Source organism: Pipistrellus kuhlii, unplaced genomic scaffold (genome assembly GCF_014108245.1).
Source record: "Pipistrellus kuhlii isolate mPipKuh1 unplaced genomic scaffold, mPipKuh1.p scaffold_m20_p_3, whole genome shotgun sequence".
Taxonomy (NCBI): domain Eukaryota; kingdom Metazoa; phylum Chordata; class Mammalia; order Chiroptera; family Vespertilionidae; genus Pipistrellus; species Pipistrellus kuhlii.
Genome location: NW_023425529.1, coordinates 106,063,401 through 106,277,138, shown reverse-complemented (window position 1 = coordinate 106,277,138; position 213,738 = coordinate 106,063,401). Strand labels below are relative to the sequence as shown.

The 213,738-nt window shown below is 44.4% G+C and overlaps 5 protein-coding genes, 1 long non-coding RNA gene and 2 pseudogenes across 8 annotated transcripts; 6 read left to right on the top strand and 2 right to left on the bottom strand.

Annotated features, from left to right (window-relative positions):
• Positions 1 to 7,847: 7,847 nt before the first annotated feature.
• On the top strand, positions 7,848 to 8,765 carry LOC118730317. The gene is made up of 3 exons (XR_004991433.2): positions 7,848 to 7,959; positions 8,436 to 8,439; positions 8,504 to 8,765. It is a non-coding gene; the product is annotated as an uncharacterized LOC118730317 (long non-coding RNA).
• A 19,272-nt stretch (positions 8,766 to 28,037) lies between these two features.
• LOC118730931 lies at positions 28,038 to 28,119 on the bottom strand (annotated as a pseudogene).
• Positions 28,120 to 52,649: 24,530 nt separating this feature from the next.
• Positions 52,650 to 53,459, top strand: CCDC70 (coiled-coil domain containing 70). Its single transcript, XM_036456219.2, has one exon. The coding sequence runs from the start codon at positions 52,690 to 52,692 to the stop codon at positions 53,389 to 53,391; it is 702 nt and encodes a 233-aa protein (XP_036312112.1). The 5' UTR covers positions 52,650 to 52,689; the 3' UTR covers positions 53,392 to 53,459.
• A 22,542-nt stretch (positions 53,460 to 76,001) lies between these two features.
• On the top strand, positions 76,002 to 76,637 carry LOC118729228 (COMM domain-containing protein 2-like). The gene is given in 2 exon segments (XM_036456602.2): positions 76,002 to 76,475; positions 76,478 to 76,637. Coding segments are annotated over 2 exon segments (588 nt in total). The 5' UTR covers positions 76,002 to 76,039; the 3' UTR covers positions 76,630 to 76,637.
• Positions 76,638 to 96,622: 19,985 nt separating this feature from the next.
• On the bottom strand, positions 96,623 to 192,173 carry ATP7B (ATPase copper transporting beta). 3 transcript variants are annotated; one of them, XM_036456598.2, is made up of 22 exons: positions 191,810 to 192,173; positions 191,391 to 191,496; positions 142,710 to 143,937; positions 134,515 to 134,772; positions 132,242 to 132,405; positions 129,236 to 129,397; positions 126,884 to 126,960; positions 123,973 to 124,147; positions 122,437 to 122,670; positions 121,671 to 121,762; positions 114,674 to 114,801; positions 114,408 to 114,562; positions 113,959 to 114,093; positions 111,251 to 111,445; positions 108,858 to 109,040; positions 107,334 to 107,499; positions 106,023 to 106,166; positions 103,217 to 103,359; positions 100,996 to 101,199; positions 100,783 to 100,900; positions 99,510 to 99,612; positions 96,623 to 98,340 (listed from the first exon to the last, which is right to left on the bottom strand). In XM_036456598.2, exons 2-22 carry the CDS (start codon positions 191,439 to 191,441, stop codon positions 98,067 to 98,069), a joined length of 4,389 nt encoding a protein of 1,462 aa, XP_036312491.1. In that variant the 5' UTR covers positions 191,442 to 191,496; positions 191,810 to 192,173; the 3' UTR covers positions 96,623 to 98,066. The 3 variants fall into 3 exon arrangements, with proteins under 3 accessions (XP_036312491.1, XP_036312489.1, XP_036312488.1); XM_036456596.2 differs by lacking the exons at positions 191,391 to 191,496; positions 191,810 to 192,173 and adding an exon at positions 151,641 to 152,192 and having other exon boundaries at positions 134,515 to 134,769; XM_036456595.2 differs by lacking the exons at positions 191,391 to 191,496; positions 191,810 to 192,173 and adding an exon at positions 151,641 to 152,190.
• Positions 103,696 to 105,174, top strand: LOC118729227 (splicing factor 3A subunit 2-like). Its single transcript, XM_036456601.1, has one exon. The coding sequence runs from the start codon at positions 103,785 to 103,787 to the stop codon at positions 105,048 to 105,050; it is 1,266 nt and encodes a 421-aa protein (XP_036312494.1). The 5' UTR covers positions 103,696 to 103,784; the 3' UTR covers positions 105,051 to 105,174.
• On the top strand, positions 123,607 to 123,693 carry LOC118730996 (annotated as a pseudogene).
• A 103-nt stretch (positions 192,174 to 192,276) lies between the features above and the next one.
• On the top strand, positions 192,277 to 211,519 carry ALG11 (ALG11 alpha-1,2-mannosyltransferase). Its single transcript, XM_036456505.2, has 4 exons — positions 192,277 to 192,422; positions 198,723 to 198,953; positions 205,713 to 206,644; positions 211,213 to 211,519. Exons 1-4 carry the CDS (start codon positions 192,379 to 192,381, stop codon positions 211,482 to 211,484), a joined length of 1,479 nt encoding a protein of 492 aa, XP_036312398.1. The 5' UTR covers positions 192,277 to 192,378; the 3' UTR covers positions 211,485 to 211,519.
• Positions 211,520 to 213,738: the final 2,219 nt, after the last annotated feature.

The window sequence follows — 213,738 nt, the reverse complement described above, 5'->3', positions numbered from 1 at the left end:
GGCACACAGGAAGGGTAAGAAGTGTTGGTCACTCCTAGCATCCCCCATAGCACCCAACACAGAGGTCTCAGCCTGGCTGCACTGGAGTTTTAAAGCTCCAGGTGACGGACCCAGGCCTGGGTATGTTTTCAAAGCTCTCCAGGTGTGTCTAATGTTAAAAACCACCTGCCTACATGTCGCAGGGACTCGAGTGGTTGAAACAATAAACGGCACTCAGACTATTCCAATGAAGGCCATAATGTCATTCACCGAGGTTTGTGTAAAGAGGAGTCCCTCGGCGGGGGGCCCTTGGGAAGTAATCTTACTGAACCTGTCTTCCTCACTGAGAAAGCTGCTTTGTTAAATGGGGCCCGTTTCATCGGAAGCTACAGGTGACCACGCCCCCGGCCCCCTCTGCGCTGCCCCCCCCCGCCCCCCCTCCCACCCACACACACACACAGAGAGCTTCAGAGCACATTGCATGTGCTAGGATGCAGCGAGTCCTCACCTTGCCTTGGGAGACCATTTTACGGCTCCAAGTGGTATAATATTCTTTAGGAAAATGCCCAACTTGGTTTTAGAGAGAAAAATAAAACATCTTACGCATCCTGAAAAGTGATAAATTTTCAACCTGTTTTCCCAGTTCCTGCTGGTACATCAATTTTTCCTGGAGAAGAGGCTCTGGAGAGTCATGACAGACTTTTCTGGCCACCACAGTTGCATTTGGTGACCAGAGCAGGTGACAGTTGCATTTGGTGACTAGGTTGGCTCCTGTATAACTCCTATGTTGGGGGCTACATTGTAGGGAAGATGTATTTCTGACCAGCCAGTGCTGGCTGTTTTTGCTGGGATGGCTCCTGTGCTTGCTACTATATTAGTAAGAGCTACCTCTACAAAGCTACTTTAAAGAACTGTTTTGTCTAATGATTTCTTAGTAGCAATGACTACTTGAGCTACAATAAAGACTCTCTCATATACCCACTAGAGGCCCAGTGCATGAAATTCATGCGGTGGGAGGAGGTGTCCCTCAGCCTGCCTGCACCCTCTCCAATCCTGGACCCCTTGGGGGATGTCCAGCTGCCTCTCGCAATCTGGGACCACTGGCTCCTAACTGCTCAACTGCCTGCCTCCTGATTGCCCCTAACTACCTTTGCCTGCCTGCCCGCCTGATCACCCCTAATTGCTCCCCTACCAGCCTAATTGCCCCTAAATGCTATCCTGATGGCCTGATTGTCCCTAAATGCCTCTGCCTTGCCCTACATCTGGATTCCCTCCCTCTGGCCAGCTGCAGGCACCCAAGACCCAGGTTCGCTTCATCTGGGCCGGCCACAGCCACAGGCGCCCGGGACCATGGGGCAGGCAGCTTGTTCCTCTCCCAGGCCACAGCCTGGCTGGTCCCCATTCCTCTCTCATGAGCTCATTTGTGCCTGGCTGGTCCCCATTCCTCTCTCATGAGCTCATTTGTGCCTGGCTTGTCTCCATTCCTCTCTGCCCAGTGTTGAGTATCTGAGCAGTTATAGCATGATGGCATTGGGGTGTGATGAAGTGAGGGTGTGATATCCATTTGCATATTGGCTCTTTATTATAAGTCTTCTCTGTCTTCTAAGACCCGGGGTCCAAGGAGGTACAGGCCCTGGTAGAGGAACTAGGACTAACAGGTAGCATAGTCAAGCAGGATCAAGGAGGAGTGAGTACTCCCACAATTGGCGCAGTGAGCATGATCAAAGATAAACTTAGATACAGATTCATAGGTACTCCTGGAAGCAGCAGACTCACAGAAAGAATGGCTGTAAGGACCCAGGAACACACACCTGTGCATGGAGCGAGCCTGATAGGGTGGTGGGCATTACTGCTCCCTCACAGCGTATCATCTAGCTCCTTCCTTCTTTAGCTCCCTGTTTCCCTCCCTGATCACAAAGACAATACCATCTTCTCAGCCCTACATTTTCTATATCATTAGCTTCCTGCACTTTGGGAAGTAATTGGGAATTCTAACAATTTGGCCCCAAAACTACCTTTGTCTGCTGCCTCTGACACTAGAAAGTGCCCCCTCAAAAAAAAAAAAAAAAAAAAAAAAAAAAAGTCCAGCAACCATCCTTTCATGGATGGTTTTTCCTTTTCCATTTTGGGGTAGAGAAAGGGTGCTTAGGAGACCATTAGCATCATGCTTACTGCATGGCAGGACTGGGATCCCTATAAAGTGGGGAGATTTGCAAGTAAGGGAAATAAAGAAGAGGAAGGTAGTTATTTGAGCCCTGCTCCTCCTCAGAGAAAACAAAGGCTCCTTCAGGGCTACAGAATGTGGGCTGCACAACTCTAGGGGGCGCCAATCAGATCACAATGATGGGAGATCTGTATCTGCATTAGGGCAACATTCTGGCAGATGATAGCAAAGCAAATTGAGGAGGATGTATTTTTCTAATTTGTACAAAAGCATCATATGATTAGGTGCAACCCTGAGTTCTTTAACTGTTTCTCTCTGCCTTTTGAGATGCCTCCTCTACCTTTACTTTGCTCGCATTTCCTAGTCACAACATTGGCTGGGGAGCTGGAGGCAGCATGCAGGGGGACTAGCAGGAGGAGGCCCTGGAAGGACCTCTTCTCACACAGGCACGTGGGGCCTCAGAGCCTGCCTCTCTCACTCCACAAGCCCAGTGGTTTCTCCCCTGCAACACAGAATGTGACTCTTTCCCCTGAAGGTTCTACAAGAAACTGAGCACCCGATCACACGCCCTGTTTATCCACAGGCTGCCAACTGCACAACTGCCAGTTACATGCCTGGACACTGGTGAAAAGGCCAAAGAATGTTTATGAGCTTGGGTTTGGTTTGGAAATCATTGCCACAGGGGAAGTCATCACCCGTTTTCTCACAGTCAGGAGGCCAATGAGAATGTTCCTGTCTCACATTTTGTAATTCATCTGTAATTTGTCTGGCAGCTCAGAGAACGCCCTGCCATTACTTCTGCTGTTAGTGGCCCACTTAGTGGGGGAAGCAAGATTTTGGGCTATTCTAAAGCTTCCTGAAAAGGCTGACTTGAAATTAAAAATAATATCTTTAATAAGGGCTTTGGATGGAACAATATGGGTTTGTGTTTTTTAAATATTTTTGTATTGATTTTTCTTTTTCTTTTTCTTTCTTTTATTATTTTATTTATTTATTTATTTACTTATTTATTTTAGAGAGAGAGAGGTAGGAAGAGAGAAGGAAAGAGAGAGAGAGAGAGAAACATGGATATAAGAATAGAACATTGACTTGCTAGCTGCCTCCTGTACGCCCCCTACTGGGGATTGAGCTGGCAACTCAATCATGTGCTCTGACTGGGAACCAAACAGGCAACCACTCTGTACATGGGCAGGTGCTCAGCCATTGGACTGCATGTCCAGGGCAGTATGAGTTTTAATCAAAGCTGTGCCTCTTACTAGCTGTGCAATCTCATGTGTTGGCCTCATATTTCTGAGCTCCTGTCTCATCTGCAAAATGGGGATAATAAACTACTTCTTGGGCAGCCTAGATGAGTTTATGTGTGTAAGCCATTTATCACTGCTCTTGGAATAAATTAAAAGCTCAACAATTAGCCAAAACCGGTTTGGCTCAGTGGTAGAGCGTCGGTCTGCGGACTGAAGGGTCCCGGGTTCAATTCCGGTCAAGGGCATGTACATTGGTTGTGGGCACATCCCCGGTAGGGAGTGTGCAAGAGGCAGCTGGTTGATGTTTCTCTCTCATCGACGTTTCTAGCTCTCTATCTCTCTCCCATCCTCTCTGTAAAAAATCAATAAAATGTATTAAAAAAAAAAAGCTCAACAATTAGCAGTTGCTATTATTGTTAGTATTATTAATAACTAGAGGCCCAGTGCATGAAATTCACAGTCTGGGATCCCCCAGGGGATGTCCAACTGCCAGCTTAGGCCGATCCCCAGGGCCTGATCTCCCTCCTTAACGTCCACCTGCTCACTGTTCCTTACCACTAGGCTTGCTGTTCATTAGCACAGCTGTGAGCTGGCTTCTGGCTGAGCAGCACTTCCTCTGTGGATCATTCCACTGTTCGGTCAATTTGCATATTAAGGTTTTATTATGTAGGACTAGAAGCCCAGTGCATGAAAATTCATGCATGGTGGGGGGTCCCTCAGCCAGGCCTGTCCCTTCTCACAGCCTGGAAGCCCTCAGGGGCAAGAGGCGACCTGATGATCAGGGGAAGGTAATGCCCCCATCACACCTCTGCTACTGCCACTGCCAGCAGCGCAAGCCTCAGTTACCTGAGCCTCTGGTGGCCCTGGGTGGCTGGGCAGCCACCATCCAAGGCTTGCCTGAGCCTTGGGCATCGGCTGAGCAGCCGCCATCTGAGGCTTGCCTGCACCTCGGGCTGGCCTTAGGCAGCTGGGGGACTGAGGGCGGGTCTGGCCACACTGTGCACCTGCCACCCTACCCCCCCGATACCCCTCCCCCCCAGGGCAGGGATGAAAGGACTGGGGGACTCAGGTGGGGCTGAGGGAACTGTGCACTGCCATCTTGTGGCTATGGGTGCCTCCATCTTTGTGATAGTGTGACAGTCAATTTGCATATTCCCTCTTTATTACATAGGATGCCATTAAATATCTTCCCTGTTCAAAATTAGGCTCTTTATTTGGTCCCTCAGCCCTTCAAATCATTAGGAACTTTGTTACCCCTTACAAGTGGGGGACCCAGGATCACTGTGAAAGGATTTTTTGCAGAGGCAAGAAATTCTTTAGAAAGAGCCAAGACCTTCCAGAAGGAGTCTCTCTCCAGGAGAAGGCCCAGTGTGAGCAAGTGAGAGCTCCCCAACCAGGATGGGCTGGAGAAGCAGGACCCAGAGAACACTCAGGAGCCTGGCCCTGCAGGTCCTCCTCCTCCGGGGCAGGAAGCTGAGAGGTTTTCTCTGTGACAACCAGCCGGAGGAGACCGGAACCTCTGGGCCACCAATTGGCCCTAGTAGAGACTAAGGTTTGCTGAGCGAGCTCCTGTGAGCTAAACCTCTCCCTCACACTCCCGGCTGGGAGCCACTGCCAAGTGCAAGGTGCCAGGCTGGCCTGCAGGACGTGTCGTACTCTCCCTCTGTTGTTTGCCTTCAACACAAGGATTCCTTTCAGGTCCAATCTGTTGTGAACAATAACACCTAGCTTCTTTGTATCCTCCTGTTCTCTCTTCTGGGAAGCATTTTATCTTTAAAAACTTTGTATCAGTCCCCAATTTTCAAATGCCTAAGGTCACAAGATGGTAGATGGTAAAGTGGAAAGAGGTGTTCCACATGCAGCCTGGGGTGCCTTCTATGCACCAGCGGTGTCGCACAGGAGTCCCCAGACAAGTGTCAGATCTAATTGTTCTCTCTGGCCAGACACCCGGGGCAGGGGGACCAGCAATCTTGGTTTCCGATGCCCTCCAGGTGATTTTGATCCAAACTAAGCAACCACTGTACTTAGTGTTTCCCCAACCTCTGACACCAGGAACCACAAGGAGGCAAGCACCCAGTGATCCTGAGGTGGGGAAGTTTAGGAGGCTGTCTAGATCCTGCTGCCTAGAGGCCTGCTATAGGGAAGTTTTATGAAAGTTCCAAGGAAAAACACAAAACAAATCATTGTAAACCCAAACTACAGACTCTCACACTGAAATCGGAGTAAGGTGTTATCTCTCCCTCCAGTTCACCAAACGCACCGCCTCTGGGAGACCCACCCACATGCGCCACCCTCCACCTCCAGGAAAGAAATGGGGGCTTTCTGAAGCGCGTTTTCTTCCCCAGAAAGGAAGCCGATTCATGTTCTTCTGCTTCATTCTGCACAACATGGAAAAGACCCAGCAAACTGTGGCCACTGACATCCCTTTGAAAGAAAGAGGCTGCCAGAGTATTCTCCTAAGTTCAGTGAGTCCGGTGGACAGCCACACTTCCCACCCTTCTCTGCAGCACTGGCCCCTGGGAGGGTCTGCACTTTTCCCATGAGCCTGTGGGGTGGGGTGAAGAGAAGGAAGCAGCAGCAGCTGCCTGCCTGGGTGGGAATGAGCCTGAGTCCTATAGGTCAGCGGTCGCCAAGGGGTGGTCTGCGGACCACTGGTGGTAGGTGAGAAAATTTTGGTGGTCCGTAGAAAAATTTAGACATTATTTGCATTTTTTTTGTTTTATTAATCCTAATAAATAATAATAAAGCAAAAATTTCTACAAAATTCTTATATTCTGACTGACAATTTTCCTTTACATTGCACTAAATTCACAAAATGTACTGGAGTAGAGTAATATTTCATGAATTCCCCTTTCTAATAACTAGAAAGAGGGAACAAGAGAGGTGCAAGTGGCTTCAGTATTGTTCTGACCATTACAGCAGGCACTGGCTCCGTGATTGACGATTCTCATCCGGTTGTTTTATTTTATTTGTGTATGGTATGTAACTGTGTATTTTCTTTAACGCTTACATTTAATGGCATCTAATAGTGTGACTTTAATAACTAACTTTTTTTTTTTTTGGTTTTAGATTCGAATGAAACCCATAATGAGTGAAAAAAAAGCAAAGGAATATTTTGCATTTCTTTAGTAATACAAAAGATAATGTAATTACTGACAATAGTAACAATAGCAATATGTGTTCTTCATTTAGCTGTGAGCTGATCCATGAATCAGTCTCCCTCCCCTCGTCAGGCACCATTAGGAAGAACGTTCGAACTGGAGGCAGAGAGAAGAAAAACTGAAAATATCAATAAAATATGATTCGAACTACTTGAAATTTGGATTTGTTCAAGAACCTGGTAGTGAGCTGGATCCACGGCCGCTTTGTGGTGTGTGTTCTGAGAGTTTATCCAAAGATGCCATGAAACCTTCAAAACTCGAAAGACACTTGTAATCAAAACGCCTGGGTTTAGCTAAAAATACAACAACACTTGAATATTTTCAAAGAACACGTGAAAATATGCAAAGGCAAGTAATAGCTCTAGTAAAAATGACTGTTGGAGATAAATCCTTATTAAAGGCTTCTTATCTGATAGCACTTCAGATCACAAATAATAAAAAGCCGTACACAAATGGAGAAGAATTAATTAAATCTTGCATGTTACAAGCCTGTGAAGAGGTTTTGGGAGAGCAGGCTGCCAGAAACTGAAAGCAATTCCTATGCCCCCTAACACTGTCAAACACAGAACTGAAGACATGGCTGAAGATACTAAAAATCAAGTTATAAAAATGGTGGAAAATTCACCATGTTTTTCAATTCAATTGATGAATCAATGGGCGTAGGTAACAAGGCACTTCTTTGTTTTGTGAGTGTGAAGGAGAGTTACAGGAAGAACTTCTTTGTTCGTTCAACTTGCTGGTGGAACAACTAGCTCTGAGGTTTTTGAAGCAGTTAATAGTTATTTCCTGGAACACAGAATTGACTGGGAAAATGTATTGGGATTGGGATATGTACAGACGGTGCCGCAACATGATTGGACATCTTTCAGGAATTGTTGCAAAGGTGAAAAATGTTGTTCACCCATTTTGTCTACACACTGCATTACACATCTTGAGCAACTTATGGTGAAAAAAAATCCCCAGAACTACATGAAGTATTATCAGATGTTATTAAAATTATAAATAAAATTGGACACAAAGTGCTCAATTCTCGATTACTGGAGGCACTTGGCGAAGAAATGGGTCCCCAATACACTCACCTTCTCACTCTGAGATGACTGTTGAGGGGCAAGATACTGACCCAACGGTTCACCCTGCGTGAAGAAGTCAAAATGTTTTTCCAGCAGCAAAGTAATCCGAAACTACAAGAACGATGAGTGGTTAGCCAAGTTTGCATGCCTGGGGGGTATTTTTTCGATAATAAATGAATTAAACATATCCTCGCAAGGACAACTTAAGGACACGTTCACACTACAAGGCAAATGGATGCTTTTCAAAAGAAAACGTTACTGTGGCAAACGCGGTTGGCTGAAGAAGATCTGCAAATGTTTTCAAACTTTTATGAATATATGAGAAAGAAGGATGTCAACCTGTTGCAGATAAGCTGCCAGGCGGTGAGGGAGAATTAATCAGCTGCAACTCAGAATATTCAGAAAAGTAGCCTTTATTGCAGATTGCACTAGTGTCATGACTCCGGGGAGTGAGTCTCCAAATCCTGAGTGATGGATATGGACAAAGATTTCCTTTTACACCCTTTAGTTCCTTTGTCCCCCAAATATGGGTCAGGCTTCCAGACCCTCTGTGGGCTTTGCAAACCTCCCCTCTCCCCCCCCCCCCCCCCCCTGCCACACACACACAAACCAACCCCATGAGTTGGGATGGGGAGTGAGACCACACCCAGAGGTCTGCCAGCACTGGCACCAGCCTCTCTGGGGATTGTATATGGTTCAATGGTTTATGGTCTCTGTAAAATGGGAGTATTCCCTGCAAGGCAGGGCAGGCATCACAAATAAGAAGGGAATTTGATAAGAATAAAGTTTATGGGCACCCAAGTGTGTATGTTAGAAGGCAGGTCACTGGCACCGTTTCAAATAGATAGCCCCACAAATGTCTTATTTTCCCCTTCAAACCAGTAGGTGGTAATCATTGTTCAACAGCACTTACAATCATTCACAGAATCATCTGGTCATTATTACCCAAAGAAAGAAGATCCCAGACATGGCAATATGGATAATAGATCCATTTGCAGCAAACATTGAAGACAGCAATTTAAGCATGAATGAAAAAGAAAGCCTCATCGGTCTATCATCCAACGACAGTCTCAAAGCTAAATTCCAGTCATCCTTATCAACACCTCATTTTCGGATCTCCATTAAAACTGAATACCCATTGCTGAGTAAAAAAGCAATGAAAATTTTTATTCAATTTCAACAACATATTTGTGCGAAAAACATTTTCATCTGTCACAGCAATTAAAACTCGGTACTGGTCATGGCTTGAAATAAATACAGCTCTCTGTCTTGCAATAATGTCACTGGAGCAAAAATCCATAAACGTATTTTAAGGAAACAGAAGCAAATATTACACTCTAAAAAAATGTAATACTTAAATAAGGTTCAATTATTTCGTAAAAATTAAATTTACTTAGTAAATTTGTTACAATTAAACCACCTTTGAAGATTTTATGATTAAATAAGTATTTATAATGTTACATTAAATCGGGGCATTTTATATTAATAAGATGGGAGTTTTTTATCATTATTTTACAAATGTACTTATCTTTTAAAAAATCATATTAGTGGTCTGTGGGATTTAAAATTATGAATTCAGTGGTCTGGGGGGTCCAAAGTTTGGCGGCTGCTGCTCTAGGCGGACTTTTGCCCACGCCGCCTCGGGAACTGACAAAACCTCAGTGCAGGGGCGTCTCTCAGAGGAACGGGCTGGGCTGCGGGTGAGAATGGCCCCGCGGGTTTAATTTATTATTATTATTTTTTTTTTTTTTGAGTCAGTCTGGGCCCGGTGCGGACCAACCGAGTCAGCCCCGCTAGGAGAGGCAGGAACACGGCCCCCTGGTGACTCAGCGTTCGCACGGCGTTGAGAACCGGGGTAAGCCTGGCTAATCCCCAGATAAACCCTGCGCCCGGGAACTGCCCCCGCTGACACCACAGGAGGCGGGGGCTCCGGGCGCCGCGAGGGGGACCCGCGGGAGACCGCCCAGCCAGCGCCCGAGCCCCGCCGCCCGAGGCCCCCGCCGCCCGGAGGCCCCCGCCGCCCGGAGGCCCCCGCCGCCCGAGGCCCCCGCCGGAGCGAAGGTCGGAGTCCAAAGCCCCGTTTTACTGATGAGAAAACACCCCCGTCTGGCCGGGCCCGGCTCCCGCAGCCGCGCGGACAGCGCCCCCGGCTCCCCCCGCGGACAATGCCCCTGTCCCCACCCCTGCTCCCCCCGCGGCCGCCGGCAGCCCCGGTCCCGCCGCAGCGAGCGCGCCGCCCGCCCCTCCGCCCGCGGGGCCACTGGGCTAACCCGGCGCCGCGGCGGAGGCACGGGTGGGGGCGCTGCACCGAGCCCCGCAGTCCGCGCACGGGGTGCCCCCCCCGCACCCCTCCCCCAGCTGCCGGGGTGACGTCACCCTGTTCCGTGAGGCCCGCGGCCCGGCTGGTCTCCGGAGGGAGTGCGGGGCCTCGGAGCCCGGCCCGCAGAGCGCTCCCTCCGCCCCGCTGCGGCCTCCTCTGTCCGCGGTCACCGGGCACCGGGTACAGACCCGCGCCTGAGTGTCCTGGGAACCCCGCCTGGTGGGCATGGCTGGGACACAGGACGGCACCGCCACACACCTCCTAGAGTTTGAGATGATGTGGAATAAAAAGATGAGGCTTATTGATACATAAAAGATTTCTCCATCTAATGGGTTTATCATAGGGGTTATTGTAACCACTACCATTGTTTAAGGTCCTGCATTCCTTATTTCACGTGGTGCCCCCAGTGACTCATCAAGTGCGAAGAGTCTTGTTGGGAACTAGCAAGAGGCTACACTGAGTCTCCCACCTGGAGGCAAATTTGCCTCCAAAGTAGAGGTTTGCCACCAGTTCTGCAGCTCCATGGGGTCCTGGGGAGGCCCCTTTATCTCCTCAAAATCCAAATAAACATACAGCATAAGTTTAAAAAAAAAAGACAAAGGATGGTTGCTGTGCCAACCTACAGCTCCATTAAATTTTGTTCTGGTTTACCCAACTCGACAGAGACAGCCACTCTTACATAAGATGTGCACAGACCAGATGGAACGGCTTCATTTCCATGGCTATAGGATCATGGCCCCTCCTCCCAAGTGGACCTGTTTTTTCTCTAGTACACCTCTTGAAATAAATTTCCCAGGACAGCTGCTCCTCTGAAGAGCACTGTGAGGTTCCATGGCATTGCTCTTCTTCCTGACAGAGCGATGAAAGGAAGTATAAACGAGTGGCATTCTGCAAACCACCAGCCTGGTGTGCTTTTCAAAGCCTGTCAGTTTGGTTGGGATAATATTACACAAATGTGCTTTGTGCTCTGCTTTGTTCGAGAGATGGAGAGGGTGTTCTGAACCCCTCTTGTCCCCTCAGAGATAAGCTTTGGGCTCACAGTGGCACTGAGAAACGATTCTGAAGCAGAGTCTGTTGAAGCATCCCCAGCACCCTGAGGTAAGAGTAGGGCAGAACCCCAACTCTCAGCCTGCCATGTGAACCCAGACATGCTGCAGAGCCGCTCAGGCTTAGCTTTCTTCCCTGTAGAATGAGAGGGAACAGGCTCATGGGGGTGGTGTGAGGTTAGACACGTTTGTGAAGACTTTAGCAAATGTCTGGTGTCACACGAGGTGATCACAAATGCTCACCTCCTTACGTTTGCTTGTCCTTCCTTTCTCCTCCTCCACTACAGCCGTGCCGTTGTGCACTGTGGACTCTGTGTTCCAGGAGCGCAGGAAGTACCGGTATGTGATGTTTATCCTCAGATCAACAGATACCCACCGGGTACCTAGTGTAGGCATTAGACACACTCCATAGAGATTTTAAGATAAGACAGCCCCCATCTCAGAAGGGGTTTCCATCTCCCCTGGATGATGCAAACAAACAAACAAACAAAACAACAAAAACAACAACAAAGGACATGATGGGATTAATGGCTCTAGTTTAAGTAGGAGCTAGCTGAGCTGGATTTTATTCCTATTTCTACCACTGATCCCAGTGAGACCCAGGATAATAGTGATGAAATTTATTGAGGGTTTAATATGTGCCAACCATTATGGATTATCTCACTTAATCCTTACAATGACCTAGTAAGGTTGTTCTCAATATTATCCCCATTTTACAGATGAGCAAACAGACTTAGAGGGGCAAGTCACTTGGCTGAGGTCACAGTAAAGACATGATGGAGCCAGGATTTGAGCCAGGCAGGATGATTCCAGAACCCACACCCTTACCCACTGAGCCACACTGCGTAGGAGCAAGTCACTTAGTCTAGCTGGGCCTCAGTTTTCTCATCTAAATAAAAAGGGGATCAGATAGATGACACTTGCTGCCCCTCCCAGCTCTGACTTTTTATGTCTAATAAGATAATTATCAAGATGTTTAAATAAGTTAGGCCCAAGGAACTTTTTAAAAAAAAAACATATTTTATTGGTTTTTTTACAGAGAGGAAAGGAGAGAGAGAGAGCTAGAAACATCGATGAGAGAGAAACATTGACCAGCTGCCTCCTGCATACCCCCTACCGGGATGTGCCCACAACCAACATACATGCCCCTGACCGGAATCGAACCTGGGACCCTTCAGTCTGCAGACCGACACTCTACTACTGAACCAAACCAGTTTCGGCCCAAGGAGCTTTTTAAAATATGTATATATTTATTGATTTCAGAGAAGAAAGGAGAGGGATAGAGAGAAAGAAACATCAATGATGAGAGAAAACCATTGATCGGCTGCCTCCTGCACTCCCTGCACTGGGGATTAAGCCCACAACCCAAGCATGTGCTCTGACCTGGAATCAAACCAGGACCTCCCGGTTCACAGGTCAGCACTCAACTGCTGAGCTATGCCGGGTGAGCCAAAGGAGCCACATCAAATGGGTTCCGTTGCTTCATTTCACATGGGTAGAAGGTGTCTAAATATTTCTTATGTGTCTCTGGTTCCAATTTACTACTCAAAAACCAAACAAAGAAATCATCCTCCAAAGTTTCCTTCCCATTGATTTAGAGCCCTGGAGCTAATTTTGACCAAATTGAAGGAGAAGCAGAAGGTGTGGACTAAGAAATCCATCCATTGCTTTCGCACAACAGATACACACACACACACACACACACACACACACACACACACACACACACCAGTGTTCACATCATCTTTCAGGGAAGCTCAGTACCAGTTCTCCAGCCTGGTTGTCATGGCAACACCAGCTGCCAATGAGATCATGGAATAAAAGGTTATAATGGCAGAGATGCCTTAATATTTTACCTGGCAAGGCCACTAAGATAATAAGATGAATAACTGGAAACCATAAATCCATAGGAAGCCCAGGCACTGCTTATGGTGTCTGTCGAGTGTGCACTTGGGGGTGGGGAAGAGGCATGAAAGCAAAAGGAAAGGAAGGAAAAGGAAGAGAGGATGCGGCAGGGGGTGGGGAAGATCTCTGATGTTAATCTCTGTTATTCCCCGGTGTAGATCGTGCACAGGGCCTCTCCCTGTCTGAACTGGTCTCTTCCCTCCATAACAACAAGGAGAGGGTGGGGGCATAGAAGAAAGGCACATGAAAGGCTTAGAAGAAGCCCAAAGGGACTGTTTTCTGGGGCTCACACTCACAGCCGAGAGAAGCAGCCCAAGGCAGATGCACATGGCAGACAATGACCTATCCACACAGTCACCCGGGGGAAGCTGAGCCCCATTTAGAAACCCCACTTCTGAGGGGCGCCTGAGTCTCCTGATGCCCACCAGCTCTTACAGGCTGGCTTGCTCTGTTTCTGTCTGTTGCCCATCTGAACCAACTCCCAGGGAGCAGTCATTTGATTTTAGGATTTCCTTCCTTTCACAGGAAACTAAGCACAGTGAAGGTCTCTGGTAAGAGCTGTAGGCACGGGAGAGTAGGGGTGGAAGAAAAATTCAGTTTACACTGAATATCCTCTGGCGGCTTCAAATTTTTACTGTGTGCATGAATCACTTATTCAAATAAAATACATGCAAAGGTCCACCTTCTTTCCCTAGCCTTGTCCACCTTCCAAGAACTAGACATGATGGCAATGAGATGGGCCAAGGGCAGGGCAGTCATGAGGCCCGGGTAGGTCAGTCTCCACATAACGAGTAAATGAAGGAAATTATTTCCCACGGGGCTTGTATTGCTTTCAAACTCTCCTGCAGCCTGCTCTAGGCTCTTGTTTCCTGGTGCAGGTTCCATTCTGAGAGCAGAACAACATGGGCAGGGGCAGGAGTCGTTGCTCCTGAGGTTGCGTGGCTCACGCTCACCCACTTCCCCGCACTGCCTGCTTCCCACGGCTGGCTCTGATAAGGTCACCAAGGAGGCAGAGAGAGCGTGGAGGATGCAGGGCAGGAACTGGGACCCAGAGCCAGAGACCTGAATGCGGTTCTGGCCATCTTTAGATGAGACACTTCACCTCTCTGAGCCTGTTTCCCCTAAACACCTCAGTCTGGTAGAGAGGATGAATTCAAGAAACATAACTGCTATAAAACAAACGCTTACACCCCACATGCCTATGTGCCAAGCACTGTTCTAAGCTCATTTCAGATGAGGAGACTGAGGCTCAGAGGATTTCAATGGCATGTCTAAAATCACACTAGAATCGATACAGGAGCAGAGCCAGGATTCCAACCTGGGTCCAGACTCCACACACGTAACATCTTTTCCGATGGAACGGGACACTTCTCCCGCGGCTTCTCCTTGGTTTCTTCTTTCAGTCACTCCCATGGAGCTGCAAACTTCCGCTTCCATCTCCTCCCCTTTTTGTCTGGTTGATTGGTTCCTGCATTTATCTGGGTTGCTTGTAGTTCCCACCAGTGTTTCTCCCCACCCCACCCACTCCGCCAAGCCAGAGGCACTGGAGAGCAGAGGTGGGACACTAAGACCTTTGGTCAACAGAGAGAGAATGGAGTGGAGACTGTGAGCATGAATGTGCTTCCTCTTGAGACAGTCCATTATTCTGGGGAGGCTTGGCAGGACTAAGGGACACGTTATTTTACTTTTAATTGTGGTAAAATACAACATTGATCCACCATCTTGGCCATGTTTAAGTGCCAGTTAAGTGGTATTAGGTACAGTCACGTTATTGTATAACCGTCACCACCATCCACCTCTAGAACTCTCTTCATCTTACAAAACTGAATTAACTGTGACCGCTAAACATTTACTCCCCACAGCCCCTGACAACTACCATTCTACGTTCTGTCTCTATGATTTTGACTGCTCTAGGTACCTCATATAAGTGGAATTATACATTATTTATCCTTTTGTGACTGATTTATTTCACTCAACATAATGTCTCAAAGGTTCATCCATGTTGTCGCACATGTCAGAATTTCCTTCCTTCCTAAGGCTGAATAATATCCCATTGTATTTGCTTATCACATTTTGTTTATCCATTCGTCTGTCCAGGACACTTGCGTTGCTTCCACATCTTTCCTATCACGAATAATACTGCAGTGAACATTGGTGTACACATATCTTCTCAAGACTATACTTTCAATTTTTGGGGGTCTATGACCAGAAGTGAAATTGCTGCATCATATGGCAGTTCTATTGATAATTGTTAAAGGTTCCTCCATACTGTTTCCCTCTGGAAACATTTTACATTCCCAGCAACAGTGCAGAAGCATTCTAATTTCTCTACATCCTCACCTACACTTGTCATTTCCTGGGTTGTTTTGTTGCTGTTATTTTATAGTAGTTATCCTTATGGGTGTGAAATAGTACCTCACTGTGGTACGTTATTTTTCTTGTTACGTGTCTTAAAATACTTTTTATAATTTCTGTGGTATCCAGGTGCAGATTCCATCTTGTATTTGTTGCCTGGTAGATTTTATATACACTTCCACGCATGCGATATTGAAGGGATTGTTTGTATTAGGTATGAGGTTTGTGAATATACATAAACCAAAAACCGAAAAGGAAGAAAGCTTCATTTCTCTCACGAGCCTCGTGGGGGCAGCTGAGCGGCCCCCAGGTGAGTCACAGGAAAGGCTCTGCGATTCCTCCCCGCAGGCTCACGTCATGCGGCACACGAAGGGGGACATGGCAGCTGTTTTCTCAAACTGAGCTCTCAGCTCTTTGGCAAAATACAATTTCAAATTCCTGTTCTTCCCAGTTTGTCTTACAGAAGTGGAAGACCAGGCCAGTTACAGAGAATGTGCCTATGTAAACGAGTCTGTGGACATTGGTCACTTTTGAGTCAGATCTCCTTGCACTCATCATGGAAAGTGAAATGGACCCCATTTCAACGGCCATCTCTGTTGATTCAGACAAAGAATGGAGCAGGGTGGTTCTTAGCATGATGCCCAAGGTAGCAAATCAAATCAAGTGACTTCATTGTCTAGTTATTTTTGCTGCAGACTTTTCCCAGGTAGAAACAGCTGATTATCCCTCCCAGTCACGTGGATTTTCATTACATCCAGAAAGCCCAGGTGTTACGTGTTCGTTTCTCCGAACACCGCTATGACCTGCCTCCGGAGGACGGGTGGTTGTCCTTTGGCTCAGCCCTGCCCAGGTGCTCTCAGTCTGCAGGTGCATGCAGCCCACCCACTTCCCATCAGTGTACAAAGTGTGCACTCCAGGGCCCTTACAAACCTGAGCTTCTTATGCTCACCTTCTATCCAACGTCCAGTTGAGGGAAATGGCAGTAACAGGGAATCACAGAAAGGGCATGCTGAGCATCTTGGAGGCACTCTGAGCATTTGTCACCTGGAGTCCTTCCAGCCTGAATTCCTCCCAGGTCAGAAGGCGCTGGCTGCGCCCTCTGCTGGGCAAAGGGGGGGAAAGCCCTTATCCTGCTTGTCCCTTTAGGCACTTCCGGTTTTATTTTCATGGGAGCCTTGGATGATCAGAGGGTGTGCAACTTGTGGACCTTGCCCTCATCTGTGATGCCCAAGGCCATTCTCGTGGTGCCCCATGCCGTCATCTCTGGATTACGCCAGGCCCTAGAGAACCAGAGTTGTGGACCATTGGGGTTGGCCCTAACTGCTTTCCTAAAATGTGCTTTGTCATAACCATCTCACCATCCACCGAGGGAGGCCCTGATAAAGGATCACTCAGCGCTTTCTAATGCATTTGTGTAGATGTTGATTGTGTAGATGCTGAATCAGTATCCCCTCTGTGGACTGAGGCACATGAACATGTTCTTTCAGACTCACCTGTATTTTTCCTGAGAGAGCATATTTTTTTATTCCATGGAAAATGTGCAACTTATTGTTGATCATTATATTTTTTCTTACTGCTTTGTTGGCAAGAACACCCAAAGCCAAAAATTTAGACCAGGTGTTAGCAATTCTTTAGAACCCGTTACTGATGCTCTTCTTTGGGATGGGGGCGGGGGCGGGGCATGTGAGAATGAGCATAATTCCTCACCACTGGAGGAGGAAAAAATAACGGAACCTCTGCTCCTCTGCTTTCCAGCCCTCATAGCTTTTCCTACGGTTCTGTTCTTAACTATATATTTTCCTTTTATTTTATTGCATCAAATATAATACTTAAAGACCCTCCAATTTTTGTTGTGAAATAAGATATAAATATCAATAGAAAAAGGAAGGAAATAAATCCTCTTCCAGCCATGTCTGGTTAAGGGGACATTTTGCCACTTTTAGAGGCGTTGTTATTTGGTAAGCCATCCTCTGTTCAGGGAGCGATTCCTGCAGCGCTCCAGGGAAGTCGCGCCCGTCAGAACCTGGGGCCCTCCGACCTGTGAGACCTGGCTACGGGCAGACCCTGCAGGAGCAAAGCCTCTGGAGCGCTCGTGTGGGCGGAGAGCAGGGGCCCTGGATTCGGGTCTCGGGTGCACAGGACAAGAAGAGAACGAAGCTGCCTGCCATGCCAGGCTCTCCACCGTGGGCCTGAGCCGGCGGTGCCAGGTGGGGGGTGCAGAGAGGTGCCAGGTCCTTCCCCTCAGTGAGCGCAGCCTGGCTTTCCCTGCCTCTACAGGCCTGGCTTGCTTTTTAGACCGGAGCCCGGACATTCTTCTCAGGTGGCCCGCTCAGGAGTCAGTCACTGACATTAAGGGAAGTACTGGTTGATGGATGGCCTGGACTGAGCTTATCAATGGGTTCTTTTGGCCTTCGGTTGTGTTTACTTGTGTCTAAACATGAGCTTTGTGGCTGGGAGTGACTGAGCAGTCATGACCTGGGGAAAGCAGAGCGGGAGGGGCGCCAGGAAAACCTGGGCTGCCCGGGCATCTGAGTCCGCAGGCTCCCTGGCCCCAGCCTGGAGAGGGCGGCATGGGGCACCATGAGAATGGCATTGGGTATCACAGATGAGGGCAGGGTCCACAAGTTGCACACCTTCTGATCAGCCAAGGCTCCAGTGAAAATAAAACCGGAAGTGCCCGAACGGACAAACAGAATAAGGGCTTTCCCCCCTTTGCCCAGCAGAGGGCGCAGCCAGCGCCTTCTGACCTGGGAGGAATTCGGGCTGGAAGGACTCCAGGTGACAGATGCTCCGGTGCCTCCAAACCCATGGGAACTTAGAGGCCTTTTCTCTTAAAGCTATAGAGAGGAGGGAGCCTCTCAGTTTGAGATGAGGCTACTGATAAAGAGAAGTGTCCCACGTTGATGGCCATCCAGGGGTTGATTTGTTTATAAAGCACCCTTACCCCCCAAAAGAGCAGATCAGCTCCTTGAAAACACACAGAGACTATGCATGCAGCTGAGATAGAAGCACAGTTGTGCAGGGTCCCAGCTCCCCCCGCCACTACCTCTGGAAACACACACAGTCTTTATCTCAAATTCTGCAGCACGGGGCTCCTCCCTGAGGACTGACACACAGACACAGAGCCACAGCCCCAGGAGCTTCATGTCACAGCAACGTGGGAAGAGGGGATGCTAGCGGCCACTGCTTAATGTCATCCTGAACTTCCAGACAAACGTGTTTACAAAAGGCCGCCAAAACGGATGTTAAGTAGATTTGCTACTGTATGGTATTTATTTCAATACATCCAGGGACCAAAAGCACACCTACATTAATGACACTGCGTGCATACAAAACTGGCTTATGCAAGTTCCAGAGAGGTACACAGATAACCAGGGAAAGAAGCTACTCAAGGCCAAGCAAAAACTGTGCAGTGAGCCATACAGAGCACTGTGGTGCCACCAGCAGGCCAGCCCGGAGCCCCAAGCAGAATTTACTTCTATGACCTTGGCAGATTTTATAGTTGTCCTTGAGTGCCCATACCTATCAAATCAAACCCATCTGATCTGGGGTTGGGAGACAATGTGCCTTCACTTTCCCAAAATGCAGTTGGAGTCAGCAAATAAGAGCACCTTTCTCCTTTCATAACAAAAGCCATGAACGCAAGGAAAGCTACGACATGTCTTGTTTGAAAGTCCAATCTCTTTCTAGAACTTCAAGGTGCCAGCAACTGAATGACAACACAGCTTTAGTACCATTAACAACAAATCTTGCTCTTGTACCAGTAATCAGAACTGCACTGTAATTCGAAAGCATCTCGCAACTGTGGCATCTCAGCGGGAAGGTAGGGGTGAGGGGAGAAGAGTAACAGAGGCTTGAGGGGGATAATCAACCAAAGGCCATATGTGCATGTTTGCATAACCCATGGACACAGACAACAGGGTGGTGAAGTTCTGGGCAGGGGACAGGGGCGGGCTAGAAGGGGTCAGTGGGAGAAACATCTGTAATACTTTTAACAATAAAGATTTTTTTAAAAAATAAAAATAAAAGCATCTCACATTCTTTGTCTCCCTTACCTCATCCCCCTTTAAAAATCCCTTTGAAACTCTTATGGGTATTGCTCCAGGACAATAAGGACTAAAAATTGCTCTTTGGACTTGGAAATAGAGAGGCCATTGTGACCTCGATGAGAGCAGCTTCAGCCGGGTTATAGGTGAGCAAATGGGAGGTGAGACAACTCTCAAGAAACGTAAAACACTAAAAGAAGAAGCCTGGCTGAGGAGGGAGAAAAGCGCTCGGGAGTTGTTTCTGTGTGCAGGGAGGCACCACCGACAATGCTTGGGTAGACACTGCTGTGGCCACTGAGGTGTAAACCCTCCACAAGGGACCAGGTGTGGAAAGCTGTGGGCAGGAACCCCATGGCCCTCTTCTTGGCCCAGGGTGAGCGTGTGTACACGTGTGTGCGATGTATATGTGTGTGCACACCCATGTACTCACTCGGTGTGTCACATGGTGTCCCACCTACCTCTTGCGTCTTCCAGACTCACAGACACAGGTGGGGATAAGGGACTCACTGAGGTGGCCTGGAAGTGCTATCTGATCAGCATGGAGTAACTCTGGGATAGGGGGGACCTTTTCTTCCTTCCTCGTCATGGTTTCTTCCATCACAACACGTGGCTCACACCTCAGGGATGCCCTTTGCTCATTCTCTCTACTGGTCCCAGCACATCCCTCAACTCATTCCGTTTGCCCATTCATTGGACACGCTTTCCTTTCTCTTGTCCTAGCATGTTTCCACCACAAGTGACATAACACCTATGCCCGGTCCAGATGTTAGGGGACCTCTCCATAGGCCCCTCTGTCTTGTGAGAAACCCCCAGCAGATGCTCTGGATGCCTCCAGGCTACTTCACAGGCCTGGTCAGTTCCAGACACGGTGGGCCCTTTCCTCCTTCCCCAGGCCCACACCTTCACCCACCTCTTTTCTTGGATGTTTCCATTACTTGTCGTCTCCAGAGATCTAGGCTTCCATTGGGCTGTGCAGTGAGTGTATCCCTCCTGTCCTTTCCTGGTTGTGAAGTCAGGAGCACAGGCCCCACCTTTGAGTGACGCTTTGCTAATTACTCTTAGGGGACAAAGACCATCTCGCCTCCGATGAATGGTTCCTGGCTTCATCCTGACATGCCGTTGAACCTGTGCTCCCATTTTATTACACAAAGGACCATCATCCCCATCCACCTCTGGCTGGCCTCAATGCCTTTGTCTCAGGTGTTCCCTCTAAAAATGTAACCACAGAACAATCAGGTCTTCTTTGCTAAGGAATCCTGGTTTCCTGTTTTCTCTTTGCTAACAACTTAATCTTTAGTCTTTTGAAAACCTACTTTGTTTATTCATTCTTGTTCAAATACCCAGGCTCCCCACCTCTCCTAATGTCAATTTCATGGCACATGAGGCTCCAGAAAGAATCCTTTGATAACTGAGAGTATGGCAGGTTGGGAAGGGAAGAGATTTTGAGCATGAGTGAAATCAAAGGGGAGGATGGAGTCAAGAGATGTAGCAAACTGGGCTCCAAATCAAGGCAGTGAAGTTGGTGATAATATCAAGAGAGACGGAGAGCAGAGGAGCTAAAGCTGGGTCATTGGGTGATGATTTCAGGCTTGCGCTTGTCTCATCTAGCATTCTGGATGGGAATCAGGTGGTGCTGGCCAGCAAGGAGTGGAGTGAGAGCCTGGAGATGAGAAGTGAGAGGTGAGGGCTCGTGATGGGGACCAGGGGTTTTATGTTAGTGGTGAGAGTGACACTGGGGCAGGTGTCGTACAAATGGAGCTGGGTTAGATGCTTAATGTACATCATTTCGATGAATTCTCCTAGCAAGAGGTATTTAAATAAATATATGCACAGGGACACAAAAATGGAGCCATCAGCCAAAATATCAACAGCAAGTTTCTCTGAGTGCTGGAATTTACTGGTGTTTATCTGTATTTTCTTATTTTCTATTCTGGACCCTTTGAGCAGGGAGAGGTGGGAGGGACCTCCGTGGAGTGGGAGTGGTGTAGCAAATGGGAAACAGGAGAAAATCTGTTTGACTGGGGCAGAGCAGCCAACGGGGACTGTGAAGTTGGCAGGCATGGTTTGAATACCAGCTCTGCTATTTTACTCCATTAAACTCAAGAGGAGCAACCTTTAAGCCTCTGTTTCCTCATTTGTAAGCAGAAGCTGGTAGTATAGTTCAGGTTTCAGTTACTCAGCACCCATTTCCCTTCCCGCCAAGGCCCCATCCCTTCAGGCTGTCCCCCACCCATCGTGTGTGTAGGAGGCAAAACCCCGGTGCCTGCGCTTCTAGGTTCCTGGATCTGGTCACCCTCCCAGGACGGGTTCTCGGGCTCAGTGACACCCGAAAAGAGGAACTAGCTGGCTACTGGTGCAGGAAGTTGCCAGCTTCTTCCTTTCTCTATCACCAACCTTTGAAGTGTGAGTTTTTCCAAGGAATTGCCCCTTATGTTAGCCAGATTTGATCTTTTTTGTTCCTTCTTGATACAAGTAACTGCTTCAGAAAAGTGTTGTGAAGACCAAATGTGTTCAAAGTGGGGTCAAAGCTCTTAGCACAACGCCCTGCACATAGTAAGCCTGCTCACTGGGGGGTAGCAATTCTTACTAAGAAGGGGTTCATCTCTCTAATGCTCATTGGAAGATGCAGTGAGCATTAGAGAGATGAATGGCCGCTAAATGATCCTAGTGCTCAGTTATAAAGACACTTCACATGGTGAGTAGTAATGAGTGACTGAATGTCTTCGTTGGCTCAGAAAAATCCTGGTTTATGGCATTTTGCTGGTATGATTATTCCTAGAGCCTCCGTATATCGGTACTCTCACAAGTATCCCAGTTTGGATAAGAAATTATATGGTCCACTTGCCCCTACAAATGTGTGTATCACACAATACTTACCTTACTGGGAGGCACTGTAATAATTTTCATTCTAGTTGTAAAACAGTGATCAAAACCTATTAGGTTCTGCAGAGAGCGCCTGGGAAGGCACATGGGCATTTCTTTAATTATTGTCAGGTGGATCCAGTGGTGTTGGCAAAGCCACGTCCTGGAAACACGCTTAGCCAAAAGGCAGGAGTGTGTCAGCTTGACCTTCAGCCCAGGTGCCAGGGGTAGGTTTTGCTATTTAAAGCCAGCCAAGCACCAGGAATGAATAGACCTCTAACATGCACATAATCTCCTTTGTCTTGACTTTTAGTAAAACCTCCTGGTTTTCTCGCTGTATAAAATAAACAGGCTGTGCTGGCTCAGGGTCACTGTCAGGGTCAGAGGACAGTGGTCCCACCCAACCCCAGCTTTTTCCTTCTATCTCTGTGTCTGTCTCTTTCTTTCATTTTCTCAATCCCCAGGCTGCCCCTTGCTCTCTAGCCATGCTCAATACAGAAAAGAGAGAAATATTTATAGGTTCATTTTATGATATACTAATGGGTCATGACCCTCAATTCTTTTTTGATAACTCTGGGAAATGTCAATACTTCTCCTCAGCTTTCCCTTCACTAGAATGCAATACCGTGGTGCTATCCGATGCATCTCAGAAAGGAGGCTGGGCGTCACTGGGCGGTGTTCTCGGGGGCTTAAATACAAAGCATTGACACCACTGGTAGCTGTCTGTCTGGTATTTTATAAACCTGTTTGCTGTTGCTCTAATGGTTATAGCCTCACTGTATACCACCTCACTATAATGAGCACAAAGATTTGATTTGGCTTCAAACAGTTCTAGATTGCTGGGGAAAAGCAATGATGTCTATTAGAGCCCTAACTTGTGCATTGAAATAAATCCCGCTTGTGCTCTGTGCTGGCTGTCATAAAAGAAAAGTTCGCTGGTATGAAGAGGAACAGACCCTGCAGACAGTAACAGCTCTAAAGGAAAGTTCTGCTTTGTGGCCTGATGCTGAGGCGTGGAGTGGGAGACGTCAGAGCGGAGGTAATTGCTGCTGGAAACTCCCTTGTTTTGAGCATCGCTATGGCACTCAGTCCCTCAGAGCCTTCCCCCAACCCTGTGGACCATAGGGAAGATGCAGCCTGTTAAGCTGAGATTATTTGGGTTTCCTTGGAGCCAAACAGAGTCATAGGAGGATCCCACAAGAATATTATTACAGGGAGGGTCACATGTATTTGTACTTTTCAAAATATTACCCTCTAAATGCTGTTAGGAGATGAGGGCCTTTAATAGTGAGGTAATCTCAGACACAAAGGATTCCAAACACCTGCCCCACATCAGTCACCTGTCCCAAGGCAGAATTGAGCTTGAAGACATTTCTTTGATGTCTTAGAAATAGATCAATATCATGACCAATGCCATTGGCCAGCACCATTTGAAGGCTCTAGGAACCGGAAGGAAGCTGACAAAGAAATCAGACAGTGGGCCCAAATGAAATTTTATCCATGACGCTTTTGATTCTGTTTATTTGTTATTTGTTTACTGATTTTAGAGAGAAAGATGGGAAGGGATAGAGAGAAACAGAAGCATCCATTTGCCGTCCCACCTATTTATGCATTCATTGGTTGATTTTTGTTTGTGCCCTGACTAGGGATCAGACCTGCATTGGCATGTTAGGATGATGCTCTGACCCACTGCACTGCCTGGCCAGGGCTTCGTTCTGTTTTTTTCTTATGTTATTGCTTTGTTTCTATGAAACCATGTTGGGGAAAGGAAGCTTGTGTTTTCTGACTTTGGTATGGAAGCTTTGGAGTGGGCTTGTCCGGTTGGGAAGGGTCCCTGATGGATGGAGGTCAGCCTCAAGTACAGTTAGCAGGTATGATGTTTCTGTGGGACAGGGATTTTGAAAACTTAACTGCAAGCTGTGCAAGGCCCCTGATATTTCTTCTTTGGTTACTTTCCCTCTTTAAACAGTTGTCAGTGAAATCCATGAGCAAATCAGCTCCCTATTGACATAAGTTTGAGAGTCACAAAAAAAAAATCACTCCTAGCCCCAAACATCAGACTTTGATGTTTCATTGATGAGTGAAGCACATTAATTCTATGCTAGCTAATCAGTTGAAAACTGACTAAGATATAAGAACTGCTAAAATTAAACACGTTTTAATTAAATGCAAACTCTACTGTCTTGCATAGGAAACTTTTTAAAAGAAGCACAGAGAAAAGCTGCAATTACACTAGCCAAATGCAATGGTACAATGGCAGCTGGCAACTCCTCTGCATCAGCCTCTAAAGTTAGACCAAAGCCACAACTTGGCACACTGAATTGGGCAGCAGGAAGGAAGCTGCTGCAGGGGCACAACTGCAGGTGAATGCTGCTCCTCAGAAAACCCACCTCTGCAGCACGTCTCAAGATGCAGCTCTCCCTGTCACTTTGACAATCATGTGCTCAGCTCCTCTGAACAGTCAAAGGATGCGTTCCATGGTGCCTGTAAAACAGATTTCTATGAGAACTACAAACAGTGGGAAATTGTACTTTACGTTTAAGGCCCCGAGGATCTCATTCACAAGCAAATATAGAGGAATGAGGGGCTGTATGGGGCAGTCCTCCAAAAGCTTCATTCTTACAAAGGGGAGAGAACAGAGAGGACTGAGATAAATGCATTTGAGAGCACAATGTCCAGTTAGGAAAATAAAGTAAGTTTCTGTGAACGCCTAAATGCTCATCACACAAACCATCACTTGACCCCCAGCTTGGGGAGTCCGCTCAGTCTCACGGCCGCCTGATCTTCAGGTGCTCAGTTGACTGAGCGCAGTCCATTGCACCTCAGACAGAGCAGGGACCACACATTGCTGCACCTTTTGGCTGGGCATGAAGTGATTACAGGTGTGTTCTGCTTTTATGAAAAGCCAGTATATGACAACCATTTTTTCAATGATTCGTTTGACAAAGAATCTCTTTAGATTTCCAGGTCCCATGCTATGCTTAAAATAAGACCCAATGTCTAGGTCACATTTTCAAAATGCATCTACTGTGTAAACTGAGGCTCACAATTACTCTGCTTCCAGGACCTGGGCATCAGGTAGGAGCTGGCAAGCACCATAGTATCACCATTGACCAGTTCACTCACCCAAACCTAAGTGTTTACTGACATATCCTTAGCCACAAGATTTGGAAAACTATCAAATCAATGGGTCCAGACCCACACTCTTTTTCAATGATATTTTTCTCCACATAGCAATGTTTTCTCTACTTTCCTCAGGTCTTTATCTCTGGCTCTATTATTAACCAATGTTACATGATATATCATCCTATCTAATAAAAAAGAAACATGCAATTTGACCATCATTTCGCTACACCCACCAGCCAATCAGGAGAGAATATTCAAATTAACCCAACAAAAATGGCAGTGGCCATGAAGCTGGAGTGAGCAGGAAGCTTGGGTTGCCCCTGGCAATGCAGAAAGCCAAACTTCCCACCTGTCCTGGCCGGACCTGGCCTCTGCTCAGGTTTCAATTATAGAAGATAAATAAATCCCAAATACCTGCTTCCAGTCACTGGGGGGCATGGCTGGCCTGCAAATCATCACAGGCCCTTCGTTCAGGCTGCCCTATGTTCCAAGGGAGCCCCCACCCTGATCCGGGACACCCTTCAAACCAGCTGGCCCCACCCATGCACCAGGCCTCTATACTAATAAAAGGGTAATATGCTAATTAGACCGGGAAACCTCCCAGGAGACCTTCCGGATGTTCTTCTGGACAAAGCCATGGTGGCGGGGCTGAGGTAGAGGTGGTTAGAGGCCAAGAGGGGAGGGCAGTTGCAGGTGATCAGGCCAAGATGGGACAGCAGTTGTGGGTGATCAGGCTGTTGGGGGGGTGGGGGGGAAGGGGCTGTTGGGGGTAAGCAAACCAGCATGGGGGCCAGTTGGGAGTGAGAAGGCCATCAGTGGGGGTCAGTTGGAGGTGATCAGGACAGTGGGGGGGGGGCAGTTGGGGGTGAGCAGGCCAGTGGGGAGGGAAGATGAGGGTGAGCAGGACAGCAGGGGTGGCAGTTAGGGGTGAGCACACTGGCACAGGGGGCAGTTGAGAGTAATTAGGCTGGAAGGGAGGCATTTGGGGGCAAGCAGGCTGGCAGGCAGAGTGGTTAAGGGCAATCAGGCAGGCAGGCAGGCAGGTGAGTGGTTAGGAGCCAGCAGTCCCAGATTATGAGAGGGATATTGCAGGTTTAGGCTCAATCCCTGTAAACTGGCAGTAGGACATCATTCGAGGGGGTCCCAGATTGTAGAGGGTGCAGGCTGGGCTGAGGAACACCCCTTGGGCTCCCCCCACCCACCCACCACCCCACCACATGAATTTTGTGTACCGAGCCACTAGTTTAGAATATAAGAAAGAAATGCCTGTTTCCCTCAGTGACCAATCTAGCTCAAGCGAATCGGCTTCTGATGGGTTTTAGCACACTTCTTGTCTGCGCAGAGACACTGACTGCTCAGCATGCACCCCTCACATTTCCCAGCCCCCTGTGGGTCTGGAGGGCTATGTGACTAAGTCTCTTAACCCATGGGCTGTGGGACACCCCGGGGCCAAAACATTTAAAAACTGACACACAATCCTTCATTTTCTCCCCTGCTCTGACCACCTGAGACCCCGTGGGAGAGGGTCAGCTCTCAGTTGAAACAGGTTGAAGTACTTCATCACCTTGTTGCCCAGAGTCCTGGAGAGGCTCCTGAATGACCCTGGAGTTTGTATGAGCAAGAAATAAACTTGTTTGGTACTAAGTCACTGAGATTCCAGGATTAAGTCATTACTCTGAGCAATACGTTTGCCAACAGAGCCCAAGAAAGGGGATTGCCCTGTAGAACTAAAGTTTTTCATTTTAATGACATTTAAAGTTTTAGCTTTTATCCTACATTTTATTTCCCATGAATGCCTTGGTACGTAAGCAGAGGAACCATAAACAACCTTCCTCTGACTATACCACATTCCATTAAAATGGGTAAAAAAAAAAAAAAAAAAAAAAAGAAAAAAAAAAAAATCTAGGTGTACAGAGACCCACCAATCAGGGCCCCAAACAGAATAAAGTCAAATACACACTGATCCAATCATCACCCTACAGGGCTTGCCCTCCTGGATCTTTCTGGTAGGTTAGCTGAACCCCTTATTAGGCGGAAATAGTTCCCAAGGCTCAACACAACTTTTTGACACAAAGACCTTTAAATACTTGGTGACAAATTTGTTGGATATCAACTGACTTACAACTCAAAATCCAGCTGGATTTTGAACAGCTGGGAAATGAACATTGAGCAACAACATATATATCTGCTCATTCCTAATGAATAAAAACAGCTGCTGCTCACAGAAGAATCCGTTGGTGCACAGATGGCTTAAAAGGACCCTAATAAATTTAATAAAGGCCTCTCACCCCAAATATAAATTTTATAACCATTAGGCAGTAATTTGCCAACACCCCCTTCCCACCTAGAATGTAGTGATTCTGACATGAGGTCTATGGGCATTGGCCTGTGAGGTCTTGCCTCATGCACGCAGCCTTGTTAGTGAATGGTCTGTTCCAGCTAAGTTCATTTTCCAAATAACTAAACCACAGGCTCCAAAGTTTTGTGGGTTTTGTTTTGTTTTTTTTTTGTTTTTCTTGATAGATTTTGCATAGGACATTTTCTTAAGGGTACTCCTGACTTCCTCACGAGGGCTCAGTTAGCATCTTATAAACTCTTCTTGATAAAAAGAGCCCTAGAACAAATATTAATTTTTAAAAAGTCTTCACTCAAGTATATGTTTTTATTGATTTTAGAGAGAGGGGAGGAGGTGAGAAAGAGAGAGAAATGTTAATTGGTTGCCTCTATATGTGCCGCGATGGGGGATTGAACCTGTAACATAGGTGTGTGCCCTAACCAGGAACTGAACCAACAAACTTTCAGATACTACACTGGATCTTAGCCAAAAGGCCAAGAAGCGATCCAACAAACTTTCAGATTATGAGATGATGCTCCAGCCAACTGAAGCTCTTGGCTAAGGCATTAAATGTTAATTTCTGAACTGTACTGTAATAATGATAGCTTGTGGCCTATTAAAGTGGTTGAATTACCTTTACACTAAATGGCCCCAGACTACTTGGCTATTTTAGCTCTGTGTAAACTTTAGAATTTTATTTTGTTTTTTTGTTTTCTGTCAAGCTGTCAGCTTTCAATTGGTACTAATCTAAGAGTACTGTTTTTACATTAGTTTTTTTGTCTTTTACTATTGTTGCTTTTTTATTGAGGTGAAATTTACATAACATAAAAGTAATCATTTTAAAGTGAAAAATTCAGTGGCATTGAATACATTCAAAATGCTGTGTAACCATCACCTCTATCTAGTACTAAACCATTTTCATCCCAAAAGGAATCCCATATCCTTTAAGCAATCACGGTATTGGGATTTTGGAAGTAGCTCTTATGCCCTTTTAATTTTTGCTCCAATATGCTGTGAACTTGGGACCTGGGATACCAGGTTTGCTAGGTCTCTATGAAACAGGGGCAGCTAGATTGTGGGCACAGAGCTCAGGGGCTCCCATTGGCAACATTCCAGGGCGTGAGTTTAATTTCACTGACAGGTGATAATGATTTTTGGCTACTAAGGAGCTTCCCATCCCCTCAACTTCTCCCATATTTCACACTTCTGGATAATCGAGGTTGTTTAATATATATGACTTGTGGATGCATTTATTCCTTCATTAAGCAAAACAATGTGCATCCACACATTACCACAGCACAAGCTGCATTTCTCATATTGCTCAGCACAGGCTCCCCATGGGCCATGGAAGTGGGAAGGGGCCTTAGGACACTTCTGGCCCAGTGGCTCTCAATCTGGGCTCAAGGTATCAGACTCTTCCAGGGATAGAATGTGTGTGTGTCTGCGCGCGTGCGTGCGTGCGTGCGTGCGTGCGTGCGTGTGTGTGTGTGTGTGTGTGATGCATGTGTGTGTGAGGATATTTTTCCATTGCTTTTTCAGAGAAAGTAGAAGGGAGGGAGAGAGAGAGACAGAGAAAAAGAGAGAGAGAGGAACACCCAAGTGAGAGAGAAACATCAACTAGGTTGCCTCCCCTGCATGCCCCAGCCACAACCCAGGTACGTGTCCTTGGCTGGGAATCAAACCTGAGACCCTTTGGTGCACAGGCCCCATGCTCCAGCCACTGGCCAGGGCCTGGGGACAGATTTTTAAAAGCAGATGTTTGCCTGAATCCCAGACATAACTGTGAATCCCAGACATAACGCATCAATATCTCCCAGGGCAGGGCTAATGCTCACCACACAATTCTGTTGTGACTGACAATATGTTTGGAAATCATTAGTCTGGCTAGCTTTTTTTTTTTTTTTAATCCTTACCTGAGGATATTTTTTCCATTTATTTTTAGAGAGAGTGGAAGGGATGCAGCTGGGGTGGGGTGGGAAAGCAACATTGATTAGTTGTCTCCCACATGCCTCCCCTTCCCCCGCCTCCCCACCCTTAGCCAGGAACCCAGCCTGCAAGCAAGGTATGTGCCCCTGGACGGGGAATCAAACCTATGACTCTCCGGTCCCCCGGCTGACTCTCTACTGAGCCAAAGCAGCCAGGCCTGGCTAGCTCGTCTTAATCACACATTTTATGTTTAAAGATGAAGTGCCATCATCCCACAGCCCAACTCGCAGCCAGCTCACCTCTGAAGGCCATGGCAGTGGAAACTCCAGGAAAGCGAAGAGCACAGAAGGAGCAGGAGGCGGGTTAGAAACACACAGACCCTTTCATTTCCTTTTCGCTGTGGCTTACATATGTATTCCGTGAAACCTGACCTTCTCTCAAGTCAGCAGACACGAGCTCAGCAGACGGCAGGGGGCGGTCAGGGCTTATCTGGGCCTTTGCACGTGAGGGAAGGAGTGCGAGCCAAGACTTGCGTCTTGGAGAGAGCCGAATGTCTTCTGTGGTCATGCTGCCAGTTCTAAGGCCCCGGTTTCCTGCGTGACCTCTCCACAGCCTGGTGGCTTCTAGAAAAGGATTTATAAGCCGCTCCTCTGCCAGAGCCAGGATGCCCGGAGCCGCCAGCATTAACCACGCCAGGCAGGATCAGCCTGTGCTTCCTGGAGACTATCCACCGCAGATGGCTCTTCCCTTCCCTGAGTCAGTCACTGGCAGTTCACTTCATCACTCAGAAAATATGCTTTGTGAAATCCTCCTCCCTTTCCATACACTTGGCTACGTATCCCACAGAGTATGGTATCAGATGGTTTCCTAAGACTTCTGACTGACACACGTTGGAATAGATATCCGAACTGGCATGGATGTTTCTTCTTGTTCCACCAGCTTCACCATCTGCCATGAGGAAAGGGCAGGGTGTGGCAGTGAGAGAGGCCTGGGCCCAGCCCTGGCTCTGTCACCCATTAGCTGTGCTTTGGGCACAGTAGTTGACTTTCTGCTTCTGTAGACTGCGTTAGCGGGGCACTCTGAGCTCAGGATACGCAACGTTGAGATTAGGCAGTTACTTCCTTTGGCGGTTTTTTGTTTGCTCATCTGTTAAATGGCCTGCAGATAGCGGTTTTGCATGGTCAGCATTTTTCAAAATTGTGAATTCGAATGCCTTTTGTGTAGGACTACATCCTAGTTCTCAGAGTTATTTGTTTATTTATTTTCTTGGCACTTTATTTTTTAATTTATTTTTTCTTAATATATCTTTATTGTTGAAAGTATTACAGATATCCTCTTTATTTCCCTACTGACCCCCTCCTCCTTGCTGCCACCCCCTACACCAGGCCTTCCCAGCACTATTACTGTCAATGGGCTACGTTTATATGTATATAAGTTCTTTGGTTAACCTCTTCCCACCTCACTCCCTTCCTTCTGACATAGCTCAGTCTGTTCTATGCTTCACTGTCTCTGGATCTATTTTGTTCATTAGTTTATTTTGTTCATTAGATTCCACATATGGATGAGATCATGTGATACGTGTCTTTCTCTGACTGGCTTATTTCGCTTAGCATAATACTCTCCAGATTCCTCCATACTTTCTTTAAGGGTAAGAGATCCTTCCTTTTTACAGCTACATAGCATTTTATTGTGTAAATGTACCTCTGCTTTTTATCCACTCATCTACTGAGGGGCACTTGGGCTGTTTTCAGATCTTAGCTATTGTAAATAGGGCTTCTGTGAACATAGGGGTGCATATATCCTTTCTGATTGGTGTTTCAAGCTTCTTAGGATATATTTCTAGAAGAGGCATCACTGGGTCCAAAGGCAGTTTCATTTTTAAGTTTTTGAGGAAACTTCACACCGTTTCCCACAGTGGCTGCACCAGTCTGCATTCCCACCAGCAGTGAGGAGGGTTCCTTTTCCTCCAAGCCATCGTCAGCACTTGCTGTTTGTTGATTTATTGATGGTAGCCATTCCGGCAGCTGTGAGGTGGTACCTTATTGTCATTTTAATTTGTATCTCTATGATGAGATACAATTTATATCTTGGCAATGTGTATGTCCTCCTCAGAGAAGTGTCAATTCAGGTCCTCTGCACATTTTTTTAAATTGGGCTTTTTATCTTCTTTTTTTTTTTGGAAATTAATAAATATTAACTTTTGAAAATTAATCCCTTAATCAGATATATCATTGGCAAATATGTTCTCCCATACAGTGGGTTCCCTTTGCATTTTGATGCTTATTGCTTTTGCTCTGCAGAAGCTTTTTAGTTTGGTCTAGTTCCATTTGTTTAATTTTTCCCTTTGTTTCTCTTGCCCCAGGAGATATATCTGTGAAAATTCTACTATGTGAAATGTCTGATATTTTGCTGTCTACATTTTCTTCTAGGATTTTTATGGTTTCATGACTTACAGTTAAGTCTTTTATCCATTTTGAGTTTATTCTTGTGTATAGAGTAAGTTGGTCTAGGTTCTTTTTTCTTTCTTTCTTTCTTTTTTTTAAAATATATTTTATTGATTTTTTACAGAGAGGAAGAGAGTGGGATAGAGAGAGATCCATCAATCAGCTGCCTCTTGCACACCCCCAACTAGGGACATGCCTGCAACCAAGGTACGTGCTCTTGACTGGAATCGAACCAGGGATCTTTCAGTCCTCAGGCCGACGCTCTATCCACTGAGCCAAACCGGTTTCGGCTCTTTCTTTTTATTTATTTATGTTTTTAAATTTATTTATTTAATTAATTATTTTTTTGCATGGCCTGTTGGATTTTCCCAATGCCATTTATTGAAAAGACTCTCTTTACCATTGTATGCTCTTGCTTCCTTTGTCAAATATTAATTGAGCTTAGGGGTTCTCTGTCCTGTTCCATTGATCTATATGCCTGTTCTTGTGCCAGAACCAGGCAGTTTTGATTATAGTGGCTTTGTAGTATAACTTTATATCTGGTACTGTGATCCCTCCAACTTTGTTCTTCTTTCTCAAGATTGTTGTGGCCATTTGGGGTCTTTTTTGGTTCCATAAAAATTTTTGGAGTGTTTGTTCTATGAAATATTCTATTGGTGTTTTGATAAAGATTGCATTGAATATATAGATTGCTTTGAGTAGACTGGACATTTTAATGATGTTAATTCTACCAATCCTTGAACACTATGTATTCTTCCACTTGTCTATATCTTCTTCTATCTCTTTTTTTTAATGTCCTGTAGTTTTCTGACTTGGTTAAATTTATTACAAGTATCTTAATTTTTTTTTTTCTGCAATGGTAAATGGGATTGCTTTTTAAATTTCTCTTTCTGATAAATTATTATTGATGTGTAAAAATGCCATCAGCCGAAACCGATTTGGCTCAGAGGATAGAGCGTCGGTCTGTGGACTGAAAGGTCCCAGGTTTGATTCCGGTCAGGGGCATGTACATTGGTTGTGGGCACATCCCCAGTGGGGGGTGTGCAGGAGGCAGCTGGTCGATGTTTCTCTCTATCGATGTTTCTAGCTCTCTATTCCTCTCCCTTCCTCTCTATGAAAAGTCAATAAAATATATTTTAAAAAATAAAAATAAAAATGCCATCGATTTTTGGGTGTTAATTTTGTATCCCACTATATTGCAAATTCATTTATTAAGTCTAGTCATTTTTTTGTGGAGTCTATAGGGTTATTTTATGTACAATATCATATCATATGAGAATAATGACAGTTTCACTTCCTCCTTTCCAATTTGGATGTTTTTTTATTTCTTCTTGTCTGATCACTGTGGCTAGTACTTTCAATACTATGTTGAAAGCAGACCTCCCTGTCTTGTTCCTGTTCTTAGGGGAAATGGTTTTAGCTTTTGCCCACTGAGAATGATGTTGACTTGAGGTTTGTCATATATGGCCTTTATTATGGTGAGGTATGATCCCTCTATTCCCACTTTGCTGAGTTTTTAGCAAAAATGGATGTTGGATTTTGTTGAATGCTTTTTCAGTATATATTCATATAATCATGTGATTTTTGTCTTTCAGTTTGTTTGTGTGATATATCACATTTATTGATTTATAAATATTGTACAGCCTTGCATCCCTAGAATAAATCTCACTAGGTCATGGTGTATGATCTTTTTAACATATTGCTGGATCTGATTTGCTCATATTTTGTTGAGTTTAGCATCTATGTAATTCTCTTTCTTTGTAATGTCTTTTCATTTTATTAAATGTATGTGGTGGCATTGGTCATCATGATCACAAAGGCTTCAGGTGCGAGTTTCTGTTACAGGAACTGTATATTGCACCATGTGCCCATCACCCGAAGTCAAATTTCCTGTCTCCTTATATTAGGACCCTCCCCCTTTCCTCTGGCAACCACCACCTGCTCCTCACCCCACAGGCCAATTCCCAGAGACATTATGTCAAAATCCCCACCTCCACTGCGGAGGTGCCTTTGTGTCTGTGTAAGACAGTGACAAGATTGTGTTGTCTCATGTTCGCTTCTGCATCAATAAGAGTAGTGAGAATTGCCCCTGTTGCTCCCTCCCCTCTATGTATAGTGATAATAAAGGGGAGGAGGGCATTAATTGATAATAATTGCCAAACAAAATTCTGCCCTTCCAATTTTCAATCTAATCAGTGTCTCCTGGTGGCCCTCAACCAGGGGACATTGGCAAGGTCTGGGGACATTGTTAAGTGTCATGACTTGGGAGAGGGGTGGCTAGCATGTAGTGGATGGAGACAGGGCTGCTGCCAAACGTCCTGCAGAGGGCAGGCCACCCCACAGATAACTATCTGCTCCCAAATGCCAGTGACTCTGTTTCAGAAACCCTTTCGCCAGTTTTGGTGTTCACGCTCATAAAATATTACTTTATTTCAGACCTCTGATTTTTATCATAATTCAACATTGAACCTTTATAGGCGTCTACATTTTTCTTAACATTTAGCACTGAGTCAGTATTTATTACTTATTTTCACCCCAAAGCTCCAATCATTTTTTTTAATGTATTTTTATTGGCTTCAGAGAGGGAGGTAGAGGGAGAGAGAGATAGAAACATCAATGATGAGACTCATTGATTGGCTGCCTCTTGCAGGCCCCCCACTGGGGATCGAGCATGTGTCCTGACCAGAATCGAACAGTGACCTCCCATTTCACAGGTCGATGCTCAACCAGTGAGCAATGCCGGCTGGGTCCAGGAGCACATCTTTGACTTGACCATTGTGTATTTAGTGATGGACTTGGTAAGTTAGGCTATTTCTAAATTAGATGTGAGAGAGACCCCCCCAATTCATTGCTTGGTTTTGTATAACATTAAATGTTAAACATTAACCATCTCTGTATCTATTCTTCCAAAGGCAGATGCTAATCAAAATCACTGAAAATGTTTCCAACAAACGATTCAGGCGCTCAGGGCACAGTCCTTTATGATCTGTAGCTCTTTATGTGTTCCTTCCCCTCCTAGCTATCCCATTCCACATGAATTCAATGGAGGGCACTGCACACCTGTGTGCCACAGGGACCCACCCCTCCCCTGGGCATCCTACATGGATCAGTTCCTATGAGGTAGAAAAGGTCCTTCTTTCTAAATGATCAAGTCAAAGCCACCCGTTCAGGGACCCAATAGGCGCTCCCCACACACTGGCCTGAACTTAGCAAGTTGTTTCTAACAGCCAGCATAGTAACTTGTTTTCGTCCTGGAGTTTATTGTACCTTTGGGGGTGTTCTCTCCACGAGAAAAACCATTTCCTTAACTCCGGGACGGTCACGGTTTTCTTTCCCACCACACAGTTAAGGAAAGCTTGCCCACAGTGCAGTTATTCTCTCCCCAGGAAGCGTAATTCAGCCTATGGCCGTCTTCCTCTAAATCCACCTGCTAGGATCATTTCTCCCGCTTAGAGGCTGCGCTGAGCTGTCCCGAAGAAAGACCCCCAAAGTGGGGCTCCCCCGGGGTGCAGGTCTGCATCTGCTGGCCTTCTTCTCACTTGCACCCCCCTTTCCCTGTCTCGGGCTTTCGTGCTCTGGCTTCTCTCCTCCAGCAATGACAACCCTTCCTGGCTTCTGCCTGGGGAGGCAGCCCTTTGCCTCTCCCACACCCGCCACTCGCATTAGCCCCTGCAGTTCTCCCCGGGGCCGGCAGGGGACAGCAGAGCGCTCCGGATCGCCTGGGAAAGGTTGGTGGGTGTGAGTCCTGCTGAAGTTACAATTTATGGAGTTACAGTAGTGAAGAAGCCTGTCCTGTCTGTGCCTGGGCCTCAGTGGGCAGTGCGGGCCTGCCCGGGAGCCTCTCCTCACTCCTGCTCTCCTTCCATGCCCGTGGCACATGAAGAAGAGTCAGCAGGACAGAGACTTAGTAAAAAGAGTAAAGGTCCTCCAAGTGGGTGTAGGATGCGAGAAGTGCCTTAAATGCTTGAGGATTGCCACATAGAGTGACATGAAAGCTGGTTAGCGTCGTTCCACATGCTGGATCAGAGACAGGAGTTACAGGGAAGCAGAATTGTGCCCGGAACAATAAACTTTCTCATGGTCTTTATGGAAAGGCCACCTGGAGAGGCTGAGGGGCGTCAACGGCTAGTTTATGAGAAGGGCCTGAGGCTCTTTATTAAAATCTTCCTCCCAAAGATTCCAAACCTGTAGGTCTGGCGTGGGCCCAGGGATGGGCATTTTAGACTCTGCCAGATCTCTGTGGGTCACACTTTGAGAAGCAGTGAAGTCTTGTTACACTCAAGGTGTCCTCCAACCCTGACATTCTAGGTTGTGTGCTGTTGTTTTAATGGAAAAGGCTGGTTGACTAGGGTGGGGCAGAGCGGTACCTAGTAATGAAGGTGCCTTTTTAAGGCTGGCCCTGCCCATGCACGGTCCTGCGGGAGACATCTCCTTAAATCCTATGCCCAGGGGCCTCTCCTATCTCTCCCTGGTCCTGACCCTGCCATCTCCAGCCCTAAATTCAAACTGACTGCTTCTCACCACACGGTGGGATGTGGTGGGGACCTGCTGGAGGAATGGATGGTGTGAGGTGACTTGAATCTTCTTGCAACATTTGGCCACACTTCCCCCTGACCAAGTGGGATGATTGTGAGCAGGGAGGTGGCCAAGGAAGGACAGTAACCCTTTCTGAGAATGTTTCAACCCAGGGGTCAAAACAGGCTACATTTCAAATTACAGGGTAGCCCTCCTAGAGGTCAGTGGGGGAAGGAACACTGGTTGACTATCAGTACCTTGTCCAGAAGGAGCGGGCCTAAGCCATCAGTTGGACATCCTCCAGGGCTCTTGGACTGTGAGAGGGTGAAAACCAGGCTGAGGGATGCCCCCCCCCCACCCCAAGCGCACGAATTTTGTGCACCGAGCCTCTATTGCCATAAGAATAAAAAGCACATTGGAGGAAATGTTAGTCAAATGGAGTTAAAGTTGAATTCAAAATACAAATTGTATTATGCATGTTATGTATAAACCTTAAGTTAGCTTACATAATAAGGACCTGCTGGTAAAATGAGTTCAATCATTCATTGAACAAATAGTGCTTACTTAAAACCAGACACTGTGTAAAAAGATCTACACTAATAAAAGCTGAGGTGGTCCTTGCATCCTTTGTGCACAACATCATCACAAGACGATTGCCACAAGATGGCCACCACAAGATGGCCATGCACACAGCAGAGACAGGGTCCAGCAGCCGCTCCATGCAGTGAGGTCTTGGGGTCCCACGGCTCTGTGCAGTGTGGAGGAGGCCGGTCCCAGCGTCTCCACTATCTCGTGCAGAGAAGGCTGATCGGGCCACCAGGGAAGGGCAGTTGGGGGCGATCAGGCCAGCAGGGGAGCAGTTAGGCATCAATCAGGCTGGCAGGGGAGTGTTAGGGGGCGATCAGGTTGGTAGGCAGACAAGCAGTTAGGGGCCAGTGGTCCTGGATTGTGAGAGGGATGCCCAACTGCCGGTTTAGGCCCAATTTAGGGACATCCCTCAAAAGGTCCCAGATTGGAGAGGGTGCTAGCCGGGCTGAGGGACACCCCTCCCATGCACGAATTTTGTGCACAAGGCCTCTAGTTATTTCATAAAATCAAATGTATCCCATACGAATTTTAATTCAAAAGAGCAATGAGTTAATGAGTGTATGCCTGAGTTTAATTACAAAGTGAGTTAATAAGGATATGCCTGACTCCTTGGTGGAAACCAGAGAAATGAAGGGAGGTGTTAAAGTTGGCCAAAGACCACCGGAGCCGGTTTGGCTCAATGGATAGAGCGTTGGCTTCTGGTCAAGGGCATGTACCTTGGTTGCGGGCATATCCCCAGTAGGGGATGTGCAAGAGGCAGCTGATCGATGACTCTCATTGATGTTTCTAACTCTCTATCTCTCTCCCTTCCTCTCTGTACAAAAGTCAATAAAATATATTTTTTAAAAATAAATAAATAAATAAAGTTGGCCAAAGACCAACTTATGCACCTTCTAAGGAGCCAACCAGAGGACCAATCAACACTGACTCCCACTGTTCACAAGTATCCATTCCCACTCACCTCACCCAGATTGTATAGGAGGTTTTTTATTGTGTGTTATTCAGTGATACAGGCATATAACCATTTTCATTCTTTTTGTTTTACTTGAAGAGCTTTCCATTCTGATGTCACTCTTCTCTTGTTTTTTTGTTTTTTTGTTTGTTTTGTTTTGTTTTGTTTTTCTATATTCATCATCTACTAATCCTGATAGCTTCCTAATTTGGGAGAAAACCTTCAAGGTCCCTCACTTCAACTTCTATAATACCTGAATGAGGAAGTATTTTCAATAGATGCTTTTGTTGCTGGTGAGACCAGACCTCAGTTTTTGTCTTCTTAAAGGAAAGATTTCAATCAAGAGACAAAGTGCAGCATAGCATGCAAAAACTTATTGGCTACAGTAAAAGCATACTCGGGACAGTGAAATAAGGAAGGGCATAGAGACGCAACAGGAGAGCCTAGGCCGGGCTGCTTTGGGTCACTGGGAAGCAGAGAAACGGGCCTTGGAGACAGGTTCAGGGGGTTAGCATGGGACGAGCTACCACTGCCCTTTGCTCCCCTTGTTGCAAGTCTTGTGGGGTCTCTTAGAAGGGGGAAGAGGGAAGGGGGAAGGGAATGGTGTGGGTGTGCTCCCCTTGGGGAGAGTGTATGCTGGGTCCTTTGTGTTGAGAGTATTTATCTCTCTCCTGCAGGTGAGACTCTTAGAGGAGATCTCAGGAGGAAGGACTCAATAAAATATTCATCGGCTTCCCAGGTGTGCTCTTTCAGGGTCATGGTCTCCACTGATTGGTCAGCTCCAGAGCAGGAGGTCATCAGTCAATGCAGCTGGTCCTGAGGCAGCCAGAGCACTTGTCTGGTTTTGCTGCTTTTCTGGGCCTGGAGCTGAAATACAACTAAGGCTTACCTGTTATCCTTAAAGAGGAAAAGGTTGGGGGCTCTAAACCTCGTGATCAGTGATATAAAAGGTCAGGGGCCCACACTGCATGACCAGTGATATACTAGGGGAGGAAAGGTCACCCTGGGGGCGAGGTCCTTGTTTCTCAGTTTTGCCCCTTTCTGCCCCGGTTACTTTCTGTACCTCCTGGCTCATTGTCCTTGCTCTGTTCATGTCTGTCTAACTGCCCATTATACTTTCATTTTGTTTTTTACTTCTCTTAGCATTATAATTTTCCTGAAGGTTATTTAAGAAAAAGAGAAGTGGGTGAGTCCTGAACTGGTTCCTAGTCAAAAGAAGAATGAAAGGACACTTAACTCCTGATGCATGCTGCAACCTGCATGAACCTTGAAGATATTATGCTAAGTGATAAGCCAGTCACAGAAGGACAAATACTGTGTGATTACTTTTATGTGAGGGACTTAGAGAAGTCAAATTCATAGAGAAAGAAAGTAGAATGATGTTGTCAGGGGCTGTGGGAGAAGAGAACGACAAGCTTTTGTTTAATGGCACAATTTCAGTTTTGCAAGATGCTGGAAGCTAATTCCAGCAGGTCATACATGCAAGAAGTTCATCAAAAGATTGATGAACCTGAAGATACATATTATTGCCTACTGGCCAAAGGCATTGCCCCAAACCTGAATTTATATCGATATAAATGATTGCTTGCTGCCAGACAGCTGAGGGCATTTCAATCTACATGCTATTGTCTCCTGCTGGCCAAACACATGAACAGCCAAAAGCAGTTCCCCCAAACTGACAATGACTCCTGTATACCAAATCTTACCCTCTGATATGTATATATGCTTTGCTTTAAGGTAATTTGTGTTAATAAAGAGCAAGGGGTCTGGAGATTCAGAGAACTTGGTCACTGAAGCTAAGCCCTCCACCGGCTCCCCCATGGATTATAAATTTATACTATACTAGAGGTCCAGTGCATGAAGATTCATGCACTGGAAGGGGGGGAGGGGTGTCTCTCAGCTTACTCTGCCCCCTCTCACAGTCCAGGAGCCCTCAGGGGCAGAAGGTGACCTGGTGATCAGGAGGAGGTGACACCTCCATCACATCTTTGCTGCTGCCACTGCCAGGCAGCCCTAGGTGGCTGGGTAGCTGCCATCCAAGGCTTGTCTGTGCCTCAGGCTGGCCCTGGGCAGCTGGAGGGCTGAGGGGACTCGGCCCCCATCTTTGAGGATGTGGCAGTCAATTAGCATATTCCCTCCTTATTGGCTGTGAGCACTGTCATCTTTGTGATGGCATGAGGATTAATTAGCATATTCCCTCTTTATTAGAATTTCTAGTCTCTATATTAATTTACTCACAGCATCTTCTCCAGATTCCTGAACCCTTTTAGATGCTGGGAAAGACCCCCCCCTCCCCCCGCCCCGCAACAAGATAAAAAGAGTTCTGAAGATGCATAAGAGTGATAATTGCACAACAAATGTGAATGTACTTGTTAATGTAAAAAAACATTGAAACCTGTAAAGAATTTTTGTGAGTTTATTTGAGCCAAACTGTCGACATATGCTGGGAAACAGAACCTCAACAAATTGAGATAATGCTCCAGAGAATGGTGGGTTACATCTGTATTTATACATTGCCATCAAAGGAGGGACATAGGTGGGTTAAATGAAATCCATTGGTGATAGACTAAGGAGGTGGGATAAAGCAAAGCAGAGGAAAACCTCTGAGATTGGATAAAAAGTGAGATGGTAGACACATACTTAGGCAGGTGCAGGAACAATTAACATGGTAATGAAGGAATTTGTGGTATCTGTCCTGGCGCCCACCACATTAGGTTGTGCCCCAGGGGCTCCAGAAAAAGGGAAGTTACAAGTTACCCAGACATTTCAAGAATATGTTATCATAGATGCAAAAAGACAGATAGGCTAGTTAAGGTAAAGGTTGGCCTTGTCAGTGAAGATACCAGACTAGGATGTAACTGCCCACCATCACTGCGTTTAGTTAAAGTTTAATTTCAGACCATCCTTTGTGGTTACTTTAGGTCTCTGTGTTTTCAAGACTGCCATGCAGGCCTTCCCTGAACTTGTCAAGTTGGCATGTGGCCCTTTTCATCCACATACTTAACACCTCTGAACTGCATATTTAAAAAAGGTTAAGATAGTAAATTTTGTGTTATGTATATTTTACTGCAATTTTATAAATAAACTCCTGGGTCTAGGAGAAACACACCCACAAAAGACAGTCAACCTCTAAGAATCAAGGTCCCCCTGGAACTGACAGTGGTGCAAGATACTCCAGGAAAATATTGGGGTGTCCTTGAGCCCCAGTTTCAGTTGTCCCAGGGCATCATGGGAGGATGTGAGGACATGGCTCTACAGATAGGTTGGTCACTCCTTGTATGGTTTCCAGCCCCAACCCTTTCATTCAGTTCTAGTTGGTGCCTTAGAGTGGGAAAGGAGAAGTACCTGCCAGGTGCTAAGTCCAGAGGGTCTCTATGTCCTGGGGGTGTGTGTCAGAGTTGGCAACATGCACAGCTTCACCAACTGAGGATTCCTTCTCTCCTCCCCACCTCCCACTCCTACAAATGTTGGTACTCTTGAAGTTGTCCCAGAGGCTCCTTACACTATCACCATATTTTTGGATTATTTTTTCTTTTTGCTCTTTGGATTGGTTGTATTTTGCTTCCTCATATTCCTAATCACTGATTTGATTCTCAGCATCCTCTACCCTACTGTTGAATCCCTGTAAATTATTCTTTTTTTAAATATACATATTTTTTATTGTTGACAGTATTACAGATGTCCCCCTCATTTTCCCCCTCCCCCTTTGCCCCCTCCACCGTGCCCTTACCACTTCTCCTTTAGGCTGCCACAGACATCTCCAAATCAAAGGAGAGCAAGTTTGTGGAAGAGGAGGACAACTGTCCAGCTCCTCCCTATTTGTCTCTAGCATTCCCCATCCTTCTCATTTTTAAGTACATACAAGTGACTGTGAATATGTGTGCAAACATGTATGAGTGGTGTGTGTATTTGTGTGTGTGTGTGTTGAGTGTCTTTCCAAGAGGACCTCCAAGCCAATCTCTAACCTCTCCTCCCCAAACTAATATATGTTCTTTTCTTCAATGGTAGAACTACTTTTTCCCCTTTTTAACAAAATCCATTTCCCTAGTTTAAAAGAAAAAAATAAACCAGAGCTCTTTTGTTAAACATAGGACATATATGAAAAGAAGTGCTCATATCAGTCCATGCATAAGGCCTGTTTTATTAATCATTCCCTCAGCATGACATCTCCCTGAGCCAGACACTTAGTAACCACCCCCAGACATCCCACAAGTGGCCACTGATATCTCAGGATATCCTCATCAGGGACATCCACAAGTGGCCACAGATACAAAGCAGAAGCAAGAAAAGAATCCATCACTCAGGCACATGTCTCTCAGAGTCACTTCATAAAGAAAAATGGAGGCTGACTGAACTGCATAATCCTCCCTCTGAACATCCCACCAGAAAGCACATACGTTCTTGAAATGAACGCCTCAAGAAGAAAGTTGTCTAAAATGTGCTCCATGTGTTTTTTTCCTTTCCTGAGGGAAGACCTGTTTAACTTTAGGTTTCACCACTCATAAATTATCACGTTATTTCTCACTTATGGTGTAAATATCAGTCTGGTTGGTATATGCACCCACACATCAGCTGAGACAGAAGAAAGCTAAATTTACAGAACATTAAATCAATAAGCATGCGTGGTTTTAAACAGCATGATATCCTTAACTTAATAAGGCCACAGCACTACTGTCAAGCATCTATTTTGCAATTTCTGGAGTTTCCCCCCCTCTAATTTTATAGCGTTGCTAGAAGCCTGGATGAGCGAAGGTCCTATCTATCTATCAGAAGAGAACAGTGCTCGTCAAAATAGGAAATGGGAAGTAATCCCGGATGATGAAGCCAGGGTAATACCTAAAGTGCTGCAGCCGGTGCAAGATGCTGTTTAAGGAAGAAATAATAACTATAGTGTGTTTCCCTTATTGTTTCAACTAATGACAAATCCTGGAATAGTCAGGGATGCCAGATGTCTCAGGAAAGTATCAGTCTTCGAGGTGGAAACTGTAGGAACAAATTAATAAAAATAGTATCTCTTCTCCCTCTTCTTTTCCTCCCAAGAATAGATTGACTACCTCTTCACAGTGAAAAATACCCACCCCCGCTATGGGCTATCTCTTGCGTCACTAAACAAATTGGTAACAGGCGAGTGTGGAGTATTTGAACTGCATTATTTACAAATGCCCAGAACTTTTCCCAAGGACAATGTACTGGAACAGACCACTAGCAGATGACAGTTTTCATCTGGTGGGAGATATTAATTACTACAAATTGGTGGAAGCTGTAGTCCTAAACAGTTTTGTGTAAATGTGAAGGACAATAGTGTGGAGAGAGTTGAACTGCAGTAAAACCCAGAGGGACTCTGGGCTTGGAGTTGGCAGGAATGTGGGAGTGACAGGAAGATGGCAAACACATCATTATTGGAAGCCCTTGTAAACACGTAGAATAACAAACTGCCTGAGAGAAGCTGCTGGGCAGACTCTGGCCTCTACTCATTCATCTGACCAGCATATAGACCAACTCTCAACCACTTATCCTAAAGCAAACCCTTTGCATTAATACCCTCCTCCCTCTTTCTACCACCCTCACCACACATAAACATAGCTCCTAGGCAGATTTTCCACTCAGGGGTGAGAAAGAGCAAGAAAGTATGTGCACATTTGCAATGGCAGAAAATCCATATTTGCTACCTAGAAAAAGTAATCTATCAATGTTTACAGGTTAATGGGCAATTAGTCACATGAAGAAAGCCAGAGTCATGAAATTGAAAGTCCAAGATAAAAACAGTATCTGATCCCCAATAAATATGAGGTAATTTAGGAAAGAGAAAACAATAGAAAAAAAAAAAAAAGCAAAACTAAAAATATATTTTCAAAGATATATAAGAATATATTTTAAGCCAAAACCGGTTTGGCTCAGTGGTAGAGCGTCGGTCTATGGACTGAAAGGTCGCAGGTTCGATTCCGGTCAAGGGCATGTACATTGGTTGTGGGCACATCCCAGGTAGGGGGTGTGCAAGAGGCAGCTGGTCGATGTTTCTCTCTCATCGACGTTTCTAGCTCTCTATCCCTCTCTCCTCCTCTCTGTAAAAAATCAATAAAATATATTTAAAAAAAAAAAAAAAATATATATATATATATATATATATATATATATATATATATATACACACACACACACACACACACACACACACAGTATATATATATATATATTTTTAAGGGGAAAACCAAGATGGCAGCATAGGTAAACTCCTGAAATTGCTGCCTCACAGAACAACTTCAAAACTACAACTAAAATACAAAACAGACATCATCCAGAACCACCGGAAGGCTGGCTGAGTGGAAATTCTACAACTAGAAGGGAAGAGAAAAGCACACTGAGACTCAGAGGAGGTGAGGAAGGAAGTGCAGAGGTTCAGAGGCATGTGCACAGAAAGGGCTGGCAACTGAATAAGCATTTGTCTTTTCAATTGGGAGGTAGACACATTCTCCCAACTGTTCTGAATTCCAGTTCTGGGTGGTACTCTGGGGACCCAGGCTTATAAGGGGTGAAACTGGACTGTCTGGCATTGGGCTGAAACATGAGGGCGGCTTTTTCTCAGAGGTGCTTGCAGCAATTACTGCAGGACCCTGAGACCAGGGGGCCTCTTAGGACAGGGATGAAAGTCAGACATTGCTATTTGCTACACCTTGTTGATTCCTTGAGACCCCACCCCACTCAATTTACAACCCCACCCCAGCTGTGCGTAGAAGCTTTTGCATATGAATGTCCTGGCCCTTTACAATCTAAAATTATCTAACAAACTGCAGCTGGGTCAGAGAGCCCCAGAACTTCCAAAAAAAGGTGAAAGGCCCCACAGCACCTTGCTTTGCTTCACAGCTGGGCCTCATCTGGGCACCTCCAAACACCAAACAAGGAAGAGGAATCTGAAGATCTCTTCATAGCTCGTGTTGGGTGGCCTCAGGCAGAGGCTAAATTTGCACCTCATGGGAGATCCAAGAGCCAGTGTACTAGTGGTCAGAATGGGACCATCCAGATTATAACTCCTCAGATTCACAAGAGACACACTCAAGAGGCAGACTCAGGGAGCACCAAAGCCTCACTAAAGCAAGTCTTGCCCCACAAGGGTGTCTCCAGCACAGAAGTTCTCCTATTGTAGACACAGCTGATCCTCATAGCCAATTTGCCTAGAGGTCAATTCCTCCCAGTGATACCAACAACAATCAAGGCTTCACTACAACAAGAATGTGCATACAACCCACAAAGGGCTGCACCAAGAGTGTACACCTCAGGTAACTGAGGAGGCTGAGCCACTGGGCCCTATAGGACACCTAGCACAGAAAACCACTCTATCAACACAGGGAAGCAGCCAAAATGCAGATACAAAGAAACAGGTCACAAATGACAGAAATAGAGAAAAGCAAACTACTGGATATAGAGTTCAAAACCACAGTTATAAGGTTACTCAAATAACTTCTAGAAACCACTGATAAATTTAGTGAGACCCTTGAGGATATGAAAAAGGACTAATTAGAAATTAAACAAACATTGACTGAAATAAAGAAAAATATACAGAGATTCAACAGCAGAATAGAGGATTACAAGAATCAAGTCAAAGATTTGAAATACGAAGAAGCAAAAAACACCCAACCAGAAAAGGAAAAAGAATCCAGAAATATGAAGATAGTGTATGGAGCCTATGGGACAACTTCAAGCATACCAACATCTGAATTATGGGGGTGCCAGAAGAGAAAGAGCAAGATATTGAAAATGTATTTAAATAATGACAGAAAACTTCTCCTACCTGGTGAAAGAAATAGACTTACAAGTCCAGGAAGCACAAAGAACCCTAAACAAGAGGAATTCAAAGATGACCACACCAAGACACATCATAATTAAAATGCCAAGAGCAAAAGACAAAGAGAGAATCTTAAAAGCAGCAAGAGAAAAACAGTTAGTTACCTACACGGGCGTATCCATATGACTGTCAGCTGATTTCTGAACAAAAACTATGCAGACCAGAAGGGATTGGCAAGAAATATATAAAGTGATGAATAGCAAGAACCTACAACCAAGATTATTCTACCCAGCAAAGCTGTCATTCAGAATTGAAGGTCAGATAAAGAGCTTCACAGACAAGAAAAAGCTAAAGGAGTTCATCACCACCAAACCAGTATTATATGAAATGTTGAAAGGTATTCTTTAAGAAGAGGAGGAAGAAGAAAAAGGTAAATATAAGAATTATGAACAACAAATTCTTATCTATAAACAAGTGAATCTAAAAATCAAGTGAGAGAACCAAGATGGCGGCCTAGGTAAGCACCTAAGCTGCCGCCTCAGACAACAATTTCAAAAACAACAACTAAAATCAGAACAGACTTTATCCAAAACTCAGGAAAGCTGGCAGAATGGGAAATCAACAACTAGAAAGAAGGAGAGAGGCTCACAGATCTGACTGGGAGCCCCAAAGCACTGAGGTAGGGAGATGCTTGCGGGCAGAGAGGAAGTTCGGCCGAATGCCTGGCTGGTAGGAGGGGAGGGATTCCCAATTGCACTGAACCCTTTCTGACTGTACTGAACCCCAAACCAGGCTGAAATCCTGTGGACTCAGGCTCATACAGTGGAGTCTGGACTGTAGAGAAAGGCACCCAGAAACTCAGAGACTGGGAGACTGGGGGAGCTGGGAGCCACAGCTGGCAGGGTCTACAGTCACACGCAAGTGAGTGCTAGCTGAGAGGTCCGACCGCGACCTCGGAGGTTGCCGCTGCCTCTCCATAGCAGAAGGAGTCAGAAGATCCAAACTACAGAGACCCAACCCAATTTCGGGCAAGCCCCTGGGGCACCCATGCTCTTGCAGGGGGAATCTGGGGCCATCAGGCAGAAACTCAGGGGAGCCGCGGAAGGCAGAGGTCAGGCAGAAACTCAGGTGCGTGCACAAGGGCAAGGCTGATGGGAAACCAGACTGTCAGCTCAGCCCTGAGACTCCGCCCCATCCAAGCTGAGCACGGAGGCTTCTGCAGTTTTGCAAGTCTGATCCTATAAGACTGTCTCCAATACAGAAGGTATCCCAGAGTAGACACAGCTGATACCCACATCCAATTGGCCTGAAAGTCAATTCCTCCCAGGGATACCAACAACAATAAAGATTTAGCTACAACAAGGCTGTACAGCAATCCACAAAGGAGCGCACCAAGAGTGTCTACCTCAGGTAACTGAGGAGGCTGACCCACTGGGCCATATTAGGACACCAAACACACAAAGCCATCCTGCCAACTCTGGGAAGCAGCGAAAATTCTGAGATAAAGAAATAGATTTCAAATGAAAGAGATGGAAGAGAACAAAAGACTGGATATGGAGTTCAAAACCACGGTTATGAGGTCTTTCAAGAGTTTCCTAGAAAAGGCCGATAATTTTATTAAGACCCAACTAGAAATTAAACATAAACTGACTGAAATAAAAAATATCATACGGAGATCCAACAGTAGACTGGAGGATCACATGAATCAAGTCAAAGATTTGGAATACAAAGAGCCAAAGGACACTCCTCTGGAGAAGCAAGAACAAAAGAGAATCCAGAAAGTTGAAGATAGTGTAAGAAGCCTCTGGGACAACTTCAAGTGTACCAACATCAGAATTATGGGGGTGCCAGAAGAAGAGAGAGTGCAAGATACTGAAAACATATTTGAAGAAATAATATCAGAATACGTCCCCCAGCTGGTGAAAGAAATAAACTTACAAGTACAGGAAGCGTACAGAACCCCAAACAAGAGGAATTCAAAGATGAACACACCAAGACACATCATAATTAAAATGCCAAGGGCAAAGACAAAAAGAGGATTTTATAAGCAGCAAGAGAAAAGCAGTTGGTTACCTATAAGGGATTATGACTATCAGCTGATTTCCCAACAGAAACTATGCAGGCCAGAAGGGAGTGGCAAGAAATATTCAAAGTGATGAATAGCATGAACCTACAACCAAGATTACTGTATCCAGCAAAGTTATCATTCAGAATTGAAGGGCAGATAAAGAGCTTCACAGATAAGAAAAAGTTAAAGGAGTTCATCACCACCAAACCAGTATTATATGAAATGCTGAAAGGTATTAAGAAGAGGAAGAAGATCAAGTGAATTAAAAATTTGAGGAATAGAATAAACTGGTGAATATAATAGAATCAGGAGCAAAGAAAGGGAGTGGATTGATAATTATCAGGGGGAAAGGGGTGTGGGGGGTGCAGGAAGAGACTAGATTAAAATCGTACACCTATGGATGAGGACAATGGCGGGATGTGGGGGGAGAAGGTAAGGGCAGAGGGTGGGGCGGGAACCGGATGGAAGGGAGCTATGAGGGGGGAAAGGAGAAACAATTGTAATAATCTGAGCAATAAAGATTTACTTTAAAAAAATAATAATAATAATATGAATCCTACAAGGAGAAAAAGAGAGAAAGAACATTTGAAGAAATAACAACCTAAATTCCAGGAAAAACTGCATCAAATCTGAATATCCAAGAAGCTCAGAAAACTCTAAGTAGCATAAACTCAAAGAGATCCACATTGAAACACATAATAGTCAAATTGTCAAAGACAAAGAGAGAATATTGAAAGCAGCAAGAGAAGTAATTCATCCTTTCTACCATTGAAGCATGATTTCCCAGAAGTCTGTTCCTGGTCACAATCCAGATAGAATGGTGATGTAACAATCATTTGCCTGTCATCAGTGCCACCCTAAAGGTGAAGTTGGGATGGATAATGGAGAAATCTTTCAAACTTTCTAGTTCTCTCTCCACTCCTTAAAGTCTCTTTCTGAGGACAGAGAGGACCAATTGACTTCATCTTGGTCCTCTCTGCCCTGTGAGTCAAGACTGAGAGGGGACAGAGGGATCCTTGCAAACATTGCTAGGGGAGTCTGTGAAAACGACATCACTAAGGATCTGACACAACAATGACTGCCTGCCGTCTGAGGGATACAGGATTTGCCCAGCAAGAAAACAGCTAAGCAGTAAGTAACTGTTGGCTTTAGACTGAATATTGGTTCTAAGAATAGAATAACATATAACATTTTCCTTAAAATAAGTTCCTATTCTTGAAGTGTAATATTGGAGATTAATGTTTCTTTGATTCTTGATTTTAGATCCATATAGATACAATTTTACCATTTTATATTCTACTTTATATATAAATACACAACTACAGATTTTGTATTGTACTTATTTTTTATCTCTTTCTCAAAGATAATTTCAGCGGTAATGAGGAAAACTTAGAGATGAATTTTTTTTTCTGACATTCTAACGCAGGAGACTGCCATTTGTTCAGCTGACATTACTGAACACCTACTATGTGCCAGATATTGTGCTAGATGCTGGGCATAGTGTGTCCCTCTGGGGCAGGAGGAGTATATGCTCAGTCTGAGCTTGGGGGAGAGTGGGAGAGGCTATCTAAAAAATGTTGCTCATTATCTGAGTCATAGCTAGGTGATGTGTAGTGGGTTTAGGCAAATCTATCCATTGAGAACAGCATGAAATGGAAGTGAGAAAAACTTTCATACTTGAGAAATTCCAAGGGTGGTGGCTGAAATATAAGGCAAACCTGGTTTGTAGGGACAGATCATTGTTCTGGCATACCACCTTAAGATTTAAAATGACACAAAATAGCAATTATTATATTTCTTATTTTCTATTGGTTGAGCACTTACTATGTGCCAGGCATTGTGCTAGGCGCTCAACCAATCCAATTTTTTCACAAGAGCCCTAGAGGCAGGTACTGCTTTATATGGATAAAGTATATTCTGATGGGAAAGGAGTCCACAGACAGACAGAAAGAGCAGTCAGGAAGGTAGAAGGAGAACAGGATAGCCTGGTGTTATACAAGTCAAAGGGGAAGGAATTTCAAAAAGGATTCATGCCAAATATCGTGAAATGCTGCCAAAAGGCCAGTGAGGATGAAAACTAAACAGCTAGCAGGTCACTGCTGATCTTAACAAGTACAATTTCGGTGGAACAAGGAGGCAAAAGACAGATTGCTATAGAATGTGGGTGCAAAGAAAATTCAAAACAGTGACAGTGATCTTCAATTGCTCTTTGATAAGACTGTTCAAGAAGGAAAGGCCAAATAGGGAAAGAAAGTTAGAGACTGTTCCTGGTTGGTTGGTTGGTTGTTTTTAAGAAAAGTAACATTTGTGCTGAGAGGCCAGAATGAGAGAGAGAGAGAGAGAGAGAGAGAGAGAGAGAGAGAGAGAGAGAGAGAGAGAGAGAGAGGGAGATCTGGCCTGGCCAAGGAGCCTAGAAGAGAGCATTAAAAATGGATGTGGATGCCACAGGGTGAACTGGGGGACTGGAAGCAGCCGTGAGCCTCTGTTTTCTCCAGATAGAAACCCAGGTCCTCTGAGAACAAGGGAGTGTGCCTGAGAATTAGACTTACAATATGTTCATTTCTATAATACATTTATTCAACGAGTGCCATAAGTAGATTTCTCCCGCTGTTGCCCAAGTAGGGTGTTAGTTTCAGGGGCAAAGTCATTTGAGTTATCTCTCAGTGCTGACTTACAACTCATAGTTTTTTCTATTCTCAAGTAACAGCTGTCCCCAAATGACTCCCCCACTGAGTTCTGTGGTCTCTCCTCCTCATCATCAATGCAGCCATTCTGTTCTTTGTAGAGAGCGGCCCTAAGTGGAAAGCCCAGTTAGAGCAGTGGCTGGTGTTTAGACCTGCAGAAGGCGTGAGGCCATAAAGAGAGCCTGAACATAACAGCCTGGGATACAGTGGGCAGTGTGAAATGTAGAACAGGGCAATAGTTGGTGTCCATGACAAAAAGGAAAAAGGAATTTATGGAACTTGAAGTTTCAGTGAGTTCTCTAGATTGTGCAAACATTGCTCACAGAGTACGAAAGCTTTAGTGTAAGTTGATGGCGGTTACTTTCAGTGTTGGGACATGTCCAGGAAATACTTCAGAAGAAAATCAGAAACATGCACAAATGTTTCCTCTGACAACTGGAGATAGACGGGTCTCACACATGTACAGGGACTTTAGTAAGTATTTTGGGTTTTGGAAATATATAGTTATTTCTTCGTAATAATTTTCAATGTTTTAAAATTGGCTTTTTAATGTGGTTCTCTATATATTTTCCTTCAGCAATAGAGTTGTATAAAAGAGCGTTTCATTCAAAAGTAGTGACCAAGTTGCTAAATATTGTTATCAGTAGGTCTGGTGCTTGATACAAGTGCAAGTGCATGTGTGTGTGTGCAGATACAAGTAACATTGAGGGGATGGTGATGAACTTTGGAGGGCCCAGGTAACTTTCAGAGGGAAAGGAAAAGCAGGAACTCACGCCCATAATGAGAGGAAAAGGTCATCTCTACAGAGGACATAGCACGTGCCCTGGTGTGAAGACAGGAAATTGTGGGATACAGACAGAGAGCTGACTGTAGCTCCTTATTACTGAATCTTGTATCTGGAGCTGGGTAGGAAAAGAGAGACAATCAAGAATCAGATTGCAGAGGGTCTACTGAGGCATTTGGGTTTGATATTTGGGCTATGGGTTTTAGGTATGTAAGCAGCTGTAATGTGATGGGACAATGTTTACAAGCACTTCTGGGCTAGTGTTGGGGAGGGTGGGAGAGTAAAATCAGCACTAGAGAGACCAGTCAGGCTGCTACCAGAATCCTGGCTGGAACTGACTGTGGTCAAGGGGATGGAGCCATCGGGGGGTTGGGGAGAGTGTGGTTTCAAGAATTGTTAAAGGTCTTAATTGGCAGGGCTGGATGATTAAAAGTCTGATAAGGGAGAGGAAAATGTCAATGATGAGCTCCAGGTGCTAGCTTGTGTGATATTGGGTGGATTGTAGTGCCACCAGCTGCCCGTAGTGTAGTCATCATCATCATCATCTCTCTCTCTCTCTCTCTCTTTCTCTCTCTCTCTCTCTCTCTCTCTCTCTCTCTCTCTCTCTCTCTCTCTCTCTCTCTCTCACACACACACACACACACACACACACACACACACACACATACACACCCCTATGTGTTCTTCCTTCTCTCCTACTCCCTGCTCCTAAGACAGGAAATAGAAAGAGGAGAAATCCCAGGAATCTCCTGAAGGAATGTCTGTTGCTCCACAGTGTGGTGCTGGTGAGACCTGCAGAGTGAGGACAGACCTGGCAGCTGCTTCCAGAAAGCTCAAAATGGAAATCATGTGTATGCTCCCTTTGTTTCCCCTGCACTCTAATCACTTTCCTGTGTTCAGTCCTTTTTCTCATCCCTTGACCCACCTTTATAGATATCAAAATTTTGAGGTAGTCCTGATAACTGATCTGTCAGTTATATGGCAATGTTTGGAAATCTTTCAGTATCTCCTTTTCTTTCTTTCCCTTCCCTAACCTTTCCTTCCCTTTCCTTTTTCTTTCCTAGTCGAGAACCATTGTCCTTGTTGACTGAGATCTATGATTTTAGAAGCCTGGAGCTTGAATATAATGACAACTTCTTCAGCCCAAATTCATGACAACTAAGCATGTTTTTATACCAAAGGGGACACAGAAAGATGGTTGGATTTTCCCAAAGCAAATGGTACAGACCCAACGGTTTGTCCTCTGGAATGTGATACTCATGAACATGTTCTTTTTGGTGCCTCCGCAGGGTTTGACCAGCTGACCTGGACTTGGCCAACGGCCTGTGATCCATCATGGCCAACCCACCATTCTGGCTGAGTAGGAAGATGTTTCTCTTCAAGGTGTGTAGATGGATGGGGCTTGCTTGTTTCCGGTCTCTGGTGGTGTCCTTGCCCAATGTTCGTCAGAAGAAACTAATTCATAAGCTGCAGAAGGAAAAGGCTTTTCGGGAAGAGATAAAAACTTTTCGTGAGAAAATAGAAGACTTCAGGGAAGAGATGTGGAATTTCCAAGGCAAGATCCGTGCTTTCCAGGGCCAGATCTTGGGCTTTTGGGAAGAAGAGAGACCTTTCTGGGAAGAGGAGAAGACGTTCTGGGAAGAGGAAAAAGCCTTCTGGGAAATGGAAAAATCCTTCCGGGAAGAAGAGAAAACCTTTTGGAAAAAGTACCGTACCTTCTGGAAGGAGGATAAGGCCTTCTGGAAAGAGGACAGCGCTCTGTGGGAAAGAGATCAGAACCTCCTTCAGGAGGACAGGGCTCTGTGGGCGGAGGAGAAGGCCCTGTGGGTAGAGGAGCGAGCTCTTCTGGAAGAGGAGAAGGCCCTGTGGGAGGATAAAAAGTCCCTCTGGGAGGAAGAGAACGCCCTCTGGGAGCAGGAGAAAGCATTCTGGGGAGACGGTAGGGGCCATGTTGCTGAGGAGCAGATAGCGGGAAATGGGCACCACAATGCCAATGCAGGGCCACGCTTGCCAGCCTTCTCCCGGAACAGAGCATGAGCACAGGAGACGAAGACCCCTGGGGTCCAAGCTTTGCTAGATTGAGATTCAAGTCTGGGTAACCCCCTGCGCTGGAGAAAATATGCACTTATTTGTCTCCCTGTTCAAAAGATCTAATAAAGTCCATCTTCTTGGAGAGATTTGAAAAACCAACTTCTTCAAAGAAGGCAAGTACATTTTTCCCAGGTTTTGTAATTCTTGAAGGTCACACTCACATTCTGCAAGCTGTATTGCTGTCCCAGGAATTTTACCATGAGCCTGGCATGTGTGGTGTTTGTGATAGAAACTATAGCTCTCCTTCAAAGTCAGAATGGGAGGCAAGGGGAAAGAGAGGCTCAGACAGAGACAGCTAGAGACATCTCTGCATCTGTCCCTCTGTCGGACATTCATTTCTCTTCCACTCTGGGCAATCTTGGAGGCCAGAATGGGGCTGACAGCTTTCTAGAAGAGGCCACCATACTGTTAATAACCCATTGATGCCTCATCCTCACTCGGAAGGCCATTTAGGACACAGGCAAAAACCGCTAATGGTCCACCTGCCCATAGTTCCAGGCTTCCCCCTAACTTTCTCAGCTGCCCTTTCTCTGTAGCATGAGAAAGGGGCATGGCATAGTGCTGAGTCTCTAGAGCACTACCCACATAGGCACTTCCCTTCTCTGATGATTGAGCCAAGTGGACCATGTAGGATGATCTGAGAAGTGAAGGGAGTCCTCCCTGTCCCATATACTGTCATTCACACTGTACCTGAATTTCTGCATTATCAATTCCTTCCTTGCATTTTCCTCCTTCCATTCATTTAAAATGTAAATGCCCCAGGAAGGTAATACATTAAATGAATGTACATTAATTTGGTCAGTAATTTACATGTCCAACTTTTATTTATTAGATGGTCTATATGGACATTGGTGAAAATACTAGATGTCAAGGCAAATACCTTTTGCTTTCCCTCTTCTTAGGCCTGGTCCTCATTGTTGTTAACACATCAACTTACCTCACCTTTGTGCATTTCTTACTACTCAACGAAGTTATTTCACATTTGCCAACTCACATAACCTTCACCACAACTCTTTGGTTGACAGGAAAGGTACATAAACCCATTGTAAGATGAGAAAACAGAGACTTAGTGAAGCAAAGTGATTGCATATGGCCAGGCAAGTAGTAAATGCAAGAGCCAGGACTAGAACTTTCAAGTCTGCCTTTTGGCCCATTTTTTTTCTAATATCGCCCTGGGAACTCGGCTTTAGAGTAGCTCAGCCAATAATGGCATCAGGGCTGGATGAACCTTTAAGCATTTGGGAATTTCACTGTGGTTTGGGGAAAGTTGGGGAAAGGAGAAAGAACGGGGTCCTCCTAGGTGTGCTGAGCAAACATTCCTAATTACAGGAGAGTGGAGCCACCCCAGGAGCAGGCAGGCCTCTGTGCCTGGGCACACTCTGGGAAAGTGTGGATTCTTTGCAAGGCCTCTGAGTCTCAGGAACCAGGGCCAGAGGAGTAGGAGCAGCTTGTTTGTCACATACTCAGCTTTGCCTCCTCAGCTTCCAATGGGCTCTGATCAAAGACATTAGAAAGCTGTAGGAACAAGAAGCTGGTGCAGACAATCCAATTTCAGGGAGAGATGGCAGGGCCCTCACTCACGAAGACTCATCTAATGAATGGTGCACAGGGTGGCAGGAACCCCAGATTCAGCATCCTCAGCAATTCCACCCCAAACAAAAGAAATAGAAGATTTGTTGATATTAAGACCAAAGAGGTAAACCAGGTGGATGCAGGAAGTGGGCACATGCAGAGAATTGACTCTCTTTAGAATCCCATAGAAATAATTGGGAGAGACAACTGTCATCTGGAGGAGGATGGAGGAGCTGCCAAGAGAGGACAGGCGGGTCCTCTGCATCCCATTCTTTATCCAGCAAACAGCTGTGAACCTTCATTGTCCCAGGCTCTGTCCCCTTAGGTCTAGGTGGGGAGATGGCAGGCAAACAGGCATGTGCCTCCCAAGGCAGGGTGGGTTGTGAGAGACAGGTCCACAGAGTGCTCCTTTGGGTGTCATTTAACCAGCTCGATGCCCTTGTGCCTCTCCAGCACTGTGCTATATCTGGGAATGGATGGGATCTGGAAAGGCTTTCTGGAGCAGGTGATGGCAGAGAAGCCTAACAGTCCAATGGGAATTCACTGAGGGAAGTCAGCCGGAGGCAGGCGTGCATTCCAGACAGAAGGTACAGTGTAGGCACATGAAAGAGGGCAGCAATTTGAGGACCTACAAACACGTCAGTGAACATGGAGGAAATGTAGAACAATGAATTGGACAAGAAGGCAGGTAACTGATGGCATGAGGCCTTGTAAACAACAGGGAGTTACTGAAGAATTTTAAAGAAGGGATGACATGTTAAGGTTTAAATTTTAAAAATGACATATGATTCCTCAAAGTGTGGTCCATGGACCACCAACATTGGCCTCACCTGGCAGCTTGTTGCAAATGCAGAATCTCAGACCCTGATCTCCTTAACCACAGGCTCTGCATTTTAACTAAGTCCCTGGGTGATTGGTATGGGCTTTAGAGTCAGGGGCACTCTTCTGTAGAGGAGCAGGTGGAGGAGGCTGGAGTGGAGAAAAGCAAGATCATCCACAGGTGGTTGAAGCAATCCAGGTAAGAGGTGCTGGTGTCCTGCCCTGATGGCAGTGGGGTGGGTGAAGAGCCACCAGCAACGTGGAGAGCTACTGGGGCAGATCAGCATCCACTGGCTGGGGGATGGATTGGGTGGGGGCAGTGCAGGAGAGGCATGTATAGAAATGATGCAGAGGGTCCTGACTAGGACATTGAGGTTTGGCTGTGCCGTCACTAAGGGAGGCTGAGGAGGAGCAGGGCTTTCCAGAGGTGAAGAGTGTAGTACAAGATGTGGAAGATGGCAGGTTCCCTTCACCTGTTAGGTAGAGCATTTCTCCAAGCCTGGTTAGTACTTGGGTTAACTCCACCTTCTTTATTGTTCATACACCCAACAAGAAGTTGTGCAGCCAGCATCCTTCATCAGTTAATCAAGCATCCATCCATTCATTTCAATGCCGTTGTGCCTTTCTGGCACTGAGCTTCTACTGTAGTATGGCTGAGAATGGCGTTATTCCTGCCTACAGGAAGCTTTCCATCTAGTTAGGGAACACATGACCAAGTAATCACAATGTCATTATTTGTAGAATTCAGCAAATGCCAGGAAGGAGGAGGATATCTGGAGCTGCCTCTCTGAAAGCAGCCCAACAGTGCACCCCACCTGGGGATGTTAAACATACTTGGGTGTATGTGAGATCTGCAGAGAGATGAATTCAAGTTTCAGTCAAGCTAACGGAAGCCTAAGGACAAGAAAGCTGTGTACAAATAATAACGAAATCAGTGGGCCCTCACATAGGTTCACAGGTGAAGGAACGGATGCAGATAATGTCTGTGAAAGCAACGTCTAACCTCTGGGTTATTACTGCTGTTAGCACAACAGAGCTAAACCTCCCCCCAGCCTCGGCAGCAACCAAAGCTGGTTTCCTCTTTAAGATGGCACCGATGACAGCATCACTGAGCTTCTGAGAGATTTCCTGGGTGCTCTGTCACCTAAGGCACAGGCAGACGTCTGGATCTCCTGGCGGGGGCATGCCAGCCATGCTCTCTCAGAGCCCTGCTCATTCAGCTGGGCTCCAATTCATTATCATGTTTGTTCAGATCATACTGTAGACACTTGCAGACCCAGGGTGGCAGGAAGAGCATCTATTGTTGTCACTGTTACCTCACCACCGAATTCACCCTGAGGAACTGTCACCTTTCCCACAAAGCATGAGCCCACCCAAAGCTCTTGCCTGAACCTGCCAGAAGGGAAAGTCAGCATTTTTGAAACACAGTGGGTTGTCCTTGGAAGTGTGATCTGCTCATGGGGCCTGTCATTGCTACCTTTAAGCTGTGGACGACATGCATCAGACTCACCAAGGGTGCTTATCAAAAATGTAAATCCTTGGCTCTACTTGCCAAATCAATCTCTGGGACCAAAACTCAACATCTGCATTTCTAACATATTTTCTAGATTATTTTTATGCAAACTAAATTCTGGGAAACATTTGTGTACAGTAGAAAAAGCACTGGGGTAGAAACCAAGGTCCCAACTCTGTTCCCGTTTCTGCCACTCATGGTTAAGAGCTGGAGGGCACAGCTTGAGCCTGTTTCCATAGCTACAGAAATAGTGGACTTTTTTTTTTTTTTTTTTTTTTTTTTTTTTTTTAAATATATTTTTATTGATTTTTTTACAGAGAGGAAGGGAGAGAGATAGAGAGCTAGAAATGTCGATGAGAGAGAAACATCAACCAGCTGCCTCCAGCACCCCCCCCCCCCCACCGGGGATGTGCCCGCAACCAATGTACATGCCCTCGACCGGAATCGAACCCGGGACCCTTCAGTCCGCAGACCGACGCTCTACCACTGAGCCAAACCGGCTTCGGCAGAAATAGTGGACTTTTAAAGTAAAGAAGTTCCTGATTGGCAGTTAGTCTGAAGTATGGAGCCTCTCCTGAGAAGTTAGGATGGGGAAGGATAGTTCAGAGGTTCTGTGTCCTTCCTCTGCAGCCCAGGCACAGATTCCCTGGGTACAGAGGTGTGGCCCCAGAGCATGCAGCTTCTGTTTGTTGGACATGCATCCAAAGGGAAGACCGGGTACCAAAGAGGTGGCACCTGAAGTAACCCAAATAAGTCCTTGCTAACTTCCATCTGTGCATAGGTTTGAATCTCCTCTCAGCAGCCTAGACCCACTTCTAGGAGACAAAGTTACACTAAATATAATATAAGAACTGTAAACTTCAAGTAAGAGAAAAATATCTGGTAAAAATTTGCTGTGGATCATAGACCAATGGTACACCAAAAATCCTGCTCTTGTTAACCTAGAATTTTCTAGGACCTTATTGACATATCTATAATATATATATATATATATATATATATATATATATATATATATATATATATATATATATATATATATATATATAAAAGGTGTCTCTCTTACCATCTGACCAGTCGCTATGACATGCACTGACCACCAGGGGGCAGACGCTCAACACAGGAGCTGCTAAGCTGCAGTGACTTGGCAGTGGCAATTCAGTGACACATCTTGAAACCAGAGAGGAGGGAGCCCAATTCCTCACAGGGCTGTGGTTATGTTGTTGCTGGGGCACTGTCAGCCCCAAATCTGGTTTACTGCACACTTGCATTTGCATTCCACACCCTGTAGGACAGCAACTTCTCAGAGTGACCTCTTGTACTCCAGGACCCCCAGGAGGATCTCAGAGAGCTGGTTCTGACCTGATCCCCACAAGCCAGGCTGGGGGACTCCACCTGCCAGAGGGACCCCCTGCTCACTCTGCAGATGCCAGGGAGGAACTGCAGGAGGTTGACTCCAGGACGTGTCTGGCCCATCTTGTCCAGTCCCACCCTGCAGGCCACCTTCTAATGAATATTCTTTCAATGTGCATGATTCTGTGTACCAGGTACTAGTCTGTCTATAAATTCCCTGACATGCTAAACAGAGTTCTCTGTTCTTCCAAGGGCCATCCAGTGTGATGTGTCAACTCTCATTTTTAAAACTTCTAACATAGCTTTTCATTTAATTCAGACCCAGAAGAACAAAGGGCCATGTATAGCTCATTACTGTTAATAGTCATGAGAGCGGTATGAGAAAGCGAATGGACTCAGTTTATGGGTCAGAGACCATCCTAGGTGCCAGTGGTACCTCCATTGCTTACCAGAACATGGCTGTATAAGTTTCTTAGTGCTGCCCTAACAAATTACCACAAATCTGGTGGTTCACATTTCTGGAGATAGATATTTGAAATCAAGGTGGTGTCAGGGCTAGTTCCTGGAGGCTCTGAGGGACAACCCATTCCATGACACTCTCCTAGCTTCTGTTGGCTGCTTGGTATCAAGGGGCATCATTCCAATTGCTGCCTCCACCTTCACAGGTACTCTGTGTGTCTCCACGTCTTAAATCTCCAAATCTCTGATAAGAACACCACAAATTGGATTTAGGGTCCACCCTAAGCCTAGGATTATCTCATGGCAAGTTTTTTTAACTTAATAGGGTCTGCAAATATCCTATCCTATACAACAAAAGCCTAATCTGCTAAGTAGTCTGACCATTCATTTGACCATTTGAACCAGTCACTATAATGTGCACTGACCACCAGGGGGCAGATGCTCCAACTGGTAGGTTAGCTTGCTGCTGGGGTCCGGCCAATCAGGACTGGGCAAGATGGACTGGACAAGCCCTGGAGCCCTCCCACGGTCCCTCCCTGGTTGGCCAACCTCCTGTGGTCTCTCCCCCGCCAGCCAGCCAGTCCCAATTGGGACTTGGCAAGACGGGCTGGGCATACCCAGGATGAATCCATGCACTGGGCCAGTTTTAACCCAATCCCCACAGGTCAGGCCGAGGGACCCCACCAATGCACAGATCCATGCACTGGGCCTCTTGTGTATGTGTGTGTGTGTGTGTGTGGTGTGTGTGTGTGTGTGTGTATAACCATTTGACCATGACATGCACTGACCACCAGGGGGCAGATGCTCAATGCACAGTCATGAAAACATGGAATAGACTGATGAATCTCAGAGGGAAGTGGGGAGAGAGGAGGGTGGAAAAGATATGCATACTATGCTTCCCACTTTCAGAAGAGTAAGCTGAAGCCTTCTCTCCTGAAGTCCCCTTGCTGTGTGCTATGGCTAAAGGAATTTTGAAAATGTAATTCAAATCCCCAATTAGTTGACTCTAAATAAATCAAAAGGAGTTTATCTTGGATGGAACAGAGTTAGTGAGGTGAGGCCTTAATATGAAAAGAAAATCAACAGGTGCTCTCCCGCTGTCCTGAAAGAAAACAAAGAGCCTTGCTGTGAGCTGTCTATGGAAGAGCAACGTAGGGAGGATGATAGTGGTCTCCAGGGACTGAGAGTGACCCTGGAAAGCAGCCGAGACCTCAGTCCTGTAACTGCAAAAAGCATAGTTCGGACAACTACATGAATAGACTTGAAAGAGAATCCCAAATGCCAGAGAACACAGCCTTGCCCAACATCTTTCAGACTTTGCCATCCCTGAGCTGAGGACCCAGTTGTGCTATGGCCAAATTCTTCCTCCCAGAAACTGTGAGATAAGAAGTGTATATTGTTTGAAGGCAATGAGTCTGTGGTGATTTGTCATGCAGCAACAGAAACTCATACATATTTTGGTACCCAGAGGTGAGGTACTAAAATGTGTAAGTACAATACCTTTGGATCTAACCAGTGGGCAGAGGGTGGAGGAATTTGAGAAACATGCTAGAGAAAGCCTAGATTACCTTGATAGTCTGTTAGTAGAAATCTGGACTTAGAGGACACTGCGAGTGACGGCTCAGAAGGGAACGAGGTATGTTTATTAATGTAAGTTGTGCATTTAATAATCCTATACTTTATTATCTATATATATGCACACATACATACATAAAATTGTTATGTGGGCATAAATGAGTTGATGGAAGATAAATTCAGATTACATATGTCATTACCTAGCCCAGTCCTGGACTTATATTTAGTAATTATTAGTTTATTTCTTTCATCTTTCACATGTCAAGCCCTGGATTAGACACTTTATTTGTATCTTACATAAGACAGTAAATTTATTTTATTTTGCCTTCATCCACATAAGAATGGGGAATATAAAATTATTTTCAAGTCTCACAAGTAACATTATTTTATACTATAAAAGGAATTGTCTAAATATCCTGGAAATGTAAGCTAAAATGAAATACATAGCAAGAAGATTTTATAACTTTCTATAGGAACGCTATGAACAAATGTATGCCAGAAATTTAGATGACTTCCACAATTGGAGTAAATTATTGCACACAGTGGGCAAAAGTAGCCTTATAGTGGTCTGTATGGAAAAAGACATGCAGGCTGTGATTATTAACTTTGTTTTGCATATTCACAACTGTAAATCTACTTTTGCCCCACCCTATACATAGGAGGTTTGTACAACAGCCTGGTAACACAGCCGGTTTTCCTCACCTACAGCTGCTTATGAGGATCACCCGGAGAGCTCTCAAAGTCTCTGTGACCAGGCCTCTTCTGAGATCAAACAAGCTCTAATCTCAGGGGCAGGGCCCTGCATGTCTGCCTTGAAAGCTCCCTGGATGGTTTCATTCGGGCAGGCAAAGTTGAGAATCACTGTGCCAGGGTCCTCTGTGTAGCAATGAGAGCTATCTTCAAAAATGCATGCACTTGCCAAAACCAGTTTGGCTCAGTGGATAGAGTGTCGGCCTGCGGACTGAAAGGTCCCGGGTTCAATTCTGGTCAAGGGCATGTACCTTGGTTGCGGGCACATCTCCAGTTGGGGGATGTGCACGAGGCAACTGATGGATGACTCTCTCTCATCGATGTTTCTAACTCTCTATCCCTCTCTCTTCTTCTCTGTAAAAAATCAATAAAATATATATATTTTTAAAAACAAAAATGCATGCACTTGGCTTTTCAAAATATGTCTGTCCCTTTTCAAATCCTACTCTGCCCAAAGAATTGGCAGCTGCATTGTGAAGTCTTCCCATTCAACACAGCCTTTGATATTCAATCTGCTCTGTGCATAGCTTTATTATAGCTCACACAGAAATAGTCATTCCTAATGGGAGGAAAAATGAAATATTAAACTGAAGGCAAGTTCATTGAGGATATATGGATAGATGATAGATAGGTGATAGACAGAGAGATGTATCCTAAAAAATAAAACCCTAATATGCAAATCAACAAAAGGACAGAACAACTGGTCGCTATGAGCAGGGCCTAAGCTGGAAGGCGGACATCTCCTGAGGGGTCCTGGACTGAAAGAGGGTGCAAGCCAGGCTGAGGTACCTCCTCGCCCCCCAACCTCCAGTGCACAGATGTTGTGCGCCAGATCTTAGTGTATAATATAAACTCAAAACTTATTCTCCAGAGTGTTTTCTCAAGCCATTGAGATTTTGCTTCCCAGCAACTGTCATCAGTTTTGCTCAAATAAATTTAAAAAATTCTCTACAGGTATGAACATTTCTTATGTCAACAAGAGAATGGAACAATAAAAAAGTTCTAGCTCTGGTCAGTATTACTCAGTTAGTTGGAGCATTGTGCTGTGCACCAAAAGGGTTTGGGCTTGATTTCTGGGTAGGGCACATACCTAAGTTTCTGTTTTGATCCTAGGCAACTTGTCAGTGTTTCTCTCTCTCTCCAATAAGAACAAAATTCTCTTGGTCATCTGTATGTCCACTTTGGAAAAGTGTCTATTTAGGTCCTTTGCCCAGTTTTAATTTGGATTGTCTTCCTTTTGCTAAGTTGTATGAGTTCCGTATATATTTTGAAAGTTAACCTCTTATCAGATGTATCATTGGTAAATATGTCCTCCCATACAGTGGGCTCCCTTTTCATTTTGTTAATTGTTTCTTTTGCTGTTCAGAAACTTTTTATTTTGATGTAGTCCCATTTGTTTATTTTCTCCTTAGTTTCCCTTACCCTGCGAGATGTATGACAAACATATTGCTGTGAGAGACATCTGTGATTTCTCCTAAGATTTTTATGGTTTTGCCACTTACATTTAAATCTTCTATCCATTTTGGGCTTATTCTTGTATATGGTATAAGTTGGTGGTCTAGTTTCCTTTTTTTGCATGTACCTGTCCAGTTTTCCCAGCACCATTATTGAAGAGACTGTCTTTCCTGCATTGTATACTGTTGCCTCCTTTGTCAAATATTGAGCTTAATGGCTTGGGTCAAATTCTGGGTACCTGTCCTGTTCCATTGGTCTATATGCCTGTTGTTGTGCTAGTATCAGGCTGCTTTAAATCACAGTGGTTTTGTAGTATAGCTTAACATCCAGTATTGTGATCCCTCCAACTTTGTTCTTTCTCAAGATTGCTGGGGCTATTTGGGGTCTTTTTTGTTGTTGTTGTTGTTCCATATACATTTTTGGAGTGTTTGTTTTAGATCTATGAAGTATGCCATTGGTATTGTAATGGGGATTGCATTAAATCTATAGATTGTATTGGGCAGTATGGACATTTTGTTGATGTTCATTCTACCAATCCATGAACATGGAATAGTGTTGTACTTGTTTATATTTTCCTCTATCTCTTTTTTCAGCATCCTATAGTTTTCTGAATACAGGTCTTTTACCTCCTTAGTTAAATTTATTCCTAAATATCTTAATATTTTTTAGACTCTTCTACAAAGGGGACATACAGATGGCCAAGAGACATATGAAAAAAGGCTCAAAGTCATTAATCAGCAGAGAGATGCAAAATAAAATGACTATGAGGTGTCACCTCACACCTGACAGAATGGCTACCATCAATAAATCCAACAAATGACAAGTGCTGGTGAAAATGTAGAGAAATGGAAACCCTAGTGCACTGCTGGTGAGAATGTAGACTAGTGCAGCCACTGTGGAAAACAGCATGGAGTTTCCTCAAAAAATTAAAAATGGAACTGCCATTTGATCTAATAATCTGACATGTAGGAATATATACCAAGAAATCAGAAACACCAATCGGAAAGGATATATGCACCCCTATGTTCATAGCAGTACAATTCACCATAGCTACGATTTGAAACAGCCTAAGTGCCCATCAGCAGATGAGTGGATTAAAAAACAGTTGTACATCTACACACAGTGGAATACTTTGGTAAAAAGAATGAACTCTTGCCATTCACAACATCATAGATGGACTTGGAGATCATTATGCTAAGTGAAATAAGCCAGTTGGAGAAAGATAAATATCACATGATCTCACTTATTTGTGGAATATAATGAACAACATAAACTGATGAACAAAAACATCCAGATAATAAAGAACATTATAAACTGATGAACAAAAAGATAGATACAGAGGCAGTAAAGCATCAAACAGACTGTCAAATTACAGCAGGAAGGTTAGGGAGAGGTGGGGAAGATAAGAGATCAACCAAAGGACTTATAAGCATGTATATAAGCATAACTAATGGACTCAAAACACTGGGAGGTGAGGGCATGTATGGGCATATATGGGAGTGAGGTGGAGGAAGGGCAATGGTAAGATATGTACACATATAATACCTTAATAAAATAAATGGGGAAAAAAAGATCCAGAGACAGAGAAGCATCAAACAGACCATCAAACTTCAGAGGGAAGGAGGTGTGAGAGGGTAAGAGCTCAACCAAAGGACTTATATGCATGCATATGAGCATAACCAATGGGCACAGACACTAGGGGGGTGAGGGCATGTGTGTGTGGGGGGAAGGGAGACTGGGGAGAGGTCAATGGGGGGGGGGGGGAAGGAGACTTATATAGTACTATTTATAATACTTTAAACAATAAAGAATTTTTTTAAAAAAATAAAGGCCCTGGCTTTGAGTTTTTCCATTCACATTAATCCAGTACAATGGAACCTTGTTGTTTTTGTTTTGTTTTGTTTTGTTTTGTTTTTCTTAATTGATTTCAGAGAGGAAGAGAGAGAGAGAGAGAGAGAGAGAGAGAGAGAGAGAGAGAGATAGAACCATCAATGATAAGAGAGAATCAATGATCTGCTGCCTCCTGCACAACATTCCACATTGAGGATTGATCCCACAATCCAGACATGTGACCTGACTGGAAATTGAACCATGACCTCCTGGTTTTTAGGTCAATGCTCAACCACTGAGCTACACCAGCTTGGCAAATTATCTCCTTTGTTTGTTGCCTGAGAGACTCTTTTTGTCATGCTGAGGTATCAGCATGAAAAGGTTGTCAGGTCAAAAACTGAAGTTTTGTTCCACAGCAGAGATATTTTTTCCATGAACAACCTGATTGAGAGCCGAATTGTTAGAGAAGGGAGATATTTGAGAACCAAGGTTTCACTGTAATGCATAGCTTTATTTGTCTCATTTCTATCCTTTAAAAGAAATTATAGGTATTTGTTTCCATGACCAGACCACAGAATGTGGAAAAATCTGAGTCTCTTGGGGACAGTAAATTTTGCAAACTCTGTCAACAATTCTCATTCCCTTATATCCTTCTCCCATTTTGAAGGCTTTTAGGCCCTTGGGGAACAGAGTGCTGCTGAGTAGAAAGGTGAGCTGGGCCTGTTAATCTGACTGCTGTTCTCCCAGATATCTCTTAACTCTGTAGTGCCCGGTCATTTCTAGCTTCCTGGGACCGTCTCAGTTTATTTCTTTAATTTTTATGTTTAAAACATCTCCAAACATAGACAGACCTATATAATTTACATAAATAATAAAATATGATCATATAAGCATATGGTATTGGGTCGGCAACTAAGTAATTGCGGATTTTTTAAAGAAAATCAAAGACAATTTTTTTATGGAACTAAATAACTTTATTCTGTAATGTATTGCCCATTTTGATCAATGACCTTTTGCCATCTTTCAGGCAGCATCATAATCCCACGTTCAAAAAACTTCTGGTTTTTATTAGCAAAAAACTGAATCAGGTACGATTTGACATCATCATCATTATTAAAATTTTTACCATTCAAGGAGTTTTGTAAAGATTGAAACAAAAAGTAATCAGATGGTACAAGGTTAGGACTATATGGTGGATGTGGCAAAACATCCCAACCAAGCTCCATTAATTTTTGCCGAGTGACCAAAGATGTGTGTGGCCTTGCATTGTCATGATGGAATACAACACCTTTTCGATTTGTCAATTCGGGCCACTTTTCTTTAACTGCATTGTTTAATTTCGTTAGTTGTTCAATGTAGACATCAGAATTGATCGTTTGGTTGGGTGGTAAGAGTTCAAAGTAGACAATTCCTTTGTAATCCCACCAAACTGATAACAAAACCTTCTTTTGATGAATATCAGCTTTTGATGGTGTTTGAGTTGGTTCACCTGGCCTGCTCCACGATCTTTTCCGCTTGATATTGTTGTAAACAACCCATTTTTCATCGCCAGTTATCAGTCGTTTTAAAAATGAATCATTTTCATTATGTTTCTTTAGCAAATCGCAGCTGCTAATGCGTTGCGTTAACTGTGATTCTTTCAGTTCGTGAGGAACCCATGTATCGAGTTTTTGAACATAGCCAAGTTGTTTTAAGTGATTTTCAATGCATGTATGTGATACATGAAGCTTCTCTGCAATCTCACGTGTTGTACTGTGACAGTCCGAATTGATTATTGCTTTGATTAGGGCATCATCAACTTCAACTGGACGACCAGAGCGTTTTTCATCTTTGAGTGAAAAATCACCAGAACGAAATTTGGCAAACCAATTTTGACACTGCCGTTCTTTTAAGGCTTCGTCACCATAAACAGCACATAACTTTTTATGAGCTTGGGATACGTTTTTCCCTTTGTGGAAATAAAAAAGCAAAATATGACAAAAATGTTCCTTTTGATTTTCCATTTTTCAACGAACGCCAAACAAAAACTACAAAACAGATCAAAAAACTTTTTTTACTGATTAACAGCTGAATAGCCAACTATCAAATAACAAAACCTAAAAATTCAACTGAAGCCATATATGTGTGAAACCCGCAATTACTTAGCTGCCGACCCAATATTTTTACTTGATGCAATTTTTTCAAAATTTATTTTCCCCTGAGCTGCTCCCACCTCTGTAATCTCTCCAACCCTCAGCATGTTACATCAGTCCCCTTCCCTACCACCATCTAGGTGACCCATATGCCTGCATATAAGATGGGTTATCAGTGTTAATAATGGCCTCCAGCATACTTTCCTGCATCTTGCTTTTCTCACACAATAGCATTTTATAGGAAGCCCTCCAAGTAAATTGGTTCAGCTTCATTTCATTCCTTCTCATGGCTTCATAACCTCTGGTGATGTGCAACTCATTGTGATTTTTTTAAACTGTTCTCCCACTGATGGGAATTTATGTCAAATCCAGGTGTGGCTGTTTGTCTATTATGTGTTTAATAGAAATTACCAAATTACTTGGCCAAAAAACTATAATATTCATACTTTTCTTCATATTTGCCTTTTTATGGGCCAAACTGTTTCCTCCTCAAATTCATACATTGTGAACCTGCATGAATTCCCCCACTGTGACTGCCTTTGAAGATAGGCCTTTAAGGGAGGTTATTAAGGTGACATGAGATCATAAGGATGGGGCCCAAATCCAAAATAAAAAGAGGAAAAGACACCAGGGATATGCCCAAAGGAAAGTCCATGGGAGGACACAATGATAAGGAGACCATCTGCAAGCCAGGAGAAACCAAACCTACCAATACCTTGATCTTGGACTTCCAGCTTCCAGAACTGTAAGAAAATTAAGTTCTGTTGTTTGAGCCTCCCAGTCTATGGTAATTTGTTATGGCAGCTCTAGCAAATCAATATGCACCTTACCATGCTATGTTCTTCAATATGATTTAACTAGAGGCCCAGTGCACAAATTCATGCACCAGTGGGATCCCTTGGCCTGGCCTGCAGGGCCAAAACCAGCTCTCTGACATCCTGCAAGGGATCTCAGATTGTGAGAGGGCACAGGCCAGGCCAGTGGACCTCACTGGTGCATGATCGGAGCCAGGGAAGGACACGGGAGTTGGGCCAGTCAGGGAGTGATAGTGGGAGGGCTCCAGGATGTGTCCAGCCTATCTCGCTCAGTCCCAATTGGCTGGACCCCAACAGCAAGCTAATCTACCAGTTGGAGCATCTTCCCCCTGGTGGTCAGTGCACATCATAGCAAGTGGTTGAGTTGCTTTAACATATTATTAGCATATTACACTTTGGTTGAATGGCTGACTAGCCAACTGGACACTTAGTATATTAGGCTTTTATTATATAGGGTTATCTCTTATAAGTCCTTGCATTCATTAAATTTATTTTTAAATATCTTATAGGGTTTCTTATGGTATGATCATGGGGATTGGGGTAGGCAGGATTATTTGGAAAATTTACATTTTCCTAGAAAATCATTTTTTTTTTTTGGTCCAGGTTTTCAAAAAACAGGATTTTGCCATTGAGTTGCCCATGATATTAATATAACTATCTGAGGGTTTTCTGATTTTTTTTATATTCCCTTTCTCATTATTAATATTATCTGTTTGGCTCTCTCTGTTCTTTTTATCGTAATCAATACCACAATGGTTTCATATACTTTTCAAAGAATTAGCTTTTATTTTTTTTTATTTTTTTAAATCAATCTTTATTGTTCATATTATTACAAAGGTTCCTCATTTCTTCCCCCCTCCACCAGGTTCCCACCCCACCCTCCACCCCCTCCCCATCCCCCATTGACCTCATCCATAGGTGCACAGTTTATGTTCAGTCTCTTCCTCCCTCCCTTTCCCAGATAGTAAATCCCTTTTCAGATAGTAAATCAGTTACTTAGCATTTTCTCATATCAATAATACCTCCACATGCCCAATGATACACTTCACACAAAAGACATTTCCAAATAGGTCAACCAGCCTCATCCAGGCCCCACCCAAGGCACTCACAGATCAACACCCCAGCGCTATACTAACTCAACACACCCAGATCTAAGCCTTCATCACTTGATTCAGCAGACCCTCAAGTTCCTGCAAAAGTTTCCAGCCATGTCTGAGAGGCAGCCATGGGGCGGGGGCAGGCGAGGAGCCAGCTGTTCAGGGCCTGGCTGCTCCGGGACTGGCCTCTGTTGCTCTGATTCGTTCCACAACCAGCTGCTCCGGGTCTGGTCACTGCCGCTCCCAACCTAGTTGCTCTGGACTTGGTTGCTGCTGCTCCGGGCCTGGCCGCACCCGGCCCGGCTGCTCTGGGCCCAGCTGCTCCGGGCCCGGCCACTCCAGGCCTGGCCGCTCCCAGCCTGGCAGCCGCTGCTCTGGGCCTGGCTACACCCAACCCGGCTGCTCTGGGCCTGGCCGCTCCCGAACTAGTTGCTCTGGACTTGGCTGCTGCTGCTCCGGGCCTGGCCTCACACCACACGGCTGCTCTGGGCCCGGCTGCCCCGGGCCCGGCCGCTCCAAGCCTGGCTGCTCCCTGCCTGGATGCTTCGGGCTTGGCTACTGCTGTTCTGGGCCTGGCTGCTCCCAACCCGACTGCTCTGGGCCCGGCTTCTCCGGGCCCGGCCACTCCGGGTCTGGGTGTTCCTGGACTGGCCACCCTGGGCTTGACCGCCTCTGCCTCAGGCCTGGCTGCCACTGCACCAGGTCTGGCTGCTCCAGTGCTGGCTATTGCTGCTCTGGTTCTGACTGCTGCTGCTCTGGGGCCTGGCTGTTGCTGCTCTGGGCCCAGCTGCCACTGCCTTGTGCCTGGCCACTCTAGGCCTGGCCGCCACTGTTCCAACATTCTGTCCTTTTTTTTTTTTTTTTTAAACGCATTTATGTTGCAATGTTGGCTGGTGAGTTGAGTTCTGACTTAGTCTTTGATTTTTCAAGATCTTCTTTATATTCTTTCTTAAGTAATTTTACTATATTTTGCTCTCACTTAATTTCTTCACATTGAGAACTTCTTTGGTTTCTTCCTCTTTGTTCTGGGAGCTCAGCAGGTTGGCCTGTGGCACCCCTTTGTTCTCCGCGGGCTCCTGCACTGCTTCAGCCTGTTGCCGGGGTCGGCGCCACCCAAGAAGCAGCCCCCGGCCTTGGCTCTGTTGCCAGCGCTCAGTGGTCCAAGGCTCAGGGGCACCCCACCCCCTGGGGGCTCCGTCGCCCGGCTCCTTGCTGGTGCCCGGCTGGCCGGTGTCCAGCAGGGGCTCCTGCTCCTCGTTGAGTTCCTCCAGTCTGGAGCTTTTTTTCTCCTTCCCGCTAGGGGAGTCTAGGATCAGAGTCACAGACTGTCTTCTGCGCTCAGTGTGCGCAATTTCGGGGGCTCCGCTTTTCGCCGCTCCCCTGGGATTCCGCCTCACAGCCCCGTCTCACCCTGCCTGAACCTGGGTCCCCAGGGTCTGGCCTAGGACTGGGGGTCAGAGCAGTCGAAACTGGAGCCCAATACGGCCAGGGCTCCTGTTTCCTTCCCTCCAGGGCAATCCCGCATCAGAGAGGGATTGGCCTAGAACTGGGGTTCAGAGCAGTCCGGACTGAGGCTTAGCGCCGCCGGAGGCTTTGTTTCTTCTGGCTAGGGTAATCCAGCATCAGAGTCAACATTCAGTCCTCTGCGTACAATGTGCGCATGACTCCGGGGGCCCTGCTTTTCGCTGCTCCCCTGGGATTCCACCTCACAGCCCCGTCTCCCCCGCCGGAGCCTGGGTCCCCAGGGTCTGGCCCATAACTGGGGCTCAGCGCTGCCGGTTCGGGGGATTAGCCCAGGCTGGGGGTTTTATTTCCTTCCTGCTAGGGAACGCCAGGCAGGCACCCAGCCCTCTCCTCCTCTCCGGCTGCGACCTCTCCACACGCGCATGCGTGCGGGCACGCAGCATGTCTCAATACCTTAGGCTTTTCCAGCTCCTCTGATTTTCCTTCTGGTTTTCTCTTTCCTTCTTGTTGTAGAATTTTCAGTCAGTCGACTACCTGTAGCTCTGGGCAATGTCCACTCTACATTTTAGTTGTATTCCATTGAAATTGTTCTGTGCTGCTGCGGTTAGATGTCTACCCGAGCAGCCATCTTGGATCCTCTCCAAAGAATTAGCTTTTAAAATCAACTGTTTCTAATTAGATTTTCTTTGGTATTTCATAAATTTTGGTATTAATCATGATTAATTCTCTTTGAATAGCAATTTAATATTTTATTGGAGGTTCTAATAAATGCAATAAAAATTAAACAAAAGAACAAGTAAAATGGAAATGATATAAAACTTTTTTTGCTGATTATATACATATTGGTCTTGTGCACAAAATTTGTGCAATGGGGGTGAGGGGAGTGTCCCTCAGCCTGGCCTACACTCTCTCCAACCTGGGACCCCTTGGACATCCCTCTTACAATCTGGGACCGCTGGCCCCTAACTGCTTACCTGCCTGCCTGCCTAATTGCTCATGCTAATTATGCCTGCTGGCCTGCTCATTCCCATCTCCCCCCAACTCTAGCCTTCTTGCCCTACTTTCCCCACTTGCCGGCTTGATTGCTCCCAACTGCTCCCTCTGCCAAGGCCCCACCAACCGTCCTGGTCACCCCCAATTGCCCTTCCCTGCTAGCCTGGTTTTCCCTAACTGCCCTCCCCTGCCAGCCTGGTCACCCCTAACTGCCCTCCCCTGCTGGCCTGATCACCCACAGCTGCCCTCCCCTGCCAACCATCTTGTGGCAGCCATCTTGTGACCCACATGGAAGTGGCCATCTTGTGACCACATGGGGGCAGCCATTTTGGGCAAGGATGTGATGGTCAATTTGCTTATTGCCTCTTTATTATGTAGGATATCCAAGCCCTACAGCTCTGAAGCCATGCTAAGCTACGTGCTCTCTGTAAACTAGAAAAACGTACTCAGATGGAAAGAAACATTCTAAAAAAGGGCGAGGGGGTTTGTCACCCTCACCAACATTTGAGTAGCAACCCAATTGTGGAGATAAAAACAACAACTTAGCCCTATCTGAGAAGATCAATTTAACTTACTTCAGCTAGTCCTTTCTAAATTAATAAATATGATAAAAGCTATTGAATATCTAGATATTTTGAAATAACATGAAATACTGAAACACTGATTGCTAAACAAGTCTTAAGTTTGCCTGCTTTTGGCTCTTGCTGCAGAGAGGCTTTGGAGTGGATTTGGAGCTGTTAATGGATATCCAGTGCTTTGTTAGAGGTGTGTACTTTTGAAAGTAAATATTTGCCAATAGAGGAACCTATGTTTCTAAATGTCATGGAAGGTGTTTATAAAAGTCAATCTAGGACACAGACAATAGTGTGGTGAAGGCCTAGGGAGGTGCGGGGGCTGCATGCAGGAGGGCTCAGGGAGAGGGAATCAGGGACATCTGTCAACAATTTTAAAAATTAAACATACTCTTACCATATGAAAAAAGTCAAACTAGGGAACACTGGTTGTTTACTTTTTTAGTTATCATTGGAAATGGAGGTTTCTAAGAAAAATTCTAATTAAGTTGGAAAAAATTATATAGTTTTGATAACAAAATATATAAAGTATAGAAATGCACTTTTAAGGAAAAAGAAAGGAAGTGAATAATTCTCAAATTGTGTGTATGGTCTTTAGGTGATATGTGTTCATTGTACATTATTATGTGTGGGGTATTTTCTGCCTGTGAATGGTATTACTAGAGTATAATCTCTTATTGGTTTAAAAGATTAAATACTTATACAAATTAATCAGGATCCTGTAGTCTGGACAAAATATTTAATATTGAAACTGTTTTAAGTTTGATTGATACCTTTAAAGCAATTAACATAAAATATGTGTTTATTTTACCTGAGTTTACAGAAAGGGTTTATGTTATGACCTTTTGGTTAAGTATATTTGACAACCTTCTGAAAGTTTAAATTTTAAGAAACTTTTTCAACCAAAAGATGATTTTGTGTTATTCAAATGAGGCCTGGAATACCTCAAGGATTTATGCTCTTATAAAAGATAAGCTTTTAAACTAATTAGGCCTTTTTATTTATTTTTTTTTCTTGATTTAACTCTCATACTTTATTTTTTTAATAAGTTTTTATTGTTCATATTATTACAAATGTTCCTTTTTTCCCCCCCACCATTGCTCTCCTCCACCAGGTTCCCACCCCACCCTCTGCCCTTTCCCCTCTCCCCATTGTCCTCATCCATAGGTGCACAGTTTATCATTCAGTCTCTTCCCACGCCCCCCTCTCCTCTTTTCCCCAAGAATCATCAGTTCACTCCCCTTCCATACCTCTGATTCTATTATATTCAACAGTTAATATTGTTCATCAGATTTTTTTAATTTCCTTGGTTTTTAGATTCACTTGTTGATAGTTACGTATTTGTTGTTCATAATTTTTATCTTTGTTTACTTTCTCTTCTGAAAGAACACCCTTCAGCAATTCATATGATTCTGGTTTGGCGGTGATGAACTCCTTTAGCTTTTTTTTATTAGTGAAGCTATTTATCTGGCCTTCGATTCTGAGTGATAGCTTTGCTGGGTAGATTATTTTTGGCTGTAGGTTCTTGCTATTCATCACCTTGAATATTTCTTGCCATTCCCTTCTGGCCTGCATGGTTTCTGTTGAGAAGTCAGCTGACAATCGTATAGGTGCTCCTTTATAGGTTACTACCTTCTTTGCTCTTGCTTCTTTTAATATTCTCTCTTTGTCTTTTGCTCTTGGAATTTTAATAATGATGTGTCTCGGTGTGGTCCTCTTTGGATTCCTTTTGTTTGGAGTTCTGTGCGCTTCCTGGACTTGTAAGTCTAATTCTTTCACCAGGTGGGGGAAGTTTTCTGTTACTATTTCTTTCAGTATGTTTTCAATATCTTGCTCTCTCTCATCTTCTGGGACCCCCATAATTCTGATGTTGGTTCGCTTGAAGTTGTCCCAGAGGTTTCTTACATTATCTTCAATTTTCTGGATTCTCTTGCCTTCTAGCTTCTGTGGAGGAGTGTCTTCTGGCTCTTTATGTTCCAAATCTTTGACTTGATTCTTGCGATCTTCCCTTCTGTTTTTAGGACTCTGTAAAATATTTTTTATTTCAGACAATGTATTCTTTATTTCTTGTTGATCCCTTATCATTTCTTGTTGACTCCTTATTCATTCTAGTTGATCTCTTTTCATATCCTCATAGGCCTTATCCATCTTTTCTAGGAAATTCTTGAAAAACCTTATAAGCGTAGATTTGAACTCTATATCCAGACGCTTTTTGTCCTCCATTTCTTTCGTTTGTGATCTATTTCGTCGTCGCATTTCACAGTTACAGATGGGATAGGGTTTCAGGGTGGAGCCTGCAGCTTTGGCTTCCATCAGCCCCGCCCTATGCGGGTCCTTCAGTGCTCGCTGCTGGCGCCTCTGAGAGAAAGGTGCCCTCGATTTTCGCCTGCTGCCAAACAATCTATGCTCTCCCTCAATGAGCCCGGTATTGGGGTTCAGTTCAGTTGGAAGTGGAGTTGGAGGTGGCGTTCACAGCAGTCTGGAGCCCCTGTCTCCTTCCCGTCAGGGCAGTCCAGCAGCACAGCCGACCGTCCCTTCTCTGCGCGCAGTGTGCGCGCCTCTGGGACCTCCTTTCGCCTCTCCCCGGGTTCCGCCTTACAGCCCGGCTCCCTATGGCTGAGCCTGAGTCCCCGGGGTCTGGCCTAGAACTGGGGTTCAAAGCAGTCGGGGGCCCAGCACAGTCGGAGTTTTATCTCCTTTCCGCTTGGGAACGCCCGCCAGGCACTCGGCCTTCCCCTCCTCTCTGGCTCTGTCCTGTCCGCGCGCCGCGTCTCCGTACCTTGGGCTTTTCCAGCTCCTCCGCGCCTCCTTCTGGTTTTCTCCTTGCTTCTCGCTGTAGAATTTCCAGTCAGTCAACCTTCCTGTAGTTCTGGGCAATGTCCGTTTTATATTTTAGTTGTATTTTATTGAAATTGTTGTGTGAGGCTGCGGCTAGGTGTTCACCTGGGCGCAGCCATCTTGGATCCTCCCGAATAGGCACCTTTTGGAGATCCTAATTAGGCCTTTTTAATATACTTGACATTACATGGGAAGCTTTGCCAAATAATAATAATAACAATGACAATAATAATTATTGTGTTATATTTGTATACATATATGTTTTTGTTAAAACGAATGTCTAGAAATTCCAGCCTGCCCTACATATGAACTTGCAAAGATTGAGAGGCATGTCCAAACAGGGCACTCTCAGGGGTAGCAGGTGTCTTGACAGCGACATCAGGCAAGCCAAGAGTGATGCTTCCCTGTGGGGGCATCTGGCAGTGGTACTCCAGATGTTTGTGGTCCACACATTGGGAGTTTGTTAATTGTTTCCAGTGCTCAGTGCACATTTCTGATCAGCCATGTGCAAAGTTTTAAAATCTTGCATATTATTTGTTCTTTATATATTAAAATTATGTATTAAATCTTTTAAAATGGACTATATTGTTCTCTCTTACTTTACAATAATTTTTCTTTACCAATGAATTGTTGTCTTGAAATGTTATATCTTACAGAAAAGCCAAGTTTTTTATCAAATGCATTATAATCAAATCTATAATTATGTCATTTTAGGTTTTTTCATTGAGAGCCCATTGTTTTATGCTGATGCGCTTTTTAAATATATATATATATTATTGTTTTTTTACAGAGAGGAAGGGAGAGAGATAGAGAGCTAGAAACATCAATGAGAGAGAAATGTCAATGAGAGAGAAACACTGACTGTTTTCTGCTGATGCACTTGCAAATATGTTACATCTTTAGAAAAATCCATGAAAATGTTCCTGACTTACTCTAAATTATAGGTTTGTAAGCAGGTCATATCTTTAAACTAGGTGAAAAATTGTAGGACTCTAAGCAATAACTAAATTCATAAAAACACTGGCAAATAATCAGAACAAACAAAAACATTGGTTATAGGACTGAATAAATTGAGAATAATTATTATTCTTATAATTTTATTCAAAATATTGCTGATTTTTAAATATTTTTGTTTTCCAACTATAAGGAAAACTAAAAGGAGACATTCTGCATTATTACCAAGGGCTTATTAACCAGCTTATAGAAACTGACCACTTAGTGCCATTCATTTCACAGTATGCTCCTGGAAGACCAAGACTTCTAAGACCACGACTTCTAACCAGGAGATTTTTGTTCATTCAAAAGACAATAAGGAAGGCGGGGTCTGTGCTGAGGGGAAGGTGGCGGCCCAGCAAAGATGCTGCTGGATCTGTCCGAGGAGCACAAGGAGCACCTGGCTTTTCTGCCACGAGTGAACAGCTCGGTGGTAGCCGAGTTTGGGCGGATTGCGGTAGAGTTCCTGAGGCAAGGCGCAAACCCCAAGATCTACGAGGGCGCCGCCAGAAAACTCAATGTGAGTAGTGACACTGTCCAGCATGGTGTGGAAGGATTAATATACCTGCTCATTGAAAGCTCAAAGCTCATGATTTCTGAACTGGATTTCCAAGACTTTGTTTTTGTTTTGGGATTCTCGGAAGAATTGAACAAATTGTTGCTTCAGCTTTATCTGGATAACAGAAAGGAGATCAGAACTATTCTGAGTGAACTGGCACCAGACCTCCCCAGTTATCACAGCCTTGAATGGCGACTAGATGTACAGCTTGCAAGCAGAAGCCTCAGGCAACAGATAAAACCATAAAGCTACACCTTAATCAGAATGGAGATCGCAACACCAAAGTTCTGCAGACAGATCCAGCTACGCTGTTGCACTTGGTTCAGCAACTGGAACAAGCATTGGAGGAGATGAAAACAAATCATTGTAGGAGAGTTGTGCGCAGTATCAAGTAGTCCCGGTTTTAAGTAGGTACCATAAGCTGTGTGGCCTGCAAAACTCAGATGCTGGTGTGTCAGGTCATCTTGATAGAGACTTAAGGAAAAAAGAAGACTTACAGAGAAAAATCACATGGAAGTGGGATTCAGTCTTAAGTATTTGTCCAGGGCTTTATTCTGAGAGTGTCATCCCCAAGGAACAACCCAAGAAGGCCTAAGAACCATGAGATTTAAGCTGCACTCTAGGCTCTGCCAACACTTTGCCTCCTGAGAATGAAAGATTTTTAGATCAGAGTGACATCATGTTTCTTTCTTTCATGAGAGAGCCAATAAGGAAACAGACCATTGAAAGAAAAGCACAGTAGAAATTGCCACCCATCAGCTCTTGCAGGCATGTGGGTTAGCCCTTTCCTAGAAGTATATTTCTGCAGTTATGAAATAACTAGATCAGATAGTAGCAAACCATAATCAAATAATTTTTAATTATAATGATAACATGAGTAATGAAGGTTTCATATTTACCTCACAAACTAAAACTACATATGAAATATGTATATGTCATCAGGTTATAGAGCAATATGTCTGCCAAGTTTAGATGATATAAATAGCTCTGCAATTAAAAAGAAAAAGCTCTGTGAAAAAAAAAAAAAAAAAAAAAAAGACAATAAGGACTCTCTCCAACATTGTTGAAAGGGACCTTATCAGGTGCCTCACAGTAAATGGACATCTGTCCCTGTTTCTGATACTTGCCTCCACCTACAGCAGAAATCAAAGACTTCTGAGAATAAGAAGCTGCCACATGAAAGAGAGACAGCTATCCTGAGACACCAACGAGGACAGTACACCTGTAAATCAATGGTGAACTATATTTATTTTATTATCTTCACTACTAATAATGATTACTTGTTCTTTAGGCTTTTCTCAAACCGTGTGTATAGAGCCTAACTGCTAATAATTGCTGAAGGTGAATAAGATAATTTTTGTATTATAAGTAATACTCTTTTTATAGTTTCTCTTTTGAAGTTATAAAAGTGCTCTTGCAAATGTTAGTAGAAAATAAATATTAAGAAAGAAATTTTATAGAATATAAAGGCCAGAACCTAATTATGGAAACGTGCTTACCCCTAATCCAACAAAGACTAATAACTAAATTAATTTAGATAGAAGCTTAAATGGCTACAAAAACATGACCCTTTATAACTGTTGCTGAGGCACAGGAGATTTACTTATGAAACTCTTACTGTCCTCAGGCCTCTGAAATTTTAGGTGGTAATTGTAATTTACAAGCTCTTATAGCCTTGGCCCTGATTAAAACTTAAGTTTATTCCTTCAAATTATACAAAAATGCCCATTGAGTAGGATGTTGGTAATAGGTTTGACATATATGGTCTTTATTACACTGAACTATGTTACCTCTATTCCCACTTTGCTGAGAGATTTTATCATAAATGGATGCTGGATTTTATCAAATGCTCTTTCTGCATCAATTGATATGATCTTGTGGTTTTCACCCTTCATTTTGTTTCTGTGGTGTATCATATTTATTGATTTGCAGATGTTGGACCAACCTTGCATCCCTACAATAAATCTCACTTAATCATAATGTATGATGTTTATAATGTACTAGAAGCCCAGTGCACAAATTCGTGCACCAGTAGAGTCCCTTGGCCTGGACTGTGGGATCGGGCCAAAATTGGCTTTCTGATATCCCTGGAGGGGTCCCAGATTGTGAGAGGGCACAGGCCAGGTGGAGGGACCCTATCAGTGCACTATTAGGGCCCAGGAGGTACCTGGGAGGTTGGCCAGCTGGAGAGGTACCACAGGAAGGCTCCAGGGCATGCCAAGCCTGTCTCACTCAGTCCCAATAGATTGGCTGGACCCCAGCAGCAGGCTTACCAGGCAGAGTGCTGCCCTCTGGTGGTCAGTGCACATCATAGTGAGCGGTCGAGCAGCCTTAATATATCATTAGTTTATTAAGTTTTGATTGGTTGAATGGATGAACGGACAAACAGATAACTGGGTGACTGGATGACTGGACACTTAACATATTAGGCTTATATTGTAAAGGATTGCTGGATCTGGTTTGCTAATATTTGTTGAGGACTTCAGCATTATGTTTATCAGGAAAATTGGCCTATAATTTTCTTTCTTTGTAGTGTATCTAGTTTTGGAATTGAGGTAATGCTGGCCTTATAAAATATACTTGGGTGTTTTCCCTCTTCTTAAATTTTTTGGAATAGTTTGAAAAGAATAGGTATTATATCTTCTTCAAATGTTTGGTAAAATTCACCTATGAAGCCATTTGATCCAGGATTTTTATTTGTTGGGAGGTTTTTGATTAATACTTCAATAGCACTAGTTGTAATCTGTCTATTAGATTCTCTGATTCTTCCTAATTCAATTTTGGTAGATCATGTGTTTCTAGTAATTTATGCTCTTTCCCCCCCCCCCCCGCCCCAGATATTCCAATTCCTTGGCTTATAGTTTTTAGTAAGATTTTCTTACAATTCTTTGTATTTCTTTGGTGTCAATTGTCACTTCTCCTCTTTCATTTCTGATTTTATTTATTTGGATCCTCTCTCTTTTCTTCTTGATGAGTTTAGTTAAAGGTTTATCAGTCTTTTCAAAGATGCAGCATATTGTTTCATAGATCTTTTGTATTTTTTAGAATCTTATTTTATTTACTTCTGCTCTGATTTTTATTATTTTTTTCCTTGTACTCAGTATGGACTTTATTTGTTGTTGTTTTTTTCTAGTTCAGTAAAATACAAAGTTAGATTGTTTATTTGACATTTTTCTTGTTCCCTGGGGTAGGCCTATTATGATATATGAATTTTCCTGTTAAGACGGCTTTCATTGTGTCCCATAGATTTTGGGTTATTGTGTTATCACTTTCATTTGTTTCAAGGTATCTTTTTATTTCTTCCTTGATCTCATTATTAATCCATTCATTGTTTAGTAACATGTTATTTAGTCTCTATGAGTTTGTGTGGTTTTCAGTTTTTCCTATGGTTGATTTTTTTTTTTTTAAGTATCATTATGGTCAGAGAAGGTACTTGATATTATTTCTATTCCTTAAATTTATTGAAACTTGTTATGTCCTAATATGTGATCTAGCATAGAACACATTTCATGTGTACTTGGAAAGAATGTATATTCTTCTGCTTTGGGGTGAAATACTCTGAAGATTTCAATTAAATATATCTGATCTAGAGTATCATTTAAGACCATCATTTCCTTATAGACTTTCTGTCTGGAAGATCTATCCATTCATCATCTCGGTGTTAAACTCCCCTACTATGACTGTCTTACTGTCAATCTCTCCCTTATGTCTATCAAGATTTGCTTTACATATTTAGGTGCTCCTGTGCTGGCTGCATAAATGTTTACCAGAGTTATGTCCTCTTATTGGATTGTTCCTTTTATCCTTGTCTCTTACCTTAGCCTTTGTTTTAAAGTCTATTTTGTCAGTTATAAGCATTGCTGCTTCTGTTCCCCCTTTATCTTTAATCTGTGTGTCCCGGGCCAGGACCTCAGGGGGAAACGCCCATCAGCCTGAGCGCACAGAGGAGCTCTGATTCGTGAATTACGCTACAGAGCTGGTCCCGGTGATGGTTTTCATGTATGTTCTCAAATTCTTTTTCCCTACTTCCTTCAAAAGTAGGAGTTTAATTCCTCTCTACTTGATAGTGAGCAGGAGTTAGTGATTTGCCTCTAATAATTAGAATAAGGCCTAAGTGATTCCATGCAACTTCTGAGGTGAAATAATTGAAAGCTTTGCCACATTGCCCTATTCTGCTGGGTTGCTCACTCTGGGGAAAGCCAGTGGTCAGACCATGAGGAGTCTCAGCATCCATGCACGAAGCCCATGTTATAGGAACTGAGCATCCTGACAACAACCAGCACCATCTTGCCAGTCAGGTGAGTGAGCCACTATGGAAGAGGTCCTCCCACCTCAGACAAGCTTTCAGATGACTGCAACCCATAAGAGACCCAGGTCAGAAGCATGTTGCTAAGCTGTTCCAGAATTCCTGACCCACAGGAACTGCAGGGCAATAAACATTTATTGTTATCTTAAGCCACTAAATTTTGGGATACTGTGTTGAGAAGTAGATAACTAATACAGCCCTGATGAAAATCAGTCATTGGTTGTGGGATGCTGGGGAGTAGGTGAGCTCCTGAACATGATGTTTCTTGCTCTGTCCAGGGCAATTCTTAAAGAAGGGGACAAGTGCTATGAGCCAAAACTCACAAAAGCTGGGAGAAGTGAACCTCCCTAATAGAGAGGACCTGGCAAGGCACCAATAGCATCTGTTATAAGCGTTGATTATAAACTACATGTGATTTGTGTAGATCTGTATGTATGTACATTCACACACACACACACACACACACACACACACACACACACAATTATGTAACTACTAGAGGTCCAGAACACGAGTCGGGGGTGTCCCTCAGCCCAACCAGCACCTTCTCCAATCTGGAACCCCTTGAGGGATATCTTACCACCCGTTTGAACGGGCGGTCGAACATTCCTCTCACAATCCAGGACTGCTGGCTCCCAACTACTCACTGCCTCTGCCTGATTGCCCCTAATCACTTCTGCCTGCCAGCCTAATCACCCCCTAACCACTTCACTAACAGCCTGATTGACATCTAACTGCTCCCAAGCTGACCTGGTCACTTATTACTGCCCTCCCCTGCCAGTCTGGTCACCCCTAAGTACCCTCCCCTGATATTATGGTTGCCCCTAACTGCCCTCCCCTGCTGGCCCATTCATTCCTAAATGCCCTCCCCTGCTGGCCCATTCACTCCTAAGTGCCCTCCCCTGCTGGCCTGGCTCCCCCAACTGCCCACTACTGCCCTACCCTGCCAGGCACCGTGTGGTGGCCATCTTGTGTCCACATGGGCGCAGCCATCTTTGGCTACAGAAGGGTGGCCATCTTGTGTCTTGGAATGATGGTCAATTTGCATATTACTCTTTTATTAGATAGGCTTTTTCACTCTTTTTGTGGGTACCAACTCTATAGTTTGGGTAAACAGGAGGCACACACTAGAATTGTATTCATGAAAAACAGCAGCAGTAATGGAGCAGTGGGAGGCACCCAGGTAATCTAGAGGCACTTTATTTATTATTAAATAGGTCCTAAAAGGTACTTTCAAACATATAAAGTACATACAGAAATTATCAAAATAACTAACTCATGCTGGCCTGTGGTTCTCAGTGGTTAGAGCATTGGCCTGTGCACTGAAGGGTTGTGGATTCCATTCCCAATCAAGGGCATATACCTTGATTGCAGGTTCAATACCCGGCCCCTATCGGGACATGTGTATGAGGCAATCAATCGATGTGTCTCTCTCACATCAATGTTTCTTTCTCTCTCTCTCTCTCCCTTCCTCCCTTCTATTCTCTCTAAAAATCAATGGAGACAATATCCTTAGGTGAGGCTTAACAATAGCAACAATAAAAGAATAACTATAGTGTTTTCCTTTCATTACTGGTTAAGTCTTGCTTCCCGTGTGATAGACACTTCATAAATCATTCCTAAATGTGCTGTGTGGAGGTTGGGAAGGGTTGCACAGGAAGACGTGGGGGAGGGAAGAGAGATGCTACATTGTGGCTGACAGTGCTTCTCTTACCACTTGAGGTTCTGGTTGCTTTCCCGGTTGGACAGGTCCGGAGAACCACCAAGTAGAAGGCAAACTATCCGCTAACTACCCCACCCTTACCTCAGCACACTCCTTATCCCAGTCCCTCTCCCTAGGTATAGAGGCAGGAGACGAGTCAAATGCTAAGGTAAAACGCCCAAGAGTCTTACTTTCTGGGGTGCTAGAGGAAGAGGTAATTGCCACACTCTACTAGTGATAACTCAAAAATGAAAAAGACAGAGTACTGTGTGTGTGTTGAAGAGGCTGTTCCAGAATGCCCAAACTTTGGCTTTGACAAGCCTGTGGTAACCATAATGAGAGAGGCAGGATAAGCTAGAGGAAAGTTTTGCCTTTCATGGGAGCTTTGGCTCTGGCAGAATCATACCTGGTTGGGCAGCCAAAGCTTCTTTACCCTCCTGCCTGCCCTGATGAGCACATTTGGGTTTCTCCAAGAGTCTTACCACTGTGTGTGTATATACACGTGTGTTTAGAAAATTAGGACCTTGTCACCAGAGTTTCAGCTGCCAGTAACTGCTAACAAAAGTGTGTTTGCACAGGACAAAGTGAACACCCACGTGTCTGTGGCCTTTGACTACAGGGTGCTCTGCAGAGCTGCTTCCCGCTCACCACCTCCACCACCACCACCACCAACACCAACACCAACACCATCACCACCAACAACAACAACAATACCATCACCACCAAAACCAACACCAACACCACCACCACCAAAACCAACACCAACACCATCACCACCACCAACAACAACAACAACAACAACAACACCGCCACCACCACCACCACCATCACAGTAGGTAGTTCTGGGAAAACATCACCTAGTCTCTAGTAGCTAATGGATAGTTTTCTCTGGGCTTGAATAGGAATTACTAGCATGAACATGGAAAAAAGGAAGCTCTAAATCAAAAGAAATAAAACAAGCATGGTCCATTTTCAAGGAATTGTGAAAAGTACTAATGCTGAGGGGAGACATTTGGACGTCATTTGCTGTAGATGGAGGCATTATCAGTAGCATTTCTTAACCTCATCATGAACGACACTTGGGACCAGATAATTCTTTGATGTAGGGAACTGTTCTGTGCACTGTATGATGTTTAAGCACCATCCCTGGCCTTTTTCTACTTTATCAACAGTGCCCTGTCCAGTGTGACCATCAAAAATATCTCCAGATACAGCCAAATATCCTCTGATGGAGGTCAAAATCAGCCCTGGTTAAAAACCCTGAGAGGAAAGGCAGACAGCTGCGAAGAAATCAGCAAAGAAGATCTGTAAGCAGAAGAAAGATCAGGCTGAAGTGGCTTGTGCAGGGAGAAAGACACGGTCCTCTGGAGAAAAGAGCCGTCAGGAGAAGCAGGCCCCGGAAGCAGGGCTCCAGGGGCAGCGAGCGTGGCCGTCCTGGTTTCAGAGCAGTCTCAGCACTGTCGTGTCCTCTGGCTGCAGCGGGCCGCTCACCATGGGGGCTGCGCCTGCACGCACCTTCCCCAGCCGCGGGGATGCATTCGCCCTCTTGGAACCCGTTCACTTGAATAGCGTCCTTCACAGTGTCCTCCTGGAAGCCTGGATCCCTCTTTAGCAGCTCTCCAGGGCTTCTTTCTGGCAGGAGCGTTACCTCTTTCACACAGGATGTGCTGAGAGAGCAGAGGCAAGGGGCAGGTCCTGGTAGCAGAGCCAGCCTCCTAGCTGGAAGTGTAACCCTGAAGTGCAGCCGCTGCCCCTGAACCTCAGCCCTCCCCAGCCTCCTCTCCCTGTAGCGACTGCAGAAGCCTCTGCCTTCCAAGAAACAGAGTGTGATCTCGGGCTCCGCAACTCATCATCGCTGGTTAACTCGCCTGCGCGTCTGAGGACAGCGGCCCTGGAGCTGGCAATGACTCAGCCTCCTCCTGCAGCTGGATTGACAGGCAGCCTCCCTCATTCTGACGCAGACAGCTGGTGTCTAGCTCAAACTCAGACTCAGGGGCAGAGCGAATGACTCACTGCACTGAGGAGGTGATTTGGGGGCTCAGATCTGACACCAGTTTGGCTTTTCATGGGCAATATGTTCTCCAGGGACTGAAATCATCTCCCAGCCTATGGGGTCCCAGCTGGGGTCCTTGGAGATGGAGCTCAGGGAGCAGTGGGCAGGGCCAGGCTACCTCTGTGGGTGCCAAAACAGAATCCCCAGAAGAGGTTAACTCCTTGGTGTGCCGAGGGCACTCTGAAGCATCTGATTCAAAGGGAGGAGTAATCTCTGAATGAGTACAGCCAGACAGAGGAGCAGGAAATAGGGGACAGAGTGCTGCACTGGAGAGCCCATAGGAAGTGGGGAATGACTTCTAAGGTCTGAGAGCCCCAGGGCAGCCCCTAGGGCCCCAAGCCAATTTGGACACCCCAGCAAGTCCCTGGTCCCTCACAGCCTCAGTGTCTTCAAATTCAAAACAAGCATGAGGATGCCTACTCCATAGATGTCGTGAGAAAGGGCTTCATGGACCCTAAAGTGTGATGTGAATGTTGTTTATTATTGGCCCAATTCCAAGTTGGGCCAATAATAAATGGCACTTTTATAATAAAACATCCATGCCTCTGTAGGAGAAATTACAGGGTTACTTTAACTGCTGATGAGAAATGCTGGAGCCTGACCCTAAGGCATTCAAACAGTTTGCAAAAAGCTTGGGCTCCTTGCCGAGCAACTGCGAGCCATGCCAACCTCCCGTGAAAGTTAAAACAGTCCCTATGGACTCCCAGGCAAACACCCAACTGATCTTCTGTGCTGGGACCGGCTGTGGGAAGAAGTTACATCCTGTCTACACACCGACAAGGACAAACGCGCTGGAAGACCACTTCGTCCTGCCCTTCCTGTGGCATCAGATGGATTCAGAGGCCTCGGCAACATTCTAGAAGCATATTTCTTTTCTTCTTTTCTTTTTTTTAAATATATTTTATTGATTTTTTACACAGAAGAAGGGAGATAGTTAGAAACATGGATGAGAGAGAAACATTGATCAGCTGCCTCCTGCACACCCCCTACTGAGGATGTGCCCACAACCAAGCTACATGCCTTTGACAGGAATCAAACCTGGGACCACCCCCCACACCCCAGTCCACAGGCTGATGCTCTATCCCAGCGTTTTTCAACCGCTGTTCCGCGGCACACGATGTTGCCTGGTGTGCCGTAGGTGCAGACAAGACAAGAATTTTATAATTTTTCACTATTTTGTTTACTTAATATTTCATAATAAAGTAATTATAAAATACTTTCTTTGTGTTTATTTGATTCCTATTCAAGAGAATTACTTTATATATAGTCAATATAGGCACAGAGTTAAATTTTTTAACATTTTCTAATGGTGGTGTGCCTCGTGATTTTTTTCATGAAACAAGTGTGCCTTTGCCCAAAAAAGGTTGAAAAACACTGCTCTATCCAATGAGCCAAGCGTATGTTTTAGTGGTAGATCATTTGCCAAGACGGCTACAACAACCCTCCCAGTCCAAGGTAAGCGTTCCTCTCCTCTCATCTTGGGAGAATTGGGGGCAGCTCTGTGAGTTTATTTGAGCCAAACTGTCAACATACACCAGGAAGCAGAACCTCAACGAATTGAGATAATGCTCCAGAGAATGGTGGGTTGCATCTGTATTTATACATTGCCATCAAAGGAAGGATATACATGGGTTATATGAAATTCGTCAGTGATAGACTAAGGAGGTGTGATAAAGCAAAGCAAGGGAAAACCCCTGGGATTGGATAAAAAGTGAAATGATGGACACATACTTACCCTGTTTCCCAAAAATAAGACAGTGTCATATTAATTTTTGCTTCCGAAGATGCGCTAGTTCTTATTTTCAGGGGATGTCTTATTTTGCCATGAAGAAGAATACGGTACACATTTATTGTTAAATGAAAATAAAGGAAATTTATTACCTGTGTATGGTACGGTAGTACGGTAGTTGTCAACACAAACCAGACAAACTGTGAATCCTATAGTATCAAGAATTTACTTATTTATTCAATGACAATCATGTCATCATCTTCTGGAACATCATCATAACAATCCAATTCCTGAATTTCCTGATGAATTTCTTGTGACTCCATTTCTTTCAGAATCAGTGGACCAAATCTCTCATGTTTAGCAATAGCACTGTCTTTAAATGAGTACTTCTTGTCAAGATAGCCTGCTCGCAGTGCATTTGCAATGCAACTGTCAGTGACTTTCTCCCATGAATTCTTCACCCAAGTCACAACTTCTTGCAGTTTAGGTTTCACAAAGTTTCCGTGCTGATTTCTCTCCATTCTATTTTCAATGTAGTCATTAATTTCCATGCGCAAATTGTCTTTGAATGGCTTGTTTATTGCAATATCAAGAGTCTGGAGATAGACCGTCATTCCTATGGGAATCATTATCTGATCTATTTTTCTTTCCTGAAGAAATGTCTTCATGTCTTTAGCGCGGTGAGTGCTGGCTGCATCCCAGACTAGCAGACCTCTTTGGCTCCCTCGCATAACAAGCGGCAGCTTTAAATCGACCCACTTCCTTATAACTGCTTGTGTGGCCCAGGCTTTTTCAGTTTCAAGAATAAAAAAGCCCAAAACACGTTCAATCTTTTCCTTCTTGCCCTTAGAAATGATTAAAGATGGGATTTTAGTGCCATCCAGACGAATTGCCAAAATACAAGGAACACTGGCACTTTTGTAAGCAGTGGAGGGAATGTACACTAAGGAGGCACCCCGCTGTTCAATTGTTGTTTGAAATGATTGGCCCATAAACACTGCGGTTTCATCCATAGCAATCATGTTGGAAAGATTGTATTAGAGAAGTCAGCATCGTCAATAAAAGACTTGAATGCAAGTGCTCGCTTAATAATTTGAGTATCTTCCACCCTAAACAATGTTGTAGATCTTCTTAAAGACAGTTCACTTCGCTGAAGGAAATTATCCAGTCAGTGTTGTGATGCTTTGAAGTCTTCGGGGGCTATGTCAAACTGTGGTGCCATTGCAAGGGCAAATTCTTGAATCTGAGCCCTATTCACAACCAAAGCCTTTGCTCTCCTGTCAACAGCCCATTCACAGATCAGGTCTTCCTTCCAGCTCGGAAATAATGGTTGCTGACCTGATCCACACTTGCGCTTTTTAGCATTTCCCTTGTCCACTTGTTCAATGAGGTTACCATACTCTGCTCGCCATTTCCAGACCAATCGGATACTCAACATCTTCTCTTTGCAGAAAGCAGTAAGATTTTGGCCCCAAGAGTCTTCCACGATTCCTTTCTTGTACTCCACAGAGCAGCTTTTTCTTTTTGCAATCATTTCTAGGGGTAAAAAAAAGGAATTGGGGTATCAAAGTGGGGGAGATCACTTAAAATGACACAGGATCAGAGGGGAGAATCAAAATGGCACAGGAGAATCAGAGAGGGAATTACCATTTTAGTAACCCCTTTTGATCTTCCTGTGTCATTTTGATTGCCCCCTCTGATCCTCCTGTGTCATTTTAAGTGATCCCCCTCCCCTCACCCCTGTGCCATTGAACACCTTCACCAGACATCCCCTCTACCCCTTTATCAGACATTTACCCCCGGGGCCTGCCTGGGGTCTGCCACTGACTGAGAACTTTCAATCATCATAAGGGCAGCCGCGAGCATCAGGTAGTGTCACCAGAGACAGAGCAGCACTCACCACCTTTGCCGTGTCCCGTCTGCTCTAATCCTCCTGTTCTTCTACATGCATCTGCAAAAGTCTCCTCTTCTCTCCCGCCCTGCGCTCACCACTCACTCTGACCTTCACTCTGCCTCCACACAGCAGTGACATCAGGACTCCACGTAATGTCACTGGTTGCTAGATGCCAGTGGGGGTGGCCCTAGCGACCAGTTTATGGTAAATTAATTTTCGTTCTGAGACAGAGCCTAGCGGGGGGGGGGGCTTATTTTTGGGGGGATGCCTTATATTTCACTCAGAAGGAAACCTGTAAGTAGGTCTTATTTTTGGAGGATGTTTTATTTTCGGGGAAACATGGTAGGTGGGTGCAGGAACATTTAACATGATAATGAAGGAATCTGTGGTATCTGTCCTGGCGCCCACCACATTAGGTTGTGCCCCAGAGTGTCCAGAAAAAGGGAAGTTACAAGTTACCCAGACATTTCAAGGGTATGTTAGCATAGATGCAAAAAGACAGATAGGCTGGTTAAGGTAAAGGTTCACTGGCCTTGTCAGTGAAAATTCCAGCCCAGGATGTAACTGCCCACCATCACTGCGTTTAGTTAAAGTTTAATTTCAGACCATCCTCTGTGGTTACTTTAGGGCTCTGAGTTTGTAAGACAGCCCTGCAGGCCTCCCCTGAGTCTTCGGGTCAGCATGTGTCCCCTTTCGTCCACACCCTGGTGCCTCCCCATGGTGTGCCTCCTCCTTTGGGGAACATCCTCTTCAGTGGCAATCGTCTCCTGATATCTTGGCTTCACCAATCTTGTTTTAACAATAAAACCTACTTTGTAAGCAATGCTGCATGGGGAGAAAGGCCCTGATGACCCAGCATCCCAGCCGGACCCACCGCCAGGCTGACTCCCTCTGAATGCCGCCATGCCAGTGAGCCCAGACAAGCTTCACAGGAGAACCTCCCAGCCATCAGAATCGGGAATAACAAACCTTTGTTTTAAGTCACTGAGTTTTGGGGTCATTTGTTAAGGAACAACAGCTAATGTCACTTTGGTGTTTCCATGTTTGTGGTCTGAAATCATGAGTTTGGATGCTTAATTCCTATGGCAAAGCCTGGTATATGTAGTTTTATAAATACAATTCAAATTTTCTTACTGACTTTTGTTTTATTGAAAGATGTTTACTTAGCCCCTCCCAAATGGGATGATTATGCTTTCCAGGTTAACTCCTCCAGGAAAGGCAGAACGGCTCAGCTCTGCCTAACATGATCCTCAGTTCCTGTGTGCAACCAACACAGGCCCAGCCCAGCCCAGACCCACGGCACTTAGCGCAGTGCTGGCACCCAGGGAGGTGCCTCTTGCCTGTTCATGCAACTGGCATGCGTGGCTCTGTTTCGGCTAGTTACATTTTTAAAATATCTTTAAACTTCTTTGTTCCTTCCCCAAATTCCTTTCTAGGGAGGTCCCCTTATGGATCCAGGTCCCTTCCAGGAAGCCTCGTCTGCCCCATGAGACTAAGTAGGTCCACTCCATGCGCCTCCCTCCCACACTGACTTGTAAGCCACGGGAGGGCAGGACAGTATCCCCTGGCGGCCCATAGTTCACATTTAATACGTGCTTGTGGAACAGATGAATGACTGCTGCTGGAGGCTAATTCCAGCAGGGCAGGATAAAATGAGAGAAGTTCCTCCAAGGCTGATGGACACCCTCAGCGGGGCTGAAAATCTGCATATATTATTCCCTGCTGCCAGACAGCTGTAGGCATTTCCCCTAACCTGGTCATCTTTTCCCGTTTATCAAACTTTACCTGTTTGCATTCCTAAAGGGCCAATATGTTTCCCAGCAAATAAAAAGCCGTGGGGCCGTGGGTCTGGACCTTCAGAGAGCCCACCTCACTAGGAAGTGGAGCCTCCCCTGGCTCCCCCGTGCCTCCCACTTTTATATTTCATGTCTAGTCTCTTTATTCGATTTCCGCGCAGCCCTCCCCCGATTCCTGAGCCCTTGCAGCTGTGGAAAGACACCAGCAGACTACACGAAGGGGTGAATCAGAAGAGCGGGTCTGGGCTCCGTGAAGGCAGGCTGACGGAAATGGCTATGGGGAGGGACTTCAGAGTTATGGAACTCACCCTCCGGAGCCAGGGCTCGGGCTGTCATTCAGTGGGAAAAGGTGCCAGTTACACAAAGCTTCCCAAAGGAACTTCACAGCTCTCCCGCTTCCTCTTTCTGGCCAAAGCCCTTTGATTCAGGCACCAAACCAGGAAAGAGATGAATGGGCAGCAGCCAGGGCTGTCTGTGCTGCTGCTGTTCTGAGGCTGATGCTTCACATGAAGCACAGTTTGAGGTCACTCTGCTCTCAAACTCCTCTCCACAAGGCCCGGGCCAGGGCTTCCAACCATTGCAAAATATTTCTAATGAGTCACATAAAATCTGAAGCAAATAACCAAGGAGCTAAGTGAAGCAGCCTTTTACCTAAGGCATTTTGAAATTTACCACGAGGTTGTTGTTTTTTCTTCTTAATTGTATTGGCACCAAAGAAACGGGAGCAGTGCCCCTAAAGAGGCAATTCTTCAGAGAATCTCTTGGAGGGACTGCAATTATACTGTCTGCCTGCTCTCTAGGCTGGTGACAGCGTGTGCTTAGCGAGCTGTTCCCCAGTGAGCAGGTCCTGTGCTCCTCATTCTCTGGATTTGCAGCTGCATTGCAGGGGCAGCTCAAAATAACCCAGCTCCAGGCCAGGCTGTGCCCAGACGTGGAAGCTGAACTACAGAGCCTACAGGTCAGGCTACAGAGACAGAAGGCACCACTCTGGGTCTGCAGACATGATGTGCATGTCCTGTGATGAACAAGAGCCTCCCTCCAGAGGGCTGGACGGCCAGGAAACACAGCCTGCCCCAGCTGATGGCACTTTCTCCTGGAAAATGTATCCATAGGACAAATGTCCGAGTCTCTGAAAGACATATTGCTACCCTCTCTGAAGACAAATAGTCCACTGCTGTAAAAAGAAAGGAACTCCTATCATTTGCAACAGCATGGATGGAGCTGGAGAGCATTATGCTAAGCAAAATAAGGCATTCAGAGAAAGATAAATATCAGATGAACAAAAACAGATCCAGAGACAGAGAAGCAGATGCCCAAACCTCAGAGGAAAGGTAGGGGTAATGCAGTCTCTTCTTAACACACACCGGGAGAAGAAAGCCCGGATACAGACTGTAAGAAGAATCCACTTAATTGCCAAGGCCAGCTTAGCCCAGGGACAACATGGTGGCTATGCTGCAGAAGACCAAGAAGACCAAGGATGCTTCTGAGGAAGTAGAAGGGACACTGTTTAATACGCCTTCTTCATCTGATAATTTTGTAAAAGACAATTCAATCCTTTCTCTAGCATGCTTGATTGATGGAAATGTTTTCATTATTGACAGTTGGACTACATGAAGATGCAACTTCACACAATTATACTCACCATATGTAGTACTACTATTGATTCATGCCCTAAAAACATAGCAACTGCAATTAATTATATTTCATACAATTGCCATCAAGAAAGAAAACAATGTGTGATGTGCTTCATGATGTATATGTGCATGTCTATTTCTAATAGGAGAGATCTTGTCAATGAGAAAAAATTCCTCTGCTAGCAATGTCTGATAGCTGGGAAAATTCTTCACAGAGGAGCTTCAAGCTCCATGTTTCAGATCTACGTCTCCTCCACTGTCCATGTACTTCCACACACACACTCAGACAAGCTGACATCACCATGACACTAGCAAGTTGGGACACTGGCAGTAGAGCAGTCTTGGAAGTTATTCCTGCATTGAACCATACTTGGAAGTGACTGTAAATCACACAAATGCATTTCACTCCATCCAAACTCAATGTTTGCCCAACTCAGTGTTTCCTTTCCCAGAAATGCACTGTGGTCATCCAACGTAACTTGATACAGGGAATGTGTGCTGCATGGGTTGTCACACGGAAAAAATAATAATAATAATAAAATAAAATAAAATAAAATAAAACTTCAGCCCTAAGCAATTGCAAGTAGAATAACTAATTTTGCAAAACTAACAAGACATATGCTCATGAGAATGTGATGCTGGGCCTCGTCCAGGGTCTGGCAAGAGCCTATCCATGAGGAGAGCCTTGAAGTGGAAGCTTCATAGCTCACAGAGAGCTGCCTCTGTACATGTGAAAAGGCAATGACAGCAGTATGTTCCATGTGATGTTGTGTGGGAATTAAGGGTAATAGACATATGAAGGCTTATACATAAGCTAGTGGCCCAGTGCACGAAATTCGTGCACATTAAAAGGGGATTAATTAGTGGAAATAATTTAATATTGCTATTTGCTCTTTCTCTATAATAGAAGTGCCAGAGATGAAAGAAAAATAGTAAAATGTATATGAAAATCTCCCTCCTGTCAGAATCTGGGGTGCACCATGGGACCCAGAGTCAAGTCCCTGCCCACCCACATGCACCTCAAAATCGCATGAGAGCCAGACCTTGCTGGCCCCCGCCCTCATTGGGCTAGATCCAGACCTGGCCAGTCCCACCTTTGTCAAGCCCCACAGGGCAGAGAACATAGCATCAGGTCCCCTGGCCCAGCGCCAGGACAGGGGGCATGGTCTGAGGTCCCCCAGCCCAGATCAGAGCAGGGGGAATGTCTTGAGGTCCCCCATCAAGCCCCGCCAGGTGGGAGACATGGCCTGAGGTCCCCCATCAAACCCCACCAGGTGGGGGGGTGCAGCCTCAGGTTCCCCAGCCTGGCACTGGGAGGGGGGCACAGCCTCAGGTCCCTTGTCAAGCCCCGCTGGGTGGGGGGCATGGCCTGAGGTCCCCACTTAGGCAGGGGTGTGGAGCCTCAGGTCCTGGGGCAAGGGATGTGGCCTGAGGTGCCCTGGCCTGGTGCCAGGCTGGGGATACAGCCCAAAGTCCCCTGTCAAGCCCCACCTGATGGGGGGCATGGCCTGAGGTCCCTAGCCTGGTGCTAGGACAGGGGAACAGCCTGAGGTCCCCTAGCCCAGCACCAGGACGAGAAGCACACTTTGAGGTCCCTGTAAAGCCCACCAGGCATAGCCTCTGGTCTCTGCTGATTGCTCATTAAGGCTCTTATGGGAACTTGGCTTCAGCTGTTTGTGCAGCCATCTTTGTGATGGAGTGATGGTCAATTAGCATGTCCCTCTTTATTAGATAGGATGTCATGGTGCCTGGCATATAGTAAAGGCTCCGTTAGTGGTGGTTGTTATCAATGAGTGTGGGAAGGAGAGGGAAAAAACTCTAAACCCAATTAGGCCCTCAGTCCCTCCTTATGCAGAGATGAGAGCCCTGCCTCCCACGCCAGGAGGTTCAAGTTGTCATTTTCAGGTGAGTTTTCTCCCAAAGGTGGAATCTAGCCTATATGCATCCATTTGGGTTATAGTTCTAAGGATTGGTGTGGGGTCTGTGAGCCCCAGCAAACATGGAGCTTTGGAGCCACCGAAAGCCTCCGTGAGCTCTTCAAAACCTTTTCTGTTTAGTGTTCAAGCTTAAAAAAAAAAAATCAAAACTTGCTGGAATATGAAGCTCAGATGTAGTTTATAAAAGGAAATTGTCAATGTTGAGTTATCCCAACAATGTGTCTGCTCTGCTATATACAAACTGGAGGCTCTGAACCCTGGACCATGTGTGCACAGAGAAGTACATCACAGCCAAAGGCACCCAGCACACGGCTGACCTCCAGCCCCGCTCTGGCCCATATTTCCATCAGGACAATGTCTACCTGAATTTCCAGATGTACCAAAATGATCAAGAGAATGTGGGCTCTGGCTGCAGACTGTGAGGTTGTTTTGCTCAGGGAGACACCTGGTGGCTTTCTGATAAACTATATTGTGCCGAACACAGCACTGAGAGTGCGAGGAAGCCCAGCCTCCCCTGCGCTGTGAGCAGCAGTGTCCCCTTTGCGGGAGGGAGGGAGCCCGGGGACTCAGTGCAAAGGAGCTCTGTGGCCCCATTGGGCTTCCATACCCGCCTGGCTCCAGGTCCAGGCCAGGTCCCTGTGCTACAGGCACCCCAAGTCAGAGGGAGAGGGCTATCCCCAACCTTGATCTTTGTCTTCTTGTATAAATGAATTTATATCAAGAGACTTGATTGCACTGTGAAAAGCCAATTTTATTAAAGCATGCAGCTTTTTTGAAAAAGCAAAGGAGGCAAACCTATACATCTGGCTTATGAAGCACAGACGGGCTCTTGGCCACTTTGAAGAGCAAGTTGTGTGGGGGCCTGAGGCATTATGTACCCTCCTGTCTGAAGCTTCCAAAATTCCTCTGCTGAATTAATCCTCAAGGTCCCTTTTCACTTTGCTGTGACCGTCCCAGAATTCATGAGAAGCACCTGGAAGCTTTATCTTGTCAAGCCTCAGGACTGCTGGCTTTTCTGCTTAGGGATTAAAAAAACTGCCCTTCTTATTTCCCTTTCCCCTTCCTCACGCCTCTTCTGCATTCTCTCCTTAGGGAGGCTTTTAACCGTTTGTTCTCCAGTGTCCTGGCCGGGGAAGATAATGGCTTATTTACAAGCTGGCTGCAAGTTGCTCACACTGTTTGGTCTTGTTTCCCTATTCCACTTGCCCTGAATTTCCCTGGCTTCTTACTGCCCTGTAACACCGTGACCCCCCTCAGCTGGGCTCTCCCAGCTGTGGAAAGAGGACAGTGAGGCACACAGCTCTTCTTGCCATTGCGGGGACCAGCTCAGCGAGCGTGGAACCCACTACAGCACCTCTCAAATGGCTGCAGTTTGGTCAGGGAGCTCGGCCCCCTGTGGGCAGGCAGGCTTTGCTCCCCAATGCAATCCCCCCTCAAAGGGTACCCCTCCACGAAATCACCTTCATGGGTTTTCTCATGGGGGCAGGGGTGGGGATCTTATAACAGCCTTTCTCCCCTTTATATATATTTACATATTTTTGCTATAAGCAGTTATTTTTATATTAAGAAAAAATAATATTTCCTTTCAGAGGGAAGAAAGAAAAAAAAACCTCCATCAAGTCTCATTTTCATCTTAGCCTTTGGATGCTTTTACATCTATATTCATCTTTTTTAACAGAACAAAGGGGACGCTGGGGTTCTGCAGCATTAGTAACGTTCCCAGAGTCTCGGGCTGCTGTCCCTGTCTGCACATAAAGGTAAACAGCAGACAAGTAGACATCTATCTCCCTTAGAATGAACCCAAACAATGTGGTTTATTTCTCTGCCCACGTTGAGTCTGAAAGTTGAGGAAAGTAGTGATTTCATTTCTTCCAGCTCCACAGTACCTTCAACGCGCAGCTGTCCCACCAGCCAAGGTAATCAGGAAGGGAAACAGAGTCAACACGAATGGTTGCTGAAAGCATTTCTTTTGAGATAGCGCTGAATCCTAACCACTAGAAAACCTGAAAGCATTTCCTTTGTGTGTGCATTCCTGACTTTTTTTTTTTAAGCAATTGTTGCAGTTAAGGTTCTATACAAAAAATATCTCAAGGAGAATTTTATATGCATTATGGAATTTACTGAAATATTGGCATGAATTCAAAAACAAGTCCTTCTGTAATTCAAATGACCTTTTTCTAATAACCTCTATGATTGGCTGATTTTGCTATGCTGGATTTCCTTAAAATATGTTATTTATTTATTTATTTATTATTCCTTAGTAATGAGCAGAAAAATGGGGGATCTATTTTTTTTTTTGACATGTCAATTTCCAGTTGTCATTTGAAAAATACTAGAATTATTACACCCACTTATTTAAAAGGTGATCTCAGCATAACTCTTCACTAAGGTCTTAAAGACCAAAATTGTATCAAGAATTGACAGATGCTGTGATTTATTCTGCTACATGTGTAATCCTAGCAAGGAAATCTGCTCAAGTTTTAGAAAGCATCTATTTTCTAAGGAAATCTAATTTCTTCCTAAGGTGGGATCAATCCCATAGTCCTTTGTAGACAATGACCCTCAACTAGAAAAGTGCATCTAAAGGGTAGTCTGGGCTGTCAAGTCAGTGGGAGAGACACCCTGTCGTGGGTGACCCTTCAGAGTTCTCTCCACGCCCCAGAGGCAGGCGGTGGGAGGGGCTCACGCAGTGCAGGGAAGAGCCAGTCACAGGGCTGGCCACCCTGGAGGCTTCCCCTGTTAAAACCCCCGTCCCCTGAAAAGGAACCCACAGCAGAGCCAGCCGCTCCAAGTTCTCACTGAAGACAGTGCTGCCCTGCCCCACCACGCTCCTCGCTCAGACAGGGCCAGCCAAAAGCAGGTGTTTTTATGAACAGAGAGAAACTTTATTCTACTATAGCACAGAAAGTTTTTAAGTAGGAATTGTTCTTATCTGACAAAAAAATTCTGACACTTTGAACATCTAAAAGGTTATTTCTGTACAATTATATAAATATTTTTGTGTTTATATAAGCATGATGTTTATGATCCTAAAAGCTTTTTGGGGAATCAATACAATTAGAGTCTTTAGAAAATGATTAGCCTAGTTAGGAAATAAGAAACACTCCCCAAACACAGCCAAAAAAATAAAGACAATTGGGGACACATGGCAGGAAGGGGCTGAGAGGAAAAGGAAGATTGAAAATAGTAAAACCCTGCACTTGAATTTCAGAGGATAAAAACCTAGCAAAAACTAAATTATATGTAAAGATAAAAATGAACCATCCATGGGAGGGTGAGATGATCTTACGATCAAATTTCATTATAAGGCGATACAATGAATACATCACCTGGCAAATTTGTTCTTCCAGGAACAAGGGTCTTCTCTTGTTTATTCTAATCAAGCAAAATATTCAAGGTGAAGCCGAAGTGAAAGATCTCAGAGCCAGCAGACATGCATTCAGTCCCCTGTTCCAGCATGTGTGCTGGCTGTGTGACCCTGAGCGGGTACTTAACCTCTCCGAGCCCATTCCCCTGCCTGTGAAAGGTGGCCGATATCTACTTTGGTGGTTTGTTGGGAGGATTAGAGGTTAACTTATAAAAAGTGCTTGCATTGCCTTGGAAAATAACTGACTCTCAATAAATAAAATTATTTTGTGTGTTTGAGACAAGGGATTCACCTTAGAATTTAGATAAGATTATAATCCTACTAGTCTATTCCCATGTGATCTATCAGTCCAAAGTCGAAAACTAGCCACAGTCCTGCCCTCCAGGGCCAGGCAATCACAGAGAGCCGCCGAAAGTGACAAAGGGCGTTTCCTTGGGGAAGTTGTAGCCACCTCTTTCCTAAAGCTCCGCCATCTCAGCATGCAGCAGAAGCTCCCGGAGAAGAGCTGTGATGCCCTCTAGTTTGGGAATCTTCATTTCCTCAGAGATCACAAACCAACAGGAATTCTACATTTTCACCAGGAAGTAACAGTCACACAGCAGACCATGCCACCGAAGCTCTGGGAGCCACGAGGGAGGGTCCTGCCTGCACACGCCTCCCCCACAGGTCTTCCAGCACAAGTCTCCCCGGGGCCCACGTCCTGGGCCCCACCGGAAGCTGGACTTCTCAAGTCTCAGGCTCTGAGAGCCTCACTCCATCTGGGCAACAACGGCCAAGACTCCATGGAGAAGTGGCTCATAAGCAAGAACGGACTGGCAAGCTCTCTGGCTGGGCGTGAGTGAGCGCTCAGGCGGCGGCGCACACGGCACATGCACTTGGAGAGCGCCTGAGAGCAGCAGCAGGGGCCAGAGGATGCCAGTCCTGCCCTGAGAGGCGAGGGTGCCACTGTCTGTGACAGGACAGAAAAGGAAGAGGCTGTACCAGCAGAAACTAAAGAGTGCACTTGAGGTAAACTGTGGTCTTAGATATACGATGCTTGCGGGCGTTGTAAAAAAGAGGACAACACCGAGGTTTTTCATGAGTTTTAGGGAAAGGCTCAGCTCAGTTTTTGGTCCTGGTAAGATTTTCTTCATATCACATACAGTCATCCCAGATACTAAATAAAGCCGAGGTCTATGGGAGGTGGCTGTCCTCCTGATTCTAGAGTCGGCAAGGTTTCCAACAAGCCCACACCAGTAGCCTGATAAGGCTTCACCCTGTGCTGTGGGGTCCAGGCCGGGTGGTCTGCCAGGAGCCACGTCTGGACAATGCCGCCTGCTGCAGGGAGGCCTGGTCTGAATGTCCATGGCGTGGGAGTGGCTGCGGTGTGGCTGGTCGGCGAGGAGGTGGCGTGGTCTGCACCCGCCAGGAGCTCTCAGATGAACTGCTCCTCATCCCTGTCGTTCAGGAGCAGAGACCACTTGTCCCCGTCGTCCTCGGCGGAGGCGCTGTGCCGAGACGGCCTGTCGGACTTCAGGGAGGACAGGGACACCTCGCTGATGTAGCTGACCTGGTCCCAGGGGGTGGCCCGGGGGGAGTCCCGGCGCCGGTCGTCCATGCCGATGTGCACGCTGACCTGGGACGCGGTGAGGGGCTTCAGGCGGCCCTGGGCCTGGGCCTCGTACCGCTCCTGGTCGGGCTTCTTATAGCTGCAAAGGAAGATCCCAAGAGCATGTGAACCGTCCAGACACAGGCTTTTGGAAGCCTCTCATCCAAGTCTTTCAATAACATGCACAACCGAACTCCTAGGGTTCAGGTGAACTTGACCCAATTTGAAAACTTTGTATCCAAATGCCTGGCAGGTAGGCTGTCATTAACTTCTTGTTAAATGAAAACATACGTAAATAAACATCTATTTTGAAAAAGGAAAAATGTTAATACACAGGGATCCTGTGTCTACATACAGTCATGGGCCACATAATGATGTTTATATCAACAATGGATCACATATATGACAGAGGTCCCGGAGGTTAAAATGGAGCCGAAAACTTCCTATAACTAGAGATGTCAGAGCCATTGTGACACTCATTACTCATGTGTTTGTGGTGATGCTGGCATTAACAAACCCGCCGCGCTGCCAGCCAGATAAAAGTACAGCACATACAGTTATGTACAGAACATAACACTTGATGATGATGACCGATTATGTTAGTGGTTTGTATACTTACTATACTATATTTTTTATTATTTTAGAATGTATTCTTTCTACTTATTAAAAATCAGTTTGTGTAAAACACTGTGCCATACTACACTGGCAGCAACCTCATACATCTCCCATCCACTGCATCTCTTGATACCAATCATTTTCTCTTGTGACTGAATTATTCTCGTGTTGCTTTTGCTGTAACATGCTATGCAGGCCTGTAACCTAGGAGCAATAGGTAACACCATAAAGCCTAGGCATGTCATTGGCTATACCTAATCCAGGTTTGTGCAAGTGCACTCGATGATGTTCCTTCGCAAAAGGATGAAACTGCCTAACGACACTTTTCCCAGACTGAATCCCTGGGGTTAAACAGCACATGACTGTACTTACACGAGCAGCCCTTGAGCAAAATAACTAGAAGAGCCCAGCACGTGAGGACGGTTAAATGGTAGAAACTTGATCGTGGTGCCAATAAATCATTATACACTCAGGCTGCCCCTTAGGTCTTTGCCTCAGGTGAATGAATCAGGAATCTGAGCATAGCACACGCCCACTGCTGGCCCAGGAGGCGTACCATCCAGCCAAAATCTGCCTTGCGCATGCAGTGCAAAGGGGCCTAGCAAGTATCGCTCGCCTGCAGCGCATGCTCCTGCCCTGTGGGGACTCACTCACCACTTGAGCTGCAGCGACGAGCAAACTACAGACACAGAGGAGGCTGCCATGGCTGCCGAGCCCATCCATGGCTGCAGCACGATGCCAAGGGGCATGAAGACACCTGCGTGGGGTGGAGGGAGAGACACACTCACAGTGCAGCCCGGAGAGAGCAAGGGGAGGGCCACCATGAGTGCTCAGCATAGCTTGGAAGCCCGCTGCCCGGAGCACATGCCGCAGGCCTCAGAAGCAGGCTGTCTCAGAGCTGGGCAGTGGGGGTGCTGTTAAGGGGACTGGGGTCTCCCACCCGCCCTGCCTTTCCTGGGCCTTTCCTAGGCGCCATCACCAGTTTCAAGGGAAACTCCAGGAGAGCGGTGAATCTCAGGAACCAGAGGGGTAGCAGCAGGGCGGGGTGCCAGCTGTCCTGTGTGAGCGCTCAGAGGGCGCACTGCTAGTGACCACAGACCTGTCTGCATGGCCTGTCTTCCCTCAGGGCTCAAAACACCTTTTTAAAGGGCAATGAGAGCCAGGACCCTGGAAAGAGCCAGGAGACTCAGCCCACGTCTGGGCAAAGATCTGTGGCAGAGGCACAAACCAGAGTGAATCAGCGCCTGGGCCGGCTCTGGAAACAGAGGGAACAGCTGGCTGCACCCCTCCCTCCACACACACACACACACACACACACACACACACACACCAGTAGCTCAGGCAGACATGCTAATCATTATGAGTCACCTTTAACCACTCAGGCACAACGGAGGACTTGAAGCGGGAAAGCAGTGTTTACAAACTTTAGGTTTCAGCCCACATAGAAGCCTTCCCTTGCAGAAGAGCTGTTTCCTCCTGGGTGACTCAGTACTGGACGGGAAGAGAGGAGTTATAAGGCAGAAAAATCCCTCTCTTTCTGTGAGACAGGGTAACTCTCGGCAGGATGCATTTTTGAATGAAGGCTCTAAAACACCAATCACGGTGCCTAGCACATAGCAGGCGCCCCATAACTGTTAATAATGCTAGTTTTTCAGCCCGTATGTGTAATAAATGGTGCAGAAAACGGCCATAGTAAATAAATAGTCAAGCATCTTGGCAGCTTTTCTGAGAGAACCAGAGTGAGTGAAGGATGGGGTTCTCCGTGAAGTTTCTCGTTTACTGTTAGAGAGTTAGCAAGCAGAGAACATAATAAAATCAACACTTTCTAAGACGCTTCTGGCCGGCCAGCCAGCGAGGTTGGCTGTGCACGAAGAACCAGGCACACAGAGAGCCGGAGGCAAAGGTCACAGCAGGGAGAGCCCGTTACCTGCTGCGATGGGAATGCCGACCATGTTATAGATCAGCGCCAGCACCAGGTTGAGCCGTATTCTCCAGACAGTCCTCTGGGAGAGGTGAATGGCAGCGACCACATCGAGCAGGTCATTCTGAGGCAGAGGAGCGTTTGGAGGGTCAGGAGCTGTGCCCACAGCCCTCCCCCTCCCACGGCCCGGACAGCGGGGAGGAGACACAGCGCGCTCACTCTGATGAGAACAACGTCAGCCGCCTCGATGGCGACATCGGTGCCCGTCCCAATGGCGATGCCCACATCGGCCTGGGCCAAGGCCGGGGAGTCGTTAATCCCGTCTCCCACCATGGCGACTGTCTTCCCTTCCTTCTGGAGCTCCTGGACCTTGGCCACCTTGTGAGAAGGCAGCACCTCTGCGAAGACTTTGTTGATGCCGACCTAAAAGGAAAGGAAATTAGTAGTAAAGAAATAAATACGTGACAATACCCGGAGTTGGCAAAGGACAGGAATAGTAGCAGAAACCCAGTCATCCTGCCAACCCCCACCCAGCCTTCAGGGCGTCAATGATGTCAGTCACCAAGCCCCACAGGTTCCAGATCACATGGCAAATTTACTCCCTGGTCCCATCCCAAGGCCAGGCAGTGGTCTGGGGCCCTCACTGGTCTCCCTGCCCACATCTCGGCCTCCCCACTCTCTTCTCCATATGCTGTCCCAGTGTCTTTCCAAAACAAATTATTTGGTCGTTTTCCTTTCCTGCATAAAGTCCTCCAGTGGACCCCAGTTCCTTTAGGACAACCTCTACATTCCTGAGGTCTCTGTAGACGGTTCCCTAGATCTCGCTCATTTCCACTCCCTGCACCACTCAGCTCCATGCGCTCTCCGACTCCCGGCTACTTTGTACCCGGACGGTGCTCATGCTGCCTGTTCTGCCTGGAAGGTCAGCTTGCTTCCCCTCCTCCTGCCCCCTCTTCTTCACCAGACCGCTCCTGACTCAGCTTCCTCTCCCCGGGAAGACATTCCCAGCCTGCCAGGCTGGGGGGTCAGGTGGCGGCACCCACATGCCCCATGCACTCTTCTTTGGAAACACCAGGATTCCATTTATAGCTGGTCACTGGTCCACCCTCCCCACAGGACTGGGAGCTCCTTACGGGCAGGGACCCTCTTCGCTCCTCTCTGTAGCCTGCTGTCACATGGGTGGTACTTAGCAAGTGCTTGCTGAATGAATGAACAAGTGTTACCTAGGAAAGGGAGGGACTCAACAAGCCCATCATTAGCAAAATGCCCAGGAAAAAGAGGTACCATTGCTTCCCTCATACAGTGCAATTCATTTTCAAAAGCTTACCACTGCACACACATTTTTAAGAGGAGGAGTATATATGCTTTTCAGGAATTTGCACTGGAGCCACTCCCGTGTGGTGGGCCAGGCAAGCATGCAGCAGAGCTGTCTGCACGGCCCACACTCAGAACCCAGGCTGTGGGGAGCTGCCCGGCGCCAGTCACTTATCTGGTGCAACGAGTGGGAAGAGTTGAGCTGGCAAAACATTCCCTCAACATACAGACTACAAAGTTGTTTATGTCAGCCCTCAAGCCATGATGTATTTTTTGTTCACTGCGAAGACTGGGAAATGGAGAATGGAGTTGCTTTTCCCAGTCCTGCATGAATCACAGCTCTCAGGCCCCAGGGCAGGACCTTTGCTGCTACAGCATGGTGGTGGTGATGGGTGGTGGTGTGGTGATGATGGTGATGGTGGTGGTGGCGGCGGCGGTGGTGGTGGTGGTGGTGGTGGTAATGGTGGTGGTGGTGGTAATGGTGGCGGTGATGATAGTGGTGATGGTGGTGGTGGTGGAGGTGGTGGTGGTGGCGGTGATGGTGGTGGTGATGGCGGCGGTGGTAATGGTGGTGATGGTGGTGGTGGTGGTAATGGTGGCGGTGATGATAGTGGTGGTGGTGGTGGTGGTGGAGGTGGTGGTGATGGCGGCGGTGGTAATGGTGGTGGTGGTGGTGGTAATGGTGGTGTGGTGGTGATGGTGATGGTGGTGGTGGTGGTGGTGATGGTGGTGGTGGTGGAGGTGGTGGCGGTGATGGTAGTGGTAGTGATGGCGGTGGTGGAGGTGGTGGTGGAGGTGGTGGTGATGGCGGTGGTGGTGGTGACGGCGGTGGTGGTGGTGGTGGCGGTGATGGTGGTGGTGATGGCAGTGATGATGGCGGTGGTGATGGCGGTGGTGGAAGTGGTGGTGGTGGTGGTGGTGATGATGGTGGTGGTGGAGGTGGTGGTGGTGGTGGTGGTGTGTATGTTGGGGTAGGGGGTGCTGCAAGGCTGAAAAGTACCCATTCAGGGGGAAGCAGAAACAAAGCTGAGTGCTGGATGCACTGGTGCTTAGTTTTCCCCCTCAAAGTGCTTCTGTGAGCTTAACATCACTTTAGTTTGAAAAAGAGCAGAGGCCCGGCCCAGACCTGGGTGGCGATGGCTCTGGCTGTCTTGCGGTTGTCCCCCGTGATCAGCACCACGTCCACGCCCATGCTCTTCAGCGTGTGCACGGCCAGGGCGGCCTCCTGCTTGACGGCGTCTGCGATGGCGATCATCCCACAGAGCAGCCCTGAGGGAGCAGCACAGTGAGCGCACGCAAGGGGCCGCCAGGAGCACAGCCGCTTCAGTTCCCATAACGTCATGTTACCCGCAAGCAAACACCGAATTATAGAACATAATGTGGATTCTGTTTTTTTTATATAATATTTACATACCACAGGTGCATACCCAGTCTGGAAGGACTATCAAAATGTCAACAGTGGCTCTCTGAGGGGTTGGCTAATGAGCAATTCCATTTTCTTCTTTATAGCTCTCAGAATTTTCCAAATTTCTGCATGGAACACCCACTTTCAGAGTATCTAGCTCATAACTCAATATACCTTAGCTATTAAAACATGACAAATATAAGCGGCCCCGTGGCGGGTGAAAAGGCGACGGATCGCGGCCTCGGGTGCAGGTATCCCCCTAGTCCAGTAAAGTCCAAAGGCCTTCACCATGGACTTTCAACATCGCCCGGGGGGCAAGACCGGGAGTGGGGGCGTGGCCTCCTCTTCTGAGAGCAACCGGGACCTGCGGGAGCGCCTCCGGCAGCTGGCCCTGGAGACCATCGACATCAACAAGGACCCTTATTTCATGAAGAACCACCTGGGCTCATATGAATGCAAGCTGTGCCTGACACTCCACAACAATGAGGGGAGCTACCTCGCGCACACCCAGGAAAAAAAGCACCAGACCAACTTGGCCCGGCGAGCAGCCAAAGAGGCTAAGGAGGCCCCCGCCCAGCCAGCACCAGAGAAGGTCAAGGTAGAAGTGAAGAAGTTTGTGAAGATCGGCCGCCCGGGCTATAAAGTGACCAAGCAGAGGGACACAGAGATGGGCCAGCAGAGCCTCCTCTTCCAGATAGACTATCCTGAGATCGCTGACGGTATCATGCCACGCCACCACTTCATGTCTGCCTACGAGCAGAGGATCGAGCCCCCAGACAGGCGCTGGCAGTACCTGCTGATGGCTGCCGAGCCCTATGAGACCATTGCCTTCAAGGTGCCAAGCAGAGAGATTGACAAGGCCGAGGGCAAATTTTGGACTCACTGGAACCAGGAAACCAAGCAGTTCTTCCTCCAGTTCCACTTTAAGATGGAAAAGCCTCCAGCCCCGCCAAGCCTCCCGGCTGGGCATCCTGGGGTGAAGCGGCCACCACTTCCACTGATGAATGGCTTGCCCCCTCGGCCACCACTGCCTGAGTCTTTGCCTCCACCCCCACCAGGAGGCCTGCCTCTGCCCCCCATGCCACCCAATGGGCCTACACCTGCAGGGCCCCCGGGCCCTCCCCAGCTGCCCCCCCAAGCTCCTGGAGTCCACCCTCCAGCACCAGTGGTCCACCCACCAACATCTGGGGTTCATCCCCCTGCTCCTGGGGTTCACCCAGCCCCAGGAGTCCATCCTCCAGCCCCAGGTGTCCACCCTCCCCCATCTGCTGGAGTTTACCCCCAGACCCCAGGGGTACACCCACAAGCTTCTTCAGTCCACCCCCAGGCCCCCGGGGTACACCCCCCAGCCCCGGGGATGCACCCCCAGCCACCTGGGGTACACCCCCCTCCTCCAGGGGTTCATCCTCAAGCTCCTGGGGTTCACCCCCAGCCTCCTGGAGTTCATCCCTCCAATCCCGGCGTCCATCCCCCAGCTCCCATGCCCCCAATGATGAGACCCCCACTGCCCTCCGAAGGCCCTGGAAACATTCCACCCCCTCCCCCAGCCAACTGAAAAGCCACCCCCTCTCATTGCAGGTCTACTTTCCTGTTTCCCTATCTCTCCTCCCCGATCGAGTTTGGTGTTTGTACAGGCTGTGCAGTGTCCCTAGATCTCATTAAACAGCCTTCTCAGAAAACAAACAAACAAACAAACAAAAAAAACCATGACAAATATAGAAAATACTGCTTAGGAAGTGATGATTGTCCAAACAGCAAGAAAATCAACACTTCCTTTTTGTTCCTTGTGATAAAAGCCACTTGAATATAACTTTTTTTTTTTTTTTTTTTTTTTTAGCGAACCTTTTAGATGCTGAGGCAAGGAAGGCTTTCGAGGCCTGAAGTGTGGCAGGGCAGAGTGAGGGTGAGTGATGGATAAGGGGCATGACTCCTGCAGGTGAGCCAATTCTGCTCTGCGGAGTGGAGCGGACTGTGGATTTACAAGGACTTAGGAGGCGGCCTCGTGTTGGGAGGAGGAAAACATAAAAGAGAATAGGAAGGAGGACGTAAATTAGTTCTTATTTTCATATAGTTTTACTTCTGTTAGCAGTAAGATTCTAATCTATCTGAGATGTAAAGCCCAGGATATAACTGGGTCCTCGGGTACACTCCATCTTGAGAAGCAGAGGCAAGCTGCAGGGACCTCATCTTTCAGCGCATGCTAGGGTTAAACCTCCTGGAAAGTGAACTGCTTTGTCTGCAGTGTGAGGAGGAGGCCTCCAAGCTGCCAGCTAGGACTGCAGCAAACTATGATGGTGAAGACAGGATTCCAAGCGCAAGGAGGCAGGAGCCAGGGCAGAGCTGGCTCTGCACAGAGGGAGAGCGAGGGAAAGAGCCTCGGGACTGGGGGTGCCGTGAAAAGACGTCAGCGCAATCTTTTACAAGATGAAAGTAAAATTGTAAAGGGAGATTTGTTTCTTTTTAAATAGGCAGGATCTCTTTTTGCCTGCATCACCCAAAGCCAGGGGAAGGCGGAGCGGAGTGATACCGTCAACAGCCACCAAGACGGCCGTGTGGCCCTTCATCTCGTGGTCCGTCATCGCGTCGCTGACTTCGCTGGAAATGGCTAAGCCGTTGCGCCTCATCCATTCTCGGTTTCCAATTAGCACAGAGTAAGTCTGGGGAGCTGCATCTGTTCAAAAGAGTGTGTGGTTATTCCCAAACAGTGTAATTACATTATGAGAAATTACTAAACACTAGGGAACCCTTTTAAAGGCAAAATGTCCATTTGACCATTCTGAGAAATTATCACCTAGTAAGTGCCTCTCAGAACACCATCCTTAAAGGACCAGGGGGAAAGTATAATTAATGTGTAGAACATGTGGGTATGAATTAAAATGGGGCGCTAAAAAGTCCAGTTTCTATGGGTGAAAATGTCACAAGCCTATCAAACATGATGCTGCTGCTTTTTCAGAGTTATTCCTCCAGCATCAAATCCAAGTGGTGCCTAGCGACATCATGCTTGGTAAAGATGACCCAAAGTGAACAGCAAGCAACCTGTCCACTCCTATGGAATGTTTTAAAGCCCTGCCTCCGAAAAGGCCAGGGAGTCTTTCTCCTGTCACCTTCCAGGTGCGCCAGTGACTTAGGCGTCACTGCACGAACCCCCCTGGACACTAAAAAAAGGTCATCGTAGGGCTTTAAGTTGCTAGAAGGTGGAAGATGGCTTCCAACAGTGAAATCTAAATCAAGACTTAATTACCAACATACTTAAGAGAAAGCATTAGACACTTTTTTTTTTGAGGGGGGGGGAGGGGCGGTTGGTATGTTTTCACCCTCTTACGCTGATGGCTACTAAGCTATCCTTAGACTAAGAGAGGCCATTATTCAAAAGCAGCTCTCCCTCCAAACACTGTCCCTTCTTGGCATGGGCAGACCTTTCCCTGACTGCTGCCAGCTCTGGAAACACAAAACTTCCCATCAGAGTTCTACTAAGCGGGAGGTTTCCTGTTTTGGAAGAACAAAGCAGAATTCCCAGCGGTCCACTTTGGAGCTCACAAGAAGCCAAGCTAATTTGGGATAAGAAAGTGGAGATTCAAAATTATGAGCAATACCCTATAGATTTGCGTAATAGTCTACCTTTGTCTTCCATTGGCATCCAGATTCAGAGGAATCAAATGCAAGAGGAACTTGAGGCTTTCCCGGGGAGGGAGGTGGCGGTGTACAGGCCACGAGCCATCTTTCTCCGCAGCAGGAGGACAGGGTGGCGTGGTGCTCTCCGTGTTTGGCACGCTGCCACCCGACCCAGTCCGACCCAACCCCTGACAGGCCGAGCACCAGAAACAAAGGCCAGGGATACCTGTTTCTGTGGGGACACTGCCAACCCCGTTCGGGGGAGTGGCCCGTTTGCTCAGGTGCTCGCTGTGGGCCAGGATGCCTTCCACGCTGCTGACTTTACAGCCAATTCCACAGCCTGGAACGGCCTGGAAGTCCATGCAGTATCCCAAGGCCTCAGTTCCAAGTTCCTGTGAAGGAAAGGAGCAGGAAGAATAACCAGGAAACAGAGGGAAGAGAGAGAGAGCAGGGCAGAGATGGAGGTGAGGGTAGGAGAGAGAACAGCCCCAACCAGGAATTAAGAGGGAAAGGAAGTAGAATTGCAGGAAAAGGTAAATAGATAAACTATTAACTCAGTAATTCCTTTTCTCTGACACAGACATAATTATTAAATTGAACAAAATTAAATAGCCTAACTTCTCTCCTTAGGTGGATGCCTCATGATATTGGGCATATTGCAGACTAGGAGAAAGGCTATTCACATCAAACATCCCACATTAAGGATGGGGAGTTGTAAAGGTGCCAAAGAGAGGAAATACATTATTTTTATGTCACAAGTAATTTCATTAAGATAATGGAATAGGCAAATAGTAACAAAGCTATTTTGAGGCTATTAAGAGAGAACTGCCCATTTACAGACCCAGGGGAGGAGGATGACGTGGCAGGAGAAAGAAGTGGGGCACTATGCTTATTTGGGTTAACAAAACAGCAAAGGAAGCATGGCTGAGGTGAGCAGAATTCTTCCTGAAACATCAGAAAGGTGAGAGGTGAGAGGCCATTTGCCTTCCTGACCCTACATGAAAGACAGAAACACGAAATGAGATTTCTGGAAGGTTCTCTGTCCAGGAAGAGTTGTCAACTTTTTCAAGGCATCTGTGTAACCCTCTACACTTACTGATAATTATATTTGCCCACACCGTTTACATTTTATCTGAGCAGTATTTTGGCACATTTTGCTGCTTCTATATTCATATTGAAAATAGAGAAAATTAAATAGGACCTTCGGTCTGAAGAGATCAAAGGATGAACGCTTCCCCAGTAACTGTGCCAAAAACCCCCCAGGGTGTCCCGCTCACTTCTGGCTCCTCTCCATTTCAGATGTTCCCAACTGCATGGATTTCTACCCCCTCACCCCAAGACCCCATTCACTTTTGTTTCCCTTTGCACTAAGAACTGAATTTATACACCATCTGTCTTCCTCATCCAACCAGCAAGCAGCTACGAGAGGCAGAGTTCCCATCTTAATAGTTGTCCTGAGCTCGGGTGCTCAGTAGATGATCAACAGATGACTGTTAACACTGAGCTGCTTTTGCAATAATCTGGAAATGTGACAAGGGACCAGCTACTGCGAGCCACCTCTCCACTGGCCTGCTAAGTGGTTTTCCAGATCACACAAGCCAAGCCCTCCTTGAAGGCAGCTGACTGAGGTGCCATGGCAGCTGAGGGGAAAAGCCTGTTAGGAGGAAGGAGCTTGGAGGCTCCAGCCTCACAGGTGAGAGAAGAGGCTGTGGGAGGAGCGGGAGGAGGAGCAAGGCCCAGGTCTTCGTACCTCTTTACAGTATTTGGTGACAGCCATACCCAAGGGGTGCTCACTGCTGGCCTCTGCAGTCCCCACCACAGCAAGAACTTTCCTGAGGGGCAGCGTGGCCACATCCACAAGCAAGAGGACCCGCATGACTTTGGGGACCCCATAGGTAATGGTGCCAGTTTTGTCAAACATCACAGTCTTTATCTGTCAAAACAATCACATCTCTGTTAGCACAAATACAGATGGAAGGGACTTTAAAATCCACGCAATCTTGAGGCAGAACTTAACTCACATTCCCTCAGGAAGGTAACAACAGTCCTTCATCCTCCATGACATAACCGTCTGCAATCAATCACGAGGTTCAACCACTCCCCCGCAAAACCTCTGTTTCCCTCTATGCCCCCCGAATTCTCATTATGTTTTAATCTTAACCAGGTTGAGCCAGAAACTCTCACTCGATGTAGTGAGAGATGGCACACAGTCTCCCGGACAGTAACACTGGCAGATTTCTCGTGCAGAATCGGGAGCCAGGGATCTGGGAGTCAGCTATCTACTGCATTCTGCTGAGTCAATCATGGTTTTCTCTGGCCTATGTAAGTGCAAAAGCCTACTAACATTAAAGCTCTTGCACTCCAAGTTCAAGGAAGGGAGTATTCTTGGCCATAATAACAGGTAACCATCAGAGCCAGTTTTTAGATCTGTCCCACTTAGCCAAAGGCAGCTTTACACCAGTCCCAGAGGGTGGGCTCAGCCAGTCAGTAACAGCCACACTGGTACCTGCTTTCCTATGGCCAAGTCCACCAATCCCTGGACTCAGACTTCCCCAAGCGCCATATTAGGCCTGTTCAGACCGTGTCCCATAAACATGGTTCTCCCTTTATTAGCAAATAATAGATTCAGCTTTTTGTTTCTGCTACTGAGTGCTGGCCACTTGAACACTAACAACTGGTCTTCCTCCAATAATTCTTGCCTCCTTTTAGTCCATCCTTCACCTTGTAACCAGATCTTCTCAACAAGTAACCCAGTCACATCACCTAGGCACTTCAAACCCCTCCACAGCTCCCTGTAGTTCTTTGTGTTCATTTCCAAACCTGTTAAAAAACCTCCAAGACCCTTCAAGGTCCCCCTCTCCCTCACCTTTTCCCTTAACAGCCTGATCTATCGATTTCTCTTTCTCTCAATGATTTTCTTTCAGTTCCTCATTTATTATTCAGCAAATAACTAATGAGTGTTTTCAATGTGCCAGGCACTGGGCAAGACACTGGGGACACAATGATGGGAACAGTTCACAGTCTTTGGTCTTACAGAGTCTATGATAGAGCACCCCCTACCCAGCCCCTTATCCCCTAGTGCTTCCCATGTGCTTTCCCACTGCCAGAACATGCTTCCCAACCTCCGTTTCCTGGCTCACTCTCACTCAACTGTTGTGAGGTCTCAAATACACCACCCCTCATGGCCAGTCCAACACACACCAGTCTAGGCTAGGCCCCCTGCTGGGCTGATCTCACGGCATTGCATCCATCTCATAGCATTTGCTCTTTACTTCCTCCATACTTGTCATTCGCCATCCATGATAGCCAAAGACCATGACTAGGGCCAACCATAAGACCCATACATAGAATATGCTCAACAAATACTGACTACATACATTAATGAAAGGTTAAGGATTGGTATGTTTGGCCATAGGACGATTCTTATGCACTCTTGCCCATTATTCCACTCCCTAAGGTCACAGGACCCCTCCGCTAATCACACAGATGCAGAGTTGGTACTTTTCTCCAGGTGTGAAACCTGGCTCTGCCACTTATTAGCTGCAGGCCTTCCGGCAAGTCACCGGGCCTCCTCCTGATATAGCTCCCTCATCTGTAAAATGGAAATAATAGCTCTCATTGGTTTGGCTCAGTGGATAGAGCATCAGCCTGTGGACTGAAGGGCCCCAGGTTCAATTCCGGTCAAGGGCATGTACCTTGGTTTCAGGCACATCCCCAGGGGGGAATGTGCAGGAGGCAGCTGATCGGTGTTTCTCTCTCATTGATGTTTCTAACTCTCTATCCCTCCCCCTTCCTCTCTGTAAAAAAATCAATAAAATACATTTTAAAAAATACAAAATAAAATAAAATGGGAGTAATAGCAAAGCTGTTGATCAGATTAAATCAACTAATATTTATAAAGTGTTTAATTCTATAACTGTTAACTGCTGCTATCATTCCATCAGTCCTGGCTTCCTGTTGTTTTACTTAATGAACAGTGCTATCCTCAGGCCTCTTTCAGGCTTATCTCTTAATATGAAATTTAAGCAGATAATATTTTCACTAGACCTCATAGTTTAAAAAAAAATCATATAGTAAACAACTATAAAGTCATTCCAGTCAAGACCCCAAAGACGGTCAGGAGCACTGAAGTGCTGGGCCAACCTTGTGGGCCATCTCCAGAGGCTTGCCCCCCTTGATGAGGATGCCGTTCCGAGCAGCCACGCCGGTGCCCACCATGACTGCCGTGGGGGTGGCCAAGCCCAGGGAGCAGGGACAGGCAATGCACAGCACTGTGATGGACGTCTGGAATGCAAACCGGATGACCACCTCTGACTGGGCAATGTGCTTGTTGGGGTTCTGAAAAGAGGGAAGAGAGGTAAGTGGAGAGTGAAATGAGAAATCACACAGAATCCTAATCACTGTTGTTTCCTATGTAAATCCAAAACAAAGTATGGGTCTCTTTTCCAGGTAAGGTGGCACATACTGGTATTATTTGCATTGTGACATCTGGATTTAACTTCATTTATTTTTTTAAGTGGCTGGTGTCTCTGGAGTACCATCAGGAGATACTATATTCACTTAATTACAATAAAAGGTATGTTTTCTAAATCAAGAATACAGACCACAATCTCATTAGCTTCTATCTACATACTTCTTTTCTTGAAAGGCAAGATTCTAAAATAAGATATATTATTAAAGGGTCACTTAATTTTTATAGAAATAGTTGGAATTGGGTAGAGGGCCTGTTGTTTAAGACATAATGCATTCCTAAGAAGTAAGATGATTTGTGTGTTTTTTAAAAAACACACACACAACAATTCTTATCAAAATAACACCTGGCATTATGATGGGATTGGATAGACTTCTAGAAGCTGAAATGAACCCTGTCCCTGCAGTGATTTTTATGCAGCACAGTGATAACAGTATCTTAAAGGAACAAGCAGTACCTCATTTGCCAGCATCCTCCCTGATATTGCAGATAAAACAAAAAAAGCCAAAGTAAGAGGAAAGGCAGGGAACAGCAGAAAGTCACATATTCCAACTCGTTTAGGACTTAATTTCCCCACAGCCACATGCCAATGAGCCGCTCTCCCACAAAAGCAGACATTTTAGGCAGTGAGGTGCCTCAGCAGCCAGGGGCAAATTCTGAAATATAGTCATAAGTTACTTAAAAGCACTGAAGTCTCCTTAGATGTCCGAAAATGTAAAACTTGGATATTTTTCATTTTAAGATAGGAAATTTGAGAGAGGAAATGACATCTTAGTGAATCACACACACTCCAACAATATGCTATACCTTTAATTAGAAGTGAAAACAATTTTTTAAAGTATTATCCATTCCATAGTTGCAATTCCTTATTCTATCTAAGGTAAAAATACAGATTACACTGGGCTAAGTAGGAGATATTTTTGAAAAATAAGGTCAAACATTATTCTACTCATTGGGCAGTTATCAAATACTACTCTAAGTGAGTCATTAGCTTTTTATGTATGTCAAGGTATCTCAACCTCAGCACTATTGACATTTAAGCCAGATAATTATTTGGGGGCTGTCCTGTGCGTGGTAGGATGTAAGCAGTATCCCTGGTCTCTACCCACTAGATGCCAGAGCATCCCGTCCTCAGTCATGAGAAACCAAAAATGTCTCCAGACATGGCCAGATGTCCCTGGGGCAATAAGATCAGTCTCAATTAGAAATCACTAAGTTCTAATTTTTGTAGCATTAAGTTTTTTGTTTTGTTTTTTTATTTTCTACCTTTTTAAAAGTTTGATAAACTACAATTCATAAGATAATATCCTTTGCCCAGCCGGCATGGCTCAGTGGTTGAATGTCGACCTAGGAACCAGGAGGTCACGGTTCGATTACTGGTCAGGGCACATGCCCAGGTTGTGGGCTCAATCTCCAGTATGGGGTGTGCAGGAGGCAGCTAATCAGTGATTCTTTCTCATCATTGATGTTTCTATCTCCCTCTCCCCATCTCTCCCTCTCTGAAATCAATAAAGGTATGTTTGTTGTTTTTTAAAAAAGATAATATCCTTCATCCACTTCTTCAACAAAAAAATATATGTATATACCATTGCCTCATGTTTAATAAATATTTACTAAAAACTCACTAGCATTGCTTGGGAAGCTGTGAGGTTAAAGATGGTATTTATGGACATAGACAGCAAAAATACATTTTTCTTAAAATTTGTTAAATATTATCATGCATGCCATCAAAATCTGAAGTGACCTATCTGCTATGGTGTGTGGTCCATAATTCTCCAAATGGACAATACTGCTTGAAGCATTGCAACTGAGAGCCAAGGAATGTTTGTGAAATTAACTAGGAAGCAAAGGCCATCCTATATAATAAAAGGCTAATATGCAAATTGACTGACCTGCAGAATGACTGGTCACTATGATGCACACTGACCACCAGGGGGCAGACACTCAATGCAGGAGCTTCCTCCTGGTGGTCAGTGCACTCTCACAGGGGGAGTGCCACTCAGCCAGAAGCCAGGCTCAAGGCTGGCAAGTGCAGTAGCGGTGGCAGGAGCCTCTCTGCCTCCACAGCAGCACTAAGGATGTCCGATTGATGGTTTAGGCCCACTCCCCGCTGGCTCCCAGACTGAAAGAAGGTGCAGGCCTGGCTGATAGGCCCCATCAAGTGCAAGAATTTTGCACACCAGGCCTCTAGTTTTTAATAAAAACCTGCAGAAGTGACTGATTTCCTACCACGGCTAAGATTTTGCTGCCAGTAAGTAAAGCAAGCAAATAAAATGTAATGAGTAACCAAAGCCCACTGAATCTACGACATGAAAGAATAGGGTTAATGGCAATAGACTATTTAAAACAACAACCATAAAGCCCACAGCATTCAACTTACAGGAAAGTACTTCTGAACAACACCAAAATCGATAAAACCGATTATAATCCATACCACCAAAGTCAAAATTGAAATGATGATGATAAATGGGACAAAATATCCACTAAACTTGTCAGCCAGTTGTTGAATGGGTGCCTATAAAAACAAAACACCAAGACCACAGGAAATTACAATCTGCAAAGCAATCAAATACCACAAAAATGGACAAGGACTGTGATTTTCACCTCCCTCATTAACTTAAAAAAAAATTTTTTTTTATTGTTGAAAGTATGCTCCCCCTTCCCCCCACCCCCACTGACCTCTTCTAGCCCACCCCATCCCCTGCTCCAGGTCTTCACCACTTCATTAACCCGTGACTCAATAATATCTGCCTGAAGCTTTGGAACTCTTGGGATGATTTCTAAAATGAGAAAGCAGGAGTGATATTGTTCTTTACATTTTTTCATTACCTTTGACATCTGAGCCTCTTCCACCAATTTCACAATCTGAGCCAAAGTGGTGTCATTGCCCACGTGGGTAGCTTTAACGAGCACAGAGCCGTGTGCATTTATAGACCCAGCAATCACCGTGCTTCCGGGTTTCTTAGTGACTGGCATGGCTTCTCCTAGAGGCGGAGAGGAGACCAGCTTTCACGCACTAAAACCCCATTCGGCGTTCCTGGGACCTGCCGGTGCACTGATGCCCACCCGAAGGGAATGCAAACAAGCCACCTAACCTGTGATGAGGGACTCGTCGGCCATGGTATTGCCTTCTAAGACTTTCCCATCCACTGGGAACTTTCCCCCGGGAACAACCTTGATGACATCACCCCGCTGCACCAGCTCCATGGGTACTTGCTCCTCTCTGCAATAAATGCCACTCAGGTTACACACATGGCCACTCACTGCAGCTCACCCTCTTGGTCTGTCACTCAGGCTGAGTTCGACAACTGTTGGACTGGTTATACTCTACTTGCTTTACACTTGCAGCAGTCTTCAGTGTATGTGTCAGTTACAGATTCAGTATTTCTTGTGCCACTACTAAGTGCCAGGCACTGTAGGAGGCACTGGGAATATAGCTGTGACTGGGATAGCAAAGTCCCTACCCTTATGAAGACAAATTTCATGGAGAAAACAGACAGTAAACAAATTAGTTCCAGGTATTAAATAGATGCTGTGATGAAAATGTGACTGAAGGGCTTCTGTAGTCATGGGGAGAGGAAAAAAATGAGAAGGCTTCACTTGGACAATGACATCTGAGTTGAGATCTAGATGAAAATAGAAGCCAAAATACCTATGACAGAACATTCAAGGGAGAAAAAACAGCTGACGCAAAGGCCCTGAGGCAGACAAAGGATGCCTTAGGCACATGTGTCAAACACAAGGCCCGAGGGCCAAATCTGTCCTGCCAGGCCTTGCAATGTGGCCCGCACCGCGCTGTCATCACTGCACTCCGCTGCGTTTCCATCACAATGACAGTTTATGACTGTTCAGTAAACCATTCGGCCCGCGATTTAGGCTGGATTTTAGATTTTGGCCCCTTCTCTGATTGAGTTCGACACCCCTACCTTAGAGAAATGGGAAGCTGGCAAGCATTGCTGGAGGGGAGAGAGTGGGGCAGGCAGAATGCAGATCACATTGGACCTTGCAGAGCAGAGATGTGTGTATGCTTGAATGTAGGGTTTTCAGTAGGGAAGTGACATAATCTGACTCACATTTTCGTCTCTTTGGCTGCTGCAGGAGAATGGGCTGTAGGGATAATAATAGAAGCTGAGATAAGAGTTAAGTTGTTGCCATCAACCAAGCAGAAGATGTCAATGGTACAGGCTAGAGAAGGAGTGAAGAAATACCCAGGATGTGTGTAGGGCCTGTATCAGTAAGATGAGCAGATGTAGGTACACAGATGCAAAAACATAAAATTCATCATGTTCTATACTAGAATTTTTGTACTTCAGTGAAAATAAATTATATTAATTAATAAAAAAGAAAAAACGTAAGAGGCATGAAAGGCTAAAAGTGCTGGTAAGAGATTGAAATGTGGATTAAGGTTGAATTTGGGTACATGGAAATTACTTGATGTCTTTGGCAAAAGCAACGGCAGAAATTGGTGGAAGCAGAAGCTCAACTGAAATGGGCTGAAGAGAGAATGTGGAGAAGGGAAACAAAGATAGCAGCTAAAGACAACTTTTAAAAGAAGTTTTGCTGTGAAAGGGGATAAAATAACGAGAAGAGGGAGTGAATTAAGATAGGAAACCATGAACTGCACATAAAGTGTAAATTGTGTGATGAGGGGATGGGGGGAGACAGACAGGGAGGAGGCTCGGCAGGAGGAGTGCGGAAGTGAGAGGGGCCGTGCAGGGAACCACGGCCAGCTTTGGCAGCACCTCTCTAAAAGCATTGTGTGGCAAATACACAGTACTTACCGGCTCATGAAAAAAGGTGAAAAATCAGAAAATCAAGCCTACAACAAGCAGAACTCTGAGGTTATGTTATACTTTCCTTTTGTTCTACATCACTATTTTCTTTTTTAAAACGTGTTTTTAAAACATGAGTGTCCTCTGTAGCAAGGACTCCATGTTGCCTGAACCTGAAGGTCCAGATGTACCCACCACGCCGCCACCTTCCTGCGAGACTGAGGGCACACTGCTCCCGCGGTGTCACGTGGTGCAGGCTGCCCGAGCACACAAAGCCTACCCTCAGACTAAGTGCACGTGTGCACTGTGTGCACCAGGTGCTGGAGACACAGGAGCAAGGCAGACATGGCCCTGACCTCGGGAGCTCAGAGTCCTCACCACGGAGCAGCAGCGCAAACCAGGCCAAACCCTGGTTCAAAGCCAGAGTCGTCCTTCCACCATAGCAATTTTGTTCCCAAGATTAACTGAGATGATGGGAGTCCCAGTGCCTGACATATAGTAAGTGTCCAGCACTACTGACCAGACTCTGTGTAACAAGCATTGTGCTAGGCTGTGGTAGTGAACAGGAAAAAGTTGAGCCATTTATATACATATATATCATTTAATGGCCATCTCTATATATAAAAGCTGATATGCAAAATGTCCCCTCAAGAGTTCAATCTGGAGACCAGTTCAATCACTTGCTGTGACATGCACTGACCACCAGGGGTGTCTCGGAACAAAGTAGGAACCTGCAGCAGCAGGGCGCTGAGGGAGCGAGATAAGGAGAAAGCAGGGAAACAGGGCGGTGAGGAAGTGGGGAGGTGGGGAATCTGATCAGCCCTGATTGCTGGCCAGGCCTGGGGCCCTACCCATGCATGAATTTTGTGTATTGGGTCTCTAGTGATGAAATAAAGGGAGTACTGAAAAGGAGACCTTACAAGGGAAAGTGTGCAGCAGACTAAAGTCCTGTCAGATGTGTAAACCGGTGACTGGGCAGGGCGGCGAACAAGGAGAAGGGGAGAATCTCTGCAACTCGAGAATACTCTGCTTTCTTTTGCAGCCTTCCAGCGATGGAGACATCCAGGCTCCCACTCTGCCTTTCTGCGTCCTGTCTGTATGTCCTGGAGAAAAGCTGATCATCCCAGAGGCCTCCACATGGCCAGAGGCAGCTGTGTCAGGAAAAGAACGCCTGCTCACCTCAGAAAATCTCTTCCCATTAGTTCCTACTAGGCTTTTGGCTTACATGGTGATACTTGGCACACATGTCCAATTAGGTGCCCTTGTATTAGTAATGCTAATCTCTGCTTAATCTCACTTTAAATTTCCACTTTGATCTGAATTAACCAATCTTCCTCACTCTAAACAGCTTAATATGAAGTGAACAGCCCTCTATGGGGGTGAAAGTCGCTTCTTCTGGCGTATTACCAGTAGCATTTCTCCTTCAGCAACTAATGGCCTCCAAAATGCTGAGTTGGGGAGATATATTGAATTGAAACAGTCTTTACCCTAGTATTTCTCCAACTTTAAGAGATTTTGCCAGCAGTCTGTTTACCTTGCCTGTCTGCTTACTCATCTAACACAAGTTAAAAAAAAAAAAAAAAAAATAGAAAAGCCCTGGCTGGTGTTGCTCAGTGGTTAGAATGTCAGTCCAAGCATGGAAAGGTCTTGGGTTAGATTCTCAGTGAAGGGCCCAGTCAAAGTCACGTACCTGGACTGCAGATTCGATCCCGGCTCCCATTGGGACGTATACGTTAGGCAACCAATTGATGTTCCCCTCTCCCCCTCCCTCTCTTTTTTCCACTCTCTCTAAAAATCAATAGAAAAAATATCCTTGGGTGTGTATTAACAAAACAAAACACACACACACACACACACACACACACACGCTCTTAGAATAGCCACTGGCCTAGATAAAATTTATAACTTTGTTTTCCCAGTTATAAGAAACAAAACACTTCAGTGTGGAAGACTGGGGACCAGGCTGTGCAGGCCTTTCAATGTCAAACAGTATGCATGTGGAATTTATTTAACATTTGACAGTGGTTTCATTCATTCAACTAGTCAGTGTCTGAGCACCTGCCATATGTATGTCCAGGGTGACTGAAGCACCAAGTGCTTGGAGAGCACTGAGCAGTGACCACAAGCCAGGGCTTGGGTCAGGAAAGGCTTCTGGAGGACACGGCATCTAAAACAAGACCTGAAGGACAGGGGCCAGGTGAAGGGAAAGGAAGAAAGGTGTTCAGAGGCAGCGGTGACACGTGCAGTGTACAGAGGCCTGGAGACAGGAGAGAGCCTCTTCCTGGGAACTGCCAGTGGGTGGACAATTCAGAGGAATGACAGGACAAGAGACTGAGCCCAAGAAGCACACAGGGCAGATGCTGAATCTCACATGTGTGCTAAGGAATGCTTAACTACAATAGCAAAATAGCTACAAAATAATGCTATCTGATTTGTGGGGAAATATTTTAGAGACCAAGAGTGTTACAGTGCTTCAGACGAAAGATGTCAGTGGCCTGAACAAGTGCGGTGGCAGTGGGAGGGGGCAGCGTGCGAAGCCACCAGAGGCTGTGAAGCTAGACATGAGAGGACAGAGCCTGTAAGTGCGGAGGGGAAGGAGTCACAGGACACCTAGGCCTCTGCCTGAGGGATGGTGCCATTCACAGAGACAAACAGGCACAAGGGGAAGAGGGAAGCATCTGGGAGGGAGCACAGAGGGAAGCTGATGGGAAGGACACAGCAGGCTGACCGGGTCTTTATGCCCACCCAAGAGGCAGGGGAACACTGACACCTGAGGTGGATTTGAGAATGAAGACACGGGGATAGAAGGTATCCCATTGACAGTCTGTAACACACCGAGACCACAGACAATGGGGCCAACACTGAAAGTCCAAGATTTATTGATATTTAAGAAATGAGGAGAATGAAGAAATGACTGCCAGGTCAGCCAGCTATGCAGATGTTTCCATCACCCAAGAATTGGGATGGAGAGAAAGGAGAGGTGGCCCTGGCACAAGGTCTCACCGATCGGAGCCAGCTGAGGCGGGAAACTCCAGTGGCTTCAGAAGGCACGCGGACCTGTCCCTACCAGCAGAGGCCCAGATGCAGGAGGCCCTGCAGAAAGCGGAGTCTGACTTGGGGATGGGGAGGCTGGTACCCAAGCTCCTCAGAAGGGCAGGAGAGCAAGGGGTGACCCTCCGCCCTTCTCCTCCAAGTAGCCCAGAACACCCTGTCAGGACCCCCTCCCCCATTTCACAGAGAGGAACTGTACAAAACAGGCATTAATTTACACTGAGGCAAAGCCAGAATGGTCTTCGAGCTCCTAACTTAAAAAATGGTACCACCACATTATGAAGGTAGTGGTCAGGCCCATAATGTGTCCACCAACAAAAATGAATCACCATCTTCGGAAAAGAACTGAGTTACGATAGTTTAGCACCACAGTCCTTCGGTATTTCAATTAGCCTTTGCCTTCTGGCAAAGACGCATGTCTCCTGCACTGAAGTCAATGGAGCTATCCACGCCATAGTAGTCCACGCTTCCAGACGCACTTTCAGGCAAAAGGCAAACAGTAAGTGAAGTTGCCCTTGGCTTTATTCCTGACCCGAATATTTTCACTTCTCAGAAACTCTTGTCATTAATTTAGAAGAAAAGCAATAGTTTGGGAAGGCCTGGGGAGGGTTGGGAGTGGGGAGTTGGGAGTTGGGATGAGTAAGGGGACATTTATAATGCTTTCACCAATAAAGATAAATTTAAAAAGAAGAAAAATGGAAAAAAATAAAGCAGCCAAGAAGATTACTGGTGTAGAGGTAACCAAGTGCACATGGAAGCCTACAGGTGCCAACAGGGTGCTCCTGTCCGGAGGGTGGCTCCGTGTCTGCAGGGCTCCAGTCCCAGCCCTGCCACTCACCTGTTGTGGACACGTACCTAAGATTCTTCCCAATTAAAGGGTAATCATGAGAGTACCTGCCTCAGAGGGCACATCAGGGTTAAACTGGGTAATTTATGCAAAGTGCTTCGTCATGTACCTGGTACATAAATTCTCAAATCTCAGCCAGCACCACCATAATTCTGCTTAGTATTTAAAAGCCAGCAGCCAGGCAGTCTCAGTGCTGAAGGCAGCCTGTGCCCAGAACTTTGAGTTCTTCAGGTCTCACTGAATGGTTCACACACTCAGCACAGGCTCACTGAGAGCCCCGCTGGGGAACACATCATCCTCAGAAGTTTGTCTCTTGGAGGACACAGCCAGACACCCGGCACTGGGGCAGAATGTGATGAATGGGCAGGTGCACAGTGGGAGAAGGGAAGAGGTTGGTTTAAACAATAGAGTTTGGAGTGTATGTAATACTGGATGGCAAGAATCTGCAAAGACGAAGACACTGAAGATCAAAAAGAAATCAACAGGGGAAGCTCCTGATCAGAGGCCCAAGGAGAGAGACCCATGTTCCATGGGGCAGGCGGGAGGGTGCAGCAGGGGAAGACAGGCGGGAAACTGGTGGAGTCAGCAGTCACAAGGGAGATCACAGGTTAAATGGGAAAGTGGTGGATCTGGGGAGATTTCAGGAATGTGAAGAAAGCATGTAAATAACTGCTACCTAGAATTTGAAAATGAGGCTGGCCAGAGAAATACAGAAACAAATTTGTAAAAATGTCCCTATTAATAAATATGCTTTAAGAGTCAGTATTTGTAAGGGTAAAGAATATGGACTCTGCAATCAACAGCCTGGGTTATACCCCAATTCAACTCCTTTCTACCTGTGTGATCATGAGCCATTTGCTTAGCTCCTCTGAATTTCTTTCCTCGTCTTTAAAATAACAGTACTATTAGTCCCTTCCTCAAAGTTTTATTATTTTTATAATTTTGTTAGATTAAATAAAAGCGGTTAGAATGGAGTCTGGCATAAACGTTATATAAGTTCCAGCAATAATGAAAATAACCATTTTTAATATCTGCCAACCTTGTGAAAAAGGAAATACTACTTCCTTTTTTATTCTTTGGCAAGTTGAAACCCTTCTCTCTCAGACTGTCCGAATCCTCTAAATCTTGCAAGGAAGGCCCAGCTCACACTCCATGTTCCCTGGGAAGCTTTTCTTGGCCACGACAAGCCTTCCTCTTCTAAATTCCAGGGATACGAACCGTCTGTACCTCTAATTTATCATTTGGCAGCATACAGCACTGTGAACTTGTGCTTATCTTTTGGTACTTCAATGCCTGGTGTACACGACTGGATTGAAGGAGGGATCTTATTGTGCATGTCTATGCCCGTCTTCATGAGGTCTGGTGTCATGTACACGATGGGTGACATAAATTGACCAAGCACTCTGGATGAAGATAACCCACCTGATGACTGAGTTGTCCTCGCCAAGGGTCACCACGGTGGCTTCTGTGGCTTGGAGAGACATGAGTTTGGCAAGGGCTTCTGAGGTTTTGCTCTAAGAAATAACCAGAATGTAAAACAAGAACTATCATAGACTGACCCCTGCAGGACAAGTCTGCCCCCTAACACAGCACACAACAGGGCTATCTTGGCCGATGGGACGGACACTCCGCGCATCAACACAGCCTTGTCACCGCCACACTGAATGCACAAAGGCCACAGTTCACTTAATTACATTTCAGACTGAAAAAATAAAACCAATCTACCCACTGATAGTTTTCTTTTAGGTTCAAGCCCATTTCTTTCAGGGCCAGGGCCCCATTCATTTATAAGATACATTAAAATGCTGACTACAATGCAAGTTACTTAAAATGGCATGACCCATTTTTAATAACCTGCATTCATGGAAATGCGGATTTCTAGACTAAGAAGTAGTATACTCAGCTATGTACTAAGAGACAGTATGACCTCTGACCTGAAATCCAGGGTTCTTTTCATGACACAATGCACGGAACAAAGGTTTTAACAATTAACCAGATTAGCTGGGATTTCAGAAGTAGCAACCAATTTGGAGATTAGTGATCAAAGCACCTAATTATATGTAGGTTTCACATTTCTTTTAATTCTTGCTCTAATTGTATATAGTTAGTAATTCTACACATGGTGTTCAGATGTATTAAGATTTGTATTACTCAAGGAAGGGTTCTGGTAACATAACGCTGCACTCACCTTTGCTACGTGTTCCAGCCACCGGCCCAGGGCGATGAACACAAAGAGCATGGGGGGGGTGTCAAAGAATGTCACCGGGCTCCTCTCGGCCTTCTCCGCAATGGCCACCACCAGGATGACCAGAGAGTAGGCATAGGCAATGCTGGTGGCCAGCACGATGAGCACATCCATGTTGGTTGTTCTGTGACTCAGAGATTTGTAGGCCTGAACGTAGAAGTACCACCCACCGAGGAACTGAAAGACAGAGGAAGGGCTAGCTCAAACAAGCAGGCACAGTGTTCAAGGAGCGAAGGGAGGCCCAGAGGCCCCTTGAGCTGGCAAATACTCTAGGCTCACCCACAATTTTGAGGTTATTTTTTCCTCTATAATCAATGTTTTTTAAATATATTTCCTAACTCAGAGGACTAATGGCCACAGGAATGGATAGTCAAGGGCATGGGAAACTCTCAAAACTCAGAGTACACAACCTAAATGCCCATGGTGACAATGGTAAAATAAATCCCGCTTCATTTATGCTGAGGCCAATACTATGTAGTCCCTCTGAAGAATGTGTTAGATCTATAAGCCACTAGAGTGAAAGATGTACACGATTAAGTGGAAAAGGCAGTTATAAATTACTACATTTAATATGATGGGCCTGCCTTACATGAACATGTATATGTACACATTACATATGTAAATATTACCTATGTGGATAAAAGATACACAACCAACTAGTAATAATAATAAGGTGACCTTGGGGAATGGCACTGGGCTGGAGGCAGGGTGCCAGCAATGAAAATATATCTTCTTCTTTTTCCTTTTTACTTCAATATGGCTTGCATTGTTTACAATAAATGTGCATTACATTTGGAATTAAAAAGAAAATACAGGAAAAAATAACATAAATTCTGCCCCTTGATAGTCCGAAACATTTTGATATTAAGTCAGGAGTTTTACTTTATAACCCAAAAAATATGGAGGCCACACTTCCTAATAGAAAGACGGCCAGTTCCTTAATATCGCCCCCTAGAAGTTCCCTGAGGCCCGTCTCTTTTGAATTATAATTTCCTCAGAACCACATTTCTGCCTCTCAAGATAAGACATTAGAGAGAAGCTTGAGATACACCATGAACTAACTGCTGCTTCTAACAACAAAGGTAAATTAAGCTAAATGAAAAGCAAACTGAAGTGCTCGCTTCGGCAGCACATATACTAAAATTAGCATGGCCCCTGCGCAAGGATGACACGCAAATTCGTGAAGCGTTGCATATTTTTTTTAAAAGTAAAAGGAAAAAAAAAAAGAAAAGCAAACTGAAGACAACTGGTTCACCAATCCTTGCAGCAAGGTCGTTGCTCTGTCAGTCAGATGTCAATCATCTGCAACCAACAGTGAAACTGACAGAGAAACAACATTCTCCTAAGTCCTCTGTGGCACAGGACACCCACTGCTGGACATAAGATGGAAAAGCAGCAGTGGTTCAGAAAAGCTGCAATAAAGTGCTGGTCACGAACAAGCATGAAAGACACAGGTTTGACCCTTTTTCTGATACGCACCTGGACAAAAGTACACAAGATAAGGAAGATGAGATTTAGAATCGACAATCCTGGAATGATGTTTTGATCCAGGGCCATAGACCCATGGGGTTCTTTGCTGGGTATTAACATATAGATCATTATACCCATAACAGGGACGCCAAACACCAGGCTGCACAGGAAAGATTTCTTCCACCTGGAAAGCAATGAGCAATACCGACAGATCAGGTACCGCCTGCCACTTGGATCACGGCTGGGCCTCTTCTGAGAACTGAGAACTCAGCTTAAGCTTTGCCTTTGTCACATGTGTGGGGCAAAATGAAAGTGCTAAAATGAAAGAAAAGCTCTCTGTCTGACACAGGCCATTTGAGGTCTAAACTTTGCTGCAAGGACATTCCTGAGATCTTTAGAACCAGCTCATGCCTGCCTTTGGCTGATGACGTGTTACCTCCAACCTACAGGTGAGGCAACCGAGGCCCAGAAGCAATCTTATGCAAACTCCCAAGAAAAAAATATATAAAAGTAATCTTTTATTAGTATTAACTTACTTAGACATTTACTTTTAAAACTACACCAATAAAAGAGAAACATGCAAATTACCATCTCTCCACTATGCCCACCAGTCAATCATGAACAAATATGCAAATTAACCCAACAAAGATGGCGGGGCGGTGGCCATGGGGCTGGAGCTAGCCGGAGGCTTGGGTTGCCCCTGGTGACAGAGAAGCCAAGCTTCCCACCTACCCTGGAGGTGGGGGGGGGGGGGAGAGAAAGGAGGGGCTAGGAGCCTGGGTCACTGGGGGGCGTGGCCAGCCTGAAAACAGCCCTCAGCCCCCCACCCAGGCTGGCCAGGCACTCCAGTGGGACCCCCCACCCTGAAGGGGCTGTGACCAGCCTGAAAAGAGCTCGCAGCCCCACACCCAGGCTGGCCACACCCCCATGGAGTAAGAGTCTCTGCTGGGGGGCGTGGCCAGCTTGCAAACAGCCATCAGCACCTCACCAAGGCTGGCCAGGCATCCCAGAGAGGACCCCCACCCTGAAGGGGGTGTGGCCAGCTTGAAAACATGGGGGCGTGGCTGGACTGCAAACCACCACAGGCCCCTAGCCCAGGCCATCCCATGCCCCAGGGAACCCCCACCCTGATCCGGGGCACCCTTCAGAGCAAACCAGCTGTCCCCTACCCATGTACCATACTAGTAAAAGGGTAATATGCTAATTAGACTGGGAGACCTTCCAGGAGACCTTCTGGATGTTCTTCTGGACAAAGCCATGGTGGAGGGGCTGAGGCCAAGAGGGGAGGGCAGTTGTGGATGATCAGGTCAAGATAGGATGGCAGTTGTGGGTGATGGGGGGGGGGGGGGTGGAGGGGAAGAGAAGGGCAGTTGGGAGTGAGCAGACTAGCAGGGGGGCCAGTTGGAGGCAAGCAGGCTGTCAATGGGGGTCAGTTGTAGGTGATCAGGACAGTGGGGAGGGGGCAGCAGGCAGAGTGGTTAGGGGCAATCAGACAGGCAGGTGAGCAGTTAGGTACCAGCAGTCCCAAATTGCGAGAGGGATATCCAACTTAGGCCCGATTCTTATAAACTGGCAGTAGGACATCCTTCGAGGAGTCCCAGATTGGAGAGGATGCAGGCCGGTCTGAGGGACACCCTACTCCCACCCCCGTGCACTGAATTTTGTGCACCTGGCCACTAATACTCAAAATAGTTAGGGAGAACAGTGAAGCTGTCTTATTGAACACTGAAATTTGAAACGGGGGTTGGTCATCAGTGACAGCTGTGGTTTCACATTAGCTTCAGCATCCATGAAATTCTAACCAAATGGTTGTCGGGACTGATGCGCCTTAATTGAAAACAATGCCTATGAGATTCAAGTCTCATCTCCTCGGGAGGCCATCCAAGACCCCAAGAATTATCCCTCACTGGCTTTTCAGATGCCTCTCATGCCGGCCCTCTGTTGCAGGCCAACCAACCACAGGAAACCACCTAAGAGTCCCTGAAGTTCCCTGCCTCTGTGCCCCTAGAATGCCCTCACTTCCACACCCCCTCAGCCTGGGGAACTTCCACTCATCCTCAGAGGCCCAGATCATGTGTCCTCTGCTTCTTAGCTTCCAGACTTCCCAGAACTCACTTGAATCATCACTTATCCACTCTTCCCCAGCTAGGGAATGGGCACCTCAACGGTAGGGACATTCTATTCATCCCCTACACTTAGCACAGTGTCCTGCATATGACAGTGGCCTTTTTTATTGAATGAATATGTGAGCATCGGAAACAATGAATGAACTCAGATCTTCTGCTTTCCAGGCTATTTCCTTTCCAATTGGCTATGATTCTTGTCCTTGGATCACAGTTCTAGAACCCATTCAAATAGATTATCAAAATACTGTAAATAAAAAATCCATGCTCCCTTCCTTCCAACTTAAGTGCTGTCCTTAACCAGCTGGTGTGGCTGAGTGACTGAATGTCAACCTAGAAACCAGGAAGTCATACTTCAATTCCTGGCCAGGGCACATGCCTAGGTTGTGGGCTCCATCCCTGGTAGGAGGCAAGCAAGAGGCAGTTGATCAATGAATCTCTCATGATATTTCTGTATCTCTCCCCCTTCTTCCTTCCTCTCTGAAATGTGTGTGTGTGTTGTCCCATCTGTTAGCCACCAGTTATAGGTGGTTAGTTAAATTAAAATTAGTTAAATTAAATGAAATTTAAACTTTGGTTCCCTAGTCAGATTAGTTGCATTTTGAGTACTCAGTAGCTTAGCTAGTGGCTACCATTACGGGCAGAGCAGAAATAGAACGTTTCTGTCATGGCAGAAAGGTCTGGTGAACAGCACTAGAGGTTTAACATAACAAGAGTAAAGGCAACCAATCCAGTGGATAACACTGTGGGAAATCAGGGAAGCAAGAGCTTCAGTTGATCTTTTCTGTTCCACCTACTGCTTTATTTCCGTCTTGTGGTCCAAGTGATGAGCGTTGGGGTTTCTCTGGGCCAGGGAAGCATGATAGCCGATTTCCTTATTATTAAAAGAGACGGGTGGGGGAAACAAAGAGAAAGGCACTTGGTTAAAACGTGCATTGGTAGAAAGCATTTTACATCTTTCGATATTAGAAAGCTAATTTAAAATTGCCTTAGAGAAATGTACTGTGTTTTCCTCCCACAACTTCACCCAAATCACTTTATGAATCCTGTCAGAGGACCCACACTATCTACGCTTAGAGGCTGCAGCATCCCAAGGAGATGGTTTCAGATGGCAATTCCTGTTCCTTCTGTCAACAAAGGCAGCAGGCTCTGGAGATAATAGCGTGTGCCCCACGCTGATCAGTGTTGAGTTGTAAACTCAGAATCTCTGAGTTAAGGAATCCTAAATAGAGTGGTCAGCTGCTCTCATTCTCTGCAGGAGGAAACTGAGGGTCAGGGAGGTTAAATACTCTGCCCAAAGGCACGGCATTATCAGAATACCCGGAGCCACTGCTCACTTCTCCAGGCTCTCAACCCAGGCCTCTTCCCTCGGAGCAGACCTGGGCTACTTCAGTATCTGCAAGCTGTCACTTCCACTGAGACCAGAGTCCGCACCTCCTTCTGATGTCAAGGATTACCCCAAACATTTCCTTTGCTGCCTCTCTTCTTTGCCCTCTCCGCCTTATTTGATCTGACCACTAATGTCTCTAATACCCTTTGGGAATACAAACAGAAAAAGCTGTCAGGAAATGTTCTGTCAGCTAACACAAAATAAAGAAGGGCTCCACAACTCTTGCACTGGGATTTCATGCAAAAATTAAAGCTATGGTGGGAGAAAGAGCATCTAAGATAGTCTGAAGACAAATCCTTACACAACTAATACCACCCGAATTATATTAGGAAAAGATGGACCAGAATCACAAGAATGGAGGCCAGACATTGGCAGTCTACCTCCAGTAAGGGCATGAGGGGGGCCATGCCAAGCTTAGAGAACAGCATGGAGGCCAGTGAGGGCATTATTCAGGAGAAGGATACTGAGCCATGTTCAGAGTACCACCTTGACTCTCCCTACCACTTAGTATATCAGTCTGACTTCTTAGCCAAATCAATGCCATATCACAGACCTGTAGTGTGGTAGAAATAGAAAGGCTGGTTAAGAGCTGTGTTTGAAAGACAGTCCTGCAACCTTTAGCTGGGCATCAGTGAACAAAGTACTTAGCCCCTCTTGGGATCTTTCCTCATCTGATGATGAAGCTGTGCTGTCTGTCTGTGAGTATGAGGCACTGTCCAGCAGTGCAGAGTGACAGTATTATTTGCATGTCAAAAAGCTCTGCCAAGCCATTCAACAGACATCCCTCTTCAAACACATGCATGCAGCACACACACAGTGAAAAGTATAGACAAAATTAAACCTGCTACAAGATGTTTCCTTTCATTAGAAAGTTCTTAAGCAGTTGTTACCATTAAACTTCATCTACTTTCACCTTTAGTTGTTACAAGTTAATCTTGTTCGGTTTTGACTGTCTTAACCCATTAAGATCACCACTAATGCTCTTCCTCTTATGGTGCAGTATAATACAGATCTTAAGAAGGAAATGGTATGTCTGTGGACAAACTGAGTGGAACAAGAGGTAGGGAGTGTGTGAAAACTATTCTAATTGATTTTCCGAAGGAGAAATTACCAAACTCTCCCATTATAAAGCAGGCCAAGCATAATGGCAAATGCATATATTTCTTTCAAATATCAAAATTTCTTTAGTCTATAAATACTTGGAACAGACATAAATCATACCTAAAAAGTATACTTAGGTGCCAAAACTGGTTTGGCTCAGTGGATAGAGCGTCAGCCTGCAGAACCGTAACCAGCTTCGATTACGGTTAAGGGCATGTACCTTGGTTGCGGGCACATCCCCAGTAGGGGGTGTGCAGGAGGCAGCTGATTGATGTTTCTAGCTCTCTATCCCTCTCCCTTCCTCTCTGTAAAAAAATAAATAAATAAATAATATATATGTTTAAGTATACTTAGGTGATTTAACTCCATGTACCAGGTATCTTGGCAATATTGATGTTTCTCAGGGAATATCTGAAATTAAAACAATAACATCTTTTTTTCCTCCAACATTCTTATTCATTCACTGCTTTTCCTCTTACAATATATGATATTCACTTAACTGCAGTTTATTTTGTAATGCTTCACTTTATATACATTGGAAAAGTTGAAGAATTTTAGGTGACCTTTTTCTCTTAGCTATATTCTCTCTCTCTCATTCTTAATAGGTATAAATTAGTTTTTAAAAAGATGGGAATAATTTCTTAAATGACTGACTTACCTCAATAATTCTGACAATATCCCTCGGACCGGTAACTTCAGGGTCAAACTTCACATGGGCTTTGCTGGTGGCCAGGGCCACGGAGGCATGGGTGATGCCATTCGTCCTCATGAGTTTGGACTCTATGTTGTGAACACAGGAAGCGCAGGTCATCCCAGTGATCTGCAGCACAAGATGACAAAAATCCTGCTGATCCAGAATAAAGAGGCACACAGGCAGCCAGAGCTTCTGAGCCCCCCCTCCTCTCACAGCACCCTCCCCAAGACTGCACTCCCACCTTCAAACCCTGGGAGCAACATCTTCACCCCGATCCTTCATCCAGGGGCATCAAGAATAGAAACAGTGGTTCTTCCCCAACTCTGGTACAGGAGACACAGCCACTCTACTAAGCAGATGGCAAATGGCGGAGGCATGACTTCTGGCTCTGACAACTATGGGCTTTCATCGGCCAACTAATACTCTGTCTCAGACATCTCACCAGCAACACCAGAATAATAGCACATGGCCCTTCTCTGCCTCAAACTGGTAAGGATGTGCAACTCCACAAAATCCTCTGAGCTCTTGAAATACTCTCTATGGTCCCAAGTATTGCTGGTATCTAGTCTGTAGCTGTGGAATGTCAATAACTTATTATCAACAGGAGAAAATGATTTAGATTTAGTAAGTGATCAGTTAATGGGATTTGAGGCAGTCCCAGAGAATGAATAGATCATTTCCAGGTGAAAGTAAGGATAACCAGAGAGAGAGAAGCATGGGAAAAGACAAAAGGCAAGGCAGCACGTGGTGTTCTGACAACCATCAATAGTCAGCGTTGGCAGGGCACAGGATATGCAATGAAGAGGAAGCCTGCCATGTTGGCTGGCACCACATGAAGATCTCGAGCACCCAACTAAAAAGGGTAGCTAAGCCCTGGCCAGGTGCTCAATGGTTAGAGCGTCAGCCCTCGGACTGAAGGAGCATAGGTTCGATTCTGGTCAAGGGCATATACCTTGGTTACAGGCTCAATCCCTGGCCCCTGTTGGGGCGTGTATGGAGGCAATCAATCTATATATGTCTCTCACATAGATGTTTCTCTCTCTTTGTCTCTCCCTCTCCCTTCCATTCTAATTAAAAAATCAATGGGGAAAATATCCTCAGGTGAAGATTAACAAAAAAATAATAAAATAAAAAATAAAAAGGATTGCTAAGCCAGCACTTGATGGGAAGTCATGGAAGGATGGGAAGTCACTGAGGGGTAATGAGTACTGGAATGAGACTAGAGCTGCACTTTGAAATCTGGTCAGTAATCCAAGAATCAAGTAGTAGAAGAGATGGAAGAGTCCCTTGTGGAATTAGGGGAAAAGGAGAAGCAAGCTCTTCTATAATGGGATAGAAGGAAGAGAAGGAAAGGGAGTAACATCACGCAGACAAGAAGCTTACTGGCTGGCATGTGGCTGTGCAAATAGAATTTTATAAAGTCTACAAATATTCCAACGTTGCTTCTAAGCTATTGTTTTACTTTAATAGCAGTAATAGGTAACACTTACTGCACACTTGCAACTTGCCAGGCACTGCCCTAGGCACTATCTTGCTCACATCAACCCTTCAAGGTAGAACTCAGTAACCCCAGCACTAGGAGTTTAGGAATGCATCCAGTCTCACACCAGCGAGTGGCAGAGCTGGAGCCTGGCTCTGCACTCGGCAGCAAGCACCAGGAGGTGATCTCACAGACACATCCCTGCAGCGAGAGCCTGAATTCAAGCCCTGTGCAAGCTCTGCTGCTCTGCCATGCCCTGCTATGTATCTTGACTTGAGAAACAGGAATGAGACATTCCATCCCTGTAATTATGTAGAAGGCAAATCAGATAATTCACTCCTCCAAGTCTCAGTGGACATTTCCCAGAACACCATTACATACAAACAAAATGTCTAAACATGTGATGACAAAAACATTGCTCAAAAAAGTTTCACCTTTCCCAACAAGATTCTTGGTTCAGATTTTTCCACACCACAGTGGTCTGAGCAGGGTGCCTGCTTGAGCCGTAATCCAGTGAGTATCACTCACCCTTTCCCACTCAACACACATGGGAGGCCCACCCAAAGCAAAGACTTCACTCAACAAAGAACCACTTATCATCAGGTCAAAGTGCCATTCGTGTCCTTAATACTTATTCTTCAAACATTTACTTACTATTAGGCAATGACTAAACATAGGAAGGAAGTAAAAGATTCTTTTACCTTAGTAACACAGCATTACTCAATTCCTTGTGCATTTTTTCTATGCTTGCTTTATTTACACAAAACAAGGTTTGTACGTAAGTGCTTGTAAACATAGCATTTTCAAAATAGTAGACATGCCTGTTGTTTTCAACCATTTGTTGACACATGCAGCTGGCAGCAATGGACAGAAAACACACCTCGCACCCCCCACCCCCTCCACACCACCACCACCACCACCACCACCACCACCACCACCACCCTACCCCTGCCACCATGACCACACTGGGAACAGCAACTGTACTTGGCCTTCACCCAGACTGAACACTTTGGGACAATCCTGTCACCAGTTACCTTCTGGATGCCCCTGTGCCCACTACAAGCCCCTCCACCTATAATGACACCGGCTACAATGCCAATTCACCTCCTCTAGCTTCAAGACACCACGGCCATTCTAGTTTCCTCTATGCAGGCTGTATGGAGTGTCCCTCTTCAATTCCCTCCAACCATCAACTCGGGACAGTCGCCATTTTAATTAAATTCATCTTCCTCCGACACTCCCACCATCTCCTCCTCCTTCTCCTAATAGCCTGAGTGTGCTCAATGGGATTCACTCCTGTGACTTTTCTGACGTAACAAACATTCCTTTGCAAAATGAAAAGGTCCTGTAGGCTTCAATACAAAATAATACAAAGAAAACAACAGCAAACTTGATATACGCAAGATGGGGAAAGCTGACTGATCACATTTGCAGGTTGTCAGAGGCCTGCCACCCGCTAACCCCAGCTCCAGCTCAGTCACTGTACTTACAATCAGCTCAATGTCGCCATCGGAGCCCGTGTAGTCTTCCATTACTGTTGCCCCAAAGCCCAAGTTCTGGATGAACTGAGCTATCTCGAGTGGTTGGATGACTTCTGGATTGTACTTAACTTCTGCCTTTCCGGCCATCAAGGCAACCAGCACAGAGAGAATACCTGAAACCATCAAGCTACAGCTGTAAGACACTAGGCAAGGTCTCTGGGTGTTCAACATAACCTAGAAAAACAACAACAACAACAAAACATCTGCCCCTGAAGTCTCTGGAACAGTGATTCTCAAACTTAGCCTGCACATTAGGACCGTTTGAGGAACTTTTAACTACCATCATGCCTGGCTCTTAACCCAGACCAATTAAATAGGATCTGCAGGTGAGTGTGAGGCATCTTTTTCAAAGCTCCCCAAGGGATTCTAATGTATAGCCAAGAATGTGAACCACTGTTCTAGAACAATATTTCTCATGCTTCAATGGGCATATGAGACACTTTGAAGACCTTATTAAACTACAGACTCTGGTTCAGTGGGTCTGGGGTAGTATCTGAGGTTCTGCAGGTCAGCCAGCTCCCAGGTGCTGCTGGCCCGGGAGGCCCCTCTGAGTAAGGCTGTAGGATATCCGATGGGTGCAAGCATCTCAAAGCAAGGGATCTAGTCTGCAGCCAGCAACTACTGTTACAGTAAAGATATACTTTTTCTTCAGTCACTTTCTTTTTTTTTTTTTAAATATATATATTTTATTGATTTTTTACAGAGAGGATGGGAGAGAGACAGAGAGCTAGAAATGTCGATGAGAGAGAAACATCGACCAGCTGCCTCTTGCACACCCCCTACCAGGGATGTGCCCGCAACCAATGTACATGCCCCTGACTGGGATCGAACCTGGGACCTTTCAGTCCGCAGACCGACGCTCTATTACTGAGCCAAACCGGCTTTGGCTTCTTCAGTCACTTTCATATAAAGAAAAATAATTTTCAAAACTGGTTTTCCATATATTTTTTTCAGTTCCTGATCATTCCAAGAAGTGAAGAAAAAAAAATCCCATGGACTATCTTGCTAATAACACTATTGTATTTGTTTAAGGGGGAAAAGGTTTATTGACATAGATGAAAGCAACAATGTGCTTTAAAAATGTCATAAGGGACCTGACCAGTATTCTCAGAGGTTAGATCATCAGCCTGAACACCAAAGGGTCATGGGTTTGATTCCTGGAAGGTAGTTACCTTGTTGTAGTTTGTTCCCCACCCCCTGATGGGGTGCATGCGGGAGGCAACTGATCAATCTGTCTCTCTCAACAACTATTGATGTGTCTCTCTCACGTCAATGTTTCTCCCCTCCCTCTCTTCTTTCTTCCCTCTCTCCCACTCTTGTTCCCTTCCACTCTCTTGAAAAGCAATAGAAAAAAAAAAATCCTTGAGTAAGGATTAACAACAACTACAAAAAAAATGCCATAAAGGATAAAAATAAGGGATTCAAGTCAGAACAGAAACATAGGCACTGTGAGATCCAGGTTAATTTTATGGTAGCCTTTCTGGGGGTGACAAAGGAAGTCTTTTTAACACCTCACTTTGAACAAGGTCATTCTAAAGCTCCTGGGAGCTAAAAGAGGCTAGACAAAGTGTCACCCTAATTTAGGGTTGACTCTGAGGGCCAGGGAGACACATCAGAGAGACACATGAAAACACTGGAGGGAGAAAAAGGAAAATTTTTCTAACTCTGGTGGCATGGGAAGGTCATGGTTAAAATATTTTCCAAACAAAAATTTGGGAATATTGAAATATTAAGAGAATATTGAACATGTGGTTTGGAAGAAGACTTTGGCAAATCCACAGCACTCTATAGTTTACAGGAGGGAAAAATGAAATATTTGAAATTGGAACTTCACAAAATACAGGCTATTTATTCACTTGATACTAAGAGGTTGATGAAATTTGGAGGAGAAAGTTAAGGATACTAAAAGGACAAGCCAACTGAGAGGCTACCAATGGAATGTGCTATGACCTCTAAAGTGGAATTCCCATAGTTAACTTATTCAGACACATTTATCTCAAACAAACTAAATACCTCTTAAAGAACAGATGCCAACTGCCCTCGAACATTAGGTAAACATGTATATTTCATATAATAAACTTGCTTCCAGATTATCAGGGTTACTGATAAATGCAAACAGTGGAGACTGAAAGGACAGCATGGTGCCCCATTTTGCTGAATTCAGTGTTGGACAGTCCAGATGCAGCATTCCCAGTAGAACATGGGTGGGCATAGTCTCTTACCGGCTTTTTTCAGCAGGTTTCTCTCTATGTTAGACACACAAGAAGCACAGGTCATGCCTGTGATCTGTAAAAAGCACTTCTTTGGTGTCACTGTTGTAGAGGCTTGTGGGGACTTTGCTGAGAGGCCAGAGCTGTGGATTTTAGGGGTGCCCCCAGCATGGCGAGCCACTTTCTGTACAGAAACAGGCATGCCAGTTGTAGTCTGTGCTGTGGAATTTGCCACACTGTGCTCTCCAATATGGTTGCCAGGATAGTCTGCTGGAATAAAATGTCAGAAATCATTCAAGTTAGAATAAATACTTGAGATTTTCTTCATAGCCAGAGGTCAAGCCTGACAATCTACCTAATAGAATAGTAGAATGCTAATTGACCATACCTTTACAACACCCACCAGCCAATAAGGAATGAGTATGCAAATTAACCCAACAAAGACCTTGGGTTAATTTGGGTACCTGGGTGCAGAGCAGCTGGGGTGGGGCAGGAACTCTGCGTCCATCGCCACGGCAACGACGCAGGTGTTCCTCCCCACCCCTGGCAGCTCCAGGCCTCCGAGCAGCGTGAGAAGGCAGAAAGGTGGCTCTGGCCTGGAGCGAAGGCGGTGCCGGCAACCAGGGAAAGGAAGGCCCACTATGGCAGGAATCTTTGGGCATCCGGCTTCTAGTATTCAGATAAAAGCTTGGAGAGGTTACATCGGTTGGCCATTTCATCACTGTTTCTCTCTTAGGCACACAATTACAGATACATGAAATATGCCAATACTTGAAGAATGAAATGGTCTTGTTAGATGAATGCTCTAATTAGATGAGGATAATAAAAAGAACTCACCAGGCACTTTGCTAAACACATGTGTGACCTCCTTTAATCTTAAAGTAGCTATGTGATAAATACTACTATTATTCCCATTTTATAGATAAAAAAAATGAGTTACATGAAATTAATAATTTGACCCAAACCCCTTAGGTTGTAATAGTGAAGCTAGCTTTGAACCTGGTCTGTTTAACTATAGGCTCTGTTCCTTTAACTGTTATTACATTCTAGTTAGCAGAGGTTTGCTCCCTCCCCATGAGAATCAAAACGATCCAAAACATTTTACTGAGTTGTCTGTCTTTTTCTTATTGTTTACAGAAGTCTTATATATTCTGGACATGAATCCTTACTCAGTGGATTGAACTACATATATCTGCTCTCAGTCTATGGTTTATGTTTTCACTCTCATCTAATGGAGTCTCTTTTGATAAAAGAAGTCCTTAATTTAATGAAGCCCATTATCCATCAATCAGGCCTATGATATACTTTAAATTAACATTTATATATGTATGAGGTGATAGTCAAGGATAACTTCTTTCCACTAGGATATCCTATTGATCTGGCCCCATATACTGAAAAGACCATCCTTTCCCCCACTAAATTATAAGGATTTGGGGGAGCTGTTGTTCTTTCTTCCACAAATGTATACACAGATGTAACTGATTTTTGTCAAACAAATAAAATTACAGAATGTTTTCATCCAGAGTCACATGATTTTAGTGATACAAAATAGCTATGATGTAGAAAAGATAATTACATAACTTAATGATGAAATCCCATTTGAAAATCCACTGCTGCAGAAGATAAAAGTTGGCATTAACCTGTATTGACAAAAGACCATGAATTTTAAGTTTCCCTTCTGAATAAATCTCAAATCTTAGAATGTTTTGCTCATTTTCTGAAATGTGCTCAAATTATTTACATTCACTTTAAGAGTCCAGGTGATCAACACTTTCAGCACCTTCATGGAAGATCCTCAGTACTCTGGCCTTCCAGGACCCCTACCGTATTGCTGCAAAGACACAGTTCACTCTCCTAGACTTTATCATTGTTCAAAATGACTCTACCCCTGCTGTCTCAATCTCACAAATTTTATTCTATGGCCACCTCTTAACACTCCACCTCCTGTACCCATCGACCCTCCTGTACCCATCAACCTCTTCCTATTTTCCCTGTCCTCTGGATTCACCTGCCTTTCTATCCAAATATCGTGGTCAACAACCTCCATAATATTCATGCTATTATAGAGCACATCATACCCTTACTAACCTACAATTTACACACTGCTATTTTCAACATTGAGGTCTGATTCAACTAAATTCTGGGCTTCTGGAGCTTGCTAAAGAAAGTTAAAATAAGTTAACAAAAACCTATACAAGCTTAAGCTACTGGAACTTTTATTAATCTATATGAACACCACGGGTGAGCATATAAATTGAATAGGCTTTCTAGATGATTACTTGGCAATATGTATTATTAAGACCAGTTCCTCTAACTGCTTGGTACTTAGTAGAGGTACAATAAATATTTGTGTTGGAATTTAATAATGTTTATACCTTGTGACCCAGCATTTGTACTTTCAGATATTTAATAAAGTATGTATACAAAGATTTAGCCTTAAAGATGCCCATCAGTATTATTTACAATCACCTGAACACAAAATAGATGGGAACAGTCTACGAGAACTCTGACTAAGTAATGGTACAGCCATATGATGGAACACTATGCAGATATAAGAATGGAGCTTACAAGGATGATTATAATAAATTGCAGAGGAAAAAAAGATATTACAAAACTATGTCTAAAATAAACCTACATATTTATAAATATAAATTATATATGCTTTGGGAAAAGTCTTCAAGACCATATATGAACTGAAGTGAACCATGTGGACTTTGAGGGAAGAGAATTCCAGACAGAGATGACAGCAACAACAAGCCAAATATGAGGACTCCAAAGGGGTCAGAAAGGTAATGGGTGAGGAAGGGGGCTTCTATTGTACATCACCATAAGGGCTCCTCCTCTTACAATATGAGAAGGGAGAGTTTTGGAGCATCAGCAGAATAATAGGATCTCTGTGAATGCTGGGCAGGGAAAACACTGCAAGAATGAAAATCAGGAAATAGAGGCACCTGTTCAGAGCCTCTTGCAAGATCTAGGAGACAGATAGTAGTGGTGGTGACCAGGGTGCTGACCTGTGCAACCTTATACCCAAGCTTCATCTAAACCAGACTGCTTTTAAGACATACCCAGAGGACTCCTGTCTGTGGGCCTATGTTTGTGTCTCCTCTGCCCAGTGTGCCTATGAAATCTTAAACATTCTGATATCCCATCTAAGCCCTCCTCCAACACTACCTCTACCATCAAGTCTCTGGGAGCCCCAAACCAGATGCTGGACTTTCTCCTTTACCAACACCTTACTTGTTGCAATTATTCCAAACCTGCCTTGGATGATGGGTCTCTGTGATCTGCTACCCCACCGAACCACACACAGGCAGGTGCTAGACTCTGAGTACAGTGCCTGAGACCCAGAAGATCCTCGACACATGCTGGTACGAGAGAACCGTGCCCAAAAAGTAGTATTACGTACTTACAACAGTGATTAGGAATATGTTATACCTAACAGATGACTTTTCCTCACACTATATTCATATATCTATCCACCTATCCATAAATTTATTCTTCATTCAAAAAATAGTTACCATGTAATCAGTAAACAGATGCAGAGCTGCCTTCTAGATAAAAAACCAGGTCTAAGTGTATTCTTCGCTGTCAAATTATAACTGCAAAAACCTTATTTTCTTTAATCTGGACTTTTATTTCTCCTTTTCCCTTGACTCAACTGGCCTCACCCAGCAACCTGACTCAACCACCTCCCTCTCCTTTGCTTAATCATTAAGCCCTCAGGACAATGAGGTTCTGGTCAGCACCCAGTAGTCTTAGGATCAAGGTCCTATAGTAGGGGTGTCGAACTCAATCAGAGAAGGGGCCAAAATCTAAAATCCAGCCTAAATCGCGAGCCGAATGGTTTACTGAACAGTCATAAACTGTCATTGTGATGGAAACGCAGCGGAGTGCAGTGATGACAGCGCGGTGCGGGCCACATTGCAAGGTCTGGCGGGATGGATTTGGCCCGCGGGCCTTGTGTTTGACACATGTGTCCTATAGAGACAGAGTTTTCAGTCCAACTAAAGACAATATCTTGGCCTCAGTTGTGTTTTAGTTCCTGATCAAGGAAAGTGGAAAGATCTCACAGAATAAATCCTTGCAAAGTTGGACAGAGTAACTCCATAGCTGACATTAGGACCAAATGCAATGATGAATTACCCTATCACAACTCTAATTCCTTTAGTCACTATGACTAATGACCTTTTCCCTGTATAATCCACCCCCGGAAGCCGTCGGGGAGCCAGGTCATTGAGCACGAGCTACCTGTGACTCCGGGCATGGCACCATCCCCTTCACAAATCCTTACTTTCTTGGCTACAAACTCCTGCTCATGTCTTATTGCCTTTGATGTGTGCACTTTGCTGTGTGCAGGTAAATGGCCCTTTTCAGTCTGGTAACACAATAAGATGGCTGAAATTCAAAGCCTGTCACTTGCCTATGTGCTCGCACAGACCTCCCTTCCTGCCCTCCGCTTCATCATTAAGGTTCTGACCAATGCAAACCACTTACCCAGGCTTTCTTGTCAACTAGTGTCTGATTAAATTTGGCACACAGGAGGTAAGAAGTGGGGGTGATAGTACAGAAAGGGGGGAAATAAAAGTGTTTCCCTTCTGTCTATTACAATCCCAGCTCCTGGCTCTAGCCTTTCTTTTTGTTGTTGTTGTTGTTAATCCTCACCTTGAGGATATTTTTTTTTTCTTGAGGATATTTTTTCCATTGATTTTTAGAGAAAGTGGAAGAGATGGGGAGAAGAAAGAGAAACATCAATGTGAGAGAGGCACATCAATTGGTTGCCTCCTGCATGTGCCTGGACCAGAGCTGGGAATCAATCCTGCAGCTCGGGTACATGCCCTTCACTGATTACCAAACTGGAAACCCTTCAGTTTGCAGGCTGACACTCTACCACTTAGCAACACTGGTCGGGGCCTGGCTATAGCCTTTCCCTTCTTAGTTTCAATAGCACCAGTTGCCACCAGGCAACCGTGGCCTTGGGCTCTTATAACGCCCTCTTCCCTCAGAAGCACCAGCCTGCAGGTGGTGGCTTCTGCTAGTGCTAATCTAGGGTTTCCTTCCTATTCTGTTTGGTTTTTCAGCTAAAATCTCTGTAAATAATTCCCTAGATTACAGCCCTCCATGGAGCTACCCTGTGACCCTGCTGGTCACAGCCCACTATTTTCTTCCTCTTTCATTTTCTTCACAAATACCTACTAGGTGCTGGGTGCTACTGAGTCAAAGAAGAAACAAATCACATGGTTTGAAAACTTGTCCTCAAGGAGTTCCCATTCAATCCAGAATGAATAATCAAATACAAATGATGCCTTTTTAACATTTAATTGGCTATAAGGGGTAGTCACAGCACATTTACAATTTATCCTAAACTCAGATTGACAGGTAATGTCCAGCTAAATTTGAATTTCAGAAAAAACACGAATAATCTTTTAGTATAAGTATGTCCCATGCGGTATTTAGGACATACTTATACTAAAATACCTCTTGGGATAAACCTAACTCTTATAACTCTGGCCAAAAAAAATCAACTGGGTTTTTTTTCTTTTAGGTATAGTTTAGGTCTAGTTTAATCCAAATATTCTGGATTACATAATTCAATGAAAATTTCTTTTTACTGCCAATACCTGATTCCACTGTTGAAAGACCTTAAATTTCACACAGATATAACAGATGATGGCTTCATACTACATTTCTCACCTTTTGAGTACAGAATTTACTGTTCTTTTGTCTTTTCCTTATTGATCTTTATTTTAAATAAATAAACAAAAACCCACCTCCTTCCTGAAACTTGGTACAAAGACAAAGTACAGACGGGGCCAAGTCACCCCACCTGACTTACCCACTCCTTTTAAGGTGTGTGTGTGCAGTGAAGTATCACACAGAGCAAACTTTACAGGGAGAAATTCTCTCAGTGGCAGTCAGAAAATGGAGAAATAGATGTGGGAAACTCAAGTGCAGCTGGCCCTGAGTATGGTCAGTGGGCTTTTGCCCACAAGTTCTTAGGGATGAGCATGAAGCTCCAGCCAGAGGCTGAGAAACTGTCTACATCCTAGTTCACCTGCATTTGCACTGACATACAGGGCATGTATCTTGGAACCTAAACAGTAAACACATTACCACTCACATAGCTGTCCCTCCTTATTTTCAGCCTCTCGCGCGCCCCCCCCCCCCCCCATCTTCTACTCCACACTGTCCCTTCCAGGCCTCAGCTACTGGAGGTCTGCACCTCCCTATCACCATGTAGGCAGTGAGCAACTCCAGCTGATGGTCTCCTCTTAGTTAAACCTTAGCCTCTCTGGACCCTCTTTTATTTCCAGGACTCTTCCCTCTTCTCATGTCACTTGCCAGCAAGATCCTCCTCCTATAGAGCCACCACCCCTAACCCCCTATTCCTTCCACACCAGTGCCATCACATTCCTCCTCTGCTCCTTCCCTTCTCACACTCACTCTTCCTAGGTCCTCTGTCATCTCTGGCTCCGATCACGCACATCTGCATTTCCATCCCCACTCGCCCAAAAAATTCGGGACTCATTAGCCCAGCCACCCTCCAGCATCTACCTCAGCTGGGGCTCATCCCAGGCTCTCCCTTTCCTCCCTGGCCTGCCCTCATCACACATACCCTTAATCTGACACCAGATCTGACCTGAGTGTCTTCCAAATCCATCTCTTACTCTCCAGCCCACATTTCTCACCCAGCCTCTTATGTGGGCTCACTGCCTCAACCCCACTGCATCCTGACACTGTCTGGTTTCCTAAAACATAATTTGGTCTGTACTTCCTCTGATTAAAATCTTCTGGTGACTCCCCTTGCCTTTATAATAAAGTCTAAACTCAACTTGACATGCAGGGCCTATTTGAGGTAGCCCAGGCACCATCCACCACCCTCAGTGAGCCCTCACACTCAGGCCACTCTCTTCTCTGCAGCTTCCCCAACACACTGTGCTGCCTCTCAGGCCTCCGGCCCACTGTCCAGGCTGCTTCCCCACCCCTCCTGCCCCTCCCAGCCCCTGCCCTCACTGGCTCACTCCCACTCACTCTACCAGAGGAGACCTGCCTGAGCTGGGAGCTTGGCTCAGGTGTCCCTCGCCTGGGCTTGCACAGGACTTGTCCCGTTACACTGCAAGGGTTCCTTCCTCTCAGAGCCCTTCTCACTACAACATAAGCTCTCAGGGAAGCCATGTGGCACTCACCCAATAGCCTACAACTCACACAATCCTGATGTACGAGAGAAATTATGCTATATTTGCTGGGCTCCTCTGTAAGGAAATGAGAAGAGGGCGAGAGCAGGGATGGCCACAACCAGGGACGTTGACATCAAGTTAAGTGGACCCTTTGTGCTTTTGTGGAAAACTTCACCACACCCATCTTCTCACATCATCAAGGGGAGCAAAGGAAATCATCCTTAAATCCTTCCCTTATTTCCCACTTTCAAGAGAATGGGCTCTGGGTGATGAGACTAATATTACATTATTTTTATGATTTTGTTCTGTTTAGCAGAAAAATCTTCAGGGAGGATGATGATGATTCCTTTGGTCAGAGAAGGACCTGATATTTCTACTGTACTCTTTTTTTTTTTTTTTGTATAGCAAAGGTGGAAATTTATTGAAGAAAAAGTACAAACTTCCGAGTGGGGAGAGGGAAAAAACCTCACAGCATAGACTCCCATGTTGGGAAGGGAAAAGGCTCCCCCCCCCCCCCCCCCGTACTCTTTTTAAAAGCCAAGGTGCCTCAGTGTTTGAGAATCGATTTATGAACCAGGAGGTCACAGTTCAATTCCCAATCAGGCACACACCTGAGTTGTGGGCTTGATCCCTAGTGGAGTGCTTGCAGGAGGCAGCTAACTAATGATTTTCTCTCATCATTGATGTTTCTATCTCTCTCTCCCTCTCCCTTCTTCTCTGAAATCAATAAAAATATTTTTAAAACAAAATAAATAAACAAAAACAGAATCAAGGTTCTGTTCAGAAAAGAATCCAAGAATCCAAGGACCTCAGCATTTTAGTCCCAGCTACACAAGAGGCAAAATCTAAATAAGCACTTGGAAATTCTGTTCCCTCTGGCCTGAAAAAGTTAACACACAAGGGAAAATTGCAGAATTCTGTTCCCGTGGTCCACATGCGAGGCAGTGAGTGTGGCTCACCTGTCCAGACAAGCAGGTACGATGCCATAAGACACAAAGAAAGGAGACAACCCCAGGGTTAACTACGTACCAGAAGCAATGGAAACCTCAAATCCCATTTCTTCTACAGCAGCTCGGAGCTCTTCTGGGTTAATTATAGAGGGATCATAGAGAATCGTTCCAGTCCCATCAGCCAGAGAGACTGATATTTGCTGCACACCTTCCCTTTGGGAGATCAGGCCTTCGATGGACTGGACACAGGATGCACAGGACATGCCAGCAATAACAAGCACCATGGTACAGCACTCGCCTTGCACGTGGGTTCTCTGGGCAGGGACAGGGGAGGGATGTGTAGAAGACCTGTTATCTGTCCCACTTCCTTCTGCTCCGTCAGGAAGAGAAACTTTAAAGTTCCCTGGTGGAAGAGCCTCAATCGCCTTCTGCAGGGCCTCCGGGGAGACATAAGAAGGATGGTACTGTACTTGGGCAGATCTGTTCTCCAAGGACACCTGAATATTTTGAACTCCTGGGAGTTTGCTGATATTTTCTTCAATATTCCGGACATAGGACTGACAGTGCATTCCATCTATGCTCAGCTGCAGGGTGACCACATGGCTCCCTTGCTGCTCCAAGGTCTGAGAGTTATTGACATTCTGGTTAAAAGTTGAAGGTGTCTTTGAGTAAGCGCTCTGTAACCGCCCAATATCAATTTGTCCCAGGCTTAGAGGAGCCACTTTGTTCTTGATGACAGCTTCAAATCCCATGTCGTTGACATGGTCCCTGAGGTCTTGAGGTTGAATAAGAAAAGGCTGATAAATGATGACTGCCTCTTGGTTGCTGAGTGAGACTCTGACTCTCACCACTCCTTGCAGTTTCCCAATCTTGCCTTCTATGGAGTTGACACAGGACTGGCAGGTCATGCCCTTCACTCGAAGCTTGACCACAGCCTCCAGGGCTGGCAAGGATCTTAAAGGCCAGGAGTCAGCCTTTCCTTCTGCGATGCTGGCCTCGAAGCCCATGTCCTCAATTTGAAAGCAAACATGTGGCAGGCTCATAACTGATGGCACATATTTTACAATTGCGTTGCCTTGTTCCAGGGAAACCTTAATACTCACAATGCCTTTCAAACTGGAAATCCTGCCCTCAATAGACTTTACACATGACTGGCAAGTCATGCCCAAAATGCTGATGGTGCCACTGGTTGTCTGCGAAGGGCACGTACCGTCCAGACTATCTTCGTAGCCAACATTTTCAAAGGCGAAACTCTCCTTCATTGTTGGTTCCCAGCCACGAGCAGGCAAAGAAAGTTTAGACAGAATCTAAAAGAAAAAGAAATAACCCTTTTTATTCTTAAAACAATATTTTTTTTCTAAATTATCCCACCTTGTCTATCACTGAGAAAATGGAAAACAGTGCCACTGGTGTCGAAACATCCCAAGAGTACAAGAGCATAAAAAGCCGGGAAAGAGAGCTATAGACATCACAGTTGACCTTGAACAATGCAGGGGCTGGGGATGTCAATTCCTATAGTAAAAAATCTGCATATAACTTTGATTCCACAAAAACTTAACACCCAGCCCTCCACATCCATAAATTCCCAACCTTAGATCTAAAAAGGTTGACCCTTGAACAACACAGGTTTGAACTGTATGGGTCCACTTATCTGTGTTGTTCAAAGATCAATTATGTTTATCAAATGAAAAGGTTTTAAACAGGTTCCTTTTAGTTCTGACATTCTGTGATTCTAACCTACAAGTCAACTTGCCTACCTTAGTGCCATGTTTTTTCTTACCTAGAAGATGTGGAGATGTCTATGGGAAAGGAGGAGAGCATGACGCAGCTTACAAGCACAGAACAAGCATGCAGGCCTGTGTCAGAGGCAGTAAGCACCGCAGCCCACAGGTGCCCCAAGCGACCCTCCCCCAGTACTGGACGATACCTGAAACCGCCCCCCTAGCTTGGTCCTTTCAGCTCTAAGTTAAGGATTCTGCTGCAATGCAAACACAAAGATTAGGTAACACCTTAATTCCATATCTCATTCTAGGTGTGTCTGTCTCAATCTCTCAGCAGGGCTTAACAATCAATCACAGGGTACTCAAGCATGTCAAACTTGCAGCATGTTCCAATGCAGACCTTCCAGGCCCCTTGGGGTCAGACCATATATACCAGTGAAAAAAGATCTAGAAGTATGCTCTGTGAGTCAGAGGAATTGAGCTGGGCCAAGCAGGGCAGGAACGAAAAAGATGAGAGAATAGAAAGTTGAGTTTAACAAGGAACTTCTCAATTCTGCCTTTGCTGAATGTCACTGTTCTTCCTAGTGTTCAGGACAGCTGTAGTCATTACATAAAATGGCAAGTGTGTTACCAAATTCAATGGACCTATTTACTTAATACACCACAGTAAAAGTATAATTACCTGATTTCTTCGCAAAATGATGAGGCCTCAGCCATTCGATTAACATAACATGATTTTCTTTCACAGGGTCCCAGTCTCAGCACTCTCTTAATTAGATACAGTTTTTATACCAGTATTATTACATATTTCAGAAATTTGGGAACAGAACTTTATACATGGTACATGATGAAAAAGCATGTCACTCTCTGTTCCTACATAATCCTACTTATCTTCAGATGAATCTCAGTTACATGGGTTGATCTCCGTATTGCCATGCATAAAATGCATAATCTTTCTAACTTCAGATTTTGAGCAGCTTAACAAGATAAAGTTTAAATAACTTTCAAAAATGACTATAAATGTTCATTTGTATAATCCACAAAGGAAATCATAAGCTACTTTGAGATTAATAATTATAAAGAATTATTTTTAAAAATACTTACTATAGCATTTCCTAAAATAGTATAGAAAAAAGGGAATAATTGTGTAAGAAACAGTAACCAAGTAGGGTTGCTGAATTCAGTAAATAAACTGAAATTATATGTGGTATAAATATGGAAATGTAGTATATAAGGATGATATGGCTTTACAGTATTAACTGACAATTGGATAACCACACCTCAGAAATCTATCCAGAAAAATATAAATCTACAATAGAACGTAAATATCAAAAGATATTTCAGATAGATGCCAACACTGGTTTGGCTCAGTGGATAGAGCATCGGCCTGTGGACTGAGAGGTCCCAGGTTCAATTCCAGTCAAGGGCATGTATGTACCTTGGTTGTGGGCACATCCCCAGTGGGGGGTGTGCAGGAGGCGGCTGATCGATATTTCTCTCTCATCAATGTTTCTAACACTCTATCTCTCTCCCTTCAATAAGATATATATTTTTAAAAATAAAAAATAAAAAAATAAAAGGAAGATGTAAAAAGCAGAATAATAAAAACATAGGGGAATATCTATTATAATCTCAGAGTGAGGAAAGTCTAAATATGACAAAACAAAAACAAGAAAATTCGGAAGCTATAAAATTGCATATTGATATATCTAACTATAATAAGAAATTGCTCAAACCAAGGCAAAAGTTAAAGAAGAAACTGAGAGGGGAAAGCTTGACTTCACATTAAGCAAACTAAGAGCTAATTTCTTTAACACATAAAGGGGTCCTTGAAAGAAGAAAAAGGTTAACAACCTAACAGAAAAAAGAGGGTAGTTTATAAAAAAGAAAATAAAAATGGCTTTATAATATATAAAAAACAATTAAAGGAGGAATGTAACATTCCAACCTCACTGTGGCACAGTTTTCACCATTCAGATTGGCACTCATTTTGATCCTCAGAACTAGTGGGAATGTCATTTCTGGAAGGCAACTTGACAATACATATTAAAATTACAAATTCAAATATTCTTTGACCCAGCAACTCTACATCTAAAAATTTAGCCAGTAAATATGTTTATATGCGAAAGGAAGCAATCAACAAAAGATTGGAAATAAATGTCCATGAATAAGAGGATGATTAATTAGATAGATTACTGCACAGCCATACAATGGAATACTAGCCAGTTCTTAAAAAGATTAAAGCAACTTTATAAATACTGAAATAGACTGATATCTAATATATTGTTTAGTGAAAAGCAAGGCACATAAATCTATAGTACCTTCAGTAATCTATTGCTTCATGACACCAAATTAAGTGGTTTATAACGAATGCACATAGATTTTTAATTTGGACAGGGCTTGATATGGAAAGCTTGCTCTCTTTGCCACATAGCATTTTTTAAAGTGGACTGCTTGGGCTGGAGGTGCAACTTCCAAGATGGTTCATTCATCACAATGACTGGCAAGTTGATGCCAGCTGCTGTCTGGAAGCTGCTGGTTGCAGAAACCTCAGTTCTGTTCCATGTAGCCTCTAGGTACACCTCACAATTGGTGGTTTGTAGGTTCTGAAAGGGAGTGTCACAATAGTGAGCACGCCCGGAGAACAGATCCCATGTGCAAGCACATATGAAGCCTGTCCCCTTGCATCACTCTTACTAGTTTGCCATAGGTCAAATCCAGTCACAAGGCCAAGTTCAGTCATTATTGAGATAATTACAGAGACTTAAACACAGGGAGGTGAGTTCATTGGAAGGGCCACCAAAATGAATCTTTCACAGTATGCTAGCATTATTTGTGTGAGAAAAAGACTATTATACATATAGATGCTTATACATGCATGGATTACTCTGGGAGAATATATAATAAACTAGTACAGAATTTGAGAATTGGATACTTGAAGGAATCAAGTGACTAGAGTATAAGAGGAGGAAGAGTTACTTTTCACTGTATAACGTATTATATAATACCAAATTGTGTTACCAAATTCTATAAGTAATTGAAAAAATTAAAATAAAATAAGTATAAAGGAGATCCAGAACTGTGATTTGATTGTAATTGTAATTGATATTAATTAAATACTTATTTAGCTGAAAAGGATGAAATGAAAACTAAGAAAATATCTAAGGACATTTACTTTAATATGTTAGTAATTGCCTCCTTATAAAAAGACATAAACCTCGACCACCTAGTCTGTTGGAAAAATAAATCCCTACCCAACTTCTTCTTTTTTTGTTTTTCTTTTTTGTCTTAGTTCTAGCTGCATCTTACCAAACCCCAAATCACAGTGCTGGTTCTTAATCCCTAGATTACTGCCAAAAAGGGTTAGAAGTGATGGAAGCTATTTGTTTGTGGCAAACAATGCTCAGAGGCCCCCTTCCTAACAGGCAGGTTTCTAAGGACAAGTAGTTAAGGAGGATAAAACTTTGCAAATAACCAACTTTATGAATCACCAAAGTATATGTACAAACAATCTCCTAACAGTTATTCAGTGTCTGGATAGTTTATAAGTGTACACACATGGTGGGTGGATGTGCATGCTTTTAATTCCACTCTGAAGTGGAATTGGTGGTGAAAAACTCTCATGTAGAGTTCAAACAAATAAGTGTAGGTTTAAGGGCTCATCAAACAATCAAGGGCATTGGAGAGTGGGCCCAGGAGACAAATTCTATACTCAGGGAAAACCTTGTAGAAGCCCTAGTCTTGTTTAATTCCCACTAAATTGTGTACTCCTTGAAGACAAACATCTGGGACTTCGTCTGTAGGCCCAACACCGGGATGGGGAAGAATTTTTGCGAGCTTTTGAATTTTTAATTAATTAGTAGTATGATAGGCATTAGTATTAGAAGGGATTACAAATACAAGAGGAGAGAGGGATTTCACAGAGGGAAATCTAAAATGAATTTCTATTCTTTACTGTCTCTCTAGGCACCCAGGTCACATGGAAGTTGCTGAGAGTGCCAGGTAAAAATAGGTAAAGGAATATAAGTGTTGATTCAACAAGATGGAAGAGGAAAGAAAAAAAAAAAAAAACTTTTAGATAGGCCAATCTGGTATGAAGACATTGGAAATCAGGTGGCATGTTTTGATGAAAGTTTTCACAGCCAGACTAAAATTGAAAAGTCATTGAACAGAACCGTGATTACACATCAAAGAGCAATGCTATGATGTACATAGTGGAGAAACCACTAGTCACTTTTGAGATCTCTCAGTTACATATGGATCCCCATCACCCTTAAATAGGTACCACTTGCACACTTATCCTTGAGACTTCTTTCACTTTGAAGGGTGTATAATGCCCTTAACTACTTATAGCCAAAAATGTCATGCAGGTATGCAACTTTTCCAAAATATAACCTCCATCTCATACAACTCTATATTCCTAAACTTTCACGAATTCAAAATACAGAAAAGTCCTGATTTTTTTATATGTACACAGACCCAGTGGTAGCAAATAGTTAATGATTCTCAGTGTTATTTTATAAGGGTGACATTCTATATCCCTAATACTCAAGGTTATTCTATAAGGAGGCATTCTTATCACCATTTTACTGTTGAGACAGACTGAGATTTATCCAATGCCACAAATCCATTTAAATAACAGAGCTGGGATTTAAATCCTGCTCAAAAGTCTAGCAGGTTCTATTTTTTAAAAACAACTTTTGAGGTTACTTTTTCTTTTTAGCCATGTTAATTACAGAAAGAGACTACAATGCAGAAAAGCAAAATGAAAGAAATACAGCTACTGGTGCAGTAGAGTGAATGTATAGGGAGGGAAGGGTGTGGCCAGGACATTGAGGCCAGCTGCCTGAGGCTAAGCCTGGCCTTAATACCTCAGTATCTGTCACCTCTAGCTATCTTGGGAACTTCAGAAAACTACAATAGAACATCAGTACTCTTTCTGCTTTCTTCAATACATATTTCTAACTCTAAATACACTCAAAGCAACTACACTTAGGAAAGAAGACAGGACACAGGCACAGGTGGCAATTTTGTACATTCTCCTGAATACATTGTAACTGAGTTCCTGCCTGGCTCTGCTCTCATCTAAGAACTAGAGGCCTGGTGCACGAGATTCAAGCACTGGTGAGGGGTGTGACCTGTGAGGATCAGCCCACTATGGGAGTGCCACTCATCCCAGTCAGTGGGAGCACACTGACTTCCCAGGGGCATTTGAAAAAAATAGTTTAAGTCAGGAGCATAGGATCATAATTCCCTTATGTCATTCCCCAGAATCATGATAATATAATGATCTGAAAGACCTACATTAGATACATGCAATATTATCGCTGGTTAGAAGAGATGTCACACAATGATATTAAGATAATTCAGCTATTTATATTATACTAGAGGCCTATGCACTGGTGGGGTCCCTCAGCCTGGCCTGCCTGCACCAGCTCGCAATCCAGGATCCCTCGGGGACGTCAGATAGCCAGTTTGCATGGATCCCTGTAGGCCCAATCCAGACAGAGGGAGCCCGGTCTTGTGCGTTGAACGTCTGTCCCCTGGTGCTCAGTGCACATCTCAGCAATCAGTCTGCTGGTTGTTAGGCTTATATATATATAGATTAGAGGCCCAGGGCACAATCTTCCTCCCTGAACGAGAGGGGGGTGGTCCCCAGTTTAGGCCCAATCCTACAGGGACTGCTCACAAAAATTCTTCACAGGTTTGAATGTTTTTACATTAACAGTCGTGACTTCTTTAAGTAACTGGATCACACCACTAAATCTAATTTTCACCCTTTATTTTAGCAGGGATATATTGTGCCATCTAGGCTAACTTGATTACATCTAGGCAAAATAAAATCCAATCTATCCACCCTTCACACAACACACAATGCTGTATCTTGCTTTCTAAAATGGTCAAGTCCACAACCTAACAATATAAATCCACTTTTCCTTTATTTGTTCATTCATTCAACAGCTTGATTACTGAGGACTGATATACTATCAGAAATATGGACCCTAGATTCAAATAAAAACAGCTGCCAAGATTACCCACAGTGAGGCCATGGGTACAGAGTCCTGGGCAGTTGTTTCTGAGAGGAAGAGGAATTCTGCTTTCCAACTGGAGCCAGTCCTAGTAGCCTCTACCCTTCCCATTCCCCAAAGAGGGATTCTGAGAGGCAGGGGCCTATTCCTCTTCAGTCCATTGTCCTGGGCCTAAGAAGAGACCAGACTCCAAAAAGAGACCAAGCTCAGGTGTGTGGGAGCCGGGACCAGAGCACCCAGGCCAGGCATGGAGGTCCCTTGGGTAAACTTGCTCCTGTTGTGGGGCGGGGGTAATTCTCTAGGAACCTCACCAGGCTTAGCCCAACCTGCAGAAACTGCAAATACACAGTGGGAGGCAGGGATGCCCTCTCCAGACTTCATGTTTTTTCCAGTTATGCTTTAAAAGACATTTTTCCCCTCCTGCCAGACCAAAACACACAAGAAGTTCATTTTAAAGAAGTTTTCTCAAGCATTTAAGTAAAAAATTACTATTTTGCTATCTCAGACACTGGGCAAAAAATATAAAAGCTGGCCATAAACTGCATAAATGCACATTCGTAAATCTCTTTTTACATAAATCTCTTGCATAGTACAATTCAAAAATCTCTTTTCACAAAATTTTAGTTTTGGGGACTTTCTAAACTAATAACCCCCCCCCCAAAAAAAAACACCACAAAAATAACTGCTAAAGGGGCAAAGTAATTATGAAAGTTTTCCTTTATATCTAATTAGTCTTTTTTTTCTCTCCATGTACGTAGGGCAATGAAAAAGACCCCCAACAAACCACCAGTCCCATACAGAATTCCTACTGAAAGACATCATTTTTCAAAATGTTACATTACCTTATTTTTTACCTTTAAGTTAACAAAATTTTCATTTGCTTAAGTGCAGCTCCTTTTTCCAGAAACATTTTTTGAAATGTTTATTGAGTCGAAATGTGGAGGTTAACAAAATAAGGCATACATTTAAAATTTTTAAAAGGGAAAGATCTATTTTTGTCTGATTTGCATTTTAGAAAACATTTGCTCTACAAAGGCTTATAAAATGTCCTGAAAATAAGAAGCAATAAAACCAACAAGGTTTATCCACCGTAGTCCTAATCTCTGAAGAATTCACCTTAACTGCTGGGACTCAGCGCTATATTCACTGAGCCAGATCTGCACCCCTGCGCCCTCATATGTAAGGCATGGAAGAAACCTCCATCTGTAAACCAGATCCAACCCCCTGTTGGTTTTTTAGCCCTTCTGCAATTGCACTGACCTGACGGGAACGGATTTCCTGTGTTCCATTCAAAACCTCCTGGGAAAATTTTCCTTCCTCTGATGGGGGAGAGCCTTTCTCCTCCAAAGGTATCTGCCTGGTGGGACCCTGGCCCCGAAGGCTCCTCCTCAAGGACCACCACTTGTGGACAGACAGCACAGTCCCCTGTGAGCCACGCAGAGTTGCCAGGAAGGACTGGTCAGGGTTCCCGGGCATCTCACCGCCAGCTTTCTCCATGGCTGTATCCAGGGTCACACCTTCATCTCCACTAGCAGTGCACCTTCACCAGACTACTCAGGCCCCTTAGAAGGAAATGCTTTAAAAGTATCCCTCTAACAAAGGGGAAGGCACTTCCCTGCAGGTTCCACTCTGCTCCTGAGCCAACCCACAAAAGGCCAAGTGAGTCTTGAGTCTGGCATGCAGCAAGCCTCAGGAATTCGAGCAGACTGCACACTGCTGTACATATATTTGCTCTTGTTTATCCGTCATCACACTGCATTCGGCACTGGGACTCTGCACACGGCCCGCACATGCCTCTGCCCAGAGCTGCCGGGACACCTGGAGGCGGTGCAGGAGCCCAGCACAATCATCTCCCAAAGTTTCCCTTTGGCCACATGCACTTTCAGGAACCTAACCTAGAGGCAGGGAGGAGAGGCCACTTTTTATTACCAAACTTTCAGCACTTTCTTGGAATAACTTCAGCCTCTTCCATAGCTCCAGTGCTGATGGTGTGCAGAGCGTCAAGGGAGAGAAGTATTTCCTAGGCAACATGACTTGAATTATCAAGGAGTAAGAAAATTCCATGTTTTCTGTAGCTGTTTTTCCTTGGACCAATGAATGGCTTGACCTCACTGAGAACAGACTACAGAAACTCACTGGGATAACAAAGCTTACCTGTGGCTTATATGTGGCAGAACAGCCAGGAACTAACACACAATTCAGGCTTCTCAGGCTACCGTCGGTTCCATAGGAGGATTAGGAGGAGACATTAGACAGTGTGGTAATCCGGCTCCTCCAGCTCTGTGAGCAGCAGAGCCTCCCTTCCCACGCCCACCCCCACCCCCACCCTCCACAGACAAGGAGAAGGAGTGACCTCATTCCTCCAAGGGAGAAACGGCTCCACCAGCCACTAATCCTGGCAACACCTCCTGGAACAAGTTAGTGTGGAGTGTGCACACTGAGGACTGAATGGAGCTGGTTGGTAAGACAGTCACTGTGTCCCTTGCATTGCTTTCCCTCTCGCCCCAACAATGTGCTGCTGGGGAGTGGGGGGTCATAGGGGTGTGCACCCAATGAGGACATTTAGAACACATCCCCTTCACCCTAACCAGTTTGGATCAGTGAATAGAGCCTGGGCCCGCCCGAGGACTGAAGAAGGGTCCTAGGTTTGATTCTAGTCAATAGGGGGTGTGCAGGAGGCAGCTGACTGATGTTTCTCTCTCATCGATATTTCTTACTCTCTCTCCCTCTCCCTTCCTCCTTGTAAAAATCAATAAAATATATTTTCAAAAAAGAACACATTCCCTTCTGCTCAAGGTCAGAGGATCTGCCTTTTCAATGTTGCTTAGTAACCCTTCCTTCCCAAGAATTCTTGACCAAGAGATCTGTTCTTTTTGAGATGAGGTGGCCTCACCACTGGTCCACTCACCACAGGCCCTTGGTGACTTTTCTTTCTCTTCTGTTTTCCATTTGCTCTGTGGGGATGTGGCCATTTGTTTGCTCCACTTCTGGAACACACTCAGGGCAGCCAACTTCAAAATGTGTGTGGGTTGGCTTCCTATCTTCCATGTGCTCAGCCAAAACAGAACTTGCCTCAATTTCTAAGAAGTGCCATTTAAATCAATGACCAAAGGGGATATTTAATGCTATGGGCCTCAGCCCCCAATCCCAGCCAGAAGCCAACAGAGATGAGCCTAGTGTATGTATGATTTCTTTCTGGCGATCTCTCAACTCTTACTTGCTTACCTATGACCTCCCTTTTTCCTGATAGGATCTGCTAAGATTTATGGATTGATGCCTGATCACCTCCCATTTCCTTTATGGGCATGATAAGTAGGTCTTCCAGATACCTGAGTCTTATCCCTTTAAGCACCAGATTTTTAAAAAAAAACTTTTTGCCACTCTGAGTGGAAATCTCCCCAAAGGTATAATTTATCTTTCTACTGATTTTTAAAATATGAGTTACTATCCTTATTTCAACTTGTCCTTAGTGATATGAGATCATTATAAATAAAAATGCTGCTTTTGTGCAGTAGCTGTGAATGGTTAATAAGGAAAGTACGTTGGCCCCATATATCCCAAGTAGCCCTGGGAACTATGAAAAATATACTTTTCTATAAAATACTTTTTCTTCTCCTAAATGGTCACTCAAACCCAAAACACGGCCAGAAAAAGGAGGCAGGGCCAGGCTATAAAGGGCGTGTGTTTTAGACTTTGCCCTGTGGACAGGGGAGAATCTTCAGTTTTTAACAGAAGACTTACGAGATTATATTTGTGATTTAGAAACAGCAGTTTGGGCAGGCAGAGGAATGAAGACTCAGGGGGAGGGGATTATACTTGTACATAGGTTTATCAGGAACAAAGAATTAACAGTAGAGTGAGAGTAAACAAATGAGGATGTCCTCCAGGCTCAGCATTAGCTGATGACAGCAAGTCACACACAGAGAGGGCCTGAGGGTGACAATGCCATTTCCAATTTGGCAGAAATGAGGAAATGAGGGCTAGAGGACAAGCATGCCTGCGGGTGAAAATGATGGATTCTTCTTTGTTCCTATAGAATCATATGAAACAGCCAGGGCTCCAGCCACTTTCCCAGGCTGGAGAATCAAACTCCTTTTTCTGGAACCTTCTCCTTTCCTCACACCCAACTGTTAAATTTTGGAGTGTGCACACTGAGGACTGAATGGAGCTGGTTGGTAAGACAGTCACTGTGTCTCCTCCCCATCTAATTTTCCTTATCCTTTTAGTCCTGCCTCGCTTAGAGGCGCCTCCACTCTAGCAGGGCTGTCTCTGAGTTCCAGTATCACTAGTGTCAAGACTAGCAGCCTTTATGAATACTGGATGACAAGTCTCCCTCCATGGAGGCTGCACTCAGCCAGGCCCTACGTATCAATGATGCCTAGCGTACACTCAGCAGCGGGAAGCCCTGTAAGCTCCTGGAAGACGAGGTTCTTCCGTCCTATCTGTCCACAAACCTAACAAGGGGGTGAACAAATATCGGATGTTAAATAAGGACTTGCTAAGCTAACCCACAGACGGGTCAGAATGCTTTCTATCTGCAGCCCACAGTGCTCTAGGCCCTTTATGGTGAAGCAAGAGCACACTCCACTAGTCTCTCACATACAAGTATTCCTCCTAGAACTGTAGGCTTTCCACGTCTCCCTGACTAAATTGGTTTGTCTTCTACATGTGCAAATTGTATTTTCCAAACTAAATTCATCTTGTTTATCCCCTACTCACCTTCTCAGTTTCTGTGAATCTCTTCTGTATAAAAATAAACATTTCCTTGGTTTCCTAAACAATCCTGCTGTAATGTAAGAAGTCTGGGCCCAAAGGCAGATGGGCAGCTCAGGTTACCAGGAACCTTCAGGACAAAGGACCCTATTTGAGGGGGGACATCTGATTCAAATATTTTTAGCACTCACAAAGATTACCTGCTCACCCAGCTAGAGGCTAACACTGGGCAGGACTTCTCAGAAAAAAACACTGGGCCAGTTCTCCCGAGACAGGCAGAGGAGTCCCAGATCCTGTGACAGGACAGAATGACAGAATCTGACACTAAGCTGCATGCTGGGAAGCAGTGGCCCAGAAGGTTCCCAGAGAACATGAGCAGTACAAACAGCCTATCCTTTACAACAGGGTATAATATTAATAAACGAATATAATTTAAAGCCTGATAGTCAAATATTTAAGTGCTATGCACAAAAGAAGATACTTTCTGCCTTCAGGAATTTATTAGCAAGTTAGGAGAGAAGAACGGTAGAGGGCAGTATTAAAATACTAAAAAAATCATTCAAACATTAGGTGCTGGGATATGGGAGACTTGCTAGGGAAGAACAGGTGGCACACCCTCCTCACACACCCAGGAACTGGTGACTTCAAGATTGAAACTGTTAGCTCTGCATGACTTGTACACCGTTGTATTAACAGGAGACCAACAAAGAACACCTGGTCCAGCTCACTCGCGGGAGTATGCTTAATAAAACTGCACCTGGCTTAACAGCCTAGCGTAGAAAAATCACAGTGGTTCTAAATTATGAAGAGACTGGACAGGTGTTATAGTTATATTAGTGTGATTATTTAAGGATTTAAAACAGTGTAAGAATAATTACTTGTGTGATTTAAAATAGGAATGGGAGCATTTACTTTTATGAGTGATTTATAGTTTAAGTGTGAATTGTATTTTTGATCTTATTCTGATTTTATTTTAAGTAAAAGAAATTATTTGAAATGTGTTTTAGGCTTAGTATAAGTAACTCCATATAATGTGACTTGAATCCATTTTGTAAAACTTGAGTTTTAAAACTGACTTTGAGCCCCTAACTGTGTGAACGCCCTAACAAGTGTTTATCTGAAAAGTTGGAAACTGAGGCAAAAGGTACCTGGAGAGCGCCCGATTAGGCACATTGAAGATCTATTGGTTGCACCCAGAAGGAATTAAGAAACACCCAGAAATGGCCATAAAAGGGACCTAAAGGCACTGGGCAGAGACTACAAAGGGGCCCTCCACCCGACATGTTCTCCCACTCTCTTCTCCCTGTTCGAAATACTGCATGAGACTCTGCCTGAGTGAAGCTGTCACTCTGCCAGTGAGCCAAACTTCTGAGGCCTCGTTCCTGACCGAGACGCTGCAGCAACGTGTTCCTGTCCAGTGTGTGTGTCTGTTGGCACGGATCTCCAGGTGACCTGCCTAGGCTTCTGGAAACCACCAGAACTCTGGTAAATAAACCTTGGGATTCATGCATTTTAACTCTTGTATCTGTGTTTAGTTTATGCTTGGTCAATTTTAGTTAAGTACTATGGGCAACCCGTATAAGTCCAGTTCTCTGGCTGAGGGACCCCAGTCACCTGTGCAGAAGTTCCCACCTGAGGGTGAGTTGGAACAACAGGGCCAAAAGAGAAGCGGATCATCAACGTATAAAAGCCAATATTTTAATTAATTAATTAATTAATTAATTTAATTAAAGTCAATACTTTGATTCCACAGTCAATTGTATGCACCTTCAGCCTCCTCGGCCGCCCTCTTCAACTGGTGCCCAATCTGGCACAACACCAACACTGGTTACCTCCAGGTTCCAATAGACCCCAAGTCTGTCTCCTGCAGTGGAACAAGGGGAAACTAAACACTCTGTGGACCAAAGGGGCCATACACTAACCTGACAAGCTAAGGAAGGCCTGCATGGGAGTCTTGCAAAATCTAATAACCACAGGATGGTCTGAAATTAAAACTTTGACTAAAAGCAGTTATGGTGAGTAGTCACATCCTAGGCCGGTATCAACGTCAATCTTAACCTTAACTGAGCCCATTGTCTTTTTCCTTCTACAATAACATATCCTTGAAATGTCAGGGTAACTGGTAATTTCCCTTTCCCCTCCCCCCGCCCCACAACCCTCAGGACACAACCCAATGCCCAGAGCACCAGGACAGATACCATAAATTCTTTCATTGTTATTATGTTAATTGTTAACTATCCTGTACCCACTTAAGTAAAAAAGGTATGTGTCTATCATTTTACTTTTTATCTAATCCCAGAGAATTCCCACTTTGCTTCCTCCTGCCTCTCTAATCTATCACAGAAGGATTTCATGTAACCCACGAATTGTCTGCTTCTTTGATTGTAATGTATAAAATTAGGTGAAAAACCACCATTCTCAGGAGCATTATCCTAATCTGTTGAGATTCTGCTTCCTGACAATTGTCGACAGTTACAAAAATTCTTTATAGGTTTGGATGTTTTTAGATGAACAACACTCAGACTGGCTGGCTGGCCACACTGATCATGACAACTAATCTGGGGTGAGAGGGCAGGGCGGGGCGAGGATGAGCTCCCAACTCCGCCCCAGGGCAGAGTTATCCCTAGCCCTCAAAACCCCTGGACTGGGAGAAATTCGCTCTCTTCTGCCATGCTGCCGGCGTGAGTGGGGGAGCCTATGCTAGCATGGTGAAGGCTCTTTTGCTTATTGCATCGGACTCGGCTCCCTGGTGGTCCTTGGGGATCACAAAGTCTGGGCAAAACAAATGGGGGCTCGTCCAGGATCCCCAGCTAGGACCATTAGGGGACCCGATCCGGAGAGCCTGACTGACCGCGGTACGTGTGTGTGCGCTCTGGAGGGACGTAAAACCCCTCATGGAATTGGTGCCCGAAGACGCCTGGTGGACGCACCATGAAGGCCACGGGCAGGAGGATCAGAAGACGTTCTGACCTCCCTGGAGGGCCCTAGAGGGACCCTCATGTGGGGAGAGGGATAAGCCTCTCCCAGGATGAGGTGAGTGGCGTGAGCCGTTGCCTCACCTGCGGAAAGTGAGCCTTTCCCAGGTCTGAGTTTGGTATCTGTGGGCGGCATGGCGCCCCAGGATAGAGCCGGCGAAGTGTGGCCGGCGTGGTGGTGCGGGGCCCCCTGGCGGCGTTGGGTCGGAGGGGGGGCTCCCGCGGGGCTCAGTCTGCGCATTGGAGCGCGGCTGGGCAGTGGTGGCCTTGCTCGGGGAGCAGGCACTTGGGTTAATTTGCTGGCTGCCTGGGGAAGGGGAGGCAGAGCCGGGAAGCCGCTGGGGCGACCCACGCTTTCTCCTTGGGGGCCACCTGAGTAGCGTGGCTGGAGCTGCGACAGAAGCAGCCTTACTCAGGGGGCCTGAGCCTGAGAGGCCTGGGCCGGCGTGGAGGCATCTGGCGTGGCGACATCCGGTAACGGAGAAGAGCTCAAGGGCGAATCTCTGTGCTCAGTAAAGAGAAAGGCCAGTTCAAAACGAGTGCACATAGTTTTGGGCTGTGCTTAAAACTTTTCTGTGTACAGAATGAGCTTTAAACGTGGTGGAGATAACTGGGAGATAAATTAAAACTGGTTTCTCAAGACATTGTAAGCAGCTTTTGAAATTCCCCGCCATGAGGCGGAAACTAGATGGTAATGGTAACAAGTTTACGTGAATGGTGGTGAATGGCCATGAATGGTGGTGAATGGCCAGGAGTCTTCAGCTAAAGAATGTGTACATTTGCATTTGAATGCTGAAAAAAAAAATGTGTTGCTGAAACTTTACCCTAAATAAGCAGGATGTATTAAAAATGTAATGTTATTAATCTAAGAAATGCCAAATATATTTGACTTGCCAGCTTTAAAAGTTCAAAGTATAAATTGAATTAGGAAAAGTTAACTGCAGTAACTAGATGCCTAGAATATGGCAGGCTAACTGTATTATATGTGTTAAGAATAAGCAGTAATGATCAAAGATCTCAAGGATTGATTTATTCTCATTTGTCAGATGAAAAAGTATGTAATGCTTACACTTAAAAAATTATTTTAAGTCAGTTTTTCTGAAGTAATGTTTAATGTAACATGAAACTTTTATATTTGATTTGTTTTGTTTTGCTTTTCTCATATGCCATTGTTGTTGAATTTGGGCTTGTACCTGCATCTTGTATTTTGTTTAAACTTTGGGAATCATTTTTGGTTTCAGTCATGTGTATCTGCTTTATAGGTTTAAGTAGACTTCATCACAAAGGTTTATAATTTATTTAGAATTATGTTAAAACAATGTGAAAACAATTATTTGTATGATTAACCCCCCGAGACTGCTTGGACAATTTTCACCGATGTTCTGCGTGGGGGGAGTAGAGGGGGCTTAGAAATGCAGATAGATCTGTATCTGTAGGAAAAATGTGACATTTTAAAATTCAAGCTGTTAGAGGCCTGGGAACAGGTACTGGACCTACTCCCTCCTCCCTTGCCTTTTCTTTAAAATTTGAGGCATGGTTATGTATTTTTGGAAGATAAGATTTTTATAAAAATTATAAAGAGTATGTCCTGACAGGTTAGCTAGGAGAGGCAAGCCTGTTAGTTTCCTGATGGGCACGGGGGCACCCTATTTAGTCTTGAGAGAGCCAATAGGACCCGTACATCAGCCCAGGAAGCCACCGGACAAACTGCCTGTTTTCCTTGGACATCAAGGACTGTGGTCCTCGGAAGGAACACGTACTGGGGGAATGCAGTTGTTGAACTGGTCCAAAGTGGAACAATGGATCTTTGAGGAGCTAAAGAAGGCTCTCATCTCAGCAGCTGCCCTAGCCTTGCCGGACGACGCGGAGCCCTTCCACCTCTACGTGAGTGAGGTAAGAGACATTGCCAAAGGGGTTCTCACTCAGACTCTAGGTCCCTGGAAGAGACCTGTTGCCTATCTGTCTAAGAGACTGGACCCTGTGGCAGCAGGGTGGCCAGCGTGCTCCCAGGCAGTGGCCACCACAGCATTGCTGGTGAAGGAGGCAGATAAGCGGACTCTGGACCAGGAGCTAACCTGGAAGGGCCAGGCTTTTCTCCTGGACCAGCCCTGTGTCCGGATACATAAGACTCTGGCCATCAACCCTGCCGGCCTGCTTCCAGATGATGATGATGGAACCCATTCATGACTGCACAGAGGTAACAGACGACAAGGTACTGTTCACGGATGGGAGCAGTTATGTTCAGGATGGGACCTGATATGCAGGGGCAGCGGTAGTCACCCTGGACCACACCATTTGGGCACAGCTCTAGAACTTTTGGCCTTAATCCAGGCCCTTTGATGGAGACACTGTGCCATCCACAGAGAAAAGAGGGTTACCAACTGCAACCAGAAGGAATTGGCTGAACAGAAGCAAGCCACTGAAGGACCAGATGGTTGATGGACCCTCCAGATGACAAGACTGTTGGTCCCAGAGGCTCTAGGTCAGAGTTGCCCGGTGACACCAGGTTAAGTGTCACCAAAACTTCTGAACTTCTGTGAGGCAGAGTTGCTAGAAGTACTGTCTGTGCACAGGTAAATGCTAAGCAAGGTAAGGGGATCGCCCCTGGGAATTCAGGTCCCAGGGAACCTCCCCAGGAGAGCTTTGGTAGGTGGATTTCAGAGATTAAACCACCAGCATTAAGGTCTAGTTTTTATAGACACTTCAGATTAGGTTGAGGTATACCCCACTATCAGATAACAGCCCCACCTTGGTAGCTAAGGTATCTCAGAGTATAGCTCTAGCCTTAGGACAGGTAGTTGCGACTCGGGAGGAAGGGGGTTTAACTAAATGTGTCTTAGAATTGGTGAAAATTGGACCAACCCCCTGTCCTTTGCCCTCTTGAGGGCCAGGTGTACCCCTTTCTGGGACAAGTTTCCCCTTTTTGGGAGGGGATCATGTATGGTAACCATTTCCTTGCTCAAGTCCTTACAGGCTCTGCAGTTTGCTTGTTCCAGATGCACTGCCAGTGCCCACCCAGACCCTGTAGCCCCGGAACTCAATGTGGGTAAAGAAATTTGCTGCCCAAGGACTCAAAGGGACGCTGCACTGTTATCCTGAGCATGCCCACTGCTGTTGAAGTAGATGGCACCCAGACCTGACTACATGACTCCCAGCTCCTGCATGGCCTAGATCCTGGCAACTACAGGCCAGGAGGAGAACTGGTGCCTGCAGGAGGGGAACTGGACTCCAGTGAGGACAATACTGATGGGAACTGTGGTACTAAGGGTCTTGATAACTGTATTTGTTGTTTATGCTGAAAGGAAGTAGGCTGCTGAGTCAATGATTTGACTAGGCACATTAGACAAGGGGGGAATGAGAGGGCAGGGCAGGGCGAGGATGAGCTCCCAACTCCGCCCCAGGGCGGAGTTATCCCTAGCCCTCAAAACCCCTGGACTGGGAGAAATTCGCTCTCTTCCACCACGCTGCCGGCGTGAGTGGGGGAGCCTATGCTAGCATGGTGAAGGCTCTTTTGCTTATTGCATCGGACTCGGCTCCCTGGTGGTCCTTGGGGATCACGAAGTCTGGGCATAACAGGGGAGGGCCCTGGTGTCACCAGCAATCCAACTACTTCTGCCTAGTCCTCTTCACTCCCCTGGATGACAACCCAACACCTCCCCGCCCCTCAGACCCTCACCTCCCCCACCCCTCATCTGCCCTAATGAGCCTGCTTCCTGCTGCCCTAAAATAACAGAAGAATTTGCAAACATCTCAACCACCACCTGAATGTGTGCTTCTCATTGCCCAGGGAGCTGTCCTGAGGAGGAAACTGGTCTTGCAAGGCGTGTCAGGCCATAAAAACTGTGAACAATGCACTGCACTGGGAGTGGGGGGTGTCTTTATCACTGGCCCCAGGACAGATCATCTGATACGGCCTGGGGACCCCCAACACCTGGGGGCCTTCCTATAAACCCATAAAAGGGGGCAGAACCATATCTGCAAGACAAAGACCCCAAAAGGTTATATAAAGAATGAAGCCCTCTGTGTGTTTCTTCACTCTGATTTGAAAATTATTTCCGGAGTCCACTGTGTTAATAAATGGGGTCCCTTCCTTTATCTAGGAAGCATGCTCCATATTTCTTTGGTCTTCTGCAACAGTCCCTGCTCCCAAGGTCAGTGTCCACATACCCATACCTCTTGGTTTACATCCTGCCCTCCTGACAGCTCCTTCTTGAGTCCTTCACAAGAGCCTACTTGTCCCCAGAAATCTGGAGTGGCTCTAGCTCAGCATGTGGATCTAACTCTTCCCTGTCTATACTCATTTTTGGTGATCTTGTTCAGTCCGGTAGATGAACTACCTGCAACCAACAACTCCCAGACTCCATACTTATATTTTTATTTTTACCATTTTTTTAAGTTAAATTATTATCTGTGAACATATCTTACCATTGCCCCTTCCCCCATACATACCCTCCCTCCCCAGAGTTTTATGTCCATTGGTTATACTTATATGCATGTATACAAGTCCTTTGGTTGATCTCTTATCTCCCCCCATATCTCCCTACCCTACCTGCTGTAATTTGACAGTCTGCTTGTTGCTTTACTGTCTCTATATCTATCTTTTGGTTCTTTAGTTTATAATGTTCTTTATTATCCATAAATGAATGAGGTTATGTGGTGTTTCTCTTTCATTGACTGGCTTATTTCACTCAGCATGATGTTCTCCAATTCCATCCAGGTTGCTGCAAATGATGAGAATTCCTTCTTTTTTATGGCAGCATAGTATTCCATTGTGTAGATGTACCATAGTTTTTGGATCCAATCATCTGCTGACGGGCACCTAGGCTGTTTCCAAATCTTAGCTATTGTAAATTGTGCTGCTATGAACGTAGGGGTGCATATATCCTTTCTGATTGGTGTTTCTGGTTTCTTGGGATATATTTCTAGGAGTGGGATTACTGGATCAAATGGGAGTTCCATTTTCAGTTTTTTGAGGAAAATCCATACTGTCCTCCACAGTGGCTGCACCAGTCTGCATTCCCACCAGCAGTGCACAAGGGTTCCTTTTTCTTCGCAACCTCGCCAACACTTGTCGTTTGTTGATTTGTTGATGTGGCCATTCTGACAGGTGTGAGATGGTAGTGCATTGTTGTTTTGATTTGCATCTCTCGGTTAATTAGTGACTTTGAGCATGTTTTCATGTGCCTTTTAGCCTTCCTTTTGTCTCCTTTTGAGAAGATTCTATTTAGGTCCATTGCCTATTTTTTAATTGGCTCATTTATCTTCCTTTTATTAGGTTGTATAAGCTATCTGTAGATGTTGGAGATTAAACCTTTATCAGTGATAACATTTGCAAATATGATCTCCCCTACAGTGGGCTTTCTTGTTTTGTTGATGGTTTTTTAATACTGAGTACCCCTCGTACTCATGAGAAAGTAGAATTAGGAGCAGCTAAGCATGGTGCAGTGCATATCCCCACCAAACTCCGGTGCAACGTGTACCCCCACCAAACTCTTCCCATACTCCTGGGGGTATGTGTACCATACTTTGGGAAACACTGATCTAGGCAATCTTCCTTGACAAAGGTCAATCTTTACCTTAGCTGAGCCTGTCTTTTTGCATTTATAACATACCTTTGGAATGTCAGAGTACTCCCCTCTTTCCAGACCCCTCAAGGCATAATTTCCCACCAGACCAAGGAACTTCTTGTTATTATCTTGTTTTCCAAATACCATCTCTCTATGTGCTGTAAATGTTAACTGCTATCCTATACTCACCAATGTAAAAGTATGTCCCTTCATTTTGCTCTTTATCCAATCTCAAAGATTTCCCTGCTTTGCTTTCTCCTGCCTCCCTAATCTGCCACAAATGAATTTTGAATTTCCTGCCTTCTCCTTTGATTATAACAAAGACTAGAGTCCCAGATTTCTGACTGACCATTTAGGCCCGATCCTAAACGGGCAGGCGGGCATCCCTCTCACAATCCAGGACTGCTGGCTCCCAACTGCTCACCTGCCTGCCTTCCTGATTGCCCCTAACCCCTCTGCCTGCCAGCCTGATCACTCCCTAACCACTTCCTTGCCAGCCTGATTAATATCTAACTCCTCCCCTGCCAGCCTGTTGGCCCCCAACTTCCCTCCTCTGCTGGCCTGGTCACCCCTAACTGTCCTTCCCTGAAGGCTTGACTGCCCCCAACTGCCCTCCCTTGCAGGCCTGATCCCTCTCAACTGCCCTCCCTTGTAGGCCTAGTGCCTCCCAACTGCCCTCCTCTGCTTACCTGATCACCTACAACTGCCCTCCCTTGCAGGCCTGGTTTCTTCCAACTGCCCTCCCCTGCTGGCCATCTTATGGTGGTCATCTTGTGTCCACATAGGGGCAGGATCTTTGACCACATGGGGGCAACCATATTGTGTGTTGGAGTGATGGGCAATCTGCATATTACTCTTTTATTAGATAGGATAGAGACCTGGTGCATGGGTGGGGGCCAGCTGGTGTGCCCTGAAGGGTGTCCTGGATCAGGGTGGGGGTTCCCTTGGGGCATGGGGCAGCCTGGGAGAGGGGCCTGTGGTGATTTGCAGGCTGGCCATGTCCCCTGGCAACCCAAGCAGAGGCCCTGGTATCTGGAATTTATTTACCCTCTATAATTAAAACTTTGTAGCCTTAAGCAGAGGCCTGGGCCAGCCAGGGTGTGCAGAAAGTTTTGCTTCCTCTGTTGCTGGGGGAAACCCTAGCCTGCTCGCTCCAGCTCCGTGGCTGCTGCCATTTCAGTTTGGATTTGTTTACCTTCTATAATTGAAACTTTGCAGCCTTGAGTGGACTAGGCCAGCAAGAGCAGGCAGAAAGCTTGGCTTCTTCCATTGCCTGGGAAACCCAAGCCTCCCTCCTGCTCTCTGTGACCGTAGCCATCTTGGTTGGGTTTATTTACATACTCGCTCTGATTGGCTGGTGGGTGTGGCTTGTGAGTGTAGTGGAGGGGTGGTTAATTTGCATATTACCATATTTTCCGGCGTATAAGACGACTTTTGAAACGAAAAGTCAACCGAAAATCAGGGGTCGTCTTATACGCCGAGTATATCCCGAAAAACTGGTGTTGCCTCGGAAGTGGGGGGAGGGGGACAGAGTCTTATACAGCGAATATAGGCCTAAACCTATGTTTTAACTGTAAAATTAGGGGGTCGTCTTATACTCCGGAAAATACAGTACTCTTTTATTAGGTAGGATAAGCTAGAGTTTCACACAATAAAGACTTCTAATTTTAAAATGTTGAAAACTGCTGCAAAGTTCTGGCTCCTCAAAAGAAAGACTGGATTTGTCCTTACCCCGTCCTCATTTCTGCTCTGTGCAGCAGGCCACCAAGGTCATGAGGTATCAAGATGGAGGTGTGTTCTAGCTTGCTAAAGCAGAGAGAGACAGAAGTCTAGGGTCTCTGATAAAAGTGGAGATGCCACACCAATCGTAGACACTCACCTCCAGACTTCACCAACAGATGGACTGTTTTGGGTTTTCTGTTATACACAGCCAAATATAATTCTAAATAATAGAAGTCAAATGTACTGGAGGGGTAGGGACTTTTGCCATGACAATAAAAGGAGTTCTACAGCCAAGACCGGTTTGGCTCAATGGATAGAATGTCGGCTTGGGGACTGAAGGGTCCCGGGTTAGATTCTGGTCAAGGGCATGTACCTTGGTTGCGGGCATATCCCCAGTAGGGGGTGTGCAAGAGGCAGCTGATCGATGACTCTCTCTCATCGATGTTTCTAACTCTCTATCTCTCTCCCTTCCTCTCTGTACAAAATCAATAAAATATATATATTTTTTTAAAAAAAAGGAGTTCTAAAGAAACCAAGATGGCGGCATAGGGTAGATACCCGAATGCAGCCTACCACAACAAATTTGAATTTAGAACTCAAAAACAGGGGAGGCATTGCCCTGAAGTGCCAGACGGCTGGCTGAGAGGAGGCTCTGCCATCTGGGAAGGAGAGAGAAGGCACGCTGAACCTCAGGAACTGTGAAGGTACAGAGAACTGTGTGTGCGAAAAGGCGCTGGCTTAATCCCAGTGCGGAGAGGAAGGGCCGGACCAAGATTGCTGCTGGCTTACTCCCTGCATGCAGAGAGGGCGGGCTGGGCTGAGTTCGCTACTGGCTTACTCCTGGCACGTAGAGGGCGAACAGCTAACGCAGCTGGCTTTCTTGTCCGAGAGGAAAACAGAATCAGCCTATTGCTCTGATAAACGGCCCCAGACAGGGAGAGGCCAGACTGTCAGGCAGTGGGCAGAGATCTCTTGGAGGTGTGTGAAGCCAGAGGCCATTACTGCGGGACTTGGGGAGCAGCCAAAGGGAAAACAAAGTTTGTCTGCACCAACCCGAGACTCCGCCCTTCCTGTGGCTGAGCACAGAAGCTCTCCCAGAGGCTGGCTTTCTCTAAGGAGGGACTTGCAGGAATCCAAAGCTTGTCTGCGCCTTTACCAAAGAGGTACGTGCACGCCTGCAACCAATCTTCCAAAACTCTCCATGAACAGGACTTTTCTAAGACGAGACTGACAGGGAACCAAAGATTGTCTGCGCCACCCCGAGACCCCGCCCTATTCAAGCAGAGTACGGAAACCCTCCTAGCTGAGACACTGCTGATCCTCACAGCCAATTGGCTTGGAGATCAACGCTTCCCAGTGATATCAACAATAAGCAAGGCTTAACAACAAGACTGCACACACAGCCCACAAAGGGCTACACCAAGACTGTCCACCAAAGGTAACTGGGAAGGCTGTGCTACTGGGCTCTACCAGAACACCTAGCACACAAAGCTATTCCATCAAATCAGGAAAACAACTAAAATGCAGACAAGAAGAAGGACACAAAAGAAGGAGATGGAGGAAAAGAAAAGATTGGACACTGAGTTCAAAACTACAGTTATAAGGTTATTCAACAATATCCTAAAAAAGGCCGATAAAATAAATGAGACCTATGAGGATATGAAAAGGGAGCAACTAGAAATAATAAGGGATCAACAAGAAATGAAGAAAACATTGCCTGAAATAAAAAATATTATACAAAGTCCTAAAAACAGACTGGAAGATCGCAAGAATCAAGACAAAGATTTAGAACACAAAGAGCCAGAGGACACTCCTCTGCAGAAGGGAGAAGATAAGAGAATCCAGAAAGTTGAAGATAGTGTAAGAAACCTCTGGGACAACTTCAAGCGAACCAACATCAGAATTATGGGGATTCCAGAAGAGAGAGAGCAATATACTGAAAGAGTACTAGAAGAAATAGTGACAGAAAACTTCCCCCACCTGGGGAAAGAAATAGACTTACAAGTCCAGGAAGCCCGCAGAACCCCAAACAAAAGGAATCCAAGGAGGACCACACCAAGACATATCATAATTAAAATTCCAAGAGCAAAAGACAAAGAGAGAATATTAAAAGCAGCAAGAGAAAAGCAGGTAGTGACCTATAAAGGAGCACCCATAAGATTGTCAGCTGATTTCTCAACAGAAACCATGCAGGCCAGACGGGAATGGCAAGAAATATTCAAGGTGATGAATAACAAGAACCTACAGCCAAAAATAATCTACCCAGCAAAGCTATCACTCAGAATCAAAGGACAGGTAAAGAGCTTCACAAATAAAAAAAAGCTAAAAGAGTTCATCACCACCAAATCAGAATTATATGAATTGCTGAAGGAGGTTATTTAGGAAGAGGAAGAAGATAAAGATAAAAATTATGATCAACAAATACGTAGCAATCAACAAGTGAATCTAAAAACCAAGGGAATTAAAAAAAATCTGATGAACAATATTAACTGGTGAATATAATATAATCAGAGGTATGAAAGGGGAGTGGACTGACGATTCTCAGGGAAAAGGGGAGTGGGGGTGCGGGAAGAGACTGAACAAAAACTGTGCACCTATGGATGAGGACAATGGGGGATGGGGAAAGGACAGAGGGTGGGGTGGGAACCTGGTGAAGGGGAGCAATTGAGGGGGGGAAGAGGATCACATTTGTAATAATCTGAACAATAAAGATTTATTTAAAAATATATAGAAAAATTTAAAATAAATAAATAAATAAATAAAATAAAAAAAGGAGTTCTACAGACCAGCTCCCCAGTGAAACTGGTGAAAATTATTCCAAAAAAATAAAATGATGGAAGTCTCTGGAAATGGTCCTAAAGGATACAGCAAATGACAAAACATTTATTCATTAAAATCTATGACAGTTTGGTAAGAATAAGGCAAGATATTAAGAAGCTAAGAAAATTCCTTGGCAAATATTGTAGAATGGGGAAACTGAGACACAGTAATTAAATAAAGCCAAACAATCTGACCAATTCACAGCCAGGTAGTGAATTGCAAGACCTTACCTTCCCTATCCAAGGACACTTGAGAGCAAATGGTTTATACCTCTCCTCTAACCAGAGAATTCATATCTTAAATCATCCTGGCATGAAGGCAGGTAGCAGACTCCATTAGTGCCATTTGTGCCAGCAAAACACAAGGGCAGATGAAGTCAGGGGAACAAATAACAAAAAAAAACCTGATTAGAACCAGACAGACAAAAGATAAAAGTACAGTAAAGCAGTGAAATGGACCAAAGAACAATCTAAAACTCCCCTATATGCTTATTTTGATGAATCAACATAGTGAAGGACACTACAGGAAAACTGTTAAGACCCTCCTCTGAGACCTTCCCTAGGATTCCTACCTGCAGAAGAGAAATAAAACCCTCCAGACAATGGATGCCAGCAAAAGGTCTCTCTCTCTCTCTCTCTCTCTCTCTCTCTCTCTCCTCTCTCTCTCTCTCTCTCTCTCTCTCCCTCCCTCTCTCTCTCTCTCTCTCCCTCCCTCCCTCCCTCCCTCTCTCTCTCTCTCTCTCTCTCTCTCTCTCTCTCTCTCTCTCTCTCTCTCTCTCTCGCCTGCCCACACCTTTATTCCATCAGAGGCGGGTATCATTACTTTTTTTTCCTTTTACTTTTAAAAGTCAACTTTTTTTTTTGAATGTTCTAAATGTATTTAAAATTTAAAAACCAGTCCCAAAGCTTTTGGATAAAAAAATATCAGTCCCTTCTGCATTCCCCAACTCTTGATTACTTATTTCTAGACGTTACTTCTTTCAACCTTTTTTTTTTTTTATTCATCTCCATATTTTCATGTATTCTTTTTTCTTTTTCTTTTTTAATCTTTATTGTTGAAAGTATTACATATGTCCCCCTTTTCCCCACATTGACACCTTCTAGCCCTGACCTGTACCCTGCATGCCAGACCTTCACCACACTACTCTCTGCATCCATGGGTTATGCATATATGCATAGAAGTTCTTTAGTTATCTCCATTCGCCCACACTTCCCTCTGAGATTCTACAGTCTATTCCATGTTTCTATGTCTCTGGATCAATTTTGTTGAACAGTCTATTTCATTCTTTAGATTCCACATACGAGTGAGATCAGGTGATACTTGTCTTTTTCTGACTGGCTTGTTTCACTTAGTATAATATTCTAGAGCACATGTGTCAAACACAAGGCCCGCGGGCCAAATCCGTCCCGCCAGGCCTTGCAATGTGGCCCGCACAGCGCTGTCATCACTGCACTCCGCTGCGTTTCTATCACAATGACAGTTTATGACTGTTCAGTAAACCATTCGGCCCGCGATTTAGGCTGGATTTTAGATTTTGGCCCCTCTCTGATTGAGTTCGACACCCCTATTCTAGAGGGTGCCATGCTGTCTCAAGGGATAAAAGATCCTTCTTTTTTACTGCTGTATAGTATTTCCTGGTATAAATGTATCACAGCTTTTATTTTTATCTACTCATCTACTGTTGGGCACTTAGGCTGTTTCTAGATCTTAGCTATTGTAAATTGTACTGCAATGAACATGGGGATGCATACACACTTTCTGACTGGTGTTTCGGGATTCTTAGGATATATTCCTAGGCAAGTGGCATCCCTGCATCAAATGGCAGTTCCATATTTAATTTTTTGAGGAAAGTCCATACTGTTTTCCACAGTGGCTATACCAGTCTGCATTCCCAAGAACAGTGTTCCCTTTTTTCCACATACTCACCAGCACTTGTCACTTGTTGATGATAGCCATTTTGACAGGTGTGAGATGATACCTATCATTTTATATTATATTATTTTCTCTTTTTTAAAAAATATTTTATTGATTTTTTACTGAGAGGAAGAGAGAGATATAGAGAGCTAGAAACATCGATGAGAGAGAAACATCAATCAGCTGCCTCTTGCACACCCCCTACTGGGGATGTGCCCACAACCCAACTACATGCCCATGACCAGAATCGAACCGGGGACCCTTCGGTCCACAGGCCGAAGCTCTATCCACTGGGCCAAACCGGTTTCGGCATTCTTTTAATTTGCATGATCACCGAATTTAAAGTCTCTGATGATCAATAACTTTAAGCATTTTTCTTATGTCTCTTAGCAATCTGTATGTCCATTATGGAAGAATGTCCATTTAGGTCTTTTGCCCAATTTTAATTGGATTGTCTTCCTTTTGTTAAGTTATATGAGTTCCTTATATATTTTGGATATTAATCCTTTTTCAGATGTATCATTGCCAAGTATGTTCTCACATATAGTAAACTCCCTTTAAATTTTGTTGATGGTTTATTTTTCTGTACATAAGCTTTTTACTTTTAGTCCCATTTGTTTATTTTCTCCTTAGTTTCCTTTGCTCTATGAGATGTTTCCACAAAATTATTGCTCTGAGGTATGTTTGAGATTTAGCTGACTATGGCTTTTTCTAAGATTTTTATAGCTTCACATCTTACCATTTAAGTCTTTTATCCATTTTGAGTTTATTCTTGTGCATGGTGTAAGTTGGTGGTCTAGTTTCATTGTTTTGCATGTATCTATTATATTTACTTTCCCAACACCATTTATTGAAGAGACTGTCTTGACTCCATTGTATGTTCTTGCCTCCTTTGTCAAATACTAATTGTGTGTAATGGCTTGGGTTGATTTCTTGAGTCTTTGTTCTGTTCCATTGATCTATATGCCTATTCTTATGCCAGTACTATGCTGTTTTGATTATAGTGGCTTTGTAGTATAACTTGATTTCTGGTATTGTGATCCCTCCCACTTTATTCTTCTTTCTCAAGATTTCTGTGACTATTTAGGGTCTTTTTTTTTGTACCTTAAATTTTTTTGAGTATATGTTCTAGATGTGTGAAATATGCTATTACACTGAATCTATATTTGGCTTTAGGTACAATGACCATTTTTATGATGTTAATTCTACCAATCTATGAACATGGTATATTCTTTTTCCTTATATTTTCCTCCATCTCTATTTTCAATGTCCTGTAGTTTCCTAAGAACAAATCTTTTACCTCCTTTGTTAAGTTTATTCCTAATTATTCTATTTTTTTAAAATATATATTTTTATTGATTTTAGAAAGGAAGGGAAAGGGAAAGATAGAAACATCAAGGATGAGAGAGAATCATTGATTGACTGCCTTCTGCATGCCCCTACTGGGTAATCAAGCCCATAACCTAAGCATGTGCCCTTGACCAGAACAGAACCCAGGACACTTCAGTCTGTAGGCTGACATTCTATCCACTAAGCCAAACCAGCTAAGGCTATCCTAATTTTTTGTTGTTGCAATGCTAAGTGGGATTATTTGTTTAGTTTCTCTTTCTGAGAATTAATTATTGGTGTATAAAAATACCAACAGTTTCTGGCTGTAAATTTTGTAAACTGCTACATTGTCAAATTCATTTATTAAATCAGGTAGTTTTTTGGTAAAGTCTTTAGGGTTTTCTACATACAATATGACGTCATCTGTGAAGAATGAGAATTTTACTGCCTTCTTTACAATTTGGATGCCTTTTATTTCTTCTTCTTATCTGGTTGCTGTGAATTTCGGTACTATGTTGAATAAGAGTGATGAAAGCAGACATCCATTTTGTTACTGTTCTTAGAGGAAATGGTTTTACTTTTTGTCCATTGAGTATGATGTTCTCCATAGGTTTGTCATATATATGGCCTTTAACATGTTGAAATATGCTCTCTCTAGTTTCACTTTGATGAGAGTTTTTATCAAAAATGGGTGTTGGATTTTGTTGAATGCTTTTTCTGCATCTATTGATATGGTCATGTGGTGTTTTTTTGTTTGTTTGTTTTTTTAAATATATTTTATTGATTTTGTTCAGAGAGGAAGGGAGAGAGATAGAGTTAGAAACATCAACGAGAAAGAGTCATCGATCAGCTGCCTCTTGCACACCCCCTACTGGGGATGTGCCCGCAACCAAGGTACATGGCCTTAACCGGAATCGAACCCGGGTCCCTTCAGTCCCCAAGCCGATGCTCTATCCATTGAGCCAAACCGGTTTTGGCAGTCATGTGGTTTTTATCTTTCAATTTGTTTATGTGATGAACCACATTTATTGATTTGCAAATATTGTACCAGCTTTGCACCCCTGGAATAAATCCCACTTTGTCATGGTGTATGATCTTTTTAATATATTGCTGGATCCGATTTGCTAATATTTTGTTGATGATTTTAGCATCTATGTTCATCAGGGTTATTGGCCTGTAATTCTCTTTCATTACAGTGTTTTTATCTGTTTTTAGAATTAGGATAAATCTGGCCTCACAAAAAGAGCTTGGAAGTGTACCTTTGTCTTGGATTTTTTGGAATAGTTTGAGAAGGATAGGTGTTAGTTCTTTGAATGTTTGGTAAAATCCCTGTGAAGCCATCTAGACCAGGGCTTTTGTTTGTTGGGAGTTATTCAATTACTGCTTCAATTTCATCAATTATTATTAGTCTATTCAGGATTTCCAATTCTTCCTGATTTAATTTTGGAAGATTGTATTTTTCTAGGAATTGGTCCATTTTATCCACATTGTTCAGCTTGTTGGCATATTATCTTCTATTATAATCCTTTGTACTTTTTTTTTTATGTCAGTTGTTACTTCACTCCTTTTGTTTCCAATTATATTTGTTTGGGTCATCTTTATTTATTAATGAGTCTGGCTAAAGGTTCATCAATCTTATTTATCTTTTCAAATAACCAGCTCTTGGTTTCATTGGGGTTGTTTGTGGGAGGGGGGGAGATATGCGGGGAGGATGGGGGTGGTTGCCTCTATGTCTTTTATTTCTGCCCTACTTTTTATTATTTCCTTCCTTCTACTTACACTGGGCTTTTCTTATTGTTCTCTTTCTAATACTTTAAGTTGTAGGGTTAAGTAATTTATTATTAGTTTTTCTTATTTTTTTGAGGTAGGCCTGTACTGCTATAAACTTCCCTCTCAAGACTGTTTTTTGCTGTGTCCCAGAGATTTTGGATTGTTTTATATGCATTTTCATTTGTTTCTAGGAAGTTTTTTTTTTATTTCTTTCTTGATCTTATTAGTTATCCATTCCTTGTTTAATAACTTGCTATTTAGCCTCCATGTATTGGAGTGTTTTTTAGTTTTCTTACTGTAATTTTTCATTTCATTCCACTGTGATCTGAGAAGGTGCTTGATATGATTTCAATCTTCTTGTACTTGTAGACATTTTTTTGCCTTCCACATGGTCTATCTTTGAGAATGACCCATGTGCACTTGAGAAAAATTTAAATTCTACAGCTTTGGGGTGAAATGTTCTGTAAATGTCAATTAAGTCCATCTGATCCAGTGTGTCATTTAGAGTCACTGTTTCCTTGTTAATATTTTGTCTGGAAAATCTATCCAGAAAAGTCAGCAGAGTGTTAAAGTCCCCTACTATGACTGTATTGCTGTTGATCCCTCCCTTAAAGTCTTCCAGAAGTTATATACATACATATATATATATATATACTCCTAGATTGAAAGTATATATATTTACCAGGATTATATCCTATTGTTAGACTGATCCCTTCAGTATTATGTAGTGACCTTTATTGTTTCTTGTGATGGCCTTCATTTTGAAGTCTATTTCGTCAGATATGAATATTGCTACCCCTGCTTTTGTGTTTGTTTCCATTTATATGGGAAAAAAATTTTCCATCCCGTCATTCTCATCCTGTTTGAGCCTTTGTTCTGAGGTGGGTCTCTTTTAGATAGCATATATTTGGGTCATGTTTTCAGATCCATTTGGCTGCCCTATGTCTTTTGTTTGGAGCATTTAAGATTATTGACTAGAGGCCTGATGCACGGGGGGGGGGGGGGGGGGGGGGGCGGAAATCCCTCAGCCCAGCCTGAACCCTCTCCAGTCTGGGATCTCTCTCACAATCCAAGACTGCTGGCTCCCAATCACATGCCTGCCTACCTGCCTACCTGCCTACCTGATTGCCCCTAACTGCTTCTGCCTGCCAGCCTGATCACTCCCTAACCACTCCCCTGCCAACATGATCAATGCCTAACAGATCCCCTGCTGACTAATTGCCTCCATATGTCCTCCCATGCCGACCAAGGCGCCGCTAACTGCCCTCCCCTGCAGGCCTGGTTCCCACCCAAACTGCCCTCCCCTACAGGCCTGGTTCCATCACCCAACTGCCCTCCCCTGCAAGCCTGGTCCACCCCCAAATACCCTCCCTTGCTGGCCTGGTCACCCCTAACTGCCCTCCCATGATGGCCTGATCACCCACAACTGCCCTTTCCTGCCAGCCATCTAATGGTGGCCATCTTGTGACCACATAGGGTTGGCCATCTTGAGTGAGGGTGTGATGGTCAATTTGTATATTACCTCTTTATTATATAGGATAGGTACTAATTTCATTGCCATTTTAATTCCTGATGCCCCTCTCTATACACACACACACACACACACACACACACACACACATACACACACACTGAGTGGCCAGATTATTATGACCACCTCACTAATACTTCATTGAACCACCATTTGCCTTCAATACTACAGCGATTCTTCTTGGCATTGACTCCATGAGATCTTGAAAGGTAATGTGAGGAATCTAACACCATGCCTGATGAATAGCACTGTCCAGTTCTGTGAGATGTGATGGTTGTGGAAGCAGCTGCCTGATGGCAATTTTAACTTCGTCCCACAAGTGCTCAATTGGATTGAGGTCTGGTGATTGAGGGGGCCACCTAAGTAAGGTAAAGTCTCCCGCATGTCCTTGAAACCACTCTTGCACAGTATGAGCATGAGCACCATGACATGGCACATTGTCTTGTTAGAAGAAGCCATCTCCATTGGGATACACCATCAACATGATAGGATGAATTTGATCAGCAACCATACGTAGGTATGTTGTGCTATTCAGTCATTGTTCCACATGAATTAAAGAGTCAAATCATATCAGAAAAACATACCCGAAATGATAACACTACCCCCACCAGCTTGAAGGGCTGTACTCATGCTTTCATGCTGTTTCCATGAAATTCTCACTTTGCCATCTGCATGATGCAACCGGAAACATGATTCATCGGACCACATGACTTTTTTCCAATTCTCAACTGTCCAATCCTTGTGATTCTGTGGGAATGGGAGACGTTTTATCTTGGTAACTGCTGACAGTAAAGGTGTTTGAACAGACCTTCAGCTTTCATATCCCATATGATGCAGTGTATGGCTAATTTGCCTGCAAATGTCAGGTGGTCATAATAATGTGGACACTCAGTATGTATATTTTCCCTCATTACAGCAGCCCATTTAGCATTTCTGGCATTTTGGTGGTGATAAATCCTTTAGCCTTTTGTTGTCAATATACTCAAAGACTGATAGCAGAAATTCAATTAGTGTCATTTACTGTCCACATCCAAGGAAAAGTAAAATTAGAAAATAAGCCTTATTTCAGACTAATTAAATTGGCAAATTAAAGTAAGTGAATATTCGGGGGAACTTAATTGTACTAGGCGGGAACCAATTCCTGAAGTATTATCTGTTTTTCCTGATGGTTCATAAAAAAAGAAAATGACTTTATTAAAAAAGGCCACAGAATCTCATCAGCTTTTACATCATCCAGACAAAATATTGGAAAGCAAGCAAAAATTATCCCCTTGCATGTTAAAACAAAAAGGAGGGATAGTGGAGAAATATCCTGTAAGTAAACTACATCAAGCCTTAATTACTTTAAATTCTTTTCACTTTAAAAAAATTTTTCAGCCGAAACCTGTTTGGCTCAATGGATAGAGCATCGGCTTAGAGACTGAGGGGTCCTGGGTTCAATTCTGGTCAAGGGCATGTACCTTGGTTGTGGGCATATCCTCAGTAGGGGGTGTGCAAGAGGCTCTCTCTCATCGATGTTTCTAACTCTCTTTCTCCCTTCTCTCTGTACAAAATCAATAATATATATATATATATATATTTTTTTTTTTTTTAATTTTTCTACTTGTAATGCTAATGACAAAACAGCCATGGAATTACACTGGTATCAAAATAAGCCAAAAGTGTTAGGCAGAATCTCAGGGGAGCAGCGAAAGGCAGATCCCCCAGAGGCGCGCACATTATGCGCAGAGGACTGACTGTTGACTCTACTGCTAGATTGCCCTAGCGGGAAGGAGACAAAAGTTCCAGAGTGTGCTGAGCCCCAGTTCCAACTGTACTGAACCCCAGTTCTAGGCCAGACCCTGGGGGCCCAGGTTCATACAGAGGGAGCCTGGGCTGTAAGGGGAGTGGTGAAAGGAAGTCCCGGAGGCGCACACATTGCGCGCAAAGAACGGACGGTTGACTGTGCCGCTGGATTGCCCTAGCAGGAAGAAAACAAAAGCTCCATACTGCTCTGAACCCCACTTCCAACCCCACTACCAACTAAACTGAACCCAGTTCCGGGCTCATTGGGGGAGAGCCTAGACTGTTTGGTAGCTCACAAAACTTGAGGGCACCTTACTCTCAGAGGTGCCTGCAAGGAGTACTGAAGGACCCTGAGGAATACTGAGACTCAAGAGCCTCATAGGGTGTGGGTGACGGAAGCCAAGGCTGTAGGCTCCACCCTGAAACTCTGCCCCATCCAAGCTGAACACAGAGATTTTTAAGGCTACCAACTCAGGGAAGCTGAGAAAATGCCGAGACAAGGAAATAGATCACAACAAAAGAAATGGAGGACAAAAAGCGACTGGATATAGAGTTCAAAACCACGCTTATAAGGTTTTTCAAGAATTTCCTAGAAAAGGCAGATAAAATAAACGAAGATATAAAAAGAGATCAACTAGAAATAATAAGAGATCAACAAGAAATAATAAGGGATCAACAAGAAATAAAGAATACATTGTCTGAAATAATAAATATTATACAGAGTCCTAAAAACAGAATGGGAGATCACAAGAATCAAGTCAAAGATTTGGAACATAAAGAGCCAGAAGATACTCCTCCGCAAAAGCAAGAAGACAAGAGAATCCAGAAAGTTGAAGATAATGTAAGAAACCTCTGGGACAACTTCAAGCGAACCAACATCAGAATTATGGGGGTCCCAGAAGAAGAGAGAGAGCAAGATACCAAAAACATACTGGAAGAAATAGTGACAGAAAACTTCCCCCACCTGGTGAAAAAATTAGACTTACAAGTCCAGGAAGCGCACAGAACCCCAAACAAAAGGAATTCAAGGAGGACCACACCAAGACACATCATAATTAAAATTTCAAGAGCAAAAGACAAAGAGAGAATATTAAAAGCAGCAAGAGAGAAACAGGTAGTTACCTATAAAGGAACACCCATACGATTGTCAGCTGATTTCTCAACAGAAACCATGCAGGCCAGATGGGAATGGCAAGAAATATTCAAGGTGATGAATAGCAAGAACCTACAGCCAAAAATAATCTACCCAGCAAAGCTGTCACTGAGAATCGAAGGCTAGATAAAGAGCTTCACTAATAAATAAATAAAAAGCTAAAGGAGTTCATCACCGCCAAACCAGAATTATATGAATTGCTGAAGGGGGTTCTTTCGGAAGAGAAAGAAAATAAAGATAAAAATTATGAACAACAAATACATAACTATCAACAAGTGAATCTAAAATCCAGGGAATTAAAAAAAAATCTGATGAACAATATTAACTGGTGAATATAATAGAATCAGAGGTATGGAAGGGGAGTAAACTGATGATTCTCAGGGAAAAGGGGAGTGGGGGGTGTGGGAAGAGACTGAACAAAAACTGTGCACCTATGGATGAGGACAATGGGGGGGTGGGGAAAGGGCAGAGGGTGGGGTGGGAACCTGGTGGAGGGGAACAAAGAGGGAGAAAAAAATGAGGAACATTTGTAATAATATGAACAATAAAGATTTATTTTTAAAAAATATAAGTCAAAGGAAAATGGTCTGGTTAAATGGAAAAATCCCAAGTCTATTTATGGAAGGGTCCCTTTATTAACTTTTGGTCGAGAATATGCTAGTGTATTTCTAGAAAACTCCTCCAAGCTCATGTGGAAACTTCAACAATGGATCCAAGAGAGGAACTGACTAGACTACTCCAACCCTAAATAGCAGTGACCCAAGAAACTAGTTGACGAGACAGAGGAGAAACAGTCCAGAGATGGGGGATAGTAAAGACGCCTTGCCATGCTAGCAGTCAACAGCTATGTGTTGGTACAGGTTGCCATGGACAAAGCCAAAGAATGTTGGACTTGCATTGTCATTTCCCACTGTTTTTCCACCATCCAGAACTCAAATATCATTGCTGTCATGTCACAGGAGACAATGACTGGGAAGGGGACACAAAGAACTGATGGCCCAGAAAGAAGCCTATTTCAAACTAGTTCCTTAAATGCCTGACAGCAATTTAAAAGGACATGGCCCTAGCTGGTTTAGCTCAATGGATAGAGTGTCAGCCAGAGGACTGAAGGGTCCCAGGTTGGATTCCAGCCAAGGGCACATGCCGGGTTGCGAGCTGGATCCCCAGTAGGGGGCATGCAGGAGGCAGCCGATCAATGATTCTCTCTCATTATTGATGTTTCTGTCTACCTCTCCCTCTTCCTTCCTCTCTGAAATCAATAATATATACGGGGTGTGTGTGTGTGTGTGTGTGTGTGTGTGTGTGTGTATGTGTGTGTGTGTGTGTGTATATATATATATATTTATTATTTTTTTTTAATTATATGAAAGAACTCAATCCTTCCATTGAATTTAAAAATCTTAAAGGACCCAAATGGCATACACATTTCTAAAGTTACCGTATTTTTCGGACCATAAGACGCACTTTTTTCCCCCCAGAAGTGGGGGGAAAAACTCCCTGCATCTTATGGTCCAAATATAGCCTACACATATACTTTAAAAAAAAAGTTTTTTTACTTGCCTGGCTCTGTGCGGTCTCTGTGTGTGCTTGCCCGGCTCTAAAATGGTTCTAAATGCTGCTGTTTACTTTACAGGGTTGATTACATGTGTTTATGACTGTGATGTTGGGTTTTAATGCACATAAAATATTTTAGGACACTATTTGTTTCAGAATCTTTTTTTCTTCATTTCCCTTCTCTAAAAACTGGTGCGTCTTATGGTCCGGTGCGTCTTATGGTCTGAAAAATACGGTATTAAGAAAACCAAAAGATGGCTAAGACCAACAAGTAGTTAACATATAAATGTGAGAAGTTCATCAGAAGGCTGATGGATTTTGATATTCAGCAAGGACCGAGAATCAGCATATTACCTGCTCCTGGCTCAATGGCTGAAGGCAATCCCCTAACCTGATAATTCTTTATTGTTTACCAAACCTTACCATTGAAATGACTGTTTGCTTTGCTAAAGGGCAAATGTGTATTCTAGTAAATAGAAAGCTATGGGTCTGGAGATTCGAGGAGCCTTTCCACTAGAGAAGGACCTCCACCTGGCTCCCCCATGCCTTCTAAATTTTTATTTCTTGTCTAGTGTATCCATTTGTGCTCAGCCCCTTTTCCAGACCTTGAACCCTAGACGCAGATGGATACAGCTGTCACAGAGAGCTCCCAACCAATAACAAATACACTCCTAAATAACCAATAGGTCAAAGAAGAAATCAAAAAGGATATTAAAATGAGATGAATGAAAATGAAGATACAATATATCAAAACTTATGGGATGCAATAAAAGCAATGTGCAGAAGGAAATTTATAGCTGTAAATGTCTATTTAAAAAAGAAGGATCTCAAATCAATAACCTAGCCTTCTGCCTTAAAACACTAGAAAAAGAAGACTGAACCTAAAGTAAACAGAAGTCCATCAGTGTCTAATGACTACTCTTAGCAAAATTCCACAAATTGAGTATTCTAGGCTAGAAGTCAAGGATTTCCTTTTGGGGGCTCTGAAGGAGAATATGTTCCTTGCCTCTCTCCTACCTTCCTGGCAATCCTTAGCATTTCTTGGTTTATAGAAGCATCACTACAATCTCTGTTTCTGAAATCATGTGTCTTTCTTTTCTCTGTGTCTTCACATGATCTATACACATAAAAAGCCAGTGACCGGACTGCTATAATGACCAGCACTGGTCACTATGACAGCCACTGCGGCCAGTAGAAATGGCCAGATCAGAGGGTGGTACCAGTGGCCAACCTCCCAAAACCCCTCTCCCTGGCCAGCCCCACCCCTGATTGCCCCCCAAACCCATAAGGGGCAGGGCTGGCCAGCCGGCCAACAATTTGAGGCCCCTTCCCCAGGCCAGCCCAACCTCTAATGGGCCTCCACCACCTCAATCGGCCCATGGCCCCTTCCTCCACTCAGCTCTGTCCCCAATGGGCCCACACACACACCAATCAGAGGTGGGGCTGGCGGCCAACCTCCCACAGCCCCTCCCCACAGCCAGCCCTGCCCCAATCAGTCACCCTACCCCAATCAGAGGCAGGGCCCACTGGTCAATCGCCCTTGACCCCTCCCCACAGCCAGCATAGCCCTGATTGGGCCCCATTTGGGACAGGCCACAGGCCAATCTCCCGCCATCTCCTCCCAACAGGCCTGGCCCCAATCTGCCCCCATTGGGGCCACACAGACCTGACCCCACCTGTGCATGAATTCATGCACTGGGCCTCTAATATTCTTAGAAGAACATCAGTGATTGGATTTAGTATCCACATAACACAGTATGACCTCATCCTAATTTAACTAATTAAATCTGCAAAGGCCCTATTGTCATACAGGATCACATTCACAGGTATCAGGGTTAAAACTTCAAATATCTTTTAGAGGACAAAAATTCAACCCACAATAGAAGAAAATAAAATAAATATAAGGGGAGAAAACATTAATTAAAATTTTTTAATTTTAAAATTAAGTAAATAATAATGCAATGTAAAAATAAAAAGAAAAAATAATGTAAAAATAAAAAAGTAAGAGGAGGACACTGTTCGTAGTTTGTGCCCATTTAAAAACAGAAGCGGCCCTAACCAGTTTGGCTTAGTGGATAGAGTGACAGCCTGAAGACTGAAAAGTCCCGAGTCCAATTCTGGTCAAGGGCATGTCCACTGGTTGCAGGCACATCCCAGTAGGGGGTGTGCAGGAGGCAGCTGATCAGTGTTTCTAATTCTCTATCTATATCCCTTCCTCTCTGTAAAAAAATCAATAAAATATATTTAAAAAAAAAAAAACAGAAGCAGGTAAGCCAAGTACTGGGAGTAGACACTGGGTTCCGGTCCAGCTCCATCATGGGCAAGTTGCTTTGTTTCAATTTCCCCATACTTCAAACACTGCCTGAACACAATGGTGTCCCAGCACGTGGTAGATGACATGAAACACCATGACGACGATAGTTTGCTAATATCTAGAGGTAAGGAATCTAAGGTGCTTGCAGAGACTTTTGAAGTTTGAAGAAGCAGAGCCAGGTGTCAATCCCAATTCTAACATACCACTGCATTTTACTTCTCTAGGTTTTTCTGCTCTCTACACCTGGTCTAAGAATGAGAAGAACAGTGGGCACTGGAGGAGTTAACCGTTAACCCTTCCCTTTAGCCATCCATATTTCTGTGATGTGCCTGTTGGGCATTTTTCTGGATCCCGGTTGATATCATTCAAGGTCAAGGAGCAGCCTGTGTCAGAAAATGTGCTTCCCTAACTTGGCCTGAGGAGCAGAGAGGATGCAGTGAGTGAGCCCTTCTTTGTGACAATGGCAGCATTGGACTTTTCTCACTGAATTAAAAGGAGACATGCTATTTGACCACCAAAAATAAAAGGAGGAGGAGGAAGAGAATGAGGAAGAGGGCAGTGGGAGAAGGGGGAAAAGAACAAGGAAAATAAAGTAGGAGGAAAGAGAAGGAGGGAAAGAGGGAAGGAGGGAGAAAGGAATGAGGGAGGGAGAGAAGAAAAGAGGGAGGGAGGAGGGGAAGGGGAAGGGGAAGGGGAAGAAGAAGGGAATTAAGAAAGAGGGAGAGCGGTCCCCTTCCCTGACTTCCCGGCCCTGCCGGTTCAGTGGCTTGCGCCCAGGCCGAATCGTGCGCGCGCAGGGTCGCGCCCCCGGGACAAGTGAAGAAAAAATAAATAAATAAATAAATAAATAAATAAATAAATAAATAAATTTTAAAAAAAAGAAAAATGAAATAAATAAAAAAATAAAAAGGGAGGGAGGGAAGGAGGGAGGGAGGGAGGGAGGGAGGGAGGGAGGGAAGGAGGGAGGAAGGAAGGAAGGAAGGAAGGAAGGAAGGAAGGAAGGAAGGAAAGAAGGAAGGAAAAGATGTAATCCAGAGGGGAACTCACTGGGAAATTACTGCGTGCAATGGGAGATGGGTACCAGGGGGGAACAACAATTATTTTTCAATAGAATGGGAATTAATGGAATAGAGAATAGAAAAAAATAGAGAAAACAGTCAAACCCAAAAGCTGATTCTTTCAGATCAACAAAATTGACAAGCCTTGAGCTAGAAAGACTAAGAAAAAATAGAGAAGATTCAAATTATTAGAATCAGAAATAAAAGCAAGATTATTATTACTTGTCTTATGAAATAAGGGTTATAAAGGAATATTGTGAACAACTGTATGCCAACAAATAAGATAACTTATTGTAGAAGAAATGGACAGTGCGTAATTCCTGACACACACCACCAAAAATGACAATCTGAATCAACCCTTAACAAAGTAAAGACATTGAATAGTAATGAGAAAAATGTCCCAAAAGAAAAGCCCAAGTTCAGATGGCTTCATCAATGAATTCTATTAAAAACTTATTAAGAATGCCAATTTTTAATAAAGCCTTCAGAAAAAGAGAAGAGAAGGGAACACTTCTCACTCTATCAGGCCAGTATTACCAAACAAAGACATCACAAGAAAACTATGGAGCAATATTTTTTATAAATATGAACATTAAATTCCACAACAAAAGAGTAGAAAGCCAAATTCATCAACATATAAAATGATTTAATGCCCTAACCAAGTGGGATTTGTCCAGGAATGCAAATTTGGTTTCACATCCAAAAATCAAACAATATAATACACCAAACATGTCAAAAAATCATGTCATCTCATTAGACACAGAAAAAACATTTTATAAAATCTTTTCATGATAAAAACACTCAATAAGCTTGGAATTAGAGGGCAACTGACAAATGGCAACTATAAAAACTCAACAGATAACATTGTACTTAATGGTTCAAGACTGGAAGCTTGCCCCCTACTAAGATCAGGATCAAGACAAAGATTCCATTAATATGAAATGTTCACAATAAGCAAATTTGTAAAAACAGAAAGTTAGATTAGTGGTTGTGTAGGCCTGGAGGACATGGGGAGATGCAAAGTGATAACTAAAAGGTACAGGGTTCCTTTTTCAGGTAATAAAAATGTTCTAAAACTGATTGTGGTAATGACTGCACATGTCTGTGAATTGTATCTCAATACAGTTGTTTGTTTTTTAATACCACTAAAATAAGAATTAGAGAAGATATGCCTTTAACATTCATGGAAACCTAAACAAGAGGTTTCAGGAAAATGGTGAAGCCATAGGAGAGTGGATAGACTGCCAATGTAAACCAGGCAACTGCTCGAACAGCAAAAACCCACAAACCATCCACCATCCTTCAAAGAGAATGAATAAAATTGTGCCCTATTCCCAAAATGGCCTAATGTACCGCAATGAATCTTATAAATGTAATGTATAGTGAGAAAAGCTAGTCCCAGAAGACTAAATACACTAAATCATTTTAATTAAGTTCAGAAAAAAGCAAAACGAATGTATTTTTTGGGTATTCATATATATGTAATAAGACTTTACAAAAAAAAAAAAAAGCTGAGTTACAACAAACACAAAAATGGTGGTTATCTCTATAGACTCTAGGGGTGTCGAACTCAATCAGAGAAGGGGCCAAAATCTAAAATCCAGCCTAAATTGCGGGCCGAATGGTTTACTGAACAGTCATAAACTGTCATTGTGATGGAAACGCAGCGGAGTGCAGTGATGACAGCGCTGTGCGGGCCACATTGCAAGGCCTGGTGGGACGGATTTGGCCCGCGGGCCTTGTGTTTGACACATGTGTATAGAGAGTCTTCCATGGGTGAGGCAAGAAGATAAGGAAGAACAGTTGAAAGATGCCATGGCAGTGATAATACTCTCTTTCTTGGTCAGGTGGGGTGTTCACAGGTATTCTCTATTTCATTATGCTTTATTATTGTCTGTATAATAATATATGCTTATATATATTTCTTTTATAGCCAATAAACTGATAAAATAATTGAGGAAAAATCTTAAAATGAATGAGGGAGTGGAAACACAAAAATGCAGATGATTTTTTTCTAGCAAACTAAAGAAGGAAAGGATGGAAATAGTATAACAGCTACTGGGAGACACAAGCTAATGGGAGAGATTTTTAGAATGAAGATAAATCAGATGGCTTTATAGGCTAAAGGGAAAGGAAAAGACAAGAGCTGAAGAGAAGAGATAACCAATAATGGCTCCTGAACAGGCAGAGAAAAAGGGGTAGAAGTCAAGAACACTGGCAGAAGAGATGAGTTTAAAAAGAAGGTAGGCCTGTCCTGAAACTAGAGATAAGGAAGTGAAAATAGTTTAAACATCTAAATAAGATTTGGGCCGAAGCCGGTTTGGCTCAGTGGTAGAGCGTCGGTCTGCGGACTGAAAGGTCCCGGTTCGATTCCGGTCAAGGGCATGTACGTTGGTTGAGGGCACATCCCCGGTGGGGGGTGTGCAGGAGGCAGCTGATCAATGTTTCTCTCTCATTGACGTTTCTAGCTCTCTATCTCTCTCCCTTCCTCTCTGTAAAAAAATCAAAAAAATCAAGATTTTGGGAGAAGGTAGGTAGAGATGGGCAGCAAGTTGAAGAAAATCATTCACAATGGTATTAATTTTCTCACAGTAAGAATTGAGGTCATTTGTTGATAATAAGTAAGGCAGGGCACAGAGCTGGCTGCAAGTGGTGTTGGTTTGTAAAGAGTCACTGAAGTTGACAAGAAACAAGTGAAAGGCATTTGCAGAGAACTAGAAGTAAAAAATTGCTAGCAATACCAAACACATGATTGCCTGATTTGCCTCAGCAATTCTGTCTCTCCAATATAGGAGCAGAGAAGGCAGTTTGCAGCGCTGTTGCTGGCACAGCAGGATAGAAACACAGGAATCCAGGAGCAGGTAAAAGAGAAACTGGACCAAAGATGTTAATTTTGGTTATCTTTAAATTGCAAGAATGTATTTTTTTATTTCTAAAAATTAGTAACTAGATGCAGAAAAAGCAAACAATGAAGTTAGTGTACAAATATGCTAACAACACTCATCCTAAAAGTGGTAGGAATAACAATAAATTCCCCCCTTTGTTCTTTATTTTCAAATTTCTGTTATGGAGTTACATTTGCTTTTATAATAGTAATTTTTACAAAAACAACTTTAAATGTATCTAATGCTCAATGCAGAATAATTCTTCATTTTTGGAGGGACTGGGGCTTCAAAAACTGCTACATTCTAAAAGCAGAGATTTCACAATTGCTGCTGTTTTTTAGTCTTATTTGCTGTTAGTTGCATCACTCCCTCTGTTTTATCTCATCAACCTTTGATCTGTTCATATTTTCTCCTTTAACTTAGTTGACGAAAAGTAAGTCCCCAGACAATCCAGAATTGTACTTGGCAATAATTCCAATCCTATAGATGAAAATAATATTGCCCACATTTGACACCTCCTTGATACCTATGCTATAGTATCAGTAAAGAGGAATATATCACTGGGCTATCTCCATCCTTGCAAAGGAGAAGAAAATGTATGTCAGGTAAACAAGCATTTAAAATATAGTTCTCTCACCCCCATAGCCTATCACCCAGTTACTCATGTACCAACTAAGCTGAGTTGCTGTTAGAACTATTATACCACTGGCCTCTGACACTCTGGACACTGAGGAGGTTAGAAAGTCAACTCTCTATTGAGAAGACAACTTCACGGGGAACCAGGCACAAAAGAGCCGACCCCTAGTTCTTTTTTAGGGCCCTCTCCATTTTGGTCTGAACAAGGTTAGTCACTGTCAAAGGAGCCCCATACTCTTCTTTGGAGGAGGAGTACTTCAGACTGTTTTTCTATGCTCAAACTCTGGGATAAAATCCAAACTCCTGGCCTAAAAAACAGGGCCTTCCACAATCACTTTCCCAGCCTTGTCAAGCCACTCATTATCTCCCCTCTCTCTTTCCCTCCCCCGCCTCCCCTGGGCCCCATGAACCTTACCATTCCCATCCTCTGAGCTTCTGCACATGCTGATCTCTGCCTGTGTCTCCATTCTACTTGTGCCCAGCCAATGCCCGTTCTTCCTTTAAAACCTCACACAGGCACAATCCTCTTTTGAAGCTCTTTTTGCATCCCTTCCTCCCAGAGAACACTAACCAATCATTCTTGCCTGTGGGTACTGTACAGTGTAGACACACCTCTCTCTAGCAGCTGTAACTGCCAGCTCCAACAGCATGGGGCTGACCTCTGTTCATCTTTGCCATCCCCCTGCGGGGCCCAGCACCAGGCAAACAGAAGGTGCTCTGTAATGTCTGTGGAACGAAGGCTGAATGAGCAAGGATCACTGCTAAAGAGGCCTACAAAGAGGAAAAAGTGAGAGAGGAATCATACTATAAATAATTCATTCAAGAACAATTATGGTGCATCTATTACACACTATAGAGCCTATTTCTTAAGTGATGCAAACCTGGTCTCCACTCTTAAGAAACACAGAGTTGCAAAGAAAAGCTATATGTATTCAGAAAAGTATCAAGTATCAAGTAAGTTTGGAAGAAAATACATATTTGAGAAAGTCAGTCAGGCCTATCAAGGACTCAATCCCAGATCTGCCTCAATCCCAGCTGTAGGACCCTTGGCAAGTTACTCACTTTCTCTCGGCCTCAGCTTCCCCATCAGCAAATATGATTAATTCTAACTCATATTCTACCACTCCTGCTTCCTTCCCTCTGCTTCCAGCTACGTATTCTGGATTTCTTCCTATTCATCAGTTAGGTCACTCCTGACTTAGGATCTTGACACCTCTGCCTCCTAGAACACTTCTCCCAAATCTGTCACACAGGTTTCTATTCAAATGTCACTTCCTCAGAGAAGAATTCCCTTAGCATCTACTTAAAATAGTATCGCCCCATCCCATGTCATTCCTAATGCCCCTAACCTGATTTATTTACTGCATAGTACTTATCAGTACAGAAATAACAATATAGCAGTCTCCTCTTATCCACAGAGGATGCATTCCAAGATCATCAGTGGATGCCTGAAACCTTGGATAGTACTGAACCCTATCTGCTATGTTTTTCCTATACATATATACATATGATAAAGTTTAATTTTTAAATTAGGCACAGTAAGATATTAACAACACTAATAATAGAGTAGAACAATTATAACAATCCTATATAATAAAGAAGTAATATGCAAGTTGACCGCCACACCCTCACACAAGATGGCCACACCCATGTGGTCACAAGATGGCTGCCACAAGATGGCAGGCAGGGGAGGGTAGTTGTAGATGATTAAGACAGCAGGGGAGGGCAGTTGGGGGCAACCAGGCCTGCAGTGGAGTGAAGGCAGTTGTGGGGGACCAGGCCTGCAGGAGAAGGCAGTTGGGGGCAACCAGTCAGGCAGGGGAGAGCAGCTGGGGGTGACCAGGCCGGCAGGGGAAGGCAGTTGGGGGTGACCAGGCTGACAGGAGAGTGGTTAGGGGGTGACCAGGCTGGCAGTCAGAAGTGGTTAGGGGCAATCAGGCAGGCAGGCAGGCAAGCGAGTGGTTGGGAGCCAGCAGTTCCGGATTGTGAGAGGGATGTCTGAACACCATTTTAACCCCAGGAGTTGAACTGTAATGAATTTCATGCACCAGGCCTCTAGTCTTATATAATAAAACCCTAATATGCAAATTGACTGAATGACTGGTCGCTATGATGTACACTGACCACCAGGGGGCAGACGCTCAATGCAGGAGCTACCCCTAGTCCGCAGAGCCAAGACCAGCCAAAGCAGGTGCCAGCAGGGCTTTCCCCATCCCCCGATTGCCCCACAGATTGGCCCTGATAGCCACCCAGGCATAGGAACCCTACCCGTGCATAAATTTCATGCACTGGGTCTCTAGTATAAGTTAAAATAAAAGTTATGTGAATGTTCTCACTCCCTCTCAAAATACCATATAGGCCCAGCTGGTGTGGCTCAGTGGTTGAACAGTGATCCATGAACCAAGAGGTCACAGTTAAACTCCTGGTCAGGGAACATGCCCAGGTTTCAGGTTCAATCTCCAGTAGAAGGCAGCCAATGGATGATGTTTCTCTGTCATTGATGTTTTTACCTCTCTATTCCTCTCCCTTCTTCTCTCTCTAAAAATCAATAAAAATACATTTTAAAAATTCATTTAAAAAAATAAAAAATACCTTAATGTACTATATTCAACTCTTCACTTAAAAACGAAGCACTTTACAGCTCCACTTTTGCATATCAGAATTTCCAGAATCACTACTTTTATGCTTTGAGTTCATTATTAAGTAAAACTAGAGGCCTAGTGCACAAAATGTGTGCACTGGGGGGTGGGCGGAGAGGTGTCCCTCAGCCCAGCCTGCACCCTCTCCAATCTAGGACCCCTTGGGGGATGTCCAACTGCCCGTTTAGGCCCAATCACACCAGCAGTCAGACATCCCTCTCAGAATCTGGGACTGCTGGCTCCTCACGACTCACCAGCCTGCCTTCCTGATTGTCCCTAACCATTTCTGCCTGCCAGCCTGATTGCCCCCTAATCGCTCCCCAGCTGGCCTGATTAACACCTAATTGCTCACCTGCTGGCCTAATCGACCCCCAACTGCACACTCCCCTCCCCACCTCTATCCCCCCCATGGACTGATTGCCCCCAGCTGCCCTTCCCTGCAGGCCTAGTCACCTCCAACTGCTCTCCCATGCAAGCTTGGTTGCCCCCAGCTGCCCACCCATGCAGGCCTGGTGCCCCCAGCTGCCCTCCTCTGCCAGCCTGATCATCCACAACTGCCCTTCCCTGTAGGTCTGATCATCCACAACTGCCCTCCCCTACTGGCCATCTTGTGATGGCCATATTGTGGCAGCCATCTTGTGACGTGAGGGCAGCCATCATATGGTGGCCATCTTGTAATGACATCATACATGAAGCCACCTAGGTTTTCATTATATAGGATAAGGCTTACTTGAACACAAGTACCAATAACCAAGACAGCTACTAACTGACAAATGACTGGCAAATACAGCACGGAGAGGCTGGGTAAAGAGATGATTCGCATCCCAGTAGAGGGATCAGGATGATTTATGATTTCATACACTACTCAGAATAGCTTACAATTTAAAACTTATAAATTATTTTTGGAATTTTCCATTTAATGTTTTTGGACCACAGGTAACCAAAACTGTGGCAAGTAAAATTGTGGATAAGGTAGGACTATCATATTTGCTTATTCTCTTTCTTTTCTGTATCTCCTACTAAGATATAAATTCCTGAGGGTAGGGTCTTGGTCCTAGCTGGATCCCCAGTGCCTAAAATTCCTGGCACACAGTAGATACTAAAAAAAAAAAAAAAATGGTTGAATAAATGGTGACAACATGAAAATATTACCTACATCAAAAGGTTTTGTGAAGGTTAAATGAGAAAGAGTGTACGCAGAGGAAAATAAAGTATTTAACATTGCCTAGCACACATTAAGCTGTTATGTTGGATAATACTATTATCAAAAGAATCCAGAAGAGGGTGAGGTCAACATAGCCAGAGGCAGTTACAGAAAGTTTCAAGGAAAAAAGAAAAAAAGAAAGTTTCAAGGAAGAGACAGGTCTTAAGCTTGATCTGGAAGGATAAAGATTTTTCCGATGGGTACAGAGTGGGGGCATGCAGGAGGTTGGAAGGCTGCCCTACTCTGTACAAGCCACCCCTCCCCAAATGTGTTCTCCTCACACCTCCATTTAATACAAAGTCATCATACTAAGAATCTCCTATTGACCAGACTACCCACCCCATCAATCCATCCACACCACCAAAACCAAGACAAATTTCACAATAGGACATACAATAACGTTTAATTAATTTCAAGATAGACCAGCAAACCAGGCTTATTTCTATGCTAAAGAAAGACTTGTGTCAGCATTAAAAAGCATGCACAGGGACTACAGCCTGACTTGTGAGGGGAAAAGAAAAAAAGAAGCCAGAAAGTCCACTCACAGGGAAATAATAACACACTATACAGTATCTATACTATGTAGAGGTTAAACTGGATACAACAGACACATATGTACTAATGTGAAACAATCTCCAAAATATATTGTTATATTGGCAGGGGAGGGAAGGGGGCTTGGAGAATACACACTATGTGATCTCATTTATGTAAAACAAACAAAAATTTTAAAACTGCACATATAAAACTTAAATATTTCTCTGGACATACATATATACATTAATATGTATTTAACACTGTATTTTCAGCTCTTCAACACTGCTTGAAACTTGGTAGTTTTCAATAAATATCTGCTGAATGAATGAAAACATATGTACATGAATACAAAAGAATTAGAAAATTGATCTGCTTTCCATGCTAAATATTTCTGCACTGTGTCCATTTTAAGAGGCTGTGTTAGTGCATTACTTGTGTAATTAAAATAATTAAAAATAGTTCTTAAAAATGTTGCAGGACCTCGAGATATATATATAGGTATAGATATAGATATAGATATAGATATATAGATAGATATAGATATAGATATAGATATAGATCAACTCTGAATAACTTCTCAAAAATATATTGTTAACAATATTTCGTTAATATACTATATTAACTTAATCATCTTGAGTAAATAGGGCTCTTAAGCAGCAACTCAACGCTCACTTCACCTCTCCAGCATAAGGAGAAGAGAAAAGTGCTGGGTTTTAAATTGTTCCTACAAATCAGTTAATGCCATGGCATTCCCTTTCTGAAGAGCGCTCTCCTCACAAACAGGACTCCTCTGGGTGGGCTCCCGCGCCGCCTCCTCGGGAGCGGAGTCAGGGGGCAGGGGAGCAGGTGGCCGTGGTCCGGCCACGGGGTGAGGCGCACCCACACCGCGCAGGGGCGGCAAACTTACTCTCCTGCCGGCCCCTTCTCTGGCTGTAACCTGTCTCTCCTGTCCAGGCATCTTGTCCCGGAGAATCCTATTTCTTCTGCGATCCGGCCCGGAGCCCAGAGGTCACCTAGTGCGTGGAAAAGAAGCGCGGAGTTAAAACCCGGGGAGCCGGGTGTGGATGGCATCTCTGCGGTTCGGCTCTCACAGGAGGCGGTGTCCGGGAACCGAAGCCAGCATCTCGGACGAGGGGATCGGCTGCCCTCACCCCGCCGCCTATTTCAGAGTCGCGTGTCGCCGCACCCCCGGCCCTCGGGGACGCGGGCGTGAAAGCGGGAGGGGAAGGTGGGTCTCGGACCCTCACCCTCCGCCCCGGAGGCCGGCCTGCCGACGCCTCAGAGACATGGGTCGAGCCCCTGCAGGGGCCTCCCGGTCTCCGCTACCTCAGGCTGGTGCGCTTCGGTCCAGTCTTCAGCTCCACACGTGCAGGGGAGGCAGGGAGGGCGGGCGAGCCGCGCAGACCCTCGCCGGAGACGGAGACCTCAGGATCGCCCACCGCGGCGGCGGCGGTGAGGGGTGCAGGCGCCCGCGTGAGGTCCGCTCTGCAGCCCCGCGTCTGAGCCTCACTCGGGAGTGGACTCCGCACCGAGAAAATCGATCCGAGACGCGCCAGAGCGTCCCGTTTATCTCCAACGGGTGACAGGCTCCGGGACGGGAGCCCGGACACCCGGGGAGGGAGGGGCCCTGGGCGGGGCAGCAGCCTGTCCATCACAGGCCACGCCCTCCAGGCCCGCCCCCCGCCACAGCTCCGCCCATGAGCGCAGGACCCGTGTTCCACAGGCAGAGCACTTGACTCCGCCCCGGGAAGCGCTATTGGCTTCACGGCCGTGGGAAGCCGCCACCACCAACCAATAGAAACGCACATCCAGCCCCGTGGAGGCGGAGGAACACCTCAGTAGCCAATAGAGAAGAACAATAGCGGAGTGCTTCCTGAGGGCCGGGTCTACTGAAGATGGCGGCCGCCGAGAGGGGCTGGTGGTGGTGCGAGTTACTGAGGTGAGGGGTCTGCGCGGGCTCGCAGGTTTCTGTGTCGCGGTGGTGGTGTCCGCCCAGGCACCTGGAGTTTGCAGGGAAGGGCTTTCTTTGTCACGAATCTACGCTATTTTCTTAAGTCCCGTGAGCGGCTCTTCCACTTCGGGGTCTTCTCCGTAGACTGAAGCCGACTGGGTTAAAAAAGACCCGTGCAAAGCATTTCAGCTTATCCCCGCCGCTCTGCTGACTGAGGGGTCCTTACCCTCCCCGTTTCAGCTTCTTGTGTCTCTTGTTTGCACTCCCAATTAATCTGTCAAATTATTCACATTTGTGCCTCATTTTCCTTTATTATTAAGCCACGAATCATTTTTCCAGTCTGTCTTGTCGATGTCTTTTTTATAAAGAAAAATTGGATCTGATTTCTTTTTAAAAAAAATATATTTTATTGATTTTTTACAGAGAGGAAAAGAGAGGGATAGAGAGAAACACGGATGAGAGACCAGCCGCCTCTTGCACCCACCCCCCCCCCCCCCCCTGGGGATGTGCCTGCAACCAAGGTACATGCCCTTGACCGGAATCGAACCCAGGACCCTCCATTTCTCAGGCCGAGGCTCTATCCACTGAGCCAAACCGGTTTCGGCTAATTGGATCTTATTTCTCACGCCTTCGTCCTCCTCTTTCACTCACCAAAACTGTTGTTAGTGTGTCATTTTAATACGAAGTTTATGTTAAATCTCTTGCTCCTTTATTTTTAAATATGTTTGTGTTGACTTCGGAGAGGAATGGAGAGGGAAAGGGATAGAACATCAACAGTGAGAGGGAATCATTGAGCTTCTGCCTCCTGCTCGCGCCGCACCGGTGCTGAGCCCGCCGCCGCCCGGGCCTGTGCCCCTGACGGAACCCACCGGGGACCCTCAGAACTGGGCCCGCGCTCTGTCCACGGAGCAACCGGCTACAGGGAGCCCCTTGCTTCTTGGTCGTCCATTGATTTTCATTTCTGGTTAACGTAAGAATGGTTCTACAAAATATTATTGCATTTATCTTTATTACATGATAAACTGTTTCTTATAGAAAATTTAGGAAATAGCAAAAATGAAAATCTGCCAAGAATGCTACCATCCAAAACAAAGACTATAAACCATTTGGGTGAAAAAAACTAGACTTTCCCCCCCCACATTTGTTGTTGATATAGTACTGTATTTTATTTTCTCGCCTTACGTAAACTAATAAAACAGAGAGACCTAGTCTATTTTACCCAACCAATTCTTTTAACACCTACATTCAGGGTGTGGCAAAAGTAGGTTTACAGTTGTTCTTTTTTTAATATATTTTATTGATTTTTTACAGAGAGGAAGGGAGAGAGATAGAGAGCTAGAAACATGGATGAGAGAGAAACATCCATCAGCCGCCTCCTACACACCCCCACAGGAAATGTGCCCACAACCAATGTACATGCCCTTGACCAGAATCAAACCTGGGACCTTTCAGTCCCTAGGCTGACGCTCTATCCACTGAGCCAAACTGATTTCAGCAGTTTTTTTTTCTTTTGAGTGTATCTGATCTTCATCCTCCTTTGCCAGTTTAGACTTTTACCCCCTTCTCTTTTATATTTTTGTTGTCACAAACTATCCCTGTTTAAACTGTAAGTTTTTTGATAATTTATTCATAGTGTTGTGTCTTTATGTCCTTTGTTTCACGTAGAATAACTCCCTTGAATATTTACTGCAATGGGGGTTTTCTGGTGATAAAATATCTCAAGTTCTGTATGTCTGGGGAAGTCCCATTTCTTCTTTCCATTTTAAGGATAATATTGCTGGATATATTATTTTAGCTGGTAATTTCGAACTTTCAGATGTTTGAATATTTGGTTCCACTCTCTTCTGTCTTGTAGAGTTTCTGCTGAGAAGCCAAATGAAATTCTGATGGGTTTTCCTTTGTATATCATTTCCTTTTCCCTGGCTGCTTTGAGAATTTTTTCCTTATCCTTAATTTTTGACAGTCTTAGACCAAGTTCCTTGGAGACAGCCTCTTTGGATTGAGGTAACTAGGTGTTCTCTTTGCTTCTTGGATTTAAGGATCTAGTTCTTTCCATAGGTTTGGAAAGTTCTCATCTACTATTTGTTGGAATAGAATCTCCATTCCCTGCTCCCTCTCTTTCTCTTCCACAAGGCCTATAATTATAATATTGCTTTTTCTGATGGAATCAGTTCTTATAGAACTCTTCCATTTTTCTTTATACTCAGGTCTCTCACTTTTTCCCTCTCTGCTATTTTTAGATTCCTATCTTGGATATCACAAACTCTTTCCTCCATCTGGTTGGCTTTGTTTTCTGTACTCAGTGTTCACTCTTTTTTATTACTTTTTATTACCTTAAATCTTTATTGTTGAGTGCATTATAGATGCTCCCTACCCTCCAATGCCCCAGGCTTTGACCACCCTACTGTCTGTGTCTCTTCCTACCTGCCCTGCCTACTTCCCTCAGAGATTCTTCAGTTTTTCCATGTTTCCATGCCTCTAATTCTATTTTATTCACCATTTTATTTTGTTCATTAGATTTCTTATTCATTTCTTTTTATTTTAGATTCAGTTATTGATAGAAATGTTTTTATTGCATTTTATTGTTCATATTTTTCTTCTTCCTCTTCTTTTTTTTCTTAATTAAATTATTATCTGTGTACATATCTTACCATTGCCCCCCCCCCCCCCCCCGAGTTTTTCTTCCTCTTCTTAAAGAGTACTGTTCAAGCCTACCTGCATGGCTCAGTGGAAAAGCATTAATCAGGATATCACAATTCAATTCCTGGTCAGGGCACATGCCTGGTGGTTGGCTCAGTCTCCACTGTGGGCATGCAGGAGGCAAGCAGTCAATGATTCTTTCTCATCATTGATGTTTCTATGTCTCTATCTCTCGCCCTTCTTCTCTAAAATCAATTAAAATAGAGAGAGAGAGAGAGAGAGAGGAGGGGAAGAAGAAGAAGAAGAAGAAGAAGAAGAAGAAGAAGAAGAAGAAGAAGAAGAAGAAGAAGAAGAAGAAGGAGGGGGAGGGGGAGGGGAGGGGGAGGAGGGAGGAGGGAGGGAGGAGGGAGGAGGGTTGGGAGGAAGGAGGAAGGAGGAAGGAGGAAGGAGGAAGGAGGAGAAGCCGCCATAGCTGGTTTGGCTCAGTGGATAGAGCATCAGCCTGCAGACTGCAGGGTCCCAGGTTCTATTCCATTCGAGGGCACTTACCTTGGTTGCAGGCTCCTCCCCAGCCCCGGCCCTCATCAGGGCTCATGTATGAGGCAACCAGTTGATACATGTTTCTCTCACATTGATGTTTTTCTCTGACTTTCCTCTCTCTCCACTCTCCCTAAAAATCAATGGAAAAATATCCTCGGGTGAGGATTAACGAAAAAGTAAAAAAGTGGGGGGGGAAGTATCCTTCAACATTTCATGTAATACTGGCTTGGTAGTGATGAACTCCTTTAGCTTTTTCTTTCTGTGAAACTCTTTATCTTACCCTCAATTCTAAATGGGTAGAGTAATCTTAGTCGTAGGTCCTTGCTATTCATCACTTTGAATATTTCCTGACACTTCCTTCTGAGATGCAAAGTTTCTCTTGAGAAATCAGCTGACAGTCCTATGGGTAATCCCTTTTAAATAACTAACTGCTTTTCTCTTGCTGCTTTTAAAATTCTCTCTGTCTTTTACCCTTGGCATTTTAATTATGATGTGTCTTGATGTGGGCCTCTTTGGGTTCCTTTTGTTTAAGACTCTGAGCTTCCTGGACTTTGTCTAGTAATAATTAATGTCGTTTTTAAACAGTCGTTTAAAATCTTGCTTGGCATTCACTTGTATTGACATAACTTTCAAACACGTGGTATCTACAGAACGTGTGAAGTGCAATTAACAAGTTTTGCTTGAAAAAGTTTGTGTTTGGTTTGTTTTTTGTTGCAAAACTAGGGCTAAGAAGATGGCGGATGAAGAGCATATTCGGCACTGCATGCTTTACGAGTTCCAATTAGGAAGAAAAGCAAGTGAGGCTGCAAAAAACATCTGTAGTGCTCTTGGTCAAGATGCAGTTAGCGCCAGAAAATGCCAGCGTTGGTTTGAGAAATTTCGCGAGGGAAATTTTTCGTTAGATGACAAGAGTGGTCGAGGCCGTGTGTCCAATTTTGATCAAGAAGCTCTTCAAGCTCTTTGGTGCAAAATCCTCAAATTACCCAACAAGAGCTTGCGACAACTTTAAATTGTTCACAAAAAACAATTTCCAATCAATTACGTGCACTTGGCAAAGTCCAAAAGTTTGGAAAATGGGTTCCTCATGAGTTGACCGACAACAACCATAATCACAGAGTCACAGTTTGCAGTTCGCTCCTCTCTCGTCAAAACGGTTTGCCGTTTTTAGAGCAAATTGTTACCGGAGATGAAAAATGAGTGCTGTATGTTAATTTGAAAAGGCGGCCTCAGTGGTTGGACAAAAATAAGACTCCTCAGCCCATGCCAAAACCTGACTTGCATGCGAAAAAAGTGATGTTGTGTGTTTGGTGGAATTTTAAAGGAATTCTTCATTATGAACTTTTATCATCTAACCAAATCATTACAAGTGCAGTGTATAGTGCCCAATTGGAAAGGTTAGCCCAAACTTTAAGAGAAAAAGAACCCGCGCTGATTAATCAGAAGGGCGTAATTCTTCACCACGATAATGCACAACCGCATACTGCAAGAATCACTGCTGAAAAACTGCGCCAGTTGAAATGGGAAGTTCTCCCTCAACCTGCATATTCTCCTGATATTGCCCCTTCCGATTACCATTTGTTTCGTTCTTTGCAAAACTTTCTTCTTGGAAAAAAATTTAATAATGAAGAATGCCTCAAAAATGCATTGACCGAATTTTTTGCATCAAAATCACGAGAATTTTACAACAGAGGGATTAAAATGCTTCCTGAGCGTTGGGCACAAGTAGTAGAAAACAATGGCAACTATATTGTTGATTAAATTTTGTTGTATTGTTTAAATAAATTCGATTTAAAAAAGTATTAGAGAACGACATTAATTATTACTAGACCTAATATTTCATTCATCTTTGGTGTCTGGTGTAAAGTAAAAGCTCTGTGCTTTAAAACTAATTTAATAAGTCCTTTACTAAGGAGCTCCTGAAGGACTGTCCTGGCTAAGGAACGATGGATCTTCAGTCTCTCAGAGATAATAGCGAGGATTATAGCTTATAATTGGGAACTTCCTTATAGTTTGACGTAACATGCTTTGTCAAATAAGAGTAGGTTCTTGAGCTTGTCCAGAACTTTGCCCTTTGGACCACTTCTTTTTGTCTTACCCCCGGACTTGTTCACTGGGTCTTGATCTTTTTTGGCCCACACTCCAGCATCTTTCTTCTTCTTGTTGTTCTTGGGTGGCATTGTGAGACTTGGAGAGCAGGGCCCCCGCTGCTGCCTTGATGAGATGTGAAACAGAGCAGCTGCTGCTGCTTGCTGCTGCTTTTTCTCCTCCCTCTCCTCCTCCCTCTCCTCCTCCTCCTCCCCCCCCTCTCTCTCTCTCTCTCTCTCTCCCTCTCTCTCTCTCTCTCTCTCTCTCTCTCTCTCTCAGACTAGTTTACTGATTTGTAAAGAGAGAGGAAGAGAGGCTACAGACTGAAAGGTCCCAGGTTCGATTCCAGTCAAAGGCATGCACCTTGGTTGGGGGCACATCCCCAGTAGGAAGTATGCAGGAGGCAGCTGATCGATGTTTCTCTCTCATCGATCTTTCTAACTCTCTATCCCTCTCCCTTCTTCTCTGTAAAACAAAATCAATAAAATATATTTTAAAAAATAAATAAATAAAAATAAAACTTTACTTAAAAGAGAGAGAGAGAGAAAACACATTTGGGGGGTTACATATCATTTCAAGGGGCAGATGCTATTACTAATGTTTTGTTGAGATTAATAATTCAATCCGTTTTAATCCATGAGGTCGGAAAGTTGCCAACCATTCGGAACTCATGGGCCACCAGTGGTTCATGGACCACCGGTTGGCGACTGCTGCTTTAACGATATATTGAATTAGGAGAAAGATGGCTCAATATTGATTTTTACTACTAATTAAAAAGAAATATTAAATTGCTAACATTACTATGGAAACTAGAATTAAAAGGGACTTTTATACTTTTGTAACGATATTTTGTAGCAATGGAATTTTAATCATTGAGTATTTCATTAGCAGACTCACAAGCTACAAAAACATCTCTCTTCTACTAATATATAAAGTAGATGTATGAAAGTAGACTTTACTTTGTAGTCAGATTTTTGTTTAATGGGCATTATATCAATTTTCACCTTTTCCCTCTTGTTTCAGGTTTTTTTATTCATTATTCTTCCCTGGGCTAATTGTATGTGGAGCTGTATGTTTATGTTTGATCTTTATCCTTTGGATAATCAGAGTGCTGCTACGAAAAAAGAAAAACTCAGCATCAACCGGCAAAAAAGGGAAAGATCAAATGGTGATTGCATTTTTTCATCCATACTGCAATGCTGGTGGAGGAGGAGAAAGAGTTTTATGGTGTGCATTAAGGGCCCTGCAGAAAAAGTAGGTATGCATCTTTCTTAGCTAATTTGCTATATTAGCATTTTTTTTTTTAAATCATCTATCTAATACCTTATTATAGCCAGGAATTCATTTTTAAACTATTTTTCAACAAAGAAATACCGGTAGTTCTCTCATATGCCAATCTGCTTAATAAGATCCTATTGAATTTAGTTGCTGTGATAAAATAAATAAATAAATAAATAAGTAAGTAAGTAAGTAAAAATAAAAAAAAATAGAAAGTATAACTGAAACCAGTTTGGCTCAGTGGATAGAGCGTTGGCCTGCGGACTGAAGGGTCCCAGGTTCGATTCTGGTCAAGGGAATGTACTTTGGTTGCGGGCACATCCCCTGTAAGGGGTTTGCAGGAGGCAGCCGATCGATAATTCTCTCATCAATGTTTCTAACTTTCTATCCCTCTTTCTTCCTCTCTATAGAAAAATCAATAAAAATATATATCTTTTTAAAAAATGGAAAGTATCTCCACTTTTATGGCATAATTTAAAACTTCTCATCTTGGCAGAGTATGTGGAGAAGAGATTAAATAATAAACAAAGTAATGTGGTGCACTTTTAGTCAATGGTGACATACCCAAAATAATCTTAATGAAGCATCTGTTTGCTTCTAATTCTGCTATCATTGTCAGTTGCCTAGTCTTACATAAGTTACCATGTTAGAATATGGTATTATACGTCATTTAATGTTTTAGGCTTTTTTTCCCCACCACACTTCCAAAGTATTTATTTATTATTTATTTATTTATTTACATTTACATTTATAGTCATGTACTAGTATATATTTCCTAGAGGCCCAGTGCACAGAGGGGAGTATCCTCAGCCCAGCTTGTGCACTCTCCAATCTGGGACCACTTGAGGGATGTCCGACCACCCATTTAGGCAGTTGGACATCCCTCTCACAATCCAGGACTGCTGGCTCCCAACTGCTCACCTGCCTCTGCCTGATTGCCCCTAACCGCTTCTGTCTGCCGGCCTGATCACCCCTAACCACTTCTGCCTGCCAGCCTGATGGATGCCTAACTGCTCCCCTGTCAGCCTGTTTGCCCCCAACTTCCCTCCTCTGCTGGCCTGGTCACCCTTAACTGCACTCCCCTGCAGATTTGATTGCCTCCAACTGCCCTTCCTTGTAGACCTGGTGCCTCCCAACTGCCCTCCCCTACTGGCCATTTTGTGTTCACATGGGGGCAACCATCTTTGACCACATGGGGGCAGCTATTATGTGTTGGAGTGATGGTCAATCTGCATATTGCTCTTTTATTAGAGAGGAGAGAGGCCTGGTGCCTGGGTGGGAGTCAGCTGGTTTACCCTGAAAGGTGTCTCGGATCAGGGTGGGGGTTCCCTTGGTGTGTGGGGCAGGCTGAGCAAGGGGCCTGTGGTGGTTTTCAGGCCAGCCTGCCCTCTCGCAACCCAAGTGGAGGCCCTGGTATCTGGAATTTATTTAACTTCTACAATTGAAAATTTGTAGCCTGGAGCAGAGCCAAGCCTTCTGCTGGCTCCAAGGTGGCAGCCATTTCCGTTTGGATTTTTTTTACCTTCTATAATTGAAACTTTATAGCCTTGAGTAGAGTCTTACGGGGGCAAGAACAGGCGGAAAGCTTGGCTTCCTCTGTTGCCTGGGAAACCCAAGCCTCCTCTTGCTCTCTGCGGCTGTAGCCATCTTGGTTGGGTTTATTTGCATACTTACTCAGATTGGCTGGTGGGCGTGGCTGGTTAGTGTAGCGAGTGATGGTTAATTTGCATATTACTCTTTTATTAGGTAGGATGATTAGTATGACACAGAAGATACTTTTTCATCTTGCTCTTGCCAGTTTTGTTTCTCATTCCTCTCTGCTTTCACATATACTTTGTTCCAGCATACTGAACATCGTGCTTTCTCTAGATTCCTTATCTTTTCATATAGTGTTCCCATTTTTTCTGAAATAATCTTTTTATCTTCAGTTAATTTCTACAAATCTTTCCTGACTCAGCATAAGGCACAGTATACTTTTCATTTAATCTAGCAATATTTATTGGGGACCTACTCTCTTTCAAGCACTGTAAAAAAGTTGAGAGTAAGTGGTGAACAAGATAGATCAAGTCCCTCTTGCAGACCTTAGATTTTAGTTGAAAGAAGATAACAAAGAAGAAAAATATCACCGAAGCCAGTTTGGCTCAGTGGTGGAGCGTCAGTCTGCGGACTGAAGGGTGCCAGGTTCGATCCCGGTCAAGGGCATGTACATTGGTTGCGGGCACATCCCCGGTAGGGGGTGTGCAGGAGGCAGCTGATCGATGTTTCTCTCTCATCGACATTTCTATCTCTCTATCTCTCTCCCTTCCTCTCTGTAAAAATATCAATAAAATATATTTTTAAAAAAAGAAAAAAATATCAAATGGTAAGGAGTAAAATAGGATAATATGAGTGTGACTTGATACCTTAGATTGAGCAATTAGGGAAGTTCTTTAAGGAGATACTTTTGAATGACAAAAGTACTAACATTTACTGAGCTTTTCCTATGTGCCAGGCATTGTTTGAATAGCATTTTATTTATGTTAGCTCACTCAATACTAACAATCTTGTGAGGTTGTTACTCTTATTCTCATTTGATAGACAAGGAAACTGAGTTACTAGAACTCCCTGTTCTAAACCACTTGCTACACTGCCTGCCTTATGAAAAGACAGTGAAGATGAGAAAACGAGAATTCAAAACAAAGGGAACAACTACTGCAAGTCCCTAAGACTGAAGGAGCTTGGCTTGTTCAAAGAAAGGATTGTCAGTTTGGCTGAACCCTGGTTGGCAAGGGAGAAAGTAGATGATGAGGGTTCAGAGGGACATAGGACCCAGAAAACAGGGCTTGAGTGAACAGGATAAGGAGATTAGATTTTATTCTAAGTGCCATGAAGAACCAGGTTAGGATTGTCAATGTTAGAAATGTCTAAAACGTTAGAGAATCTTTATGAGTTTATTTCATCCAAACTGTTAACATATGATGGGAGTTAAGATTTCAAATGCTTCCAAGAAATGACAGTTTGCAGTTTCTTTTATGCATTTGGAATTAAGGGGGACCTTAAGAAAAATTATATGAAGGTTGGAGAAAAGGAGATACAGGGTAGTTAGCAAGATTGTATGCTCTCTTGAGGTGATTACCCTTTAGAATGAGTGGAGAACCTTTTTTCTGCCACAGACCATTTGGATATTTATAACATCATTCACAGGCCATACAAAATTATCAACTTATCCTGCTATGTTTAACTGACCCCTTATGCCTTGGTAGGGCCAAACTAAATGATTTTGCAGGCCTTATACAGCCCTTAGGCCAGACGTTCCTCACCCCTGCTATATATATATCTATATATACTAGAGACCCTAGGCCTGGCCTGGGTATGGTCCCTAGGCCTGGCCTGCAATCGGGCCATCTTTGCCAGCTGCCCTCAGCTGACACCCCCCCCCCCCCCCCGCCACCCACCCCCCGTTCCCCGTTCACCGTTAGGCAGTTGGAGCCTGCTGGCCAAGGAAAGGGATCCAAAGGTGGTCAGTGCACCTCATAATGACTGGTCGAGCAGTCATTCTGGTCGTTCCACCCATAGGGTCAATTTGCATATGACCCTTTTATAGGATAGAGGCCTAGTGTATGGGTGGGGGCCAGCTGGTCTGCCCTGGTGGGGGCCCCGGATCAGAGTGGGGGTCCCCACTGAGAGGCAGAGGTGAGGGGCCACAGGTGGTTTGCAGGCCAGCTACACCCCCAATCAGGGTAGGGGCACCTACTAGGGGGTGGGGCCAGCAGGTGTGAGGGGCCATGGGCGGTTTGCAGGCCAGCTATGTCCCCGATTGGAGTTGGGGATCCCAGCTGGGAAACAGGGGCAAGGGGCCACAGGCAGTTTGCAGAGTGGGGGTCCCTAATGGGGAGAAGGGCTGGCCAGGTCTTAGGGCCATGGTCCTTCTCATCTCTGGTCATTCACCGTTTCGGTCACTGTGCGTTCATTATCTTACTAGAAGCCTGGTGCACAAAATTCATGCACAGGGGGAGAGGGTCCCTTAGCCCAGCCTGCACCTTCTCCAATACGGGTCCCCTTAGGGGATATCCAACTGGCAGTGTAGGCCCAATCCCACAGGGACATCCCTCTCACAATCTGGGACTGCTGGCTCCTACCCACTCACCTGCCTGCCGGCCTGATCGCCCTAACTGCCCTCCCCTTCCAGCCTGATTGCCTAACTGCCCTCCCCTGCCAGCCTGATTACCCTAACTGCCTCTGCCTCGGTCCCACCACTATGGCTTTGTCTGGAAAGACGTACGGAAGGTTGCCCAGAAGATGTCCAGTCTAATTAATATATTACCCTTTTATCAGTATAGATATAATAAAAAGCTAATATGCAAATACACTGAGTGGCCAGATTATTATGATCTTTAAACACATAATAATCTGGCCACTCAGTGTATTTGTATCTCAAATGGATACCAAAAGTATTCTAGACTTTTGCTGGAGGTCAACCACCTATTTGCCCTGAGCTTTCTATCAGCCAGTGCAAAGGGGAAAACTGATCAGATGCACTATTTATAATATCTTTGATAACAGATAAATGAGGTACTCGAGAAGTAAGTACACTGAGTGGCCAGATTATTATGTGTTCAGAGATCATAATAATCTGGCCACTCATTGTAGACTGAACAGTGGAACAACCGGTCACTATGATGTGCGCTGACCACCAGGGCGTGTGTGCTGAACATGGCGGGCGTTGGCCACAGGAGGATGGTGGAGCAGGTGAGCAAGGGCGCCAGACTAAGGCAGGGTGCTGGTCACTGTCATCAGGACAAGCCTCTGGTGGTTACTGAAAATTCTTTACTCCTGTGTGCCACAGTCCCACCTGGTGCTCATACCTGCTGCCAGTGCTGGTCCCACTTCTTCACCTACTCCTGCTCCTGAGGGGCAATCGGGGCAGCAGCCACTGCTTGCACCTACTGATGACACCAGCCCCGCTTACACCTGCTGCTGGCACCGGCCCCAAGCACTCCATGCCATCAGCAGGTGTGAGTGGGGTTGGCGCCATCAGCGCATGGGAGTGGCAGCAGCAGGAACAGGGCTGCCGCTAGAGAGGGGACTGGGGTCCATGGCAGGAGGAGCCAGGCAGTGGCACAGAAGATGGGCCTAGACCCACCCCTGTGCTCACTGCAGACCGGGAATTGAGCCATGATTTCCCAGTTCACAGGTTGAAGCTCAACCACACTGAGCCACACTGGCCAAGCCCCACCCCTGTTTTAAAAGGAAGGATCTGAAAGCAGACATTGGCCTAGATGCACAGAAACAATGGACAAGGCTTACTTAAGGCAAAGATAAGTCTTTTAGTAAAGAATTTATGTGCCTGGAGCATGACTGACTACACTGTCCAGTTATAATCAGATCGACCTGTGAGGTTACTTTCCATAGAACCTTGTTTTCATCCAGAATTTTAAGCAGAAAGATGATATTCTGATTATCTATTGTTACATAACAAACTACCTTTACGTTTAATGGCTTAAAACAAAATTTATTATTTGTCATAGTTTGGGGGTTCGATGGGACCTATTTAGAATCCCTCATACTCATATGTTACAGTGAAATGGCAGCTGAGGCTGGAGTCACCCAGACGCTTTCACTCTCATCTGTTTTCTGAGCTGAGATGACAGCACAGCTGGGGTCTGTCAGGCATCTCTGTCACCTGACAGCCTTTCTGTGTGACAACCTTGGGCTTGCACACAGCATGGTGGTCTCAAGATAATTGGACTTTTTGTATGACTGCTGACTCTCCTAGAGTGAAATAGAAGCTATATAGCCTAGGTCCAGAAACTAAAAGTGTCACTTTTGCCATATTTTTTTGGTAAAAGCAGTCACAGAGCCCAATGTTATTCCAAGGTAAAGATCCTTCCTCTTTACCGAAAAATGTGCAAGACTTTCTGGCCATCTTTAAGCCATCAGAAATGACATTCCTTTTTACATTTTAAAAGGGTCATTCTGGATGCTGGGAGGGGCATAGAGAGGAGCAGTTCAATGCTCTTCCTTTAGACTTCCACAGCATACATACCGTACTATGGCTGTCTTTATCAATACCTATCACTCATTTTTGTGGTTTATATTGTATATCTTTTCTCCACTGGGATGAGTTCCTTGAGGGTAAAGACTTTCATCATTGAATTCCCAAAATCGAGTAGTTCATGCTATATGTTTTTATGACTTACAGAATAATTACAAATATAATCAGAGACCAAAGCATTGAAAGTGGTAAGATTATATACTTTTACATATTTTCTTTATAATTATATATCTAATTGTAATGCAAGCACAAGATCTAGTTTTTATAGTCTTTTTCATTTCTCATCACTGAGAAGTGCTTTAGCATTTACCATTCTATCTACAAATATCTCTAGTGAAATTTAACTTATTTATTTTATCAATATTTCACTACCATTTTTATATTGAACAAGTTGTCAAAATAAAATTTTTAATATTTCTTGAAAAAGAAAAAGTCTCATTTATAAATCAGTTTTTGTTTTGTCTGCTCTTTAGGAAATTCTTAGTGGAGGAGATAGGAAAGAACTAGAAGTCTCATTTGAAGGACTAACATTTTAATTATAGGGCAGGAAAAAAATGAGGTCAGTAGTACAATGCAATGAGTGAAAAACATTCTTTTAGTCTGAAAATAAATTCTTTTGATTGTGAGAAAAAAAACCTGTAACTTTTTGCTTGATTTTAATCTAAATTAATGAAATTCTTAACTATTGTATTCTATTTTAGGTATCCTGCAGCAGAATATGTTGTTTATACTGGTGATGTTAATGTCAGCGGTCAACAAATACTAGATGGTGCTTTCAGAAGATTTAACATCAGATTAATTCACCCAGTGGAGTTTGTTTTCTTAAGGAAACGCTACCTTGTGGAAGATTCTCTCTATCCTTACTTCACACTACTGGGCCAAAGTCTAGGGTCCATCTTTCTTGGCTGGGAAGCTCTGATGCAGCGTGTTCCTGATATTTATATAGATTCAATGGGATATGCTTTCACACTTCCTCTGTTTAAGTATTTAGGTGGTTGCCGAGTTGGAAGCTATGTTCATTATCCCACTATCAGCACTGACATGCTCTCTGTAGTGAAGAATCAAAATGCTAGATTTAATAATGCAACCTTCATTACCAGGAATCCTTTCCTCAGCAAAGTAAAGCTCATCTATTACTATTTATTTGCTTTTATGTATGGACTTGTTGGTTCCTGCAGTGATATAGTCATGGTCAATTCTTCTTGGACATTAAACCATATTCTCTCACTGTGGAAGGTTGGGCATTGCACTAACATTGTTTATCCGCCTTGTGATGTGCATACATTTCTGGACATTCCCTTAGAGGAGAAAAAGATGGCCCCGGGACATTTACTGGTTTCTGTGGGCCAGTTCAGGCCTGAAAAGAATCATCCTTTGCAGATCAGAGCCTTTGCTAAATTGTTGAATATGAAGAAGACTGAGTCACTTCCTTCACTTAAACTGGTCCTCATTGGAGGTTGTCGTAACCAAGATGATGAATTTAGGGTAAACCAACTGAGAAGACTTTGTGAGGAGCTAGGAATTCAAGAAGATGTGGAATTTAAAATAAATATTCCATTTGATGAATTAAAGGATTACTTGTCTAAAGGAACAATTGGTCTGCATACCATGTGGAATGAGCATTTCGGGATTGGTGAGTTTGTTCTTTAACTTGTTTGGTGCTATGAGGTATATTGATAAAATTATAATACTCTGGAAGCTTTTCTATTTTATAAATAAACAGAGAAGTTTAGAACATGCCCAAGTTCAGTCACACAGTAAGAGGTAGAGCCCACATTCTAACCCAGATAGCCCCTGCTCTTAACCACCACATTTTCTCTCCCCACCTACCCCCATTTACATACTGGTACAGATTCCTAGGCCCTACCCTAATCCCACTGAAGGACCAAATCAGAATTTCTGGGTGGGGCCCAGGGCTAGGTATTTTGGCAAAGTTCCTTAGGTGATTCTGTTTTGCATCAGAAGTTGAGAACCACTCTCTTTAGGGGGACATCTCACAGAAATTCTTTGTTTCTTTTATTGATTCTGTTCTCATTATGGGAATGTCCTCCTTTTCTTTCAGCCAAATTCCATCATAAATGTTCAACTTAAATCTCCTTGCTCTTCTTTTTTTTTTTAATTTAATCTTTATTGCTCAGATTATTACAATTGTTTCTCCTTTTTCCCCCCATAGCTCCCTTCCACCCAGTTCCCACCCCACCTTCTGCCCTTACCCCCTCTCCCCTATCCATAGGTGTACGATTTTAGTCCAATCTCTTCCTGCACTCCCACACCTCTTTCCCCCTGATAATTATCAATCCACTCCCTTTCTTTGCCCCTGATTCTTTTACATTCACTAGTTTATTCTGTTCCTCAGACTTGCTCCTCAATTTAGCCTTATCTATTCCAGAACTAATTATTCTCTCTGACCTCCTGTTATGTACGCATTTTGGTATATAGCAAGTACTGTTTTGTGTCTGATTTGGTTTAAGATATGTCTCAAGTGCCTTCTTTTGCCTCATACTGCTAGGTGTTAGGGAAAAATGGGAAAATACAGAAGAGAAGTCTCCTGAGCTAGGGCTACAATTTCTCTTATACTCTTTTCTCTCCCTAGTTGGTAGCATAGTACTAAGCTCAGACATATAGCAAGAATTTGCTGCTCCAAACTTTCTGCATGGAGTTGGACTTCCCGTGCTTCCTTCCACAGATGTTTATTGAGCATTTACTGTGCCAGGGTGGGTGATGGGAATGATGTCATATACGAACTGCTCTTAAACTTCAGAGGCTCACAGCTCTGTGAGTGATACAGACATCATTAAACAGTCATCATTAATTGCACAGTGTGCTGAGTGCTATGCTTAGGCAAGTGTAGAATATAAAAGAACCTAAGAGAAACACCTATCACAGACTTGTGGGTCAGGGAACAGTGGCCCAGGAAACAATGTGATATTTAAACTGGGACCTGTCAGTAATTAGAAGCTAACCATGCAAAAGAGCCAGCAGGAGAAGGGTAGGTACAACATGGTGGCAGGCATCACAAAAGGAGCATTAGCAGGCACATGCAGGAACAGGGCTCAGTATGGCTGGAGCATGATGGAGGAGCAGCAAGACAATGGAGGAGTGGCCTGTGGCCAGATCACATGGCCATATTAAGCCAGTGGGAAAAGGTAGAAAGATTTTAAGTATTGGATTTAAAAGCATTCTGTTTCCTAAAGTTCACTGTGGCAACAATATGAAGAATGGATTGGTTGGGTGAGAAATAGGAAGAACAAGACTAGAAAGGCAGGAAGTTGCTGCTGCAGCAACCTGGATGACAGATGTTGGCATTGTGAACCTGGTAGGTGAACATGCCAGCGAGATTCTGAAGAAGGATTGAACAGGATTTGATGATTAGTTGGATGTATTAAATGAAAGGCAAAGAGAAGTTTGGATAACTGTGAATGGTGATGCCTTTTACTTAGGGGATACAAGAGGAGAGAGAGGTCATTAATGAGCCAGGTTCTAGCACGTGGAGTTCAAATGTCTGAAGGACATGTACAGTCAAATTTCATTTCTCAAACGTCTCCCATCTTGAACAGTTCCATTCTCAACCAAGTTGTTCACAGAAAAAAAATGTCTCGATTTTCTCCCAAAACTTCCGTTTTGAACCTGACAACCCTTTCACACATGACAAAAAGCATCTCAGCAGACCAGCAAAGAAGAGGGTGCTTTTGTTGCTGGTGATGAGCACAGTTTTGGGGTTTTTTTTAATACACTTACTGATTTTAAAGAGAAGGAACAGGGAGAGAGAGAGAAACATCAGTGATGAGAGAGAACCATTGACTGGCTGCTTTCTGCACACCCCCTTCTGGGGATCAAGCCACAAGCAACTGGGCGTGTGCCTTTACAGGGGAATTGAACTGTGACCTCCTGGTTCATAGGTCAATGCTCAACCACTGGGCCAATTAGCACAATTTTAAATATAAAGAAGAGTGCTAATATGCCCAGCTGGAGTTGCTTAGTGATTGAGTGTCCCAAGAGGTCCTTAGTTCAATTCCTGGTCTTGGCACCTGCCTGGGTTGCAGGCTCAATCCCCAGTAGGGGGCGTGCAGAGTGCTAATATTGCTAAGGTGTGAATGTGTTCTCTAAACAGTAATCCCAGGTAACTGAATAGATAGAAAAAATTCTGTTGTTTTGGATAAAGGAAAAGCAGTTACCTGGTGATAGCATTTTGAAGGCAGTGATTTTAGGGTCCCCAAAGGAGGAATGCATGAGGCCAAAGTGGTGGGATTATGAGTATTGGTCATCTGGATACCAAAATGGCGTCAGCACCCAGGGACAGGGAGTCAAGTATTTTAAAGGACAAGGACTCTAGACAGACTTTCTGAGTGGAGAATTCTCTGGGCTGGTCCAGATCCTAGGATGGTCCAGAAGGGAAGGTTAATGGTCTTAGCAAGTGGAATGTAGACTAAGCCAAAGGGAATGTTGTGAAATGGTCTAAAGGTCAGTTCCCAGAGGAGGGAGTGTTGATTCAATTATTTGATCAGACCTAAAAGTGATATATGAAAAATTCCTTTAAGGCTCATAGGGAGTGGTTTGATAAATTTAAGAAAAGTGTTTATTTATAAACTAAACAGTATATTAGACAGGTACTGCATATAAGAAAAGTAGAAACAGGGAATCATTTGGGGGTTTGGAATTGATTAGTTCAATTTACATTATTTCTAATGGAGAAAAAAATGATTCCATTTTCAAACAAATAATTTCTTGAACAGCCTTCTGGAATGAACTAAGTTTAAGAAATGAAGTTCCACTGTACATGTGTGCATCCAACAAGCATTTATACATATGAGTCTGAAGTCCAGGAGAGGGACCTGATTTGGGAATGCAGATTGTTGTTGTCCAGGTAGTTACTGCAGGCCCCTTGGATGTGGATACGATTGCCTTCAGAAAGTATGTAGAGGCCCGTGGTATAAACTGCTGAGAATAGCAACAGCTCAGAAGTGGGCAAAAGAGAAGAAATAGAGGGAGGAAGAAAACCAGTATGATGCAGCTTCATGGAAATCAAGGGGATAGAGTGTTTGGAGAGGAAGAGGAAGGGCAGCAAATTTCCATGCTTCCCAGATGCTGGGCCAGATAAGTGACTGGTGACCTGGTCAAGAGCAGTTTACTAGTAAAGGAGAAGCAAGAGTTTAATTGTGGTAAGTTGAGCATTGAATGTAGGTGAGCAAGTGAAATAGTAAGTGCAAACCATACTTTTCAGAAGTTGATGTGTGAAAGGGAAATGAAAGAAGAGCAAGAGGAGGATTCATGACGTGAAGAGGGAAAATCTTGGAGTGAGAGGAATAAAATTGATTGGATTTGAGCTCTCCGAGAAAGTATAGAGGAATGGTATCCAGCCTTGAAAGCAATATTATAATATAATCCATATTTTTCAAATAAGAATTCAAATCTCTATGATCAGAGGAAATTCTGTTCATAGAGATTTTACCATTTTGAAGAAACAGTTGTAAATGATTTCATTTCTTTCCTGTGCTTCTAGAATATCACTTCTAGAATATCCTGTGCTTCTAGAAAAGAAATGATTTAATTTCCTATGCTTCTAGATTCTGCAGTCAACTAACTCACTTTCTGAAGGGCTTGCTTCTCTTTAGAAACACAGTTAAGATATGCTGGCTAGAGTAACTTATAACCTCACCTACATTATTTGACAGAAACTAACCAAAATTTCCATTTGTTTCACTGCTTTTGGGCACATAGTAGTTTCAAATTTGCCGGAAATCCAGGCAATAACTTAAGTATCAGTAATAGTATGACTCACTGAGATGGCTTACTTTTTTTTCTTATTTTCTCCTACTGCTGTAATTTGAACTGTTATATTTTGCTTTTGATAACTTTTCACTTATTTTATATTTCCATAACCATTGATTATCTACCATCCTGCTAACTTTCTCTGGTTTTCTACTTTGTTTCATTATCCACACCATAACTTTTATATAGACCATCCTTCCATCTACTTGTCTGTTTTAATTAAGAACAAAGCAGCATTATTGTGAAGGTTTGAAAATTAAAAACCTTAAAATTAATTTATTTTGTACCATGAAAGTTAAATGAGCACATTTATAGACATACAGATATGTAAATTTTTCATAAGTTTCATACAAATTTTTAAGGTTTCTTTTCATTCTTGTTCATATGAACATGTTCAAAAACTTAAACTACATGCTTTTGTTTTTTCCTCAGGAGTTGTTGAGTGTATGGCAGCTGGCACAATTATCCTTGCACACAATTCAGGAGGCCCGAAGCTTGACATTGTCATTCCTTATGAAGGGGAAGTAACTGGATTTCTGGCTGAAAGTGAAGAAGGCTACGCTAAGACTATGGCTCATATTCTTTCCATGTCTGAGGAAAAGAGACTCCAAATCAGAAAGAATGCTCGTGCATCTGTAAGCAGGTTCTCTGATCAGGAGTTTGAAGTGACATTCCTGTCATCTGTGGAAAAGTTATTTAAATAATGCCATATCTGTCCAAATTAAAGATGGGTAATGTTTTTCTCTTTATATATATAAAAACATTTATTTTATTGATTTCAGAAAGGAAGGAGAGAGACAGACAGACAGACAGAGAGACATCAATGATGAGAGAGTATGCTTGATCAGCTGCCTCCTGCACATCCCACCCCACACTTAGAGATCAAGCCCGCAACCCGGGCATGTGCCCTGACTGGGAATCAAACCATGACATCCTAGTTCACAGGTCCACGCTCAACCACTAAGCCATGCCAGCTGAGCTAGATGGGTAAGATTTTTCTAAACTCATTCCCTCTTGTAATAAAACCAGCCTAATCAATGCTCTTTAGATATGTAGGCAACGTATTTATTTTAACGAAAAAAGGCAAAAATATCTTAATTGGAAAGGTAACCTTATATGTTTAAATGTAAAAATTTTAGATTAGTGCTTGATCTCAAAATCTGAAAAATATAATCTTAAAGAAAAAAAGATGAACAATCTTAATGTTGGTATAATCCATATTTTTTTAAATCACTTTAGTAACCAGAAAAGAGAATTTCTTTCTCGAAAAAGAAATGTTAAATAAAAAACGGATGACTGATAATTGACTAATAATTTAGAATTGTACATTTTTGGAACACAGCAAAATTCTGGTACATTTACATTTAAACAGTCTTGTAGAGGACCATTTTGAATATATCTAATGAGTTTCTTAAAAGAAAAAAGAAACCATAAGCAGGCTTAATATTCTAAAAGTCAGAAGATGAACTGAGCCGAAACCGGTTTGGCTCAGTGGATAGAGCGTCGGTCTGCGGACTGAAAGGTCCTGGGTTGATTCCGGTCAAGGGCATGTACCTTGGTTATGGGCACATCCCCAGGGGGGGTGAGGGGGGGGTTGTGTGTGTGCAAGAGGCAGCTGATCAATGTTTCTTTCTCATCGATGTTTCTAACTCTAACCCTCTCTCTTCCTCTCTGTAAAAAAAAAAATCAAAATATGTTTAAAAAAAAAAAAGAAAAAGAAGAAGATGAACATTTCTGTGATTGCTCTGTGAGTGTGCTGAGGTCAAGGTATTGCTGGTAATCATTTCCTATTTGTGAAAATAATTTTTGTTTAGAGCTATCAGTACATTTGTATGGACCTTTCATTATTCCTTAACATTTCCACATCTCAGAAGCTAGAAGTCAGCTTTAAGTCAATCAGGAGGTTTGAGTAAGAACATCACAATTAGTTTGTTTGTTTTTTTCATAGTGATGATATAACGTACACTTCCATGTGCACAGTCCCTATGCCCAGCATTATGCGCTGTAAGATGAAAAGATGGCGTTCTCAGGAGAGCACTGGGCTAGTAGTCAGCAGACCGGGGCCTGACCTCAGCTCCGTCATTTACAAACGTCTGATTTTATAGTAAAGCTTAATCTTTCTGAGTGTCATCTAAAATTCTTCATCTATAATCTGGACATGGTAATGCCTGTCCTTCCTGCCTTTTCAAGTTCTGATACTGACATAGAAAGTATGTGAAAATACTTAGAAAATTATAAAAGTAAAAGTTACTTTAATTAAAGGTAACAGCCCTGGCCACGTGGCTCAGTTGGTTGGAGTGTCGTCCTGAGCACCAAAAAGGTTTTGGTTTGATCCCTGGTCAGCGTGTGTATGGGAGGTAACCAGTTGATGTTTCTCACATCAGTTTTCCTGTCTCCCCACTTCTATCTCTAAAATCAACTAAAAAAAAAACATATCCTAGGGTGAGGTGTTTTTTTTTTTTTATGGAGCAATGTGTAGTAAATATCTTCAGAAATCCTATCTTTATCATTGCATTAGGGCCTGTGTGAATTCTTGGTTACTAAGCCAGTAGCTAGGAATCAGTATAATTTAGCAGGACTTCTATCCTGAGTAATTAGCGTGAAAAGTGACTAATTTATGCATATGAGCAGCAATGGCACAGAGATCTGCAATTTTTGACAGTTTCTGCATACATAGTCAATTCCTTCTAGTTCAGTGAATTGACCTCTTTTCCAGATTCATACCTCTGTGTTAAGACTGTGGTTGGGAAACTGCGGCTGGCGAGCCACATGAGGCTCTTTGGTCCCTTGAGTGTGGCTCTTCCACAAAATGCCGCAGCCTGGGTGAGTCTGTTTTGAAGAAGTGGCATTAGAAGAAGTTAAAGTTTTAAAAATTTGGCTCTCAAAAGAAATTTCAATTGTTGTACTGTTGATATTTAGCTCTGTTGACTAATGAGTTTGCTGACCACTGTTAGGGTC

What these genes read in the sequence shown, in the direction of transcription:
- ALG11 (XM_036456505.2), top strand. Translation starts at nt 192,379, where the DNA reads ATGGCGGCCGCCGAGAGGGGCTGGTGGTGGTGCGAGTTACTGAG. An exon ending in TTAAGGGCCCTGCAGAAAAA is followed by an intron (nt 198,954 to 205,712) that starts GTAGGTATGCAT and finishes ATTCTATTTTAG; the next exon opens with GTATCCTGCAGCAGAATATG. An exon ending in GAATGAGCATTTCGGGATTG is followed by an intron (nt 206,645 to 211,212) that starts GTGAGTTTGTTC and finishes TTTTTTCCTCAG; the next exon opens with GAGTTGTTGAGTGTATGGCA.
- CCDC70 (XM_036456219.2), top strand. Translation starts at nt 52,690, where the DNA reads ATGGCCAACCCACCATTCTGGCTGAGTAGGAAGATGTTTCTCTTCAAG.
- LOC118729227 (XM_036456601.1), top strand. Translation starts at nt 103,785, where the DNA reads ATGGACTTTCAACATCGCCCGGGGGGCAAGACCGGGAGTGGGGGCGTG.
- ATP7B (XM_036456595.2), bottom strand. Translation starts at nt 151,877, where the DNA reads ATGGAGAAAGCTGGCGGTGAGATGCCCGGGAACCCTGACCAGTCCTTC. An exon ending in TCTTGTGTACTTTTGTCCAG is followed by an intron (nt 122,671 to 123,972) that starts GTGCGTATCAGA and finishes TCTGTCTTTCAG; the next exon opens with TTCCTCGGTGGGTGGTACTT. An exon ending in TTGTTCAGAAGTACTTTCCT is followed by an intron (nt 111,446 to 113,958) that starts GTAAGTTGAATG and finishes CCCTCTTTTCAG; the next exon opens with AACCCCAACAAGCACATTGC.